The 288,358-nt window shown below is 45.9% G+C and overlaps 1 protein-coding gene across 1 annotated transcript; it reads right to left on the reverse strand.

Moving 5' to 3' along the window:
- Positions 1 to 22,293: 22,293 nt before the first annotated feature.
- On the reverse strand, positions 22,294 to 157,067 carry SCAMP5 (secretory carrier membrane protein 5). The gene is made up of 8 exons (XM_078685118.1): positions 156,948 to 157,067; positions 146,309 to 146,518; positions 121,345 to 121,431; positions 117,326 to 117,454; positions 111,445 to 111,601; positions 92,114 to 92,215; positions 49,505 to 49,622; positions 22,294 to 26,757 (listed from the first exon to the last, which is right to left on the reverse strand). The coding sequence occupies exons 3-8, from the start codon at positions 121,349 to 121,351 to the stop codon at positions 26,563 to 26,565; spliced, it is 708 nt and encodes a 235-aa protein (XP_078541244.1). The 5' UTR covers positions 121,352 to 121,431; positions 146,309 to 146,518; positions 156,948 to 157,067; the 3' UTR covers positions 22,294 to 26,562.
- Positions 157,068 to 288,358: the final 131,291 nt, after the last annotated feature.

Raw genomic sequence — 288,358 nt, forward strand, 5'->3', positions numbered from 1 at the left:
TTGATATCATAACCTGGGGGAATAGCCAGGTAAAGATCCGGGGAAGAGGAGTCAGTGATCCAGGACTCAGTGAGGAATAGGATATCCCATTCGTCTGAGGAAATAGACATCCATATGTCATTGGCATGACGGGGGAGAGAACGGCAATTGATCAAGCCAGCTTTCAGGGTCCGCTGAATAGAGGAGGGTGGCTGTGATGGGGGACGAGAGGAGAGATAAGGTTGGTAAGGCAGGAGAGTGTAGTTGCATTGCGGACAGAGAAAATGGGCAGACTCAAGGTGGTTTGGGATGCAGCGAGTGCTAGTCGAGCAAGGGCGAGGGTTTAGTTGGTGTAGTTGGGTGTTGGTCCAACACGTACGGACACGTACACAGACATGCAACCGTGGCTTTCATTGTAATGATTTTAAATAATCACACAATAAAGAGCTTATCTATCTATCTGAAAGGAGTAAGAGCTAAAAGGGGAATCCAGGACTTGCTCAGCTTTGTAGAAAAATGAGGGAGCTTAACACAAGGTGTCATGTGTCTCAGTTAGGATTTGGAGGGTGGAGTTGGATTTGGAGGGTGGAGTTGGATTTGGAGGGTGGAGTTGGATTTGGAGGGTGGAGTTGGATTTGGAGGGTGGAGTTGGAGGGTGGAGTTGGTGGGTGGATTTGTAGGGTGGAGTTGGATTTGTAGGGTAGAGTTGGAGGGTAGAGTTGGATTTGGAGGGTGGAGTTGGATTTGGAGGGTGGAGTTGGAGTTGGAGGGTGGAGTTGGAGGGTGGAGTTCGAGTTGGATTTGTAGGGTGGATTTGGAGGGTGGAGGATGGAGTTGGAGGATGGAGTTGGATGGTGGAGTTGGAGGTTGGAGTTGGAGGGTGGAGTTGGATTTGGAGGGTGGAGTTGGAGTTGGGGGGTGGAGTTGGAGGGTGGAGTTGGAGTTGGAGGGTGGAGTTGGAGGGTGGATTTGTAGGGTGGAGTTGGATTTGTAGGGTGGATTTGGAGGGTAGAGTTGGAGGGTAGAGTTGGATTTGGAGGGTGGAGTTGGATTTGGAGGGTGGAGTTGGATTTGGAGGGTGGAGTTGGAGGGTGGAGTTGGAGGGTGGAGTTGGAGGGTGGAGTTGGATTTGTAGGGTGGATTTGGAGGGTGGATTTGGATTTGTAGGGTGGAGTTTGATTTGTAGGGTGGAGTTTGATTTGTAGGGTGGATTTGGAGTTGGAGGGTGGAGTTGGAGGGTGGATTTAGAGGGTGGATTTAGAGGGTGGAGTTGAAGGGTGGAGTTGAAGGGTGGAGTTGGAGGGTGGAATTGGAGGGTGGAGTTGGAGGGTGGAGATGGATTTGGAGGGTGGAGTTGGATTTGGAGGGTGGAGTTGGATTTGGAGGGTGGAGTTGGATTTGGAGGGTGGAGTTGGATTTGGAGGGTGGAGTTGGATTTGGAGGGTGGAGTTGGATTTGGAGGGTCGAGTTGAATTTCGAGGGTTGAGTTGGATTTGGAGGGTTGAGTTGGATTTGGAGGGTCGAGTTGGATTTGGAGGGTCGAGTTGGATTTCAAGGGTCGAGTTGGAGTCGGAGGGTGAGTCGGAGGGTGGAGTCGGAGGGTGGAGTCGGAGGGTGGAGGGTGGATTTGGAGGGTGGAGTTGGATTTGGAGGGTGGAGTTGGATTTGGAGGGTGGAGTTGGATTTGGAGGGTGGAGTTAGATTTGGAGGGTGGAGTTAGATTTGGAGGGTGGAGTTGGAGTGTGGAGTTGGAGGGTGGATTTGTAGGGAAGAGTTGGATTTGTAGGGTGGATTTGGAGGGTAGAGTTGGAGGGTAGAGTTGGATTTGGAGGGTGGAGTTGGATTTGGAGGGTGGAGTTGGAGTTGGAGGGTGGAGTTGGAGGGTGGAGTTGGATTTGTAGGGTGGATTTGGAGGGTGGAGGATGGAGTTGGAGGATGGAGTTGGATGGTGGAGTTGGAGGTTGGAGTTGGAGGGTGGAGTTGGATTTGGAGGGTGGAGTTGGAGTTGGAGGGTGGAGTTGGAGGGTGGATTTGTAGGGTGGAGTTGGATTTGTAGGGTGGATTTGTAGGGTGGAGTTGGAGGGTGGAGTTGGATTTGGAGGGTGGAGTTGGATTTGGAGGGTGGAGTTGGAGTTGGAGGGTGGAGTTGGAGGGTGGAGTTGGAGTTGGAGGGTGGAGTTGGAGGGTGGAGTTGGATTTGTAGGGTGGATTTGTAGGGTGGAGGATGGAGTTGGAGGATGGAGTTGGATGGTGGAGTTGGAGGTTGGAGTTGGAGGGTGGAGTTGGAGGGTGGAGTTGGAGGGTGGAGTTGGAGGGTGGAGTTGGAGGGTGGAGTTGGAGGGTGGAGTTGGATGGTGGAGTTGGAGGGTGGATTTGGAGGGTGGATTTGGATTTGTAGGGTGGAGTTTGATTTGTAGGGTGGAGTTGGAGGGTGGAGTTGGAGGGTGGATTTAGAGGGTGGATTTAGAGGGTGGAGTTGGAGGGTGGAATTGGAGGGTGGAGTTGGAGGGTGGAGATGGAGGGTGGAGATGGAGGGTGGAGATGGAGGGTGTATTTGGAGGGTGGAGTTGGATTTGTAGGGTGTAGTTGGAGGGTGGATTTGGAGTTGGAGGGTGGAGCTGGATTTGGAGGGTGGATTTAGAGGGTGGAGTTGGAGGGTGGAGTTGGAGGGTGGAGTTGGATTTGGAGGGTGGAGTTGGAGGGTGGAGTTGTAGTTGGAGGGTGGAGTTGCAGTTGGAGGGTGGAGTTGCAGTTGGAGGGTGGAGTTGCAGTTGGAGGGTGGAGTTGCAGTTGGAAGGTGGAGTTGTAGTTGTAGTTGGAGGGTGGAGTTGGTGAGTGGAGGTGGATTTTGAGGGTAGAGTGGGAGTCTAGTTGTAGTTTGCAGGTGGATTTGGAGGGTGGATTTGGAGGCTGGAGTTGTAGTTGGAGGGTGTATTTGTAGGGTGGAGTTGGAGGGGGGTGGAGTTGGAGGGTGGAGTTGGATGGCGGAGTTGGAGGGTGGAGTTGGATGGTGGAGTAGGAGGGTGGTGTTGGAGGGTGGATTTGTAGTTGGAGGGTGGAGTTGGAGGGTGTAGTTGGATGGGGAATTATAGGGTGTAGTCGGAGGGTGGATTTGGATGGTGTAGTAGTACTTGGATTGTGGTTTTGGATGGTTGATTTGGAGGGTGGAGTTGGAGTGTGGAGTTGGAGGGTCGTTTTGGAGGGTGGATTTTACGGGTGGAGTTGGAGGGTGGGTTTGGAGAGTGCAGTTGTAGGGTGGTGTTGGAGGGTGCAGTTGGATCGAGTGGTGGGTGGATCGAGTGGTGGCGGATCGAGTGGTGGCAGATCGAGTGGTGGCAGATCGAGTGGTGGCGATAGAGTGGTGGCGATAGAGTGGTGGCAGATCGAGTGGTGGCGATAGAGTGGTGGCGATAGAGTGGGGGCGATAGAGTGGGGGCGATAGAGTGGGGGCGCTAGAGTGTGTGCGCTAGAGTGTGCGTTAGTGTGTGCGCTAGAGTTTGTGTGCTAGAGTGGTGGTGCATAGAAAGATGGATAGGGTGGTGGATAGGGTAGTGGTGGGTAGAGTGTTGGTGGTAGAAGGCTGTACTGTGTGTGTGAGAGAGAGAGAAAGAGTGTGTGTGTGTGAGAGAGAGAAAGATTGTGTGTGTGTGTGAGAGAGTGTGTGTGTGTGTGTGTGTGTGAGAGAGAGTGTGTGTGTGTGAGAGAGTGTGTGTGTGTGAGTGAGAGTGTGTGTGTGTGAGTGAGAGTGTGTGAGTGAGAGTGTGTGTGAGTGAGAGTGTGTGAGAGACTGAGTGTGTGTCAGAGTGTGTGTGTGCGTGAGAGAGTGTGAGAGAGTGTGTGAGAGAGTGTGTGAGTGAGAGTGTGAGAGTGAGTGTGTGAGAGAGTGTGTGTGTGTGAGTGAGAGTGTGTGAGTGAGAGTGTGTGTGAGAGAGTGTGTGAGAGAGAGTGTGTGTGAGAGAGAGAGTGTGTGTGAGTGAGAGTGTGAGAGAGAGTGTGTGTGAGAGAGAGAGTGTGTGAGAGAGAGAGTGTGTGAGAGAGAGAGAGTGTGTGAGAGAGAGAGTGTGAGAGTGTGTGAGAGAGAGTGTGTGAGAGTGTGAGAGAGAGTATGAGAGTGAGAGAGTGTGAGAGAGAGTGTGTGTGTGTGTGTGAGAGTGTGTGTGTGTGTGTGAGTGAGAGTGTGTGAGTGAGAGTGTGTGAGTGAGAGTGTGTGAGTGAGAGTCTGTGTGAGAGAGTGTGTGTGAGAGAGTGTGTGTGAGAGTGTGTGTGAGTGAGAGTGTGTGTGAGAGAGTGTGTGAGAGTGTGTGTGAGTGAGAGAGTGTGTGAGACTGAGTGTGTGTGTGTGTGGGAGAGTGTGTGTGAGAGAGAGAGAGAGAGAGAGAGAGAGAGAGAGAGAGAGAGTGTGAGAGTGTGTGCTCCCAATATGGCATGCGCTATACATTAGAACTTACCACACAGCCGTTGAAGAGTTCTTGAGAAGTGAGTCCTCATAACTCGCAGCACAATTCTTGAAGTTTCTTAAAGCAACCCTGGCACTACCTACAAATGCACCAGATGCTGTACCTCCAATAGGCTGCTAAATGTTCATAAACTCTAAATGCCTAATTTCTTTTAGTGTGCCTTACATTTTTATTTTACATAATGACTAATTGCGACAAAATTAGTACTTTATGCTTTTGAGAAATCCATTAAGCAGTTGCATTTTAATTTGGGCTTCGTTTTACAAAAATTGAGCACTGGTAAGTGTCTTTTGACTAGATCACGTGCTGTGTTATTGTTCTAGTTTTGCAGCCCATTTAGGGGCAAAAACTGTAGTTAGATCTTTCTAAGTATCTTAATATTTAGCACCTTAACTTTGTGTATTATCAGAAAATGCACAGGGATTTTAATCACTTCCTTTCCTAATTTTAGTAATTTTTTAACTTGTGTAGGTTTTAAGCCTCCCACGAGGTTAACATACATACTCTGTTATGTATCTTACACAGACATGCAACCGTGGCTTTCATTGTAATGATTTTAAATAATCACACAATAAAGAGCTTATCTATCTATCTGAAAGGAGTAAGAGCTAAAAGGGGAATCCAGGACTTGCTCAGCTTTGCAGAAAAATGAGGGAGCTTAACACAAGGTGTCATGTGTCTCAGTTAGGCCTAGAAGAAAACATTGTGAGCCCGATGTAGGTAATCCCAGATTACCGATTCTTAAATACCGAATCGGTATTTAAGAACTGGCAATCGGGATGTAGGTAATTTTACCGATTTAATTACCGAACCGGTATGATTCGGTAATTAACGAATCGGTATTTACCGATTCGGTAATTGCCATTCATTCCTCTGGGCCTGGAGGCCCAGAGGAATGAATGTCAATTACCGAATCGGTAAATACTGATTCGGTAATTGGGGGAAACATTAAAGGGTGGCAGGGTGTCACTTTGACACCCTGTTGCACCCCTCAATTGTGCTTGGGTGCACATGTTGCACCCTAAGGGCATGTATGTCTGCAACATGGCACTGTTTAAAAAGCAAAAGAAATGCTTTTAAAGGGTTTTCATTATTTACCACCAACTTCTGGTTGGTGGTAAATAACGAATTCTTAAACCCCTGTAGCACTGATTACAGTGCTACCTACATGTCAAAATACAGAGTCGGTAATTTTACCGATTCTGTATTTTAACATGCCCCTACATACCAAACTCCAAATACCGGTTGGTAACGGCCGAAATCGGACGTTACCGACCGGTATTTGCCTTCCTACATCTGGCCCTTTGTCATTTTACATGAACACGGGGCTTTTCTAAAGTTGCATTAACTTTTCTGTTAGATTTTTAACACACATTTGCATTCATGACATTTTTAGATAGTTTACTAGAAACACGAACCTTGCTTTTGTATTGCCTTGACACTTTGTACAAGGCCTGCACGTACATTGTGTAAACATGTTTGCTTTTTTTGTCTATATGGCGACACAGCTATCTGTAATCTGTAGCACACAAACAATGGCAGTTCGATAACCATCTCAGCCAAAGGCAAGATTGCCTTTTTCTATGAATAAACATCTGTTTCAGGTGTAGTCAGAGGGGCACTTCAACTGACATTGAGAGGTCTCTACACATGCATGCTTTTGAATAGCACCTAACAACTCCATGAGGGGTGTTCGGCTCATGACCCAGACAGGGGAACAACATTCTTACCCAGCTGGTAATGGGTTGGATTATCCAGTATGGGGGTTCTTGGCAGAACACATACCCTAGACTTGTAGGCTATGGTCCGCATAGTAGGAGTACATCAAATTATTATATTATATGTAAGCATATATACCTTGTTTTCAGCACGATGGTGGAACTTTTTGTTTTGTTTACTGACCTGATACTTCTTCTAACATTCATTTGATTTGGTCTATTGTTAATTGCAGCATATATATTCTGTACAAGAATCACGCCAGTTCGATAAACAATGAATACGTCTCTGTATATATTCTTTGTTTACTTCTCTGAGCAAAAGAGACTACGAGTGTATGTGTGAAAGGTTCTATATTGGTTACCATGGTTCCTGAGGTAACAGGTTTGTCATGTTCAGTGGTTGCCGGAACTGTTCACTCCCTGTCTAGGTTTAGGTGGGGCGGCTTATGGTGGCACTGCAAGCTAGCTGGTCTATGGGACAACATATCCTGCCGGGGTGCACAGAATTAGTCTGGCACCATTCAGTTAGTCTTCCACAAACGTGCAGTTCCTACTGATTGGTGGAAAATACACAACATGGCACCACCAATGTTGGTTAGGTTCTTACTTTGTATGGATGAACTGAATAGTTCAATTGTGCCTTCTCAAAGAGCCCTAAACACCTTTTAATCAGAGACGTCTCTGGTGGTAGGGAATATCCTCCTCAGCTGAGTAGGTATATTGTATGTATTGGCTGCTGGAAGTTCGAGCATGAAAGGATCTATTTCCCACTGTGATAGCCTATTCTGTACTTCATATTACCAAACATGGCACAAAACATCGCTGAGATATGCAGTTAGTCAGAAACCACTACAACATGGTCTCACACTAGATGGTGGGGACAGTACCTTTGTGGTTGAGGCACAAGAAGTATATAGAACAGAGATGTTTTATTCTTGGGTTACATTCCCAGCTGCAGATGCTGTAACACGAGTATTACATGGAGGATGAATTACCCGACGAATACATTCTAAATGAGAAAATAGAAGTTCCTCTCACTTACCAATAACATATCAATCGGTTTAAAGGCACCCTCCCACACACTATAGAAAATGTGAGACTGGGCACACTCAACAATGAGGGGGCATTTTGGCCAGTCCTATCTAGATACACACAGCATTCCGATATCAATAATATGTCCACCAGTCAGATGCGGAGATTATGCAATAATCTAGTGACACTATTCAGATGCCTTACACAGTTCGTGATGCGAGCATTAACACTTACTCCTGTGTGGGCTGTGCAAGCCGTTCCACCACAATCGGTTACATCGGGCATTCGCCTACAAACACTGAATTCAGTTATGGGTAAGGCTCCCAACAAGAGGGAAGATATTCAATTTTGGATTACACAAAAAACAAAGTTTTAAGCAGTGTTTCCCCTCACAGGAAAAACAGAATATTGACAATTTGCTTGCTGATGGGGATGGCTCCCCCTGTGGAGGACTGTACAACTTGGGGTACGGTTTTGCTGCAGTATATATCAGAACACATGGTACCTACCCCTTCTCTAGCTGTTCTGCCTGAAGTGCTGAAACAGATCCAGAAGGAGTACATGCAGCACCCACCCTGAACCTGGGAATGAAACTGATGGGCAACTTTGCCGCAGTATCCTCGTAATGTTGAGCTACATTAAAAGGGAAGCAGCTATGTTAGCTAAATGCCAACGCCTGAGGGATTTGACAAAATGTATCTAAGAAACCTATGCTATGCTTGATAGAGATAATTTGGGATCCAGACATGGGAATCCACAGTTGAAGAGTAATTCTGGAAAAGATAAATATAAGCAAGCACCAGACTCTTCGACACAGAAGACATGTGATAACAAGAAAAACAAAGATAAAACTAAATCACTACATTATTAAGCAAGAAGAAAAACCTAAAACCTCAATTCAAAATGAAGATAGCTGGACTGAAGATCAAGCATGCTCCAGATATTGAGGACTCTGTTTCTGAGCGGGAATGGGCAGTGACATTGCTAGACAGCGCAGCAGGTCACGATAATTCACCAGAACCTGATCGATTGTGAGGCAGGAGTAGCACTGAGTAAGTACATCACTGTGGAAACACCAGATACCAGAGTAAACATTCCACATCTTCTATATGAAGTTCAACTGTGGTTGGAGGGGACATGCCCAGGTTCATTAATGTCCCCTTTTGGGAGAACCTCACTCAAGGGTACAATATTCTATTTGCTGAAAATGATTGTCCACCTGATTTCTTAATGGATTGCCTAAACGGGGAAACAGTATAATTACCAACTTTATCCGTTGATCGGCCCAGAATCAATTAAACACTCAAACGCCAAGGAGTGGGCTCTGGAGCTAGCTCCTGCATTATACCGCAACTATGTGGGGTGGGAGGACGGTTCACCTTATCATGACATTCCTTTGAGGACAACTCAACAACCTCAAAGACAATACCCAATAAAAAACTATGCTAAACAACAAGTTAGAAAAAATCCTAGAACAACTTGAACACCAAGGTGTAATAGAACGTTGAACCTCTTCAATTAATAATTCTTTGTTTCCAGTTATGAAAGAAGATCATTCATATAGTCTAGTATTAGAGTTTGAACTCAGCTACTTGCATATTTCCAGTACACAACGCATACAGTGCCACACTAATAAATAACACTGTGCGGAAGTATAAAACAATGCTAAATATATAACATTGATTTTTCTTCCAATACATGGCACCTGGAAGCAGACACTGGACAACATTCACTGCTCTCTGTCCTAAAAAATATTTCTGCCATTTGCCCAAGTGTTTAAGAATAGCCCTGGGCTGTTCTCAGGCAGAGTTACAGAACTACTTGAAAATGTTGTTGACCAGGCATTATCCTACATCGATGGCATATTTGACGGAGGATGACCTTATGAACACTTGACCAGAGAAGTCCGCATAATCCTGGAGTTTGCACACATGAGCTATAAATTTAATTTCAAGAAATCAAAAACGGCCCACCTCAAAGTCCTATTTCTGGGAAACAGTTGTCAAATGTAGGCAAAAGCCTGGCAACCCATTTTTTAGAAAAATATTCGTTGCTCTAACCTCCGACTACTTTAAAAAAATTACAATCCATATTAAGATTTTGGCAGGACATGCATTCCAGATTACGCAGAACAGGTTACACCATTCTACTACTTGATACGTCCAGACTTTTCAAGCACACACTGGGCACAGGAAAACAGAGAAATTCTACGTGTGTACAAGCTGACATGATAGCTTCCAAATATCCACACAGTTGTAAACACAACAAACCTTGTTATTCGTGTGATCACGGGTACATCAGGGTACATTTATGTCTCGTTCAATGAAGGTGACACGGTACCAATTGCATATAAATCTCCGCACCTTCTGATAAAATACTGACAGCAGTACAGACTGCTGTAGTGAGCGAGCGAGCCCTGGCTCAAGGGAAACACATAATTGTCATGACCCCAGTACGGACCCTGGAAACCGCCAACGTTCCAAACACTAAAGCTCTACATCCACAATGTATACAATGGACTCATTTACTCACTGTAACAGATGTAGATTACAGATTTGATTCCTTTTCCTAATGAAATAATGCCTTTACATCGCTACAACACATCTTTTACACTGATGGTTCTACTCATCCTGCCATAGGGAGAAAACACCAATACTCAGCTGCGTGTGCAATAGTTAAAGCGCGTATGGAAGATGGAGAATTCTATCCTGAGAAAACCTAAAAGCAGTCACTAGGTGATTGCACACCGCAGATGGCATAATTAAAAGCTGTAGTAGTGGTACTACAAAATATGGATACTGGATTTCCCACACTTATAGTGTGTGATTTGTATTATTGTGTGTAGTCATTTATTGAATATCTACATTATTGGAGCCAAAATGGTTTCAGAGACTCAAAAGACTGCACAGTAAAGCACAAGCTGCTTTGGGAACAAGTTGCAAAGTTGAAAGGATGCCTGCCACAGGCTACTGTCTTTCATGCACTGACCCATTAGCGTGTTGGCATTCACGTTGCAGCAAATCCCATGGCTTATGAAGCCACAAAAGCAACAGTTCGCACTGTCGCAGTTGCTGTAATTACTAGCTCTGGTACAAGCATAGACAGAGACATCATGATAGCCGTCAATGCTGCTCACAATGACATACCAGCCGACAGGCTTTCCACTCAAGTACTCCTACAAGTTAGATGCGCAGAATACACCTTATGCCCAGGTATTGCAGTGGGGGATAGAGTAATACCAAAGTGTTCGCAGACTGGGGTTTATTCTAACTGCACATGAGGGTCTGGCTTCTGCACATGCAGGGCCAGCTGCTACAATTTCATTTTTGCAGCAACGCTATTGGTGGCCAGGTGTTTACAAACAGACCAAGGACTTTGTCCTTTGATGTGACATCTGCCAGTAGATGAAGGGCTCCACTATGGTGTGTCTACCACAGACATCTCTACTAAAGTCAAACAAGCCATTGGCTTGTGTTTACTTGGACCACTGCGGCGTCCTATCATCAGAAGGGGCTTACAAGTATTTCTTGGTGGCAGTGGATTCCTGCAGTTGCAGCCACAGCGATCAGCTAATGCCCACCGTGTTATAAACGATCTGCAAGTCTTTTTTGGGACATACACAGTTGGCGCATTACATTCCGACCAGGGTCCAGCTCTAAGGCTTACAAGGAAGCCATGGGAAGTTTGGGTGTGACCCTGCGTTTCTTGTCTCCATTCCATCCAGAGAGAATCGAAGTAGTGGAGAGGAAAACCGTGACTTAAAGCAGTTTTTAATAGAAAGAGTCGTAGGCTTTGGTCGAAGTTGGGTCCATTACCTATATGGGGTCATGAGGGCCAAGAAAATCCCTGGGTGGTCAGCCTCCCTATGAAATCCTGTTGAGGTTAATATGTGGGTCCCAGACCTCGACAATGCAGCTCAGTGGCTGCAGAAACACCATTTTACATCAATGAGCGTTTGGCTGTTTTACAGGAACTGAATGATGTCTGAACAAAGCAACGTCCAAGTAAAACGCATTGCCACTGGAGAAGTGAAGGTAGTTTCGGCAAGGCCTGGCGGGAATCGAAAGGTTAGGGATCTGGCTGGAGAAAAAATTGTGGACAAGAAAGAGCTTGGGTCATCCTACAGAGCACCTGTGCCTATCTTGGCTCTTGAAGTTAAGAGAACTGTACTTCTTCCACGCCTTACCAGCTGTCGAGAGAAAAGGTATGCCTCCTTTGATTGGATATAACCACATTATGTGGCAGATTCTTAACAGTAAGACAGGGGGCTACTGGGTAGCTATCAGTCATCTCTCGCTACTGTACAGGAGGTTCAGATGGATGCTTTGATTACAAATGAGAGGCAACCCTGACCATCAACAAAGTATGTCTTCCACATGTTGCAAAAACCACGAATACAAATTTCAATTCGACATCCTGAAAAGAACAAGGTCTACGTCAACGTACCACAGATCGAGCCTTCATCAAGTTCAACACAAACTACTGAGCTGCCAGCGATAGACCGGATGGCTTCTGGCTATTTTGATGACTTCTCCTCCGATACATCAGAGCACCCTCTGCCTCCACCGCCCCTAACTTTTGGACTGAAGGTGCAGGTTTTCTATCTTTGGCTGAAAAGAACACACTTTGTCTATTTACACATTTGGATTACACTCCCATTACTTTTCCTGGTCCTTTGGATTGGTTTTGTGACAGTGTTCTATCTGCTTCTGAATGGACATTTTATCCAAGAATGCTCTGCAGTACAAGTTGTAAAAGTGATTCTGAAACCACACACATATCATCACGCCTTGAACAAAGAGATCTTTCCCAGGTGAACATGTGATTGGTTACAGTTTGAAATGCTAGAATATCTACAACATTCAACTGTGTTTTCTTCTAACGAGTTATATGATGGTATGAGATGATTTGTTTTCAACACTACGGACATCATTTTCTACACAAAGCTAGTATTCCTCATGAATATTTTAACTTTACACAATGGGAACATTGCCCTACCCCACCACAGGGTAGTTTAAAGGCTTTTGCACAGAGGTTTGATTATTTTTCTGGGTATAACATCTATGACCCAATCTCTTTCTATTCTAGGCTTGCACTCCCAGCTGCAAAGAAAATTCTGTTAAAAGACACAATACCGATTTACTCTGCTTCTTTCCTTTTCCAGCTCTCTGTACAAGCTTTTGACTTTTGGAGGGACACAATAGATGCGAACTCTATCTTGTGGACTAAAGATTGGCAGGTTCAGGGAACTGAGGTCTTAGTTAGAGGCCTGCTTAATACCACAACAAATGATTTTCCTGAACAAAACTGAGCAACAGATGTGTCTTGGTCTCGCCAGGATAAAAGATTTGAATACACCATAGGTTCCCACTCTTGCACGATTTGGGAATTGGCAGCAATAAACATCATACAATGAGTATACTATAGATACCGTGCTGCGTAAGAGTAAGCAAAACTCACCAGAACCCAACTGGAAGGGATGGTTAGCCTGGCCATTAGACGCGTACAATTGCCTGGCTCGATTCTTAGTTAACAGCAAGGGATTTACAGCAAACAGGCCCGACATACAATATGTGCAGACTCAACATTCGGGGGTGGTACTTACAGTTTTGGGAAGTTGTGCCTTGATTGACTAAAGTCTTCAACATGTTCTAATGGTACAACAGCACGTGTTCCTTTAATCTGATTACCTGGAACTATGGGACTTTTTATTCGGTTCTAGAAAACCATGTCAAAAATGTTTTCTTAATGCAATCTATAATAGGATATGTAAAATATCTCTACAGGAGGCTGCAGAAAATGTGCACGATATTGACAGGGCCAACTTAGAACAAGCTCTTGCAGTAGTGGACAACAATATGACCACCTGATCATCTAGAATAGACTCCTTCTGTAATATTGGCTTCTCAACAATAGACGTCATACAGCAAGACATGTCTGTATTACAACACAAGATAGGGTAATATCCATATCCCTATTTCACTACGCTTCTAATTCCTATCCATTTAGGCATTTGAATAAAGTTTTTTCGCCATCCATGAGACAGTTTTCTTCACTTTTTCTTTTGCACTCTGCCCCCATAGGTAGTAGTACTACATGCGCTATAGAACAACCCTGCTCCTTTCCTATGGGAAAGTTGTAGCCCATACTGGGTACCTTTTGGTCACAGTATGCGGAGGGGACTCTATGATGAAGCATGTCACCCTTGAGTGAGTGAGGGTTCTCGACTGAACACAAGCAGTGCTCCACATTCCCCACATCTCTTTATCTCTTTACCCCCGTACATAGTGTGAGTTGATATGCATTACAACACAGACCGTCCCAACTTAGGTCTATTCTATTGTTGAGCTGGACATTACAGACAACGTTCTGGCCATGTGCTGTGGACACACATGAACATCACAAATATGTTTTCAACATATCACATTCTAGAACAACAGATAATTATGGCACAAAAGGATGCAAAATATACTAGGTTACATATTGAAATACTGGAGAAATTACCTTTTACCGTTGCTGAAATAGCATCCTCGGATTGTATAATCCATGGGTACATTACACAACCAATTTCGACTTTACATTTTCGGTACTGTCTACAACACCATCAAGGGGGCAGATACGAAGAGTTAGGTGAAGGGTTCATACATGAACATTGGGGAATTCCTTTCACATTCTGGTGACTGAATAAGGATACTGAAGTTTTTCTCTCTCCGCTGTTCTGACTGCAAGAATACTTTGAGTGGGTCCCTGGTATGCAAACATGTTTTGTTGCACAGATCATGTAATGCATCTGTGGCAAACTTGTTTTGCTACTTGAAAGGCTCCCCGATGGCCGTAATATGTCCCACATTCAAATTACTCTCGAATGGGAGTTATATGATGTTGAACAGTCACGGTTGCTGTGGAATGAAACCAGTTGGTTGATATGTGGTGCCAGTGTCTTCCATTGTTACTTGATGTACTCAAGTCCTGTTTTTGCCTGCCAAACAGTTAGGAAGGATACGCTGTGGCCTTCGATTAATTTTACCAAAGTGTGTTTTGATGCCCTGAGCAAACTGAAAGTCTCAACTTCTGCTAAGGAGATGTTGGATCTTCAGGTGGCAAGGTCCTCTTCAGAGATATAGGCACTACTCCGCACTTACTTCCCACAACACTTTGGAAAATTGGCGCGTTGTATTTTTTTTTTTAACTCTTTTTTTATTATTAAACAATATCGACATCTTCACAAATTCACATCATATTTGGGAGCCAGTACACAAATCAAATAGTTATACATGATTACAAAGGTCGAATACACAGTGACGAATACGAAATGTTTAGGGGGGCGTGAGTTGGTCGTCCTCATTTTATGACGCTGGTGGGGTGCAAATGTCTCCCCTGTATGCATTCCAAGGACCCCGGACCCTATTACACTTCCCGGACCATCCTCTGGCTGTGTAGACTGACTTTTCTCTGAACATACACCAATCTAGAGCTTCCCTCCATTTCCCAATCTGAGGCGGCTGCTGTGCTCCCCAGTTCTGCGCGATATTCCTTTTAGCGATCATGACTGCTAACATTGCCCACTGCTTGGTGTATGAGGTGAGGTCTGTCAGTTCCCATATATTTAGTAAACATCTCCGTGCCTCAGGCCGCAGATCGATCGCAAGGACCTCACTCAGTGCACAGTGTATGGTGGTCCAGTAAACCTGTATGTAATCGAATCCCCCAGAATGTGGATAAAGGTACCTTTCTTCCCACATTGGCGTCTACAGTCCCAGTTTACAGCTCTACCCATATGTACCAATCTGGGACCTGTTATGTAAATCCTATGTAGAATTTTAAGTTGCACCAATCGCAATCGTGCTTGGATCGCCACCACCCTTGGGGAGTAAATTGCCTCCTGCCAGTCCTCTTCATCCATTTCAAGGCCATCCCTCTCCCATTTGTTTTTAAGAGCTGGGAGCAGGTCTTCCATGTTAATTAATTTTTTATACATCAGTGAACTGGCTTTTTCGGGTAAATGACCGTCAAGAATTCTATCTTCTAGGGTAGAGGAAGTTGGTGGGGCAGAGCCCGAGGTAAGGTCGGTCCGGAGAGCATGTCTAACCTAGAGATACCTAAAGTGTTCCGAGTTCGCAAGGCTATATTGTTTCTGAAGGGAGGCAAATGGGATGCCCCCATCCCAGTCCCGCTGCATTGTATTTTTAACATATCCCATACTACAGAAATAGCAAGTTTTTTCAATGAAATAAGCGCCAGGTTGGTTAGCACCTTCCAGACGTTGTTCGGAGTGATTCCATCTGTCCTTGGAAGCATCTTTGGAAGTCTACTGCTAATCCTATTCCTAATTGCAGGGATAGAGGTTTTAATATTTTTGTTCCGCAATGGACGTCTCATATAAATATCGTTTGGAGTTGGCACTGCCAGATGTCCTGTTGTGCCATGAGTACATGGTGCATTACTTTGGTGCACCCTTGCTGCGGGACCTGGATGAGCATTAGGATGTTTTGCTTTAGATAGCTTCTTAGTTTACTTATTTCCTTGGAGTGGGTGTCATGCGTCTCAGTGAGGCAGAGAAGGAAATGTTACCATTTTACGTGAACACAGGGCTTTCTTAAAGTTGCCTTCACTTATCACAGACTTCCAACACATATTTGCATTTGTGACACTTTGGGTTAGTTTCCTAGAAACACCAACCTTGCTTACACAAGTCTTCTTTGCAAGAACACTATCGTATTGCCTTGACATAACGTACAAGGCATACACATACGTTGTGCACATGTGTTTATTTTCATCCATATGGCGACACAGCTAGCTTTAGCACACAAACAATGGAAGCTAGATCACAATCTCAGCCCAAGGCAAGGATGCCTTTTTCTATAAATAAACATCTGCTTCCAGGTGTAGTCAGAAGAGGCACTTTTGCTGACATCGAGAGGTGCCTACATGCTGATGCTTTTGCCCAGCAGCTGACTAACATCTCTAAGAGGGGTGTCCGGCTCGTGACTAAGATGGGATCCTACATTCTTACCCACCTCATAAAGGGGTTGGATCATTTTAGGTTATGTTTTGTTAGTGTCCATTTATAAAGCACACATCCACCAGACAGTCTCTTGGCGCTAGGTAGCGAGTCAGCTTCAACCTCCCTTAGTGGTAAGCCAGTCTAAAAAGCAGTGGTTTCAGGAGTTTCCTAAATGTAGCAAGATCCAAGGAGGACCATAGATCAAGAGACAGGCTTTTATATACACGAGGAGCGATAACGGCAAACCTATGCCCTCCAATCCTTTGTTGTTTCCAAGGCAGAGCTGTCAAGAGGTGCAAGTTGCTAGATCTTAAAGCTCTGGTTGGGTGGTATTTTGTGATCCCAGACTTCACGAAAACAGGGTAATTCAGGCAGAGGGATTTAAAGACCAAGCAGCATGCTTTCAACATGGATCTCTGTACAACTGGCAGCCAATGAAGGTCCACAGTTGCCTGAAGATGTTGCAATGTTTGGGCAAGTAGTATATCAGACGAGCAGCCTGGTTTTGAATTAGCTGGAGCCTGCGCAGGAGGATCTTAGGAAGGCCCAAGTAAATTGAGTTAGCGTAAACTAATCTAGACAAAACCAGAGCTATGATTACTTGGATCAAAGCCTCTTCAGTAAAGAATTTTTTTTTATCTCTTTTATGCAACGTAGCTGGCAGAAGCAAGCTGAAGTCATGCCTCATACCTGCTGCTTAAAAGAAAGTTCCTAATCTATTATGACACCCAATATTTTTACTGCTTTTTTTGAGTGTGGGGGGAGAGCCCATCTCGCTAGGCCAGAACAATGGTGACCAATAGTTCAACGTACTTTTTGTGAGAATTATCTCCGTTTTATCGGGGTTCAACTTCAGATGATTGCTGTTAATCAAATCTTGGATTAACAGCATAGTATCCTGAAACAAGTGGCAAGATGAAGGACTGCCATTAATTGTATATAAGAGTTGCATGTCATTGCATAATTGAAAATGTTGATTTCTTTATTTTTGAGGGCATTAATCAGGGGGCAAATACAGATGTTAAAAAGATGGGCTGACAGCAATGATCCTTGAGGAACCCCACAATTCAGTTGCACCACTGTAGACCAGTAAGGAGGAAACCGGACTGCTTGCGATCTATCCCTCAAGAGGGAGAGAAGGCAGTTCAATGCGGAGTCTCGGAAGCCTGCGACCCTAATCCGGTTGGCTAGAAAGATATGGTCGACCGTATCAAAGACTGCAGACAGGTCCAATAACACCAAGACTTGGGTGCTGCCGTTATATACCGCTTTACATATGTCATCAACAACAGACATGATCACTGCTTCTGTAGAGTGTGCTGGTCGAAGAAGAAGCCAGACTCTTCAATGAATAGACATAGATGACAGGCTATGTGGGCCTCGAGTAGTTGAGCAAAATAGGGAAGAAGGGAGATAGGCCGGAAAGGTTTGATATCCGTGGGATCAGCACCAACTTTCTATATGATTGGAGCAATAATCGCTTTTTCAAAGGACCTAGGGACCACCCCCAATTTTACAGAATGATTAAGAAATTACAGTATACGGTCAGGCAACCAAGTACATACTACTTTCAAGACCTTCGGGGACAGATGTCAGTTGTTGAACCAAACTTTACATTTGTCAATAGGAGTCCTAGGTCCTCTTGCCTTAAGTTGGGGAAGCAAGTATGCATTTGACTATTCACCATGTCCGCAGATATATTATTGAGTGGTGAACAGGGAGGAATACTGTTCATAATGGCCGTAATCTTATTTACAAAAAAGGTATTCAGAGAATCTCACAAACCTTGAGTAGGTAAAACCGGAAGAGTAACTCGGTCAGGGTTAGCAAGATCAGAGACAATCTTGAAAATCTCTTTAGATTTTTTAGAGGCATTCATGATTCTGCCCATGAAAAAGCTTACTTTAGTTGGCCGCAAAATATTTTTGTAATTTCTAAGTTGTTAATTGTCCTCTATTTTCAGGTCTGCCACATATCTCGACTGCCATTTTCTTTCTGCTTGCTGGAGGTTCAATTTGGCAATTTTCAGGTCGTCCAAGAACTATTTAGCACAGGGATCCTTGGTAGAACACACACATACCCTAGACACGTCTGTTAGGACCCACATAGTAGGAGTACACCAGATTGTTATATTATTTTATATGCTTGCATATATACTTTGTTTCCGCACAATGGTGGAACTTTTTGCTTTATTCACTGTGCTGATACTGCTTATAACTTTCATCTGCTTCCGTCTACTGATCATTGCAGCACATATATTCTATACAAGAATCACGTTGGTTCAATAAACACTGAAAAAGTACCTCTCTGTAATCTTTGTATATTTGTCTGAGCAAAAAAGAAAACGAGTGTATGAGTGAAAGGTTCGAGATCAGTCACCACAGTACCCGAGGGAACAGGCATGTCATGTTCAATGGTTGCCAGAACTGTTCGCTCCCGGTCTAGGTTTCTTTGGGGTGCTTATGGTGGCACTGTGAGCTAGCTGGTCTAAGGGACAACACATCCTGGTGGGGAAGTACAGAATTAGTTAGGCACCATCTCAATGTTTATGTTGTCCATACCGTGCAGTTCCTACTGATTAGTGGAAATTACACGACCCTGGTACTATCTACAAATGCACCAGATGCTGTGCCTCCTATAAGCTGCCCATAAACTCCATATGGCCTATTTCTTTTAGTGTGCCTTACAGGTTTTCATTCTACATAATGACTAATCGCGATAAGATTAGTACTTTATGCTTTTCAGAAATCATTTAAGCAGTTGCATTTTATTTTGGGCTCTGTTTACATGTATTGAGCACTGATAAGTGTCTTTTGACTAGATCACATGCTCTGTTATGGGGCCAGTTTTGCAGTCCATTTAGGGGCAAAAACTATATTTTAGATCTCTGCATTATTCCAAAATGCACAGTGATTTTAATTACTTCTTTTCCAAATTTTTGCGATTTTTGTATTGGTTGTGCTTTTAATCCTCCCACTAGGTTAACATAAGTATTCTCTTATGTATCTTATACAAACATGCAACCGTGGTTTTCATTGTAATGATTTTAAATATTTTGCACAATGAAGAACTTATCTATCTTTCTGAAAGGAGTAATTGCTATAAGGGGAATTACAGACATACTCAGTTGTGTTCAAGCTGGGTTACAGGCCAGCTTTGTAATAAAAATGAGGGAGCTTAACACAAAGGTATGTACTGCCCACAGTTTATAAGAATGTTCAATGAGTTAATGATTCTGCTGTAAACTTTTAGAACCTATGGATTGGAGGACTACGAATACACTTAATATAGAAAGAGAATAGTAAAACTGCAGAGATTCATCAATGGCTCTTATTAACAATAGGTCAACACCAGCATCCTTCATCAAAAAAAAAAAAGGGACTGTTCACTCCTTCTCCAAACAAGAAATACATCTGAAATCTTGGTTAATCTTTACTTTAATTATTCACCCCTGCATTGAAGTCCAGGCAGTTATCAACAGGCTACATCAAAAACAGTGAGGCAGATTAAACTCTATATATCATCAAAAACGTTATCAGAAGGGGGTTTCAGACAATCACCCTGGCACAAGATCTTATGAGCAACATTATTACACACAACAATCAAATATCTCAGTGCATGAGGAGCGCGTGCGCAGACACCCAGAAAATCATACATTACAATGCAGTGTGGAGACACCAAGAACAATTGGTCAAAAAAGGAGTGAAGTTGCGGTTTAAAACCAGCAGGAGTTAGCACTTTACATGAGTACACACTTGTCTCCAGCCTTAAAACTCCTCTTATTCTCACACACTCCAGTTGTGTTGAAGTTTCTCTACCCTAAATGTTCCAAGGATCTGGACTGCAAAGATGCCTCACAATGGGACTTCAGTTTGGAGTTGATGCGGATAAATTGTGGAATGTTTAAGTTAGATAAAAGTGTTTATATTGCACAAACTATTGAAATTTAATTACGACAAACTAAGTAATCACAATCACTACACATAGGAGTTACTACCAGAGATGAAAGGATTGGAGAGGGTATAGAGCATGACGTGCTCTGAATCACAGCAATTTAAGAGCTGTTGTTAGCTAACATCTGACAGCATAGCAGATGGGAATGTGCTCCGATTATGTGACTAATTATGAGTCAGTACCAAACAACCCAAGAAATCAGTAAACCTTAGCCAGTGCTACGAAGGGCCCACCGATCCAATGGTGTATGTCTGATAGACAAAGGACACAGAAAATAAGCAAGGAATCACATTTCAGCCACCCAATGTCCTAGAACACACAAGATTACAGCTCATACTCTAGTCAGATTGAATATAATGTAAAGACCTTCCATTTTATTCTGCTCTCCTAACTTTCAGCACACCTGGTAGTCCAATCTCCAGGTGGAACACAACATTATAAACAAAGCAGAATGCTACCAAACCAGAAGTCTTGTACTTGCTGTTGAGCTGAGCCCAGTCTGTTACATGTTTAAAGGGAGGTGTGATTGTTCCCAGTTTTGTTGGCATGCCATCAGTCTCCTTTTAGCTAGGAAACCTGAACTCCATGAACAAACTGTCAAATAGACTTTCATGCCAACAGTGCAAAGTTGCAAAAAACACTTGAAAACCCAGGCACGACGTTAAATACATTGTCATGTAGTTACAATTTTTTGCACCCTGGTCTCACACTTCTACTGCACTGGCATGTGCTTGTCCTCATTGTACTGGTCATTATTATTTGAACATTGCACTGGAAAAATGTGGAAGGGACAACTGTACTCGCCTGCTCCAAAGTTAAACGTGACAAGTTCCACTTCAGAGGCAGATCCAACCAAGAAATAACAGCGATCATCTACAGTAGTAATAGCTAATAGAAAACCTCAAACTACTGGATACCATATGGTCTGTTGTTGGTAGAAAAAAAGACCCACAGAAAATCGTTCAGGGGGGTTGTAGAGACTTTTTTCTGTTTTAGGAAGCAATACGAGGGAGTGCAGATTCCTACAGATGCCCCATGCACATATACATCTCTGATGTATCCAAATACAAAAGTTACAGACCCAAACACCTGGAGAGGTCACCAGTAGTGAGAAGATGAACAGACCTTTTACAGATGGATACATATATATGCTTCTTAGAGCAGAACAACAGTAGGTGTATTAGATATATCTATACATATAATATACCCATTGTTGTTCTGCTCTAAGAAGCATCAAAGCTGTAGTGAATTATAGGACTGTCTATTCGTCCTCTGTGAATTATTGTGCAGTAAAGCTTAAACTGAGGAGGCATAATTAACAAAAATGCACCTATATCTTACTCTCTCGCCAGGCATAGGTAGTACATTGTGTCTGCACACACTTGGATAAACTGCCCACGTGCCTATCCAACTCTAAACTCAAAGATCAAACCTAGAAAACAAAACAGAACACTGTGATACTCCTGCATAATATGCCAAGACCTACTTCTGAAGAAAGCTTTAAAATGTATTCAGACATCTAAAACATTATCATCCTCTCAATTTTACTTGTTAGAAGGTGTACGGTTTTATACATGCCATAATGTTTTTGCGTTTTGTTTCTCATTTTTGAAACTTGATTCTACATTTCATTGGTGTCGTTTTGATTACTTTTGTGGCAACAATATTTACATTTTTTCTAAATTCTAGATGTTATTATACAAGAAACATTTCACTTTCTTTTTCACATTAAAGATATTTCATAAAGTCAGTATCTCCCATAACAGGCTCATGGAGACCCAACATGTAATGTTAATGTCTATTTCCTCGACATAATAACATTCACAAAAAGGAGATGGCTCAAACACTTAAGGGCCCTAAATGTGTGATTAAGTTTTCTTAAGGAGCTTTCATCATTTTAAGTAATTTCAATGCAGAAGCACAGTAAACATGAGAAATCTATTAATTTAAAGTAAGTCAGTAACAACTCCTGAAATGCTGCACTTATATTTTGGTCAGACCATAAATTATATTTCAGAAACGAAAATGATGGCAGGATTGCTGTGTTAAGACATTAGGTAAGACCACAGTACAACTTCTTACTCCAGATTACATAGGATTTTCTTGTGTTATGACATTTGTGTTTGTGAATTTGCAATTCATGATACAGTTTTACACAGTTTTTTTTAATGGCCATTTCAGATTTTCCAACAGTTTGAGATTTTCAAAAATTCACAAATTGTAAATTGTCATTTCTGATAAAAGATGGTTTGTAGTACGTTTTCATACAAGCAAGATCTCTAAGAAATACAATATTGATACTTAGATGCTTGCACTAGGAAAGGAGACGAGGTGGAGGAACATTCCAATAAAATGTAACAGTAATGTTCTCGCTTTTGGATCCAAAATGCCCCCTTTTTATTTTGACTGATATCATGTTCTATGACTACACAAAATTGATCAGTATATTTTTGCCACTTGCTCTTAAATGCGTATAAAGATGTAGATTGTTTTAAAAAAAAATGTGTTTTCCTTTAATGTCACTCCTTAGCTCCGATCACACTACATTGACATTCTAAGAGTAAACGGACCACAACGCTGTAAGCACTAATCAGTGCAAACAGCTTAGACAGAACAGCACACTTGGAAACCACCTTGCTAATTTCAAACAAGTCAGGCATACACGGTTGGTTCCTTAACAACCTTGCTGATTAAGCATAAAGCTAAAAGCAACGGATGGGATGGTTAGTTAAAATCGGAGGTCATGATATTAATAATTATAATCAGAAGAATTCAATTCAGAATACCAGAAACTCATCAGGTGCAAGTAATTCTAATATTTTGCCAATTTCACCGCATCACACATTAGCTCATAGGGAAATTGCACAAGAAACATAAGCTAGGCTGGTTCAAATAACAGGAATGTAAAGCTGTGAAAATTATTGCAGGTACTAACTGAAATGTTAGTACCTTCAATAATTGTCCCTCTCCCTAAACAATTTTTTACTTTAGCAACAGTGTGAGTGCACTGACATTGTACGGTTTTCTACAAATCCTACATGCTCTCAACTGCAAAGAGAAACAATCCTCTTCATTACCAAAATTATTCTTATGACTACCACAGTTCAAGATATAAAACTGTATGCTGTAGAGCAAAATAGCCAAGTAAAAAAACGTCAAAAAAACAAGGAGGTCTCCTTACAAGTCCACTTAGGGACAAGGAGATTGTAAATGAATAACAAAACAAGTCCCTATAGTTCCAGGAAGGCAAAATAATTTTTGTGCATCCACTAATCACTCAAGAACCCATTGATACCACACAAGTTGATAAAGAATAACTAAGATTAAGTCATTGTTAAAAAAATCTTTTACAATTTATTTCGTATAATACAGTGTTTTATACAGGAAAAAAGTGCCATACAATAAAATTAAAAAATGTATCAATACACTTGAGAAACAATAAAATACAGATTGTAAAAATGTGTCAATGCACATAGGACACAGTAAAATACAGGTTGTCGACGTAGCGTTTCGGTATTTCTATTAGCACCTTCATCAGGACAAAATTCTTATTAGAGACTGGAAACGTCTTAACCTCTGAATTCACTTAGAGGCTCTTATGTTCTGACCATTCCTTCTTCTTAAGATTTAGGTACTTCTGATACTTTGAGTTAATCTGGTTACACCTTGTGGATACGGTGACCTTGAAGTTTCAAGTTGTATTAAAGAAACGAGTGACAAGCGGAGCAGGGAGGCCGCTCTCCTGATTGCGATGGTTAATTAAATATACCACCTACAGAAGACGATATAGGAACACAGCGCGACTAGCAGGATATCCAGTCACGTGTGCAACCAAAGCCCAAATTTTCTTTTTATTATTGGCCACGAATTGAAAAGTAACAGACTTCGGTGGCTCCCTTGTCCTCAAAGTGAATATATACAACTTGAAACTTCAAGGTCACCGTATCCACAAGGTGTAACCAGATTAACTCAAAGTATCAGAAGTACCAACATCTTAAGAAGAAGGAATGGTCAGAACATGATAAGAGCCTCTAAGTGAATTCAGAGGTTAAGACATTTCCAGTCTCTAATAAGAATTTTGTCCTGATGAAGGTGCTAACAAATACCGAAACGCTGCGTCGACAACCTGTATTTTACTGTTTCCTATGTGCATTGACACATTTTTACAATCTGTATTTTATTGTTTCTCAAGTGTATTGATACATTTTTTAATTTTATTGTATGGCACTTTTTTCCTGTATAAAACACTATTATACGAAATAAATTGTAAAAATGTTTTTAACAATGACTTAATCTTAGTTATTCTTTATCAATTTGTGTGGTATCAATGGGTTCTTGAGTGATTAGTGGATGCACAAAAATTATTTTTCCTTCCTGGAACTATAGGGACTTGTTTTGTTATTCAAGTAAAAAAAACAACACAACTGAGTGTTACTGAAGTGTTATACTTTTGCTGCAGGACTTCTTTCACATATAAGATTTACATTAAAAGATGTCAAGAGCTTCTAGGATAGTAGCTGGTTAACTTAGTTATTTCCTGCCTACACTTAGTGCAGAGGTAGGTTATAGTCAAGACCACTGCAATTATGGGAAATGTGCTGCTGCGTTTTTCGCATAATTATGGATTTGCCACTTAATCCATCATCTATAGCGTAATGTACAGATAAAAAAAAATGTTTCTAGCTCAAACTGATCAAGTTACTAAAAAGGTGGCGTCATGTTGCTGCACAGAGGAAAGCCCTTTATGAAAGTAGACCGCCACTTTTCAATTGCTTATTGCTGTGTTTGAGTTTTAAACTGTTACTAATGAGGTGTACATTTTGCCATGCCAGCATTACCTAGTTTAAAACAATAAAATAATGAAATAATACTGTGAGAAAACGTGCCACAATACCCAGCATGATTTGCCTTTTCTTGCTGCATAATTCTAGTGCCGCTGCTTAGAGTGCAGAACGCAAGCCACCAACCCTTTATTCAGCATGGTCTGCTGAATTCTTGAAGGTAAAGACAGTACATTTTCCTCCAGTTATTCTTTGTTCTAGAGACATATCACAACAGTTAATTGGTCCATCTGGTAAGAGTCATTACAACAAATCCCAAAACATCAACAAACAAAGGCATATTCTAAAATGTTCGATGTTGAGCGTCACTGATGCAGACTTGGGTAAAGACAGCTTTTTTCACTACACTAGATGGCCTTTCCTATAATAGAGCCTAACTAAAAGGTTACTAGATGTCACTCACCTAAGGAGAATCTACAGCATGGGCAGGCTCCACAATTGGAAGATAATACTGAAAGCCAAGTCCAGGTTGGTTTGGAATGTGCAAGCTGAGAAATAAACGGAGTTCAGAAATAAATCTGAAATGTATGAGACAGTACTACATTTATTTCAGGATAGCTGATACCGTCAGTAGAGCTAATATGTGATACAAAACAATCACCTCTGAACAGATTCTGGAACTTGGGAGTCTGGAAGACACTGGAAAGGCGGGACAAGTCTGGAATGGTTGATGGCTTGAACAAGATGGAAGCAAATGCGCACAAGGAGTGGTACAAATAACAGAAAAAGACTTGCGGCCTGATTTAGAACTTGGCGGATGGATTACTCTGTCACAATGAGGTCCACCGAAATATAAATTCCATTATATCCTGTGGGATTTACATTTCGGCGGACGGGATAGCCGTCATGATTGTGACAGAATAACCCGTCCGTCGAGATCTAAATCAGACCCCTATTCCCGACAGAAAGGTAAGGTTGAAGAGTTTGAATCTTATCTATGCAGATAGGAAATCTTCGAGCCATATAAATTCATCTGGCTCCACCCAAAAATCATATCCACAAACTCCTGTCTCTCTAAAGATACATCAATAAGCACATTTTCCACATACTGGACCGTGTGGTCACAAAAAGCTAGGCTACTGCCAACAGAAACAGTGCCAGGCAGCACCTGGGCCCTGAAAGCATCAGTTTGATCCACTCTGGCTTGATTCTCATAGTAATATACAACAGCTACAGAATATGCCGAACCCAGTACAACAGGCAGTGATGCAGCAGCTACTGAAAACGCAGGAAGCTCCAAGTATCTGCCTCAGGATGACGTGTGTTCATGTTCAGTTTTTGTTTCCTGATTTCATCAAATAGACACCGACAACCACAGTCATTTTATCACCAGCACAAACCATTTCACAAGGAAATACAGCACAAAACTGGTGCACAATATAAGTGGCTCAACGATGCCTGGAGTCCCCAGCACAGAAAGGGTAGCACGTAATTAGTTTATCAAGACAAGTAAATAAACCTGCACACAGACACTCCCTTTCACTAAAACGTTCACACTGCCACATATTTCATCCCCCCTAGCCCCTACTGCTCCCTCATCACTCCTTCCCCATAGTGCTGAGTCCTCTCCGACCCTCTCACATCTGGTTCGAGTAACCATAGTTGGGGGTGGATGAGTATTGGGGGTCCTGCTGCGTCATAGCCCCCTGGGCAGCTCCCATGGCGGCTTGCTGAGCTGCCTGCTGCACTTGAGGATTCTTCCAGGCACCTGTGGTCCATTCCTCCTGGGCCTTGCTCATGCTGCCTCCAGATCCTCGGTAGAACCTATGAACCTAGAGAAATTAGAGGAAACAATTGTCAACATGAAAGACTGAATAACAATGTAATGCTAAAAACAAAGTAAATGACAAGCCCCACTCTTTCCGTTAAGGAGACACACATGGCAGTAATGCATCTTAAGATCATGCTTCTAGGAACCGATTTGTAGCCCTTACTTCACATCATTTTCCACCAGCCATGACCTAAAACTATACAAACAACGTCTTTATGAAACAATTTGTTCTGGTGTTGCGAATGGGAACAAAATCGGTGAGTGCTTCACTAAGACAATGTTGTTCAGCATTCACAGGTGATGTGTACCTGTTGCACCTCATCTCAATGTTGCATTTCTTCTCAATACAGACTGGGCGGTTTCTCTTACATAAGCTGAGAACTGAGTAGCGTTGTCCCAGAGAAAGTATTTATTTTTAACATTATGGCAAAACAGACATTTACAAGAGTTAGAAAAGGCACACACATCCATCATACAGCCCACTCGAAGAGGGCCAATCAGGCACTCAATTGTAGTTAGCATTAAGAGGCCACACTGAAGATGAGGTAGATCCAGTCCAGAGCTGCTGTTCATAGCAACACTGAGGCTGGGCGTGGGGAGAAAAGTTGTCTGGTGGTAGAGGCCACATGTAAAATGAAAGGATGAGCAGACATACAACTAGAGGCAAACCAGCTAGACGTGAGTCATGGGCAAGATATTCAAGGCCTGGAATAATTTGACTGCTCACAAGCCACAATTCTGAATCACAAATGTATGCAGGCTGGCCAGTGCTTAGTTGAAGGATTTCAAAATGCTTCCCACCAATAGATTCCGGAGGTAAATATGCATTCTACCCACAAAATACATTATTGTAGGAGAGTGCCTCTTTGAGACACGGTCGCCCCAACTTTTTGCTCACTGGTACTGATGCTTTTGATTGGAAGTGCACTAGGTTCCTGTTAACCAGGACTCTGTGCCAGTGCTCATTCCGTAAAAACGACACACATTAATTGTGACTCAACTGGCAAGGACTTTCGCACCCTTCTAAGATCCTTGTAAATGGTACCCCTGGTACTCAGTGCATGGTACCCCTGGGACCCAGGGCATGGGTAACTATGAGGGTCCCTAAGGGCTGCAGCATGTATTATGCCAACCAAAGGGACTCCCCATGCAAACTACATACAGACTGCCATTGCAGAATGTGTAAAACGGTGCAAGCGATTTTTAAAACATGACACTGCCCACCCCCTGTGTGCAATACCCATGTCTACTGTATGGACTATATGTAACTCACCCCTACAGTATGCCTTTGGAGCCCTCAGACAGGGTACATTATATTACATGTGAGGGCACATGTGCATGGGCCAGTATGCCCTTGTGATGACTAGTGCCATTGCAAGTGTTTAGGAAGCCATTTTGAGGACAAGTACTGGGAACTGGTTATTACGAATTACTCAGCTACATAATGGCTACACTGAGTAAGGGTGTTATCAAACATCTTGTCCTATTAAATCTGTACTGATGCCAGTTTCAGATTTATTGGGACATGCACTAAATGGCACCTAAGATGTGCCCCCTGTAGCCTTACTTGTCTATTAGTGTGTTGACTGACTGGTATCTACCAGCCTGCTACCACAGACGGATTTCTGCCCCCTGCGAGGGAGAGCCCGTGCTCTCAGAGGCCAGGAACAATGCCTGCTCAGCACGTGGTTGGTTCTTTTATGCTATTGTAATCTGTGTCTTTATAAGTTCACTGTTGGTCTTTTTGTGCTTTCTGTCAGTTCTTTTTTGCTTTTGCAGGTTCTTTGTCCCTCCTCCCATCTGTGCCATTACCTTGCCCTCTCCATTTTTGCCCATTACTTCTCTACCTGCCCGTTCCCGCTGCTGCGTCCCCTGCGGCCCTGCCCCCCCGCTCTCCCATCTGCCCGCTCCCACCTCCCAGCTGCTCCTCCCTCCCACCTCCCCTTCTTATGGCGACTACTGCGCGGCAGTGAGAGTGACCCTTGCTAGGTCGCTCCCCACACCGCACAGCTCCGCCTGTGTGCCCGTGCCCTAGCCTGCTGCTGCTACTGTCAGGGGTTCGAGGCCCTCCCTGCTCCTGCTTGGTTATTTTATGCTATTGTAATCTGTGCCTATATAAGTTCACCGTTAGTCTTTTTGTGCTGTCAGTTCTTTTCTGCTTTTGTAAGTTCACTGTTGGTTCTTTGTTCCCCCCCTCCCATCTGTGCCATTACCGCGCCCTCTCCATTTTTCCCCCATTCCTTTACTACCCAAACACCCTTAGAGTCTCGACCAGCACCGACGACAAACTCAGCACCACCAAACACCTGCACTTCCAGATCCACACCGACCCAAACACCATCCTCAGAGGAACCCTCATCTACAGACCCCTGGACCCCGAGCCCCAATTCAGCGACCCCATCACAGACTTCATCAGCACACACGCCCTCGCCTTCACAGACTACATTCTCCTCGGGGACCTGAACTTCCACCTCGAGAACAACAACAACGCCAACTCCACCACCCTGATCGACAACCTAGCCAAGCTCGGACTCAGACAACTCATCACAACACCCACCCACTCCGCCAGCCACACACTCGACCCCATCTTCTCCGCAAGCCCACACGTCTCCGTTAACCACACCAACGAACTCCACTGGACCGACCATCGCTGCATCCACTTCACCTTCCGGAAACCCAGCTCACACCACCGCTCCCAACAGATGCCTTGCTGCTGCTGGAGCAAAGTCATCGAAGACCAGCTAACCACCACCCTTGCCCTGAGCCCACCCCCCGAGCCAACCAACGCTGACACCGCCCCCCCGTAACCTCAGACAGTAGATCGACAACGGCGCCAACACCCTCACCCCGCTCAAGAAACCCTCCAACAGTCAAACCAACAAGAAAGTCAGCTGGTTCACTGAAGACCTCCAGGCCTCCAAGCAGACATGCCGAAAGCTGGAGAAGAACTGGCTCCTTGAACGAACACCGGACAGCTACGCAGCCCACAAGAACTCCACCCCTAGACACTATCACCTCAACAGATCAGCCAAAAGGGCCTCCTTCAAAACCGCATATACAACAACACACACAACAGCAAAGAGCTCTTCAACATAGTGAATGAACTCTCCAACCCCAGCTCCAACACCAACAACATCCCACCTTCGCAAGACCTGTGCGACTCACTGGCCACCTTCTTCCATCGCAAGATCGCAGACATCCACGACAGCTTCAACAACACGACCGCCACAACAACCACTGAAACCTCCGCCCTCACGACCACCATCCGCACACTCTCCTGGACCAACATCAACGACGACGACACTATCAAGGTCATGAACACCATTCACTCCGGATCTCCATCAGACCCCTGCCCACACCACATCTTCAACAAAGCCAGCACCCCATCTCCGGAAAGTCATCAACATCTCCTTCGAGACAGCAACCTTCCCGGAGAGCTGGAAGCACACAAGGATTAACGCCCTACTCAAAAAACTCAAGGCGGACCCCAAGAACTTCCGGCCCATCTCCCCGCTCCCATTCCCAGAGAAGGTCATTTAGAAGACTGTCAACAAACAACTGACCCGCTACCTCGAGGAAAACAGCATCCTGGACCCATCACAGTCCGGGTTCCGCAGCAACCACAGCACCGAAACTGCCCTCATCGCCGCCACCGATGACATCAGGACCCTGCTAGACAACTGAGAAACTGCGACCCTTATCTTCCTGGACCGGTTAGCCACCTTCGACACGGTCTGCCACCACACACTATGAACACCCCTCCATGACACCGGGATCCAAGAGAAGGTCCTGGACTGGACCACCTCCTTCCTCACCAGCAGAACACAGAGCGTCTGCCTCCCCCCTTCCGCTACGAAGCCACCGAGATCATCTGCGGCGTACCCCAGGGCTCATCCCTCAGCCCAATGCTGTTCAACATCTACATGGCACCGCTCGCCCACGTCGCCCAACCTCATCATCCCCTATGCGGATGAGACCCAGTTGATCCTCTCCCTCGACCCCCACACCGCCATAACCAAGATCCACGAAGGAATGAAGGCCGTCGCCGAATGGATGAGGAACAGCAGACTGAAGCTGAACGCGGACAAGATGGAGGTCCTCATCCTCGGATCCACCCCTTTGGTTTGGCCTGGGACGACTCCTGGTGGCCGACCGCACTGGGAACAGCTCCAACACCCACCGACCACGCACGCAACCTGGAGTTCATCCTCGACTCAACACTCTCCATGATCAAGCAAGTCAACGCCATCTCTTCCTCTTGCTTCAACACCCTACACATGCTCTGCAAGATCTAAAAGTGGATCCCCACCGAAACAAGAACAACGGTCACCCAGGCCCCCGTCAGCAGCAGGTTGGAGTACGGAAACGCCCTCTACGCAGGAGCCTCGGCCAAACTCCTGAAACGGCTTCAACGCATCCAGAACGCCTCTGCACGCCTGATCCTCGACATCCCTCGCCGCAGCCATATCACACCTCACCTGAGAGACCTGCACTGGCTCCCCGTCAACAAGAGGATAACCTTCAAGCTCCTCACCCACGCACGCACACAAGGCACTCCACAACACCGGACCAGCGTACCTCAGCCGACTCAGCTTCTACACCCCCACCCGCCAGCTCCGTTGACCTCGCACTGGCCACAGTACCCCGCACCTGAAGAGTGACCTCCGGCAGCAGATCGTTCTCCCACCTGGATGCCAATACCTGGAACACCCTCCCCACCCACCTTCGGCAGACCCAAGACCTGCTGTCCTTCAGAAGACTCCTCAAGAACTGGCTCTTCGAGCAGTAGCAGCATCCTCCCCCTAGCGCCTTGATACCCTCACGGGTAAGTAGTGCGCTTTACAAATGCTATGATTGATTGATTGAAAGTGTATCACCTCCTCCAGCAGTATGGCTAGCTATTTATCAAATCAAGGCAAGAGCCTTCAAACCCATGGCCACCTTTGACATGCCACACTGGCTTCCCCCTAGACCTGGGAAAGACACCCCCTGCCCTGGGGCTTATTCACCCCAAGAGCAGGGGGGAAATTCGTTATTCAGGAGTCGTGTTACACCCACAGGCTAGCCACACGCCTTAAGGTGAGCTACCTGAAGTTAACAGCCAGAGAAGGATTTCACAATCTTGTTTTTGGTAAAATAGGGACTTCTTGGTCAGGGTTATGCACACGCCTCACAGGAAGTGGTCATATAGGGGATGTAATCATCTTAGTGGTAGGTATCCCATTTTGCTACTACCTGGTAGGGGTCCATCCTGACAAGGGGTCCGGAGATTCGACTTCCTGGGAACGGAAGAGGACAAAGAAGAGACAACACTGCGAGAAGCAAGGATCTGCACAGAATCTAGCCCCAAACCCTGACTTGCTGCTTGCTCCTTAACAATTGCAAAGACCTGATTAGTCCTGCAGCTGTGCATCCTCCCCAACACTTGAAGGGCTATCCAGCACTTCAACGACCTCACGTCTCCCTTGAGGTTGAGGAGCCAATTCCTTGCATCTGCAGGCAGTGGCCTGATCTGTTTGTTTCACTATGTTGCTGGTCATCGGGCCCCCCCCAGGGAGCATACCGTAGCAGGAGGTCTTCGTGGCTCTTGGAGGTCAGCACCGTCTCTAAGCAGAGTGTCGAAACACTTGACCCTCTAGGAGCTTCCCTGAACCATTACACTGGGTACCAGGGCATTTGCACCAGCCTAGGTTTGTTTTGTGTCCAGCCCGTACACTACCGCTTTTGAAGCCTTCCTGCATGTCGAGGGATATCTGGATAGATGAGACCCACAACCAGAGAAGTCCTGCGGTTTTGTTTTCCTTCCCTCTGCTGCTCTACCGACAACCGTGAGAGCCTGACACACCAGTGGCCAGCCAAGCAAGACCCTGTACCTGAGCTCCACAGTCTGGCCCCATGACTTCTGACTGCATTGACTTGACATAGGGGTCAACACGACCTGAGCAATCCTTAGGGTTCATCAAGACTTGCCCTCCAGTCCTGGTTTTAAGTCCTACTGACTTCAACAGTGTAGCTCTCGGGGCTACTATCACAGCCAGCACCTCTGCACATGGACATCCCAGGGCAGGGAAAGAGATACTGCTGGTTGTTCTTTGGACCTTTGCCCCCTAGCACCTTAAGTTCCAAAGGGCACCTCTGCATTCCGTTTGCAAGTACCTATTTGCGATCTGTGTTTCTCTCCCATAGGATAACAATGTAGCGTTCGAGGCCTCAAAACGGTGGAGACCCCGAGCACTTAGTATTATTAAAGTAAGCCCCGCAAACCAGTAGGGGCTGTCTGAGCTTTTTGCTGATGAATACTTCTCATTGCAAATTCCTCATTATCTGAATAGATATCAAAGCAGTACCTCCAAAGGTAGTGGGTCTGTGAAATGGCTTGAATCAAAAGGCATTACAACACCTTACTGTCGGACCAGGCTGTCAGGGCAGTAGTGCTTTGTGAACATCTGAAAGGACACCCACGTTGCGGCTTGACACATTTCCAGGACAGGCGGGGTGCCTGCCAGCACAGTGGTAGTAGCATTTGCCATGATGGAATAAGCCCTTATTCTTTCTGTGGGCTGTTTCTTGGTTAGTGCATATCAGGCCTTAATAAAGAAAAGTATTCATTGTGAGATGGGCAGCTTCTGCACTGCCCTACACTTCTTTGCCCCAGACAACGCCACAAAGAGCTAATTGTTCACACAGTGTTCGTTGGTGGAATCAATGTAAAAGCGGAGCACTCTCTTGTGGTCCAAACAATGGAGGCTCTCCTCTTTCGAGGGATACGGCCATGCAAAGAAGGTAGGAAGAGCGATTGCTTGTCCAATGTGAAAAGGTGCCTCCACATTCACATGGAATATTGCTCGAGTCCTAACACCGGTTTGTCTGTATAAAAGGTTGTAGAAGGGAGCTGGACAGAAAGAGCCTGAAACTCACTCACACAGCATGCTTTTATTGCAACCAGAAAGCATGGTTTTAAGGTGAGGAGGTGTAACAGACAGCAGTATACTGTTTTAGTAGGTGCACCCATGAGAACCAAATTAAATTCCCACTGTGGCTTCGCAAAGGGCTTTGGTGGAAGCATATGTTGCAAACGTTTAAGAAAATTCATCACAACTGGTGATCTGAACAAGGACAACTGGTCCAGTGAAAGAAAAACATGAAATGGCCAACATGTCCCTTTTAACAATGCCCACTGCAAGTCTCTGCTGGTCCAAAGACAAAACAAACAACAATACATCAGAGAGTTTGACATGTATAGGGTCTGTCCGGTGGGTACCGAACCAAGCTACAAACGTAACACAGCACCCGGCGTAACCAGAGCTCAGGAAAGTCCTTGACTGCCAGAATTTCATTAACAACTTCAGGAGGGAGGTCAAAGATATCAGTGGCCGCCACTCAATCTCCACGCCTAGAAATGCAGGTTGCAAGACCCTGCCCGGCTGCCGCCATAAAAGATACTCCACAAGCTGCAGCCTAATTGAAGGACAGATGCTCAGCTCTGGAAGTTCCATTCAACAGACTCTTCTGGTCCAATCCAGAATCACTAGGATAACTTGGCCTAGTTGTTCTTGATCTTCAAAACTCTAGGCTAGAGAGGTAGTGGTGGGAAGGCATACAGAAGTCCCATGCTTCGCAGACTGTTGAATGTCTCTCAGAAGAACAGTCTTCTTGCCAATGCGCACAAGTGTGGACACTGCATGCTCGGTGATGGTGAAGAGATCAAATCAGAGTTCTCTGTACTCCAGGAAGACGCCCTTCACCACCTCTGGGTGCAACTGCCATTTGTGATCATCAAGAATCAGCAGCTAAGCTTGTCCATCCTGGCGTTTAAAGATCCGGCCAGGTGATGTACTACAAGGGGAAAGTCACGAGGAGTCAGACAGTTCCGGAGGTGCATAGTATCCTGGCACAGTACCCAAGACCCCAACCCAGTCTTTCTTATTGCAGTACCACATAGCAGTGGTATTGTTTCTGAGAAATTGTACCAACCTCTCCTTGATGGTGGGCAGGAAGGCCAAGCAAATCGCCCGCAACTCCAGCATACTGTTGTGGAGGCAGGTCGCTGCCAGAGATGACAGTTCTCTGATCTCTACCTCTCCCAAATCACCTCCCCAACCCAATAGTGATACATCCGTCACCACGTCAACTCTGGGTGGGATAGGGAGAGGTACAATTGAGGTTGTGCAGACATAACTGCAGACCTGTTGCAGTCTTCTCGGACACCTGTCTGGAATCTAACAGGTCCACTGGTACCAGGCCCAATTAGACGTTAGAACCAACTGCAGATCCTGCATATGCCATCTAATATGGTCAGCAAGTAGGAGGAAGGAGGTTAGCAGGCCCAAAAGCCTCAAATACTTCCTCACCGAGAACCAGGACAGAGACTGAAACTTCGGAATCACAGCCCGAATATTGTGTACTTGTTAGTTCGGAGGAAAGGCACGGGAGCACACTGTGTCCAGGATGGCTCAAATGAAAGGGAGCCTCTGTGAAGGAGACATGTGCATTTTTGGCAGGTTGTTTGAGAAATCCAATGAGGCGGTCCGTGACCGACTTTGGAAAGCCTGCCTTCAACAGCCAGTCATCAAGGTTGGGGAGGATTGGTATTCCCCAACCTCCGAAGGTGGCCAGCCATCATCATCCTCACCTAGTGAACCCCGAAAGGAAACTGTTGTGGTCAAAAGGGATAACAACAAACTCAAAATGCTCATGGCCAATCTCAAACTGCAGGTAGAGTCTTTCAGCCTGCAAAATGTGGATTTGAAAATAGGTATACAGCAGGCCAAACGCCGCCATCCAGTTTTTCAGGATCTAGGGAAGAAAGACACGATGCAAGAATGTGGATCGTGAATTCGTCCTTGCTCAGTTAGTCAGTGAGCACAAGATGATCAAAAATAGGCCTACGTTCTACTTCAGTACAAGAAGGTAATAGTAATAACATACAGTACCTAATTCCGAAAGCGGTGTTATGGCTCTATTGGGCAACAAAGTCTGCATCTTCTGATGCAAAACAGACAGGTGGTCCTCCAAAAGCTGCTCAGCTGTAGGCAGCAGGTGCGGCGGTTCTAGAAGAAATGGCAGGGAGCAACACTACCACTGGACAATTTGAAGGACCCACCTGTCGAATGTAATGCTTTGCTACTCCCCGAAGGAAGGAATATCCTACCGCCTTCCAAATAGTGGGCTGTACTTGTCTCTTCTTGAAATGCTCCAAGGCCGAATCCACTTCTCCGTCAAACCAGCAAGTACCATAGAAGGGCATGTCCGTGAAGGACACAAGGAGGTCCTGGGAGAAGCAGATCTCATCCACGCATGGGGCCAGAGAGCTGCATTAGTGGTGTCTAGACCCAAGCGCGTGATGAACTTGGCCGCATCCCGTGATCCTGAATGGTTTGGGCCAAGGAAACCCATAAGTCTTCTGGGAATGCCAGTAAGACCTCACCAACCATGTCCCAAACGGGGGTCGAGGCCAGGGCAGTAACCAAGATGGCCGCATGGCACTGAAGCTCCAGTGCCCACCGGCCGAATCCTCATGACACCATTGTGTTCAAGTCGCTTTTCTGCCCGAAAATGCTGCGTTCCTGCTGCCTGCACAGACGAAGAAAGCTGTGTAGGCTGTCCAATCATTCGAGCCGTTGCAGGACCTTGCTGGAGTGGGAGGCGGCCCAGCCGGGCTCAGAGGCCCGCGAAAACAGGGGTCGCGGGCGAGTCGGAGGCTGGGGCTGTGGTGCCCCGCTTGGACTCCACTCCACTCCACTCCACTCCACTCCACTCCACTCCACCCTGGGGACTGCCTTCGAACGACCAAGGGTCCTGCGAGGCTGCCCGGGTGAGTGGCTAGGGCTGTCGCTGCTGACCTCCGGCAGACGCGAGCCGGCGTGGACGGGGGTGAAGGTTTGGCCTACTCTGCAGCCGCTTCCCCGATCCGCACTAGCGATTCATCAAGACTTTGGGACCCCCTCTGCCCCTGCCAGAGACTCCTCATCCTCATCCGGTGGGCCTTGTTCAAGGCCATAGGGCCCGACATCGCGGGATGCTGGCCCCATTCATGGGCCCGAGCACCACTGGGCCTGCCTCGCCATTACTTGTGGCGTGCAGTACGTGTGAGACGCTGCATCTTCCCATTTTGAGGGACCAACACAACCCTACAGTGCTGTGGTGGGGAGCCACCTGACCTGCTCCTGGGCCCGAGCTGTGTGGGATCCCCTTGAGGTCTTACTTCCACAATACAGCATTAAGCGGTCCAGCCCAGTCAAGCTCTGCTGCTGGGCAGCATTCCCGTTTGTGGCCTTCTATTCGGGGAACTACCATCTGCCTCACACACCCCAGAGGCCCTGCCCTGGTAGGGTCCCAAAATTACTTCTTCACTGGACATGAGGCATCTCTGCCAGGCTCTCACTTTCTGCACCTCAAGGCCACCACTGGATACTGCCAACCTTCCTCCTTTAAGGGCGGGGACACACAACCCACGCTATATCACCCCACGATTAAAAGGTCAGCATTAACGGCTCACCCGCCTCACCTGCATTCACTGACAGCCCCCTGCAGACAAAATGGACCACGGCGATCCTAAACAGGCCCAGCGCACCGGACCGCCCAGGACAGAACCAGGGCCGGACTGGGAACCAAAACCGGCCCCGGCAAAGTGCTCGGCTGGCCCCGGGGGGGACGTCTGAGCTCTTTGCCGAGGCCGGTTTTCGGCCGATTTTGTTGCAGGGCCGATTTTGCAGCTATGCTGCATAAACAGCCCTGTAACAAAACTGGCCCCCTTGGGCCCAAAACCGGCCCCCACCCTTGCGGCGCACCAGGGGATTGCCCGGTGCCCGCAACGGCCAGTCCGGGCCTGGACAGAACCAAGACACTGATGGCGAGGCAGAATCTGAAGCACAACCTCCCCCACTTAAATGCACGGCAGCCATTATGGCGGAACTAAGATTCGGATTCCGCTCCATTGATGCAAGATTTGACAGTTGCTATGTGGCTTAACAAATGGGGAGAATGCCTGGACAGACACAGCAGTTGGCTGGAGGTGGCCGAGGAGCGCATATTGACACGCCGACTGGAAAAAACTGAACAACTGTTTAAGGCAGTGGCACTCAAAAACGAGGACTTTGAGGCCAGATCCAGGAGGGATAAAATACGGATTTTGAGACTCAACCAACCTTGGACGCCCAGAACTCTTTGTAGAGACATTATTCACTGATTTGTTTGGGCCCCAACACTTCTCCAAAGTATTCCTTTTGGAAAGGGTGCACAGGTCTTTAGGCCCAAGCCTTCCCCATGGAGCCTCTCAGAGGCCCATTAGCGCATGTCTTTTAAACTACAGGGACCGCGACACCGCTCTCCGACTGGCCCGTGAGAACTCCCCACTGCAGGATCAGGCCTCCTCGCTCTCCTTCTACCCTGACCACCGAGCAGCCATACAGGAAGCATGGCAAAAGTTCACGGACATTAAGGCACAACTCCGCAAACGTTCCCTGAAATACACCATGCTATACCCAGCGAGACTGCGGGTGACAAACCCTGCTGAAACCCCGGCAGATGCCCTGGCTTTTTGAAAACACAAAAGGATCACAATGGTTGGAGCCCTCCCTACTCATCTGGCCTCTCATCCCCTGATCGACAGCTGGCAGCTAGTGCATAACTCTTCTCTCCAGATTACCGACGGCTCCACTTTTTTCAACTACCACCAGATTACCCTATTAATGTCATGCAAATAATGGTTTTCATTGCTGTGTATATTTGCATGATTACAGTTTGCACCTTGGCTATGCAAAGTTAAGGGTCTTCCACCCTTCACAATAACCCTCTCCATTTCAGTGACGATCCCTACAGACCGGACATTGGGCCCTCAAAGCTTTGCCAGCCCCCTACGGATAACTCCACCTGGTTTGATGTTGGAACACTATTTTTCTGGGAGTTTTCACCTGGTGTAGGTGGGGGGTGGGTTAATTGGGATTTGTTCATTTTTGGTCTTTTTTCATGTTCCCCCCCCCTTTCTTCTCCCTCTCATGTGCACAACTGCACAACTGCACAACTCCCGCACTCGCATATAGCACACTTCATATGTATCCATCATGATGGTAGCTTCTGACACACAGGTTGAAGCGCGGTTATTGACCTGGAATCTACGAGGACCTCAACAGTTCCGGAAATGTAAGCTAGTGCTATCCTACCTCCAGAGACACCACATTAAGATCGCTTTTTTGCCGGAACTCACCTGCCCCCCATAATCCTCCCCTCCATTTGCATCCTCTGGGGACCCAACAGCTTCTTTGCCGGATACAGCACATACTCCCATGGAGTATGTATATTGATACACCACAGCCTCCCTTTTGCGCTCCACTCCACCATTGTAGATGAACACAGGCAATATGTATTTGTGATGGGGACACAGCTGGGCAAAAAAAAAAAAACTATTCCTTAACATTTCCGTTCCTGATACACTGATGACCCCACTTTTTTCTCTGAACTGCTCACATTGCTAGACCAACATGATCCGGACAACTTAATTCTTGGTGGCGGGGGGGGGGAGCTTGCTCGGAACACCGTTTCCTCACGAAATATCGCCCGAGGATGCTGGTAGAGATGTTCGCCGCCTGATGACAAAAGCTGCGGGCTGCCGATCCCTCTCGGAAGTGCTTCCTGAGCGCGGTGGGTCGGTGGCGGAATGGGCCGGTGGCGGAATGGGCCGCTGAGCACCGGCCTGGCGCTACAAGTTAGCCCATCGGGGTGCTCCTGCGTGCGGCTGGGCCTGGGAGGTGAAGCCAGTACAGTCAGAGTGGACCCACAGACATTAACACTGGGGCCAAGATTTGGAAGGCGACACACGGCGGAGACGAATCCCCTCCAGCCAAGGTAAAGGGGACAGCGTGAGGACCCGGGAGGCAGCGTGGTGAGGCCGGGAGTGGCGAGAGGAACGACGCGGCTGAGAGCCAAGATGGCGGCCGCGCTCTGAACGGCTGCAGACCGCAGGAGACCCTACTCGGGCCCCGGGGCTCAGATATCTAGGGGCAGCGCCGTGGGGGTTTGGATGGTGGAGCCCCCAGGCGTCAGTGCCCCCCCTTTACCCTGCCCTGCTCCTTGGTGAACGGCTGTCATTGGTGAGGACGGATGGGACACGGCGTACTCCTGGCATTTGACGGTGTGATGGAGGAGACTCGAGGGTCCACATTCGTACCGAGGATCGGCAGCGAGGCGCAATCCTTGGCGGGACACTGGTGAGGCGCTGCGTGGAGAAGCCTTATCGCGCAGAGTGTGGCACTAGGCGAAACATCGGACACCCACGAGGCTGGTATATGGCCACGGCCTTGTCCAGTGTTTGATTGGATAGGCCGGCTCAGCCCACGGTGCATGGTCGCACACACGCTTGAGGTCGGTGAGCTTGGGTCAGATGGTCTCAGAGTGAGTGCTTGCTGAAGATCCTAGAGGCACTCCCTGCCCTCCCCCCTCTCCAAAGGGCAGCGTTCGGAGCTTACGATAGTTTGGCCGGGCCTGGTGCGGTACGATTACTTTGATACATCAGTGTGCTGCTGGGAGCTTATTCTTGTCACCATGGGGAAAACGGAACGTGGTCAATCCAAACTGCCCTTTACACAGACCAGATCCAAACAGCAGGATGAAGGTGCAGAGGAGGGCGGTGATGTGGGCCACACGCCGGAGGTAGACCAGGACCTCAAGAGCATGCTGAAATCGATGGACAAAGACCTGCAGGAGGGTATCAACTCCCTTGGTGTGAAAATCGACGCCTTAACATATTCGGATGGACAGGATGGCTGGACAAACACGCTGAGCGGCTTGATATGTCCAAAAGGAGAATAACTGAGGTCGATGAAGCACAGACGACCATTGATAAAGACCATAAGCAGCTTGGCAGAGTCCTACAGGTGCTCCAAAACAAGACGGAGGATTTAAAGGCCCGCTCCCGTCGCTGTAACATACGGATCCTGGGCCTTCCGGAGACGGCGCAGACGGGTAGGATGGAGACGTTCATTGAGCGGATGCTGGTCACTCTGCTAGGCTCCGAGGTCTTCTCCAACATGTTCGTCATTGAGCGAGCGCACCGGGCGCTGGCACTACGCCCGAAGCCGGGGGCGCCACCACGGCCGATTATTGCTAAATTCCTGAACTACCGGGACAGGGATGCGGCCCTAAGGACGGACAGGGACAAGCAGTCGCTGACGATTGAGGGTTCGGACATTGTATTATACCCTGATTTTACTGCGAAGGTACAGGAGGCGAGGAAACACTTTGTACCCATGAAACGCCAGCTAAAAGATCAGGGGTTGGACTATGCTATGCTGTATCCAGCTAAATTGAAGGTCACCAGGAATGGACAGACACACTTCTTTACAGAGCCAAAGGCACTACAGAATGCGATCAAGGATTGGGGGAGAGGGCGGAAGCTGACACCGGAACGACAATCACTTGAAGAGGAATCGGGTGGCGGACTGGAGGACCAGGACTGAGAGGCGATGCACACAGTGCTTATCTAGGAAGTTTGTAAGGTTTGGGGGTATTCTGCATGCTGGCGGGCGGGCTAGGAGGGGCAGTGGTCATTGCGATATCGTTGTTCTTGTTGTTTCACTATTTGAATGGCTTGTGGCTACCTCCGCCCACACGTGGCAACACTGAGCTGGTTATGTTCTTTCTTTTTTCTCTTAGGGTTTCAGAGGGGGGAGGATGGGTGGTGGAGGGGGAATCTAGGCAGAATGGTTTGCGACCTAGTTGGGGGAGGTCCGCTGTGGGTGGGAATGTTGGAGACAAGGGGGGGGGATTTTTTCAGTTTATGATCACAAGGTACGGGACCCGTCATTTGACACAATTGAAATTGTGCAGTTGCTTGTCGTGGGTGGAAAGGTGAATGCTTTAGCTAGCTATGGGTGACGAGCCTAGAGGTCAACCTGGGAGCAGTGGAGCCGGGAGCCTTAATGCATTGACATGGAATGTCAAAGGGCTTAATGTCCACAGGAAGCTCTGTAAGGTTCTGAACTATTTGACCAGACATCATGTTGATTTGGCTTTCCTACAGGAAACCCACCTGGCTGAGAACAGCCCTATGCTACAGGCTAGGGGGTTGAGGGGGCAGAGCAACGCTGCTGGATTTACGTCACACGCCCGTGGGGTGCTGACATGGGTTAACCCTAGGTCAGACTACTCACTCAGTTTGGTGGCAGCCGACCCGGAAGGCAGGTTCGTATTATCTAAGCTCGCTGGGAGGGGACTGGAGTTGCTGGCACTGAATGTATATGGGCCCAATTATGACTGCCCTGAGTTTTATGTAAAATTGGCGGGACTGATACGGGAGACTCAGTAGTGCCGTGCTCTGGGGAGGGGATTTGAACATGATAAGGAGCCCTGACTTGGACCGCCCTAGTGGTCCAGAGAGACGCCCTGCGAAAGCTGCTAGAGAATTAGAAAGGATACATATCAGCGAGGACCTGGCGGACGTTTGCCGCAGTCTGCACCCGGAGAAGGGTGGGTATACCCATTACTCTGCCTTTCATAACATTCACACGCTCATTGATTACTGGCTGGCGTCGACAGGGATGCTGTCTTGGGTGCGCAGGTGCCAGGTCTTACCCCGCATGCTCTCGGATCACTCCCCTATTCTTGTATGCCTTTCATTGCCGCGCAGGGGCCCCCCCTTTCACGTGGCGATTTCCACCATACTCCTTTCTGGACCCGGTCTTTCGAGAAGAGCTACATGTAGCCATTGAGACATATTTTGACTGTAATATAGGCTCGGTGGATAGTTTTTGCACGGTATGGGAGGCGTTTAAAGTTTATATTAGGGGAGTTGCAATGAGCAAGCACTCTGGAATACTCCGCTCGATTCGTGGCAGGCTGGCTACTTTGGAGAGGCAATTGGCGGATTGTGAGGGCAGACTACGGACGGGAGACACTGCTGGTGCGCAGGAGGAGTTGAAGGTGCTGTTAGCTGACTATCAGGAGGAGGCGCAGGCTGAGGTGAGGCACCTTGGGAAGTACGAGATAGCACGTGCATACGTGGAGCAAGATAGGCCTGGTAGAGTTCTAGCAAACATGATAAAGCAACAGAAGGTGAAGGAATGATTGCGGCGGTTAAATCCAAAGACGGGTTCACACTCACGGAAGAGGATGACATAGCGAATCGGTTTCAGGAATACTATTCTGAGCTTTATGCGTCACAAGTACAGGGCAGCGCGGAGGAGGTAATGGACTATTTAGAGCACATTCAACTGCCGCTCCTCATGAACGCGCAGAGGGAGTTTCTGATGCAACCCATAGAATTTGACAAGATACGCGAAGCTCTCGGAGGGATGAAATCGTGTAGTGCACCAGGCATTGATGGCCTAACGGTGAACTTCTATAAGATGTATCAGGAGCTTCTGCTCCCACAACTTGCGGCACTGTTTACGGACATGATAGACTCTGGGCACTTGCCACGTTCAATGAGGGAAGCACTTATAGTAGCTATTCCTAAGCCTGATAAACCGGCGGATGAATTCAGTGCTTATAGGCCTCTGTCTCTCCTCAATGTTGATACGAAAATTTATGCCAAGGTCCTTGCCACTCGTCTTGCTTTGCTGGCGCCGGATCTAGTCGCCCCGGAACAGGCGGGGTTCGTAGCGGGCAGGAATCTAACTTATAATTTGCAGACAGTGTTTGGGGCTATTCAGCATACGAGACTGGAATCGAGGGCGTTGGCTGTCTTCTTGGATATGGAGAAGGCCTTCGACTCTGTGGAATGGTGTTTCATGAGGGCTGTACTTAAGAGGATGGGGCTCGGTCCTATTTTCCTACAAATGATCTCGGTATTATATGACAACCCGACCGCTCGCGTTAGGATTGGCAGCACTGCCACTGACCCTATACAGATAAGGAAGGGCACGAGGCAAGGGTGTCCTTTGTCGCCCACCCTTTATGCCCTGATAGCGGAGCCCCTTGCGTGCGCTATGCAGGAATATCATGCACATCGCGGTCTCAACTTCCCCACTTACAAACTGGTCATCACGACTTATGCGGACGATACGCTTCTTTACGTCCTGGTGCGGTTCGAGGCTTTCTCGGGATTAACGGTGAATTGGGACAAATCACTCGCGTTCCCACTGACTGCATCCACCGAACAGTTCGAGATGGAATTTCCATTGCGTTGGACTGCGGAACCCGGACTATATCTAGGCATACGTTTGCACATGGACGCTGAAACGGTCTTCCGCGAGAATTATGGTAGGGCAATAGACAGACTAGAAGATAATGTGGAGAAATGGATCGGGTTGCCTCTGTCTCTTATGGGGAGGATCTCGATAATGAAAATGATCATATTGCCCAGGTTGCGGTTTCTGTTCACCAATATTTCGATGGTGCTCCCTAGATGTTTCTTTGTTCGTCTTACGTCCTTGATGGTTAGACTCGCCTGGGCCGGCAAGCAGGCGAGAGTCCAGTGGAAGGTGCTGGTTCTGCCGTACCAACTGGGTGGACTTGGCGCCACAGATTTCGAATTATATTATCGGGTAACACAGGCGGCGCATCTAAATCAATGGGTGCGTGATAGGGAGAGGGCGCCGTACATCAAGCTGGCGAGACTCTTTGCAGCTCCGCTGCCAATACCTGCGGTCGCATTCGACGCGGTGGATAGACGAACGAGTCTGCTTGACACTTTAAATTCGCCCAGGCATGCTTGGCATGCGCTCTTACAGTATCATGCCGGAGTTCTGTTATACTCTCCGTTGATGCCAGTGGACTGGATGGTGTGGTTGCACCTGTGTAGGGATTGAGGAGTTGTAGTTGCCTTGAGAGCGTTGGGCATTTTCACTGCAGGTGATATGTTCGTTGACAGCACCTTAAAGGCTATGCATGATATAGACGCTCTGGAGGTTCGCCCCACTGCGCTACAGAGATTTTAGTTTGATAGACTTAGAGAGGCGTGACGCGAACAGCTCGGGGACGACCTACAGGAACCCCCGGAACTGAAAGAGCTAACACATGTCATTAAAACGGAAGAGCCCAAAAAATGGTATCTGCTATATAGAAGATTGCCATGTCGGAGCGGGCAGCAGGTTATAATAAGGCGTGACTATATTGGCAACGTGATTTGGACACGCAACTTTCGGATGATATGTGGTGGTACTGTTTCTCCAGTACTAGGTCCGTTTCCCTGACTGGCAGACACAGATTGGTGCACTTTAAGTATCTCAACAGAGTTTACCATACGCCGGATAGGCTGTTGCGGTTTGGCCTCCGGGACAGTGCAGTGTGTGAGAGGTGTGAAGCTCCCGATGTAGGGTTTTTCCACCTGGCATGGGAGTGTCCGGGGATACAGAACTACTGGGCGGCAGTGTTTTTGGAGTGGAGTGGTATAACTCAGGATGTGATTGCCCCTTCCCCGCTTTTAGCTCTGTTGGGTTATTCCAAACCATTACCCAAGGCGCAACGTAAGATTATAGATCTGGGGCTGCTGTTGGCGAAAAGGCGTGTTGCAATGTGCTGGATGAGGGGGCCTCTCCCGAAGACAGAGCAATGGTTGGGGGATTTAACACACTGTTGAACGCAGTCAGAAAATTACAGTGAGCTACTGCCTCCTAGGAGTAGACCCAAGAATTTCTGGGGATTATTCTTTGAATACAGGGACAGACAGGTAGTGGTCAATAGACAGGAGGCAGAGGAGGGGACGTGAGCGGGGTGGAAGGGGTCACAGCTTCAGGCTAGATGGGTTTCCCTGCAAGACAGGGGGTGCCTACTTAGGACGCATATACATGTAAGGTGCCTCTTTCTGGCTAGACAGGTACTAGGTCGGGCCTACAGACGGCGTGATGCACAGGGACACTAAATGTAGGGTCGGATAACACCTTTGGTCTATTTTAGTTCTGGGTGGGGGGGTTTGTTTCTTTTTCTTTGTTCCGAAAAAAAGGGTGCAGAAATGTTTTCTCTGTTAGCTGCAGACTAATATTTGTATTATTTGTTGAAATGATCCATCTGTTTGCCGCCCGACCTCAGGGGTGTGGGCTAAACGGCTGTGTATGATAACCTGCAATGTACGCTGTCCTTTTTGCGGGCCTACCTGCACACAGATGCAAATAATGCTTTGGTTTCTGGTGATTACCACAATAAAAATAAATATTTTTAAAAAAGAAGAAATTCTTGGTGGCGACCTGAACGTTTGGCTGGATCCCAGCCGTGACACATCCAGAGACGGGGAAGGCTCTAAACCCCAGACAGTGCAGTCCTTCCATGATCTACTGGCCTCATTGTCCCTCCACGATGGTGGCGTGTGCGGCACCCCGGACCGGAAACCTGGGTTACACATTCCTCTCTGCACAACGCTCAGTGTGGACACGTATCGACTTGTGGTTTGTAGACGCCCCTACTTGTCAATGAATACGCAGTGTGGAAACACTGCCCCGCACCATATCAGGCCCCTGCCGACTTCACACATTATCTTGCCTATCTGGAGGAGGTGGCAATGGTTTGGCAACCACTGGTCAGACGAATACATGCCTCTGATGTTCTTAATAGCTGATCGGGACAGTTCACATTTGAGTACCAAACTGTACTGTGCTTTTGTGTCACTCACGCGAATACGGAACAGAGGGGCAAACGCTGCTGGGAGGAGGACCTGGGACAGCTTCTCACCAACAAGGAATGGGCCTGCAGCCACAAGCAAATTAAGAGGGTCTCTCAAAACCATTGAATAAACTACAGCACTTTAAATTTGATCATATTTACTACATTACATCTGTTCAGCTGGCTAAATATGACCCCTCAAAAACTTACCATCTATTTGATGCCGACTTCACTCATATGACCTGGACCTGCCCGGTCATATCCGCCTACTGGGCTTCGGTGTTTCAGGTCATCCACTTCTCTTACGCCTTCCCCCAATCAGGCCCTACTGGGCATTGTCTCGGACATCTCTGTACCTGCTACCTCAGATTTTCAGCGATAACATTATTGTTGACCGAAACGGAAATTGCAATACATTGGATGGCTCGACAGTGCCCCACGAAAGAGGCTTGGCTTCGCAGTATGGCATACTGCGATATGCAAACCGAGATTTATTCCAACCTACAGCCCCCTACCTCCTGACCCAAGGACATTTGGCACATATACCGTACATACCCACTTACCTTGCAACACAACTCCACCGCTTCTTCTCCATCGTCTGTTCCGGAGCACGGCGAGGCTCAGTCTTTCCCCAAACTAATACGTGCAAAACTCTACGAGCACGTTCTCTATTGCATATACTGTTTTGACTGCCGGACAACCTTCCACTAATCTTCAGATTCATTTCCCCTTTTCTAATAGTATTTACCTTGAGTGTGTATGTGACGACCATTCCCTTTCCCTTCCTGCTCCCCCCAGCTCCTTTCTAGGTATGTCATACATTATATATTTTGTTTGTATTTCTTGTCTTCCTTCAACAAAAAGGAACATATGCTTGTGCTATTTGCTACTGTTGTTATACAGTTATGTCTAATTGTTACGAATTCATAAACGTTGTAAATGTCCAAAGGCATGAAGCTCCTTCTTTTCTCCTGAACAGATGAAACTTAGATATATTTTTGTATGTCTGTTTTTGATTTTCTAGTGTTAAATAAAAATTAAAAAAATATATATTTTTTTAAACCATTTCTCATACTGTGTGGGTGTAGAGTCCAAGGAGGAAGCTAGCATTGACCTACAACCTCAAGGAAAGACTGGCAGAGAATGTTATCTTGCCAAACGTCTCCATACGTACAAACTCTGTACGGAGGAGTTGTCGCAAAGGCGTTAAGGCTGATTATGCTGCTCTCAGGAATTGAATGGAGAGTTAAAAAAATAAATAAATAAAAGTTTGTCTGGAGGTGGTCTATGGTGAGGGGGGCCTGTCAATTGACTGCAGGCACAGAACACGGTTTTGCACAATAGTGTGTCCCCTTTAGCGCTTCACTGAAGGGAAGGAGAGGTTCAGTCGGTACTAAGCCAGGCTGCAGGAAATCAGTAAGGACATTTGTTTTTACCTTAATAGGGGGGAGGTGTAGGTCAAGGACCCAAGCAACACTCTTAATCACACTGGGGAAGTTAAACTTTCTCTCATAGCTGATCTAGGTGGAGGGCGGAGACCAACCCAGTATCGGGTCCATGTACCAATTGTCTTCATCATTAGGTGGGTCAAACTCATCCTCATCGCCTCCACTGTCATTGCTATATGGCTGGCTCTGATCTGAATCAGAGCCCAAAAGTTAGTTTAGTGTCTTTGTAATGGAAATGACTATAGGCTGCGCCACATTGAGATGTTGGCACTCCCTTGGTCGCGGTAAAGACAAATCCATCTCGGAGTTTGATACCACATTAAGTTGCGGCAGCTCCTGTGGTGGGGGAGTCGATATCCAAGGGCTAAGCACCAATTTTGGCAGCAGGTCCCAAGTCGGCAACTATGCTAGCGCGGATTCTGAAGCATACTCAAGAGATACAGGCTGCTTTGAGGACAGTGCCACCAGATTCATTCTACTGGTAGCCCCTGCGGATCCTTGGAGTTTGGAGGCATGCCAGAGGGATCCAGAAGTGTGCCAAAGCTGCACAGCATGCCTTTAAAAAGGCTTCAGCCTATTGCAGCATCACCAATGGCCACAGGAACTTAGGGTGCACCAGGACAAAAGTGTAAATCGGCTCCCAGTGGAATGAAAGTAAGACCTGGAGGCACAGTGACATCTTTCCACCTGCTCTAGAGAACGAGAATGACGGGAAGGGGCAGACTCCCACTAGGACTTATCTGGTGTTTTTTCTTGAATGTACTCAAAGACTTCAATAATGACGAAGACCTGCCACAGAAACTACTTCAGTGCGGGAGCAGTTCTGCACTTTCAATTCGAACTGCAGCTGCACACGTGTGGATTCTTGCAGTGTATTACCACGTATAGTTTTGCAATCACCGAAGGCTTTCAGATTCATTTGGGCGCAGTCCTCACAGGCCTTGGAGTGGTGCATGAACCTATACCTCAAAGATGCACTTTGAGGGGTTATGTCACAAACTTTAAATCCTATAGTCTTAGAAGGTGACGTGTTTCCTTGCACCATGGAAAAGGAACGAGGAAAAATATACTATAGAGTGAACAAAAAAAAGAGCGGAGCTCCGTATCTGCGTCTGAAGGTGTGGAAAGAAAGGAACTGATGCACATGCATTGGTGGCACTTTTATGCAACTCTGATTGCCACTTCTGGAGTGAAACAAGGCTCATGAGCCGCACAGCAGCACCTACTGGTGCGCAAGAGCAGTGTTTTTGAGTTTTCCAGATTAAGTCTGATGTCTTGGGATATGTACAATGTGAGGAATCTGTAGTTAGATGTATCCATTAAAAAAGTGAACTACAGTAACCTGTGAAGAAGTTTGATATTAACAATGTGACCTCTGGGTCTGTGGCACAAATCTCTAAAAACGGAGCCAATGTTCTAAGCCAGGTCACATTTGAATACTATGGCAGGACATCGGAGGGACTTAGTCATTAATGCATTTATGAGAGGACAACCATCTGAGGCATACTAAGTCTGGTTTGTGGGTTTTCTGCTCACTATGCCAAAGTGTTACGTTGCAGCTAGGGGAAAACTGCAAAAACTGAAAAACAAGGAGGAAAGAAACACTGCAGGAGTCAGCTAAACCATATAACTTTGGAACCAAACTACTCCAGTACAAGAAAGTTCTCTATAGTATCAACCACTAATAAAAGCAGGCATGCCTTAACATACTACGAACTAGGACACTGTGGATCTTCTCAGAACATTACAGCATATTACTATGAGCTGTACCTTAGTGAGAGCAATGAAGGATAATACAGCTACCACTGTGAACATAATGGTCGGAATCAACATCACCACTGCAGAGCCCACATTTGTCCCAAAAAAGGAGATGGCTGCAATCCAGCCGCTGCAGAAAGAAAGAAAAACATACTGACATGAGACACCGCCATCTTTGCACTGCGGATCCTCAAAATGCAGCAAATCTATGAAGAAGTGACCAGATAACACAGCTAACACTTTATGCACTTTCCCAAGTACTACGATAACCATTTTATGAAGTTCTACAGTCTCTTAGTTGTAGTTGCTCTTAAAAGAATGTCATATGTATTTCAAGATTGTCAGCATCAAAAATAAAGTACATTCATTTACATATGCAGGACCGGGCACATAAAGATTTGCTACCATAGGGTCTGCCCCCCCCCCCTTTTTTGTTTACTGCTGTCAGATTCATTGCGTGAACATCAAATTAAATTTTGTATAAAGAATGTCTCTAGCAGTCTACATTCACTCAAACCTTTCTTAGTGTAGTGTAAGGAACGAGAACCCTAGGGAGGAGCACTAGTTTACAACAGCAAATGGAAGCAGAAATATTTGAAAAGCATGCATTAGCTTTATTTAGCTTCTCAATATCTGCCTTAATAGCTACAATATTAGAACACTCATCTAGCAGGTCTATGCTTCTCCAGTCTCTAGCAGACCTGTGGAGTGTAAAGCGGGAGTCTGTGTGCAGGTCAAATCTAAAAAGCGCAGTCAGTTCTTTATCTGCCTCCTATAATATATCCTATAATATTTTCTTATATAAGGAATAAAATAAGTACACACCACCAGGAGGTAGAGCATTCAAATTTGAAAGAGAAAGGGTAGCCTCTTTGGTGCCCTTTGTTCTCAGTTACATAAAGCGAAGGATAAAATACTAATAGGGATGCATTAAAAATGTGCTTGCTCGTTGTGCACCATTCAACACTGCTATTTATGCGGAAGACTTAGTGCTTGGAACCAAGAAGTTCAGCTCTGTTACATAACAGAAAAAAATCAGTCGATTTTCAAAATAGTGGTGACCAGAATCAGATATAACTTGCTGACCTTCATAGATGTCACCTGGATCCAAGGACTTCGTTTTAAAAGCATGGAATGCAAACATTAATGCACTTAGGCACACAAAGTTAACATTATACAAACAGTCACATTTTCTGGTTTATTTCACCCTGATTTTAGACACTTAACATTTTGGAAATATTGTGGATAGACAAAGTTTATGAACATTCAGTATCTGCTAGTTGTTTTTTTCACCTAACCGGACAATGAAAGTTGTGCTGTATGTGACACTGCTTTCTCTGGGGGCAAAAGTAAGTTCTCTTAAATACTTTCTACCAATCATCCATTTTTCTGCCAGCCAGCCAGCCGAACAAAAGTCTGCCTATTACTCCGACATCCCTCGAGCCATCAGGCGGCTGACAACTTCTTCACAAAATTAACATTTCTAGCATGCAAGTTGGCCAAGACCCTGTCTTTCTCTCCAACTCACACTCGAACAGGGAGTTGTCAAGTGGAACGTAGCCACGTTTTTCAATAACCATGTAAATTCTTAGTGAAGGACTATTTTAACCCCAGCACTGTTTTGCACTGCAAAAGGACTTTGCACTCGAACATCCTATTTCAATGTACTATACCACTAACGCTTTTTGTAAAATATTTCTTTTAACGAATTGGACAATATATTTTGCAAATACTTTGAAAATAAATATTCAGCCTGGTGGTAGTTATTAATGCAAAGCCATAAGTGGGAATGAGGATCATTGTGTGACCTCTTTTAATTTGTATAGGTATTGAATGAGTTCCAACAGAACAATGTGTTATTATACCGGTCAGATTACATAAGGCAGTCCTACTGACTTTGTCAAAGTGTCAGAACACCAGGATATAAAAAAGCAGGCCTATTAGCTTTATCAAGGGGGTCAGCACATCAACATATAGGGCCAGATGTAGGAAGTATTTTTGCATACGCAAATGGGTTTCGGGACCCCTTCCCCTTTGGGAATGCATGGGAATTCTTTTTTGAGGGCAGTCAGTTTTACTTTAAGGAAAATGGGATGCATTAAAAAAAAAAAACAGCTTTATTTAAAAGCAGTCCCAGACATGGAGGTCTGATGAGCCCAGCAGCCCACCATCCCTGGGAGGGACAGCTATTCCCAATGGGGTCGCAAATTGCGACTGGCTCATTAATATTCATGAGCCTCACACTTTACGACTCCATTGAGAATCGCTAACAGTGTCTCTAACACTGTTGTACATTTGCTTTTGGGAGTCGCAAATTGCTACTCGCAATTTGCGATTAGCAAAAGGTCATACATCAGGCGCATAAAGCAGACTTTTTGTCTTAGTCAAAAAGTCACCAATCACAATAATCAAATGTACATTTTATAAATTCATGTACTACAATGTTTAGTAAAAGTGATCGTCACATAATATTTTCAATAAACCATTTAAAAAATATTAACCGATGTTGAGCTTTAAAAAAAAAGAAAAAGAAAATTCAGAACACAAAATGTAGCTATGGAATTAACCACTAGGGGCCACTGCATTCCAGCTGAAGAGCAAGCAGCTTCAGCTCGAGTGCTTTACAAATAATATAAAGCCCGACCCAGGAGACTTACAGCACTTTGTTTTTAAATGCTGTTATGGGGCTGCTGTGCTCCCTGCAGCCCCCCACAACATTTAAATAAACATTTTTTTTTTTTAAGTGCAGTGGTGTCCCTGGGACACTAGTAGCATTAAAAAAAAAAAAAAACAAGCATTTACAATGCAATGGTTTTGCCTTTGGAAAAGTTAGAGCTATTGGCATTGTAAATGACAAAATTTGTATTTATGTGTTAGTTTTGAAAACAGATAAATAAATGTCAGTCATTTACATTGCCATTAGCTAAATCTCTCACAAATGTGAGACCGATTGCATTTGCACCCACACACACACACACAAAGCCACACACACACACACACACACACACACACACACACACACCCACACACACACACACACACACACAGAGCCAGCCGCACACACAGAGCCAGCCGCACACACACCCACACACAGAGCCAGCCACACACACACACACACAGAGCCAGCCACACACACACACACAGATCCATCCATCCGCGCACACACACACACACACACACACACACACACACACACACACACACAGACAGAGAGCCAGCCGCGCACACACACACACACACACACACACTTTAAAATGCTTATTTTAGGGATGTAGAACGCAAACGTCACGATATCACTGTCTAGCAGCCGTTCTGCAGTTTGGCGTCATTGTGGTCAAACTAAAGCAGCTTTCATTGGACTCTCTCTCTCGGGGTGTGTTAGAGGTCACCTTTCACCTCTGATCCCAGGCGCCGCCGGGGCACTGGTCACACATCCATTATTGAAGGGGGTCAGGGTTGTGCCCTGTGTGAAGTGCTGGACAGGTATGTGCCTGGGGCACCCGTCCCTCACCCTGCCCGCTTTCACGATCTCACGCCCAGTTCCTCGGCAGTACCAGTACAGACGCAGGCGTGGGAGCTCGGCTAGCTGATCCTGTTAGAGTGCTGTATGTATCTCGTCTCCGAAGCGGAGTGCTCGGCGGGAGGGAGGGGGTTCCGCGAGGCAGGAACAAGAGATTACTGTAAGGCTGTTTGTATTAACAAACACCCACACTGCTGCTGCCAGGGCCAGAGCTGAGGGAGGAGGTGGGGAATCGGTTCTGCTGCTACTCTGCGCTTTGTTATGATTGGGGAAACAGAGCTGCTGCACGCTGGACGTTTGCAGCTTCCTGTTCCTATCGTCGAAGATGGACCCGATTATAATGCAGCGAACGGGTGGATTCTGAAATAAAGCTCGGGGACAGAGCGGATATTAATTCGGCATATTTGGGAATAGTCGCTGCCCTCCAGTCTCTGCCGTGCTGCTTTGGGAGAGGCAGCCTGCATGCCGGGAGTGCCTCCCGAAGTGCCCGGGTGGAGAGAGGCTGTGCCGAAGGCGGTATACACGGCAGAGGCTCGGACCCATATGCCTGCGCCCAGGCATGGTGGCTGTCACCCGCGGGTGAGTCCCTGCCTCCTTCATGCACTGTGCAACCGAAGGGGTGTTACCGGGTACCACGCCGAGCTCTCGCCAGCTGCCCAGCAATCTCAGCCACACTCTGGAGCTGGTGGTCGTCGGGTGAGTAGCTACAAGCAGCAAGTGTCAAACCTGCAGCAAGCGGCGTGCGGATGTGCAAAGCGCCTTTAACAAAAACACCTGGAAGTGAACCGATGCGGTAACCAGCTCAAAGCGTTCGAATATTTCTTCAGAAATGTCATGCTGCTTGCATCATGCTCTTCGCGTAATATGCATAGAGCCTGCGTTCCTGGAAAGCCACTCGTGGGTGTATTATTTTCTTCAATTAGCCGCACACCGACTCCAAACTCGTTTAAATGGCTTCACCTTACGTCATAAATCCTTTACATTCATAAGAAAAGTATTTTTAATGTTTGTGAACAGGTTTTGCTGTACACACTATACCCATACATACATATTATACGTCCAGCTTTTCTTTTTACCGTGCTGGATGGCCCACTGGTCGGCCTGGAATGAACAAAACACCTAAAAGAAACAAGTCAGGTCCCGGGCCGGCCAGCCAATCACAGCACGGCCCGGGGAATGACGTCACAGGGGTGTCCCGGGCCAGCAGCCAATCACAGCGCGGCCCAGGACAAAGGGGCGGGACTTAAAAAAAGACCGAGAAACGCCCCCGAATCGCGTTTTCAGGGGAAAGCGTGATTGACAGTCTCTGTCTCCCAATGGCTAGCCTCCATTTATGGAGCTAGCCAATGGGAGACAGAGGCGGGACCAAAGCCCCATATGTAGGATCATGAGATTTCGCCCTGGGCGGAGCAACTGCTACGCAGTTGCAACAGCCAGGGCGAAACCTAACAACCCTTCCTGGTCATCGTGGGGGTCTCCCAACTCGAGCAATTAATGTAAAATTAATGTTTACCCCGCCCACTTCACATTCACATTTTTTTTTAGGGGCGGGCACGGCTGCCCCAGTCCTGAAGCTATTTCATGGGCCCGGGGAACCTCCCTCCACCTGAGGCCAATCACTGTTTTGTTTATTTGGTGAGAGAGGCCTAGGGCAAATCATTATTTTCTCCAGCATTGCGGGGGCATGCAGTTCCCTTCAACGAACCTTCTGAGGTCCCTATCCCCAGGGCAATTACTTTTTTGTAAAGAAAGAGACAGGCGCCCCAGTCCAAGTTCCGAAGGCCCCAGAGACCCCATCCTCGGAGGCAAAGTTTTTTTTTGTGTAAGTCTCAGGGACTCTATCCCCAGGGACCAAAACATTTTTGTGGGGAGGAAGCGTGGGGCCATTTCCCTATGCCATGCAGTGGCCTGGATTCCTTCTGGCTCGATGGGAGAACTTCCTACCCGTGCTCTTCTGGGCAGATAACACAGGTTTGCTCCTCCCCGGCAGAAGCAAAGAAAAGATGTTACCGTCAGGAGGAAGCATTTGCATTTGCTTTGGGTGTCCCGGGTGGAACCGGATAACCCATGGCATTTTTTATTCCAGCCCCAGGGGATGGGATTCTTGGGGCAGCACGACTAATTAAAAAAATAAATCATGGAGGGCATCTCTCTAAGATCACTCCACGCAAAGTACGGGGTCAGGTATCCCTACAGCGGCCCTTAAGTCCTTTATCAAACAAGTCTCCAAACTCCTGTAAAGGCCACAGCAACATTTCTTTTCATGTCGCAGACAACCAATCAGAGAGTGCGAACTGAACACCCCCTTCCTTCAGCCAATCAGAAGGCTTACATTTTTTTATTAAAGCCAAACGGCCCAGATATAAATTCTAAACCTGAATTCATAAAGACATTTGGATAGGAATTACATTAAATAATAGAACACACACTTTCGAGTTCAAGATCTAGCTTGCTGCCAAATTTGGTGTAGTTCCATTCAGTTGTTTGGGCTGCATTGTTGCTCAAGAATCCCTAAGGAAATTGGCTTGGGAAGTTGTATTCTGGAACCCCTTTTTTTCCCTCAGCTTGCGCACGATGGATCTTCCCGAAATCTACAAGAAAGGAGCTGAGGTGGGTGAATTTTTTTTTTTTTTTTTAAACGTTTGTGAAGATTTGTCAAAACGCATCAATGTTATTAGCAAACCAAGGTCATAACTATATATCTACACCGTGGCAATTGCCACAGTGTAATATTAATATATCTATGCAGATCTATGTATTTCATTTTTTGCACTAGGGTATTTGATTGATTTGATTATTTGTAAAGCGCAACTATCACTCCGAAGGAAGCATCCTGGCGCTATGCGGAGGAGGTAAAGGGGAGACCGATAGATATGCTGCATACTGGGTATATTAGTAAAGAACACAGTGCATCCAAGGATCCAAAGATCCAGGTTTTAAGGGCTTTCATACATTGAGTTTTTGATTCTATCATCCTTAGTTGTGTTGGCATGAGGTTCCATGCTCTGGTTCATTGGATTGCTAGAGATGTGCCTCCTTTTCTTTTGGACCTGTAGATAGGTGGTTTGAGGAGGTTAGCTGAGGAGGATCGGAGGGTCCTAGCAGCGGTGTGGGATATGAATCTGGTCCAAGATATTTGGGTCCTGAGATTCTAAAGGCTCTGAAAGTGATTAATAATACCTCGAACAAGGATCTTTTTTTTTTCTTTACTGTTTTTATTGTTTTAGTCAAATAGGCAATATATTACCAATGAAAGCATGCATTGACAGACATATGGGCAGGAATAAGAGTATTGTCAATTACTTTCAGGAGCAAAGCGTAGTATGCAGGAGCAGTAACACAGTCCAGAGAACTGCTACCACATCCCTTCAATCCGCAGCACATTGGGCCAATCCCCACAACAGGGGTAACATGAATTTTGACAATCACTACACACTAGACGAGGAAATAAGTAATACAGCATCGCCTAACAGCTACAGCCCATTGGTGATGTGTAAGATGAGGCATCTTGTCTCTAGAGGTGTTATGAGGGGGGAGGAGATAAAGAATGCCACCCAGCATATAACATGTATAAATCCCATGTACCCCTTAGATTAAGATCTCTATGATGTTGTTGTTGCCGGAGTGTCAGGCGGGGCATCTCGTGGGTGCCAGAGCAGGTAAGTTGTAAGGGGTCCCCAAATGTCTTTAGGCCACGACGTACGGGGGAGTAAATCTGCGTAGCTAGTCATTTGTTCTTGACAGTATAGCAAGTCACTGAGCCATTCTTTAAACTTTGCGATACAAAAGGGGATGATGGACGGAGCGTTTGAACAAATCAAACACTCACCCCCAGTCAACTGATCTGGGTTTAATCCATCACCATTCTTTAGTTCACTCAGCCACCCCAGTTCAGACATGGCTATATGCAAATCAGTCTGACCCTGTGCCTCATGGGAACAGTCCAGTCCGAACTGCCAAGCCATGTCTTCCCTGGACCGGAAACAAGCATCCTGGGACCGGTTTCGGATTCATAATCCTCATCAGCGAGGCTATCTTGAATCCAGTGGCCTAGTGATCAAGGGACTCACGTCTGAGCATACCCTGCCACACTTAGGGCGAACAAAGCGATACAAAAGGGGATGATGGACGGGGCGTTTGAACAAATCAAACACTCACCCCCAGTCAACTGATCTGGGTTTAATCCATCACCATTCTTTAGTTCACTCAGCCACCCCAGTTCAGACATGGCTATATGCAAATCAGTCTGACCCTGTGCCTCATGGGAACAGTCCAGCCCGAACTGCCAAGCCATGTCTTCCCTGGACCGGAAACAAGCATCCTGGGACCGGTTTCGGATTCATAATCCTCATCAGCCAGGCTATCTTGAATCCGAAACCGGTCCCAGGATGCTTGTTTCCGGTCCATGGAAGACATGGCTTGGCAGTTCGGGCTGTACTGTTCCCATGTGGCACAGGGTCAGACTGATTTGCATATAGCCATGTTTGAAATGGGGTGGCTGAGTGGGCTAAAGAATGGTGATGGATTAAACCCAGATCATTTGACTGGGGGTGAGTGTTTGATTTGCTCAAACGCTCCGTCCATCATCCCCTTTTGTATCGCATTCTTTAAACTTTGGCGCTCTTCCTCTACTCTATCAGCATGCTATGCGGCGCTTAGCTATCAAAAGAACAAGATCGAGATATCGGCGATGTGGCTTGGGATAAGCTTAGTGTAGCCTAACAAAGCTAACAGCGGAGAGAGTTCCAGAGTAAGCGCCGTCATCTGTTCCATGGCATCAAAGACCTGTCCCCAATATTCATGCACCGCTGGACAGTACCAGGCCAAATGGAGGAAGTCAGCCCCCAAAACACCACATCTATCATAGCGGTCTGAATCTTTTAGTTTATATTTGTGCATTTTGACTGGAGTGTAGTACAGGCAGTGGAGGAATTTAAAATGCGTGATGCGCAACCTACTGTAGCAGAGATGTGCTCTGTTTGCGAACAACACTATGTTCAATGATCATCCGTCAATTCGCAACCAAGTTCTGTTTCCCAGTGTTGCTCGTGAGGGGCAGGGAGACTCCTCCCGCTGAGTATGTATGGTGTCAGAGCGTACAGACCAAATGCCCTGGAGAGGTAGCCTGCAACATCAGCTGCAGGGGGGCAAGGGTTGGGGGCTTTTAAAGGAATTCTGGGGTAATAGATTGCATGCCTTGGCGAAGCCGCACATAAAGGAAAACATCCAGGGGATAGGGCTGACGCTCATAGAATACCTGATCGGATGACCCAAACGTCTCATTATGATAAAGGTCACCCCACGTTGCTATTTTAGTCCGCTCTAAGAGTTTAGAGGGGGGTGAGGGAGAATAATGGAACTAATAAAAGGCGTAGTGCACCTGTGCGCATGTGTAATAAAGCTCGAAGTTCCGGATAACAAACCCTCCCCGTGAATAGGGTCTAGTAAGTATGTTCCAATGCAGACCTGACTGTTTACCACCCCACACTAACTGGATCATTTCCGACCTGAGTGCTTTACAAAAATATCTTCCAGGATGGTACGGGATATTGAGTAAGAGGTACAATAGCTGTGGGACTACCATTTTAATTAGGGAGGCCCGTCCTGCCAGGGAGAGCGGCAATGAGATCCCGCAGGTGACGGACCCAGTGATGCGATCTAGAGCGGTTTCATAATTAAGGCGCATCAGCACCTCCCGGTCTCCAAAGATGCGAATCCCCAGATAGCGCAGGTCTGTATCTCACCATTCCAATGGAAAATCTAAAGGAAAGCGAGAGGCCGCAGGAGTAAGAGGAAAAATGTGTGCCTTCCCCAATTGACGTGGACTCCAGACAATTTCCCCAAAACTATGAATTCCAATTAGACTGGGTTGAGATTATGTTGTGGGTCTCTAATATGGAGAGTAATGTCATCTGCATAAAGAGATATAAGGATCTGACACAGATTGCAGCGTAGCACCCTGTCCTAATGGTGCTGTCTTAATTTAGATGCCAATGGATGCTATAAGGATAAGGATAAGCACACCTGGAAATCTAAGATTGTGTGTTATAAGAAGGAGATCAACAGGGCCAAGGCAGAATACTTCTCCAATACGATTCTTAATGCCCCTAACAGCTCAAGAAGTATCTTTAACATCCTGAATAGCCTAACCAGTCCAGACTGCACAAAGAATCTGATACCCCCCTCTCAAGAACTTTGTGATAACTTGGCTACTTGCCTAGGTTCTTCCATGATAAAATAATACTATTATTGATGACCTGGGGGGATTTGGGGGGGGGGGGAATCACTAGCAACCCGCGTCTGGAATCATAGACACTATGGGTCTTAGTTGTATTGTTGAGAGTGGCACTGTTGCTTCTATGAGCATCTCAGAAAGCTTGGCCATCAATTATTTAACGGATGTTGTGCCTTTGGCAGTGGAGGACTTCAGTAGGCTGGCACATGGTATCCCTTCTGGATCCCCTCTGGATCCTGTGCCACAAAAAATATGGAAAGAGTTTGGGGCAGAGTTGTTTCCCACACTTCGTTCAATCTGCAATCAATCCCTCTCTAACAGAGTGGTTCCGTCCCACTGGAAACAGGCACTGATGACACCTTTGTTAAAGAAGCCCTCTCTAGACCCGGAGTGCCCCAAGAACTATAGGCCTATCTCCCTTCTGCCTTTTACGGCCAAAATTGTAGAACGAGTGGCCAGCAGTACTCTTTCTAATCATCTGGAACAGCATAAACTGTTGGGAGGAGGTTCAGTTTGGCTTTCGGCCTGCCCATGGCACTGAGTCGGCCTTGGTGACCGTTATGGACGAGTTACGGATGCGGGCAGACAGGGGTCAGGCAGCTGTTCTTATTCTGCTTGACCTGTATGCCGCCTTCGATACGGTTAACCATGGGACTTTGCTGAGAAGGTTGAGGGAGGTGGGGGTGACGGGTTGTGCTCTTAGGTGGTTCCATCCTTTCTTTCGGATAGGAAGCAAGCAGTGTCCCTCCCCCTTACCAATCTGCCTTTACCAACATCACGCATGGCGTGCCACAGGGCTCGGCAATTAGCCCTATTCTATTTAATATAGATATGAAACCCCTGATTGCGGTCATCAAAGAGCATAATATTAACATCGTAAATTATGCAGATGACATGCAGCTGATTCTCTCCTTGGAGGGAGATCAGTCGACATTGGAAGTGTTCCTTGGCTGCCTGCGTGACACGGCTCATTGGTTGAAGGAAAACTCGTTGCAGTTTAATGCAGGTAAGACCGAGGTGCTTTTCTGCTCAGTGGACAGGGTTCCCTCTGTACTGCCCAGCAACTTCTGGTCCATCGATACTTCGACCGCAGTTAGGCCGGTTGAAACGGTCAGTAACCTGCGCGTTATGTTCAACAACAAACTCACAATGGAGGCTCAGGTTACTAAAACGGTGGGCTGTTGTTTTGCTATTATTAGATCTCTGCGGAAAATCTTTCCCCTGTTGCCTTCTCACGCGCGTGCGTTAGTGGCACAAAGTACCATTTTAAGTAGATTAGATTACTGCAATGCCCTTTTAGAGTCTCTGAAATTTCTTCTGGATAGACTTTCAGAGGATTCAGTCTACGTCAGCCAAGCTAGCCCTAGGTTGGCCTAGAAGGTCCGCTTCCTCATCGGCCTTAACAGAGTTGCATTGGCTCCCTTTGAGACAAAGAATTCAGTTTAAGTCCCTCGGGTTGGTGTTTAAAGCCCTGCATGGGTTGGGTCCTGCTTCTATGCAGAGAAAGTTTGAGTGGTACGTTCCAGCTAGAAGTCTCCGCTCCTCATCGGCGAGATTGGTTAAAATACCGAGGTTCAGGAAAGTTAAATCGGGTGGCAGAACCTTTGGTGTAGCAGCTGCTAGACCTTGGAATGAGCTCGCATTGGAACTGAGACAAGTCAGTGATCTCCTTTTTAGAAATACTAAAAACCTGGTTGTTCCCCAAAGCCTAGTATGGCTGTCTGCTTTTTCGGGCATACTTATACACTGCACTCTGAGTATGCTAGCGCCAGGATGCCTGTTAGGTGACAGAGCGCTCTATAAATGAATTAAATAAATAAATGGTTCGACCGCTAGGGCAAAAAGCAAGGGGGACAAGGGGCACCCCTGCCGGTACCTCTATTTATGGCCATAGATAAATGGCCATTAATAAGGACTTTAGCTGTCGGGAGTTGATATAGCAACCATATCCACGAGAGAAATAAAGGAGGGAAGCCCATTCGTTGCATTACCCCGAAGAGGTAGTCTCATTCAACGGAGTCAAACGAAATGCTTAGTGGCGTCTGAAAAAAAAAAACCAAACCGCAGCAGTTCAGGAGCAACATTATGGAGGATTGTAAAAAGGGTGCGCAGATTATGTGTGGTTGCTCGCCCAGGAACGAAGCACGCCTGTTCAGGGAGCACCAGCGTTTCCATTACCAGGCTAACCCTATTGGCTATGACCTTGGCCAAGATTTTAGTATCGCAATTATTGAGGGATTGTGGCGGTAAGAGTCGCAATGAAGAGCGACTTTCCCGGCTTTAGAAGAGTGATGAGCGCCTCCCTCATGAAAGGGGAAAGTGTGCCAGTCTCTAAGGAGTCTTCATATACCTCTTTGAGTATAGGGGCGCGCTGGTCTATGTATGCTTTATAAAATTGGATGGGTAGCCCATCCAGACCGGAGGCTTTGCTGGATTGCATGTGCGTTATGGCTTCCCGTATTTCGCCCAGCACAAAGGGGGAGCACAGGATCGCTCGTTGCGAATCTCCTAACCACCCCAGCACCACGTCTCCCAGATGCTCAAGGCAGTCACGTCCTGTTGGATGTGTATAGAGTGGAGTAGTGTGTAGTAAAGGCATTGAGTATGTCAGCAGTGTCCCGATAATACACATCCACAGGCCCAGATAGTTCCAACACGTTAGTTAGAGAAGCAGGGCTTACGTATAGTCTCTGCCAAAGCCTTCCTTGGTCATTCGCCCTCCCCATATCGTCGTGCCACCCAATATTTGCCCCTGAACCTTGCCTCCCGATCAGCGGTGTCTGTGTATTCCGAAAGTTTGTCACGGAATTTGCGCTGAGCCGGACTATCAGTTCCCGCAGAGAGTCACGTCTTTAATGCTTTAAGCTCAATCTCCAGTTTCTGCAATGTGCCCTGTATGTCCCAGAGTACCCCTGAACTTTTTGAAATGCAAAAACCCCTGATCGTGGCCTTGAAGGTCTCCCAAACTGTTTCAACACTATCCACTGAGCCAGTTTCTCTGAAAAAATCCTGAATTTCTTAGCCCAGTTCACTATGAAAGACTGCGTCAAGCAGCGCAAGAGGCTGCAATCTCCAGCTACAGTGAGAGGTACTATCAGCCTGATTCATCAAGCTGATTTGCGCTCGCAAAGGGCCAGATTCTGAGAATCTGGCCCTTTGCGAGTGCGATTTTTGCATTTGGGATTCATCATCCCAAATGCAAAAATCTCTATTACCGAAATCGCATATTTGCGAGGAATTGGATTTAAGGAATCTCTAATAGAGATTCCTTAAATGCAATTCATCAACCAATTAGAAATTGCGAAATAGCAATATTTGGTCCCAATTTACCACCAAGTCTGACTTGGTGGTAAATTGCGAAAATAGTGTAAAAAGCACTTTAATGCATTTTTTTCTTTTGCATGTTACACACACACACACACATGTCCTTTGGACATGTGTGTGCGCAACACCTGTTCAAATGTGCATTTAAGGGGTGCTACAGGGTGTCCTTTGGACACCCCTGGCACCCTTTAAATCGCTATCTTATTTGCGAGTAGCAAATTGCTACTCGCAAATAAGGAATACTCCCCATTCATTCCTATGGGCCTTTTGGGCCATAGGAATGAATGGGGAGTTATTCCTTATTTGCGAGTAGCAATTTGCTACTCGCAAATATAGAATGTGTAGGAATCGCTATTTATTTAGCAATTCCTACATGAATACCGTTTTGCGTGTCCTTAATAGCGATTCGCTATGAATCGCTATTAGGGCCACGCAAAACGTCCCGTTGATGAATCAGGCTGTATATCCGAGGACAAGAGTAAGCTTAACCGGGGAATGGTCTGAATATTTTCTCGCTAAATGTGTGATAGTAGTTATGGAGGGACCTAGGCCACGAGAGAGCAGACAATAATCTAAGCATGCCCATGATGTAGCCTGCACAGTAAAATGTGAATGTGTGCCTTCGGTTTTATGAGGATGAAAGTGTCGCCAAGCGCCAAGTAATCCGTTGGCTGACAATATGTCCTGTATGACTTTGCACGATTTGCTATAATAATGCAGTGCCGGGTTGGATTTGTCAACAACAGGATTGAGGGCTACACTGAAATCCCCCCCCCCCCCCATATTATGTGAGTAGAGCCTACCTCTATGATCTTACCCCAAAGCGTGGTAAAAAAATCTGGGGTGTCTACGTTGGGGCCATAGCAGCATGCCAATGTGACCGACTCCATACCCAGCCGCCCCCATGCAAAACAATATCGGCCATGTTGATCTACTGAGGTCCCAGCCAATGGAAAGGGAGTTCGCTTATTGATAAGTATGGCAGTCCCTCTAGCATATGAGGAGTAGGATGAAAATATCCTGTGGTCAGCCCACTTATGCGCAAACGTATTATTATGCCTGGGATTAATATGGGTTTCTTGGAGCATAGCTACCTGGATTTGATGCCGATCTAAGTATGCCAATATCTGGCGGCGCTTCCGTGGGTCACCTAACACCCTGACATTCCACGTAATGACCTGTAATTCCTGGTGAGATGTCAAGTTAACCATATGCACATATGATGCGAGGTAGGCGGCCCTGGGGCCTCATAACATTTACGGGTAGAAGAGAATTAGAACCACCTTGCAGTCTGCCATGCTGTGTCATGTATACATCAAATACCGTACCACTGAAGCATCCACAAAAATCCAGAAATACATTCCCCTCCCCCACCCAAACACCCAAACACTGCAAGTACAGTCTGCATGTGTCTATGCAGCGAAGTTCGATGGGGGATCGCCTGGGGGGTGGGGGGTGGAGGGAGTGAGGGGAGAATCTCCTAGGTTCATGCAAGGTAACTCCTCTCCCTCGGAAAGCCAAAGTGGTGACATAGGCATCCTTCGAGAGGGCAGAGGGTGCTCAGTACAAGTATTGTATAAATCCAATGTGTCACTTAGTGGTCGATGAAGATAGGTGCTGAATGCTGGATAAAATTTGTGATGCAGAATTCGTGAGGCGGTGTGTCTTAATGATGTCTCAGGCACCATAAGGGATAATCACTGCATGCTTCAGTTGCCAGGTTTCTCTGTGGTTGGGGACTCCGATCTAGATGAAGTGCCTGACGAGGCAGAGGTTATATTGTGACGCTTGAGGCGCTTCAGAAATTGATCCACTTGTTGCGGCATGATGAAGAAGGTTTGTTTGCCTTGATGAGTGAATCGTAGGCGGGCTAGATACAATAGCGCATAGTCTATTTGGCCCTGGCGCAGCTTTTGTTTGGCAGGTAAGAATTTGCGCTTCTCCTGTACCGCTGCCATGAAATCCGGGTCTCCCTGGTCTGTGCCCCGTTCTACCGCGGCTTGTGCCGTTTGCGTGGAGGGCACTGACAGACCGGGCTCAGCCCCCCCCAGCTGTGACGTACTTCCGCTAGGGGCGGGTCCTCCACCCATATAATGACCATGCCCGCACTCCCGCGTAGCGGACGCGCCTGATTAGTAAGGCGCTAGCTAGCGGTGAGGTGACTCTGGAAATACTGTTGTGGCGCTCGGCGCTCGAAATTTGATTGCTAAATTCGAGACGATTATTTTAACTTCTGAACATATTTTAACTGTGCTTTGTTAAAAAACTTACCTTGCCCGTCTCCCTGGTCTGTGCCCCGTTCCACCGCGGCTTGTGCCGTTTGCGTGGAGGGCATTGACAGACCAGGCTCAGCCCCCCAGCTGTGATGTACTTCCGCTAGGGGCGGGTCCTCCACCCATATAATGGCCATGCCTGCACTCCCGCGTAGCGGACGTGCCGGATTAGTAAGGCGCTAGCTAGCGGTGAGGTGACTCTGGAAATACTGTTGTGGCGCTCGGCGCTCGAAATTTGATTGCTAAATTCGAGACGATTATTTTAACTTCTGTACATATTTTAACTGTGCTTTCTTAAAAAACTTACCTTGCCTGTCTCCCTGGTCTGTGCCCCGTTCCATCGCGGCTTGTGCCGTTTGCGTGGAGGGCACTGACAGACCAGGCTCAGCCCCCCAGCTGTGACGTACTTCCGCTAGGGGCGGGTCCTCCACCCATATAATCGCCATGTCTGCACTCCCGCGCAGCGGGCGCGCCGTGGGCGCGCGAAGGCCTGTTCGACGCCAGACGCCACACACCCTGGCTGTCGGACTGCTCAGGCGCTCTATTACTTCAGTAAGGACTTGCTGGCTCTCCGCACTCGGACCCCCTGCGCCGATCATCTCTGGCACCTTGACTCTGCACTTACTCGGTGTGATAATTGTGGGTTCCAGATCATTGACACTGCTCATTCCCCCTCCAACACACACAAGCGCACAAACTTAATATACTTAGCCTGAACTGCAGGTCTTTAGTCAAACACCATGAGGATATACTTGAGCTACTCACGGACAGGTCCTCTGACCTGCTTTTCCTCACGGAGATGTGGCTCACTAGTGACTCTAATGCCATTTCAGCCCTGGCTCTCCCACCGGGCTACTTTATGCGCACCCACAACAGATCTAGTGGTGGGGGGGTGGGCTTGCTATCATAGCTAAATCCTCTTTTCACTGTACGCTCTCCCCTGCTACACTACCCGAGTGTGAGAGCACATTATTTAAGGTGAAGGTATCCGACAACTTTACCCTCACTGGCCTCCTCATCTACCGCCCCCCTGGGCCTGCAAGGATTTTTCAGGAAGCCCTGCCTCAGATCGTTTCCATCCTTGCCCTACAGACACCCAATTTTAGTATAATGGGTGATCTAAATCTGCATTTAGAGCAACATGACTCATGGCATCGCCGACTTTCTTGGGGACTTGGAAGCCTGCTGAATTATTTCAGCTGGTCAGGGGCCCATCGCACCTGGCGGGCCACCTACTCGACCCTGTGTTCTCCAATATTGAGGGAATCAGAGTCTACGATCCTCTCCCCCTCGCATGGTCTGATCACTTCCTCATACATATATGCATCAATACAATAGCAATTAATCGTCAGAACCCTTCCCCTCCCCTCTGGAGGCGCCCATGGCATGCACTTGACGTGCCCAGCCTCGAGTCCAGCCTAATCTCTTCCCGCCCCGACTGGCCTAACAATTTGGAGGAAGCAGACACTACATTCAGGGGATGAATTAACAACTCTCTCGACCTCCAGATCCCCCCAAAAAAATCTCGACCCAAACGTGATCAAACTCATCCTTGGTACACGGTAGCACTAGCAACTAAAAAAAAAGAACTGTAAGATCCTTGAACGCGCCTGGAGACGTTCTTACGACCCCTCAGCTAAAATCAACTACAGGGCTGCCACGAAAGCCTATCATAAACTTATACAAAAAACAAAGGCCGCATTTTATACTAACCTGATCAATACCAGTCCTAATCCCTCCAAAACCATCTTTTCACTGGTAAAAGATATGACCAAAACCCCTGAGGGTACCCTCAACACTATCACTTCGAACACACAATGCGAAGTACTGGCCCAGTTTTTTGTTAACAAAGTTCAAGGAATTTACACGTCCCTGGATGCTAGTAGGTCCACCTCGATATCTGATCAATTGACCTATTTATCTCATTACCTCCCACTCTTGCAAACCCTGCCCTTAATTTCTCCTAAAGATCTTGAGTTCCTGACTACTAAGGTGAAGTCTGGGTCCCCTGACGACCCCATGAAACCTGAGACCTTTCTACTGCTACGGGACTCCATCCTTACGGAGGGCCGGGAATTGATCAACAGATCTCTTCTGTCATCCTCTATCCCTAAGTCATGGAAACATGCCAAAGTTATTCCCCTGCTTAAAAACCGACCCTGGACCCCTCCCGTCCGGAGAATTTTAGACCCAGCTCCCTTTTGCCCTACCTGGCCAAGGTGATGGAAGCCCACGTGAATTCTATCCTGACCAGCCACCTAGAATCTAACGGGATCCTGGACGAGTCGCAAAATGGATTCCGAGCAAATCACAGCACGGAGTCGGCTCTACTGGCAGTCACAGAACAACTGAGGGCCTCACAAGATCTGGGGAACACCTCTGCCCTCATATTACTTGACTTAAGCGCAGCGTTTGACATGGTCTCCCACGAGATTTTGCTTTGTGGAGATCGGAGTCAGAGACGGTGCGCTTGCCTGGTTTGCTTCATTTCTTTTGGACCGCTCTTTCCAGGTCCACGCCCCTCCCTACACATCCAGCAGGCGTCCCCTTAACTGCGGGGTCCCGCAGGGCTCTGCCCTCAGCCCCACGCTGTTTAATGTGTACGTCCGCCCCCTGGCCCTCCCGGCCAGGGAACGTAAGATCAAAATGATCTCGTATGCGGACGACACCCAGCTTATCTTCACTCTTCCCAATGACACCTCGCCCGACCAGGCCAAATTTCAGGAAGACATAACGACCATCTCAAACTGGTTGTCTGATAATTATCTCCAGCTTAACTCCTCCAAAACTGAGGTGCTTTTGTTGGGACGCAACATACAGAAGTGGGACCATCAGTGGTGGCCCACGGGCATGGGCTCCCCCCTAAACCTAAGGAGGTTGTAAAGAATCTGGGTGTCCTAATGGACAGCGCACTTTCTTTTGAATCGCACGCTAAGAAGGTTGCTGGTACCTGCTTTGGCAGCCTACGCTGCATCAAACCCATACTGGGCTTTTTTGAGCCACCGACCAGGCAAGTTTTAGTCCAATCCCTGGTCTTATCCCACCTTGACTACTGTAACGGACTCTTATTGGGTACTAATAAGTCAGTCATCAAAAGATTACAGAGGGCCCAGAACGCAGCTGCTCGGACCCTCTTTGCACTACCCAAACATAGCCACACTTCGCATCTTCTTAATCGACTCCATTGGCTTCCAGTGAAACAGAGAATTGAAATCAAGACCCTCTGCTTAACACATAAAATCCTCAACGGCCAAGGCCCTCAAATACTGCAAGGGCTCTGCACCCCCTATACTCCTACTCGGGCATGGCGCTCTGCCGATCGCCATCTAGCCTGCACTATCAGGGTTCGCAGGAGCAGAGCGGGTGGCCGCTCGTTCAGATCTCTGGCCCCTGCTCTCTGGAATTCCATCCCCATTGAAGCACGTGCCATACGAGACCATTGGCTCTTCGGTAAATTCATCAAGACCTGGCTGTTTGCTTCCATCTAGTCACCCAACTTCTAGGCTTCTCAGTTCTTCCTTGCCGCTTTCCGCTGCCACCTCTGGTTGGCTCTTCCGCAAGCGCTGGGACGCCCTGCTGTTGGGGCAGCCATGCGCTATATAAGAAAAATTAACATAACATTGCCTTCAAAATTAAGTTGGCTTTTGTCCCAGGCCGCTCGGAGGGAAACATCTCGGTCACGATAATTGAGGAGCCGAGCAACAATGGGTCATGGTTCACTCCCTGGAGCTGGCCAAGGCCCCAACGCTTGTTCAACAATGAATTGGGAAGAGGAGGATTCAGCGCCGATCGTTGCTAGCAATAGCCTCTCAACATACTCTTACATTTTCCCAGTATTGGTACTCTCGGGACGCGGACGTTGTTGCGTCTGCTCCTCGCTTCAAGGTCCTCCTTTTTTGCTGCAATAATCTTCAGAAGCTTGTCCATTTGCGCGACATTTGATTGAATGTTGGATGTAGCATCTTAAGCATTGGAGATACGGCGCTCTGTCTCCTTAATGTGCTCCTCATGACCAATCAATTTGTGCACTATTGCATCCATCCGTGTGGACATGGCATCCATTTTCTCTGCAATGGCAGTGAGACCCTGCCTGACCCCCAGGAGGATAGCCTTCATATCGTCGTGCAGTGTGGTGGAGATCTCTGGTGTGTGTCCGTCACCAGCCTCACCTGGCTCTTCCTGATGCAGGCGGGTGCTTTTCTTCGTTTCGAATGTCAGCCTTGGCTGTTTTGCGTCAGGCTTCCCCATGTTTAGCGTGGCGCAGTCACGAATCCAACTGTAAACAATAGGTGTGCATCACTCGGTCTGCCCACATGGGACTTGTGGGACTTGTGGGGCTTCTACTAGTCACAGGGCACTGCTAGTGGCAATAGGGAACTCCGGCGATAGAGATCACTTTTGGCCCTGTAGCTGACAACCGAGCGCCGATACGTTGCATATAGGGTGCCACTGGCACAACAATCCACCACCATACACACTACAGGAGGTTGCAACTATAAGAGTTCAGCAATGCTTAGGAAAGAGGAAACGTCACCCAGGGAGCCGAGAAACAGCGTCAACAGTGCAGCTTCCCGGGGCGTGGCCAACAGCATGGCCGGTTGAGACGTGCCGTGCTGGAGCTCCAGCCGGGCTGCACCTACATCCGTCGTAAGACTTTACCCCAGGACACACAAACGATCCTCAGCGGTGGGCACGGCGCCCTGGAAGCTGGGGAGAGTGTCACCGCAGCAACCACACGTCGGGGCTTCCTGGAAACCGAGATTACACTCCGACTCAGCGACACCCTGAGAAGCCAAGATGGCGGCGGCGACGCCCGACCGACACCGGAGCTCCTAGGAGCTCATCCGCAGCCCTACGAGGACGAAGCTCGCAAGCGGAGGTGCCGCGACGTGCAAGCCTGCCCAGCGGTGCAGTACCATGCCTGTCGGGTGCCCGGAGGAGCGACGGGGGACCTGCCGAGTACCGGCCGCCTTTACCAAGATGGCGGCCGGCGAGATCGGTAAATGGTGACGAGGACCTGAGACCCCTCGCTGCCGTCCCCGCTATGAGGTGAGGCTGGGGGACTGCGACATCAGGGGCCGGAGGAGCTGCGGAGTGACTTATGGGCGGAGGCAGTCCCTGACCGAGACCAGGGCACACTCGGAAGCCACGAACAACTGCTCCAAGATGGCGGCGGCGGTTGGAAGGCGCCCGGGGGGGCGTAAAACAGCGGAGGCGGCCGGACGGTGAGGGCCTTGAATACACCCGCCTGCATCACCCGCCCCCCCTACCCCCCTTTTCTTTGTTGAGGGGATACTGGCACTAATAGCGGACAGAACAGGTTTGGAGGCCCGGGGCATCCGGTGGCACCGTCCCTGCGGTGCGCTGGAGCTCCCCTAGCACGCCATATCCGGTGAGGAGACCCAGGACCGGGAACGGTGTCTGGAGAGGAGTCACGGAGCACAGACTCCACCGGGGGGAGGCACCGAGGGGCACCATACTGCGCTACACCGACACTTAAGTGCCTAAATACCGGACAGCCACCACCTCCTGATCGGCCCTTACTATTTCCTAGACACGCGAGTCTTCGGCGGCCTACGTCCTGCGGCGGGAGCCCTTACACGCGGAACTGACAGCCATGGGGAAACGGGACCCGATCCCTAAATCCACGAAGCAGGGCCCCATGGATAACTTTGCGGCACCACGACATGCTGCGGAGCAACAGTCTGTGACGTCTGGAGCGCGGACAGATACGGCGATGTTGATGGAGGCCATCCAGGCGTCTAGAACCGACATCCGGGAATCCCGGGCGGCCCTGGAGGTGAAGATTGGGGAAGTGGGCGCCGAAGTTACGTTGCTGCGACAAGACTTTCGGAATCTGTCCGACAGGGTGGAGGTGACGGAAATGAGGATTAGCGATCATGATGTATCGATATCTGCCCTGAAGAAGGATATGGCGGAGCTACAGGCCTCACACCGTCAGTTGCAGTGGAAGGTGGACGATGCGGAAAATAGATCGAGACGCAACAACCTTCGCTTTGTGGGTTTTAGAGAAGGAATTGAGGGGAAAAACATGTCCTCCTTCCTCCACGATTGGTTGAAAACCACCTTCCCAACAGCACAGTTCTCCACATGCTTCATCATTGAGAGGGCGCACAGGGCCCTTCTGGCCAAACCTCCGGAGGGGGCGAGACCGAGACCAGTCATAGCGCGCTTCTTGAACTATGCAGACAGAGATTTGATCTTAAGAGAAGCCAGGAAGATGGGGGAGATCCGTCTGGAGAATACTACTATAATGATTTTCCCGGATTACAGCCAGGAAGTCTCGAAACAGCGCCGCTCATTTGACTCTGTGAAGGCACAATTGAGGACCTTGAACATAACGTATATGCTCCTCTTCCCCGCGAAGCTCAAGGTGCTCTACAAAGACAAGACCATCTTCTTCTCGCATCCGGAGGACGCGTGGCAGTGGCTTGAGGAACGCCCTATCCTGAATGGTAGAGAGGCTGCTGGACGGGATGCACTGGACAGATCGCTGCGGGATAGAGCGCGCTGGGAGCTTCCGAAACCGCAGCGACGGAAGACACGAAGGGTACAGAGGAAGACCCCGGCGACACCATATCAAACCCGTGGCACTGGTGACAGGAGAGGAGGCAGATCTACGTCGCCGGGAAATGACTATGTGGCAGGCTCTAGGTTCAGTTGCCTGCGGAATGGAATCCGCTCGGAAGGAGAGGAGGTGGACGAGTCGGAGGGCCGCGCATCCGGAGGAGAGGAGGAAGATGTGGGGGGAGATTCAGTGCACCCGCTAGTCGCAGAAATCCAGCATTTGGAACAGGACTCGTCGGGGCAGGTGCCCACTATGGACACACAGGACTCGCACTCTTGAACGATGGTGCTCGGGGATCAGGGAGATTGCAGCTCGACAAAAGAGGAGCACGCAAGTTGACACGCCCTTCACTGTTTATTGAGTTTCTCATACTGTTTTTTGGTTTGTGATGGGAGGGATGTGTGGGAGGGCGACAGGCCTTCTCCCGTGGATAGTTTGGTCCCATGTTGGGACGCGACTGAAAGGGGAGGGAGGTGGGGAAGGGGGCTTGAGGGGGGGACGGTTTCCGACACCTCTCAAGTTGGGGTCAGAGAGGGACGAGGGAGGGAGAGGGGGGACAGTTAGCGGGCAGCAGCAGCACACCTTGATACATCACACCACTCTTCCACCACAGGGACGCACCAGAGAAGAGAGTCGCCTTACACCATGGCAGGTACATTAGACGCCCCGCTGTTGGGTGACAAGGGGGTCACCATCTTAACGTGGAATGTGAATGGCTTAGGGTCAAAGATCAAGAGGGGGCTGGTGAATGCCTACATTAAGCGAGTAGCGCCAGACATCGTCCTACTACAGGAGACCCACCTCAGAGGTAACAAGTGTGCGTATATAGCGAGAGGACGCCACGTGGTACTGGCACATGCAGGGTACACATCGGACTCCAGGGGGTTGCGATTCTAATAAAAAAAACGGCCCCATTCAATGTCACCCGCACCTGGCTGGATCCTCAGGGGACTTATGTGGGTGTGCAAGGGACATGGAAGAGACGTAGATACACTATCATTTCGGTGTATGCACCCCCGAAACTCCAGGCACGCACCCTCAAAGCAATCACCTCCATTCTCATGGATACAGCGGACACCATACAAATAGTGGGTGGCGATTTTAATGATGTTATGTGTGAAGCGCAGGATCGTACAGGGAATGTACGTAGAGGGGGGACACGTTCGGCTCTAGCACGACAGATGCAGGTCATAGGACTCACTGATGTCTGGAGGTGGCTCCACCCTACACAAGCCGCATACTCTTTCTACTCAGGGGCGCACAGGGTCTTTTCGAGATTAGACTACATATTCACATCCAGACAGAACCTAACCTCGAGCGACACGGCGGAATATAAAGCGAGGGGAATATCAGATCACTCGCCACTGTACGCTCAGCTGGGACGGGAGAGGGGAAAGGGGGGGACTGAATGGCGCCTAGCGGCATGGGACCTCCAAACACCGGAAATACTGCGTGGCATCAGGGCTGACATTAGGGTGTACGTGGCGGAAAACGAGGGAACGGTCGACTCAGGGGTCACCTTCTGGGAGGCACTGAAGCCGGTACTGAGGGACCGAATACAGGGCAGGCTGGGGGAGGTGCGGCGGGCACAACAAGCCGAGGTAACCAGCCTGGAAACAACCATCTTGGCCCTAGAGGCGGAATACCAACTGCGGAAGGAGGCAGGGACACTTAGACACCTGCTAGATACACAAAGAAACTATAGGGAGATGGTCTCCAATGAGGCCCGAACCCAATCGTTGGCAACCCTCCACTGATTGTATGATGTGGGGGACAAGTCCAGCAAACTCCTGGCGTGGCTTAGCAGAAAGGAGAGGGCGGCGAGGTGGGTGGAACAAATCACAGCGGCAGACGGTAGTCAGGTGCGCACTTATGAGGCCATAGCAGACGTCTTTGCATCTTATTTTGAACATTTCTATGAGGCCAGGGACCTGGGTACGGATGAGGATGTACAGCGTTATATAGGTGACACGGAGATACCGGTGCTGTCCTCCGAGGCTCACGCGGCCTTGGAGGCCGAGGTGACCCTGGACGATATATCTGACGCCATAGCCTCACTGAAGCCAGGAAAAACGCCCGGGCCGAATGGTTTCCCGGCGGAATTTTTCAAGCGGGCGACTGATCTATTGACTCGCCATTTAAAAACCCTCTTCCTGGAGGCGTACGAGGCGGGGAGCCTTCCACCGGACCTCGCCTTGGCCACGATCGTCCCGATCTACAAGGAGGGCAAGCCAAAGGACGAGTGTGCCTCATATCGTCCCATCTCCCTCCTTAATATGGAGGTGAAGATCCTGGCCACTATTCTAGCTAAACGCCTGCGGTCCGTCATAACTGACCTCATACACATGGATCAGTCGGGGTTCTTGCCAGACAGGGCGACCAAGTTGAACCTCCGCCGAACACATAACTGGTTGCAGGAAGTCAAGGGGAGGAGTGAACCCCATTGGTTCCTCTCCCTCGACGCGGAGAAGGCATTCGACTCGGTACACTGGCCATTTCTAATGGCGGCATTACAAAGGTTTGGGTTCGGCCCCAAGTTCCAGAATTGGGTCCGGCTCCTGTACACAGCTCCGAAGGCACGGGTCCGAGTTAACGGGAGGCTGTCCCGCGAATTCCAGATTGGCAGGGGCACGCGCCAAGGATGCCCGTTGTCACCCCTTCTGTTCACACTAACCATAGAAATTTTAGCGGTAAAGGTCAGACGGAACCCGGGAATTCGGGGCTTCTCCTGGGGAGACTCCGACTCTGCACAGGAAAAAATATCCCTATACGCTGACGACGTGTTATTGTATATCACTGAGCCGGAAACTACGATCCCGGCACTGTTCAGGGAGCTGGACGGCTTCGGTGCTAGGGCGGGTCATGCCATAAACTGGCACAAATCGATCCTCTATGACCCGCAGGGCCTGGAGTGAGGGGAGTGCCTCCCGGAGCGGCTCGTACATACCCCAGAAGGCTTCCAGTACCTGGGAGTGTACATTACCCTGGATAGGGAACTTTCATTTAGTAAAAATATGCAACGCATCATGGACAGCGCAACGGCAGAGATGACCAGGTGGCGGCAGCTGCCGCTCACCCTATTGGGTCGAGCGGCGATGTACAAAATGATTATCCTCCCGAAGTTTTTGTATGCGCTCCAGAACGAGTACTACCAGTTGCCAGCTAAAACGATAACCAAAATCCATGCAGACCTTCGGGCCTTTCTGTGGTTGGGGAAACAGCCGAGAGTGGCCCTGTCGACTCTACAGCGCCATCAGTACAGCGGAGGGATCTCCCTTCCCAATCTAGAGGCATACTACTGGGCGGAACACCTCACTCCGATCAATGATTGGTTGCACGCGCCGGCGGACCACCCGACCTATGCGTTGGAAAGGTTTAAAATGTCCAACAAAAACCTATTGTACTATCTATACGGAGGTACGGTACGGGCATCGCTCCTACCGGCCACGGTGATCACACTCCACGCCTGGACCAAGGCCACTAGACGTATGGGATGGGATAAGAAGCCTACCCGACAGACGCCGCTGTGGCACTGCCAATGGCTGAGAGAACTCGGTAAGCTGCGCGGCTTCCGGAGGTGGGATGATATAGGAATCTCGACAATAGGGGATGTGATTGCAAAGGGTGAGCTAAAGTCCTTTCAGGTCCTTAGCGACGAATTTGGGCTGCACAACACTCAGTTCTTCAAATATACACAGTTGAAACATGCATGGAGGGCACAAAACATCACGCTCGCAGATATTCCGGAGTACGCACCGTTGGAGGGTAGGTTGCTTCAGGAGCAGGTCCTGGGCCGGGCGGTATACCTCACATACAAAACCCTGACAAACCACATGCTAGGCGACCTGGCAGGGTTAAGGAGAGTGTGGGAGGCAGACGTGGGAGCAATGGAGGATCTGGATTGGGAGATGGTCCTCATGCACCCCCGAGAGGTGGCGATTAAATCAAGACTACGCCTCATCCAACTGAATGTGCTCCACAGAACCTATTTTGACAGGGTACGCCTCCTTAAAATGGGGAGAATAACGGACCCGGCATGCCTTAGGTGCCGCCACCAACGGGGTGATTTTTTCCACACGATCTGGGCATGCGACACCATACAAACGTATTGGGGACACATATTCACAGAGCTAGATGAGGTCCTGGGAGTGGCTCTGGCTCGCGACCCTAAAGTAGCGCTACTGGGCTTGACAACTGAGATAGACTTGCCACGCCCCCTGCTTATCTTTTTGGTACTTGCATTGGTGGTGGCAAAAAGGGACATTGCAAAATATTGGGGGGCGGCGGATGTGCCAGACAGTGGAGGAGGGTCTGGACTTATATATGGCCACCGAAAGAGTGACTTATAAAGCCAGAGGCTGCCCCAAAAAGTTCCGGAGAGTGTGGGCAAAATGGAGGCATTATCATGGACTGGAAGGGGGCCAATAAGGGAGAGTTGGGGTTTGGGAGGGCCCGGATGCACTGTGGAGCAGTCGGAAATGCCAGCATGGGCCATGTGCAGATTGACCAATCAAGCTATGTGTGGGAGGGGGCTGGACTACATGATTGAAATGATGTACGGCGGATTCGGGGGCGTGGGGGGGGAAGGGGGTGTATGCTGCTTTTGCTGGGTTTGTTTCTTTGTCTATGTTGTGGATATGCTTGACACACTGAGGATTGGAACCAAAAAGTTGCGCAAACAGCGAACAGAGGTGGAATGTTGACGCCCTGCCGGCTGTTGAATGCCTCGTTGATTATACTTATTGATGCAACAATAAAAAATACAATTTTAAAAAAAAACAGTGCAGCTTCCCAAGATGCAGACTTACACCAATGCCTCCAACAGGGCGCAGCTGTGATGGGGCTTGCAGATAGGATCACAAGACTGTCGTGGAGCACACTTCTGAAGGCCAATACGAGGCAGGACCCCACTCCAAATGAGTGACATATTGCAGGGCCTAGGGCAGGCAGTCAGCAATCACAGTTATCTTTGCATGCGGTCCCGAGGGCAGGGGAGAAACGTAGCAGTGCAGGGTTGCTCTTAATTAGGGCTCTGTATAGCAGTGGTGCCTGTAATCAGTAATCGTGGGATGGCGGCAGCTGCAGTGGGTCACACAGCAGGCGGAGGCGCTCGCAGGACACTGCAGCCGCCAGCATGCGTGGAGCGCTACCCTCACCACGAGTGACGGGCCAGTGCCGCAGGTGCCAATGAAGGCATAAGATGCCCAGCAGGAGAGTGGGTCTGCGTACCGCAGCTCAGGAGAGGCCGGGGACTGAAATCCAGCAGGATGTACCTCTCTCCACGGTAACTAGGAGCGGAGCAAACTGCGGCGAGGGAAGGAGTAGACACAGCAGGGCAAAAACTTTGTGTGGTTAACAGCCTTCACTCAGGGGAGCGCAGCACATTCTCACCCCTCTTACGCCAGGCGTCGGATTCTCGGTCCACTTCAATCGGGCCCAGACACCACGTGGGCGACGCGGCGCTCCTGTAGCGTGCCTCACCCAGCAGCTGCTCCGGGCTAGACAGACCCTCACAGCGGCAGAAGGAGGATGCGATAGCAGCAGCAGTATGGAGCCTGCCACACGCCTCAATCGCCCAGCAGCAGTGCAGAGAGTGTTGTAGGCACCTCGTTGCAGCAGTTATTATGAAGGTAGGACCGATTGGGCAGGATAATTGGACAGATAATTGCGCTGAGCATCAGGAGCCTCACACCAGTGCAGCCATTTTGCTTGTGCGCCCCCTAGCGCCCTCTTGAACAAGGTTCTTTTATGAATAGGCAGCCAATGTAAGGTTTTTAAGGCTGCTGAAGCAGATGATTTACGGGGTAGTTTTAGCACTAGACGTGCCGCTGCATGTTGTACGAACTGTAGTTTTTTAAAAACTTGTTTATTAGCGCCTGCGAGCAGGCTGCTGCAGTAGTGTAGTCTAGTCTGGACAAGGGGAGTGCTACCAGCCCTCTCTTTCTTGCAGAAAAGGGAATGTAAATCGATTTTTTAAAGGGTTTTAATGAGGTTGAAGCAAGTTCCAGCTACAGCAAGTGCTTGAGGTTTGAAATGAGAGAGAGGTACCACATATTACCCCCGGATTCTTAGCTTCTTCCAGGCCCAGACTGGCTATTGCAGGCACCGGGCAATCCCCGGGTGCGCCGCAACGGTGGGGGCCGGTTTTGGGCCCCTGGGGGCCGTTTTTGTTACAGGGACGTTTTTGCAGCAACGCTGCAAAAACTGCCCTGTAACAAAAACGGCCGAAAACCGGCCCTGGCAACGAGCGCGGTCGCACCCCCAACCCCCCGGGGGGACTGGCCGAGCACTTTGCCAGGGCCGGTTTTGGTTCTCAATCCGGCACTGGCTTCTTCCACTGTGTTGGGTGGGGCGGGCACATCTTCTTGCCACCACTGGATTTGAACAAAAGGATTGTCCTTACCTATTGGCAGCATTTCTGTTTTATCCATATTATATTTAAGATGATTTTTCTCCATCCAATGGATTACCTCTGTTAGGCATAGTTTAAAGTCAAGTTCCGCTTTATTGTCATCTTTATCTAAGGACAGGATCAGCTGTGGATCATCTGCATTGGATGCGGTTTTGATGTTAAAAGGAGATACTAACGAACTAAGCGGACCATGTAGCTGTTAAATAAGAGGGGGCTGAGAGATGAGCCCTGTGGGACTCCGGAGGCGATAGCACTATCAGTTGAAAGGAATAGACCTAGTGCTAGTGCTTGTCTACAGTTAGTCAGAAAGGATTTTATCCTGGCCAACACAGAGCCAGATATGCTGCAAGTTTTTATCCGGGAGAGGAGAATATCGGGTGAAATAGTGTCGGAAACGGCCGAGAAATCTAGTAAAATCAGCACCGCATTTTTCCCTTTATTCAAGGTAAATTTCAATGTGTCCACTATTTCTAGTAGTGCAATTCCATTGAGTGGTTGGGGTGAAAGCCTGACTGGCGGGGGTGTAGTATCTTGGCGTGCTCAAGAAAGTTGATAGCTGACTGTAGACTAGTCTTTCTGTAATTTTGCCCAGGATAGGTAATAAAGATATTGGGTGAAGGTTGGAGAGTGTCGTCGGGTCCAAGGACTGTTTTTTCTGAAGGGGATTGATGATTGCTAGTTTCCATTCTGCAGGAACTGTGGCAAGAGAGGAGTTAACTACATTGTTAATAACTGGATTAATGCTATTTATTTATGCGTTTTTATATAGCGCGGACTTTACCCGAAGGTGTCCGAGCGCTTCACAATAGGAACAGAACTGATACATGAGAACATTACAAGTGAACAAATTACAAAAGCAAACGTTACGTTACATGAGGCAAAAGTGACATGTGTGCAGGTTACAAAAGCGTACAAAGTACAAGTAGAGGTATAATACTGTAATAAATGGAGGACACAAACACAAAAACAAACGTTACGTAGGCAATGGTGGCACTTGTGCAAGTATCGAAAGCACACAAAATGTAAGAGGTAGCAAACAGTGTGTTACAAGAGAAAAGTGATGTGTGCATGTTACAAAAGAGTACCAAACACAGGTAAAGAACAAGTTACTTACCTTCGGTAACGCTTTTTCTGGTAGATACAATATCTGCCTGTGGATTCCTCACCTTGTGAATATCCCCTTGCGTCAGCAACATTCGGAAATTCTTTTTGTAGCCTCGCGCCGACGTGGACTCGGACGTCACAGAGACACGACATCGCTCGCGACTCCGCTGTCGTCACCGACGCCTACAATAGGCCCACGCCGGCGTGATGACATCAGTTCCGCCCTTTTTTCCGTGCCATCGAGGCACACGGACGGACCAATGACAGTAGACATATACACAGTATACGCAGTACAAATATCATAAAAATATCAAGGTAACACACAGTGTGAAGCAAATGCAATAAAACATTTGAAATAAACAAATCCTAATAAACAAATAAATACATTACAGAAACTCTGGTACAGAAGAGTGGACAACGGGGAGGCGGGTGGGTCAGTGAGGAATCCACAGGCAGATATTGTATCTACCAGAAAAAGCGTTACCGAAGGTAAGTAACTTGTTCTTCTGATAGATACATCTGCCGTGTTGATTCCTCACCTTGTGAATAGAGTCCCACAGCAGTCCCCACTCCCGGAGGAGGGTGTCCACTCTTCTAAACCAGGAAATCTTGGAGGACAGAGCGCGCAAAGTGACCGTCCCTCCTCACTTCGGAATCCAAGCAGTAATGTTTCGCGAAAGTGTGGAGGGAAGACCAAGTTGCCGCTCTACAAATATCCTCTACAGGAAACACCTCTAGCCAATGCGGAGGTTGAAGACTTAGCTCTTGAAGAATGAGCCCTTATACCCTCTGGTGGTTCCTTACCGGCCAAAGAGTAGCAGATCTTTATACAGAGGACGATCCATCTCGACAAGGTTCTTTTATGGACCGCTCTTCCTTTCTTGCAGCCAGCAAACCCAATGAAGAGCTGGTCATCCAAACGAAAGTCCTTAGATCTGTCCAAGTAAAAGGACACCGCCCTTTTGGGGTCCAGACGGTGCAGTCTCTCTTCCTCCTTAGAAGGGTGAGGGGGAGGATAGAAGGTAGGAAGGTTAATGGACTGTCCTAGATGAAAGGGAGTTACCACCTTAGGCAGAAAAGCAGCCCTGGTCCTAAGAACCATTCGATCAGCATGAATGGTCAAGAAAGGGGGCTTGTAACTAAGAGCTTGAAGCTCACTTACCCTCCTTGCCGAGGTTATTGCAACGAGGAAGACTGTTTTAAGAGTCAGAAGCCTCATAGGACATTTGTGAAGAGGCTCAAAGGGAGCACCCATCAAAAAGGTCAATACAAGATTTAAGTCCCACTGAGGCACAATAAACGGAGTAGGAGGGAACTTATTTGTGAGACCCTTCAAAAACCTTAAAACTACAGGAGATTTAAAAAGAGATGGCTGGTCAGGCAAGCAGAGAAATGCCGACAGCGCTGAAAGATAGCACTTCACCGTGGCAACAGCAAGCCCCTGTTGCGCCAGAGAAAGGGCAAACTGGAGAACACCAGACAAATGGGCTCTCAAACGGTCAATAGACTTTTCCCCACACCACGTGACAAATTTTGACCATCTATAAGAATAGATAGACTTAGTGGAGTCACGCCTGGCTGACAAGATGACATCCACCACGTCAGGCGGGAGGGAAAAGGAATTCAGCTTGCCCCGTTCAATCTCCAGGCATGAAGGTGTAATGTCTGGAGGTGGGGGTGTAGAACCTGCCCCCCCATCTGAGAGAGGAGGTCTGCCCTGAGAGGGAGATGGAGCGGCGGGTGAGAGGAGAGGTGGAGAAGATCTGAATACCACACCCTTCTTGGCCAGTCCGGGGCGACCAATATGACTTGGGCCCGGTCTTGGCGAATCTTCCTCAGAACCCGAGGAATCAAAGGTATGGGAGGAAACGCGTAAAGGTGTTGATTTCCCCAACTCAACTGAAACGCGTCCCCCAAGGCTCCTTGCATCGGATACTGAAGACTGCAGAACGACAGGCAGTGAGCATTCTCGCGAGTGGCGAACAGGTCCACTCGAGGAGTCCCCCACATCTGAAAGATGTCGTGAACCACCTCTGGGTGAAGCCTCCACTCGTGGTCGGCAGAGAACTGCCGACTGAGACTGTCCGCACGAACGTTCAGAACCCCGGCCAGATGATTTGCCATCAGACAAATCTGATGGTCCTGAATCCAGGACCAGAGACGCAGGGCCTCTCTGCAGAGACACCGCGACCCCACTCCTCCCTGTTTGTTGATGTACCACATCGCGGCCGTGTTGTCCGTCAGGACCTGAACCGAAGGGAGGGGAGGAAGGCCTTGAGCGCCAAACGTATCGCCCGCAATTCTAGAAGGTTGATGTGAAGCAACCTTTCCTCTGGAGACCAAAGACCTTTGACCTCCAGATCCCCCAGATGAGCACCCCACCCTAGAGTGGATGCATCCGTTATCACTGTGGCCACCGCAGGAGGCAACTGAAAAGGCTTCCCCTGAGACAGGTTGCCTTCCACGCCCCACCAAGATAGATCCGCCGCAGCTTCTCTGGAGATCCTCACTGACTCCCTGAGATCTCCGTTGTGCTGATACCACTGCCTGCGGAGGCACCACTGGAGTGCCCTCATGTGCCAGCGTGCATGGTTGACCAACAGAATGCATGAAGCTATCAGACTGAGCAGGCGAAGGACCTTCAGGACTGGAACGACCGCTCCATTGTAAAATAAAGGAATCATTTCCTGTATGTCGTGAATCCCTTGAGGAGGAGGGAATGCACGACATACAGTTGTGTCCAGTAAAAGCACCTATGAACAGGTTGCGCTGGGAGGGCACCAGGTGAGACTTGGGTACATTTATCGAAAAACCCAACCTGTACAACAACTGGGTTGTCTCACGCAGATGATGGAGCACTTTCTCTGACGACTCTGCTTTGATCAGCCAGTCATCCAAATAAGGGAATACAGGAATCCCTGATCTTCTGAGATGCGCCGCCACCACTGCCATCACCTTGGTGAAGACTCGAGGCGCAGTAGTAAGCCCAAACGGAAGGACCGCAAACTGATAGTGCTGCGAACCCACTGTAAAACGGAGATACTTTCTGTGCGACTTCAGGATTGGGATGTGAAAGTACGCATCCTGCAAGTCGAGCGACACCATCCAGTCTTCTTCCAGCAGTGCCTGAAGAACCTGAGCAAGGGTGAGCATCTTGAATTTCTCTTGTTTCAGATAAAAATTCAAGATCCTGAGATCCAGGATTGGACGAAGTCTGCCATCCTTTTTGGGAATCAGGAAATACCAGGAGTAGCATCCCTGACCCCTTTCCTGCTCTGGGACCACTTCTATCGCACCCTTTAATAGAGTTTGAACTTCCTCCTGTAGGAGTAACAGATGTTCCTCTGAGCAATATCCCTGACAAGGAGGGTAATTGGGAGGGAATTCCCGAAAGGGAAGGGCATACCCATTTTCTAAGAGATTGAGAACCCAAAGATCTGATGTAACTGATTCCCAATCCCGTAGAAAGTGGGTAAGCCGGCCCCCCACCGGACCCACATGATTCTGAATGGCGGATCTAGGGCTGCTTTTCTGTGGCGGGGGGATTGGAAGAGGTGGAGGAGAAAGAGGCTTGACGCCCTCGAGGGCGTGACCTTTGCTTCCCCCTGTACGACTTATAAAAGGTATTTTGCTGCTGCTGCTGTTGCTGCTGCTGACCTTGTCTATATGTACGAAAAGAAGAGCGTCCAAAACCTCTGAACTTCCTGGTCGTTGAACCTCTAACTTGAAGACCAAGAGATCTAGCAGTCGCCCTGCTATCCTTAAATCTCTCCAAGGCTGTATCTGCCTTCTTGCCAAAGAGTCCTTCACCATCAAAAGGCAGATCTAACAAAGCAGATTGAAATCCTCAGATTTTTCTGCTGATGTACAACCAAGCTGAACGCCTTGTGGCAACAGCAGTGCCCATGATCCTTGCCACAGAATCTGCAGTATCAAGGCCGCTCTGGATCACTTGACGAGCTGCCGCTTGAGTGTCAGATAAAACTTCCTCAAAGTCACTTCTGCAGTCTTCTGGAACCTTAGGGATCAATGTACGCATAGAGTCCATAAGTGCGTGCACATATCTTCCCATAAGGCAAGTGGCATTTGTTGATTTTAATGCCATACTCGCGGAAGAGAAAGTTTTCTTGGCCACTTGATCCTGCTTTTTAGCTTCCTTGTCACTAGGTACTTGTGGAAAAGCACCAACTGACTTCTTTGAACATGCAGCTTGAATCACCAAACTTTCAGGAGAAGGGTGAGATGACAAAAAGGCAGGGTCCTCAGGAGCCACTCTATATCTCCTAGCCACACCTTTCGAGACAGCAGGAGCAGAAAGAGGCTTCTTCCACACCTCCATAATGGGTTCAGTCAAAGCATCATTAAATGGGAGCAATGGCTCCACAGCAGAGCTCGGAGAATGAAGAACCTCAGTTCTTAAATTCAACAGTAGGCAATGTTAAACCTAAAAGTCCCGCTGCTTTTTTCATTACCATATGATATGGCTGAACATCCTTAGACGGTGTATCAGGACCTGATGGTAATACCCACTCTGGGGAAAAATCAAGACCACTAGCCTCTGCTAGATCTTCGAAATAATTTTCATCCAGCTCACCTTCTTCCAAGTCAGGATGAGACTCACAATACCTCCGCTCTTCCAGGAGACGTTGAGCCTCTCTCCTAGATCTCTGCTTAACACGGAGTGCAGCCGGATCCACTGTCCACTCAGACGGCGCCGGAGCCGACGTCGGTATCGAATCCGAAGGTTTAGAAGGGTGCTCCAGAGATTTGCTTGGAGTGGGCGACGCCGGTGCTGGAGTCGTCGACTTCGGTCGAGCCGGCGTCGACCTCGGTGGAGCCTGGTACTGCCACAACGGGGTCGGGGCTGGCATATACGGCATGAAAGGTGCCGGGGCATAAGAGTGAGGCACACCCAAATTAAATGCCATTGGACCCATGGGACCCGAAGGCGCTCCAGAGGGGTACCATGACCTCGAGAAAACACCATACATAGCGTTGAGAAACGCCGAAGGATCCTGACCTGTAGCTCGAAAAGGTGGATGCTCAGGTCGACCTCGAGGTAGATTCGAATCTGTTTCAACAACAGGAGTCGATACCTCTTCCTCAACAGGAACTTCATCGACCTCTTCTTGAGTTGGAGACGGTGCCGGAGTCGGATCGGGAATCGGAGTCGGAGAATGAACTTGCGACTCCGAAGGCGAGGCCTCGCCTTCTTGATCTGAAATCTCTTGTGGAGGAATCACTTTCGATTTAATTTTCTTGGGTGATCGACCTCGAGTCAGACTTATCACCAGAACGACGTCGAGATTCATATCTCCTTTTCTTATGCTTCTTACGTGACCTCGAAGCATGATCCGATGAAGACTTCGAAGCCGATGCCTCTCTAGACCTTGATCTCGACCTCGACTTCTTCGAGTGGGATTTCGAAGATTTCCTATTCTTATCGGCTTTCAATTTTGCCACAAGAAGCTTAGACTCCCTTTCTCGCAGGGCCTTTGGATTCATCTTTTGGCACGACGAACACCCATCCACATCGTGGTCGGAGCTCAAACACCAAATACAGTCTTGGTGTGGGTCCGTAACGGACATCATCTTTCCACATTCTCTGCAGGGTTTAAAACCGGTCTTCTTTGTCGACATAATAAAAAGACAAAAAGTCAAGAGAACAGAGAAACGAAGAAAAACAGTAACAGAGTTACTAGAAGCTACAGAGTATACCGAAACCATTAGCGTCGACGACGCGGAAAAAAGGGAACTGATGTCATCACGCCGGCGTGGGCCTATTGTAGGCGTCAGTGACGTCAGCGGAGTCGCGAGCGATGTCGTGTCTCTGTGACGTCCGAGTCCACGTCGGCGCGAGGCTACAAAAAGAATTTCCGAATGTTGCTGATGCAAGGGGATATTCACAAGGTGAGGAATCCACACGGCAGATGTAGCTATCAGAAAGGGTAATACTGCAATAAATGGCAGACTCTCAAACCACAAGATCACTTCCATAGTCATGGAGAATAGAAATTTTCTATAATAAAAGGTCTTCCTTCAGATAATAGAGAGGGCATGAATTAAATTTGGAAGTGTCTTTGAAGGAGGAGAACTTTGAGGTCAGTTTTGAAGGCTTGGGAGGAGGAGGTGGTCCGGAGCTGAGGCGGAAGTGAGTTCCAGATTCTCACTGCGTTGCCTGAAAAGGATTGGGCCATCGATCTTTTCTTCTTGAAAGTGGGAGGTTCAGGCAGTAGATTTTCCGCATTTCGTGATGGTCTAGAGCCTCCAAAGAGTTTCAGTTTATTCGCCAGGTAGCGAGGAGAGGAGGAGTACAAGGCTTTGTGGGTGATGCAGGCAGTCTTGTAGATAGATCTTGCCTCGATGGGAAGCCAGCAGAGGGCGGATAACATGGGTGTGATGTGGTCGCTTCTTTTGGCCCCATAAATGAAACACGCTTCTGAATGGAGAACACACTTAAGGGGGGACAGGTGGGATTTGGTGAGGGCAGAAAGAAGAGAATTGCAGTAGTCCAGTCTGGAGAGGACCAGCGATTGGACCAGGGTTTTAAGGTCATGCTCCGGGAAGAAGCGACGAATCTCCCAAAGAAGGCACAGTTGGTATCGAGCAGACTTTGCAATTGAATTAATGTGGGAGAGTAGATTGAGTTTTGTGTAGAGTATGACACCAAGGGATTTTGCGCTGTCGACAATGATGGGTTTATTGTTCAGTAGATTCATCTGGTCCATCCATGATTGAACCGGGGGAGGAGAAAGTGAGGAGGAGGAATTCAGTTTTGGAGGGATTCAGAATCAGTTGATGTGTTGACATCCAGTTTTGAATGGCGTCCAGAGTAGAGCTTAGGACGGAGAGATCGTGAGTGGAGGCAACCTTGAGGTAGATTTGAGTGTCGTCTGCGTAGAGATTATAGTGGACCCCGGATTTACTTAGGAGATTTCCCAGTTTTCCAAATAGAGATTGAACAATGTGGGTGCAAGTATAGAGCCTTGAGGAACACGTTGACCCACCGCCAAAGGAGATGAAAGACTGTCTGCTATTTTGATCATTTGGGATCTATCAGAGAGAAAGGAAGCAAACCATTTAAGCAAAGTGCCCTCCATGCCCATTCTCTGTTGAAGAGTGTTGAGGAGGGTGTTGTGATTGACAGTGTCAAAGGCTGTAGAAAGGTCAAGGAGAATTAGAAGACAAGACCCCCCCCGAATCGAGTATACGCAGCGCGTCATCAATCACTTGCAGCAGGGCTGTTTCAGTGCTGCAGTTTTGGATGAAGCCGGACTGAAAATTGTGTAGAAGATCATTGTCCTGGATATGACGAGAGAGTTGTTTCGCAACACATCTTTCTGTGATCTTCGCAAGAAAGGGTAGGTTAGTGATGGGGCAGAAGTTGTTGAGGTAATTCGCATCAGCAGTGGGCTTTTTAAGCAGAGGGGTGCCCTGCCCAGTTTTGAAGGGAACAGGAAGGGAGCATTGACAGAGGGAGAGGTTGACCAGAGTGATCCAATAGGGAAGAGAATGGGTATAGAAGTCAATGGCAATGGCACTAGGGATACAGTCAAGAGAATGGTTGGAGGGTTTTGTTTCGAGGATGCACTTGAGGAGGACATCTTCAGAGATGGGGGTCGAAGTTCTGCCAAATGGCTAGTGATTTGCGCTCCTCTGGAGGGGTAGGATGAGCGACCTGATCCACAAGTGATTTCACTTTTTCGTCAAAGAATACAGTGAAATCCGCTGCTTTCTTTGTAGAATCCTCCAACTTGGAGGTTGGGGGAGAGCAGTTAGTATTCAATGATCTTGTAAATTATTAACGGGTGGGTATGAGTGACCTTATTTGAACCTTTACCCTTTGCTGCAGTAGGTTGTCTTGATTATATATAATGCTATATCATACCTTTTGTTATAATAGAATGCTAACCATATTAAAAAGGTACTCTAAAGTAACTATAACTTGTGTCCCCATAATGCACAGTATTTCCAACAAATATGGCATTTCAGATAGGATTAGGGATGTTATAAATGTAGTTAATAAATATGGCATGAATGATTCAATATGCGAGGGCAAAAGCTGTGCGTGGCGAGGGTGCAGGTTATAGTTACTTGAAATAACTGTAAATGGGGAATTTCAGCGGTTTTGTTAGTTTCAAATAGTATGTTTGACGCGACATTTTGACCTGACTATAACATACCTCTAACCTTTGTGTTTTTTAGTGAATTTCTAAGGTTTTTCTTACTGTGATGTTAGATGTTCTTAGAATTCATGACTATAACTTCATTTAAACCTTTGTTTTCTTCAGTAAACTTATAGGATTTATTTTAATGTAAAGTAAGATGCCCATCATAATGCACAGCGGGGTCAGGATGGCGGGACTGGCTTGGCATGATCTGTTGTGCTGCCCCCATCCATGTTTGCTGCCTCTATCCCCCCCATTCTTTGACCTCCACTGCCTAAGTCCATACTCCTTTCCCCTCATCCAGCCCGGTGTGACCGTTGTTCTGCCACTGCCCTCCTCCCTGCTCCCTGCTCTCTATTGTCCGAGTCCGTTCACCTGCCCCATACCTTCAGCCCTTTATGGCCCGATGTGCTGCCCACCAGTTAGCGTGGTGCCCACTCCTCTTGTCCTCTATTACCTGAGGCTATGCCCATATTGTTGCCCTCCTGCTTAGCCTCCATGCTTAGCTTTCTGCCCCTAACCTCCTTCTTCTAGCCCTCCGATGTCTGTGTGCATGCCCCTGCCCACCATGTTCCATGGACCTGCCACTACCCCTCCTGTCTACTCTGAGTGTTCCGCTAGGCTGCCACTGCCTCTCCCACCTGCCCTGCATGGTCCGATGGTCGCCTGTCCCTGCCTCTTCCACCCTGCCTTCCATTGTTCGAGTTCCATTCCCTTATCCCCTCCTCCAGGGTCCAATTCGCTGACACTTCCTTATGCCCTCCAATCTCTGCTGTGCTGAAACTGCTCCTCCAGCCTGCCCTGCATGATCTGTTGTGAAGTCCTTTACCCCCTTCACTTGTCCTGTCTTGTCTGTGTCCAACCCAAACCTCTCCCTTGTGCCCTCCAAGGTCCTTTGTACATTGCCCACCCCCTCCCTCTTGCCCACCATGGCCGTTGTGCTGCCAATAACTCTTACCTGCCATGCATAGTCTTTTGCACTGTCACTGCCTCTTCCACCTGCCCTGCGAGGTCAGCTTGCCGTCCCTGACCCCCTCACACCTTCCCTCCATCTTCTGTGTGTATACCATTATAGTCTTAGAAACAAAATTGAGGAGGGTCTCCCTGTTGCCTTCCATGGTGCGTTGGGCTTAAAGTGCCCATCCCACCTGCCCTACATGGTCAGCTTGCTGCTCCTTCCTCCTTGCCCTCTGCTCTCCGTGTGCGGGCCCCTAGCCCCTCCCTCCTTCCTTCCACAGTCCGTTGGCATGCTCCTGCCCCCTTCCTGCCCTTCATGGTCCAATGTGCTGCAAAAGCCCCTCCTGTCTGTTCGGTATAGTCAGCTTGCTGCCCTTGCCTCTTTCCTCTCTATTTCCATGTGAATGGCCCTGTCCCCTCCCTACTGCTTCCCATGGTCCCTTGTGCTGCACTGACCTCCCGCTTGCCTTGTGTGGTTTATGGTGCTTCTGCAACCCCTGGCTCCTGCCCTGTATGGTTTGTTTGGTGCCCCTGCCCACCTCCCTCTACTGTCAGAGTTCATGGTCCTACCCCATTCTTCCTGTCCTCTGTGGTCTACTGTACCATACATGCCAACATTTTAAACTTGTAAGGAGGGATATTTTGGAGGAAAAAAAAAATCTACTAAATTGACTTTCTCCTTTGACTTGCACTGAATAAAAAGTAGATTTTAGGCAGGAGACGGCAAAATAAAAAAAATCCCTTTTAAACTTAAAAGCATCCGGCGACTCCTGCCTGAATCGTGTCAGTTAGCATGTACAGTTGTATTGCCACTCCCTCTCCTTTTTGACCTTACTGGTCTGTTGTATTGCCACAGCCTCTTGCCTGTCCTGCCTGGTTGGTTTGTTGACCCTGTCCGATCTGTACCCTGCCCTCTATGGTGCATAGTGCGGACTCTGCCCCATGCCAAAATCAAAATGAATGTGTTTTTGTGTAATCTGATTGAGCAGCATGTAAAGCACTGCAATACTATTGGGTCAAGTCCACGATATATAAAACTCCCTAATTTCCTCATTTACTGAAATATACTTCGTAGAAAATGCTTTCAGTTTTCCACTTCAATTCTATCAATATGGCATTCAGATGTGCCACACTTCTGGCATACATTCAGAATGTCAGCACTCTAGTTGCTCATTAGAACACTGGTGAAGCTGCTAATCACCAGGGAGTTAACTGGCAGTTTGCTGCATGTGTTGAAAGTGCATATTAAAGTCTGTATGTCATAATGTTTTAATGAAATGGAAGAGGAAGATCTTTCATTTAAAATGTGTACTAATTGTGCTTTCTACAGCACAAACCATAATTTCTATGACAAAAAAACACCCTCATTTTGTTCCTTTCTAAATGAAATGTTTTACGTTTTACCAGTTTGATTCAATCAATATGGCATCAAGTGTGCCCACTTTTGTCAGAAATAAGACTGCTAGCACTCTAGTTGTTCTTTAGAACACCCTGGAAGGCTCCAGTAGAACCAAGGGGAATCAACTGATAGGCTGCTCCTGATGAAATTACACGTTTTACTGAGAATGTCAGACTTCATTCTCATAAGGGTGAGAAACATAGGGTGAATGTACAGAAAATATGCTCTCATTTTAGCCTCTGGGGCACCTTCCCTAACCTCTATGAGAAAATCATGAGAAAACAGTTCTCAGACTTCATTCTCATAAGGGTGAGAAACATAGGGTGAATGTACAGAAAATATGCTCTCATTTTAGCCTCTGGGGCACCTTCCCTAACCTCTATGAGAAAATCATGAGAAAACAGTTCTCTCAAATATGATTCAAGAAATCCCAGCAGGTGGTCAGCATTTTTCACAGGATAAAATATTCACATAACACAGCATAATTCTTTACACGAATATGGTACCACCAATAAATAATTGATATTGTAACTAAAATCTATTATCATTCTTTATATGTGCTTCTTTCTGTGACCCTCAAAACCTGACATTCACTACAATGCATTTCAATTGGGAGCAGTGCTTAATTTGCAAAACAAATAAGCGCCAGTGCTCTCGTCAAGAGGCCACTGTACCACACATTGCCCCTGCCAGTGTGGCCAATGAGAGTAACACCACAAGTACTTACATTCACACTCCTACAAGAGTGACATTTAGGACTATTTCTGGCCACCAAAGCTATAAGAATGTTGTGGGTAGCAGTATACATTAAAATTAATATTACCCGAGTTAATAATTAACTGTTGTTGTGTCATCAATAAATTAGCCAGAGAGCGCCACCTTCTGGCAGACTATCACAGGCCCCGGTGCTGACAATTAAGTGACGGTGCCGAGCACCTGAAACCACTGGCTCAAATTAAGCACTTATTGGGACAATGGGGAAATAGCTTTTACAACACAGCCATTAACACACATTACCTTTACCACACATCCATTACATGGCATATGCCTTTAGCACACAAGCCTTTACAATGAAAATGTAAGTATTTCACAGGTAAGTGTATTATATATAATTTGGACCCTACCTATTATGACCCTTCTGTACCCCTACCAATATATGCTATTCTGTAATACACAAAGTGAATGAAATACCTTTCTTTTTGTAAGCTTGTTTTTCATTTGGTTTGTTACTTATAATTTGTTTTTTAGTCAATTTAATAGACTTGTGCATTTGCTTTAATGCAGTTAAACACTAGATCATGTTTAATTCTTAAAATTTGATCTTTGCGTCATGTATCATATATGCCTAAATATCTAGACTAAACATACTGTTTTATGAATGATCCCTTGTTGGCCATAGACTTTAGTTGGTTCTGTTACCCAGTGGTGGCCGGCACCGATCGGGGGCAGGGGACGCATCTCTACTGGCCAAAACAGGATGCACCAGGCTCCCCATAGCCAATCACAATACTTCAAAGCAGCATTGTGACTGGCCTGAGCGCAATGGTTAGGCACTCAGACAGGCAGTGGGAGCCTGGGCATGTTATCCACCAAGGCTGTAATGCAGCCTGTGTGGAGAACACGCAAAGTGTGCAGGAATGTTTGGCCGTCCTGACACTTGGAGTGGGCAAACCACTCCTCCCCTTGCTCCTGTGTGAGCAGCCCAGCCCCCCCCCCCCCCGGCCAAGAAACTGCTGCAGCAGGAAAACATAAAATGAGAATAACATTCCGATATTAGTGCTGTATTGGCTTTGGTTTACTGTGTTGGTAAAATAAGCATGTGGCTAGTTAGAAGAGTTTCCACATAGTGTTTACATTTATTGCAAGCCATTAAAAAAGCAGTGTTATCTTAGCACCGACCTTAACCCCACGATCCACCTCTGTGACACATCCCAGCAGGTTTAATATTTCCTGTAGTGTCTTGCTTTTTAATACTGACCCAAAGACGCATAAATAAAGGTGTTCTCATACTTTAGAGCTAGTTTTTAACTTATAACACTCTTTTGCACTCTCAGCCTACCTCCATACCCCAATCTTATTAAAGGGTATTAATTATACCTCTAAAACATCCATTGTGGTCCTCCCTCTCAGTGAAGGGGTTGTAACCTGCCCCGTGATTAGGTATGATGGTTTGAGGAGGATCCAGATGGTGAAGCATGCCACCTATGCTGGGTGAGGGAAATCGTCCTTTAAAAGGAATACTTCATTACAGCTAGGTTATTCTGGTATGAAAAAAATCTTTTTTGTCTTGACCCAGCTGTTTCATTGTGTTGCATTGGGGAGTTAATTCCTTCTGGTCTTTAAATCTCCTCTGGCCCTCTTCTATGATTTGGTTAATTTACTGGCAGCCATTAAAAAGGCATTTTTATCTTAGATCCTACTTTACCTACAGCATCTCTTCTATTGAGGAAATTACAATATAAGTCTATATTTTCCACATCCCACTGTATTTAAGTAACACTCTACATCTGATGACGCGTGTATCCACCACAAATAAATATGCAATGCATGTAAAAGTCACACAAACTCAAGCATTGTATTCTCCTTTCACATTCCATCATCCAAACCCCCCATTTTAGAATTCAAAATTAGACTCCTTACCAAACTCCCCAACCAGGAATGCCCACAGCCTGTATGATGCTGATCACTGTCTGTGCCATAAATGTGAAGAAAAACGCCATGAAATTGAAGGAGCTGTCCGTCCTGCAGCAAGAGCAAAAGCAAACTCTTTAGCACAGACACTCAAACTGCTTATCTACTGATAAATGAACAATTATGTTCTTTGGATTTCAAGGAACTCTTAGCCCTGTTCGTCCACCTAAACAACTGGTTGAGAATACAATCAGATTAAATATAGGACCAAATAAGCATCTCTAAGAAAAAACACGTTACTTTAAAATCTTCAGTGGGGCCCATATTCAACTATCCTTCAGTAGCGAAAGGCCCCTTTCCCCATCGATACGTCCCAATTTGACTTACCATTTTTCTGGATTCTGTCTCCAAGCCCCTCAGAGATTCAAGACTAAACAAAGCATTGACATCTTCAGGCACAATTGATGAATTTTCATAGGGAGGCAGAGTAGAATTGGTTAGAGTATGTTGGACTCATAATATTTAATTTTCTTAGTCTGGAGTCATGCTCTACCGACATGTAAACTGATCAAGAAACAGATTAAAAAGTCCAGAAATTCAGGAACAACCGCATATGCCCAACCTGAATTAAAGCAAATACATTGTACAGCACTTTCTGGGGAAAATCTGCATCTGCAATAGTGAGTAATGCCAGCATATGTAGCCTTCTCATTAGTGCACTGCAGTTGTTGGATGTGAAAGTGTATTTAAAACCACCTTTGCTGCTTTTGCTCTTATGGTTAAATGATTATGCCTCAGAGGAGCTTGAATGCTTCCTTATTCACAAGGATTTTGAAATTCATGAGGCTATCCTCCCTCTAACAGTGGTAGTGCTTTTAAAATAAAGGTTCAATTTTCTGGAATATACAGTTTTCCTAAACCTTCCTTTGTAGAGAAAGCTTGGAAAGTGGGCATGAAGTCAGGAAGGATTAGTTACTTACCTGTAATCCTAGTTCTCTTCCAGGGGTATCCTCATCAAAGTCATAAGCATTAGAATATTCCCGCCCATGTGCGGGACCCCGGAAACACTATATTATATGTGCCCCACATATATATACTCATATATATATAAATACATATATATATATATATAACATGCAATAGCAGCCAATAAAAACAGAGCTGAAATATGCTGTGTAGAATTTCCACCATACATGTAATAATAATAATAAGCATTAGAAACATGAGAAACAACACAAAGTTTGTTTTAGAAACTGTTTTAATGCTCAGAAAGCAGTAGAAATTCTTATAACTCACTGGAAGCATAGAAAGCTCCCAGGCTGCATTGCAAACACACAGTCTAAAAAGACTGAAAAGCTAACCTGTAGCTACATAGCAATAAACTGACACCGTGCCTTTAAGGCACTCATGACCCCCAGTATCCCATCATGCCTCAGGGGTGACAGTTACGTCAGTTGTTCTTTTCGGAGACTGAAAATAAACCCAATAACAAATAGGTTAACCATATCTCCTTATTAAAGAATGTCCTTTGCCCGGGGAGGCGGGAGGGTTGCTTATGACTTTGATGAGGATACCCCTGGAAGAGAACTAGGATTACAGGTAAGTAACTAATCCTTCTCTTCCAGGGGATCCTCATCAATAGTCATAAGCATTAGAATAGAATAGCGAGCCTCACCTCATCTCCCTGCGGGCAAAGGAGTAACAATACAGTAATAAACCATATTAAGCCTAGTATTCACTAAGCTTGTACAGGCCGTAGGCTACCCAAATAGATTCCTCAAAGAGGCTTGTCCCACTTGAGTATCGGCCCTGGAATCAGACTCGAGACAGTAATGTCTCGTAAAGGTATGAACTGATTTCCAAGTTGCAGCCTTGCATATCTCTGACATTGGAATGTCGTGCAAGAAGGCTACTGTAGCGGCCTTCCCTCTAGTGGAATGCGCTTTGGGTGACTGCAACAAAGGCTTGCCTGCAATCTGATAAGCCAATTTAATGCAAGAGACAATCCATCTCGCGATGGACCTCTTGGCCGCTGGAAAACCTGTTCGCATTGAACCATAGTTCACAAACAGTTGATCCGTTTTCCTAATCCCTTTGGTCATTTCCAAATAGAACTTGAGCACTCTTTTAAGATCTAAGGAGTGAAGTGACCGCTCGGCTGGGGTCGTAGGATTTGGAAAAAATGAAGGGAGGGAAATGGACTGATTTATATGAAAATCAGAGATGACTTTAGGTAGGAAAGCTGGATGAGCCCTTAGGACTACCCTATTGTGATGAAAGATAGTGTATGGTTCTTTCGCACAGAGAGCTTGAATCTCGCTGACTCTGCGAGCAGAGGTAATCGCCACCAAAAAGGCCGCCTTCCAAGAGAGATGTTGCAAAGAGGCCTTGTGGATGGGCTCAAAAGGTGGTGACATTAACCTGGATAGCACCAGGTTTAATTCCCATGGAGGAGAAGGATTTCGCACAGGGGGATACACTTTCTTCAACCCCTGGAGGAAGTCCTTAACCACTGGAACCTGAAAGAAAGAAACCTGATCTGGTGATTTTCTGTATGCTACTATGGCTGACAAATGCACCCTAATAGAAGCGTATTTCAAACCAGCAGTAGCTAGGGAAAGGAGGTATGGCAAGATGACGTCCTCCTGTGCTTTAGTCGGATCAAGGTGATGATCCCTACACCATAGGAAAAACCGCTTCCACTTAAACGCATAGGACGTTCTCGTGGAAGGTCTCTTAGCCTCCTTTAAAATGTTCATGCACTCAGGAGGCAAGTTCAAATGTCCATATTGCAGGACCTCAGGAGCCATGCTGTTAGGTTCAATGATGGGAGGTTGGGATGCATTATCCTCCCGTTCATTTTGCTCAACAGGTCCGGCCTGCAAGGGAGTCGTCTGTGTGGACACACAGACAGATGTAGAAGGTCCGGGTACCACCACTGCCGCGGCCAATCCGGAGCTATCAGGATCATTCCCATGTTCGACCTGCAGAGCTTGGAAACTACTCTCGGAATCAGAGCCAGGGGAGGAAACGCGTAAGCGAACGCCCCTGACCAATCCATCAGCAGAGCATTCCCCTGAGTCCCTGGCCGGTGGAACCTGGACGCGAAGGCGTGGCATTTGGAGTTTGTCGTCTGCAAACAAATCTATGGTTGGACGACCCCAGCAACGAAAAAGCTCTTCCACCACATCGTCGTTTAGCACCCAGTCTGGCTGATCTTCGAAGTGCCTGCTGAGTGCGTCTGCTTTTACGTTCAACTCGCCTGGCAGGTGCACCGCCACTATCGTGAGGCCTCGAGAGAGGAGCCAATGCCAGATTGCCTGAGCCTCTCGAGACAGAGGGCGAGATCTTGTGCCTCCTTGTTTGTTCAGATAGAACATGGTGGTCGTGTTGTCCGTCTGAACTAGGACTGAGTTGGACTCTATCGCTGGTAAAAACGCTTTGAGAGCCAGGAATACCGCTCTGAGTTCCAGCATATTGATGTGGTATGTCTGCTCCTGCGCAGACCACAGGCCTTGAATCTGAAGCGGACCCATATGCGCTCCCCAACCTTGTAGAGAGGCATCCGTCACTATCGACTGGTTTGGAAGAGGCTGGTGAAACCGAACCCCCACCAGCAGATTCTTTCTCCGTGTCCACCATTTGATGGCGTCTTTCGTCGCTTGGGAGAGCTTGATGCGATCCTCCCAAAGACCTGTCGCCTGGTCCCATTGATCCTCCAGGGCCTGCTGTAGAGGCCGCATTCTCAGCCTTGCGTTTGGGATGAGAAAGATGCAGGATGCCATGGAACCCAGCAGGGATGCGACTTGTCGGGCTGTTGGAAGCCAAGAGTCTATCAGAATTCCACATTTCTGGTTCAGGGAAAAAAGTCTCTCCTCCGAAGGAAACGCTTTTCCCACTTTTGTGTCCAGAACGGAGCCTAGGTAGTGAATTGACTGTGTAGGCCGCTGGACTGACTTCTCCAGATTCACATGGAGACCGAGCCTGTGCAATTGGAGAAGACACAGATGTAGATCGTGCTTTACCCGCACTGGAGACGGACCTTTTAGGAGCCAGTCGTCCAAGTATGGGTATAGGAAGAGTCCCTTCTTGTGCAGAAAAGCCGCCACCACCGCCATGCATTTGGTGAAGACTCGTGGTGCGGACTTGAGACCGAAGGGTAGCACCGTGTACTGATAGTGTTTGTTCCCTACGACAAACCTCAAGTACTTGCGATGTTGTTGAGCAATTGGGATGTGAAAGTACGCATGTTGCAAGTCCACCGAACACATCCAATCTCCGACTTGAAGATGTGGGCATATTTGGTGAAGAGCCAGCATGCGGAACTTTTCTCTGATGATGATCTTGTTTAGAAGTCGTAGATCGAGTATTGGTCTGAACTTTTCCTCCTGATCTTTTTTGGGGACAAGAAAGTACCTGGAGTAAACTCCCTTTCCTCTTTGAGCGAGAGGAACCTCCTCTATCGCTCGCTTTTGTAGTAGGACTGTTACCTCTCTTCGGAGCAAGCTTAGTTGGTGAGGGGAAGCGCTCTTTGGAGGTATGTTCTTTGGAGGAGCAAGGAAACGTAGTTTGTATCCATTGCGCAGTATATTCAGCTCCCACTGATCCTTGGTGATGCTGACCCACTCTGCCAGGTGTTGTGAAGCACTTCCTCCCACTGGAGTGGGCAACGGCGCCAGAGGAAGCCACTGATCAGGCTTTTCCTCCTCTTGTAGTGGTAGAGGATTGTTGATGACCTCCTCTACCTCTGCCAGGTTTACCTCGAAACTGGGGTTTTCCTTGGGCTTTACTTTGGGACCATTGAGGGGTTTGAACCCTCTGTTGAGCCCCTCTCCCCCTGTTGGGCTTGAAACGACGCTGGAACTCTTTCTTCTTTTCCAAGCCCACCGCTTTCACTGTGTCCAGTTCCGTCTTCATTCGGGTCATTTCTTCGTCCGCATGCTCACCGAAAAGAGCGGAACCCGAAAAGGGGAGATTAAGGATGAGATGTTGAGCATCCGGCTTCAGGCCTGTCAAGCGCAACCATGCCGATCTCCTGGCACACACCCCATGAGAATAGGAATGCGCCGACAGGACAGCACCATCCGCAGCCGTGCTTATCATCTGATTCGCCACCAGACATCCTTCAGTCACGGTCTCTTCAAAGTCCTGCTGGCCTTCTTTTGGCAGCTTGGCTTTGAACCTTTCCATAGAGTCCCATAAGGCTCTGTCGTACCGACCCAGAAGTGCAGCCGCACTAGAAACCTTAAGAGTCGACGCAGCTGAGTTGCAAACTTTGCGACCCCAGGAGTCTTGCGTCTTGCTGTCCTTGTCTGGGGGGACGGAAGAAGAACCTGCCACTGCGTGTGTCATCCTCGCCGCCGCCACAATAACAGAGTCTGCTGGCGGGTCCGATCTTACAAAAACCGGGTCAGAAGAGGCCGGTTTGTATTTCTTTTGGATGCGGGCTGGCACCGCTCTGATAGCCGCCGGAGTTAGGAATACCTCCTTGACAGGATCTATAATCCCCGGAACTAATGGCAGTAGAGGACGGGTGATCGCCTTTTTGTGTAAAGTCTCAAAAATGACTGTCGTGGTAACCTGAGGGACAGACATTTCAATGTTCAGCTTCTGAGCTCCTCTTTGCAAGACGTCCAGATACGTGCCAATGTCATCCACTGGGGAGGATCGGGACATAGGACTGTCCGTCAAAGTAGGGGAGTAGTCCCTCTTGGAAGACCTGGTAGAAGAGGCAGAGGAAGTAGACTGAGTTCGTCGACGTCTACGGTGGACACTGTGCCTCCTCTCTTTGGATTGTTTCGAACGCACTTCTCGTCTAGGAGAGCGAGACCTGACCCGCTCCTCTGGGTCTTTTCTGGGAGATCGGGTCCTTCTGGGAGATCTAGTTGGTGTTCTCACCGGAGATTTGCGCCTGGGAGGGCTACGCTTGTCCATCTCCTCCACTAGATCCTGAAGAGGAGACCTGTGCTGCGGGCTGGCGTAGTCCTGCATACGTTTTGCAGCCCCAGAATCTCTCCAATGATCCAAAGACCTATACCATCTAGGTGAAAGTCTGACTTTATCCGCCCAAGGGTCCGTCCGACGCTCAGGTGACTTGCGTACTGGACTTCTGGACTTCGAAGATGTAGTTGAGGAGCCAGAGGACCTTGAGGTGGAATGACGGGAAGCTGACTCCGTTACCATCACCACATCTGAACATCTCGACGCCGAGCGATCTTCCCTCGTGGTCGAGTGCTTTCGGGGAGTCGGCGGATCAAACAATCTTGTTTTTGAATGTCTATGCGAGGATGTATGGTCTCTCGACGTCGAGCGGCGATGAGCAGCCGCCGACGGAGTTCCACGTCTCGACGTCGAACGGTGAGTACCGGCCGTCGACGGAGCCCTCTCCCTCGACGTCGAACGACGATGCCCAGTCGTCGACGGAAGTCTCGACGTCGACGAAGCACCCTGCCTCGACGTCGAGTGACGATGTCTAATCGTCGACGGAGGTCTTTCTCTCGACGTCGAACGGTGATGATCAGCCGTCAACGGAGATTTCTGCCTCGACGTCGAATGTCTGTGCGACGACGGTGGAGGGGTATTGGACACCCTCGACGCCGAGAGCTGACGAGACACCGACGGAGACTGCATCCTCGACGCCGATCGACTCTTCCCTGTCGACGGCGGAGGGGTCTTGGTCCTCGACGCCGAACGTCGCTTCTTCGACGACGGCGGAGGAGTCACACTTCTCGACGCCGGTCGACGTCTGGATGAAGAAGGCGGAGGGGTGACCTCCCTCGACGCCGGTCGTCGCCTGGTCGACGACGGCGGTGGGGTCCTGGATCTCGACGCCGACCGTCGCCCGGTTGATGGCGGCGGAGTTCCCTTCCTCGACGTCGGACGTCGCCCGGTTGACGCCGACGGAGGGGATTTCGACGATGGAACTGGATCCTTCGACGTACCTGGTCTTCTCTTCGACGGCAAGCCCGCCGTCGACGGTAGTTTAGACGATGAATGATCCACCGGTGGTTCTTTTCTCAGCGCCGAGCCCGACGCTGAGGGTGAGGGGTGTGAAGACTTCTTTCTGGAAGATGAATGAGTCTTCTTGGAGCCCTTCCTCACCGGAGATCTTCCTCTTGATGACCTATGAGCTAGGCCATAAATGCGAATCCTCTCCCTCTCTTCTAAAGTTCTTCCTGACAGGTGTTCACAATGAGGACAGGTGCCTGGATCATGTTCCTCAGGCAGACACAGGATACAGACGTCGTGGTTGTCTGACTTGGCCTTCTTGTTGCCACAAGAAGGGCATTTGTCAAAGAGTGAAGGCATTTTCAGGAGAAAATGCTCACCAAATTGACTGAAAAAGACAGTATCTTACTTGACTAGATGTTAAATGTCGAGTAAGAACAAAAAATTGTCAAAAGTGAAGAGTTTTTCTGTCAAAAAACAGGAAAATTAGTGGAGCTGTGTAACCAGGGTCCTTCTCTGAAGGAGCCGGAAAGAACAACTGACCTAACTGTCACCCCTGAGGCATGATGGGATACTGGGGGTCATGAGTGCCTTAAAGGCACGGTGTCAGTTTATTGCTATGTAGCTACAGGTTAGCTTTTCAGTCTTTTTAGACTGTGTGTTTGCAATGCAGCCTGGGAGCTTTCTATGCTTCCAGTGAGTTATAAGAATTTCTACTGCTTTCTGAGCATTAAAACAGTTTCTAAAACAAACTTTGTGTTGTTTCTCATGTTTCTAATGCTTATTATTATTACATGTATGGTGGAAATTCTACACAGCATATTTCAGCTCTGTTTTTATTGGCTGCTATTGCATGTTATATATATATATATATATATATATATATATATATATATGTATTTATATATATATATATGAGTATATATATGTGGGGCACATATAATATAGTGTTTCCGGGGTCCCGCACATGGGCGGGAATATTCTAATGCCTATGACTATTGATGAGGATCCCCTGGAAGAGAAGAGATAGTTATAGAGTTGTACATGTGTTGCTGCCTTATGAGTCATGAACAACTTTACAATTAGAAGATGAAGGCACCAAGCTATCTCGTCTCTACCCGGGTTGACCCACACATTCAGCAGTTGTACATTGGAAATCCATAATCTCGGTCTAACTCTCTTGGCACAAAAGCAGTAGGATTTAATTTTACTTCCAGATAATGCTTCATAATGTGCTTTGTCGAATTTCCTGTGCATCTTTTCTCATTAATAATGAGCCACATAGTATTCCATACTTGCCCCTTCCAAGCACATACAAAGTTGAGGCCCTACTCTGAAAATATAATTCCATGATCTTTTATGATCTTCATTAAAACAAGTCTCTTTTAGGCTGTGAAACAGTGGGTAGAGGAAAAAAAGCTGCTTTTATTTTCAAATGAGCAATCTCTGCCAAATCCAAGGGAAGAATACATTAGTTCCCCTACAAATTGAAGCATTTATCCAGGATTAGCCAGACTCTCTCTTGATCAATGGATAATCCCATGCTGTGAGCCGCACTCTTCTCAAAAAGATGTGGCTGGCGATCAGACACCTGGAAAGACAGTTGTCTAGAAGGAATAAAGATGTAGTCTAAGGAGATTGGGAAGAACTACAGATTATATTTGTGAAGTCTCTCAAGGAAGGAATTCAAGTGCAATAGCAGGCTAGTCACTAAAGCCTTGTACTATTATTATTTGGCAGTTACAGTTACCAATTCTAGAGGACACCCAACTTCACATGTAAACTGCCTCCAAAATATGCACCGTTGTCAAAATGTGGAAATAGTACAAATGAAGAAAACGTCAAATAAAATTTTAGAAGAAGACGGATGTCTGCAAATTTCTTGGGGACTAAGAAGCATCTGAATCAAAACTTCAGATATTTCCTATTTTTTAGAGCTCAATCCAATTGTGTCTAAAGAGGTTTTGTATCTGAACTGGGGGTAGATTCAGAGTGCAAACTTTTCATAATCTTCCACACATCTGGATCTGCGAGATGAGCACCCACAGAGGAGAAAGTATGAAACTTCCACTTCTTATCCGCCACTGGGATGCATGCTACTAGATGACAAATGCTGTATTGTACTCCAAGAGGGAGTCAGGCAGATACCCTGGCCACATCCTAAAAAGTTACATTTATTTTTGCTGACCAACTGGTTTTGAAGCAAAACCTCCTCATTTGATAAAAATCCTGTTTTCAGGCAACAGAAAAGATATTAAAAGACTTTCGACCAACCACGCCCATCTGAAATTTTTATTACACCCCATCAGTGGATGGGGAGAACAGTCATATAATCAAATGGTAATTGACGAGCTTTGTAAAGAATCATGTACATTAAAGAATACTGTACATTAACATAGCGCAACTGTTCTAGCTCCAGCAGCAATGTGAATGTGGATTTGTAATTTTTGCAAAGTAGCTTTCTTCATTCCTGTATTTAGGTTTCTGAGATTTTAACAAGACAATTTTGAGGCTTTGTTAATCTGCCAGCGAGAATCCTGAAATAAATGTTTGCTTTTATTTCCTGATATTTGAAGAAGGTGAGGTTACTGTGCATGTCACCTTCCATACACAGCCATAGTCATACTTAAAATTATTGTTCTCTACAAATCTTTAGATTTACTATCTATATTTCAAGCTTTCAGTGAGGTTTAATTTAGTTCAATAACTAGACTTCATGTCAAAAGGGAAACAACATGCTGCCCTGCTTAGAGAATTTACACTTACAACTTTTGTAGAATCTGGGATGAGTATAAGGTCAAGCCAAATTGGTCAAGTCTGGGTGAAAGATCTGCTGTTCGTGCTCTGTGTCAAGAAAACCAGTGTCCATGTCCATTCTAGGGATTTTTAAAGTATTAGGATGACAAGCCATTTCAATCTGTAAGGGGTTTTCTTTTCTTATGTGACAGATGAATTTAAAGACACTACAGGAGTAGAAGTGGATAGTGTTTCAACAGAGTTGTTTTAATCTGTATGTGCAAAAACTGGTCTGACAATGCATTCCTGTAGGAATGTGATCAGGTCACCCCCACTTTTTGCCTGATATTGGATTCAATTTTGACATAAGTGCACTGGGTTCCTGTTATCTGAATCCCCAGTGCCAGATCTCTTACCCTAAAACTGTACAATTGCTCCCCCAATTGACAATACCTTTAGCATTCCCTGTAAGTCCTTAGTAAATGGTACCCCTGGTACCTAGGGCAGGGAGGCTACAGCGAGTACCTTAAGCCTACAGCATGTATTGTGCCATCCTAAGGGATTCCTCACCACACTCGTGCAAACTGCCACTGCCGGCTCCTTGACATGGGGCAGAGAAAAGTGAAGAAACCACATGGCACACCTCCTGTGTGCCATGCCTGAAAACACTGCATGTAATATAAGTAAGTCAACCCTACAGCAGGCCTTACAGCCAGGGTGCATCATATTACATGTGAGGACATATCTTCATGAGCAGACATGTCCCTGTAATGCCCATGTTCATTCTTGGACATTGCAAGTGAACAGGGAAGCCACCTTGAATATATGTACTGGGCACTGGTGAATACGAGTTCCCCACCTACATGGTGGCTTCATTTAAACTGAAGATGTTTGGTATCAAACATCTCATATTAATAAGGCCACACTGATTTCAGTAATGGATTTATTAATACATGCATCCGGAGTGCACCTTAGAGGTGCCCCCTGAAAACCTACCAACCTCTAGTGTATTGGCTGAATGGAGTAGACCAGCCTGCCACCACAGACCGGTTTCAGACTCCCTGTAGGTGAGAGCCCATGCTCTCTAAGGGCAGGAACAATGCCTGCTCCGGCTGGAGGTGTTGTTGCACCCTCCAAAGTAGATGACTAAGTAATCAGCATAAGCCTGGGTCGCATGTCAAAGGTCGGCAGAGGCCTTTGAAGTATTCTGCCGCATTTGATATGCGACCCAAAAGTTGAAATTTCACCAGCTGCCCGGACCCATGTGGCTCCAAGACAGGTGGGAAAATAAGCTAGCCTAGAGACGTTTAACCTATCAGGCTACATTCACTCCTAAAGTGACTACCTGATGTGAACACTTAAACTAGAATTCAACCTACCTGCTTTTTGGTGGGATTAGGCTCACTGGGTCAGGTTAAGCCCCCTTCCCACAGGAAGTGGTCATATTGGGGGTGTAGTCACCCTAGAGAGAAGTACTGGAGACAACACCCTTCCTCTCCTGAGCTAGAAGCCCTTAGGACCACCAGAAGACACTATAACAAAAAGATAATCAATTCCAAGAAAGAATATATAAGAGCAGAACTCGACAATGCCAAAAACAGACCACGAAAACTCTTCGAGATCTTAAAACAACAATCAGACAAACTGGCCAAATCGGCACATGAACATTCTAAGACTCCCTTAAGCGGCGAGGAATTCTCCTCATTTTTCACAGAAAAGACCAAATCGCTAGAGGTAGAGCTCTCAAATGCCGCGGCTATCCTCCCGACCCAACATATGCCGACAAATGTGGCCCTTATGACAACAGAGAGGATGAAGGCAAAAAATAAAGCGAATTGGGACACATTTGAACTATATGACCAGGTCGAGATCGCTAAAACGCTCTCGGAAATTAGACCGAACAACCATTATCATGACCCTTTACCGGCAAAGTGTGTACGAGAAATCAGCCACATCCTGGTCCCAATCTGGACCAAAATAATAAACGCGTCTCTTGCACAAGGGATCCTCCAAGACTGCCTAAAAACAGGACAAGTAGTGCCAATAATAAAAAAAAACGACTGCAGACACAACAGATCCGAATAACTATCGTCCAGTAACGAACATCCCTTTATTGGCCAAACTTATCGAGAAATGCGTGCAGAGACAATTGAATCAACACATTACCAAGTTCTCCTTACTAGACGAATGCCAATCAGGCTTCAGAGCAGGGCATAGCACGGAAACAGCGATCCTGCACATTGTCGATGACGCGCTACAAGCCCTAGACCAAAAGCAAGCTTGCCTATTGATTCTTTTAGACCTATCAGCTGCATTTGACACGGTAAATCATGAAGCATTATTGTCCAGACTACAGATCAGGATGGGATTGTCCGGAAATGTGCTGAAATGGTTTAATTCTTTTCTACGCAACAGAACACAGCGATTCCTGGTTAACCAAGCAATCTCACCCTCATGTCCTAATACAATTGGGGTCCCACAAGGCTCAACGCTATCCCCAGATCTATTCAACCTATATGTCGAACCTCTTACAGACATTCTAAGGAAATCACAGATTTCCTACCACATGTATGCAGACGACACGCAAATATACTTGAAGATTGCCAAGCTTGAGGACATTGACCTAATGAATGAGACACTAAAGATGGCTTTGGAATGGTTAACCTCTAACCATCTGAAACTAAATGCCCATAAAACAGAATTCTTGCTAATTTCACCACCAAGGAGCAACTCTGAAATAAAGGAATGGACCAAACGGCTGACGGCACTAAACTGCACCACAACGCTAGTCAACTCAGCTAAATCACTAGGAATTACGTTAGATGAAAATCTCGACATGAAAGCCCATATTAATTCAATGGCGAAAAGTGCCCGCTTCCACCTGAGTTACTTAAGAAAATTAAAACCATTCATCTCGGAAGCAGATTTAAAACTGGCTATTCAATCACTAGTTATATCAAGGATCGAATATGGTTGCTCCTCATTAGCCGGCCTACCAAAAACATCTACAGCACCACTAAAAGCCTGTCTCAACGCAGCGGCAAGACTCATCACGGGGTCTAAGAAATTTGATCATATTTCTCCTCACCTGAAAGCACTAAACTGGCTACCTTACGAGGCTAGAATTCAAATGAGGATAGCATGCATTACCCACAAAGCGGTGCACTATAACACACCAAGATATCTAGCCAAGAAAATCAAGCTATCGGGAGGAAACAGACCGAGTAGAAGTGCCAAGGAGTTATTGTTGCGGCCAGCCATCTTCCCAAAGAAAAAGTCTTATGACCGATCATTCTCTGGGGCTGCCCCTAGAGTCTGGAACTCTCTCCCTCCAAGCATCAGGAAGATTCAAAATATTGTTCAATTCAAACGGGAATTGAAAAGCCATATGTTGAAGATGTACCTTGATTAGGAAAGCCAACGGAACTCTGGGACGAATATCCTTAGTCAGATGAAGGGCGGCCATCTGCATGAACGATATCATCGATAAGGGAATGTCTCCACCCACATACCTGAACTGAACTCTGTCCTCACTGCCATCTCCTACTAGATGAACCGATAACTATGTGATAGCAGAAAACTATATAACCTCTACCTCTTCTATTTATCTATATAGATAGGGATAAGCTAAACCTTAGCCCCCTTTTACTGTTAATTGCACACGCGATTGGTATATATATATATTTTGCACCCCTTTAGCCATAAGTTCTTCTACTTCTTATAGGTTTTGTTCTATAATTCTATAATTCTATAATTGTTATTTTACTGTCAACGTGTAACCATTCTTGATGTTAAGCGCTCTGATACCCACGGGTCTTGTTTGCGCTATATAAAACACTATAATAAATAAAATAAATAAATAAAATACCTCATTGGCTCTACCGGTCACTCTCCTTAACACCCTTGAATGTAGCATTTAAGAGGCACCCCTGATGCCAGAAACGGAGCTTTGATGGGTCCAGAAGAAAAGGTCAAAGAAGAGTCACAAGAAAAGGAGAACTGAAGATTTGCTGTTTACTTCTGGTGCCTGCCTGCACCAGTCTCAACAATCGGGACCGAGTGACTCATCCTGCAGCTGAGCATCTGACGAGAACCCTGGTAGACTTCCAGCCTTTCACAAATTGATAGCAATCTACCTTGGAGTAGAGGAGCTACTCCCCTGCAGTCCGCAGGCACAGAAGACAGAGATTCCGATTTAGCATGTTGCAGCGCTCTGGCTAATCTGATGCTGCAGCCGCCCAGGTTGAGGTACCTACGCTCCCGAAGGTTAGATCGGTCATCCCCACCAGGACTGCCTGGAGCCGCACAGCACCATTACCTGGGGTACAGGACCGCTCGCAGCAAACAAAGCCTGTAAGAATCCAATCCGGATGCCCACTGCACCGAGGTGGAGCAGCCGTCAAAGGATGACAGCATCGCAGAGACCAAGTTCCAGAGTGGACCAGCTGTCCAAATTTTGGCACGCTCAAGTGGCGAGGCCGACAACTGCGAGGGCTTTTAACACACTGAGCCCAACTGACCTATCCACTCTGCACCAGAGAACTTCAGCCTGGGTACCAGGGAATAGACTTTGGTTTCTTGCACTCAGGACCCTTGTGACCTGAGCCCACTCTAGTGAACTCCCAGACTTGTCCCCAAATCTCCCTCTGCAGCCTATTTTAGGATGCACCCCCTCTCTTCTTTGCACTGGCATAGCGCAGAAAGCTACAAACACGAGCAGTACCTCTGCACTTGTATGCCACAGGGCAGGTGTAACGTAATGACTGCTGGTGGTACCTAGGACCATGCCCCCCCCCATGTCACAAAATCCTGAAGGAGCCTCTGCCCCCCTAGAAACAGACTGTAAATAACTATGCACCATTTATCTTTTTCCCCCCTATAGGAAAGCATTTCTGCATAAAGATGAATTTATGTGAACATTTTACTTACCTGGAAAAACAGATATTTAAAAAAGTACTTACTCGATAAGGAAGTTCTTGGTATCAAAATTTAAATGAAAATAGAACCTATTTTCCTAAATTGGTCTTGGATTTATTCTTAAGTGTGTGACTTATTTTTTTTTTAGACAGTTGAAGAGTATTGTATGCATTCCAGTGTCTAGAGAGAGGAGATCCAGATTGAAGTGAGGGAGGATGGAGATAGGAATGACTCTAAAACTTAAACTAAGAACATGTTAGAAAAAGGCTTCTGGTTAGTTCTTCGGGGAACAGTCATTTAGTAGATGGTAAGGGTGAGGGATGGGACTATAATTTCTGTTCAAGGTGAAGACGTTTCTAGGCAAGGCCTGCTCTTTTGTATTCCCTTGATAACTGCTTCAGGAAGGCTATTTATAAAAATGGGATTCAAACCACCCCACTTGTGGAGCAATGCCTTCCTTGCCCATTAAGAACTTGGAATTGAAGCAAAGTACTCAGACTGCTGTGTGACCAGGCTGGTGTCTGCAAAACAGCATGTTTTCCCAGAGGAAATTTAACATCACCTGAATTGTGATCAACAAGCTGGAGGCCTGCCTACCGCCTAGAAGCTGGTCTGCCTGCTCAGAGAAGGAAGAAGCCTGCAGGTGAAGAGTATGTCCAGTATAAGGCAACTTTGTCAATGGCATGCCGAACACCCAAAGGTTGATGACTGCCACTGAAAGGGAAGCACGAGCTGACCCATATCGAGAGGGGTCTCTTGGTCTCCCATCAGGGCCCCCTCAGTGGACTGATCAGAAATCAAGCCCAGAGGTACCATGGAATGTCCACCAACCCTGTAACACCCAAAGGCCTAGTGCCTCTTCTGCTCGAATCCAAATGAATCTAGGGGAGGAGGTGTCATGCCCATCAAACAGGCTCCTCAGTAGCAACCCTTGTGATCCCTACCTAGAAGGCACAGCTGCTAACAACTAATACCCATCAAATCCCAGGCCGTATGCTGCATATACCAGAACAGCCCTCCACCGTGCAGGCCTGTAGTCCTGTTCACCCACCACAGACCAAATTCCAGGTGAAGTCGTCATCAGTGTTGTGTCAGTGGAGCTACCGCTGAAAATGCTAGTCAGAACACCCACAAGGTGCCCACAGCAACGTCAAATGTGAACAGATCATACAGGAAAAAGAGAGCGAGAGGCACAGACTTAGGGCCTGATTACTAGGACGGTGGGACAGCTACAGACAGCACGTCGGTGGCGGTCCCACCGGCATCGTAATTGGGTTTTGAGCCTGCCACATTGGGATGGCGGGCGGATGCGTGAGACCGACCACCATGGATCTGCCGGCTCAAGGAGCCCATCGGTTCATCGGAGGAGCAGCAATTCCTGCAAGGGTGGCAGTGCCTGCCAGGCAAATCCGTAGGTATTACAATGTTCCTTTCCGCCAGCTCATTAATGGCAGTAAACCCGCCATGAAGAAGCAGGCGGAAAACGAGATTGGGGCCCATAGAGGGCCCTCCTTCCCCCCCTGGGCCTCACCTTTGGGTTTTGGGGAGGGGGAGGGCTATGGTGCCCCCCTACATATCCCTGCACTACGTGGCAGGCACCGCATGGTGCCTGCCACATAGTGAGGGATATGTGTTATGTTTTATATTTTGTACTGCGGCTTGAACTGCAGCCACCAGCACTCGCAGCATACAAAATATGGACACTGCGGCCCCCCTGGTGGTGGTTGCAACAATGTGCCCAGCGGGATCCCCGACTTGTAGTCCAGAGTTCCCATTTACGAAAGGACGGCGTTCGGACTAAAGTCTGACCGCCATCCTAATCGGGCCCCTATATTCTGCAGTAGGTGCACTGACTGTTAATCCCATTTTGGAAATGAACCATTGAACTGAACTATGAACTTCACCTGAGTAGAGGCCTAACAAACTTTACTCTTGTCTAAGCTTGGGTAGATGCTACATGAATACTAGAAGCTCTTACAATGGGGAGAGGATGCCACAGAATGTGTAAACACTTACCTTGGAATTGTAGTTGAAATAAAAACCCCAGTAGCTGGGCACCACTGAAATGTGTAGTATTACATTTTTGTATACTACTAAGATAAGTACTTGGATGAACAATGCATTGTGCACTCATTACCTCCCTGAGAAGACTTAGACTGCTCACCTCACTACTCTGAAAGTCAAGTACAGCAAGTGTACTTGGCCCAGTTTGTACAACCACAGAAGGATGGACCCCGGTGTCAAACAACTTCAAAGTCCACAGTTGGTGCTCCTGCCCGCTCTGTGCCCCTTGCTCCCAAACAAGGTCCAACAATGTCTGTATCATGCTTTGGGGGGCTTCTAAAATCATAGCCCAAACTATCCACTCGCTATGGCGAGCCAGATCTAATCAGGACTAGCTATTTTAGGGCCAACTCGCTGTTCAGGCGTGCTGACAACAGGTGTTCTGCCTGCTCATAAAGTGAATCTGGTCACATTTGCTCAGCTTTCAGAGACGGAGATCAAAATATCAAAAGTCAGTTTGTCTTCCTACATTTACTTTTCTTTCTGTGACTGAAGTTAGGGGATTTTATGAAGTGAACTGTGTGACAATTGTGCTGTGCAAAGCATGTGAAATAAAAGATTGGAAGATTTCAGGCTTTTTTCTAACACTGAAATAGCTAATAAGTGAATTGTTCAAATATATTTCACTAGTTATGAAGACACATATTTGTATTTCTGTGGTGAAAAAAAGATTTTTATAGGATCAAAAAAAATCAGAACACTATACTTGGTGATGTGCACATTTTAAATAGTTTTGCTGAAACCCAATTTCCAAACATTGTTAATGCGTTATATGGTTTCATCAATAAAACTACGTTCGTGGGAATGTTTTGTGTCCATTTTATTGGAAACATGCTATCTATAAATGACAGTGCACTACCACATCATGCTTTAGTGATATAGCTATGAAAAGTGAGCTTTTAAACATCAACTGGGAAATATTCCTGCTCCTACCCAGATGACAATGCTATTAGTGACTAAAAGTCAAGCCAGGTATTCTTTGTAGCCTATATGTGGGCTTGATTCGCATTATACATGGAGCAAATGTTTGGTCTAGTAAATAGAGTTTTTTTTGTACGGCAGAAATAGTGAATTTGCATATTTGAAGGTGATGTCTTATGTGATAATAAACAAAAAGATGGCTCCATAAGACAGATATTTGCCTAAGATTACACAATTTGAGACTACAGGTCAAATATATTACAGTTAGGTCAATTATTCAAGTTACTAGACTTGCAAGTCTGAATCTAGATCCAATTGAACAGGAAGCCCTTCTGTGAATACAAGAATGTTGGATTCACTGAGATATGAAAACAAAATCAAAAAGCCTGCGGAGACTTTCTCGTCAGATGAACAAAAGATAGAAGCGCAAGTTCTATTTGGCAATGATGGAGGTATTTCTGTGCCAACACGAGGCGTTCCTATTACCCAATTTAATGCTGCTTAACTTACCATCCTTCAAACCTAGATCTACTAATGTCTACAATAAGCATTAACTCATTGGGCCGTCTTGCCAGCTTTTAGTACGTTTTCAGTGTTTCCTTGAAACGTGCATTATAATATATTAATTAGTTTCCAATCATTTGTTAAAACAGAATTTGTTTTGCCTGAAGGTTAGTGCTCTTTAGGAAGTTATTTTCAAAAGGATATATTTTAACAAAACTGCAGATATTTTACCATTTATGAATATCATAAGAGATCTGTGATGTAGAATTGAAGCTACTGTACAATCACCACATTTAGCTTACTGCATCCTAAATTAAGTGCGGCATCAAACAACAACACAGTAAAGGAGTTGAAGCTGTAATAAAATATTTCATGATACTTAGACAAAGTGCATGCACTGAACCCAGTAAGCGGGCCAACCTGAAGGACAAGCCCTCAGCTGGCCTCCATGCTTCGGTTGCACATGCACTCACTTAGGGTTACTGCACGCTGCATTCCATTTCTTCTATTTACATTCCAGAAGAAAACAAACTGCAATCTGGCCTTTTCCAGCTCCCCCTTCCCGCCTCAGAAAGTGACTGACAATTACATAACATAAATACAAGTCAGGTAAAGATGTAAGATTTCTGTTAATTGGTTAGTAGATCAATTTTCAGAAAAACATTGTTAACCCAGTTACTGCTGCAGTTTGACAAATGTCAGGGTCTCTCCCTTTACAGAAGATAAAGTAGCAAACAGGCTCTCTGAAATTCTTGGCTGTTCATGCATCTAGATCCCAGAGCGAAACGATTCTCCTTAGCCCACATCTGGCTCCCCACACCTGATTGGTGATTGGCTAGGTGCCACATTATGATTATCAAGTTGAAGACTTCCACCTGCACGGATAAAACTGTGGTGACACTTGTGTAAAGCAGCAGCAAATGGGCTAATTCAAATTGGGCTGCGCAGCTCCAGTATGCAGAGGACCATGTAGGGGGACATATTTAGCAGTTATTTAATAAATACTAGATGTACTTATTCATAGTGGTTTTAAGTCAAGAAAGGGAAAAAATAGCTGAGCAAGAGCACAACATTTGCAGGAATCTCAACTTTTTGGGCCGAAATACTGAGTGTATGGCCAGAACATCATTGAATTTCTCGCAGATATTTCAGCGAAGTGGCCTACTCTTCTGTACTGGAGCTACGCACTCCTCACTTAAACACTGACAGACAGAGCAAAGACAGAAAGTAGAGAGATGGTGATCACTTACTTGAAAGCTTTGTATATAGGTCTAAACCAGCAGACATAGGAGCATGGCGTAAAGAGAAGAAGCCAGAGAAAGGCCAGTCCAAAGTTAACCGCACCGCCTCCGCCAATGAGCCACGCCAGGCAGCCAATCAGATTCACTGCCAGGGTGATGCTGTTCACTGCAAACACATACACACAGACACACAAGAGTGGCACACCCACTGCAAGAAAACCATGCTGTGACCAGTGACAAGCCATGGCAATGTGCAAAGAAGGAAACTATAGGGACCTTTCCAACCCACTCCCACTCTCAAGTGACTGGTTAACAATAATGTCAGATAGGGTTTGGTTGAAAATTATGCGTATTGTAACACACTATTCAGATTAAAACACTGATTTGAGCTTTGGTTAATGAGGCTCCAAAGCATACAGCTTATTGGGGGGAAATGGCCCTGCCAACAGCTTCTGGCAGTATTCTGGTTTAAATAACTTGGCAATGAGCTGCACGAAGCCTTGCAGTCCATAAAAGGGCACTTATGTGTTTACTATCACTTCTATTCCTCCCCTCCCCAAATACCCCACCATCTACAAACGCCAGAGCTGAAAGTTACACATTGTTTAAGTATCATGTTCCTAAGAGTGATGCAGGAGGTAAGGGAGAGGACCTAGGATTGTTCTATACTTCTGTGGAGAGAACAGACATGGGAAAGGGCAGAGTACATATAGTCAGAAATAAAAGAAAAGGCAAAGCAGTTAACAAGAGATACGAAATAAACAGGAAAAACAAGTAACTGCCACTTTTCCAAAATTCCAAGAGAAGGGAGAGAAATAGACCTGACTGTCGCCAGCAGAAAAAGTGGCTATCGTTTTATGAAAGGTATTAAATGAATCAATCGGGTGCAAATTTAGAGCGAGTTAAACCTTTACCCTGGCTGCACTTCAGCAGTGTGTTCGGCTTTGTGTAGTGGCTTATTTGTATACATTGTCGTCAAACTGAAGGTAGAAAGCAAGAAGAGCATTAGCTTTCTGTTGGAAATGTTTAATTTGGTTCATAAAATCGTTGTAAAAGAGACAATTACTTTCTTATGCAAACCTAACTGCTTGATGGGAAAAACTAAACAAGACATAGTCCCACATGAGACCAGCTCACTAATCAACGATTATTGTTTTGATGTCCTGTCACACATTCTTTCACGTAATGGGAGTTTCAGTTCACTTAAAAGTGCTACTCGAGTTGTGTCCCAGGATAATATTTGGTCTCATCACTTGGCACTCCACGGTGGAGGGGGCAAGAAGGGAACATTCAAGAACACGCCAGAGCCTACCCTTCATCAGCAATCCTAGTTGAGTGCAAACACACAACAGAAGACTGTCTCCTAATAAAAATAGGGATGGTCTGACCCACATGTGTGGAAACCATCTTAAGTTATCGTATTCAACAAACTGTAGCAGAGGATATAAATCACACTTCTGTGTCAATTGTGCATCTGAATTAAATTCCTCCATAGCCAACTGCACCTTCCAAGCACTGGGTTTAAAGACACTAGCTGTAGGAGAATTAACAGCTCCACTTTAAAGGTGTGTCAATCATGAGTGATTGCACCAATGTCACTGCTTGCATGGCAGTCACCAAGACAGAAAAGTAAATCTGGTTTTAGTGCCAATCCAATTCTTGGTCATACAGTAAATCATATCAAAAGAAAGTTCAGTGCACATGTTATTTACAGATCGTAGCCCAGGCTTCTCCAGCAAGTAGCTTGTGAGCCATAACAGAAGACTGGGCATTACTCTCTCCTGTAACATCATGGAACTCATCATTGATATGGCTCTGGGTTTTAAAGGTTCCATGATGGTGATGCTTACACTTGTCAATATTTTTGTATGTTTTAGCACTTCAGAATCAGATGCTGTAAACTAGCAGATTCCCCAATAAGAGCAAATAATATAAACTACAATGGAAGCAAGCATCAAAGACCAGGAACATTTGAAAACTACTCTTTACAAACTTAACTTCCAAAAGGAAGAGTGCAGCCTACTCTTAGTGGCCTCCTTAGATGCTTTAATTGATAAAGAGAGAGGGAATTAGGGGCACCTTTTTCGAATCGAGGATTGCAGACCAGCATGCTCTGACCAGAGACTGACGCAGAATAGAGTGGGACACTATATCAAAGACTGCACTGAGATCCAGGAGCTTGAGAGCAGCAGTACCGCCACTATCTAGTTGTCTCCTGAGATTCTCCACCACTCAGAGAAGAGCAGTTTCCAAGTTACAAGTGGGCGCCTTCCTGGGAAGGGTTCAACAAATGATGGCAAGTAGAGAGCGGACCATTGACGTGCTTTCCCAAATCTAAGCATAAATTGGGCCGACAGTTTGCCAATGCATTGGCATCAAGTGTGGGCTTTTTAAGTAAATGGGCCACCATAGTGTTGGGTGATTAGAATTTGAGAAGAAAAAAAACGGGCTAGGCCAGACAAAGGTAGGATTAAAGCATTTATTCTTATATATTTTTTCATAACATAAAGTGAAGCAGGATCTCCACCCTGCACACCCTTGTTCTCCCACTAAGTCTTTCTCTCTCCTATGCTGGGAGCTTTCAATGGACCTCCTCGCGTACTGCCTCACAAAAACAGCATTTCTTTAATTATTTGTGACTGCTGAGGCCCCTGTGAAAGGAGATCCTATCTTTCTATTCTGCTTTGCAGAATGTCCTGATGTTTGTCCCAAAAAACAGGACATGTTTCAACTAAGAAAAATGTCTGGACACCGGGACAGTCCTCGGAAAACTAGGTCATGGGATATGTCTGGGAGTTACTTCGAGACACACTCTGCCCACAAGTCACCAGGAATGGGCATGGGAAAATCAATAGCGGCAATCTTGTAGTAATACAGCTTAGCAATATCTTTGCAGTTTTGCTGTGAAAGATATAGGGCTGGGGATACTAGAACCAGGTCTAAGAATGATCTAACAATCCCAAAAAGTTCAAACACTTAACCAGAGCTGCACCACTATGAAACAAGCATGTCCATGTGAATAATCATAGCTCAGTAAGGTGTAGCACTAGAAATGTTTCTTTTCTTTCAAAACAAGCAACAGCCAACGCGTCTGGAAACTCGAGCTGCATCGGGACCAGCGAGAGAATCGCCTCCTCGGTAGAACAGAAGCAAGACTGAGAGGCATGGTGACCCCCTTGAGCTTTCTTCAAAGAGTGGAATAGAAAGGCAGTCAAGCAGGGACAGGGACTGTTTCTTTTGTGAAATACCCAAAGACTTCGACAGGGAGGAATAGCTACCTCGTAAACGACTTTGGGAGCAGCAGAGGGTCCATGCTTTTGACTTCAAGTCGGAGTGGAACCTGCGGGGACCCTTCCAGTGCTCTGCCGCGCAGAGCTACACTTCACAAACTCTGATCGTTCAGGTTCATATGGGTGCAGTCGTTGCTGGCCTTAAGAGTCATGTGATGAGCCCAAGCACCAAAGGTGCATCTTGTGGGGATTGGTTGTAAACATCTGTTTTTAACAGTCACAGAAGACTTAAACCCTGTCCTAGAGTGACATCCCTTGCAAATGGAAAAGACATCTCTCCACAAGTGTAGAAAACCCCCCAAAAAGGAGCAAAGCTTTGTATCTGCGTCTGAAGTTGCAGACAGAAAGAACCTGATGCAATCGTGCATGAGTGGCGCTTAAATGAGATATTATTAGTCCAAGCAGAGCTGTATGACTCCACCTGCAAGTGCGCAGGAGCACTGCTTTGAAATTTTCCAGAACCAGTTTGGTGGTTGGGTAGTCACAAGGTGAGAAATCTGGGGTTAGAAGAATCCATAAAAAATTAATGTACTCTGACTTCACAACACGAATAAGTGGGCACCCCAGCAAGTCTCTGCAAATAAGTATTAATCATTCTGGATGTGCCCTCAAGGAGATTTGTATCTGCTCTGCTATTAAGTCAACTCTTTGGCCCTCTGTAGAATCAGCAGGAATTCTTCTACTTCTGCAAATTGACAGCAAGACATTAATTTTGACTGCTTTTTCACCCTGAATGTCCCTGGTTTAGTCTTTTAATCAAGTGCAGGTGCCAGAAGAATGGCAAAAGATACATTTTCAGAATGAAGGCTCATTTCTTCTATTTACAATGTAGCAACTCTGAAATGGAGGGTTGCTAATGTGCCCTTGAGCTAATCGAATTGGTGCAAAATTGAAGTTTCCCTACTAAATAGAAACCAAACCCTCAAACCTTAGAGCAGGAAAGAATTCTTGTGGGATGGATACGTTCTTACTCAACCTCAGAATCTCATATTTGAGTGAAGTAAAGGGTAAGTCCAAAGCTTTATTATTCAGTTAGGTGGATTTGGTCTGAGGAGCCAGATATTTGGTCTGAGGAACCTTGATATTTAACAACTAGTCCCAAGATTTATGAAGAAGAAACAAGTCTCTGCAAAACTGAGCAGACCTGGGCAGTTCAGAAAAGGTAGTCAGATTCTCTAAGGCTTGTAGATGTCACGGTCTCTTTGAGGAACAGCAGCTAAGTGTATGTAGCTGGAGGTTGCCCCTATTCAACGGCAGGTAAAAAGCTCTCAAATAGTGGTGGCAACTTTCTAACTGGCACTAACCTAAAGTCTGCACCCTATTCATCTAAGAGCTACAGCTTCTATACCACAAAGAAACCCATGGTCTACTTTGGATCCAGCGCTTCTTGAACTGCAACAAGAGACCAAAGACAACACAAGAATGTACTGGCTACAGGCTACCCAGAGACGAGAAGCAATACTTGTCATGGTCAGCCATCAATAACTTCTTGCACCTCTGTGTATATGAAGCTTGTTATTAATGTTATGTGTGGCAGATGATTTACTCAATCCAGTCAAATAAAAGAAAATCCAATATAAAAATGTAAAATCTCATCCGCTTCTAAAAGGGGAGATAGCAAATGAAAAATCATGATTCGCCTAAAAGAGAGAGATGCACAAGATAAATTATAAACTTCTTGATGGATGAAGCGAATTTGCATAAGGATACCCACACGTGGGATTCCTAAGTGTTTGTGTGATCGCATTTACTTTGAGAAGATTGTCTGATGCTTCTGACCTGTGGAGGTAATTTCCAACCAGCTGGGAATACGGTTATAGGAGTATGAAACAACATACTACCTATTTTGCAAAGTTTAATAAATTCACTTTATGATTAGCCACAACCTTAAGTTATCATATTAAGATAGCAAAGTTGAACAATGCATCAAGAGCACACATATAGTGTATACATTTTAGAAAAGTCTACTAAGTCCTTCATTTGTCCACGCTGGTAAATGAGGACCATTAATTTGGTTAAGCACAGAATGTTATTAGCATCTAACAAAGAAGAATCATCAGGTAAAGTGCGCTATAAGCGCAAAAAAGATTATTATGTTGATTCTTACAAATACAATGGTATTGTTGTGGGGTTTCAACATGTGCACTGGGTAGCACAATGTAATTTGTTTTAAGCTAATACATTTGAAATATCTACTGTGATATATATTAAGCAATAATACTTTTACTAATCAGTTAACTGGCAATGCCATTTGTCTTTTAGAGATGCAAGTGATTAGTATACTTAGAAAAGTCAGCAGCCAGCAGGATAAAAAGGAGAAAAGTACAAAGAAAAAAACAGATAAAGGGCCGCTTTAGATTTACAGTTTTAAATATGTCTAGTGGAGCATGGAGAGGGAGGTCTAGGCACTGCATCTTTCAGAGGTGGGCATGCAAGGTTGTTCTAGGTAGGACCACTTCGAAAAGGTAGACATTCAGGGTGGAGCATGACTGGAGGGCCTAGAACCTGCCCTTTCCTAAGGGTAGATGAATGAAAAGTAGATGGGGCACTTGGTTCTACATATTGAACCTCCCATGGGACCAAAATAATAAGACACTTACATGCCCAGAGGTAGTAAAGTCGTTTCACCAAGGTGCGATGTTGCTCAGGGATCTCGCCCTCAAAGTCCTGGTAGAAACATGGCTTCAGGGGTATGAAGCGTGGCAGCGGCGGAAAGTTATTCATCTTTTCTGTACAAAGAATCAAAACATTTATTTAAAATTGAGAGTGCTAAAAACACATCACCATTTGTAGCAATAAAAAGCCACGTATGGCATCCAAGGCATGCCTGAAATCCAGGCAATTCAAGTGGGAACAAAATTCCAACCAACTATGTATAGCGCTTGACTGTTTCTTCCACACATACATCTGCAATTGGTGATACATTTGGTTTTATTGTCAATGCACTGCGGATGACGTCACATATTACATCATTCATGACCTGCTCAGTGACATCACTGATGACATCTCAAATTACATCACTGATGAAATCATCCAGTGAATGTAAGTTTCTGTAAAGTTTAAAATTATATATATATATATATATATTCTGCCAAGGTGTATTGAAGTATGAGTGGGTGTATGAGTGTCTGTATGAATGATTTAGTAGGTGTGTGACTGACTGTATAAGTGAGTGATTAAATGTGTCTTACTGAATGCATGGGTTAGAGACTAAACTGTGTGAATATCTTTATCAGTCTGTTAGTTGGTGTGTAAGCGGCTACATGGCTTGTGAGTAGTTACATGAGTGTCTATATGGGTTATTTATTGGTTGTCTGAGTATCTGTATGAGTGCCTGAGTATATTTGTGGGTGGGTGGGGGGGGGTGAATAGATATGCGAGTGGTTGTTTCACTGGGTGTATAGGTTCAAGAGTGCATATGGAAACAGCTGTATGGGTGGGTGAGTGTGTGTATGGATGGGTTGGTGAGTGAATGGATGTCTCAGTGGTGCACGTGTGAGTAACTACATATGTTTTAAAGCAGTGTATGGGAGTGTTTGAGTATATAAATGACTATATGTGAGTGAGTGATTGCAAGAGTATCTGTATGGATGAGTGTGTTTCTATGAGTGATTGTTTAAGAGAGTAAGTATGTGTTAGTATATGTATAAATAAGTGCGGTGGTGTGTGTATGACTGTATAAGCAAGGAAATGGGTGTGTGATAGTTTCTTTGCATGACTGACCAGATGTATGAGTAACTCTTTGGGTGAGTGGCAGTGTGTGAGTGTCTATATGGGTGTATGAGTGGATATATTCGTGGCTGTATAGATGAATTACTGTGTGTATGAGTCACTGTATGGGTTAGTGGGTGGATGTGTGTGTGTAGACGTATGAATCCCTGAGTAGGTATGTACTAACTGCTATTGGTGTGTATGGTTTCGATATTGGTGGTCTGTATTTTACAGTGGGTGTATGAAAGGTTTTATTAGGGTATGAGAAGGTTCATCAGATGATCACGTGGATGATGTCATGAGTGATGTCACTGAGCATGTCATGAGTGATGTAATATGTGACGTCATCAGCAGTGCATTGCGGGGGCGCGAGTTATAGTTAGGTCTACTAACTATAACGGCCAAATTTCTATGGTTGTGTATGAGTAAAATCTCCAACTAACTATAACGTCCCTGAAACCTATGGTTTTTGTTCAGTGAATTTCTAAGGTTTTTTAAATGCTAATTTCTAACTATGCCTACAAAGGTAGGACATGTGAAGAAAGAGGAAGAAATGCGCAGAAAGAAGCAAGACAAATGCAGAAAGGGGCAACAGAAGTCCAGAAAGACGAAGAAAAGTACAGGAAGAAGAAGAGATGTGCAGAAAGAACCAACAGAGGAGCAGAAATTTCACCTGTGCCCCCAACTTTTTGCTGATAGGTACTGGTGGTAACTGACTGACTAACCAAGCCTAGAACCAGTGCTACGCTAAAAGACACTTAGAATACAGTGAAAACACCTACATACACTAAGTAACACTATGTGTTGGGGTACCCCTGTGATTGGCATGACCTCCTCTGTATTTGCCATGAGTTAATGCATGGGTCATTGCATGAGTACACAAGTAGTGCCTTGATGATTAGAGTGCTACAATGAGTGTGCATGCTGATTTTATAAGTGCTTGGGTTTTGGCGCAGTGATTGGATACGCACATAGGCTGGGTGATTGGAGGACTGCATAGATAGAACCAGGGAGATTACTGGTATTGCAGCAGTGCATGTGTTAGTGACTGGGTCATTGCATGAGTACATGGGTAGAGTGGATAATTAGAGTATTGCACGGAGAGTGCGCGGTGAACTTATAAGTGCTTGGATTAGAACATGGCCGTGGCTGGGTGACTGGAGGAGTGCACAGGGAGTGACAGTGTAATTGCAGGACTGCATGGGTATTTCCTGGGGAATTGAAGGAGCAAATGAGAATTGTGTAAGTGGGTACAGGACTGTATGGGTAGGGCATTTGGGATTGTAACAGTCATCTGTTAGTGCCTGGATCATTGCATGAGTACATAGCTACTAACTGAAAGATTAGAATACTGCAAGGAGAATGCCGGAGTGAATTTATAAGTGCTTGGGTATTGGCAGAGTGTTTGGATTAGTACATGGTAGTGGTTGGGTGACTGGAGGACTGCACTGGGAGTGACAGGGTGATTGTTGGACTGCATGGGTACTACCAGGGGAATTGTTAGTGCTCAGGGTATTGTAGCAGTGCATGTCTTAGTGCCTGGGTCATTTCATGAGTACATGGGTACCGACTGGAAGATTAGAGTACTGCAAGGAGAGTGCATGGTGAATTTATAAGTGCTTGGGTTTTGGCAGTGATTGGATAAGTACAAACGTCACATCACGTCACATCAGTCCCACCCCTTCCCTTCACCACTCTGCAAACGCACCCCCTAGCAGGTTTTAAGTTGGGGGGGAGATTAATTACCCTTGAATCCGGAGGGTCCCTGGAGGCCAAATAGCCCACCAGGTACCTCCAGTAAGCGCCACAGAGCTGCGTTGCATAGAGGTGTAAAAAGGGGGCGAGGCCTCGGCCATGCCCCTGGGGATCCCATCCCCCGGGGCATGGCCACATTTTCTTTTCTAATTATTTTTAAAGGAGGGGGCTGCGTGGCCCCCTCCTTAGGCCTCATATTATATATATATATATATATACGCACACATATGCATATATCAGTACAGGTGCGATTTATGATAGCCAACTAATTCCAAACTCCAAAGACTCTGATTTTATCGGATATAATAAATAGTATCTGCCCCTCCATAACACCTGTAATTAGAGCCTTTGAGTTATATGAGTGGAATACTAATTTGACGCTGGTTAAGATATGGGGTTTTGATTAACATTAATTAGAGTTTTCAATTTTACATTAGGCTAAAGAGATTACCCTGGCATTATAAAGATCTTCAATGTTCAAGACCTCTCTGAATCCAAACACTACAAATGATTCTTCATGTACTGGCTAGTGTTCTAGTACAGAGAAATGGGGCAGAGAAGACTGGAACATTGGATAGGATACAGAGAATGTACTTCTGTAAATTGGCAGCCTTCAACTGCATTTCCTTAACATGCATGTACAGATTTAAAGTGTCTTTATTTGCAATGTATGTGGTCTCTGCTCAATGTCGGTCTTTGGGTAAAGTACTCAAAAAGTGGGTGGAATCTTATTTTGTATACAAGAAGTGGCATGAGCAGAACACCATCAAGCACTGTGAAGCATCCATGGGCTTGCAGTACTAAGAGCACTTTTACAGAATCATGTGCTCCACACATTTGAAGGGCGTAACACGTGGTTGAGACAGTTCTCGTTTGTAAGCCAACACTGGAAGGAATTGAACAAACAGAAAAAAACTTGTCAAAAGCTTACAAATAGATGAGAACATTTGTCTATGAAACTTACAACACATCTAGAAAACCGGACCACCTGTTGAGCCCAAATAGAGGCAGTGGAAGACAAGAAATGCTCCACTCCCTTATCTGTTTTTATCACCCTGCCTAACAAACTAACTAGCTCTCAATCTCACATAGGCTCTCGCTACGAAGACAGGCCAAATTGTGCTTAGATTGCATAGTGCCCATATGTGCATACCTCCCATGGTTGCTTAGAGACTGGAAATAGATGCAGACAATATTCTGAAACGCCTCACAGTTCTGCAAGTTCAGGAAGATGTCAGAGCTGTGGAAAAGACACAAGAAAGAATAAGACTGAATTCAACTTAGACTTTTGATATCATGTTCCTTCCAAAGCTCGTAGCTCTATAGTGGCAGAAGTATACCTACTAACACTTGAACTAATATGCCACTTGCTAATGCCATCTAAAGGCTTTGAGACTTCTATGCAGCGAGGGTTCCCTTTTTAGCTGGTGCTTTATGTGGGATTGATTCATCACCAAAAGTGTTCTGGGATGTTAGTCATCTGCTAAGTGCATGTTGTTGGCAACTGACAAAAAAATCCTGCAGGTGTCCCACCACACCACTATCTACTAATCTTCAACTTCACCTTCATGCACCGCCTGTATGACAGAAAAATAGCTAAGAGCAGTTGGTGAGACAGCCCATAGCATGGGGGATGACCTAAAATGTGATTGATAATTTCTTACGCCAGTAGTTCAAGCAGGACAGCCTTTAAAGTATATTGTTAACAATAGGTCTTTACAAGATAGCTAAGCTGTCTGTGTGCGAGGCATAGATTTTTTTTTTTAAGCTTAAGTCAGGACCTACTGCCCCTGGAGCAGATCAGCCACTAAAATTCTTAATATTTTGTATATTCCTATGAAGAATAAATATTTCCCTCACTCTTAATCCTGCATGCATGCTTCCATTCCTAGGCTTCCTCAATTAAATCCAGCTGGATTTGCTCATTAAGTGATTTAGCCCAGTGGATTTTTGTAGCACCGATTTGTATTGGAACAAGGAAAGACCGTCCTTATCCCACATCCAACTGCAAGGAAAATCAAATGTGCTGAGGGTATTCACTTGTGCCTAGTTGCGGACTAGAATAATTAGTCAAAAACAAGCAACGTATGGAATTTTCATATCAACTGCTAAGGATACTGGTGAAAAGGGGTAACTGCAAAAACACCTCATAAACCACTTTTACTAGATAAGCTAATCAAGACATGTTTCTGTTGCCATTCGCTGCAACATAACACACCAGGCGGACAGTCCCATGCGTCATTACACTGCTGGAGTTAAGTCGATCATCCAACGCCGCTCTCTTACTGTCAATGCTGGTGTGTGCTCAAGGATGCAAGGATGATCTACTGTGAATGTTCTCACTGGTTTTCAGCAGTTACCACCCCCACCCCCCCGCCCTCCCCCACACACACATCGCACTCGGAAGGTGCTGCAGAAAGATTCTATTCTTAGTAGAATACCTAATCAGCAGTAGATGTTTTGCGTGATCCAGGCTACAGAGCTTAACGTCTGGCTGAAATAAAGTACAAATCACAACTATTATAACTCCCATTCTTCATAAACTAAGGACTCTAAGCTATAAAAGAAAAAGCTTCAGACCCAGTCTATCATTTTGGAAAAAGACCCCCCCCCCCCAATAAAATATTTTCCGAGCAGTAAACACACTGTTGCATATTTATTGTTACAGGACACAGGCCAAAGGCCAAATTATCACTATAGTTCACCCTAAATTTCTGCATGAATAAATGCTTAATGCTGCAAAGAATTCATAATTCAATCGAGCCCCACACTTATGACAACTACTTCACAATATTTGATCTCACTGCACTCGTTTGCCACCTTGTGATCTGGGTTGGTCACATACTTTTTGTTTATAGCTCAAGCACATGAGACTGCAAGGCATGAACACATTCAGAGACACTGAGATTAATGGACAATGCATACTCAAGGCATCAAGGAATGTTCAAACATGTGCAGGATTAAGCAAGCAGGTTTTCTGCGTTACCTTACGTATGGGGATGGCAGTTGTTTCTTCTCGACTGCAACTTTCCATTCTCATGTTTTGCTCCAGGGAAGAGGGAGGTGTAATAGTGTAACTAGTTCAAACTTGCCTAAGTGCAGGAATAGTGCAGGAATAGTGCACACTCTCGTCCACCACTGCCACGCAATCATGCCCAATGGCAGGTAGTATGTTTACAAAGGAGATCAGTCCTGCTCAGGACTGGCTCAAAAATGCCGGAAAGCTTACAGCTAATCCATTGTTTAGTTACAAATTAAGACTAGAACAGTGGAGCAACTGTAACTATCCCTCCTCTATCGCCCTTAGCATACTGCATTGCAAAAATTCACTAAATCCCCACAAAGTGAGTCTACAGAAAGGGGATACATTTTTTACCTGCCACTGAAATAAAAAACACTTAATTAAGCACCCATCACCTCCATATCACCTACACATCTTCAAAATATACATAGAACTTTCCTCAGTGACATGAACATTGACTTGAGAGAAAATAAGACACTGGTGCATCACGTCTGGTATCAATCTCAATCTATCGTAATCTCATTCAATTCTGTGCAGCGCTCAGGCTCAACAAGGTTTCACTCAGGACCTGCTGACAAAAAAAAGAGAAGATCGTAAACAATACCTCAATCCTGCTAGACTGATCTAACCACTTCCTTTTCTTTCCACTCCTCTAACATTGTAACCACTGGCCAGCCTAAGACAATCAACCAATGGATGAGACACCTGAAGAACAGCAATAATCACACCCCGGCTCCATTTGGATGTAGATCACTTTTTGCAAATCACCCAACCCACACCAGGAAGTAGACAAAAAACAACTATCTGGAACTGTAAAAAAATCCTACTTTACTGAAACGAGGGTTACACCGGTCTTCAAAGAAAAATAAGGCGTTCTTACTAAATATGGACTACAAAATGTAGCCCTTCAACACAACGGAGTGCAAACAAACACACTAAAACACTCAAACTAAAACAAAACTCAAAAGTGGACCTTGCTCTGTGGCAACAGTAAAGTAAATCCCAAGCAGAGTAGGTGTGCACCCATCCTACAAATCATAAATGCCTCCCTTGAACTTGATGAGTACCCACCAAACTTAAGCAATCCGAAATAACCTTCCTACTCAAGAAGCAGCAATCAACTGACCCAACGGAGTATTCAAGCTGCAGACCCATCTCATGCCTGCCCTTCCTTAGCAACATCATAGCAAACAAGGTGACGAGGCAGCTTCAAGATTACATCGAATCCAATGACCTATTACACAGCAGGTAATCGGGTTTCAGACCCAGAAGGGGCAGATACTTTGTCATCTCAGTCAGATCTCCTGTCCTTCCTGAAAGCAGGACAGCCCTAGATTCTCATTCTACTCAATCTATCAGTGGTCAACAACACAGTAAACTAATTCCTTTCAGGCCAATCCCAATAAATCAAAATCGGTTTCTCCTCCTTGATCATAAAACACATTAACTACAATAACTGCCTCCCATGGTTTCCCTTGCCCAACTTACTATTGAACAGCTAAAAGAGACCTCTAGCACAGGTCTCTCCCTATACCAATTTTAATTCCAGATTTAAGTAAAAGACATTCAAACCGACCTCCCAATATGTGATCTCTCAAGACAAAGTATGAACATGACAACATGCCTAAGACATATAAACCACTGGGTGGAATACAGCTACCTCCATCTCAAAGGTGCAAAACTGAAACCCTGATAAAGAACAAGAGCATACCGAGCAGCCTTCCATTTCACTAGCTAAAGGAAACAGCAGCAGTTGTAACAAGCATTTGCAATGCAATAGGTCTCGCCTTTATGCGAGTTTAAGCTATTGGCATTGGATATGACAATGCATTTTATTTATGTTTTAAAAGACAAAACTTCAATAAAAGGCATTGTCATTTACAATGCCATTAGCTCAAACTGGCTTAAATGGGAGACCTATCGCATTGCAAATGCAAGGCACTGACGCCAGTGGGCTGGGGTTGGCTAATGGCATGGACAACGGGAGGAGGGGCACCAGGCACCAAAGCACGTCCTGCATGCAGTAAAAGAAAGTGAAGAAAATAGTGCTCAGTCTAAATAACACGCACCCTTTACAAACAAACTATAGGGGCCAGTCGCAATGGGAGGTGACAAATGAAGAGGCGGCGTTACTAAGGAGACTAACAGTCCTATTTTCGAATCAGAAGTCAGCATTTCAGACGGACTGACACAAGCCAATGGCAACAAGATGAATGATGCTTTCACCTTCGAGTCTGAGACACAAAAGAGATGCAAGCAAGTGTGTATGAGAGTGGTATTTTTTTTAAAGATCACAACGAAACAGAGAGCGAACAGGGAAAAAAGATGAAATGAGGAGGTAGTAAACCTGTGGATTGTAGGAAGAACGACGAAAGAGGCGAGCAAAGAGAAAAGGAGTGAGAAAGAGGAAAAGGGGAAGGGTGGGAGTGGAGACAGCAAGAAAGAAATGGAACAAGGAAGGGGTGAAGAGGAACAATGTAGGGAAATATGGCATAAAAGAGAGAAAAGTAACAACAAAGAAAGATAAATACATAAAGAATATTGGACAGAAAGAACCACAGAAATATATAAAGATAAAGTACATGTAAAAGAAAGGACGAGACATAAAGATTGAAAAGCAAACTAAGGAAAAGGAAAGATAGAAGAAAGAACGGGAGGGCGACAGACAGGAAGAAAGAGACACAGGAAGAGCTGCCTTTAGCATTTTATGGCGGGCGCTTTGTCTCGGCCCATCAGTTCCTGCTTTCGCCAGGACAATGCCCCAGACTGAGGTGTGAAGTCCCTGGCAGGATGAAAGGAAAGGCCGGGATGCCGAGCAGGAGGAAATTGTCCCCGGAGCCCGACTCGGATACCGGGCAGCCTCCTTGTCTCTGGAGGTGGAGGGGGCAGTGGCCCGTCTGAGGACAAGAAGTAGAACCTGCCCGGCCGGGAGTGCCGTGGGGGTGCACAGACAATGCAAGCAGTTAAGGAAATGGCGTGCAGAAGCTCGCTCCACCACAGTCCCGACAGTGGCCTGTGTCGTAGATGTAACGCATTCATCTATCTATTAGGATGAACCCTTCAAAAGACGAGCTTTAGCATTTGATCCCTTCGGCTAAAACAACCACATTCGAGCACTCATCAAACAGTGATTTCAGAAGTATTGCAGCTTCTAAAACACGGCCAAAATCAGTTTTAAATCGCTTCATCTGCGCCAACATCAATGCAGTTGACAACAGCACACTGAAGACATGCCATGTACAACGATGCCATCCATGACTGTCAAGTTTTCACCTGTGTACCTTTCGTGCCAATCACTACGCGATGCTGATGTTCCTAACCACTACACAAACGTTCCTAACTAAACAAGTAGAAGCACACCCTCCAACGTCACGGGAACAAAGATGTCGTCGGTGTGTCGAAATGTTGGAAAGCAGTTGACCTTAAATCTGGGGGAACCGGGTTCCAGTCTCGGCACCCACGCTCAACGTCCTGTGATTCTGGGCAAATCACTTAATCTTCCCATGCCTAACAAAAACAAGAAGAACCATCATATAAAAGCACTGCACGACTAACAAGGGTGAAACACAACGTAACTGACGTCGCTCTGGAGCCTGCAGTGGAGCCCCGCCCTTCCTCTCCATGACCACGATGAGGGACGTGCGGCGTCTGACGGCCCGCTTCGCGCCCGCGCTTAACCCAAACAAGTCGGCCTGGAGCGCGCCTTGGAAGAGACGCGGGAGGGCAGGAGCGTGACGCCGTGAGCGTGCACGTTGGGGTTCCCTGCGGCTCTCGCGTTCACAGACCGGTGTCTGCTCGTGCACCGGTCTGTGCCACTTGGGGAGGGGAAGACAACGACAATAAGGCTCGCTGGCGGCAGCGCTTCGCGCTGGAACGCCAGGCGAGCCCTAAAAAGTACTAACCAACACCTCACAATGTCTAGAAAAAATGTCCCCTCTTCTCCAATGCAGACACTGGATTGAACTAGCCATGCTAGTGATCTTATTTCACCTCAACTATTGCAAACATAGCCTACAAGGAAGCTGATTAAAAGAACCTACAACGCTTTAGAGGATACAAAATCCAGCAGCCAGAAGCTACCTTAGAAAGAAGAAATCTGAGCACATCAAACCAGCCCTAAAATATTTCCACTGAGTCGTAGTGGCACAGAAGATGACATTAAAACTCCTAAACATGATCTTTAAATCGCAAGAGGGAGAATGGGCCCCAAATACCTTCTAAGCCTAACTTCACTGTACCCACTGTGTTGAGCCCTAAGATCAGACAACGCAAAACTGATCACTCAACACTGCTTTATCCAGAAATGGCAGAGGACAAACTCAGCATGGACCTGTTGAATTCACTAAGCCCAAGCCTAAATTGTCAACTAGCGCGGATGTCCTTTAAGGGAAACCTGAAAATTACCTAGCTTCGTTAAGGCCTACTCCAACTGCTAGACTTGTAGGAGACAAGTCCCTAGTTAAGGTATTTCGCCTTGTCAGCTTATACAGCACGTTTTCCTAATAACACATGGAGCTTTCAGTTGCAATCCACTCACTGACATCTCATGCGAAGCCCGCCTGATGAGCAAAGCTCCAGCGCTACGAGCCAGCATTTCAAAAACCATTAAAATAAATATTGAATACCACTATATTATGGAGTTAAGTACACAAAGGTATGAATAGATTTACTATACTCAACTCTCGCAATCTGTAATTATTCTTGACAGCAAAATGCTTAACCATTTTTCCAATTGTTTTTATTGATGAACATGCGCACAAGTCATACATAGAAGTTTAGGCATTATATATTCAACAATTACACCCAAGCAGACAAGTATACTTCTTGAGGATGATGTGTGGTAATGTTCTCATAACTGTTTTATGTACTATGTTATTTTTTAAACAGAATAACCCCATCAACAAACAAACCACCCACCATCCCCTGGTAGCACACACTTAATACAAATTTGCTCAGTAGGTTGTCCTAAATGTTATTACAAGACCACAAGCTACCATTATGCAATAACCCTTTATTGGTGCCCAAACAAGCATTACTTTAAAGTACATAACAAATACATCATAAAGCACTAAATACATTTTAGAATGTACAAACAATATATGTCCATTGCACATAGTCATCCTCCTCTTTTATTCACGGCTCCTTATAGATAAGTATCATGAGGGCTTACTCAAACTACAATATTGCATTACTGGATATGTATGGAATGGTTACTAGAGCCGAGTATTATTGTATTGGTTTTTAATGCTTTATGAACTTTAGCGTAGTTTTTCTTTTAGCCCTTCCAATTTGAGGAATGGTCTTTATTTCTGTATTTTAGCTAAGTATATATATATATATATATATATATATATATATATATATATATATATATATATATATATATATATATACATACATACATACATACATACACACACACACACATACACTCCACTTTCCCTAGTGCCTCCTCGCACCATCAAGATCACGGACACAAAATTAGCTGTTGCCAGATTTCAATTTTTATTTCTTTTGCTGTGGTGGAACGGTGCTTGCCTCAGACGCATTTCGGACACTGGGCTGTGTCCTTGTTTACTCAAACGGGAAGCATAAATGTACAATTTAAAAACACACATTTGGCGCCAACCAGGTACGTCAATTAACGTCATGGACATGTAAGAAATACTGTAAGTAAGTAGAATTCTTCTTTCTAGTATTTCTTAACAACGTGAATCCATGCTAAAATATGTTTTGACTCCAAACGGATTCATACAACTATACAAAATACATGTTGACCAATAAATCTCATTTTTAAAAGAGAAATCAGTACACAAATGTTGGTATTCACGCTCAAATGCAAATGCGTCTATATGTTTTATATCATGTGATGTCCAGATGCATGCGTATATAAAGTGCCTTGTTATAAAACATTATATATACACATCAAATGCAAGTAAAAAATACTATTTTAAAATGCATGAAGGACATTCGTAAGTAAATGTAATTTAATGTGCAAAAGACACTATATGTATGGCAACGTTAAAAAACATGCTCTTTGTGCATCCAATTCATCAGAAAAAATCTTGATTTTTAGTGCAAATGCACACACACACAGACACAAGTTTAATTAGCGAGTTGTGTATAACCTCCACTTTCTTTTCATAACAGAGGGCTGAGACCTTTTTGTGAAGCAGGCGACTCGTTAACTCATGCTGCGGGGTCCAGTTCAACTGATAAGGCCACTGAGCGGAATTACTGTAACAGCGTGCTAATGCCTGGCTGTTCGGAGGCCATTTTTTTCAGGCCGCGGAGCTCGGTATCAGCATGCCAGGAGAAGCAGTTTGCTTCGGGAGTGTCTCCTTTGTCAAACAAGCATTTACAATGCAATGGTCTCGTCTTTGTTAAGACCTATTGGCATTGTAAACGTTATTGTTTTCATTTATTGTTTTTTTTTAAACCAATAAATATATGGTATTGTCATTTACAATGGCAATAGGTAAGCATTAGAGAGTAGTAGAGAGTATTAGCAGTTATTAATAGTAAATTGAGAGTGACTAGTTAATTAATAGAGAGTGTACTTGTATAGAGTACAGAGCTAGGAGGTATGTACACCTTATGAGGGGAATTATGAGTGAGGCTGGAATGAGACAATGCAATTTACAGAGTAATAGCCGATGCGAATAGGTGATAATCGTTAAAGGCAAGCGGCAGTTCTGCAGAGGGCCATAGATGCCTTCTGCTGGAGTATAGGGGGTTGAAGAGGGGTAGGGAAGACAGAAATGGCTGAGAAGTGGGCACCAACTTTGCTTGCGCCTCGTCCAGGCTCTGGTCTGTGATGGTCATGATCTGGTGAAGGAGGTCTCCGATGTCCTGTTTCCGGCCATCGCCCTGGTCGGTCCAGTCGTGCCTGCCGTGAGGAGGAGGCAGGGACATCCCCCCTTGCACCGAGTGGCCAGCCAGATTCACCCCAGCCAGAGTCTGCAACATCCTGGACTGCTCGTCTTCAGGCTGCTGATGCTGTGCACTGCAGCCCGATCAATCGCAAGGGGCCTGGGGAGAGGGGTAGTGGCGTGCGTGAATGAATGAATGAACGAATGAGTACGCTCTTGTATAGCGCATGGCTACCCTGAGGCATCCCAGCGCTGCGAGACCATGGACAGAAAAAGACAGGGATGCGTGCACAGGGATCTGGGGAGCGTATCTTGCAGCGTCTCCGGGAGAAAAAGAAGCGATCAGGAGCAGCGATGGCAGACCAGATTCGAAGCCAGTAAGTGTGGCGGTGGTTGTCGGGGAGTCTCGTTTTAGAAATAGCTTTTGAGAACCTGGCAAGAAATTGCTTTGAACCCTACAGCGAAAAGCAGTGAACCCTACCGAGAAAATCCTTTGAGGAAAAAAAACATGTCTCGCACACACACATAGAGCCCCACACACACATACACAGAGCCCCACACACACACACACACACAGAGCCCCACGCACAGAGCCCCGCACACTCACACACAGAGCCACACATACACACAGAGCCACACAAACACACACAGAGCCACACGCACAGAGCCACACGCACACACACAGAGCTACACGCACACACAGAGCTACACGCACACACAGAGAGCCACACACACAGACAGCGAGCCACACACACAGAGCCACACACACAGAGCCACACACACAGAGCCACACACACAGACAGCCACACACACAGACAGCCACACACACAGACAGCCACACACACACACAGCCACACACACACACACACACACACACAAAGAGCCACACACACACAAACTCTGACACTCCAAGCCCACTCAAATAAGGAGCATTGACAATCACCTCCAGTACTGGGGGCATTAAAATGTCTCTTCCCACCATTCTAAACAGAAGATGGGGTCTATAATTGCATACAAATGTAGTAGATAAATGTTGCTAGGCCTATTCGCTCACAAACTCTGCAACAGTGTATTCGTAGACGTCCAGACGAGTGACATGACGGTCAGGCCCAACAGTAAATACATCGCACCACAATAGTCAATAAAGCGCAATGTATAGCTCATACAACAGATCGAAACCCAGCATAAGACTACACAAAGCACACCACAAAGTATTGTGTCATGCAAACTAAGGTAATGCAGTAGAATATAACATATAACGGAGCCGCATAAGAAAACACCACATCACATGTAACATACGATAAAACATGACATCATATCGCGAGAGCGGCGAGCAGTTTCCCAGATACTGACTCGTAGGAGATGTCCAATGAAATGTGATCGAATTGAATTCGTATACTCTCCACGAACAACCCGACGCACTGAAGAAAAGCCTCGTCCTCTCCCTTCAGTCCCCACTTTTATCATATTCTTCCTGGTTCTCACCTCCTCTATTTCCCCTGCCCCACCCCCCCCCCCCCTTTGTCGCCGACCCCTGTCGCTCCTCCTCACTTTTCATCACTGGCCCCTCTTTTTCTACCCCCTTCTGCCACTCCTTTCATTGCAGGCTCCTTGGTTGATGTCCAGCTTTCCTGCTTGTCTTTTCTCAACAGTCTTGCGGTCTCCTCTGTTCTCCATCTGCTCCTCCTTTCATCACAAGATCCAGTTCTCTCCTTTTTTTTGTTTCCATCACAACGGTGCTTCTCTTCTCCTCCCACATATTTTCTTTCATTAAAGGCTCCCTGTATGTCCTCTCCTTGTATAACGTGGACGGTTTCTTGCAACCCAACGACCATCTATGAAACAATAACAGGTTTGCATTAAATCCAGTTCTCAATATAATTGGGGGTTCAATTATATTGAGAACTAGATTTAATGCAAACCGGTTATTGCTTCATAGATGGTCGTTGGGTTGCAAGAAACCGTCCACGTAGTGACCTATATTTGGTACTACTCAAGTTTCACGGTATGTGAGCGTTTGTTTAAACAGAGGGTGGAGAATTTGGTTAGGGTTAATATGTATGTCTTGGAAGAATGGTTGGACAATGGTTATGAAGACAACCACTAGAGTGTACATAAAAATGTAATAGTAGGGGGCTACACTGTTTTAAAATTTAGGGGATTTATGAATAAAGTGCACAATGAGTTATGAATCTGGCTTTATGTAAATCTGGCTTTATGCATTTAAGTTCCCAAAATGTCTTTTGTGATGCTGGGGGGTTTAGTTATACTTCTTTATAGATGTAATATATTGCAATGAAATGTAATGAAAGTTACAGTTTTAAGATATTTTAATGTAATGCAATGCAACATAATGGAGGACATTGTGAAGATTGCTTAGTAATCAATGTGTAATATTGGTTTTATATATATATATATATATATATATATATATATATATATATATATATCTCCCTTTTTTTTGTTTAGATCAATTTTAATCAAAATATTGGTTTGAGAAAGAGACATTATACAACACTAGTGTTGATAAAGGTGACGCACATAGAGCAATTTCACTGAAACGCGCCAACGCAATACTTCCAAGTTAAATTCACGGAACGATTTGTCAGTACTGATCTTTGTGATTCTGACTTCAATGTGAAGATTCCTATGAATTAACATTCTGATGTGTTAAATGTTACACTACGGGTCTTCAGTCTCTTCCCCTTTGTTTTTATATATTGTGTATATTTTTATGTGTTACTGCAGCATTTGGATCATTTTTAATGTTTTTAATTGATACATGATATAAATAAATTTACACTTTGTGATTACAGCAATTTCAGGTCCTTTCATGATTGAAGGGTGTTTTGTATTGATAACCATTGCACTGTTGCATGGGATCATTAGGGAACTCTGAATGAAGTGTGAATGAATGATTGTCATGGAGATATTTAGTAATCCAAGGGATATTCCTTTTTTTTCCGACATAGAAATACACAGGCCTACAAATTCAGAGGCCAAAGTAAACAGACCCTGATATACTCTTTCATCAATCAGGCTCAGCCCATGCCCACTGTTAGCAGTACCTCAAAATGACCCATCGGATTACGATGCGGCCCGGAAAGGTTCAGTCTGTTGGTTGGAGCCTTTCCGGGCCGCATCTCGGTTTAATTTTCAGCCGCAATATTACAATGCTGGCGGTCCGAAATTAAACTGTCCGGTCATTGCCGCTGGATTCTGACAGGCTCAAGGAGGACGTCAGCCAGTTGGAGGCCGGCCCGTAATCCCTTGGGGCAGCCTTACTGCCCTTCGAATTACGATACTCTGTTTCGGGCAGGCTTTCCATGTCGGGGTTTCCGACATGGAAGGCCTGTCTGAGAAAGAGTATGGGTGCCCCGAGCAGGGGCTTCCAGTTGGGGGCCTGTTCACCCCTGCAGCATGTGGTAGGCATGCAGAGGTGCCTGCCACACGGGGCAGGGATGAACACAGACTCAGATTCCTATATGGGAGCTTGTGTCATGGCCGGTTTACGTCTGTAACAAGAGCTCCCATAGAGGAATGGCAGTATGTGACCGAATAGTGTACGGCTGCATTATGATTAGGCGGTTGGGACCGCAAACCTGAGGTTTCTTACGTCCGCCTGACATCGTAATCACCGCCTATGTGTCAGAGTGTGGATTACAGCATGGAGGAGAAAATATTTGAAGATGATTGTGAGACTATATTTTTGCCAAGAGATGGAGACTAAAACAGAACATGCATTCACAAAGTCCATGCATAGACATAGGGGAACAATAGTAATGCAAAAATTGAAGACCATGGACAGTAATATGGTACACCAAGGAAGCTTAATATGCCATTAAAAAAGGGGATCTAGAGTAATGTTCTCTTTGAATTTTTGATCAGGGCCCAAACAAGGGCTTAAAAATGTACTGTCAGAGACGTAATAGGCAAATTCTAACAAAACAATACATTTTCAAATAACTCTGTCAGCCTAGTACTGAACTGTACAACATGAATGCACAGAGAAACAGCGGGGGTATCACATGGCTCTAAATTGTTTACAAAGAGAAATATTAAAGTGCTGCGGAGCCCGATGCTAATCACATGCTGCAGGCTTACACAAGGCTCTTTCACAGCAGTACAGCAACACCAAATTCTTTCAATTCACATTAGTTCTTATGCTGTAGGACTTTGCACAGGGCTGGATTACAGAAATATGCACATTCTATTGACCTCGGAAATTGAAAGGCTGAATCAGCCTCAGCAGATCGACCCTTACCCCTTCCAGTTTACCCAAATCTCTATTTCGCATGAGCTCACTCAAGCCAGTTGTCTTCCTAGTCATGTATGTATGTTTTTAAAATATGTTGTTGAGAGAGAAAGGTTCTCCATAAAGAACAAGTATAGAAGTAAAAAGAAAAAATAAACAAAGAATTAGTTTGCATACTGGTTTGTAAAGAAAAAAGTGCTGCACTGTACCTTGTTTCAAGTCAAGGATGGGTGTGGCCTTCTTCACTCTCCTCTAGGTGGTACAGGAATCTGTTGGAGCCAGAGCTTACCTGCTCTTACCTATTCTTGCTAGTGTGAACCCTGTGATTTCCCCCAGTGTTCCAGTATTGAGCCTCAATGAATGTGTGCCTGTCAGCTGTCGAGAAACCACAATCACGGCTTGGTTACAAGAAACAGCTTTGTACATTACCAGTCCTCCACCCTGTCTGCAGCTTATCATCTATGCTTACAGTGAGAGCGTCTAAATGGCCCACTAATTCAGATGCCTGAGTAAACAGATACTGATATACCCTGTCACCAATCGGGCTCAGCCCATCCCCACTGTCTGTAGTACCTCAAAACAAACCTACCGGAAACCTATTCTTTCGCAGTTAACATGCAGAATTATAGGAGAAAGTAGGAGGCTTCTGTGTGCTATTCCGGCGAGGGGACAGGTACATAAACAAAGTAGAGAGTGATGGGCGGAGTATCCACAACACAAAGTGCAGTGCTATATAAAACTGAAAATAAATTAATAAATGCCTCCTTAAGAAGTAGGCCAGATGATTTCTATATGTTTGAATGTGTAGCGTGCTGCTTTGTTCCGTAGTGTATATGTGGCAAACGAGCTGACCAGCAGCGCCATCTCATATAACAAAATGCTCGGAAGACTAACACGAAAGGGGAAAGTGCAATGCTGTGGTCTTCTGTGCAACTTCAACGAGGGGATGGGTACATAACATTTATTGCAGTCTGCTCACAGGTTATTGACTTCATGCCTTTGGCTTAATCAAGAGTTTCTTGTTCCCTACTTAAAAAAAAGAAGTACAGGCTTTCAGTGTAAAGTCCGCAACGGACAGACAGCAATAATTAAAAAACAGAAAAAAAGGGAAATTGCAACGCTTTTCTGTGCAGCTGTGGCGAGGAAAAGGGTACATAAACAAGGCAGAGAGTGATGGCTGGAGCATCCACAACATGAAGTGCAGTGCTGTATAAAACTGAAAAAAAATTAATAAATACCTAAAACGTAGACTGGACGACTTCTATATATTTGGTTGTGTAGCGTGCTGCTCTCTTCATTAGTGTACGGACAGAAAAGATTTTTTTTTTAACGATCAGCAAAGGGAAAAATGTGAGGCTCTTCTATGCAGCTCCGGCGAGGGAATGGTACATAAACACAGCAGAGACTGAGGGGCGGAAAATAACAATTAAAAAGCAGATGGGGTGGCGGTGCCAATTGAACTCTGCGACTGGCAGAAAGCAATATTTAAAAAAAGAAACAGTTCTCCCAAAGGAAAGATAATGAATGCAAGCATAAGGAACTTGTACTTGACCTGTTGCTCCTCAACCTTGAAGGAAAGTGACGTGTCTGCAAAACAAACAAGTTAGGAGGCAGCAGACAAAAGCAAACCTATGGTAAGTAGCAGGCGGGAAAAGCATGGTATTATTGATTACAGCAGGTCTTACGGACAGCGCATGCGCACTGTAGTCTCGACCTAAAATGTGACTTGTATGGTACAATGGAGTTGAGAGATGGTCAAAGTTCCTCTATTGAGAATACTTTGAGTCTGAGGATTTACATTTTGATTAATATGTTTTTGATCCTAAAGAGAGAGCAGACCTCTTCGATTGCCTGGAAGAAGACTTGGATCAGGCATCAACATCAAAGAGTGTAAAGGACCTGATCAAGCATCCACTGAGTGCAGAACGAAAGACCAAGGATCATGTTGCAAAAAAATGTAATTATAGGTCAGAAAACCATTGGACAAGGACACCTGCAATTTATTGATGGTAGAGTGCCAGAGGCCACCACTGGAGATTAGACCTGCTCAACACCGAATCTCAACAAGAGACATGCTGGGACTCTTCTCGCGCATCATAGATTTGGCCTAAGTAGCCAGATGCAATAATTCAAGGGTCGAGGTGGAGCTCCTGAGAGGATGAGCCCAGCGCGCTATTTGCATATCAGGGAATGTAAATGCAGGCTTAATAATGGAAAGAAGATTGGTGGTCCTCATGAGAATGAACTCCAAATCTGTGGGTTTGTCCAATAGACAAACCCACTGTCCCCAAATGGGGAAGCCCATTTGGGGACCCAAATGAGCTTCCCTTCGGGGACAGCTTTGTTAAATCTCTGGGGAAGTAGTTCTCCACATTCAACACCTTTACCAAGGCACAGAATAACATGAGGCGTGTCTTCGGCACAAGTGTTTTTTGAAGGGATGACAGGAGGGGACTGGCTGTCAACTGAGGTTACTATAGGTCCCTATACTACTCTCTGGAGCCCTGAAACTATGGGAACTATGGTAGAAAGCACTGTTCCAACGCAGATTTCTATCCTCATAGAGAAAGAAGTTCAATGATTTGTGGTGGAAGATCAAGACCTCAAGGTTTGGGATCCCAAGGTGAGCTCCGACACCACAGTTGGTTCTACCCACTTAAGAGCTGGGGGGAGACAGAATTTTCACTCACAATTGGGAAAAGATAACAAGAGACAGGTGGTCGCTGGTAACTGTAGGTGGTTTCAGGATAGAGTTTTGGAGTACATCTGCTCAAAACAAACAAGGGAGCTACTCTTGGATTTGGAAAAGAAAGAACTGATAGACGTAGAAGTTACCCAAATGTTAGAGAAAGGGGCATTGATTCAAGTAGGAGATTTAAAAACATTAAGCAGTATGGGGAGCACAGTTTTTCTTGTAAAAAAGATGGACAATGTTTGGCATCCTGTAATAAATTTGAGGGAGTTGAACAAATTCCTAGTATGCAGGCATTTCAAGATGAAGGGGATCCATCTTCCGAGAGAAAGAGACTGGTTGGTGAAACTGGATTTAAAGGAAGCATATTTTACAATACCTATGGCAAAAGACTTTCAGAAATATTTACGGTTCAGGTGGAGAGATGTCCTATACCAGTTTCTTTGTCTAACCTTAAGTTTATCCTTGGTGGTGAAACGCTATCAGGTCAGTGATTTGTTTTACTTCAGTATCTGTGTTCCAGCAGCTGTGCAAGGCCAGGTTGTGTGAGGCTTAAATGTTATACGGCACTGAAAACTAGTCAGCGCAGTCTCATTAACTGCCCCGTTCTGAAGACGAAAGCACAAGTCTGTTTGTGCGCTCGTAAATCAACTTAGTGGTAGCGGATTGCTGTCTAGATGGCATCCAGCAGCCCTGGTGTTTGCTGTGGCAGATCCCATCAATTTAAAAATAAAAGAAACGGTGGTCACAGAGAGTTAAGTATAACTTCTTCCTTTCTCCCTATTTTGGGGCATTTTATATAATAATGCTTGTTCTAACAAAATTTTTCTTTTCAGATTTACCTTATTTAGGTAAGTAACATTATATTTAGTCATTACAAGCAATTGTAATGACTAAATATAATGTTACTTACCTAAATAAGGTAAATCTGAAAAAATCATACAAGCAATTGTATGGTGTGCGAATTTTACCTTTTCAGGTAAGTTTATTTTATTTATTTCCGCCCTTCCAATTTATGGTTGGGTTCTTATTTTCCTTACTTCCTTCCCTTTTCTTAATAATCTGTCCGCATTTACCATCGCGGAGGTTGCTCCTTGTTTTTACTGATCGAGTTTTTCAGTGTCTCCCTTTTTCTTTTACAAAAAACGCGATCATTTTACTGGCCAAGCCCCCCTTTTTTCTCTCGGAGATTTGTCGCTTATATGCCAAACGGTGATTGGTCTCTTATATGCCCTCTGTAGAAAACGTTACTTTTTTGGGCATTCTTTGCATGCGGACTCGACGCTTACCTCGAGACCTCTGTCTGAAATTAGTCTTGGGAGCTCGAGAGCGCGAGTAATTCCGACGCTTCTTCCAGGTCGCGCTGTGCGTTTCCTTGCCAAAGCACAGTGCAGAGCTAACACACTGTGGCTCCTTCTACACTCGTCTTTTTGGTGACTTGTTTTTCTCTTTGGGACACTAGAAATTAGATATTTGGCATAAACCTTCAATTGAAAGCCTGACTATCTTTTAAATAAATTTGTTACTATAACTCATATATATTTTTACCTTTCTATTTTTAAAAAATGTAACTAAAAGCCTGCCTATCTTTTGATTAAACTCATTATTATAATATATATATTTTTTACCTTTCTATTTGGAATTATTTTAAAGATGACTGAGAAAACTAATGAAACCTGTGAAGCCCCTCTCACAGAGAACTCCCTAATTAATCTTTTTGAAAAACAACTATAGTCCTCCCTAAAGGAGGCAGTTGAGGCGGCATTATTGAAAAGAAAAAGAGATACTCCTCAGGAGGACTCAGTTTCTTCAGACGAGGAAGACCCTCTTCCCAAAAAAGGTGGCAAGGTCTTAAAAAGACCAAACATCTTGAGAATATCGGTAGCCCATGCACTACAAATGAACAAGGTGTCCCAAGCGGCACAAAAGATAGAGTGTCCTCAATGGCGCAAAGACTACAGGTGTCCTTCACAGCACAACTAGACATTGTGTCCCTCGCGGCACAAGAGACGTCATTCATTATGATGAGGACGATTATTTGTCCCCTATTGATGACGTTGATGCTGATGAGTACATTTTTGATCCATCAGAAAAACTTGATGATTTACTGGGTAAAGATTTGAACCAACCCTCCACCTCCTGCTCAATTAAAGACCCCTATGGGGTGGAGATGTTTAACCCCTCAAAACTTACCCACCCTAGAGGTTCCGACTGGTGGCCCCTTGACCACGTAGCTAAATGTATTAAACTTTGGATCAGAAAGCCGCTTGAGAGGGACTCACGGAACCTAATGAAGTCGGAATGCCCGAGACCCTTCCTTGACAACAAAGCAGGCTTGACCCCTATGCTAGACCCAGAGTTATTAACCTTCCTCTTTAAAACTGGAAGAGACCCTCGTAAAGGTCTTGAACGCTGTCTTAAGCAGTGTCAAGATAAACTGCTGGACACGTTAGGCCCTCTGGCCAGAATTCTATACCTTGCAGGGGAATCCTCTATTAATGGTACTCCGGTTGATACCGAACTCTTGAGAGGTTGGAGTCAACGTGCCCTATGCCTCCTCGGAAATGCCAATGCTAGCCTCACATCCGAAAGACGTAGAGGCATTCTGATGAACCCCAAATTGGGGGACCTAGCCAATAAAGATATTGAGGGAGACCCTAATGGACTCCTCTTTGGAGAATTTTTTATCAAAGTTTTTGGGAAATACGTGTCCACCTTCTCTGCTTTTAGCAAAGCTCAGAGTAACATGAAAAGGATGTTTGGAGGTAGACAAATTTTTGGAAGGGCTGACAGAGCAGGACCGTCTGTCAGCCGAGGGTACAACATGTCCTTCTATCAACAGAACCAACGTGGAAGATACTTCAGAGGGAACAACTCCTTCCCTCGTAGAGGACGCAACTACCGCAATCGTGGAGGTGGAAACAACCGTGGAAATGTCCAAGGTCAAGGAAATCAAGGTAACAACCCCTCCTTTTGGTTCTTTCCTCCCAAAGGTAGGTGGAAGGCTTGCTACTTTCAGCCAAAACTGGTTATCGATAACAAACGATGCATGGGTTCTAGAAACTGTGAAAGGTTTCAAGATAGATTTTGTTTCTACCCCTCACCAGACCTCACCTCCCAGAGAACTGATTCTAGACCAAGATCAATCAGCTCTAGTCGACGAAGAGGTTCGTCAAATGCTAGACAAAGGGGCAATTTTCATTGTATCCATTGCTGGCCCCGGCTTTGTGAGCACAATTTTTCTTGTGAAGAAAAAAGACAACGGTTGGCGTCCCGTAATAAATCTAAAGCTTCTGAACTCTTTCCTTGTGTACAGACACTTCAAGATGGAAGGTATCCATCTGCTGAGAGATATTCTCCAAGAGAAGGATGGGCTCATAAAGCTAGATCTCAAAGACGCATACTTTTCTATCCCTATGGATATGGAATCTCAGAAATATCCAAGGTTTGTATGGAAAGGTGTGACCTACCAATTTCGATGTCTTCTCTTTGGCCTTTCCTCGGCTCCTTGGTGTTTCACCAAGATACTGAGACCGGTTGTGGCATCTCTAAGGAGAAGAGGAGTCAGTTTGATTATCTATCTGGACGATATCTTATTGATGTCCCAGAGTCAGGAGAAACTCCTTCTCCACATGAGGTGGACTGTGGAACTCCTAGAGAGTTTAGGTGTCATCATCAATGTAGAAAAATCAGTCATGACTCCTTCACAGAATCTAGAGTTCCTAGGGTTTCAAATAAATACGTCTTTAGCCCTACTACAACTTCCTTTAAAGAAATTGGCCAAATAAAGAAGGAGGACTCCTATGTTTTGTCGAAAGATTTAGTGAGTTTAAGGGAACTAGCAAGAGTAGTGGGTCTCTTGTCATCATCCATCCAAGCGATTTCTCCAGGACCGCTTCACTACAGAGCCCTTCAGAGATTGAAATCCACAGGCCTGGTATTCAGACCACATTCCCCGGTCTCTGGAAGCTCGAGCCGACCTACTTTGGTGGCAGAACAACCTAGACAGTTGGAACGGGAAAGCCATATTCGGGACTACCCCGGACCACATTTTGGAATCCGATGCGAGCAATTTAGGCTGGGGTGCCAGATTAGGGAAGTTGGAAACAGGTGGAAAATGGTCCCAGGAGGAACTAACTTTACATATGGAGTACATGTGGAGTAGTGTGGCTCACTGGTTAGAGGCGGCAGGCCTGAGAGCAGAAGTCAGCCTGGGACCAGGGTTCAATTCCCGACGCGGCAGGGTCGTGGACCTTGGTCAGCGGACTCGATAATTCTCGCTTCGGTGCTTACTCTAATCAGGGGTTCCACTCGGCAACTCTGGGCATTAGCTTGCCTAATCTCCACAACGGCCCCACCAATTCCGGGGATGCCTGGCTCCACTTTGGGGACTCCCAGCAAGGGACCATCCCACAGGGAAAGCCAGGACGGGTTCCCCAGAGTTATACAGCGCCGGGACGCCCCGTTGCTGGGGCAGCTGTGCGCTTTACAAGTATACTACATTTACATTTACATATAAATTGTTTAGAGATGATGGCGAGCCTGAACACTCTTATGAGCTTCAAGTCAATTTTGAAAAACAGTGTAGTTTACCTGATCAAATTAGACAATTTTACAGCCGTCTCCTACATCAACCGTTTGGGAGGAGCGAGGTCTATTTTACTGGCAGATCTAGCCAAGAAAATGTGGTACTTCTGCTGGAGCCAGAAAATAACGCTGAGAGTGGAATTCCTTCTGGGCCATCTAAATACAAGGGCAGATTGGAATTCAAGGTTCCTGAGAGACGCGAGCGACTGGAAATTGAACCCCCTGATTTTCAAGAGAATTCAGGACTTACGGGGTCCATTCAAAGTAGATCTCTTTGCCAGCAGACTGACCTTCCAGATAGATCAATATTTCAGTTGGAGACCAGATCCATTCGCAATTGCTGTGGATGCTCTTCTCCAACCTTGGAACTCTCTCAATTGTTATGCCTTCCCTCCCTTCTCTCTAATCCAGAGAGTTCTTCTGAAAGTCCGTTCAGAACGCTGCCGCATTGTCCTAATTACTCCTTTTTGGATTTCCCAAATTTGGTTCCCAGGTGTGATGTAATTGGCGATGGAAGTTCCTCGTCTTATTCCAGGGAGCTTGGATCTCCTTCAGGGTCCAAAAGGAGACATACACCCTCTTGTTTTAGAAGGAAACATGAACCTTCTTGCCTTGAAGATTTCAGGGGTTCTTCAAGATACTCAGGACTTTCAGGAGAGGCTAAAAGCCTTTTGGATGAGTCACGGGCTCCCGGAACAAGGAGAAGATATACCGTGCTTGGAAAAGATGGTGTAGTTGGTGCTTGGAACGGGATTTGGATCCCGTGTAGGCACCTGTAGTAGATACAGCTAATTTCTTAGCAGACCTTTTTAATTCAGGCCTATGTTATAGAACAGTTAATTGCTATAGATCAGCAATTTCTGCAGGACATTCCTTGTTAAACGATTTTTCTATTGGTACCGATCCCTTGATTCGTAGAGTAATGAAGGGTATAAGACTTAAACGTCCTCCTAAACCCAAATATAGCTCATTGTGGAACGTAAACCTTATTTTTTATCTGTTTTCATCTTGGTCAGACAATAGTTTCCTTACTAGGAAACAGTTATCCATTAAACTAGCTACCTTACTTTGTCTGATTTCTTTTAGGAGAGTATCCGATGTTAAAGCTTTAGAAATATGGAACAGATTTTACTCCCCTGATGGAGTATTGTTCGAAATTTGGAAAAGAACCAAGACCATGTCTGAGAACATTTTTTACCCTTATTTTTTGGATTCTCCAAAACTATGTGTTAGTTGTATGAAAGTATACGAACAGAAAATGAGTATTTTTAGACCTTGCAATGAGAAGCAATTGTTAATTTTTTTTGTTAAACCTTATAAGGCGGTCTCTTCTGCAACAATTTCTAGGTGGGTAAGAACTGCTATGTTTGAAGCTGGGATAGATTTGTCCAAGTTTGGCGCACACTCCTCTCGTGGCGCTATGGCTAGTAAAGTATTTTGGGGTGGGGGATCCCTTTCTGATATCCTAAAAGCAGCAGATTGGTCAAATGCATCAACTTTTGTTAAATGTTATCTTAAACCTGTCAAACACGTAAGCAATGTTGCATTGAAAAGCTTTGAACTTTCATAATGTAGCCTCCGGTCTTGTAATGAAATGACGATTCTCCAATTATCATAGAGAGAGAATCTTGATTTCATTAAAGACAACGGAGGCTGAAATTATCCCTCCCACCACTCCCTGGTGGATATTTATTTAATATGTCTTTATTAATGTCTTTGCATTTAATACTTTGTACCTTCCGGGATAAAGTACTACCATTTAGTCTTTCTTTTCAGATTCTGCTTCTTTATAATCCTTTAACAAGATGGAAGAAGTTGAAGCTACAGTCTTTTTTTCGCAGCTCAAAGAGGATGTTATTTGGTTGCTATGGCACTTGTCTATGCTGTGTGGAATGTTTTATTTATGATGTAACTGTTACACTTTAAAGGGCTGCATATCTTGAGCAGCAATAAAAGTTATTGCATAATTTCAGCCTCCGTTGTCTTTAATGAAATCAAGATTCTCTCTGAATGATAATTTGAGAATCGTCATTCTAGGGTGCACCTTTCCAGGAAGTTTACAACTGGTGGACATTACGGTTTGCGATGCGAAGTCATATAAAACTTTTACCTACATTGGAATATTATGCAGTTTCTTTGCAGCACAGTTATATGCAAATCCCAATTTAAAGAGACAACGGTGTCTACTTTATTTTTGTGAATTGATTATTTTAGTTGGTTGTTTTTACAAATAACACTGTAGACGACGGTGACTACTTTCATTATGTTAGTTATTTGTTTTATTGTTACGTATTACCATTGAATTGGAACTTAGTGCTTTGTTGTGAAACCTTGGGGTGAAGTATATAGTGGATGAGTCATGCATGACTGGAAAGTCAGGTCTATTAGCGGGTAATCGTTAAATCAGCAAACATTTGAGTGGTCTTGCGCAGTATACCATGTTGCAACCGGTTTTTCCACCACCTACATTTTTAGCAAAGCCAAATGACCCTGTCATGCCATTGAAGATTGGCGTGAAGCGTTTAAACGCATTTAGAGGCAATAGGTGGTAAGGTATTCACGGCAAACAGGAAAGTGACTATGCTAAAACATACTCTCGGAGTTGAGGGCAGAAAAGTGTTGCAAGGTAAGTGTAGTTGAGTAAAGGCACATATGTATTTCTCGTGCATAGGTTGTGAATGAGTCTGTGGGTCAGTATGTGGCAGAGTTACGTAATTTTGCCACTGCATGCATATTTAAAGAAAAGCAGTATTAAATAATAAGGGATCAATTAATCAATCTTACAAACACAAAAATGCAACATTAATTGCATGGGGTGAAAAAGCCATTGCTTAATAAAGCTATAATGGAGGCTAAACGGGTAGAAAATACCTCCAAGTATGCTGAACAGTCGAAATCTCAAGAGAGTGTATGCAAAATAAAATAATCAGGATGTAAGGTCTAAAGAGGAAGGAAAGAAACAGGATTATAATGAGAGTAATAGGTAATCGTGTTATAGATGTAGAAGTTTGAAACACATTGCCTCATCTAATAACTGCCCGGCTGTAAGAGTGAAATGTTATAAATGTCAGAGGGTAGGGCATAGTACATGGATATGTAGAAATGGAGGAGTAGGTGGATATAGAACAACTTCTGTCAATGTAATACACCATGACAGCAACAGTAGGAAAAGTAATGAAAATGTATCCGTTTTCTGAAGACGATGTAGAAGTTTTGATGATATAAGATGTGGTAAACACAGTGGATGGGAAGTCTATGGGAGCTAATGATTAATATCACCCACCAAAATGTCAAGTGAATATAGGTGGTATGAATATGTGGATGTGGGCCCATTCATGCTCCTCTTGTGCACTGATTAACAAAGAAATGTGGGAGAAATTAGGATGTGTAAATTTGAGTAAAACCCACATTGAACCAGAAGAGTATTGTAGTGGCAAATTACCTATTATTGGTTACTTCCAAACTAAAGTAGACAGTGTACGTGGTTGAAAAGGGAGGCTTTTGCATGGATGAAAGAATCAACGTTCACTTGGGACAATGTTAGATCCCAATGGAGTAGAACATGTTATGCTTACAGGGAACATTGCGGTGAACACATGGGCACGTATGTTGCCGAAATTATTTGGTAAGAAACTTGGGTGTTTAAAAAAAGTGTACTCATAAAATAATCTGACTTAGTGAGCTCCTTTGAGAAAAGAGCTTGAAAAAGACTATGTAAAGGTCATATAATTGTACCACATTGGTTGAGTCCAATAGTTATACTCCGCAAGCCGAATGGAAAGATCAGGATGTGTGGACTTGAGGGATTTAAACAAAAACATTTGGTTGGCTCGCCACCCATTACCGAATATGAGAGAGTTACTGTCTGGGATAACCAAAGGTCAATATTTTGCGACAACTGATTTGTTCAGTGGGTTACACAATGGTTATCATCATCTTACCTAATTTAAACAGGTAGAAGGAGCAGCTAGGTCATAGATGACTGCACCACCAGAACTAGTCACTTAGTTGTAAGAAGTATTGCCCACCTCAAATGGTCTGCTGCTTAAAGACCATAAAGAAAACTATGTTAATTAGTTGTGTGAGAGGCAATATATGGATACAGGCAGTATGGTACACAAAAACACATCAATAAAAAGCATATACAAATAGATGTTTTCTGTTCTTTTTTTTTTTAATTTTCAGGTGTGCTTCATATGTTAGAACCAGCGAATACGTTTCGCCCAAACATGGGCTTCTTCAGGACAAGAGCGTGGAGGAATGTCATATTTCCTCAAACGCTGGGTCAAGAAAGATTAAGACGAGTCCTAGAGCTCATATGAGAAGCTCTTGGTAGAACATTGTCTAAAGAAGATGAGGGTTACGGTGTACTTCAAATGGTATTCGCCGTGCATGTACGAGGAGCCATGTCCGGGACGCCACGCTCTACCAAGAGCTTCCCCTATGCGCTCTAGGACTCATTTTAATCTTTCGATTTAATATTGCTGTTTCATTAACTCTGGTTAAATATACACACACATATACATATATATTATATATAGCACATTTTGTGCATGTGTATTTCGGACAAAAGAGGTACGTAAATACAAAAATATTTAAATCCAAGGAATGCATCAAGTCTACCCAGGTCCCAGTGCACCCACTGCTGCCCTCAGTGCCCAAACCCAGCCAGAATGCTTGTGTACCTACCGAAAACAACCCGTAAAGTTGTGATGAGTCCGCCAATTTCAGGATACACTTTACAACAGTTTGTCGACTGGAAGTTGGGGTAAAGTGCTGCACTTTATTGCCGCCAGCTATTGGAGATGGTGCAGTTGGTTTCCTGGGAGGGGTAAGCTGGCTTTAAGACAGAACTGGTGGTGTTCAAGTGCTCTAGGGCCTGAGTTTTCCAGCCTTTACCTGCAAGGAACAAGAGAGCAGTGTGATTGGTCAATCCATATCATTAGGGGATCATTTTCCACATCAGAGGCCTTGTCTCAAGGACTATCTAAAATTTTGTGCAAAATCTGATCACAGTTGTTGTAGTTCAGAGACAAGTGTAGAGGATGGTGAGGAACTGAAAGCTCGAGCATGAAGCCTGGCTCTGACTCAGCTGGATGTGCTGCTGGAACCTCGAGCTCATAGCAAGCTGAGCTTTACGTGACTTCTGCCTGCCTGCCTTCCTCTACCATGGATGTGGCAATACGGTCAGAGCTGCTCAACTGACTGTGGAACAGGGTTTCAGTTCCGGCATCACTCAATATCCTGTGATTCTGGGAAAATCCCTTAATCTCCCCATGCCGAAGGAAAGACTAATAGAAACCCATTTATTGGCGGATTTGTACGCAGTTAAACCAGAAAACCGGGATGCATTTCGGATTTCCCGCTTAAACTGTGTTATCAGGCAAATGATTTATTACATTAAAACTCTTTTTTCATAATTATCACGTATGAAAGCACTTACAAATATATGAGTTCATACTTCCAGCTATACAAAAATAACATTGTTAATAAGTATTTCTCAGTGTAGTGATATAATGTGCCCTATTAGTATCAAAACAATAGTTTTTTTTTAATTCAAGAGATTATAATATTTTTATGTGAAGTTTGTTTTATTAGGGACATAAATAATTTCAGGGCTCACCTCGTGCATGGACTCTAAGATCAGAGTCACAGCCTTGACTTGGCACTTCTTGTTAATTTGTTGGCTCTGGCGCCTCTAGCCAAGTTACCAAGATATGGCTGTACCATAATTGCTTTGCATCTGTTAATGCTGTAAAAGGGTCGCCTTTACATAGAAATGACGTGGCTTGGATGGCAGCGGCAGCGGCAATGGCTGCCTGAACGCGTCGCTCGGCTCATAGAGGAGCGATTAAGGGCGAGTTCGGGAGAAAAACATAGAGACATTTCAAGACAGAAATACCAGGCTCCAGCTCACCTTATCATGCGGCTCATAATGGTGCTACATTTCCTGCTCTAGACCCTCAAGAGACGTGGTTTTCAGCATCGACCACAGAGACTCACGGCCCTAGGACATGTAGCCTCAAGATGACAGGCCGCCAGTAACGTCACTGCCTCAATCGCTGCACCGACAGCCTTCTGGATGCCCGGTTTGCTGTCGTTTTCCAACAAAGTCTCGGCGCTACAAGAGGTGGGTGCCTTGCGACGTGAGATACAATTGTTGTGGGTGGAACATCTTCCAATCTTGCGGACCTACGAACTTAGACGCCGAGATGCCTGATCTGTTAATGGCGGCGGTCACGCACTAATGGTAGATATCACTCTGCATTGATACCTGCGCTTTGGAAGGAGCGATCAACACGGTAGAGCGCAAAAATCTCCGCTTTTATACCCTCACCCTCGCCTGTCTCACAAGTGTTGCGGAGTACTGTGCAAACAATAATCAAGCAAGTGGTTGACCGAACAAATATGCCTTAGGTTACCAGCCACAAAATGGTGGCGCCAGCAAACCTGCGCTACTTCCCTCTAACCCCCTCACGGAGTGTACCTCTGGAGGAAGCGATCTCGCCACAAGTTACACCTAGCTGGCTCTTTGTACTGCCCCTGATCCACCACTGGTGTATATGCGATGTGAAAGGATAGATAATAGCGCACGACTGAGTGAATCCTAATGCCTCATGCTTCAACCACAAGATGGAGGCGCCGACAGACCCGCGATGCAACTAGCCGGCTCCTGAGCTGCACCTGACCGCCCACTGGCATATAGGCGATGTGAAAGCACAGTAAATACGCCGCTAGTTGCCTCACAGCCTCACAAATGATCACACAGCTTTTCATGTCACACGCTACACGCCTGAAGTGGCGACGTCACCATACTTACTCTGTCCTTCGCCTCACTAGATAATTCACTGAAGGAAGCCACGGACGTAATCGGCATTGCAGCCCGACACAGGTGCCCCTCTCTGCCTCTCTCAACTTGCCGCAACTTCCTTAAAACTCCATCCTACCTACTTAGAGACTCCATCCTACCAGTGCTGCGGCAGCCATAAGGTCTCCATTCCCTGCAAAAAGTCAACCTGTATACTTTGCTGCCAACCTGCCAATCGGTCTCTCGCTGCACCTTCATCTAAGTTTGGGGGGTTGCGACCTTTTTCGAGATCTCCAATAGAGTCTCCGTTGATGTCACCACCTGGATCTGGAAATTCCCGCAGGCAATCCATCCGCAACTTGCCACTCCTCTCATTAGTGTTGAAACCCTCTCCTGCACTGTGGTCCTATACTCCTGCTTACATCTATTGCGTGGAAGCTTGGAGCGTAGTGTGATCTTAAGGATCTTATACTGACGACAAGAGAGAACAGGAAACACGAAGGAGCAAAGGAAGTTATAATGAGAACACCAACAACCTCCTACATATTAGAGCCTGAAACATTAACACCTCCTCGCATGCACCTCAACTCTGCCTGACAATGGCGGACAGGGAAAGCAGAACAAACAACAAGAAGTGCGACCAGAACCGACACTATCAGAGTCTCCAATCAAAGCCAGGTCAGACCTAACCAGTACAATAGACATGATCTTAAAAAAGTTCGCGGAAGTACATGGCTTAGTTAAATTGACAAAAGCCAATACGGATACCATGTAACTGGAGCTCACAGCAATCAGGCCGGATATGAGCACTATGAACAAGAGCATCTGCGAGGCGGAGCAACGCCTAAGCGACGTGGAAGACAGGACCTCCCAATCCTCTAAAATCATAAAACATCTTCAGAGCACTACTAATTATCTCAAGAAACAAAACGCTGAATTGGAAGATCGTAACAGGAGAGAGAATGTACGTATCTTCGGCGTTCTGGAGAATTCGGAGCAAGATGCAGGATCCTGCGTCTCTTTTCTTGAGGCCTGGATACAGATGATCACAGGGATTACCTTCCAACATGGCCTGGAGCTTGACAGAGCACATAGAATACCAACGTTCAATGCTCAGGGGAGGGAAGGCCCCCGTCCCTTGATCTGGTAGCCACTCCGCTACCAACACGTTGAGGCCATCTTACAGTTCGCCAGGAAAAACCATCACGTAACCTGGGATGGTCAACGCATAACATTCACTCAAAACTACTCCAAAGAGACCATTGAAACGAGGAAAGGTTTCCTTCAATTGAGAGATAAGCTGAGGGCGAAAGACATCCAATTTTCCTTTGCAGGCCCATCGAAATTCAAAATCATCGAAAATGGCAGACCACACCTTTTCTGAAGCCCTCGAGACCTTGCACGCAATTTAGAAGATTCTCCCTCTCAGAGCATGGACCTGACCAGCGGATCATCCAACAAGAGGAAAACTGAAATCCTCGACTCTTATCTCTTGAACTGCCTGACCAAAATGCTCCACTGGTATTGCTGTTCTACCTTTCTTTTTCAGCCTCATGGCTCCCTTCTAGCCAGATGACTCTCTATTCTATTTCTTGCTGACAAAAAGTTATCTACTGTCAAGCCGGCCTTACGCCACTATATGTCCCCACCTAGGGAAGTTTGCCAGAGCGCTTTTGACTCTGTGTTTTGGTAGTTATGTTTCTCCACTACACTCTCACCATTCACCGAGTTAGAACCTGTCCAAGCACGTATTAAGAAGTAAAATATCTCATGTGCTTATAGTCACATATGTTTTTCTATGGTTACTGCACTTAAGTTGAGATGTAGTTCTTAACTCAGGACTCTCCCGTAGAGTCAATGTTCCATCTAATCTCTCTGTGTTGCCTTTAGACAGTACTGCCGTCGCAGCTCCTGTCTTCGAATCTTTCAGGGGGGAAGGGGGTGGGGGAGTAAAGGTTGTGGGGGAGAACGGGGGTAAATGTAACTGTGGCTGTTTCCCTTATGTTTATTTGCAGTTGTATATGTTTTGCTGACAGTACCTCCATTGTAGTACCACTCGTGTCATGCACTGCGTGCGGGCTCTAATACAGACATCGCTTGTGTCCATGTATGAAAGAAGTTCCACAATTCATTAGTTCCACTCCTTGCTGCGGCTACCTTATGGTACTGCACATTCGAAATCACCGTCTACCCGACTATACTTGTCACTATGTTATCCACTCTCTTAGCGATCACCACCCTTTAGATGGCCCAGCCTAAACCCTTGTCAGGAAATCTTAACAGTTTCTCTAAACATCAAGGGCCTCAACCATCCAGTGAAGCACAGAAAGGTCTTTGAATATTTCGCAAAATCAAAAGGGGATGTCATCCTACTTCAAGAGACTAAGCTCTCAGAGGAAGATACTGTTTCATAAATCCAAACTGGGTCTTGCACACTCTATGCTCCTCGGCCATCCACAAGAAAAGAGGGGTGATTACCATGATCTCAAAAAAAAAAAAATCAAACATCTCCATTGTCTCACATTCTCATGACGCAGATGGTAGGCTATTAATTACCCACATGATGAGACGAGGACCCCATTCACGTGGTGAACATATATGGTCCTAACTCGGACGATCCTGACTTTTGGGAATCTGTCTCAGCCTCCATTGAAAACATCCTGCAAGATGAGCTCTTGATAATAGCTGGCGACTTCAACCTCCCGTTAGACTCCCTAATAGACCGTCAGTCCAAATGCACATACCAACCTTCCCGCTCTCACGAGTCGCTCAAACGCATGTGCTCTAAATTTAACCTAAGCGATTCTTGGCGCCTCCAACACCCTGATGGGAGGGATTACACATTTTATTCGGGCCCACATAATTCTTACTCCAGGGTTGATTATATTCTAATTTCCAGTCCCTTCACTTACCTCATAGAAGAAACGGACATAGTATCCAAACTAGTTTCTGACCATTCATGCATCAGAACCAAACTTGCAGGCTCTCATTCTATACTACCCCCAAAACGCTGGCGTTTCAATGAGGAAATACTATCAAACTCCGAGAACAAAAAGGCAATGGAGGATGCTATTAGGGACTATATCACAATTAATGACTCCCCAGACACGAAAACCTCCGTAGTTTGGGACGATCTTAAAGCTACAATCAGTGGCGTCATTATTGGCATCAGAGCGCAGACCAACAAACAATTAAACACGGAACTTATTGCCCTTGAAAAAGATATCAAGGCTCTGGAAATCGCCCACTCAGCTCACTTAGACAACCAATCGTATCTGGATCAACTTATCAAAAAAAAGTACGAATATAACGCAATTGTGAGTAGACGCGCCGGTGTATGGATTAATACATTTAAAGAGCTTAAATTATGCGAGGGGAACAGAGCTGGAAAACTACTTGCGTCTCATCTCAAACATAGACAGAAACAGCTCACCATAACTGCGATTAAAGACTCCACTAATAATACTCACACCAAAACAAGACATTTTAGCTTCCTTTCAAGGCCTTCTATGAGGACCTCTACAAAAACAAACTGACGTGTGAGCCGGAGGCATGTGCTAAATATCTTGATGATCTCAACCTCCCCAAACTCTCAGAAGTTGACAGTTTTACATTAGGGTCCCCATTCACTGACATAGAAATTTCTTCCTCTATCAAGTCCCTCAAATGCAATAAAGCCCCCGTCCCAGATGGCTTTTCAGCGAGCTTTTATAAAGCATTTGATAAAGCTCTTAGTCCCATCTTACTAAAACTATTTAACTCGATTGCCGTAAAAGGATGTGTCTCTGAGTCAATGGGTGAAGCCACTATATTTGTTATCCCGAAGGAGGGTAAAGACCCCCTCTTAACCAAAAACTATCTACCTATCTCACTCATAAACCTGGATTGCAAACTGTATGCAAAAATCTTAGCCAACAGACTCAATGCTATCCTCCCACAACTGATCAGCAATTCTCAAGTAGGCTTTCTGAAATACTGAATGTCCAACGATAACACAAGACTATTATGCCATATCCTAGAGAAAGCTAAAATAACACCCTCTCCCTCTGTTGCCATCACCCTGGACGCGGAAAAAGTGTGCGATAGGGTGTCTTGGTCCTTTTTAAAACAATGTATGCAAGCTTTCAACCTGGGGAAGCCCTACATTGACATGGTATTGGCCCTATACTCTTCTCCATCTGCCCGGATTGCCATTAATGGCACCCTCTCTGACCCATTTCGATTAGAACTAGGCACCAGGCTGGGCTGCCCCCCCTCGCCAGCACTGTTTCTCCTAGCCCTTGAACCCCTCCTTACGGATATAAAGCAAAACGAAAACATTACGGGAGTGGACTTCGGGGACGAGCGGGTGAAACTGGCAGCATATGCGGACGACATTTTGGTGATTACAGAGAACCCAGACACATCTATTGAGGCTCTCATGACCACCATAGAGAGATACTCTACGCATTCGGGATACAAATTGAACTGGGACAAATCAGAGGTTAGGCCCTTAAACATCTTTGGCACGAGAGACATGCTGGGCAACTCCGGTCTCTCATGGCAGACAGGCTTTATTAAATACTTAGGTATTGAATGTGGAAGCACCCTTATGGAGACTCTACAACGCAACAAATCCATCACATTAAAAAAAATTAAATCACAACTGGACAGCTGGTCACCCCGCTTCATAACTTGGTGGGGAAGGTTTGAAACCATCAAAATGATGATTTCCCCTCTAGTAATTTACCTTATTACTATGCTACCCCTTGTCTTGTCCCAGGACTTTCACCACAAATTAGACACACTACTCTTTAAATTCCTATGGAAGGGGAAGAAGGCTAGGATCAGTATGAAAAAACTCTGCATAGACAAATCTTTAGGAGGGGAGGGGTCAACTTAGCAGACTTCAAATTGTACCAGACGGCTTTCCTTGCCAAACAAGGTTCCTATTGGCTATCACCTCCGGCTAACTACACCCCTGTGTGGCTGGCCGTAGAGAGAGCCCTCTTTAGAAACCTTGCTCCAGCGACCGCTCCAACAGCTAATCCTACCACGGCCTCTTGCTCAAAATCCATCTTTCAAAATACGAAAACCGTCATGTTGAAAATTGATAAACTCTTAGAAATAAGCCTACGACGTTCTAACTGGGAATCCTTGTGGCATAATCACACATTACTCTACAAAGGAAAACCGCTACACAATTAAGTATGGATTAAAAAGGGTATCTTCTTTCCACACCAACTGTTTGGTGACTCTAACCCCCTCCTCTTACCCCCTCTCCTATAAAGAACTCCAATCCAAAGATGGCCTCGACACATTGGAGTTTTACAACTTTTTGAGTATTAAGGCAGCGATCTCCAGAGCAAAATTAGCCTCAAAGCCTCCCTCTCTCTCGAAATCTCTTTCTGCACTCAATAGACTTGGCCACCAAGTGTCCAGGCTATATAAACTACTACGACCGCAACACTCTAATCTCAATAAACATCTCACCCAGTTCTGGGAATCTCACGCCTCTTTACCAATTTCAGATTTTGACTGGTCCAAAACCTGGGAATCCACCAAGAGACATAAAATAAGCCCTACACTCTCCCAGACGAAGTATTGGCTTCTCCATAAAGCCTTCTGGACTCCGGCGCGTCTTTTCTCACACAACATTAGTGAAAATGCAACGTGCTGGAATTGTGAGGACAAAGAGGGAGACTTAGAACAGCTCTCATTTCAGTGTGTATGTGTAGTGCTCTTTTGGGACAGGGTATTCGCCTTTATCTTTAACATTTTCCATTCCTCCCCTCCCAGGGAACTATCCACCTTAGTCTAAGGCTTCCTCAGAGCGGATTCCCTCACCAATAGTGATGAGGCCCTACTAGACTTACTCCTCACTGCCGCAGTGAAGATTGTTCTCAATAACTGGAAAGACACACGCAAAGCTTCTTTCAGCTGCTGGTTAAATTGGGTTACCAACTTAAGAGGGGCTGATAATATTTCACTTCAAAACACGCCGTGGCGTCCTCCTCATAGACAAACGTGGGCCACTCTTGATAACTACTTTAGCGTACACAAACCAACTTGAACCCTCCACCCTACACTTCTACTCCGGCTCAGCATAACCCTACTCAATCTACCCAAGCTAGACCAACAACTCCACGACTTCAGAGAAAACATTCATCTGCAGATAACTGACCTTGGGTTGATACTACATAGGTACCGTTTACAATTGAAGTTATGCACTTTTGCCTTTCTGTTTGACTCATGATGTCTTGTGATCTCCTAATGCTCCTCATCGCTCATGCATTCTTTATGTTTGTTTTGTAATCACTGCCAATTTTTACTGTACCCACCATTGGACCTTATGTTTTCGTATCATCTATGTATGTCTTTTATAATTTTGGAAACAACCAATAAAAACTTTTGAATATAAAAAAGAAATGACGGCCCAACTTGACGTTTCACTCCAAACTAAGGGGCAGATTTACAAGAAACAGCTGCATCTCTGCGTTAAAGCAGAGATGCGTCAAGTTTCCATGCGCCAGGCAAAAAAACCTTGCGCCACCATGGATGCTTCTTATTTACAATACGGCGCTCCATGGCACAAGAAGTGACAGATGCGTCAGAATTTCAGACATCTGTTGGAGCAAAAGGAACGCATTGCTGGAGTCATGTCGCTAGCACATTGCAACTCCAGCAATGCATAGGGAGGCCCATACCCAATACACTGTGGCACTCCTTACCCCTGCTCCAAGCAGATGTAAGGTTTTGACGCAGTGGAGTCCTAGAAGTGGCGCAGTGAAATTTCACTTTGTCACTTCTACATGTCTTTCCTACTTTTCCACTGAATGCCCACCTTGTATACATAATACCCGACTCCGGTAGAATGTGACGCAGGGCTTTACAACGGGACGCATCTCCCTAGATGTGTCACATTGTAAGTGGGCCGCAACATGGCATATTGTTTGCGCCGCAGCTGCGTCACAAAAAGTGACACAACGGCGGTGCAAAAGTCTCGCAAGGGGTTAGTAACTCCTCGCTTATGTGTGGGGTGTAAAAAATGTAGTGATGGGGCGGGCCATGATTACATACAGCATGGGGATATTGGAGCATCATATGATGAATTATGTTGGAAGTAGAAAGGAAAATGAGTTGCTTTGCCAAATACCTGTCAGTGCTTACCATAGATGGTCCACCTACCTTCAATGAGTGACTAGGAGCAAGATAGCGAGAAGCACTGCGACATACCACACACAACTACATGTGGAGCATCCTCCTCACAAATGCCCATAAGTACAAATTTGTCTTCACAATCCGTTCCCACACACTCAGCAGGGTGATGCATGCCACGCAGAATGACGGTCGTATCAAATATCATGTACTGGTAGGAAATTCTTTGGTGATGGGTTAGCAGAAGTTAAACTATTGTTAACACTTCACAATGTTTTAATTAAGTGAGGAACAAAGAAGATCCGGAATAACCCACACTGAAATGTTAAGGGGGACGAGGCATGGGCAACTGAGTTTCAATTGAGACAAATACCGACGAAAAATGAATCTTAGTGTACACAGTGTCCAAACCTTAAAATATCCTAGTGAAACAAACATTATAGCTGATTGCACCAGTGATCATTTACACATTACATATGCCTACCCTGCTCTTTCCTGACAAGTTCTTCCGATCCATAACTAAACCAACCTCAACTTTCTATGAACGGAAACCAGCCTAATCTTAATTACACCAAACTCTGCGCCGGCAGACGATACAAATCCACTGACGTCCAGCCTCGGATTCTCAATGCAAGAAGTGAATAAACTTAAGTCATAATATACAATATTCTTTCTTGTTTTCCTTCCACGCGTTTTGCTCTAATGTTTTCAACTTGCAAGAGTTTATATTTTCGTGTACTTGATTATTATTCTTTATGCCATCTGTATTATCGACTGAAAACGTTTGAAGTAGAAAACTACACAATGAAGCATGATTCCTAGATTGATGTGTGTGCCATGAAGCGGTAGATTATTTTTTTCTCCCAATGAAAACGCTTGGTTTCCAAAACTCATGCCATAAATGTCTTGTTGGTTTTCAATACACGTGAAGGTACTGTTGTGAACCCTGTGCCTCAGCGCTGCCCACATCTAAGTCACAAGCAGTTAAGGTCCACGCCGAGCTACGTGGGTGCAATTTCTGAATGAAGCACTGCGCGGATTAGTGGTAGTTTCGGGGTCAACTGAGCTCCAGCCAAAGGAATATAGGGCATGATGGTGCCCGAGAGGACGCCCACATTTTCTAGGGTTTACGAGCAAAAAAGGGGCCGTGCAGCAGTGATGATCGATCCGTTTACCGCGCAAGGGCACACGCTGGGATCTAGTCTAGGCCCGAGAGGGGACCTACAGAGCTGCCATCTGGAGAAAGCAGCAGGGTGGTGGGATGGAGGGGCGCCGGTTGTGCAATCGCGCTCATGACTCACGGCAGCGTCTTGAGTGGCCGTCGCACAGCTGAAAATGACGCTGGGTAGTGAATGAGCCCTGCCAGTAGAACCGTCCACTTACCAGCACCGATCCGTAAACAAGGGTCACTCAGGTCTTGCGGGCGCCGGCTCACGGACCAGCAGAGTCAGTAAGCATCTTGGTCTGACGTCACTGGAGCACGCCCACGGACGGGAGGCTGCGTATGCCGCAGCTACATAAGATTGCTAGCGGGCATGTCATTGTCTGAGCTCCACAGCCAATCAGGGAGTGTAAAAACGTTACGCCAGCCTATCCTAAGCCGCGATACAGTGTCCGCGCCCCCACATTCGGACAGCTGATATGACTTCCCACGGCAAACCTCAAAATAACAATTTCCCCAACCAATCCAAGGTCACCGCAATTTCCCAATATTAATAGGTCATGCGGGCCACTCTACCTAGTGGCTTGGCGAGCCCCCGAGTGCCACGATTCCTGTCCTTGCCTGAGGAAATGACGGCAGAAAATGTACCGGGTCCGTAAAAGGTGTAGCGAAGGCAAAGTATTCTAGTCTCCGTTATTATACATGGTTATTTCGTACATGTGGTCACATTGGCTATCAGTGTGCCCCTTTGAAATACTGAACATAGATAAGCGCATTTGCTGAGCTGACAGCCTCTCCGAGACCAGGTCACAGAAGGAGGGGTCTACGCCCTTACAGGGATCAGTAATGGGGGCGGGGGGCATTAAGGGAACTCGGAGGTTCTTAAGGGGCCTTTCGGGGCATCGCCTGCAGCACGTTTCTGTACCACAAAGGGGGCATTATAGTGGAGTTGCTCGCGCTCCACCCAGATCACACTAACGTTTAAGCAGTGCTTAATTTGTGCCAGTGGTTGTTGGGAAGACCCACTGGCACTTATTTTTGGGGACCCACAGTTGTTTTTCCTCATGAGACATTTACTGAGAACAAGAAAGGGAAACGCACAAAAGGAAAAAAGAAGAATGAACAGAACTATGATAAAACTATCACAAAGGAACATAGCAGGCACTAGTAAGAGTGAAATAAAGAGGCAGGGAGTGTCCTGTGTTGGAAAAGAGTTATGAGGTGGGATCAAGACTGTAGCCTTGATATTCGATTTGCCGATATTTAATAGCACCAGTTGCAGGCTTCTGACCACTGCTTTGGCACCTGCATTCATGCTTTCACAAATTAAGCATTGCTTCTCGGCTAGGGTGGGCTATTGTAAAAAATTGGGTTACTGGTTGAAGGGGTGAAACCCTTCTCAAGTATCAACCACAATTCTTCTCAGGGTGAAGTCACAAGCAACCCTAAATGACCATGTGCTCAACCATCAGGTAGTTTGGCAAAGAGCAGATCGGCTTAACTCAGAGGCAATATGTAAATTATTTGTGCAATACTTCAAACAGCAACACAGTGACAACACACCACAAAAGCACCCCACAAGAAGTGTAAAACAATAGAGTAATTTTAAATAAATAAAACAAGACATAAAAACAATCAGTAGAACGAGAGCTATGCAGGTTTAACATTTTTAGTAGAAACGAAACACCCCCAAAAAGCAGAAAGGGTCAACTGGATATCTGGTCGCTCTGGACCAAGACAAAGTCACACGTTCAGACCGATCATGATAGAGCGCAGGCCAGATACAGGACCCAGTTAGTCCCACTGAACAAAGTATCTTAAATCCTGGTTTGCGGAGCATTGCACAGGCCCACTTCGAAGATGCCTCAAGCAGCTGAAGTGGTGCATTGGTTCCTAGATGCGGCAAGGCTACAGTGTGAGGGCCTGCATCATTGGTGAGGGTCCTGTGTTGAGGACTTGCAATGCAAAGTCCGGCCTTGAGGATGCGCGTGCAGTAGGGGCAATGCATTGGTTGAGAGGAACTGCGAGGCTATGATGCATAGTCCAGCATCTTTGTCGAGGCTGCTATCAACGAGGGATGGAAGGACCTGCACTGAGGAAGTTTTGCACAGTGGTGGTTTCGATGAGGTGACGGGCTGCGATGTGGGTCTTTGTGATGTTCTGATCCACTCAGCAGCGGCGATGGATCGGCACTGCTCAGGATTGTGCCGCTCAACAGAGGAGATGCGTCAGTTCTGCTGGATCCACAGAGTACCTTAGGCCCACTTCCAAGGGTCCAGGATTGGGGTGGCAACACCTGGCAGGGTAGACTGTCAGATGGCAGAGTCCAGGTGCTGGGTTCAACGTTGATGGATCCTTATATTCCTGAGGCTCGAACCAGGAGGCCAGCCAACTAGCTTGGAGTCACTCTGGTGTCCTGGGTTCAACAGATGCAGGTTCAGTCCTTTTAACCTAGGCAAGAGGCAGAAGGTCAGCACAGTAAGGCCTGCAGTCCAGCAAGGTAATAGTCCAGCAGTGCAGAAGTCCAGCAGAGTGGCAGTTCTTTAGCAGCACCTTCCTGGAAGAGTTTCCACAGGTCCAGAAGTGTACTGAAGAGGTGGTGTCTGAGTTCCAATATTTATACCTAGTACGTTTCCTCTGGAAGGTGGGAGAATCTATCATAAATTCCATTTGAAGTCTTTTGGCATCCTGCCTTACCTGTCCTGGCTCCAGATTAACTACAACGGGTATGCAGCTCTTTGAGTGGTGTCAGTACACATCCTATTCAAGCATAAGTAGGGCTCGGTCCAGCTCCACCCTCCCATCCTGCCAGTGATGGCCCATCCAGGAACACCCAAACTCCATGTTGTGTGTGGCTGTCTGAATACACAAAGCCCAAATGTCACCTACACCCAGTCATGTGACAAGCTGCAGTCCCTAAATGGCTAACTCAGGAAAATGTCAACTTTCTAAAATTGAGCAAACACAAGAAGATGATGGTCAGAGTGCTGAAACTTTCCAGACGCTCACCCCCAGTCACAGATCTGGGTTGAATCTATCATCATTCTTAAGCTCACTTCGCCACCTCAGTTCAGACCCAGCTATATGCAAATCAGTCTTGACCCTGTGCCTCATGGGAACAGTCCAGCCCAAACTGCTAAGCCAGGTCTTTCCTGAACTGGAAACAAGCATCCTGAGACCGGTTTCTGGGTAACACCCTTCCTTGGCCACCGTGTCCTTGGTACCCATCATACCTTTTACAAGGGACTGACATGTGGCCATAGAGGTGCCAATTGGGGGTACAAGTGGAGAAGCGTGGCTCAGTGGTTAGAGGCGGCAGACCTGGAAGCTGAGATCGACCGTGGACCAGGGTTCGATTCCCCGCCTCGGCAGGTCTCGGGCTCAAAATTCCACGGACTCGACAATTCTCACTCTGGTGCCTACTCAACTCACGTGGTCACACTCTGCGACTCTGGGCAATAGCTTGCTTAATCTCCACTACGGCCCCTCGCGGCGGGATGCCTGGCTTTCACCTTGTGGACACCCTGCCGGGGTTTCTCACAGGGGAATACCAGGACGGGTTCCCTAAGCAAGCGCCGGGACGCTTACGGGCAGCTGTGTGCTTTACAAGTCTAGCACATTTACATTTACATTTACAAGGTACAGTTTTGGGGAAAGAACATAGGCCCTGGGAACCTGATTGGCCGGGACCCAGGGCACTTCAAGTCAAAGTGCATCAGTAGTCTGGCAAAATGTAGGTGGTTACTGCAACAGAAACCCAACTTCCTACACAGGTCTAACATGTGTCCCCTCAGCTGAAAGTGGAGAGAACTACTTAAGCCTTGGAAGTTCTCATCACTAATGCACAAGAACTTAGATAGGCATCATGGTCTGACCCAGGACGGTGTTCCACATAAAGTCCTTTCCCTGTAGGGAGATGGATCACCTTAACAGTTTGGGATGTTCACCCCTCATTTGCATGAGCAATCAGAGGGTCCTGTAGTCAGTCTGAACCCATAAGTGAGTCACAAACAAGTGAGGCCCAGAAAGGCCCTCACTGTGGACTGTGTTTTAGGGAATTGCCAGGATAGTTTCAACCTTGGCCTCGAGGGGCTGCAGCTTGCTCCCGCTTACCATGTGGCCCAGATGCACAAGGGAACACTGTCTGGTCTTGATAGTCAGGTCCACCAGGTGACGGGCCTGAAGCACCTACAGGTGTTCCTCCACAGCTGTAGCTAAAGACAGCTATATCATCCAGGTTAGATGGCATATAATGCCTCCTGCTCAGCCAGGACCCTGTTTACCAACCTCTGAAAGGGGGCAGCAGCAAGCTTTAAGCCAAAGAGCATCACCCTAAACTGGAAGTGGCCCTCGGGTTGAGAATGCTGACCTCTCTTTCACCCCCCTCACTTAGAGCAATCTGCCAGTACCCTGAGGTTATAACAACGGTTCTGAGGAACTTGGCAGTGCCCAGCGTGTCAATGAGCTCATCAGCTTGGGTATGGGGTGGGCACAAGATTTGTTGTCAGAATTGAGCCTCATGTAGTCCACACAGAACCTAAGTTCTAGACTGGTGCCCGGTGGGGCATGTGGTACTGAAAATTCTGGACTCGTGTAATAAACTTTGTCGTAGCATGACGATTTTTATATCAAAAGACCGAGAATGGCTAGTACACTATGTACAAGCATTTTCGTCATATTCCAGTAGCGATTTCACCGCGAAATCGTCATTTTCGTCCTGAACCCTTGGCTTCCATTTTGTGTACAGCAGCCATTTTGTGAGTTGCCCTCACATAGGCTTATAACTACAGCCCAATTCGATTCCAAAGGACACGTACACCTTAATTGACTTCTCTGTGACCTGAGCAAGCTGAAACCATTGCCCCAGGCCGAACCTGCCCGGCCAGTTCCTTTCCCCGTTGCCGAGCGAGATAGCATCAAGGCACAACATGCCATAAACCTTTTCATCGCACACACACCCTGTCTTATCTTACTCACACCTGTCTCTGCTCCCTTCTTTATGGCCTGTTTACGATGGGGATGTGCCGGGTTTTTAATATGGGTTTCTGCAGCTTGTGTAAGAAGGAATGTTGGGTTTTTGCATGTTTGCAAAAGCTAGAACTGCCCCTTTCTTTTTTGTACTGAGTCATGTAACGCTAAAAACATTTAAAAGGCCTCTGTCCTCTGTGTTCCTCATACTACTTCATTCACTTGCTACGGCTTCTGGGTGACGTGGCCTCACTATGTTAAATTTAATAAAGATGTCTTTTCATATTTTCAGAGTCTGTGCCAAGTTCTTGTTATATTAGTAAGTATTCCTGAGACCGAAATTTAAAGTTCATCAGTTGGCGCCCTAACGCGGGTATCATCAGAGAAGTGACTTTCTGTGGGAGTGATCGTGCCAGGAGACTGAAATAAACTGAGGAGGACAGAGCAAGATTCTACTAAGAAGGTACTCTGTGCACGGGGATTCTGGAGATTCTTTGATTCTGCAGCCCAGTATATTTCTGATCTTCCTGATTTTTGATCCTCCACATGATGTCACTCCTGACTGATAACCTTTTTGCGTGAGTATTCTTAAAAAGACCATTAGGTCATGTAGAACTTGACAGTTAGAATCTGGATAACATTTTGATTAGTAAAAGTGAGAGTTAAGTATAAGTGGGTCGCTCCCAGTCCTTTGTTCTTTGGTTCTTTGATTTTGATTGGTTCTTAGTTTGTTTGGTCCTTAGTTTTATTTGAATATTGCAATGTTCAAAAACCGAGGGTCTTGTATATTTACGAGTGTATCGATAGAGATAGCCCCTTGAAGTTTGAAGCTAGATTAGTGAGCTATAAGATGCCTGATCTTAGCGAATTTGGAGATTTGTGCTGGCCAACTTTGTATACGTTTGGATTAGCCGGCTTCCCCTAAAGGGGATATCTAAATAGGTTTAGATTTAAAAAACATATTTCTTCCTTGGTGATTTTGTATCCCCAGGGAATTAAAATATGACATAATACAAAACAAGGATCCTTTGTTCTGTGCAATTTTATGAATGGAGATATGCAGAACGATTTTTGGTGTTCTGCCAGCCAAAGCTAGTGAATTAAGTGTATTGTGGCTTCGTGCACATACAGCAGTCTGTTGGGCTGTGTTTTTTGCAGTCTTTTGGAACTCTATTGCGACGCGCTTCTTGTAAATATGACTTACAGCTAGTATTTACAAATGGCTTTGTTTTCGTCCTGAGTGTCGATTTGTGGGTTCAATGTGTGTTTCAATGTCTATGTGGTTTTTCTCATTAGTGTAACTTCAGTAATAGCTACAGCACTGTATTGTGTGTCCTTGAGTGTTTGAATACCTTCTCTTTATGTCTGCAATGAGCTCTCAATATGTGTTTGTAGGTTTCTTTGTGTTTTCAGTCTGTTAAGTAAAATGTCAGATTAATTAATATTACGTAGAAATTAAATAACTCTCCAGCAATTTACTATGTCACATGCTAAAATCGCTATGTGTTGCTATTTAATTTACAGACTAAGCAAAAACGCCTATGTGCAAACTGTTAAATGCTTAAAATAGATAAGTTAAAATTCACATTCACTATGAATATGAAGGGCCTCAAAAATAATTGTGCCTTTGGTAGCAAAACAAATTTGTAGCGTTTTTTTAAAGGCAAACACTTCAGCTAAAGTGAATTTTTGCTAGATTTAAATGCATCTTGTATTGCACGCGCATTTTAAAAAAAACTTGAAATGTCTGTTTTCAGTAAGACTGAAAGCGTGCTCAGGTTTCAGTTTTAGCCCTGTGCAGGGCCGTTCCTGCTGTTAAGGCAGCAGCTGTTGTTTTTCAAAGGCCATGAATAATATTGGAATGTTTATTTAGCCCAGGACTTAGCCGTTAGTTAATCACAGTTGGACTTTTTCATTTCAGAATAGTGTTTTAGAGGGTTACAAAGAAAAGGTTAATCACTTTGTATCACTGAAAGACAATCCAATTGCGATTTTCCTCTCTTTAAGCAATTTTTTTAAAGTATATTTTTGTTCTTTTGCTAAATACTGAATACCCTTTAAAAATGGCGCGAAAAATGTCATGTTTTAAGTTAGGTTTTTTGTGCGTAGGTGCATAAATGAATGCATCTAAAAATGATAGGCAAGGGATGCAGCTTACCTTTATATGTGGAATTATCATAAAAACAGATAATTGGTTTCATTGAACGAAAAATTATTAATTATGGAAAAATTATTTGAGAAACAAAATAAGTGTTTTTTAAAATCGTTTTTTGATATTTATAAAGCCTAATACTCATACTATGACCTCCTAGTATTAAAATTTGATTTAAGTTATGTGTTACGGTGTAATTAGGTAATTTGCATGTTGGTTTTCACTTGGCGCAGGCGTAAAAAAACTCATTTTTCCAAGGATTTACATGAGATATGACTAATGTCTAATATCTGTAATGTGTAAAGAACATCCTGAGGATGATTAATATGTAAAACAATTATAGGATATTTATTTTTAAGTGCCCCAAAGATAAAAGTCAAAATTGAGTTAAATTGGATTTTAACACAGATTCTTGTCATTTACCATAGCTTGAAAGTGTCTCTGGCTTCAGTAAATGCATACATTTGTGTATAATACAAATTTGCAGGTTGTCCCCATTTGGGTTTACTTTTAAATGGCCCAGTGAGATCCAATTAAATTTGCTGAAATGAGTACCATTGCAACAAACATTTGTTCTAAAAACTGGTCTGTCTTTGTCAGCCTAAAAAAAATGAGCAGAAACTGTGGGCTAGGAGAACAGGTTGCTCCGGTTGCGCTAAGATGCTATCTTTAGTTTTCTGTAAACAATGGATGAGGTTGACATTTGTGACCTTTTGAATTCGAGCCTTGTCTCTGTGAAATGCAGAATGACTTTGCTAAACAGGCCTCTGAAAGGTGGAATTTCTGGTTTCTCCATAAGAACATCAATAAAATTACAGAACTTAATTCCAAAGGGAAATATAACAAAGGTTTCTTTAAAAGTCCCAACATCATGACATTTGTATTTTTGCTCTAAAAAATATTGTCTGTTAGTCGTTTTTATTTGACAGAAAACGGAGTGTTGCATTACATCTTAGACAAAAAATAGGATGCAGCCTTTTACTAAAATTTTAAAGCCTACATGAATAAGTAAGAACGATTTGCCAATTAAGAAATTTTTTTATCATGGAGATTGTGGCACAAGGCTAATTTTAGGTGTCAGGGAAAGGATTTTACCTCGAAAAGTTAAAAAGGCTTCATGCTGCAGGGTGACTGACAAGATGGTAACAGTTAAGTAATGGAAATTTATTTTTGTGTTTGTTAATGTCTATCATGTTTTGTCTTCCGCTTAAAAGTTACAACTGATGTCTGTTTATTATCAAAAATGTCTATCTTTTGTGTGCTGTGTATTTTTTTTTCCTTTTCGCTTCTGCTCACAGATCATTGATGGATTGCTCTGGGGGATTTTAAGACTAACAAGACACGTGAGTTTGGTTGGTTGAAATGAGATGTTTTTTTTTTTGCGCAACTGCTTTGAAAAGAAATGTCCATGCGTTTTTCATGTTTGTGTATTTTGTTCTATCATGAATTTTTCTTGCTGGTTCTGTGTGTCCGAAAGTTGTATTTGACAGCAGATACCCACTATTGGTGTTCTACTGTCAAACAGGAGGGTATCCTTACACGGTATTATGCGTCACCGTTCATTTATATATGCTATTGTTTTACAGCGAGTATATCTGATGGCTTGACGTCCGTTTTGTGCGTTTTTGCATGTTTTATGTTTTATGTTGCTGCTTAAGAAATTATTACAAATTCACCCGTGTCGTTGTGAGGGGGACATGTATGACGATACGTGTTGCTGTCAACAGTTGGGTAAAATTTTCGCTGATACTAAAATTCACAGATATGATTTTTTTACATATTGTGAACCAGACAGACAACACTTCACCAGTGTATGTCAAATTTGGCTATAGGTATTGAAGAAAAATAAACAGCAAATTGTGTCATCTGTAGTCACGATACTGCCCTTTCCTGTAAGGAACAGGCAGCCCTAAAATTATATATCCTGATTGGACGTAAGGATAAATTATAGATTTGTGACTCTTGTACACGGTGACCTAATTTCTATATCACATTAGTCAGTTTTATTCTGCTTCCTAAGTGGCCTTCCTATGGCTCTGGACCGTAAAAGAAACCAGGTTTCATTTTTTCCTGAAGAAGGAACTGGAACATTAGCTGAGATTACCATATCTGGTGCAGAGGGCCAGCGGTAGAGTTAAAATTGTAAACTATTGTGATTTTTTTTTGTGTATCACCCATACTCTTGGTATTGTGTTACATGCCTGACTATCACCCAAGCACATCAGGCCTAGTTATTGGGGATTTTAGCTGTGTCCTATTCTCTTTTCCGTATTCCTTTCACCAGTCAGCTTTTATTATTATCAGTGTATTGTTCAGGTTCGCACTTTCAGATTGCAGTAATGTACCATGGACCCCCATTTTATGTATAATTCCCTGTTGCATAACTAGACTGGTTTCTAAGAATTTTCTTTAGGCCTATTCTGATGTTTTTCCAGTCTGACTGTTAGGACTGTTAGGACTGATTAACTGACTCAATACTACAGTAAGATAAGCTTTCCACCTCAATAGGACACATTACGTTTTTTTAATATGACAAATTCAATGCCTATTCTAAAATTGGTTTTTAGTTCCTTTTTACTGCTTTAATTTTTGATGGACCAGATGTATTATAAATAATGGAAATACCAGTACTCTCTAGTTCTTGTCTTTTGTTTCCACATCTTGATAATTAGCTTTTGTATTGCATAGTCCACCTGATGCACAATTAGTAGAAGAAAGTATCTACATGTCCCTGATAATATGTATGTGATCTCTCTTTTGAGATGTGCTAGATGAGGAATTTAGGAACACCTATATGAAATAATTGAGATAAAATGTGTTTACCCCATTAGACGATGCCACTATGTGTGAGGACATCCATTCAGATAGAATTCCCATGTCGCTATGATGATGAAAGATATGCTCTCACACGGAAACCCAATTGAAGAGCCTAGAGGCACTGTTTTACCTATTGCCTTTGTTTTTGTATTGCCTTTGAGAATGACAGTGTATTTCAACGCAGAATTGTCCCATGGCGTGTGGCCACTCCTTTGAAGATCGCAGGCCACCTGTTTGCAGTCCCCTTGTTGTACAATGAACTGTTTAAAGCATCGAACTTGCTTCATCAGAAGGCGTTCAACATCAGAAAAGAAGAAGGAGCTGGTTTTGCCACAGTCCCTTGAGATTTCAGTGCAAAAGAGCGCCTGTCATGTGCTGGTTAACCTCTGACAGTGTGCAGTCCTTTGAGATTTCAGTGCAAAAGAGCGCCTGTCATGTGCTGGTTAACCTCTGACAGTGTGCAGTCCCTTGAGCCCCTTGGCCTGAGTTTTGGCCACACCCCCCCCTTTTTCCTTTGCTTCAACGGAAAGTGCAGTGCACCGGAGGATTCAAGAGTGGCAAAAGGCACTCCATTCTGGTGCCCATGAAAGAGCGGCCTGAGCGTCCTTGACACTGAATGATGAGTGTTGGAGTCTGAGAATGGTCCCGGGTCTGCACCAGAAGAGCACAATATCTGTAGTGTCTGCCGCAGAGGAGAGATACGGTGCACTGCCTTGAGACATTGAGACTTTTTGAATGAGCTATGAGTGTTTGCCAGGAGGGCACTCCAACAGATACTGAGCATCAGAGCATAGGAGGCCTGAATCCAAAGGCCCATGCAACAACGGGAGCAGACTTGATTGGACAATAGAAGCCTGCCAGAGAGGCTTTTTGAACAGACTCTGGGCATAGTTGGTTTCACAAGAGGTTTCCGTGTGATTGTATAGACTAAGTGTTAGGAGAATGATTTTATTGTTCAACTGGCATTATTTTTAACTAGTATTCTGTTTAGTAAAAGCAGAATAAAGTCCATTTCCTGTGGAAGAGTATCCCCTTTTCACCTCAGAGCATTAATGAGGGTCACCACTGTTTCACTTGAACATATAATAAATTACAGAAAATGCATAGGAAGACCTACAATGTTACTAGATAATTTTAGGATTTACCTTTTGCTTAGGGTTGTGAAAAATTATGATTTCATTTGTAATAGCGGTCACTACTTTGTCTATATGTTCTTAATGACGTGTTTTCTAGTGTTTTATAAACATGGCATTGTCTTTTATGGGTGGGATTGTTTTTGCTGCCCAATTCACATCTGTACCCACCTCCCAACCTATGTCTCTTCCTACTTCTACTTCTTTGCATTCTTTCCAGATTTTACCTGACATGGACTAGTTAGGAGGTCAGAGTTTACTGATAATTCCTTTTGTACAGTTTCTGCATCGACACCAGTTGGGTGTGTGGTCTTATACCACATACTACAGATAGAGGCATTCCCTATTTGGTCCTGCCATATATGGCCTTTGTGCTACTGCGTGTGTAAGGAGACCTGTCCCGAGAGAGTCGCTAAGTAATAGGATTATGCTTCAGCAACATCTTGATGATTTGATAAATATAGACCTGGACTCAGACTAGCGTGAGTATAGGTTATTGCCTATGTAAGGGCAAAAGGAGCGTCTGTGGTACTGAAAATTCTGGACTCGTGTAATAAACTTTGTCGTAGCATGATGATTTTTATATCAAAAGACCGAGAATGGCTAGTACACTATGTACAAGCATTTTTGTCATATTCCAGTAACGATTTCACCTCGAAATCATCATTTTCGTCCTGAACCCTTGGCTTCCATTTTGTGTACAGCAGCCATTTTGTGAGTTGCCCTCACATAGGCTTATAACTACAGCCACATTCGATTCCAAAGGACACGTACACCTTAATTGACTTCTCTGTGACCTGAGCAAGCTGAAACCATTGCCCCAGGCCGAACCTGCCCGGCCAGTTCCTTTCCCAGTGGCCGAGCGAGATAGCATCAAGGCACAACATGCCATAAACCTTTTCATCGCACACACACCCTGTCTTATCTTACTCACACCTGTCTCTGCTCCCTTCTTTATGGCCTGTTTACGATGGGGATGTACCAGGTTTTTATTATGGGTTTCTGCAGCTTGTGTAAGAAGGAATGTTGGGTTTTTGCATGTTTGCAAAAGCTAGAACTGCCCCTTTATTTTTTGCACTGAGTCATGTAACACTAAAAACATATAAAAGGCCTCTGTCCTCTGTGTTCCTCAGACTACCTCATTCACTTGCTACGGCTTCTGGGTGACGTGGCCTCACTATGTTAAATTTAATAAAGATGTCTTTTCATATTTTCAGAGTCTGTGCCAAGTTCTTGTTATATTAGTAAGTATTCCTGAGACCGAAATTTAAAGTTCATCAGGCAGCCTTGGGAACCAGCACCACAGAGCTGAACCAGGGACTGTTGGAGGACTTAATAGCCCCAAACCCCAGCATATTGGAGACCTCCTCCTTGATACTGACCCACATCTTGTCCGACAGACTGTACATTTTGTTATCAACAGGAGGACTGTCTCCAGTTTCCATGTCATGAACACACAGGTGTGTGAGCCCAAGGGTGAGGGAGAACAGAGAGGAAAACTGCCCCCAGCAACTGGTGACAGTCAATCTGCTATTCTGGGGTCAGAGTAGGGGAGACGTTGAACCCCTCTACTGACCCATCATCTTCTTGGACAGACAGGAGGCCAGGGAAAGGCTCACTCTCCTCTTCCATCCCTTTATCTGTCACCAGGAGCATCTAGACTTCGGACCGCTCGAAGTGTGGTTTGAGGCAGTGCACATGGAGCACTCTCAATGGGTTTCAAGGAGTCTTGAGATCCTCCCGGTTAATGGATTCCCCCTTCCACCCTTTCACTTCATATGGTCCTGTCCAGGAATCCTGGAGAGCTCTCGGCTCACAGGCTCCATACCCCACACCTTCCAGCCAGGTTTAAACTCTATCAGAGTTGCCTTCTGGTAATGTAAGTCTTACATAACTTCTTGCCTGGCCTCGAAATTGCTTTCGCCTTTTTCAAGAAGCAATGCATCTGGTTGAAGAGGGCCAGCACATAGCTGGCCACATCCTGAGGGAGTTTTCTGGGACCTTGCGCACACTCCTCTCTGACAAGACTAAGTAGCCCACTAACAGCATTGCCATAGGGGAGTTCAAAGGGGATAAACCCCACCCCCTTCTGCTGCACCTCCCTGTTGGCAAATAAAAGGCATGCCAGGAGGATGTCCCACTTACGCCTCATGGGCTCAGGTAGGCCCATGATCAGGCCTTTGAGGGTCTTGTTGAATCTCTCCACAAGCCCATTTGTTTGGGGGTGATAGGATGTGGTGAACTTATAAGGCACTCAACACTCATCTCACATGAATATCATGTATGCTGACATCAAGTTAGTGCCTCTGTCAGACACTACCTTTTTGGGGAACCCCACATGTGAAAAAATTCCCATCAGGGTCCTGGCCACCACAGGTGCAGTCACCTAACCTCAGAGGGATGGCCTCTGGGTAGTGAGTGGCGTGATCCACCAAGACTAGGATGAACCTGTTGCCTAAAGCTGTCTTGTGGTCCAAGGATCAAACAATGCCGATGCCTGCCCTCTCAAAGGGTGTGCCAATGACAAGTAATGGTGTCACAAGAGCCTTGAGGTTTTTCCCTGATTTATCAGTGACCTGACAGGTGGGACAGGACCTACAAAATGCATCTAAGGCAGTCTTCATCTGGGGTCAAAAGAAGTGGACAGCAAGCCTGGTGAAGGTCTTGTCTTGCCACAGATATAATGCCAGGGAAATATCATGAGCCAACCCCAGCAGATAGGCCCTGTAAGACTGAGGGACCCCCAGGTCCAGGAACCTTAGGCTTGCTACATAGGAGGTTGTTCTCCCAATAGATAAGGGATCTCCAGAGGTATCACCTACTGTGTGGAGAAGTGTGGCTCACTGGTTAGAAGCGACAGACCCTGAAGCAGAGATCGGCCCGGGACCAGGGTTCAATTCCCGACGCGGCAGGGTCTTGGGTCAATGTCCGCGGACTCGATAATTCTCGCCGAGGTGCCTACGCTAACCATGGGTCCCACTCTGCAACTCTGGGCAATAGCTTGCTTAATCTCCACAATGGCCCCATCAACGCCGGGGATGCCTGGCTTCACCTTGGAGGTGCCCAGGAGGGACCATCTCACAGGGAAAGCCAGGACGGGTTCCCCAGCGGTATACAGCGCCAGGACACTCCGAGATGGAGTAACAGTGCGCTTTACAAGTATACTTACCTACCTATCTGGGCCTCAGCTTTCTGCCTCAAGCCTTTTAGAGTGGGGCACTCTTTCTGGGCTTTGTAGAATTCCTCTGTGGTGGGTCATCCTCAATTTTCCAGCCAGCAAGGTCAGGTAGGTCACCCAGGGTAGCACAGTCCTCCCTGTTTGGCTGAGGAGCATCCTGCTCCAGTGCCCCGTCATCCTTGATCAAACTTCAGGTGCTGGTTTCACACATCCCTTATCATTACTCTTTTTGGCAGCTGCTTGGACCATTGTTCCAGGCACCTTGACTCCCAACCCGGGCAGCCGTAAACTTTGCTGCCATACATGCTGAAGAAATGCGTCCTTCTCAGGCGTCCAATTGTTCTTCATGACTCCATGTTTGAGTTGCCATCTCGTGACAAAAGAGCCTGGCTCGATATTCTGCTGATGTCTTCATCTGTCACATATACATCGCCTTCCCCGCACCTTTCGGCTAAACCGATTCCTAAAAGGGGAACAAATACTTGGTCACGTCGCCAGAACTTGCTCCTTCATTTATATATCCTGTTTTGCAAGATCCATCTGTTTTTCACGTACATCTCCTGTTTGGCAAGATCTGTCCTAATCTATTGCTCCATCAGTTGCATACCAGTCCTGCCTGAACGAATAATGGTGTAACTGCAGCCCCATCCGAACTGGTTCCTTAGGGTGGGGAAATATGTATATAAGGCCTGTAAGCTGCGGAATAAAGCAGCAGACTCCTCTGTCTTGTCTCCGACGAGCTTGAGACTCTGTTCCATAGCCCAGGCTATACTAATACATATTGTTCTTTCTGCAGACGAAGGCTCTGGTGTCTCTCTTTATGATATAAGGAGGGTATAGTAGATTCAGGTGGTCCCCCCGCCGCCGAGACCCAGTAGCTGGGTATTTTTGGTTCTACAATGTCCACTCAGGCAATCCAACATCTCCAAGTGTGACCTGAGCTCTGCCTCCTTCCAGATATTGTACTCTAGGTCATTGCCTAACAGACAATCTGCAGGCATGGCATGGCTTACAGCTACTTTTAGAGAACCTGAGACCTCATACCCCACTCGAAGGGAACCAGAACCACCGGTAGATGACTCTCTCGGATGTCTGCGACTATGACTTGGTTTAATGTTTTAGGCAGGATTTGCTTGGAGAGCACCAGTTGACACCCTAAAGTAGTCATGTTGGCTCCTGTGTCTCTTAGAGTCTCCACCCGTTGTCCATTGATGGTAACCCATACGCAGAAATAATGGCAGGCATATTGGCTTTTGGCACTATCTTCATATCCCACAGGGCCTCTAGGGTTACCTCTGTCGGTTCCCCAAAGCTAACTGGGACCACCTCCTTCTGAACATTTGGTGTCTCACTTGTAGTGCCTATAATTGTAACACTGTAAATTGGGGGACAAACTTCCCTGTCTGTTTTTTAAAGAACACCTTCTTCTTGGGTTCAGACTGGGACTAGTTACCACTTTTCCCTTGGGAACTATTTTGGGGGCCTTTTGAAAGCTCCTTACTTTTAAGTCACCACCCCACCCCCCACCTCCCCTTTCTTTTGGTGGGACTCCTGACCACCCTTTTGGGAGTCCTCCTCAGGTGCCTTTTTTGAAAGCACTTGTGCTGACCCAGAGGTCCGCCTTCTCAGCAGGCTTCCTGGGGTCAGTCAGCTTGCTCTCCACTAGGTGCTGTTGCAGCTCTGTAAAATAAGTATTGAACATGTGCTCCCTGAGAATCAAGTTGTACAGCCCATTCTAATCATTAACTTTACTGTCCCTCACTCAGCCATTCAGTGCCTTGTTAAAATATTCCAAGAAATCCACCCAAGACTGATTGGGGAGTTTGTGGCTGTTCCAGAACCTCGGGTGATACTTTTCACAGGTCAGCCCATATTTAGCTAGAAGGATGGCTTTCATGGGGGTGTACCTGGTTTGGTCCTCTACTTCTAGGTTCCAAAGAGTGTCCCTCCCCAATGGAGGCATATGCTTCCACAGGCCTCTGGCATTTTGTGTACTCTATCATTGTCATCTCATGAGCTGAAAACCATTTATCAATGTCATCTTCCACCACATAACTGGGTACCTGGTCTTTTGGTATACAGAGCTTCTTGTATCCTTCAGACATTGAGAAAATGCTGCCACCATTACTGGAATCTGACTGCTTTGCCTTAAGTTACAGCTATTTGAGGCTCCTTGCATGGGCCAACTTTTTCTCTTCTAGAGCAACTTCATTTTCAATCCTGATGTGGGCCATCTATAGCCTGAACTCCCTACCTGATTCCTTTCTGCCAGCTTCTCTGGGTACAGGCTATGCAAGAACACACTGCTTCCCGCTCTGGCAGGGTGTTCTAACTCAGGAGTTGGGTCATCCTCCTCCACTAAAGGCTGATGCCCAAATCCAGTTGCTGCTCATATATCACATCCTCATCATTCTGATCCTCTGTGGCTGTCATCAACTGGTAGACATCTGTCCAGACCCTCGTAATTATCTGCAGCTCCTACTTTTTGGTGCCCTTCTTCATTTGTAGTCCCCTTTACTTGCAAAACTGTTTAAGCTCAGCCACTGTGCAACTTTCCAAGTTGACCAGCTCAAATTCCATTACTGCAGGTATGGTTTTAGACAGTATCATAGTAGCAATGAGGGTAGTAATGGAAAAATAAAAATAATCCAAACAGGGAGAATTAAAAAAGCTCAAAATGGTCTTATATTCTTTATTTGTGGTGGTAGTGTAACACAAAATCACTGCATGGAACTGCACAAACACAAGTCCAAATTCTCACTGCTGAACACCAGTGTCAGAAATTGGGTTACTAGTTGACATGACTGAAACCCTTCTCAATAAATAGCTAACACGCTGAAAAGGGAGTGAGGCAAGTTAAAGGGCTGTTGTATACTATCTGAAAACAGCCAGAAACAGCCAAACCTCTTATGGAATTTCCATACATTCAAGTACTCCTAGAGGAAGATGAACCCTACCCTGACCTATCTTGTGTGGTATGCTTCATGGGTTGGTTCTACATGTAGAACTGTGAAGAATTCAAGAGTGCTGATGTGCACTGGTTGTACAGCCTCATAGTTATAGGTTGCTTAGTTTGGGTGAAGGTATGTTTCTCATAATGACATTTATTTTCTGCCTTTGGTAAACTGTCAGACCTACATTTAAATTTGGTGTGGGTGAGCTAAAAAGTTATTTTACTGGTGTCCTTGTACCCAATTATTAAAAACAAGAAGGTTGAGCAACTGACACTGCTTCTCTTTTTGATGAACATGTTTATGTGATCGAGTATTGTCCCAACACGGTCAGGTGCATTCCTTGGAACTTTAGGTCACTCAAATATTTTGAAACATCCCTGGTTCATGGGGTATTTTATGTAAGTGCGATGGACCAACAGCAGTAGAAATAGCATTTCTTGATAGAACAGGCACACTCTGGGCAGAAACTGTGCAAAGTTTCCTCTTTCAGAGGAATGGTACAGTTAGGGCGGCTGCAAAGCAAACTTTCTTAATCACAGCACAGGTACACACCAGACAGCAGAAGTGCAAACACTGATTCCTCACAGAACAGATACAGCATGGCAGTGTCAAAGCAAGCTTTCCTCTTTCAGGGAATACATCACATGAGTTCCTTTTATTTCCTGCACAACAGATCCAGCAGAGCAGACTACTACAAGCTTTCTAGTTCACATAACTTGTACACTTAAAGCATGAGTTTCAATGTAGGCCACAGAGAGATCTCTGGAGCAGATGCTTAACTCACTGAGAGATATGTATAGATGGATGAGTTTGTGAACATGCAGGGTCTTACACCATTCTCACTTAGGTGATGTTCCATGTCAGCACACTGATGGCCCTGCATTCTGTGTTGATTCTTTGGTCTTCTACATATTGAAAAGTAACCATTACCTAGTATGTCATTGTTATTTGGAGCATCCGAGGCAAGTCTAAATGACTGTGCTGTAGACAGGCACACAGGCAGCAATCTCTTTGAAAGGTTTTGGAATGCACACGCTGTGCAATCCTAGCCTCTTTGATGGGACCGCAGTGCTTCAGGGGATACGGAGAAGCAATTGGGGCTTGGACACCGAAAGTGGACTGTTGGATCAAGGTGCACTAAGAGTTGTACACACAGATGCACATTGGCAGACAGGGTAGCACGCTACATCCTGGGGGAGTGCTTATTTGGAAGGGTGTTGAATTGCAATATGGCCTCTGTGAGAAGCGTTTCGTGCATGTGAGAGACAACATAGGTAGCTACACTTATTACGTTTTTTTTTAAAACAAATTTTATTGTTTTGCACAAGACCAGTAGGGGGAGCTAAGTGTCCCCTTTCCATTAAGAGCCAAAGATACAATACAGTCACATATTGACCGTGTGCCAACGTAGTATGAACATGTTATCTTGTCAGGTACAGCATACCATCTGCTCAGAGAAGATAAACATTAACAATAGAGTCCTAACCTCAACGAGACCCCACTCCCTCATCACCCACACCACCCTCCCACCCCTCCAGGCGTGTCACTAGATCTAGGCCTCAAGGCCAGCAGGCTAGCCTCTGCAGCAAGTCAACGGGTTAGAATAGGGTATGGCTACGGTTAAAGTGAGTCAACATATTTGTCTAGAATCGACCCGGTTCCCGAGGGTACTTCTAGTGAGGAGCAGAAAGCTGAGTGCATGTTATATTACAGGCTCCTCAGGAGCATCTATGGGGGGGGAGTATCATCAACTCTTTCGGGTACTTTGAGGGCAACAACCAGCGCTTCCCATGCCCTCGCCCGATCTAGGGCCTTATCACTCCCAGTTCTCTGCGCTATTTGGAGCCTGATCACCCCTTCACATTCCGCCCAAGTTATGAATTCTGCCTTCCACCTCGCTAAGTTGGGACTGTGTTTTGTCTTCCAGTGCGTGGTGATGTTACGTTTGACCAGTAGAAGTCCTAGGTCTATGAATTTACTAGTAATTTTATTCTTGAACGTGTGTGGAAACCAGTGTAGGATACTACAGTGCTCCATGGATGGTTCGATCTCCCTGTCAGTGAGATCCGAGAGAATCTCCACTATCTCTTCCCAATAACTGTCAAGGAATGAGCAGTCCCATAGCATATGCTAGAATCCTGGACTGTCTATGTTACATTTCGGGCAGGTCGCTGGGTGGGTCAGGAAGTACTTGTGTAATTTGTCGGGGTTAAGATACGCTCGGTGCAGGATATGAAAGTGCACTAGTTGGAACCGTGCATTTCTAGTGATCTTCCAGGCTCTCTCCACTAACAACCCCCAAGCCTTGTCAGGGATATCCTTGCCAATATCTGTTTACCATTTAGTCTTCAGGTCAGTCAGGGGGAGTAGGGATTCTCGTGAAACGCGTCTGTACAGACATGTGACTGCTTTAAATGTGCCAGCTGCCATCACCACGTATTGACAGCTTAGGGAGGTCTGTGGTTCTGTCAGTCCTTCGCCTCAGTGTTTTCTAATAGCTGCAGTATATTGTAGAAAGTCTCCCCCAAGCAGGTCATATCGGGCCTGCAAGTCATAAAACAGGATCATGGCGCCCTCCTCATAAAGATCTCCCATACAAGTTAGTCCTTGTTCCGCCCAATCCCCTAACTTCCGCCAATTACCTCCATGCGGTAGGACCCTGCACATAAGTAGCATCTAATGGAGGCACCCCACAGATATCTATTCCAACATTTTCTCGATGTGTTAAGTTCCAGATTGAGGGCCACAGCGCTCACCGGGAGCCGCAAGACTATCCGGAACAGCAACGTCAAGGTCCTGTTCCCCTCCCTGTGCTCGTCATCTCCCCTGATGGCGTCCGCTACCCACTGTGTTAGCCACTGGAATTGTGCCGCCAGATAGTAAGCTTCATGGTCGGAAACCTCAAGGCCTCCCTCTGCCCTCGGACGCATGAGGGTACCAAGCACCACCATTCGTCTACCTGTGCCCCATATGAAGGCCGAGAGCATAGAACCAAGATGCCTCAAGAACGTTTGTCGGGTTCCACACCGCCAAGGTCCCAAAATAGTATAACGATTGCGGGAGTGTTATCTTCTTGAGCAGGGCCACCCGGCCTGCAACGGACAGTGGCAGGGAGCCCCAGAACTCAAAGTTCGTTTTTGCCCCCCTGATGGCCTTTCCAATGTTACCCTCTTGGATATCCTCCTGACTGTGGAATATTTGTGTACCCAGATAGGGTAGGCATTGGTCTTCTCGCCAGGGCAAACAGCAGCGGGGAGAGGGGACACCCTTGCCGCGTGCCCCGTCCCACTGCGCAACGATCCGAAATGAGTCCCCGGTTCTGATCCTGGCAGTGGAATCTGTGTACAGGAGAGCCGCCCAACTCACGAATTCAGAGCCCAACCCCATTGTTCGTATCACATGGAACAAGAAAGCCCACTCCAAACTGTCTAAGGCTTTTTCTATGTCCATTGCAAATATCGTGGCGACATCTGCTTGGTAAGTGTTTGCCTCCAGGACTCTCATCAGTCTCCTGACATTGAGCGCTGTACTTCTAGTAGGGATGAACCTGCACTGGTCTTTTTGAACTAGGGTGGTCATGTGGGGGAGTATCCGGGTCGCTAAGATTTTGCTTATGAGTTTATAATCCAAATTGAGCATGGATAGTGGGCGGTAGGCAGCCCTGTCCCAGGCCTGTTTTCCCGGTTTGAGCAGAGGAATGATAACTGCTTGACTAGTAGAGACCGGTAGTCTGCCAATGCGCTTGGTGTTGTTATAGAGCTGTACTGATTTGGGAGCTAGAAGATCTATGTAGGTGAGGTAAAATTCAATCGGAAGGCCATCAGTGCCAGGGGTTTTGCTGCGGGCTGTACAATTGATAGCCCTTCGTACTTCCCCAATTTCAATCTCACGCCCCAATGAGGCTGCGTCGTCGTCATATAAGGCTCGTAGCTCCCCCTCTTGCGTGAATGCATGTAATTCCTCATCTGTGGGGAACAGCTGACCCAGTAGATTTCAGTATAATATGTTAAAAACAGGTCATTGTAGCCCTGTTGATTATATCTGGCCACCTCATTCTGATCGCGGAGCTCCAAGATTACAGACCCACGTCTGATCGGGTTGGCCAACCAAGCCATGAGGGCTCCCGACTTGCCCCTCTCTGAATGTGCTTGGGTTATGTAGGTTTTGTAATCAAAACAGCCCAGTTGTTCTACCTACGTTGCCACCGACTCACGAGCCTCAAGGAGCTCCCGTTGCTTGTCCGGGTTTCCAGGCTTGTCTTATTTCAGGGCGCGCAGTCGTTCATCATCTCTTTGTATATCTTGAAGGAGTACCTTCTGGACACCAACCATCTCAGAGATGCACTTCCCTTGGAGGACTGGCTTACAGGCGTCCCACTCCACAAATAAAGAGGTAGCTGTCCCCTCTTTGTCATGGAAGTATGCTGTAATGGCTGTGCCTATCATTGCACGGAAAACGTGGTCATCTAAGGCCTCAGGCCGCAGGCGCCAGGTGGGGATCTTAGGACAAGCACGGGACCATTGTAGTTGCACAATGACCGGGTTATGATCAGAGAGCATCCTAGTAAGGTATTCACTGCAACCAATCCTCTCACGAACATCAGGCGAACTTAAAATGGCATGTAGCCTAACATGCAGTTCATGGAGAGCTGAAAGAAGGAGTAATCACGGGTGTCTGGGTGATGATCTACTAAGCCCCGTTTCTGTTGTTAACTATGGCGTGCTTCTGCCAGTTTGTGGCGGGTGCATTAGGGAGAGGAAGGTGGGACCGGTCAAGGATGACATCGGAGGTGTAGTTAAAATCGCCCCCCATTAAAACCGGTACAAAAGGGGGTGGTGATGGACGGAGCATTTGAACCAATCAAACACTCACACCCAGTCAACAGATCTGGGTTTAATCCATCACCGTTCTTTAGCCCACTCTGCCACCCCAGTTCAGACATGGCCATATGCAAATCAGTCTGACCCTGTGCCTCATGGGAACAGTCCAGCCCGAACTGCCAAGCCATGCCTTCCCTGGACCTGAAACAAGCTTCCTCGGACCGGTTTCTGGCATTTCAGCCGTCTTCAGCCAGGCTTTCTTCAATCCAGTGACAAAGTGAGCAAGGGACTCACGTCTGAGCATACACTGCCAACTTATGGCGAACAAAGCAGTACAAAAGGGGGTGGTGATGGACGGAGCATCTGAACCATTCAAACACTCACACCCAGTCAACAGATCTGGGTTTAATCCATCACCGTTCTTTAGCCCACTCTGCCACCCCAGTTCAGACATGGCCATATGCAAATCAGTCTGACCCTGTGCCTCATGGGAACAGTTCAGCCCGAACTGCCAAGCCATGCCTTCCCTGGACCGGAAACAAGCTTCCTAGGACCGGTTTCTGGCATTTCAGCCGTCTTCAGCCAGGCTTGCTTGAATCCAGTGGCAAAGTGAGCAAGGGACTCACGTCTGAGCATACCCTGCCAACTTTTTGCGAACAAAGCGGTACAAAAGGGGGTGGTGATGGACGGAGCATCTGAACCAATCAAACACTCACACCCAGTCAACAGATCTGAGTTTAATTCATCACTGCTCTTTAGCCTACTCTGCCACCCCAATTCAGACATGGCCATATGCAAATCAGTCTGACCCTGTGCCTCATGGGAACAGTCCAGCCTGAACTGCCAAGCCATGCCTTCCCTGGACTGGAAACAAGCTTCCTAGGACCGGTTTCTGGCATTTCAGCTGTCTTCAGCCAGGCTTGATTGAATCCAGTGGCAACGTGAGCAAGGGACTCACGTCTGAGCATACCCTGCCAACTTATGTCGAACAAAGCGATACAAAAGGGGGTGGTGATGGACGGAGCATCTGAACCAATCAAACACTCACACCCAGTTAACAGATCTAGGTATAATCCATCACCGTTCTTTATCCCACTCTGCCACCCCAGTTCAGACATGGCCATATGCAAATCAGTCTGACCCTGTGGCTCATGGGAACAGTCCAGCCCGAACTGCCAGGCCATGCCTTCCCTGGACCGGTAACAAGATTCCTAGGACCGGTTTCTGGCATTTCAGCCGTCTTGAGCCAGGCTTGCTTGAATCCAGTGGCAAAGTGAGCAAGAGACTCACTTCTGAGCATATCCTGCCAACTTATGGCGAACAAAGCGGTACAAAAGGGGGTGGTGATGGACAGAGCATCTGAACCAATCAAACACTCACACCCAGTCAACAGATCTGGGTATAATCCATCACCGTTCTTTAGCCCACTCTGCCACCCCAGTTCAGACATGGCCATATGCAAATCAGTTTGACCCTTTGCCTCATGTGCTGTAGCGTTTTCGGGACAAGCGTAGTGTCCGCTGCTGCAAGAGGGCTGGAGAGACACCAGGTCCACCAGATTCTCGTGACGCTGCCCCCGCTTCGATTTCACGTGGTAGGCACCACTCTCACCCCTAGGATTCTCTTCCGCTGTAGCCGCTGTGAGCTGAGGGGTCTCACCAAAGCAAATACAGTCCAAGGGTCCCCAGGCCGTGCCCGCAGCCCCAGACACTTAGACGTCTCACTCCGTCACGGTCACCTTCTGTGGTCGCCACCCAATGAGAGACGTAAATTCAGGCTTACCTCCACACTCAGTGCATCAGCATCTCCAGCACACACAGTGTCCCATCTGTATCCGATGTGTTTCAGGCCTCTTGGTGGGAACCACGTTACTGCGTCAGAACTGTTGAGGAGTCAGTGTGCCACCACTAGGCCTAGGTTATTGTGTGCAGTCAGTGGGGGAGGCTTTCTGCCCGCGGTGCATGCCTCTCTCTCCTGCGGGCGGCCGCCGACCTCCATGGTACTCCGTGTCGCTGAAAGCACCGTGCCCCAAAGTCTCCTGTGTGTTACACCAGTCAAAGTCACCAAGAGGTGCCGGGCCAGGAATATTCAGGCCCCGCAGGAGTCACGTCGCCCATCGTTAGGTTGGCACCACTTTACAACCGGCCTCGCCAGCCCTTCTTTGTAGCAATTAAGTCAACCCCAGATCTCCGCAGCGCAGCCCAATTCCACACTAGCACGCACAGGATCTCAGGGGATTTGCGGGCCCGGTTTGCAACCACTGTAGGGAGGGACCTGTTGAGCTCTTCAGGGCCTTTGGGACTTATGCCGTAGGGGCACCACTGTGGTTCACTGCTCAGGGCCTGCTGTGGTCGGGGGAGGCTCCGGGAGAGCAGCAGTCGCAGTGGTGGGCACCCTGGGCCACCCACAGTTTCAGCGCTCCCGGAGGGAAATCCCGCAGATCTCAGGTAGGAAAAGTCCGCCACTCGAAGCACTGCATTGCTCCCCGCCGTCGCAGCCGAACAGAGGTCATCTCCACGCCAGCCAGCGCTGCTGTAAGGGATCACACAAGGGAGGGACCGGGACACAGGAGTCTTTGCGCCATTTACTGTGTAGGTGCCATTTTCACAGCAGGCCCGGCATCCCCAGATCCCCGCAGCGCCTCAACACCATATCAGTCGTCACGGGGCTGCAGGGGTGTCGCGGGGGTCACTCTACAATCGCCCTAGATAGGCTCTGGATTATCACAGTGGAGGCTTCAGGTCTCACTTGGCAAGGCCGCCATTTTGTTGCCGATTCTGCCACCACCGGATCAGGTCCTCCCAGCTGGGCCCTCCGCTGCACCCGCAGAGGTCCACCTTCCTGCAATTGCTGCTGTGATCCGCAAGGTCTCCACACAGCGCGGGTGGCGTCGCTTGGCGCCACTCGCCCTAATCACCGCCTGCCCTAATTGCCCTAATCTCAGGCTGCCCTAATCGCCCTGTGGAGTGGTAGCGTCCACGGCAAGCCCGGCAATCATCTCCCATCTGCCATCATGGCCCGGTCTCGCGGATCGGGAGGTCGCCGATTTGTCCCCAAAGTTGGTGTCCGCGAGATTGCTGGGTTTCACCTCGGTATGTCGGCAGCTTCCGATGTCTCACAGTACCAAGTCTGGCTCCCCTCGCCGAGTCTGGGTGTCAGGATAGTTGTTTACAGGTGAGCGGCGGTCGGAGCTCGTTTATCTCACGTCCGTCCTCATTAGCTGCAGGCCACGCCCCCCCCCCCACATAGGTAGCTTCACTTATGGTTGCAATGGCTGGAAGATAAATAAGAATGCCAGAAGTTTATTTACATTAATGTTGGCAAGTCTTTGAGCAAGTAGCTGTTAAATCCACCCAAAAGCAACTGTCCACTTCATGTATTGGCTACAGACAGTCATGGCTGTTGCTCTATGTAATTCCCCCAAGAGAGTGAAACCACAGGCATGCACTGCATACTGCCAGCTATATAAACAAGCATTTTCAATGCAATAGGTCTCGCATTAATTAAGTTTGAGCTATTGGCATTGCTGCATATTGCAACTCCAATTGCAACAAAAGTCTATCAATTGTAGGCCAAAAAAATGTGTGTTTATTTTTGTAGCAATGGTGGCATGCTGCGCTTTGGATGAATATGTTTAAAAGTAAAGTGCGCCATACTGCGATTGCTACAATAGTCAATTGTGGATGCGTTAACAATTAATGTGTGCACTGATGGCTCGTGGTGTGTGTGCCTGTAGAAATTTTGCACTGATGGCTGGTGGAGTGTGTGCCTGGTGGTAGTGTGCACTGCCGGCTGCTGGTGTGTGTGCCTGGTGGAAGCGTGAACTGATGGCTGTTGGTGTGTGCCTGGTGAAAGCGTGCACTGATGGCTGTTGGTGTGTGCCTGGTGAAAGCGTGCACTGACGTCTGGTGAAGGGAAGGGAAGCGTGCCCATTCCAGGTCGATAACAGCAAAGTGACGCTATTCCCGGACTATACGTTCGAGACACAGAAACAGCGCGCCTCCTTCCTGTCTATCAAGAAAGAGCTCAGAGCGGAAGGAATACAACACTCGCTACTATTCCCGGCCAGACTTCGCGTGGTGGTGGACGAGAGTTCTCTGTTTTTCCCAACGACGGCGGATGCTTGGGCCTGGTGGGACACCTACAAAGCTGGCACAGACGGGGCTCGATTTCGGGCGGAGGAAGAGCGCCAGGGACAATCACTCAGGCGCTCGAGACGACACAGGGGGCGCGGACAGAGCTCCAAAAGACCGACGGACTTTCAAACGGCAGACGAACGGAGAGCGGCGCTAAAGGCAGTGAAGGAAGTATCGGGAACGGCGCTTATTCATTCGGAGAAGGGATCGGGCTCGGAGGACCACGGAACGGGCTCGGACACTGAACTGCCAGAACTGGGCGGAGCCAGAGGCCCGAAGGTCACACCGCAGACATCGGGGGAGATCATCGAAGGCTGAACCCTTGACAAGGTACTGAGTGGAACTGAAGGGGCTTTCTGCCAATCCTAGGAACTTTGGAGCAGTCGATTATGAAACTAGACTGGTATGGGAATTGCCATGTGTGACAGGGCGGGGGAGTAGGAGGAGGCACCTAGAGGGTCCGGTAGCTAGTGTGCGCACCCCGAGGCCCATAAGGCCAGCGTAGCATTGACTACGTACTAGGAACTTAGAGAGCACGTTGCTCAACTGTTTGGATGGGAGCGACTCTTTTGAAGTTAGGTCCTGTTCTGGGGGAGGGAGGGCCTAGAGAGGTTGGGGCGACTCTAGGTGCGGAGTGGGGTGGAGGGAATAGGGGACGGTTGGGGAGGGTAGGGGGAGGGGTCAAGTCAGTGTCCAAGATGTTGAATGCCAGTGATTCGTTTGCTCTCCAATGGGACAATGGCTAATGTTGGACCGTTGAAATGTGTGTCCTGGAATGTGCGGGGATTAAATACAATGGCGAAGAGACACAAGATCCACTCATACTTGAAACGTAGAGGGGTACATATAGCATTCTTACAGGAGACCCACTTGACCAAAAAAGAGGGTATTGCGCTTCAGCGTAGGTGGAGGGGCCACTTGTACTACACTGTATATTCTGCATATGCTAGGGGGGTACTCATTTGGGTTAGAGCGGGACTACCCCTTCAGGTGACTAGGCACACGATCGACCCAAACGGGAGGTATGTGGCAGTTGAAGGGCTACTTAGAGGCCGACACATAGTGCTCTGTAGTATATATGCACCGAACACGGAACAGGCGACATACTTTGCGGGCCTCTCCCGGGGGCTTGCCAGCTATCTTGCAGGCCCGGTGCTGATGGGAGGAGACTACAACTCAGTGGAGAATGTTACATTAGACAGATCGCACCCACCACTTCACGCCTCCCCTGTGCACCGACTGGCGAAATGTCGAACGGAATGGCAGAACACATGGAACCTGACTGACTGTTGGCGCGCACAACACCCCACTGAGCGGGATTACTCATTCTACTCTAGTATACACGACCTACATGTACGCCTAGACTCCTTCCTATGCTCCCCCTCGGTGGTTACTGCGGTGGCCCGGACGGAATACCTAGCACGTACATTGTCTGACCATAATCCGCTTCTCCTGACGCTAGACTGGATGACTGAACCTCCCAAGATCCCGACATGGCAACTGCGGCCTGATACGCTGGATGATCCGCCCTTCCGAGCTGAGCTGGGAGAGCGAATCGCCCAGTATTTTGTGGATAATGAGGGTACTGCCTCGTCCAGGGCCATAGAGTGGGACGCATTTAAAGTAGTGGTGAGGGGTCACTGTATAGGGAAATACGCAGGGGTACGCAAGAAGCTAATTGACGACCTAGACAAGGCTGAGCGCACTCTTCGTGAGGTAGAACTGGATCGACCGAATCGTCCTGACCTACAGGAGAAAGTGAGAGGAGCACGGGAGGCGGTGGCAGTGGAGATGGAGCGCCTTTGTAGTTTTGATTACAAAGCATACCTTACGAAGACTCTGGCTGAAGGAGACAAAACGGTAACACTCCTGGCCTGGCTGGCGAACCCCAATCGGAATAGCCAGCCGATTTTAGCTTTAAGGGGCAATGGGGACCACGTCCATACCACGCAATCTGCAATACTAAACTGCTTCAGATCGTACTATGAGAGACTGTATAGAGCGGAGCTGAATGGCCACACTGAAGCGCTGGACGCTTTTCTGTCTGACCTGCAGCTGCCGCGACTGGAGCAGGAACAAGCAGACGCTCTAGGAAGCCCAATTGCCTTGGCTGAAATTAGGGGAGCAGTAAAGCGAATGGCGCGTACTAAGACGCCGGGGATCGACGGGTTGCCCATTGAGTTCTACGGGAAATACTTAGACCTACTAGCCCCGAGACTCCAAACGATATATAATGAGGCCAAAAACGTAGGCAAACTCCCCCGATCGATGAGCGAAGCCGTAATGATCCCATTGTTAAAGCCACGTAGGGAAAGTACGGACCCTGCGTCCTACAGACCGCTGTCTATGCTGACAACCGACTACAAGATACTGAGCACAGTGCTGGCCACTAGGCTGATAGCCCATATGCAAGACTTGGTCCATAAAGACCAATCAGGTTTTATTCCCACGAGAAACACCACGCACAACATTCGTAGATTGCTTAGGTTGGTGGACACTCCGCCCTCCGGGGCACGATCCCCCCTAGTGCTGGCGGTCGACATTGAAAAGGCCTTTGACAGCCTAGAATGGCCCTATCTTTACAAAGTGATGCATACATTCGGCCTCGGAGAGGGATACATACAATGGACGAGGGTGCTCTACTCCTCAGCAAGAGCAAGGGTAAGAGTCGGACCGTTGGTATCGGACCAATACGAAGTGGCTAGGGGGACCAGACAGGGATGCGCACTGTCCCCCCTACTGTTTGCGCTTGCAGTGGAACCTCTGGCGGCTCAGGCGAGAAAGGGTGAATATTACACCGGGCTGCATCTCAGGGGAGAGCAGCATTACATCTCCCTATACGCAGACGACCTCCTCCTCTTTTTGGACAACGCTGGGGCAGCGGTGGAGGGTGCCGAGAGCCTATTGGAGCATTTCGGCAATATATCGGGCCTGCGGGTGAATTGGTCTAAAACCTGTCTCTTCCCACTGCGGAGGGAGGAGGAATGCCCTCCTCTTCACCGGAATCTACGCTGGGAACCCCATTGCCTGAGCTACCTCGGAATACACGTCTACCACGACCAGACGGATCTCCTCGACGGTAACGTCGGCCGCTGCATCCGCTCATTGAGGGGCTGTATGTCCTTTTGGGCCACCCTGCCGCTATCGACGGCGGGCCGAGTTGCACTCCTGAAAATGGTAGCACTGCCGCGTCTATTGTATTTCTTCCGGACCCTCCCAGTGTGGATACCCGGAGCAATCTTCAAACGACTGAGCTCAATGTTGGTGTCCTTCTTGTGGGGACCGGGTAGACGCAGAGTAGCACTGACAACGCTGATCCGCCCTAAGAACGAGGGGGGCCTCGCTGTCCCGGACTTTGAGCTCTATTACTTAGCAGCTCAGTTGCAATTCTTTACACAGGAAGTAGCGAGAGTGTACCGCGGCCCGGAGCAGGGGAGGGACTTCGGCACGCCCCGCCATGTCCTAGCATATATTACTCTACAACAGAAACTGCTTCTGCGGGAGCTCTCCCAGGAGGAGCGGACCCTTCGCCTGTGCTGGAACCGCTTGCAGAGGCGAACCGGCACTGGGCACCCGTACGCTCCGGAGATCCCGTTGGGTATGGTGACGGCGCTCCCACATGGCGGCGACTGGTCGGGACTGCATCTTTGGGAAGAGGCGGGGTTGCAGATGATAGGTGATCTCTACGAAGATGGGATATTGTCCCCGTACCAGACCTTGCAGGAGCGATATGATCTCCCGAGGGGAGACTACTTACTGCATGCGGCGGTGGTGAGAGCCATACAGAAACACTGGGAAGGGGGCCTGGCGGAGCCTGCAACGTCGTTAGCATGCCAGTATACCATGATGGCGGCGGGGACGTTTAAGGCCGTAACGTGCCTTTATCGTAGAATGCACTCGGAAACCCTACTGCCACTTACGTCACTTAAGAATAAATGGGAGGCGGACCTGCACTTAGACATCCCAGACACTGTGTGGTCGCAGTTAGTGCGGAGGGCCAGGAAGAGCACTAGAAATGCGCGCTTTCAATTGATACACTTTTTTATCCTCCACCACGCTTACCTCACCCCGAGTAAAATCGCAGTGTACTTCCGCGTAGCGGACGCAGCATGCCCACGATGTAGTCTAGAGGGAGCTGACCTGGTCCACATGTTAAGGAGTTGTCCAAGACTGCAAGACTATTGGGCGGAAATCGAAGAGACCCTGAATGCAGTTACTGACAGGAACATACACTATGATGGTGCAGTATCCATCTTACATTGGTTTCCCCACACGAAAAGGAACAAGCTGACAAGTAAATTTATAGACATGGGTTTAATCATAGCGAAGAGAGAGCTGACTAAGGGGTGGAAATCGAAGGCAGCACCGACACCATCAAATAACTTTATTTCGATTCCTCAAAGGAAATCATAAAAGTGTACATCATTTTTAAAAAATACATACACCATAATAAAATCACAATACATTTCCATGTATTCTTAAGAAACATCATCATAATACATAGTTACATAATTCTGATTTACACAAAACAAACTACAATAAAAACCACGGTACTTATTTACATGATACTGATTTCCATAAACATTTTACTACCGGTTTCTCATAACTAGAGCTGTTCTAATAGAGGTAGGAGAGTTGATAATTGATAGAATCCCTTCCTAACAGATAATTGCGTGGGGCTATTGATCTTTTGATCTTGGTGAGGGGATGGGTGGGGTACTTGGGTAAAAATCATGCAAATCCCAAACGGAAATGGAGCCATCTTTTTCATGGGGCTTGCAGGATCGTAAATAGGGGACTGTCTGCCTGTCCTTAAATTTAACTAGAATTAGGTCCCCGGGAATTTCTTTGGCTGATGACCCCAACCAGCCCACCCTTCTGACGCTCAGGATGCCACCGTTTTTATTGGGTGGGAGGGGTCTATTTTTTGATAGCCAAAACCGGACTTTGTGATATAGGTCCTGATGGCTTTCAGGTTTCCCGTGGGTAAGTGGAGGTACTCCTGCGAGAACAAGCACCAAGGGTGCTGCTTCTGGAGGCAAATTTATGCAAGCTGCTCTATTAGGTTCTGCTCTAGTAGCAGAAGAATTAGATAACCCAGGTTTACAAGGAATTTTGGGAGCAATTGAAGATTTTCTCTTAGGAGGTCGCACTAATGTATGGGCGATTTTGGTACTTACAGTTGGGACAGTTTTTGTGATGAGAGGCACTTTGGGGACAGTAGGAGAAGTGGAACAAATAGGTATAGGAGGTGGAAAAGAATTGGCTTTAATAATAGCCTCTAGGCTTGTCAACCTATCCCCTAGGATGTTGATTTGGTCAAGCAGGGGTGATAGCACAGATCTTAACATCAATTCAAAGTGGGGCAATAGTGGTAGGTGGGAGGATGCTACTTCGTTCTCCAACGGTCCAGTGAGCGCCTTGGATGGGATAATGACGGGCGATGGGGATTCAGTACAGTCTGTTTCGTTGTGCTTCCCTTTTGCACAGTGGCCCTGTGTAAGTCCGATAATTTGGCTGCTATCCTCCTTAGGTGATCGGGATGTCTCACAATGTTTATCCGCACAGGGGTCAATAGTAGAGTCTTTTACGGGGGAAGGGGCTATAACTGGAAGAAAATTTGTCCCGCATAAAGCATTTAATTCCTCCCAATAAGACACTTTTTCTGTCCTAACAGAGGATTGTGGGAGGGTTTGAATTGGGTCTAGGAGTTGACGGCAGTCATCAGAATCTGTGTCGCTAATGGTGAGGGGAGACAGATGGCTCTGAGTGGACATGTCCAATTCCTGGCCCGGGCGACTTTTTTGGAAGAAGATAGGATAGGCCCCCTTGGAAGTCATACTGTATATAGTGTGGTTAAATTGATAAAACAAGATGGCCTTAATTCTTCTACAAACGAGAATGGGCACTGTACCTTCTTTCGCTGAAATACCAAGGGGTCTGGCCCGTCCCCGTCCTTCTCGTGCCGCTGAGGGCCGTAGAGGGCCCGCCCTTTGCCCGGGCTTAGCCCCGGGTGCCGCCCGCGCGCGTCCCGCGAGGCGGGAGGGACCTCTGCCTTTTGTGCGCCTCCGTGCGCGATTCCCGGTGGGCGTGTCACCGCCAAGGATGCTGGGGGATGTAGTCTCTCGCACGGCTGCCGCGTGGTGGAGGAAGCGGCAGCCGGAGACCAACAAAAGCGTGAGAGCAGCCTGACCCCCGGTGAGTTTTCGGCGCCCCTGTCACCTCCTGAGACCCCCGCTCGACCGCAGGGACCTCTGCCTTTTGTGCGCCTCCGTGCGCGATTCCCGGTGGGCGTGTCACCGCCAAGGATGCTGGGGGATGTAGTCTCTCGCACGGCTGCCGCGTGGTGGAGGAAGCGGCAGCCGGAGACCAACAACAGCGTGAGAGCAGCCTGACCCCCGGTGAGTTTTCGGCGCCCCTGTCACCTCCTGAGACCCCCGCTCGACCGCAGGGACCTCTGCCTTTTGTGCGCCTCCGTGCGCGATTCCCGGTGGGCGTGTCACCGCCAAGGATGCTGGGGGATGTAGTCTCTCGCACGGCTGCCGCGTGGTGGAGGAAGCGGCAGCCGGAGACCAACAACAGCGTGAGAGAAGCCTGACCCCCGGTGAGTTTTCGGCGCCCCTGTCACCTCCTGAGACCCCCGCTCGACCTCAGGGACCTCTGCCTTTTGTGCGCCTCCGTGCGCGATTCCCGGTGGGCGTGTCACCGCCAAGGATGCTGGGGGATGTAGTCTCTCGCACAGCTGCCGCGTGGTGGAGGAAGCGGCAGCCGGAGACCAACAACAGCGTGAGAGCAGCCTGACCCCCGGTGAGTTTTCGGCGCCCCTGTCACCTCCTGAGCACCGACACATAGAAGATGGTTGAATGAATTCCTGAAATGGGTGACTGCGGAGAGCACGGTCCGCTACCAGATGGCTCGCCGTAGGTCGGATGACAGGGCACAAGAAGCAGCAATGCTATGGGAAACACTAGTGCAGGCACTGAGGGACAGCACGATGGAGGAGGATGAAGAGGATGGGACACAAGATGAGACACCACAAACGGGGACAAGCATGCCAGCAGCGATTCCCTTGGACACACACATGCATTAAGATGTATTAACTCCGTGTTCCCACGCTTTAGATATATATGATCAAACTGGGCACTGACTTGGACACAGGGAGGCAAGGGTGGGGGGGGAACACGATTGCAGGTCCCACAGTTGACCACGCACAGCATTACAGGCTAGCAGTGCGGGACGCCACATTGTAAGGTTGAAAAGCGGGGAGAAGAGCTCCTGCAGTACTGACAGTGTTGTCGGGCTCGGCCCGAGGAATATACAATGTAGAAAACTAGCGCCGCCCAGCCTCCGGGATATGGGCTGAATGGCTGTGTTCGACATAAATGGAAGACATTCGCTATATAATGCAACGCTGGACTGTATATTGTGCATTGTGTCACTGATTGTTCTCCATATCCCTGCAATAAAAAATTGTTTAAAAAAAAAAAAAAAATAGGATGTTGTGGTTTACAGTGTCAAAGGCGGCATTTAGGTCGAGGAGAATGATGGCTGCCGAACCTCCATTATCCAGGATCATCCTGGCCTCCTCTGTCACTGCGACCAGAGCGGTTTCAGTCCTGTGGAGGGGGCGTAATCCCGTCTGGGAAGTGTCCAAAAGTACATTGGACTCTAGAAAGTTTGTTAGCACCGTGGTGACATGTTTTTCGAGGAGTTTGCTTAGCCAGGGCAGTAGGGAGATGAGCCGGTAGTTAGAAGGGTTGTTTTGATCTAAGTGTGATTTCTTTAGGAGAGCTTTGACCATGGCTTGCTTCCAAGGGAGTGGGACAGTACCAGTGGAGAGGGAGGTGTTGAGTAGTTCAAGAATAGTGGGTAAAATGTGATTGATGAATGAAAGAAGGGTGTGCGGGGGAGCGGGGTCATTTGGTGAGCCGGACTTTACCTGATGCATGATCGACTCTAGGTTGGCGAGATCTAGAGGAAGGAAATGGTCAAGTGTGGCTGGGGCTGAAGGGCCGGAGTCTGAGGAATTACTGGGCGGGGTGAAATGATGGGAAAAGGAGGTGTTAATCGTTTTGATTTTGCGAGGAAGAACTCTGCTAGGTTGCCGCAGTGGGTTTGAAGATTGACAAAATCTTTGGGCTCCTCAGGTAATTGAAGGAGGGATTTTGCTATGCGGTATATTTCCTTGGGTTTTGAGGCTGCTTTGGCGATTTTTTCCTCAAAGAAGGATGACGGCGCGAGTTTACTGCTGGCCTTGTAGGATTTGATTGTGGCTCTATAGGCCGCTTTCTTAGAGGGTGAGTAATCTAGGCGCCATTTCCTCTCCATCTTTTTGCAGATGCGTTTTGATTCCGGGAGGTCAGTGGTATACCAAGGGGTAGTCGTATTGCAACATTTAGGTTCCGAGGTTTTAATGGGGAGCACCAGGTCGAGTGAGTTGGTGATCCACTTATTATAATTCTCATTCCCCAGGGTGGTGTTGGAGGTGATGGGTGGTTTGGTAGTTTCAAGCCTTTACAGCCATTCTGATAGAGATAGTTTCGACCAGTTCCGGGATTTGCGAACTGCTACGGTTAGGGACAGTCCACTTGAAAGGAATAAGAAAGTGGTCTGTCCGGGGGAGAGGGAAAGGGTTCCAATTTGTAAGTCCGGGCAATTACTAAAAATAGGGTCAAGGAGATGACCTTTGAGATGGGTAGGTGATGGCACTAGCTGTGTGAGCTCGAGGGCAGAGAGGCTGGAAGTTATTTTTCTGGCGTTGGAATCATTGGGGTAATCAAAATGAGTGTTAAGGTCTCCTAAAAGGGTGAAATTAGAAGGGCTGTAGGCAAGATTGGCTATGATTGATGGAAGGGCGAGAGGGAATTGCCCTTGAGCGCCAGGTGGGCGATATAGAAGTGCTCCCGAGAAGGTGCTAGTGGGTGAATATTCAATAGTGAAGGGGAGACTTTCGCAGTCTGGGACAGAGATGGGTGAGCTGCGAACTACATAGCGGTTTTTATGAATGACTGCTAGTCCACCCCCCCTTTCCGTTTTGAGGTCGCTGCGCGACATTTGATAGCCTAGGGGGAGGGCCTGGACGAGGTCAGGTTCTGGGCCTGGATATTACTAGCACACCAGTGGGCAGATTTATTGCTAAGGCTCTGGCAACTTTCATGATGTCCTGGTGGGGGATATGGGACCCCTGTCAGAACCATGGTATAAGGTGTACATTCCGGGGGTAGGGTTAAAATGGTGTTATCACCCTGCCTGCTTGGCAGACCAGGCACAGAACCAGTTATGGGCCTTTTTCCTTTCAATAGGATCACCCCTCTATGCCTATTAGATATTAGAGAACTGGTAGCACCTCAGTCACCATTAAGGCTCCCATCGCGACCGGGTGCCATCGCTACCTGCTCTATTGGGTGGACATGCAATTAGCCCTATCCTGGGGAACATCTGGTGGTTTGGTCGCATTACAAGTGACTGTGGACCCATTTATTAAGACCATCCCAACCTCGAGAGCACTAAGGGAAACATTATCTCCTCTCTCACCAATGCCATTAGCTAGGACCACTTTCCGCTTTGCTTGCTTTGCACGGCTGAGATCCCTGGAATCAACAATAATTGGCCAAGCTGCTCCTCAATGCGACCCAGGCGATACAAAGTAGGCTCTAAGGAGTCCGACACTATTTAACCAATTCAGACTACCACCATGTCCATTTCAGTCTGAGACCTGGTAAACCCGCCTCCCACACAAGGTCTCCCCACAGTTCCTGGGGTGTTTTGCTTTGTTTTCTTAACCCTTGGCAATTGGTCCGTAACACGTTGGTCAGTCCCCATCAGGTCAATGCAATTCCTTTTTTCCCCGGCAGTGCTCTGGTCCCGCGTGGATGTATATGTTGCAACTTCTGCGGCCTTAGGCGGACCCCCTGAGGTGCCCTGGCTCTAAATGATAATAGTGGGTAAAAGAGGGAATGGGGGTGTGCCAAAGAGTCAGGGGGCGTGACAGATGTTGTTATAAAGGGAACCTCCAGGGAAGTGGAAGTGGCAGGCAGGACAGTCTGTGTATTCAAAGCGTCAGATGGGGGTGGTGGGGCTAGCGAAAGTTTACGCTTTGCAAGTTCAATTTCCTTATTAATAGCTCCACCACCTTCTGCAAGAATCCATCTAGAGTAGCATCTGTCCTTTTGGCAGCAGGCGTGGCTTTCTTCCTCCCCATGACAGGAAAGCCCTTGGATCCAAACAAGAGCAAAATTTAAAAGCAAAAGGTTTTAGATATTATTACTTTTTAGGAACCCTCACACCTCCTTACTTGAAGTTGTACTGGCACGTCAACTGGAAGAGCGAAGAGGGGTGGCCCAGCCTGGCCTCTTCCTGCCGCTGACTGGCACAGACGGTCCTGCCCTTGGCCCGAGCACGCCTGCGAGCGTTCTGTGCCGCAGGAGCCCTGAGGGGATTTAAAGGCGTCTCCTGGCACGAAATACTGAGTCAGCGGCTCCTGCCGCGAAGTGCACTGGGGGATGGAGTCCCCCGGGTGCCTCTGGCTGTCCCCGGTGTCTGCTGCTGCAAAGGGCTCCCGCACCAGCAGGAGCCCTGAGGGGCTTTAAAGGTGCCTCCTGGCGAGAAACTCGGCATCAGTGGCTCCTGCCGCAAAGTGCACTGAGGGATGGAGTCCCTGTGTGCCTCTGGCTGTCCCCGGTGTCTGCTGCTGCAAAGGGCTAATTTGTTATCATTATTTATGGCTTTCAATAATTTTTTATTACATTTATTTTTAACCAACATTCTTAAACTACTCCCCAACCTTATCCCCTATAAACCCAACATCCCGCTCCTAAATTTTTACGTACAATTAAAAATACATAAATAAATATTTTTAAATAACTCCTCACCCTTATCCCCAACATCCCGCTCCTTAACTTTTCAATTTTTTTTTAAATGATTTGAAATTTTATACAAATATTCTTAAATTACGCCACAATCTTATCCCCTATAAACACAACATCCTGCTCCTAAAAATGAATTAAAATACAGTAAAAACAAACATGTTAACATAAAAAATAAATTGAAAAATATAAAATAACTACTATCAAATTAATTTAAAAAAACAACATTTAACAAAAACAAAATAAAATACAGTCAATATTATTTGTAACTACATATTTGCCATTGATATTTACAAAATCGATATTTCTACATTACTCAAAAATCGATACTTTAAACAGCGAAAAATACTCACCTCGATATTTTCCACCATCGATATTCTTGACTCGATATTCATGCAATTCGAGATTTTGACATCGATATTCTGTCCCCGCACCCTGTATAGAGAAACTCCTTAAGTTACATCCCCGCCAAACATCTAAGGTGATCTCAAGCGCCCTGATTAAATAGAAAAAACACAGGGGCATATTACCAACAACTAGCGATAATTATCGCTATGTTGGTTTAGCGGCGATATTTTTATCCCCGAGCTGCGGTGATTTTTATCGCTTAGGAACCTTGCTATTATCAAGGTATATCTCCTAAGCGATAAAAATTGGCTGAAATGCATGAATATCGCTGAAAAGTCAGCGATATTCATGCATTACCGAGCTAATGCTCTTAGCCATGTTATCCAACTACCATTGGATAACATGGCTAAGAACTGCTTACCGCGAATATCTCCAAAAGTTGGTAATAGGAGATAGCGATGTTAGCGACTGTTTCCAGTCGCTAACATCTTGGCACGCCCACTTTGCATGTCATTAGTGATAAATATCACTGACATGCAAAGCGGGGCCCAAGATGGTCGCTATCTCCTACTAGCTGTCGCTAACTGGTGTTAGCGACAGCTAGGTAATAGGGAGATAATTTTTATCTCCGCTTTCTTGGCTTTTAAAGCCAAAAAAGCGGAGATAAACCCCCTTGATAATATGCCCCACAGAGACTGATCATTCGGGTTACAATGCACTACACTATGGAATTTCTTTTAACCATAAGCACATGCTGTTCAGAACTAGAAGGCTCTTTTTGTTAGACAAGTCATTACCTTTACTATGCCAGTGAATGAGCACAACTGCTCTGCTCCAAAATGGACCAGGCACCACTACACAATTACTTTTGACACTCGAAAATATTTATTATACTGCTTTTCTCACTATAACATTATTCCTTCTCCCTGCTCCATTTATGATGTCTGATTTGGTAAACACAATACACTCCTTGAGGGCCTTATTGTCAGTGGTCTAAAATCGATCTTGGGGTACCTAAACTAATCATGCTCTGTAATTGAAAAAGCATTTGTAAATGCCCATTATACCACATACTTTTGGTGCTGTGTAAAAAACATGACATGTTATTAAAATAATTATAACTTGCACCATGCTAAAGTGCATTTTGATTTGAAGGAACATTGTACGATAACATATTGAGATAATGAACTAAATTTAGTAGTGGCAGAAATTAGTGCTCACTAAAGAATTACCATTTGTAGGTCCAGTTATTGAACAAAGTAATGACCATAGCTGAACTTTATAATGACAACTTTAGAATCAATCTGTACACTGTTAATTTAAGAGCTTTGCTAGATAAGTGGTCGAAACTAGTAGGAATATAATAATAATAATAGCATTTGTAGAGCACAACAGCTACCTCAAGCAGAGGTGTCCTGTCGCTTCACGGTCAACAGCAGGTGAGAGCTATCCAACCGAGGTACTAGCATTGGCTGAAGAGCCATTCAAAAACAGGGAGAGAAGGAGGATTGGGCTAGGTTCACCCTCCTATGTGTTCAAAGTGTAGCAAAAAAGATCCGTGGATGACAGATCAAAAGAAACTAGCCAAGGACATACGGGTGGTTCACCAATTGGGTGGAAACCAACCTCTGTTAGCCGAAAAGAAACATTTCTTCCTTGAGTCCCCTCACTCACCCAGGGATGCCCCTAGGTGACATGCTTCATAATTGGGGCCATCCCAAGCATCTACTGCTTGGGGCGTGCTGCGACTTGCAGAGTTATGTAGGAGCACTTATTTTGTGAGGATATGTGTAGTGCAGTGTAGGGGGAGTGGTGTAAGTGATATTTAAAAATGTACCTAACTAGTGAGCCAAAGTTTTATTCCTGCTCCCAGTTGGCAAGGATAAAAAGGGGGTTAATAAAATGGAAAAATAACTGTTATGTAATTATAATCCCTAGTATTGTGTCGACATGTTTCTAGGTATCCCCTAAACCTCTTCTTCAGGACAACAAAGGGACCAGCCCCTTGTGTACCACTACATGCAGGACCTATAGTTAAGTAAAAATAAAGATAATGAATGCACACCTATTGTGTGAGCATTTCGAAAAAATACATACAGTTGATTCTGAACACGTAGTATTTATTTTATGTCCAAATTGCGCCTCATGGTCTGTCTGGGTGAAGGTGCCTGTAGATCCTGTGTTCAGAAACCCTCCGTCAATACGACCTACTCATTCCCAGGGTGGACCTCATCTTCAAGGTCTTTCTGAGCGCATGTTCGGACTTGATCAGGCGCAACTAGCATGTCCTTACTCTTATAATATCACTTTTTGTCATTACCTCTCTAGTATCAGATGGTGCTTCATCCAGGTGAACCTAAACAATATGCCCCACTGTATGTGATTATGTCAAGTCAAGTCAAATAGGCTTTATTCCATTTAAAAATAATAATTCATAAAAGCACAATAAATCACATGTTATTAGAAACAGATCAGCATACTAAAAAAATTATAAAAAGTTAATAGTAACATAGATTAAGATGCCAGTTTCAGATTCCACATAGTTTTCCTACATCTGATTACATTTTTCAGGTACATTGCTAGGAACTCATGAACACATCATGCTCTAAAAATTGTAATGTTAAAAACGCAGAGCGGCATTGTCTCAAGCCTCACATCCTTAAAATAGGTACAATGCATCTCCTTCTTGGAATAGAATAACATTCACAAAATAGAAGAACATGCATTGTTGATTGCAAAGATATGTTGTCACATGGGCACAAAGACATGGTTCTAGACTAGTCATTCATAACTGTGAAGCTAATTAACCTATGGAAGTTCTCCAGTTGCAAACGGGTCAACATCATCTTCTCATACACCCCAGGCACAATTTCGAGGTACGGTTGTATACTATAGGTGGTTAGTATCATCTGATCCTGCAGCACTGTTGGCTTTAGAATTTAGGTTGAAAATCTATTTGTCTCCAGGAGCCTAAAACAATTAACTTTTAAGGTTTTTCTGGAGAATGATTATGTTATTGCTCGTTCCATAGCTTCAATTGTGCAAACTGTCTGGCCCTGTCCTGGATTGTAAATTTCTTTCATTCCATCGTAAAACACCCAGTAGTTATCATTATCCAGACAATGAAAGCAAACAAGGTGTGCAGCAGCATGGTATGTAATGGGCAGTGGTTTATACCTAATTTAAGTAAAGACAAACTTGATATAAGTTTTTAGGAACATTTTTTTACAGTATGCATACATTTTAAGAGAATGTACACTACAAAAACTCTACTAAATATACATATTTCTAAACAATGGACAACCAGAGGAATTGAATAAGGCAATCAAACAGTATATATAGCTGAAACTTAATTTGATCCATGTTGTGCCAGGAATTCAAAACTGGTACGTGTACATTTTTAACCTGATTGGAAAACAACAAAACATACCACTATCTCTGAAGCTACTGTGTCAATGACCAAAAATAAAATAATTTTCCATTAAAAAAAAATGGGCGATTAAGTTAGGGTTGCGGATTTAAAAATCTGCCACCCTAATTTAGGTGCTGATTAAGATTTTGGCGGATGGGTTACTCCGTCGGCTATCTTGTCACCGAAATTTAAATCCCATTATGACCTATGGGATTTATATTTTGATGGACAAGATATCTGTCACCGCTGTGATGGGGTATCCCGTACGCCGAGATCAAATTTAGGCCCTTTATTCTTAACTTAAGGTAGAGAGCTGTATTCTTGGGTTTTCAAAAAGGAAGGAAAAGGAAATAATCACAATCATTTCTATTTCAGTGGCAGTTTTTAGACAAGATATCCTATAAAAATAAATATTGTGGTTCAAAAATATCATGTCAAGAATATAGGAATGTCCAATAGATTCAAAGTGGTTTCTCTTACTGATCTCAACTGAGCAGTCCTTGCCTAAATGCACGACACAGTGGCGCAAGATAGCAGCAGGGGTTGCCAAACGCAACATCGCTAAACACTGGGGAGCCAGTGCTCCTCCAGGGGAAACAGACTGGGCCAATGAATTGGACTGGTGCCAACAGGCGGAACATACATTTTATTTGAGTAGAGGGTGCCCGAAGAAAATATGGATGAACTGGAGAGCATATAGAGGCGTGTAGACGGTAGATAAAGGAGGGTGGTGGGGGGAGTCACTGGGTAACACCTATTGTAGACTGCTAAATCAAATGGTACATGCTGGAACATGTAGTCTGTAAATTCGACTAAATTAAGTGATTACAATGCTGAATACTGAGCATGGTTATTAAAAAGAGTTTTAAAAAAAAAGAATGTCAGAATGTCAAAAATATCATCAACAGGAATATCATAGGTACAAATATCGTTTTAAGTGGGATTTTTTAAATCGATGAAGAAAATATTTTTGTATGTAATATCATTTGTAAGTTTAACTTTGCATGTAATTTATTGTAGGATGTTTCATAATATATGTTTAGTATTTATGTTATAGCTTTCATCTATTATTTCTAAGTAATCTACACCTGAGGAGTTTTACTTTAAATTGTAGCATGCCTTACATTATTTCGGTTTGTTTGCTAAGTTTAGGTGCAATTCGGGTTACAGATTGCTCCATTCATAGTTGTTGGTAGCTTTGCTCTTTTTGTAATGCTTCTATAAATTTATAGAGTGTAGGTTGGGTTCTGCCTAGTGGGAATTGGAAGGCATTGTGCCATCCTTACACTTTGTTGCTTGTTTGGCTTTCTGTGCTAAGGTGCTGTCATGGACATTCCGTTATGGTATCTGGAATTTGGGCGCGCATCTGTGTCCAGAGCGATGCAGTCTGCCAACCCAAGTGTTTTTGAAATAATCCATTACGGGGCTTTGTCTTTGTTTTTCTGGCAAAAAGGGCTATTTATTTATAAATTTTTGTGGTAAACAAGCTCATTGACAGGGACATAGGCTAGTGCTAAACATTTTTTATTTTAATGGCAAATTGGCTGTTTGTACCATATTCTACACTAAGGGGCCGATTACGATTGCGGAAGGCCCATCACCGTCAGCCATGTGATGGCAGGGGTCCTTCCGCAATAGTACCGCGATTCTCCCTCCGCCATATTACGATGGCAGAGGGAATCGCGCTCAGACGTGGCGGATGCAAAAACCATCCGTCACGGGTCCGCCAAAAGCAATCTTACAGATTGCCTGGTGGACGGATCCAATGGCCAGAAATGGTAGTGGTGCCTAGCAGGCACCGTCCACCAAATCATGATGCTTGGTATTTCAGGCCTTTCTATGGCGGCATCGCCGCCATGGAAAAGCTGGTGGGGATTAGTGACGGGGGCCTGTTGCGGGCCCCTCTTGTGGGGGAGGGGGAGAGGGTTCACGGGGGGGTACCCATGGTATCTCCCTACATTTCACAACAACACAACAAGGCAGGCACCCTGTGGTGCCTGCCACGTAGTGCTGTGAAATGCACAACATCACATTTAAACAATGCGGCGGGTGCTGTTGTCAGCAGCACCCAACGCAATGTTAAAATGCAGGATCCGTCCGCCATGGTGGAGGAGGCATCCTGATCGGGTGTGCGGGACCGCCGCATGCATGCTGGACGATCCAGGTTTACACCAGGATCCTAATGACCCCCTAAGTGCCGATTGTTGGAGGTGTCTTCACATGCTTTGATTGATTGAAATGGTAGTAACAGCCTTATATGGCTGTGTGGGGTTATTTTTTTGTGGGTAGTAGTTATTTGGTTTATGTTTAATGTGGTCTAAGAGTTCATAGTAAATGCTGCTTATTTTATTTGGTACTAAAAGGGGTATTTGAGTTTTGATATTCGCCATGTGTGGTGTACATCTAAGTGAAAGGATAGGACCACATTTTGAAGGTCACATCCCTCATCCATGTTTGACAGTGGCTTAGTTTTAGGATGTTTTTTGCTGTACAAGATATTCAAATTCATTTATTATTATGTGTCCTAATGAAATGTTCAGGTATTTCTATGTCTTGATATCTTTTAGGAACAGGAGCTGGTGGCTTTTTTTAGCTTTTGCAATTTTACATTTTAAAGTGGGTAAATGTGGTAGTTGGCCTAGGATGTGTTTGGTGACTTTAGGGAGTATGGGCCAGATGTAGGTGGCTAAATACCGGTCGGTAATGCCGAATTTTGGTAAACTTCAGCATTACCGACCGGTATTTAGTCATTCCTAATGTAGGTAAGGAATCAGTAAATAAGGAATCGGTAAATACCGTTTCCTTAATACCGATTGCTTATTGCTCTTGCATTTAAGGAATCGGTAATACCGATTCCTTAAATGCAATGTAGGAAGCACATTAAAGAGTGCTTTTGGGCCTTACGAAATCAGTCATTACCACCAACTTTAAGTTGGTGGTAATGACCGATTTCCTTTAAAAAAGCACTTTTTTGCTTTTTTAAAAGTGCCATGTGGCACACATCCATGCCCTTAGGGCATGTATGTGCGCCACATGTGCACACATGCACATTTCAGGGGTGCAACAGGGTGTCCTTTGGACACCCTGGCACCCTTGAAATACCTCCCGGTATTACCAATTCCGAATCGCTAATACTGAATGTCTTCACTTACATTCCTATGGGCCTCCAAGCCCATAGGAATGAATGGGAAGGTATTCCTCATTACCGAATCTCAATTACCGATTCGGTAATAAGGAATATTAAGGATTCAGTATTTTTTACCGAATCTTTACCTACATAAGAAATACCGATTTCTTAATAACTAATCGGTAAAATTCGCTATTAAGAACTCGGTATTTCACATTTACCTACATCTGGCCCTATATCTTTTAGAATTTTGAGGTGTGGGTTCCTGGACTCTAGTGCATGTCTCTCTTAAAAATAAGATCAACTTACCTATAGCCTTGTATACTAATAACTTCAACAGGAATAGGCGTGCGATATGAGCCATTATTTGTTATTGTTGTTGAAGCTGCAATAATCAATATGTATGGCAGACCATGCTTAAACTTTCTGTTGGAATACGTCCTCATACCAGGACACTATGGGGTCTATTAGGATGGCGGGCGGTGGCACCATCGCAACGCTGTTGGTGCAGAAAAATGAATTTTTCCGCCCGCGAGCAGCAGACATCACGCCCGCCATATTAGAATGGCCAAACATAGCCCAATTCCCGTCCGCCTCGGTGCGACGCGAACCGCCATCAAAGTGCGCCCAGAACGGCGGCGGCGGGAGCCAATTGAGACTAACGTGCTGAATGACGTCCGCTCCACTACACAAATTAGGATGCCCCAAACAGCCAGTCGCACCGCAGCGGAGAAACCGCCCAATCAGAGACAGTGGAAGCTCGACAGCGGAGCGTGAAACCAGAGTCCCGGTCCACACCACCCGGTCACGACCGCAATGGACCCAGCCCTAAACATTTTTCCGGTGCTGTACCTGATACATCACCAGCTACTCATGGACCGCCGCGGACGCTGCCACAGGTACGCAATAACACAACCACAACACACAACTCATTGGCTGATACAGGGTCCCTATCCACATCAGACACCCTGGTGAGGATAGGAACACAGCCACAAGTGTACCCACACATGACCTACCTGCCACCAAGTCACCGCTCCGCATCCAGGACTCACATTTTAAGCAATCTTGCAGCAATGTCCCGGTCACATCACTGCAGCGGTGAAGACAAGGGAATACATGCGCACAATGCAGAAGGCAGGGCCAGCGTCAGGCAAGAGCAGAGCACAAAGACCACCACCCTCCACACACTAGCCCCCCCATGAAGGGACATGCCTTGAGCCCCTCCTGTGTACCCCAAGCACAACAACAAGCCAGGTGAATCTACACCCTGCACCTCACACCAAACAACTAGGGAGACAGCCACAGCAGGATTGGCTGTAGAGGAACACACAGCACAGAAGCACAAGGCCAGGTCAACACGCACACCACAACAACACCACACTCATGGTGGCAAGAAAACTGAGTAAAAGCACCAAATGAACACACATATACAAGGAACAAACATTCTACTGGACACACAGCCTGCTAAGACACACAGACATACCCCACACTGACACACAGACACATACACAGACTACATGCCACCAGCAATGGAGCACAACAAATAGGAAAGCCAAAGTGAGGTGCACCTAGAGGGAAGGCCAAGGAGACAACCACCAAGCATGTGTACATCACATGCAAGACAAGGAACATAGAACAACACCCTCAGCCCATCAAAGCACACATGGCTGGCACAGTGAGTGAAGTCAAACCGCAAACAGCTCAGTGCAACAACCGAGGAAGACAGCAAAGCAACCCATGTATAGTCACAAGGATGAAAGGAAGGCCCTGAATTAAAACTGTGAACAGCTACACATATGTATACAACAACTTCACAGGAGTACGCCAGCAGCACAACACACAGGGCCCATTGACACACTCCATGACTGTCAAACACTATTAGGAATCTACACACATACCACCCTTCACACCTGCAGCACACAACACCAGTGTCAAACACACTGAAGGGTGTCAATTATTTCCAGCCAATACACAGATAATAACACACCCTGGGGGTAGCCACACACATCACACACCACCGCGGCATGTGTATATCAAATAATCAACGTTAGATTTAATATCTGCGGAGGGCGGGGCATTATTGATGGGTATTTAGTGAGACGATGAAGATTCAAGCTGGTAGTTTAGTTACTAGAAGGATAAATGGTGCCTTACACCGGATTGATAGGTTTACACACTGAGTGCATTGTGGGTTTTGGAGGTGGTGGTTAAGTGGGGAGGGATAGAATGAAGTGAGGTGAAGCATGAGAAGGTGATTGATTGTGCACAGGTGGATTAAAGGGGCGGACACAAACTGTGGTAGAAGAAGCTTGTTTCAGAGTGTGAAAAACATTAGCCTGATACCGGTTTGGTGATAGAGCAGTTAAAAGAACGAGAACGTGAACATTTTGAAAGGTATGGACAAGTCACAACGATGAAGGAGTTGGGAAGTGTTTATAACTGAAAGCATACATCTGCACGTAAGGTGGGGCAGTGTAGTAAACATAGAGGTAGTATTGATACAGAGGGGTCACGGGAGAGGTGAAAAACGTTAGAAAGTTGGGGGTTAGGTAACATGGATGGAGGTTGCAACGTGAGGGGCACGATGGGTGAAAGGCACATAGGAGAGCAGAGGTACTCATTGTAAGGTGTAGCATTAAGCTGCGTTTTTTAGCGGGGAAAACGTTGATTTGGGAGAGCACCATGGGTTGTTATATGCATCCAGTATTGAGTAGGATTGGGCAAAACATAGTCTAAATAATGTATTTAGCATTTTTAGATAACCCCTGACGAAGGGCCGGACAGAAGGCCCGAAATGCATTGGGTAAACAAGTTTTATGGATGTGGATAAACTTACGTACACTTTCGTGGTGCAGAATAAAGCTTGGATTAGTATTTCTGCCTCATTTAGAATTGAGTGAAGATGTACGCGTTCTCCCTTGTGATTTGTGCAAAAGCAAGAAGAAATAATTAAGCTTTGATTTCTATGATGAATAAAAAGAATTTGGAGAAAAAGGATTGAGTTGCTGGCATTTTATGGAATGCAATGGACACTTAAGCTGTGCACCCGGCATGGGGTGGAATCCGCCCCCGTTACAGTGCATTATCATTAACAGCGTGGATTTGGGCTGTCCGCGCTTTCCGGGTAGCACGCGATAGAAGAGAACACAGTGGAATAAATAAGACAAAATGGAAGAAGAGAAAGGTGTGCACTCTGTCATCTTTACAGTGCAATTTGTGATGGGGAGGCACACACACATGTAAACCGAGGGGACAGGTAACATCATAGTGAAATGTTTTGCATGTCTGTAGTGGACATGCCAGGAGTGTTACGTACACAAATAGAGGGAGTGCAGACTCACAATGGGTAGGCATCTGAAGCACAGATAGGGGATGGTATGACACCACACACAACATGCCATACTAGAGGCAAAAATGCACCATGTGACAGCAATGCTGTAGTACTGAAAATTCTGGACTTGTGTAATGTGTCTGCACTCGAGAATAAAACTTCATCGTAAATTGACGAATTTAGTACCAAAAGACCGAGAATGACGAGTACGTCCTGTACAGGTATTTTCAGCATATTCGAGTGACGATTTCACTTCGAAATCGTCACTCTCGTTCAGAACCCTCGGCTTCCATTTTGTGTATGGCAGCCATTTTGTGAGTTGCCCTTTACATAGGCTTATAAACCAGCTGGGTTCGACCCCAGAAGGACACGTACACCTTGATCGACTTTTCCTTGACCTATGCCAGTTGGAACCATTGCCCCAGGCCAGACCTGTTAGGTCAGTTCCTCTCCAGTGGCCAAGCAAGATAGCATCAGGGCTCAGCTGGCCATAAACCTCCTCATTGCGCACACACCTGCCGTATCTTGCTCACATCTGTCTTTACTCTTTTGCTTCACTTACTTTATGATGGGGAGGTGCCCGTTTTTATTGGGGGTCCACTGATATCTGATGAAATGTTGGGCCTTGCCGGGTGATTTGTTATGGGCAGCACGACGTGAAATATGTACATGTCATCATGACTCTACTTTTCTTTTGTAAACCAATAACTGTAAATGACATACTACAAATTCAAAGAATGTTTGCCTGAAGCTGAATATTCTGTATAAAGAGAGAAGCCTGACTTTGTAAATTCGAGCAGTCTCCTGAGAATATACTTCCCTGTGTTGTACTTCTAGGACACTTGTTACCTTGGTTGCAGCCAATAAACTAATCTTTGACTTCACCTAGAAGACTCTGAGTTTCTGTGGTCTGAATCAGGAAAAGGACTCGAGGTCTTTGGGTGTGTATTCCCTGACACCGCTGGGTTACCGGTTAAGTACCGGTTCTGAAAAACCCAGTACCTCAATGCATGAGAAAACACAACCACAATGGCAGTGTGGATCAGCAGGTCTGCACAGTCTCCACAGACAGTATCAAGACACATGGTTGAGCAACACAACACAACACTGACTTGCCAGTCACACACTCTGCATACTCACAAGTGACAAAAACAACAAGTAGGAGTCAGCCAGAACCTCATGGACACACCAACACACTGCACAGTGCACAACATACAAATCACACATGTGCATGCAACCAAATTCACAGGGCTGAACAATCCAAACAACAGGCACTCAACTCCTGGGTGAAACGTGTGTAGTTGACAATGCAGGGGCACACACACATCAACACTCCCGACAAAGTCACCCCCTTCACACTGCACACTTCTTGAGCCCCCAAGAGCACACATTTAAACTAACCCATGGGAACAGGATGACTGGCCATCACAAGATGACCACACACACATACACACACACACACACACACACACACACACACACACACACACACACACACACACACACACACACACTACTGGGCACACATAAAGTAAGAGCACACTTACATGATGACTCTGGCCAGCCTGCCTGCAACCCTAAGGATAGATTCCCACTCTGTGCTGGCAGTGCCCCCCAACCTGACATGTGTACAAATAGCCAGAATGAACACATTTTGAAAATTACAACTGCATTCTATTTCAAATTGACACCATTTCCCCCACAAGTATCAGGGTCAGGAAGAACTGAAGTCCCTGTAACCCCTGTAAAAAATAGAGTAAGTGAACCAAGACATTGGCAATATTGAAGTGGTACACAGAGCATGTGGCACAGTAAACCATTTACACACAGAAAAATAACTTTATTCAGTAAGGACACTGACAAAACAGATAACAGGAGAAACTGTCTTTACTCACATATTGCACAAATAGGCACCAAGAATAGAGAAGAACCAGGCACAAAATGCAGAGCAGGTCAATGAGAAGCTGCAAGGGCAAAACAGCAGTGAATGACAAGGCCAGTGGGCAGGGCAAAATGCAGAGTCAGTACACGAGGAGCTGCACAGGCAAGGGGCACTTAGCAGTGAATGACAAGGCCCGTGGGCAGGACAAAGTGCAGAGCATGTCCATGAGAAGCTGCACAGGGAATAGGTAAACACAGCAAATAGCAACAAGGCCAGTGGCCAAAACGAAGTGCAGAGCATGTCCACGAGAAGCAGCACAGGCAAGGGCAAAACAGCAAGGCCAGTGGCCAGTCCAAGGTGCAGAGCATGTCCATGAGAAGCTGCACAGGCAAGGGAAAAACAGAAAGTCCAGTGGCCAGTCCAAGGTGCAGAGTATGTCCATGAGAAGCTGCACAGGCAAGGGAAAAACAGAAAGTCCAGTGGCCAGTCCAAGGTGCAGAGTATGTCCATGAGAAGCTGCACAGGCACGGGCAAAACAGCAAGCCCAGTGGGCAGGGCAAAGGGCAGAGCATGTCCATGAGAAGCTGCACAGGCAAGGGAAAACCAGCAGTGAATAACAAGGCCAGTGGGCAGGACAAAGAGCAGAGTGTGTCCATGAGAAGCTGCACAGGGAATAGGTGCGACTGTACCCTTCCATGGTCAGCAACACAGTAAGGGGGTTAACAATGTGCAGTACAGGTCCCCCTGTGTGAGAGACGTGTGTGTGAGGGTGACTACCTCTCAGGCTTGGCTGTCAGGCGGACTGGGAGCTGGCTGTGTGTCGGGGACAGTTGGAGCACTTGACCAGGGAGAGAGAGGCCCAGCTGAGGTAGAGCTATCAGCAACTTGGCAAGCCGGAGGGCTGCTTGGACCAGGTGGTGTAGTGGCACATGGAGGTGGAGTCATGTAGACATGAGACACAGTGTGGCAGGAAGATTGTGGAGGGGTGCCTTTCCACTTCTTGGGGATTCTAAATGGCTTCCCTGACCTGGGATCAATTAGAGGTGGTATGGACACAACTGGCACACTCACTACCAAAGCTGCATCAGGTGCAGATGCTGGCACTCCCTCTGGGGACGTGCTGGATCCAGCAGAACGCCTGGCCTCGCCTTTACCCCTCCATCCCCTGTTTACCAGATGTTAACCCTACAGTGCCCTCCTTCCCCTGCTTCACTGGGCTTGGAATGGGAGTCGAAGTGGTGGGTGAATCTGCCTTGGAGCCCTTAGGTGTACCCTTGGCATGCCCCACCTTCTCAGTGGGCACAGAAACTGTAGACTTCTCTTTGCGAGATGCTTTAGGGACGGGGAGTCCTTGGCTGGGGATGCCTCAGAGGCATGTGAGCCTGAGGTCTGCTTCTTTGCTTTTTGGCCCCTGGTGTTGCCTGACGGGCTTTTGTCTTTGCACAGGGAGGTGGATAAAGGGACCGGAGCTGGACTCTGACTTTGTGCCAGTTGAAGGGCTGCCGTCCCTGTGGAGGTCAAAGACTGGACAGTCCTCTGCAGCCCACCCACGTCTGAATGTATGCCCTCCATGAAAGCAACCACCTTTGCCAATTTCTTGTCGTGGTCTATGAAGGCATTGAGGAGAGCTGTCTGGCCTGCACACAGCTCGCGCAAAAGCTTCACAGACTCAGCACTGATGGCAGCAAGGGGGACAGGGGCAGGGGCAGCGTTGCCCGGGGTGAAGGACACTCTTCCCGTCTTACTGGTGCAAACACGGGCATGATCTATTGACTTGGTAAGAGTATTCTGCATCATTCAGAAACTCTGTCCATCACCACCCCCCTTTTCCAAAATCGGTTTTATCCACACTATGTGTGGGAGGGTATACTCAGGCGTGAGTCCCTTGCTCATTGCACCATCAGGATTCAAGCAAGCCGGGCCGAAGAAGGCTGTGATGCCAGTAACCGGTCCCCGGAAGCTTGTTTCCTTCCCAGTATAAGAATTGGCTTGGTAGTTTGGTTTGCCCTGTTCCCATCATGCACTGGGACAGGAACAGACTAATTTGCATATAGCCAGGTTCTGAGCTGGGATGGTGCAGTGAGCTAAAAAACGGTGATGGATTAAAACCATGATCTATTGACTTGGTAAGAGTATTCTGCATCATTCAGAAACTCTGTCCATCACCACCCCCCTTTTCCAAAATCGGTTTTATCCACACTATGTGTGGGAGGGTATACTCAGACGTGAGTCCCTTGCTCATTGCACCATCAGGATTCAAGCAAGCCGGGCCGAAGAAGGCTGTGATGCCAGAAACCGGTCCCCGGAAGCTTGTTTCCTTCCCAGTATAAGAATTGGCTTGCTAGTTTGGTTTGCCCTGTTCCCATCATGCACTGGCACAGGAACAGACTAATTTGCATATAGCCAGGTTCTGAGCTGGGATGGTGCAGTGAGCTAAAAAACGGTGAAGGATTAAAACCATGATCTATTGACTTGGTAAGAGTATTCTGCATCATTCAGAAACTCTGTCCGTCACCACCCCCCTTTTCCAAAATAGGTTTTATCCACACTATGTGTGGGAGGGTATACTCAGACGTGAGTCCCTTGCTCATTGCACCATCAGGATTCAAGCAAGCCGGGCCGAAGAAGGCTGTGATGCCAGAAACCGGTCCCCGGAAGCTTGTTTCCTTCCCAGTATAAGAATTGGCTTGGTAGTTTGGTTTGCCCTGTTCCCATCATGCACTGGGACAGGAACAGACTAATTTGCATATGGCCAGGTTCTGAGCTGGGATGGTGCAGTGAGCTAAAAAACAGTGATGGATTAAAACCATGATCTATTGACTTGGTAAGAGTATTCTGCATCAGTCAGAAACTCTGTCCATCACCACCCCCCTTTTCCAAAATCGGTTTTATCCACACTATGTGTGGGAGGGTATACTCAGACGTGAGTCCCTTGCTCATTGCACCATCAGGATTCAAGCAAGCCGGGCCGAAGAAGGCTGTGATGCCAGAAACCGGTCCCCGGAAGCTTGTTCCCTTCCCAGTATAGGAATTGCATTGGTAGTTTGGTTTGCCCTGTTCCCATCATGCACTGGGACAGGAACAGACTAATTTGCATATAGCCAGGTTCTGAGCTGGGATGGTGCAGTGAGCTAAAAAACGGTGATGGATTAAAACCATGATCTATTGACTTGGTAAGAGTATTCTGCATCATTCAGGAACTCTGTCCATCACCACCCCCCTTTTCCAAAATCGGTTTTATCCACACTATGTGTGGGAGGGTATACTCAGACGTGAGTCCCTTGCTCATTGCACCATCAGGATTCAAGCAAGCCGGGCCGAAGAAGTCTGTGATGCCAGAAACCGGTCCCCGGATGCTTGTTTCCTTCCCAGTATAAGAATTGGCTTGGTAGTTTGGTTTGCCCTGTTCCCATCATGCACTGGGACAGGAACAGACTAATTTGCATATAGCCAGGTTCTGAGCTGGGATGGTGCAGTGAGCTAAAAACGGTGATGGATTAAAACCATGATCTATTGACTTGGTAAGAGTATTCTGCATCATTCAGAAACTCTGTCCATCACCACCCCCCTTTTCCAAAATCGGTTTTATCCACACTATGTGTGGGAGGGTATACTCAGACGTGAGTCCCTTGCTCATTGCACCATCAGGATTCAAGCAAGCCGGGCCGAAGAAGGCTGTGATGCCAGAAACCGGTCCCCGGAAGCTTGTTTCCTTCCCAGTATAAGAATTGGCTTGGTAGTTTGGTTTGCCCTGTTCCCATCATGCACTGGGACAGGAACAGACTAATTTGCATATAGCCGGGTTCTGAGCTGGGATGGTGCAGTGAGCTAAAAAACGGTGATGGATTAAAACCATGATCTATTGACTTGGTAAGAGTATTCTGCATCATTCAGAAACTCTGTCCATCACCACCCCCCTTTTCCAAAATTGGTTTTATCCACACTATGTGTGGGAGGGTATACTCAGACGTGAGTCCCTTGCTCATTGCATCATCAGGATTCAAGCAAGCCGGGCCGAAGAAGTCTGTGATGCCAGAAACCGGTCCCCGGATGCTTGTTTCCTTCCCAGTATAAGAATTGCCTTGGTAGTTTGGTTTGCCCTGTTCCCATCATGCACTGGGACAGGAACAGACTAATTTGCATATAGCCAGGTTCTGAGCTGGGATGGTGCAGTGAGCTAAAAAACGGTGATGGATTAAAACCATGATCTATTGACTTGGTAAGAGTATTCTGCATCATTCAGAAACTCTGTGCATCACCACCCCCCTTTTCCAAAATCGGTTTTATCCACACTATGTGTGGGAGGGTATACTCAGACGTGAGTCCCTTGCTCATTGCACCATCAGGATTCAAGCAAGCCGGGCCGAAGAAGGCTGTGATGCCAGAAACCGGTCCCCGGAAGCTTGTTTCCTTCCCAGTATAAGAATTGGCTTGGTAGTTTGGTTTGCCCTGTTCCCATCATGCACTGGGACAGGAACAGACTAATTTGCATATAGCCAGGTTCTGAGCTGGGATGGTGCAGTGAGCTAAAAAACGGTGATGGATTAAAACCATGATCTATTGACTTGGTAAGAGTATTCTGTATCATTCAGAAACTCTGTCCATCACCACCCCCCTTTTCCAAAATCGGTTTTATCCACACTATGTGTGGGAGGGTATACTCAGACGTGAGTCCCTTGCTCATTGCACCATCAGGATTCAAGCAAGCCGGGCCGAAGAAGGCTGTGATGCCAGAAACCGGTCCCCGGAAGCTTGTTTCCTTCCCAGTATAAGAATTGGCTTGGTAGTTTGGTTTGCCCTGTTCCCATCATGCACTGGGACAGGAACAGACTAATTTGCATATAGCCAGGTTCTGAGCTGGGATGGTGCAGTGAGCTTAAAAAACTGTGATGGATTAAAACCATGATCTATTGACTTGGTAAGAGTATTCTGCATCATTCAGAAACTCTGTCCATCACCACCCCCCTTTCCCAAAATCGGTTTTATCCACACTATGTGTGGGAGGGTATACTCAGACGTGAGTCCCTTGCTCATTGCATCATCAGGATTCAAGCAAGCCGGGCCGAAGAAGGCTGTGATGCCAGAAACCGGTCCCCGGAAGCTTATTTCCTTCCCAGTATAAGAATTGGCTTGGTAGTTTGGTTTGCCCTGTTCCCATCATGCACTGGGACAGGAACAGACTAATTTGCATATAGCCAGGTTCTGAGCTGGGATGGTGCAGTGAGCTAAAAAACGGTGATGGATTAAAACCATGATCTATTGACTTGGTAAGAGTATTCTGCATCATTCAGAAACTCTGTCCATCACCACCCCCCTTTTCCAAAATCGGTTTTATCCACACTATGTGTGGGAGGGTATACTCAGACGTGAGTCCCTTGCTCATTGCACCATCAGGATTCAAGCAAGCCGGGCCGAAGAAGGCTGTGATGCCAGAAACCGGTCCCCGGAAGCTTGTTTCCTTCCCAGTATAAGAATTGGCTTGGTAGTTTGGTTTGCCCTGTTCCCATCATGCACTGGGACAGGAACAGACTAATTTGCATATAGCCAGGTTCTGAGCTGGGATGGTGCAGTGAGCTAATAAATGGTGATGGATTAAAACCATGATCTATTGACTTGGTAAGAGTATTCTGCATCATTCAGAAACTGTCCATCACCACCCCCCTTTTCCAAAATCGGTTTTATCCACACTATGTGTGGGAGGGTATACTCAGACATGAGTCCCTTGCTCATTGCACCATCAGGATTCAAGCAAGCCGGGCCGAAGAAGGCTGTGATGCCAGAAACCGGTCCCCGGAAGCTTGTTTCCTTCCCAGTATAATAATTGGCTTGGTAGTTTGGTTTGCCCTGTTCCCGTCATGCACTGGGACAGGAACAGACTAATTTGCATATAGCCAGGTTCTGAGCTGGGATGGTGCAGTGAGCTAAAAAACGGTGATGGATTAAAACCATGATCTATTGACTTGGTAAGAGTATTCTGCATCATTCAGAAACTCTGTCCATCACCACCCCCCTTTTCCAAAATCGGTTTTATCCACACTATGTGTGGGAGGGTATACTCAGACGTGAGTCCCTTGCTCATTGCACCATCAGGATCCAAGCAAGCCGGGCCGAAGAAGGCTGTGATGCCAGAAACCGGTTCCCGGAAGCTTGTTTCCTTCCCAGTATAAGAATTGGCTTGGTAGTTTGGTTTGCCCTGTTCCCATCATGCACTGGGACAGGAACAGACTAATTTGCATATAGCCAGGTTCTGAGCTGGGATGGTTCAGTGAGCTAAAAAACGGTGATGGATTAAAACCATGATCTATTGACTTGGTAAGAGTATTCTGCATCATTCAGAAACTCTGTCCATCACCACCCCCCTTTTCCAAAATCGTTTTTATCCACACTATGTGTGGGAGGGTATACTCAGACGTGAGTCCCTTGCTCATTGCACCATCAGGATTCAAGCAAGCCGGGCCGAAGAAGGCTGTGATGCCAGAAACTGGTCCCCGGAAGCTTGTTTCCTTCCCAGTATTAGAATTGGCTTGGTAGTTTGGTTTGCCCTGTTCCCATCATGCACTGGGACAGGAACAGAATAATTTGCATATAGCCAGGTTCTGAGCTGGGATGGTGCAGTGAGCTAAAAAACGGTGATGGATTAAAACCATGATCTATTGACTTGGTAAGAGTATTCTGCATCATTCAGAAACTCTGTCCATCACCACCCCCCTTTTCCAAAATCGGTTTTATCCACACTATGTGTGGGAGGGTATACTCAGACGTGAGTCCCTTGCTCATTGCACCATCAGGATTCAAGCAAGCCAGGCCGAAGAAGGCTGTGATGCCAGAAACCGGTCCCCGGAAGCTTGTTTCCTTCCCAGTATAAGAATTGGCTTGGTAGTTTGGTTTGCCCTGTTCCCATCATGCACTGGGACAGGAACAGACTAATTTGCATATAGCCAGGTTCTGAGCTGGGATGGTGCAGTGAGCTAAAAAATGGTGATGGATTAAAACCATGATCTATTGACTTGGTAAGAGTATTCTGCATCATTCAGAAACTCTGTCCATCACCACCCCCTTTTTCCAAAATCGGTTTTATCCACACTATGTGTGGGAGGGTATACTCAGACGTGAGTCCCTTGCTCATTGCACCATCAGGATTCAAGCAAGCCGGGCTGAATTAGGCTGTGATGCCAGAAACCGGTCCCCGGAAGCTTGTTTCCTTCCCAGTATAAGAATTGGCTTGGTAGGTTGGTTTGCCCTGTTCCCATCATGCACTGTGACAGGAACAGACTAATTTGCATATAGCCAGGTTCTGAGCTGGGATGGTTCAGTGAGCTAAAAAACGGTGATGGATTAAAACCATGATCTATTGACTTGGTAAGAGTACTCTGCATCATTCAGAAACTCTGTCCATCACCACCCCCCTTTTCCAAAATCGGTTTTATCCACACTATGTGTGGGAGGGTATACTCAGACGTGAGTCCCTTGCTCATTGCACCATCAGGATTCAAGCAAGCCGGGCCGAAGAAGGCTGTGATACCAGAAACCGGTCCCCGGAAGCTTGTTTCCTTCCCAGTACAAGAATTGGCTTGCTAGTTTGGTTTGCCCTGTTCCCATCATGCACTGGGACAGGAACAGACTAATTTGCATATAGCCAGGTTCTGAGCTGGGATGGTGCAGTGAGCTAAAAACGGTGATGGATTAAAACCATGATCTATTGACTTGGTAAGAGTATTCTGCATCATTCAGAAACTCTGTCCATCACCACCCCCCTTTTCCAAAAGCAAACACAGGCAGCAGCAGAGGAAGTGGCTGGGAGGGTGGGCACTGGTCGCTGTGTGGTGGAAGATGATGCAGAGTCCCTGTTCCCTGTGCCCGCCAACATGGATGCATCACCGCTGGCATCAGATGATGTTGAACTTTGTGTCTCAGGCTGTGATTCATCCAGCAGATTCCTGTCCCCCTCCGAGGCGCTGGTCACATCTGTGTCACTGGGCTCCTGTGCATCTGTTTTGCTTGTTTCCCCACCACTGGTGTCCGTCCCCTGTTCCTCCGTGACCACAGGAGATGCTGCATGAGAGAGAGATGTAGGGTCAGTTCAGTGGCAGCAACATTACGGACATATGCAAGCAAAGCATCACAGAAGATGACTGAATCTACACGTTGCACACCACCCTGTGCAGTGACATTGTGCTAACTCACTTTATTGACTCAAACAGTGCATGTAAACTGGAAATTCAGGCATAAGTGAGCCATGTGATGACCACACAGCACAACACCCTCCTGGTGGCTACGTTCAACCAGACACACAAATAGCTCTGAGCAAACCTAGGGCCATGGTGGGGGCACACAACTTGTTACCATTGACAGATCTGGATGGAGCAGGAGGGGACACACACAGACACAGACTACAACATGACATTCCACAATGGCCATGAGCCCATGCCACCCACCATGTTGTTCTCTGGGCCCCAACGACTGGTGCACAATGATGTAAAATGTCTAGGCCTCCCAAATCTGAGTTCAGGCAATGGACGCATTGATGAAAGCACACTCAGATTGGGCACACTGCTGTGACCTACCATGGGATTCCCCAGACTACCTCAATGCAGAGGATACCTGAAGACCACGACTCAGAATGCAAGGGGAATGCACAGTACTCAAGCTACCTTAGTAAGTACAGGTAGGGCAAATGCATAACAGCTGCACCCAGCCCGGCTGACACTTACAAGCTACTGCATCACACTACCAACATCACATAGGCCAGCGCTGGCACAGACCCTGTACACATGCAGCCACTCACAGCCAAAGTCACCCTTCCCAGAATACTCACCCCTAGCTTGTTGCTGATGCTCCTTCAAACGTGCATTCAGCTCAGGCTGTGTCACGGCCAAGATGCGGCCCATGAGTGGTGTCATGCTGCGCACTGCCAACCACCTAGTGCGAAGCAGCCCCAAGGTCATCTCCGCCACTTTATTAGCTAGCTGGCTGATATCATCCCACCTCTTGTGGCAGTGGGTGAACCGTCAGTTTGAGAAACCCAGAGCCTGCACCTTGGCCGCAATGGCCCTCCACACAGCCTTACACTGGTGTACCTTGAGCTGCAGGCATGGGAGAAAACAAGGGGGAAACATCAATGACACAGTGGTATGTACCTAAATCTCTCAGTACAGTAGCATGATACAAACTCATCCTAAATCCACAGATATGTCTAACATAGACAAGAATGCATATGGGGCGCCATATAGCCTTGGGTACTGTGTGAGCACCTCGTCCACCAGGACCTCCAGCTCCTCACTTGTGAAGGGAATGGCACCAATATTCTCAGTCCTTGCCATCACTGAGGACATGAGACAGCAGTGGCAGAACTGAGTGGTGAGGGGTCTCTGGTAGCAGTCCCTGTAGGCAGCAACAGATGATGGGTCTCTGGCAGCAGGCTCTGGGAGCAGTGGAAATGCGAGGCTCCCTCTCACACATATATAGCCCCTGTGGTCTTTTCAAGGGTGCTAAGCTGCTACAATTGGAGTTCCAGGTCTGCCTTTTTCAAATGCATCCAATGACCGGCTCTGCGGTGGCGGAGCACACCTACCGCGATTTTCAAAATTGCATCATGCCACCGCAATTAAGGTTCCCATTGGCTGTAAGGGAATGCTTCATGGCGGTGACACACCGCAGGGGCCAGGCGGGTGCTACCGCGGTGGTGCATCTTTCAATTGCATCCAATGACCGGCTTTGCGGAGGCGGAGCACACCTACCGCGATTTTCCAAATTGCATCATGCCACTGCGGTTAAGGTTCCCAATGGTTCTAAGGGCATGCTTCATGGCGGTGACACACCTGTGGAAAATGACTAAAATTAGGTATATATAAGCGGCGTTCATTTATGTTCACCCCAGCCACTGTTGAAAGAAAAGTGAAAATCGTGAAACAGTGGCCACGCCATCTTGTCCCTTTTAGGCCCCATCATGCACGTAAGTGGCAGCCATTTTGTGTGTCGAGGCCTCTCTGCCCACTGCCAATAGCCTGCGCGTCTCTCTCCCCCTCACTCCCCGGCCTCGCAAGCATTCCCCCGCGCCCCGACAGCCCCCGGTCTCTCCTGCTTGGGCCATAAACGCACCTCTAACGCGACCCTGTCTCCGAGCCACATCCCGTGCTGAACCCCCTCGCTCTTTCATCTCATTCAAAGAACAGGCCCTTTTGATAACCTTTTCCTCCCTGCCCGATTGTCCGGCCTGATCCCAGGCCATCACCTAGCCCAACAGATGCAGTTTATTGCCCCCTACAGTAGGACCTCGCCTCACATCAAAGGAGCGGGGATTAATCAATGCTTTTGCACCCCAAAGGTCCGACTGATCACACACATCCCCGTTCCCAGTGGAATGTCCAGCTGCGCGATAACCACCACATGCTGAGACTGGGGTGGGAACTCTACTGTAGATGTGTGTGGGAACGGGCCTGGACCGGGGATTCCGAGGATGTCTTTTCTGTCCTTCAAAGAAACATTACGGATGCAGTGTATGTAATAAAGCCATAAACCTGTGTATAAGAGGCCAGGCCTCAGAGATGCGGTTAGAGCACCTCGAGAAGATACCCTGTTGTCTGATTTGACGTGTTCTGCTCCGTCGGAATAAACTCCTGTTTCCTGCCTTCTGTCTCCAGCGCCTGCCTCTTTGTTTGGTAATCTCGAATGGTATGAGAGGCGGCTAACGCCGGGCAAATACTGAAGGGTTCTTGGTCGAATTCGGCCCTACCTTTTCACAATTGGCGTCCCAAACGTGGGGCCCATCAGCGACACGTGGATCCAGTGGGAGAGGTCCCAACGACAGAGTGAACGACTGCAACGATCGGGAAGTGCACCTGCCCGATAGACCCTCGTCTGGCAGCCGATCATCCGAACTTCACTGGTTCCGAGCAGACCTCTCTCGAGTGATCTACGGTCCTGACTGGGAACCATCAGGAGTGCCACAGCAATTACGGAGAATAGAGGAAGATCAGGTGCTGGAAGCGGAAGACGAGAAACTGTCCATGCGGTCCGGGTAAGGTCGTGTAACACGACAAATTGCGAATTGATTGTTTGATTGTTTGAAAATACTAGTATTACTCATTTGATTGTTTCTGAGAGATTCTCTATTTGCAAACAAGCACAGAGTCGCAATACTCTGTTTAGTCTTTGCAGATAGTGAAGGGTAGGTAACGCAGGCCTTTGCCCCTGTTGTATTCCGTCGTGCCTGCTTCCCTCTCCATTTGATTGATTGTTATCCAAGCATTTACTGTTTTGGAATTGGTTCTCTTTGGATCATTCTCTATTTGCAAACAAGCACAGAGTCGCAATACTCTGTTTAGTCTTTGCAGATAGTGAAGGATAGGTAACGCAGGCTTTTGCCCCCGTTGTAATCCGTCGTGCCTATTTTTATCCCTCATTTGATTGATTGTTTGTCCGAACATTGACTGTTTGGAATTAGTTCTCTCTTTGGGTATTCCCTATTTGCGAATACTGTAGAATAGAAATATTCTGCCTAGTCTCCGCAAAGTAGTGAAGGATAGGTAGTGCAGACTTTTGTCCCCATTGTAACCCGTCAAGCCTATCTTCTCCCCATTGTTCAGTAGTTGGTTCAGCCCGGACCGTTATTAGAGGTAGATCATCTGGCTCCACCGGAGGACACCCCTAATAAAAAGGACATATATATAAAAATACGGATTAGCCGCTGTATCGTGCTAGCAAACTATAACATAAAAATCGTTAGGAAAAACAAAAGGAATCGAGCAAAATCAGTAGGCCACTGATGGGATCTTTTTGACCCCGCTAAAATAGAAACATTAGGAACAACCCCTCATGAGAAATATGAAACTAGTGAGAAGAGCCGAGCTCGACGCCATGATGGCCGCAAGACAGCTCGGCTCCGCCGCCCAACCCGCCCAAATAACGACAAACCCTATGCAAATATTATAAAATATATACAACATTCCAGCAAAGTAATATGTTAAAACGTTTTATTATACAACTATTTACATGGCAGCCGGCTGCAACATCAATCCCAATGCATTCGCCATCTGCTTGACGCTGTTCCTGTCCCTCCTTCCTTAAAGTAGCAATGTTGTGCTACTTTGGGCTACTTTTTAGTTGGCTTTGGGCTATAGAAAGTCTACAAAAGCCATCAGCCGGCGAGGTAGCGTCGGTGGCGGCCTGGGGTGGAGGACCGTTGTGCGAATAGGCCGGAGGCAACCCAACGCGCCGAGGCCCGTCCCCAGATCGTCCAGAGGTGGTGTCCAGCAAGTTGTGTGCGGGGGATGCCCTGCTGATGGCTCCCCCCTTTGTTGCCTGGTTCAGCCATTTTGTATATCTACGCCAGGAGATGGCGTGGGGCGCCCGCGGAGAGGCGGCGCGGACGGCCCCCTCTCCCCCGCCCCCCCCCAGGTGGAGGTTCCTCTCCCGCACTAAGACTGCCATTAGCGTTCCACTCAACGAGCCCCCGCGGTTGACTGGCCGGGGGACCCGCTCCGGTGGCTGTGGTGAAGGACAGCTGCGGGAAGGGGGGGGCTCTCAAGATGGCGGCCGGATCCCCGGATTTGGGCCTGGTCCACTGGGATGGCTCTGGGCTACCATGGAACTCGGATGCTTGCCTGCTCAGGCATGAGCCCCACTCTTGAAGACGTCCTCTCAGTTTTAAAGATTCTACGAGAGTCGTTGGCCCTCGACTCCCGCGGGCTTCCGGTGGGGGCAACCGCCACTGTTGCTCGACTATCCCCCATGGATATGCCGCTGCCCCGGGTGACCGCCGCCTTATCCACATCTGGTGCCGTAGGAAAGACTGATTCAGCGCATCTGTGGAGGGATACGCCTGCTGTCCCGCTCTCCGGAGTGGCCACAACGTTGTCACAAGATGGTGGCGCTCTCATGCTGACACCAGCCTTTGTCCGAATTACTAAGAGACACTGTAGACTGCCAACTCGATCAGCTCCGGTGGGACCTCAGCGTGACCCGGTAGGGAAGATTTTGCCTTCCTCGCCTTTAAGTCGCGGTTCATGCCGCCTGTCCTTTCTGCTGGCGTTAACTGAATTTTTTTGAACTGCGGAAAGGGATTCTGGTCCGGCCGCTAGTTATTGGAGGCATTTGGACTATACTCTGGACCCGCCTGGCCTCGACCAAAATGGCGTCAGTATGGGCGGGACTGGCAACTCCTTATGACGATTCTAGTTACTTAGCCTTGATGTTATGGGGGATGTATGCGGTCTTTGTGCACATGGCGGGCGGGGAAGTGTACTGACTGGGCATGCGGCCAACCCTATTGATGTCGGGTTTTTTACTATTGATTATTGTATTATTAAAAGCTCCGAAGTAATGATACTCATGATACTCGCCCATGGTATGCGTATGAACGATTTTACTGTTACTGATCCTGTTATACTTTCAATTATAAAATCAACCTCCACTGATCCTGCAACCGTTTGTCACGTTTAGTTTTTTCCAATTAAATGGCTCGCTCGTTACGTACTCCTATACTACAGTGTAATCTCTCCTTACCTCATGCGTTTCCCGTCTGCCCCGTGGCCGGCCTGTATGGTTGGAGGCCCGTATTTGAATGCTGACATTTTTACAATCAAGGTTTTAAAAGAAAAATATATGGAACTAGCATCGTAACAGTCATTTAGATTGATAGGGTTGTTTTTTTAAATACCATGCTCTGCGAACAGGAACGACCCTATACCACAGTAAACCTTTTCTTTTCCTCGAATGAAAACATGAATCCGTCACCCCCCCACCTTATACTGAATACCCCTGGCCTTTGACCCTCTCCTACACACGGTCTGTACTACTGCCCTCGGGCGATCTATGTAATGAACAGACTACCATTGGTTATCTTTGCGCACTACCAGTTCCTCTGGGCTTCAATGCCGAGACATAAGGGACTGCATCCCAGAGAGATAAGTCAAGTACGTGGTAGGTAAAAACATTTTCGTGTTTATGCGAGCTGATGTGCTTTGAACGCCGCCCCCCCTCTTTTTCTTTTTTGCAGGTTACATCGGAATTTCAGCTGAAGTATGGAGAAGACCTAAAACCGCACCGTGTTCCATGCGAGGAAAATAGGCTAGCTCTGTGAGATGGTACATTATATGTAGGGGCTATCTCTGGGAGCGTGAAAAATTGTATGGTATGAATGTGCGCATGGGCCCTGATTTGTACAGTATGAATGCGTATGTGTGGCGCACGTCTGGGTCAATAAAAGAATGCTTTTTGTATGATTGAGGCGTTGATCGAACGGTTAATGGGATAGGAAAATTAAGCCCGAACATGGTACCTGCATGTGAAAGATGAATAAAAAATATAGCACTTTCCTTACTTAGGAACGACTCTCTCTGGAGCTAGCGAATGGGAGAGTGGCCTACACCAGAAACTTGAAGGCTTATTTCAGTACGACGAACCCAACCCCAACCGATATCCCAAATGTACACCCAAAATAATGCGCACCAATGAGTCAATTTATGTGCTGACTAAATAAGAAAAGTTAAGAGTACCCCGGGTTGGGGTTCATCCAGAATCCCCCTCAGCCCAGATATTAGGGATATTGTTATTTTTTAGATTTACCCCTTCTTCTTCCACCCTCATAGAAAAGTCAGAATTGTACCACCGCACGTCCGACTGACACCCCTCCTTTACCTCAGCTTGGATCATCATTTGCTAGATGTTGGAAGACCCCACCGTGAGTATAAGCGCGACTGGACTAGTGTCCGACCAATTAAAAAGGAGTAAGTATTTTTGAAGCGAGGTTACCAACAAAAATTGTCTACTATTAGGAAGGAAGGAGAACAAAGAGCTCGACCCCCAAAATGAATTAAAGGGAATACTGAGAATACGCAACATGCATGACAAAGTCCTTTTGCCCAAAATAGCTCTGTGTTCTGTCTTAGGTTTCCGTACTTGATGTATGTGCTGTCGCACCCTATCTGGTATTTGTGTGTACGTAAGCTATGAATTTATGTTTTCCCTCAGATTGTGTTTTTTTACGTGAAACCGACCCGTACTGTTCTATATGTGTGTGCACTGAATAACCTATTATTATCGTTTCTCTCTCTCTCTCGCTTTATGTTGTACGTGTACTAATAGCCTATTTGGTGCACACGGCGCTCTCTCCCTCTGAGGGCTCCCTTGCTCCCTTTTGAATAAATGACGACACTGTACCTCGCCGGCACAGGTATAATAGGCTTTAGACACGACAGTGTTTGAACAAATTGACAGAAACAAAACGATCGTATTTTGCCATATTACTACCTCTCCTTTCAGTAAAATGATGGAACTTAATTGGCTGAGAAAGAAAGGACAGGTAAGACGACTAATGTCCCCTAATCTGACCCTTAAAAGGGAACTATATGTCAGTGGCTTTTGTTTTAGTGCTTTAGTAACACCACCCTCATCATTTGGATTACCACCGCCCATTGCACAAAAGTAGAATGTCCGAAACGTCCCCGTTTTTCCAGAATGGTCCCAGTTCTGTAACCAGCCGTCCCAGAAAATCTTAAAGACTGTAGCCGATGACCTTGTCTTTAAAGATAAATCGTCCAAAAACTGATAAAAGTTAGCCGTTGCTGTCAGAAAAGAAAAAAAAAAAATATGCTTAACGTATGTCCTTCCCTGGAAAAGGTAGCTGTAAGCCCATGATAATAAGCACTTCACACTTTTTATGAATTAGCAGACTTTGAAGAAAAATATAGCTCAACAGGATTTGTTTTAGAAAAACACAAGTCTCTACTGAGAGAAATCCCCTCCCCTCCCCTCCCCGAAGCGTGAAATCAAAACCCTTGGAGTATGGCTCGAACCGGAGCTCACCATGAAGACGCAAGCGGCCAAAACTGCTGGCACCTGTTTTGGGCTCATGCGCACCACCCGTAAGATCCTCCCATTACTACCACCTCCCTCTAGGAAACTTCTTATCCAGGGGCTAGTATTGTCCCGTCTTGACTACAGCAATATGGTCTACCTGGGCGCTCCAGAGGCCACCCTGACTAGACTACAGCGGACACAGAACGCTGCGGCCCGTCTGCTCACGAACCTTCCTTCGAGAGTGTCAGCAAAACCAGCCCTCAAGGCCTTGCACTGGCTCCCTGTTCGCCAAAGGGTGGAATTCAAAGCCATGTGTACAACACACAAACTTATCAACGGATCTGGCCCTACTATCCTCAGCAGCCTGGTCACCCCCTACAAAGCATCCATATCCCTCCGTTCAGACAGTGAGCACCTGGCCAACGTCCCCAAATTCAAAAGGACCCGCACCGGAGGCCGACGATTCTCGGTGCAAGCGGCCGTGAGATGGAATTCCCTCCCACGCACCCTCAGACTGGAAGCCAGCTACCTGACCTTTCGCAAAAAACTGAAAACGCACCTATTCCCGAAATAACTGTTCCTCCTCCCTCCCTCTCCTTACAGGATAAACAATCTCCTTACAGCGCGGGGATGCCCTTGGGTCACCAGGCGCTATACAAATCGCTAAAATAAAAATAAATAAATACTGGAGGAGCCGGTTTGAATTCGATGAACCATGTAATTGTTGGATATCAGACTTCTTGCCACGCTCGCGAATATAACCGGAATAAACACCAGACAGACATGATGTTTGAAAATAGAAAGATACTTGCAGACCTGCACCACAGCAATGATGCATGAGTTAACAGCATACACCGATGTAAGGATTACTAAGCATCCACCCTATCGTGACCAATAAACGTTTCCCCAACTACTTGGGGTTGGGAGAGAAATTAAAGTGTGTAAACATCTTCCCCTGCCAGTTCTTTAAGACTTGTTTTTTTGTACTCATTTAAAGATAACGTGCGGTCGTCGGAGGAGAGGGGCCGGACGTGACGCACAGCCTGGCTGCAGATCGGGGAATATCTATGACCTCGACCAAGGTGGAGCCACAGAGCAAAGAGTTGCGGGACAAGGCACCATTCTCAACGTGGAAAGTGAAGGAAAGAAGGGCTGTCCAGAAGCCCCTGCATGTTGATAAGCTCGTGCCGAAAGTCCCAGCCCATTGTGCCCGATTGATGGGCCCACTTGCTTGAAATTTCTGCCCTCCTTGGTCCGTTTCAGTTCTGATCCCACTCCACCCTCTTTTCTCTCGGCCTCCCAAAGCACGCCCCCATCACCCCTTTTTCCATATGGAGTTTTTGAACTTGACTTAAAAAAAAAACACAGCACAAAAGATAGAATAGGGTTTGTCCCGAAAGAAGAACGGAATACGGGTATCCCGACTAAAGTACCTATGGTAGATTAGTTAGGTAACAGGACAAACGGGACTGTGGTCCGAGAGCAAAGAGTGGCCACACCCTGCAACGCGAAATCTGAATCCGAGCTGGACGCATAGCTCCACCGCCGGTGCTCAACAGTGCCAACGAAAGAAGAAAAACAATGAGAGCCTACCAGTGATGGCTCGCTGTAATAAGACACTGGAAAGACGAACCCTTTTTTGAACATTGCCACCCCTTGACTGTCCCTTGTGTTAAGTTGAATTCCTCTCCCAACCGCTTTGTATTGACTACCACCCACTTGAGCTTTCGAAACCAAACCTTACATCGGTCACTTTCAACTGTACATGGATAACTAAGAAGGCGTTAACTCTGTATCTTGATGATTGTAGAACACCAGTTATGCACATGAACATGCTGTCTAGTTTTGACCCCCATGGAGTCCAGACCTCAAGTGATAATAGCCCTTATCCTGCCAGAACATTTTTGTATGACATCATGTTTGTATTCGGACGAATCTCCTACATCGTCTAAAGTAATGTCCCCGCCTCCAAGGTCTAACGTATAACGCAGCGAATGTAATTTTGTATGCACTGTCTCCCCGCCCATCACATTGACTACATATGGTTATGTACGATTCTGTCTGCATTGATAGCAGAATTATTTCCATCTGCCTTTAATTCATATGGGCTACCAAAGCGAATTGTATAACTAATGTCAGCTTGTACATCCTCCCCTGTGACATGAACAGGAATGAACTAACTTATGATAAAAACTGGGGACTGTGGAAAATGACTAAAATTAGGTATATATAAGCGGCGTTCATTTATGTTCACCCCAGCCACTGTTGAAAGTAAAGTGAAAATCGTGAAACAGTGGCCACGCCATCTTGTCCCTTTTAGGCCCCATCATGCACGTAAGTGGCAGCCATTTTGTGTGTCGAGGCCTCTCTGCCCACTGCCAATAGCCTGCGCGTCTCTCTCCCCCTCACTCCCCGGCCTCGCAAGCATTCCCCCGCGCCCCGACAGCCCCCGGTCTCTCCTGCTTGGGCCATAAACGCACCTCTAACGCGACCCTGTCTCCGAGCCACATCCCGTGCTGAACCCCCTCGCTCTTTCATCTCATTCAAAGAACAGGCCCTTTTGATAACCTCTTCCTCCCTGCCCGATTGTCCGGCCTGATCCCAGGCCATCACCTAGCCCAACAGATGCAGTTTATTGCCCCCTACAGTAGGACCTCGCCTCACATCAAAGGAGCGGGGATTAATCAATGCTTTCGCACCCCGAAGGTCCGACTGATCACACACATCCCCGTTCCCAGCGGAATGTCCAGCTGCGCGATAACCACCACATGCTGAGACCGGGGTGGGAACTCTACTGTAGATGTGTGTGGGAACGGGCCTGGACCGGGGATTCCGAGGATGTCTTTTCTGTCCTTCAAAGAAACATTACGGATGCAGTGTATGTAATAAAGCCATAAACCTGTGTATAAGAGGCCAGGCCTCAGAGATGCGGTTAGAGCACCTCGAGAAGATACCCTGTTGTCTGATTTGACGTGTTCTGCTCCGTCGGAATAAACTCCTGTTTCCTGCCTTCTGTCTCCAGCGCCTGCCTCTTTGTTTGGTAATCTCGAATGGTATGAGAGGCGGCTAACGCCGGGCAAATACTGAAGGGTTCTTGGTCGAATTCGGCCCTACCTTTTCACACACCTCTGGGGCCATGCGGTAGCTACCGCGATTTGGGTGCCATACATTCACATGAGGCCCGCGATTTGGGTGGCAGAGCATGCCAACCACCATTTGGGCATGTCTCTATGGCTATCACTAGCGCACTTGTGTATTGGGGATTGCTGGTGACACACCACTGAGGCCATGCAGTAGCTACCACGATTTGGGTGCTATACATTCACATGACGCATTGCGACTTGGATGGCAGAGCATGCCAACCACCATTTGGGCATGTCTCTACGGCTATCACTACTGCACTAGAATATTGGGGATCGCTGGTGACACACCGTTGGGGCCAGGCGGTAGCTACCGCGATTTGGGTGGCAGAGCATGCCAACCGCCATTTGGGCATGTCCCTATGGCTATCACTACCGCACTTGTGTATTGGAGATTGCTGGTGACACACCGCTGGGGCCAGGCGGTAGCTACCACAATTTGGGTGCCATACATTCACATGAGGCACCGCAATTTGGGTGGCAGAGCATGCCAATCGCCATTTGGGCATGTCTCTATGGCTATCACTACCACACTTGTGTATTGGGGATTGCTGGTGACACACCGCTGGGGCCAGGCGGTAGCTACCGTGATTTGGGTGCCATACAATCACAATGGCCATCTGGCAAACATCAATAGTGCACAGTGGCAACATGGTTAATGGCACATCATTGTGCACACAATGCCAATGTTCCATTTACTCCACTGGTGACTACACATGCCATGTTTGTGTATGTGATTTCGTAGATTGGCATGTACTCCCTCACATGTCACTTTTGATATTGATGGTCATGTACACAGGACAGTGTTGTTATGGACTCTACCATGTATACACATGTCAATGTGTTGAGGTGCAGTGACAATCACAGCAATGTTTGTCTCAATGAATGATGTTCTTTTTTGCATGTCCTCTTATGTTGATCATGCACACAATCGTCATTTATGCTCAGACCATGTTCATTGTATATTAATGTGTGCCAGGTTCAAATGACGCCTGAAGGTGTGTCAGGTACAGTGGCTAGCTATGAGACAGTGGGGTTGCTTTGTTACACATATGCTGGATGCTATACTCCCAGGCGTGCCCATGGTAAATGTGGCCATAGCCCTATGTGCATTCACATTGACCGAGGTGGTGTTTGAGTGAGGTACTTGCTTTGTGTAAGTTGACAAGTATGCCATTTGTGTGGCTGAAGGTGTCCCTACATGCAAGCTGGTCTGTAACTCAATTTTGATGATGGTCATTGTTGGGGTTGTGTCATCCAGAACGTGAGATGATATGCCCATCTCATGATGTATTGCATTGACACTTTCATCTCAACTGGGAGGAGACCAAATCTGCTTCGTCACTTGACAGTGCTGGCAGACATGGAAGATGAGGCAATCTTCCGGAAATGCCGTCTGGATAGAGCCACCCTACGAACCCTTTGTGAGATGTTGGAGCCCCACCTGCAGCCTCGCAGAACATATCCAACAGGTTTCATCCCAACGTATAAGGTGATGGTGGCCCTGCATTTCTTTGCCACAGGATCATTCCAGCACACAGTGTCCAGTGCAGGTGGGATGTCACAACCTATGTTCAGCATGGTGCTGCGTGATGTACTGTCTGCCAAGATGATCTACAAGGACAGATATATTCATTTCCCGAGGGGGGCCTGAATTATCAGCTGTGAAGTGAGATTTCTATCCCCTTGGACACATCCCGCATGTTGTTGGTGCCATTGATTGCACTCATGTTGGGCTTGTGCCACAACAGGCACGTGAACACATTTACAGGAATCGTAAACATTACCACTCCATTCATGTGCAAGTGGTGTGCCATGCAGATATGATCATCTCACAGATGTATGAGTCATGGGCCAAATGTAAATGTAAATGTAAATGTGTGTATACTTGTAAAGCGCACTATCACCTGAAAGGTATCTTGGCGCTGTATACCGCTGTGGAACCCTTCCTGGCTTTCCCTGTGACATACCCCCTTACTGGGCACCTCCAAGGTGAGGCCAGGCATCCTAGCGCTTTCGGGGCCGTTGTGGAGATTAAGCAAGCTATTGCCCAGAGTTGCAGAGTGGGACCCATGATTAGAGTAGGCACCTAGGCGAGAATTATCGAGTCCGTGGACATTGAGCCCAAGACCCTGCCGCGTCGGGAATTGAACCCTGGTCCCGGGCCAGACCTCTGTCGCAGGGTCTGCCGCTCTAATCGGTGAGCCACACTTCTCCACGATCCCCAGGCTCGGCCCCCAAATCCCCAGGCTCGGCCCATGACTCATACATCCTGTGTAACAGCATTGTACCCCAGCTGATGGCTAATCTGGTTTCCGAGCATGCATAGATTGTGGGTGAGTATGCCTAGTCATATGGCGTGCTGGGTTTGTGACCTGCTGTCCTGCTGTCCTCTGCCTCAGCGACATAGCAATGTTTATTTGTGTTTGTCACACCTAGGTGACTCTGCATATCCCAACCATACCTGTTTGCTGAGCCCACTGCGGAATCCCAGGACCCCAGCTGAAGTCCTCTACAATGATGCCCATGGGAGGACACGTCGTGTGGTGGAACATACTTTTGGTCTGCTGAAGTCATGTTTCCGCTGCCTGGACAATGCCGGAGGTGCACTGATGAACTCGCCCAGGAAGGTGTGTCAGATTGTAGTGGCATGCTGCAAGCTCCACAACCGAGCCGTTCGGTAGTAGATTCCCCTGATCTTAGATGATGATGAGGAGCCAAGGCCCCCGCCTGCAAACCAACCCATGTCCAGTGATGAGGACAGTGGAGAGGAGGAAGGTGTTGACCTGCGTCAACAGCTCATCACCCGCTTCTTCACTTAAAGGTGGGTGGCAATGTACAACGTACCCATTGTCTGATGATGCTGCTGTTGTTGTGAAGGTGTATGTGAGATTTGTGCCGGTTGTAGACTCAGTGGTGGCTGACAATATTTCTGGGACGGTTCATTTAGGAACATCTACAGGATGTATATGTTGACACTTGCTGCCCATTGTGATGTGTGCATGTGGGATTCTATTGTTTTGAAGTGTTGGGGATGTCTGTGATGCCACACCCAGTCTAGTGAATGTTGTTCTGTTGTGTTTTTCTAGGTGCCTTCAACTTCTCCTTGCCTACCTACACTCCAGTCTCCTGGCACATTGTAATCATGGTGAAGACAGTGCATCCTAGAATAAAGACGGAGTAGGTACAACGACATGTGTGTGAGGAGTTGTTTATTTCAAAGGATGACATGTGAGGGGGTGAACATTTACAGTGAGGTGATACGTGAAGCAGTGAGTTGGCAGTTATGGTAAATGAGATAATCGCTTAGTCACCACATAGTTGTGGTGACCGAGTCCAACAGATAGATGCCATTCACAAGGCAGTGTGTGGAAGGACAGTCCAAAAAGTCAATGCAGTGGTGAAGAGGGTTGCCATCATGGCTGGCTCCGTGACTGGCATTTGGCAGGCACCTTGCCAACAGATACTCCCAGGGTTTTCTTCGGACGGCTCCTTATCCACTTGGCAGAGGGGCCTCTGTTTAGGGCCAGTGGGGTCTGAGGACTCACCCCCCTCTGCCGCCGCAGGGGAGGATGGTGAACTGTCAACCTGCGGCCCACCAGAGGGAGGTGGAGGTGTTGGTTGTGGCGCAGGCCTGTCCCTAAGTACCTCCACTAGCTGGCCCAAGAGGTCCACAATTTGGCCTATGCGGGTGTCCATGGACCTCATCAGGAGGAGGAGCTCACAGGAATCTTGTTCTGACCGGCCCATTTGTCCCTGTGCTCGTTCATATGCCTCAAGGACTCTGTGTATGTGCTCCAGGGAATCGGTCCAAGCCTCTGTTCATCTGTGGGTGACCCTGCCCCTCCCACCTGCCCTGCTGCCATGGACCTCTTACCTCTCCACTGTAAGCACCCGCATCCTCTCCCTGCCCCACTCAGTCGGTGGGGTGGGGTGGTCATCCTGTAGGACAGGGAGAATGTTGCAGGCAACTCTGGTGGTGGTGTTGGAGTACGCACCGGCTGTAACAGCAGGGGTCTGCAGGGGGTTGTTGTAGCAGCAGATGTGGGGGCTGGGACGATGGGGTCCTGGGACCTGTTTCGCCCTGAACACCAGATGGGCCGGCTTTGAGCTCCTCGTCCAAAGAATCCTGGGAGTCATCATCCGAGAGTGGATATTCCAGAGGGGGGGGGGGGGCTGGCTCTGCAGGTTGCTGGTGCTGTCATTGTAGTGCACCCCCCAAGCTTTATGTGTTAGCTGTGTGTCATTCACTGTTTGTACACTACCCAGTTGACTGATCATCACATTGCTTTCTATGTGCACTACTGTGCCTCCTGACATGATGCTTTGGTACATGCATTACTTGTCCATGGTGTGAGGTGTCAATACATACCATGCGCCACGTGCATAATTTGTGATTACAGGGACATGTTGACATCTAGGGACTAGTGCATCATATAATTTCTGTGAGGACTCTTTGTTGATTTGTATGACCTGTGAGACGTCACATCTGGGCATGCTCTGCCCATTGTCATCTCCTGCATACCTTTGTCTTGTTTATATCTGGATTTGTACCACCAACCATGCTTTCTTATTTTTCATAAGGTCCTTGTTGCTCTGGCCCCAGGACACTACACATGTCATTCAGTGCTATGCATGGTTGTGCACAGACTTTCTTCTACATGTGTATTGGTGTGTCACACTTTGGTTGCTGTGACAATTTTCTTTGCTTAGCTCTGTGCACACTTAGCGTGGCAATTGGATTGGTGGGCATATCTGTGCAATGAGAGGGCTAGTGTTGTCATATGGCACCATTCTTTTTGTGACGAATGGCTAGGTGCATGTACTGGCTACTTACCTGTTATGTTTTTGTATTTGGCTGTGTTTTGTGACACATCTGTGTGTGCATGGTGGTGGCTTACATCCTGCTCAGTGGTGGCACAAGACAGAATAGTATGTCTACCTACCTGTTAGAGTGTTTGTAGTGATACATTCGATGCCAAATGCATCTGGGTGGTATTGAGAGCTCCATCTTGCTGAACTGGGGGACCAGGGTGCATGGTGTGAGTAGTAGTGCTGGCCTCCCACCCCAAACACCCTCACTGTGAAGCTGGGTACCTACCTGTAAGTTTGTTTAGTGTACTACAATGGCTTCCAACTGCTTCTGGGTGGAGGAGTGCTCCATCCTGCTCAGTTGTGGAACAGGGGGCATGGTGGGAGTAGTAGTGCAGGCCTCCCACCCCCAAACAGCCCTCCATGGCAAGATGGCTACCTACCTGTTAGTTTGATGAGGGTAATGTAATGGCTGACACATGCTTCTTGGTGGAGGGGAGGTCTCCATCTTGCTAAGCTGTGGGACAAGGGGACCTAGTGGGAGTTGTAGTACTGGCTGCCTTTTGCACATGCCCCATGGTGATGTTTCTAGCTACGTTTAGAGTGAGTGTTGGATATGTGAGACATGTTTTCGGGAGTGTGTGGTGCAGATGAATGGAATTTGTCCTAGGAGGTGTAGCTTTGTAGTTGTGCAAGACAGTACCAAGCAGTGTGGTGGTAGTCATTTGTTTGTATTTACCAGCCTCCACTCCCACGGGTACTCCTGTAAGACTCCATGGATGCAGTATGGCAAGCACCTTCTCCTCCCATGGAGTGAATGGTTTTTGTGGAATGGGAGGGCCACCACCATTCCTGTCAGCCAGCTCACGGTTCTTGCTCCTCCTCTCTTTGACAACCCTCTTCAAATCATGCCACCGCTTCATGATTTCCTTTTTTGATCGTGGGGTGGTCCCTACTGCATTGACCTTCTTGACTATCCTTGCCCACATTTGTGCTCTTGTGGCTAATGGTGTCTGTTGGACCAGGCTACCAAACAGTTGTGGTTCTATTCTGACTATCTCATCTACCATAACCTTCAACACACTCTCTGTGAATTTGGGCATTTTATGTGCTTCCATGGTGTGTGGTGTGCAAAGTGGTTGTGGGCGCAGGGGTGTGAGTGGTGGGTATGATAGTGATGTGTACGGTGTTTGATGTGCAGGGCGGTTAGTAGTGCAGGTGTGAAAGTGCTGGTGGTGCTGTGTGTGGTGTGAGTAGTGAGTTGTTTGCCTCTCCTTTGTGCTGTGGTGTTGGGCCCCTCAGTTGTGGAGTATTGCAAAGGATTGTGGTCAAGGAAGGGGCTGATTTACTCAGCTATGTGGGTGTGTCCTAATGGGGGAGTGCTGTCAGGTGTGTTGTGTGGGTTGTCCTGGGATTTGTATTTTTATTTTTGCCATGTGGTTGTCATTGGGGTGTGTTTTGTGTTTTTGGGTGGCATGGCTAGTTTGGTGTGTGCAATTTGTGGTGTTATTTGTGGGGTTTTTCATTCGGCTGCCATATTTGTCACAGAGCATCCGCAGCGGTGGCTATCCTGCAGCTCTTACGCCGGCTCTCCCATTCATCACTGTTAGGATAACCTCGATGGTCCCGGGGTACGTTCCGCTGTTCCCGACCTCCGCGGTTATCCTAATTTCCAGTGCAGTGTCTCCGTTTCCTTGCGGCGGGTTGGTGTTTTTCTGCCGCAAATGCGACCGCCTCGGACGGGTTTTGGGCATCTCCGCCCGCTATGGGTAGGTTTTCTTGGCCCCGTTCTGCCGCGGTTGGTGTTTTTGACGGTTGGTCCTAATTTGGCCACCGTTATTTCCCTGGTACCAGCGGGCGGTTGCTTTCCACTTCCATGGCGGTCGGGGTGGTTTTCCGACCGTCATCCTAATAGACCCCTTTATCTCTTTCCTGAGAAGAAAAGCATGCATTCAAATAGGTCATCAACCTGAGGCGCCTAATGCATAGTTTTGAAAAAAATATGACCTTTTAGAAATATTGATATTGACATGACAGTAAATTATACTTTAACTCTTTTTTTTGGTATTTTTTAGGACACAGTTACCAACTTATTAACGGAACAAATGGCTAATAACCCTCATTCGCCATTGAGTAATACATTGTTATTTAATTGTAAACAGAGCACTGTACTTGAAAAATCAACATGAGTGACTTATGACAGGGTAGAAGATGGCAATAGTTGAGGAAACATCTATGTAGCAACTAAAGTTTGAGGAGTTGATTAAAAATAGAAGATTTGAAGGTCTTACATCCTGAACGTTCCATTCAAAGTGCCCAAAGGCAAGCTTTAAGAAACTTGGGCTAGAATTGCCAATTCCAGATGGTGTCTCCAACCAAGATCTGAGCATTTCCCCAGAGAGAGGAATAACTTGCTTGACCATGAACTACAGGTATAAAAACATGTTTTCCTAGTTTGTGGCACCTTCCACTCATATTTACTAATTGCCATGAGCAGGTGGTAAATGTGAGTTAGGTACCACAGTATATAGTAATGAATTGGGTGGGGCTGGCTAGGGTGGCAGGTGAAGGGCGGACTCTGGGGTACCTTGGGGAACATTTTCAAACCTCTCCATGCCGTGGAAGGGGTTTGACTAGGGGGTGCACTAAGCCTCTGGTCTCTGACTCAGCCTCAGTGGTTACACCAAATGCATTTCTACACCAGGCAAAACAAAGTCTGGTGCTCATGAACATGGTAATTCCTGATTTAGGAACATTAGGTCATTCAGAATTCGCCTGCGTGGTATCCTCTCTGGCAATGATGATGTGGTCAACTCCTTAAAAGTGTCTTGAGTGTGAGGAGTTTGAGAATATGATGTCTTTTGGAAAACAAAACATAATCTTTGTGAAAACAAAGATGATACACTGTAACAACAGGGTATAGAGTTAGGTCACATGATCCTAAATATACTTTGATAGACAAAAATGGTTTGATTCACAAGGTCTGAGGGAAATGGAGAACATACTATGGATTTGATGAAGAATGAAGTAATTCCCCAACAGCCAGGCTTATACATAGGGCTCCCTGAGGGAATAAACGTGGAAAAACCCTGGGGAGTGAAGCGTGGGTTAACCAATTGGTTGGAGAGGTGGGGTCCATGTGTGAATGGCAGGGGGTCTCACTTCCACAATTAATTAAAACGTTACTATGCTATATCAAATTAGATTCATATATTACAATAACACTAATAAATCCATACCATGGGAGATTAATGGCAATTATCAAACATTTTCATAAATAACTAAGTGAAACAATTTTAATAAAGCTAAAAACTGGATCTGCATCTTAGTAAGACACTTAAAAGCATTTACCATGGTGGTGATATGTTGGAAAGTTCATACATTGTTTTTCTAAAGATCTAATTGAATAGTGAAACCTGCAAATCCTTTTCATCTCTATGGTTTGGGCAACATCTTGTTCTCATGCCACAAAAGTACAAAATAAGAGTGGATAACAACTCTTTATTTACTATTAAAATAATATTTACACAATCAGTAGACAATAAATCTGTCACTCTGACCTATTGAAACGCCTTGGTACCAAAATGATTGACATCCAACTTCTACTTGTTCCAATTTCTAAGCTTCTGTCTTTAGAATCCAAATGTGCTACCTGTCTCAGTTTTCACTGTGTACTGCCTTCCCAAGAAAATTCATAATTGCCTCCATAAATGTCTGGGTCTCATAGCCACACTGTTCTGCAAAACCAAAGGACTGCTCAGCATTTACAATCAGCCAACATCTTCAATCAACAATATAGTATGCCAGTCACACCTTAAACTTGATCTAAAGGTACAACAATGGAATCTCCACACAAACAGTCTCACCTGCGCTATGCATTATTCATTGTCACCTCTAATTGTGCTTACTCAATAACATCTGTATCTTGAGCAAAAATAAGCAAGTCACTTTCAAACTCAGTACCTTTGGGGAAAAGCTCATGTAGAGACTACATTGTTTACAAAGTCAGAAATGATTCTCTTGTGTGCCTGCTATACTTGTTGGTCAAGACATCAGTGTCCCTGAGATAGTTATTTTTTTGCCAATTTGAAATTCACATTAATTGATTAGATATGAGGCATAGGAAGATGAAGCATATCCCTAGAAACACTCTACCTCCCGACTGACAAGGGGGACATTGGAGTGCCTGATTTTGAATTGAATTATTCAGTGCTACAACTACAGTGCCTGTAGGCATGAATATGTCAAGAGGTCTTCCCTGAACTGAAATATCTGCAGACAGACATAAAAGGGGCTACTATAGATAAGTTTATTTATGGACAATGACACATGATGGAATAGCATAGTAGATTATTGAGGATGCCAAAGTGCTGGTGGGATAGACACAGGCAAAGATTTAGTAGCTGCTTTCCACACTTCCCTAGTTTGGTGTGTATATGGATCACTCAGATATCAACACAATTATAACAAAAGCTCCTACTATTTAGTTGAGCTTATACATAGAGGTCAGGTGTATGACTCCGGAGTCTACAGCACATTTGAGGGCATCAGGGACAAATATGGCCTATCTGTTGGGTAATTTTTGACTTTTGCTGTGTTGCATGAGGTGGTCAAGACAACATGGTGACGGTAAAGAGTTAAACTTGAAACAAATAAGGTCTTGCATTCCATATTAACACAGGGAGGGCAAAGGCATGCAGTAACGGTCTTGTATGAGGTGACGAGGATGACACGAAGCAGGAATCTTGAGGTTTGTGACGAAAATGAGAAAGTGACCCAGAACTTGAATTGACAGACAAGGATTGGCAACCGGCACTTCAACACACATTCAAGCTTTCTAGAAATGCAAAATTAAACATTATGCAACTTAGTTATAGTCATCACACTTATTTTACAACTGCTTGCCTTACTATGATGTACCCAGGGCACCACACTAATGCCCCAGCCATAAGGCATATACATCTTTTTGTCATATCGTCTGGGAGTGCCTAGTGCTGCAGATGCTCCGGTGCAGGTAACAAAGTAGGTAAGCAAAAGGGCACTCAAAGGAAATCTGTGTAATCCAAAAGTATGCTTGCTGGGACTGATGGTCAAGCATAAAAATTGGCAGGTCTAAATGTAAGTTTATTAATACTGCCCTGTTGCTTGGCAAATGAGCAATAATCACATAACTGGAAGGTCAGCACCGCCTCCCACTCTCGAGCATTGGAAAGCAGAACTTTAGAAGTTGGCGCAGACTGAGTTTGACACATTAAGATGCCTGAGGCTCAGAGCAAGAGAAGATAAAATCATGGTCAGCTGAGACTCCCTGACCTTGGAATTAGAGCTCAAATCAGACAATAGACTGCCTTGAGTATCGTGGCCTCTGGAGTTCTACAAGATATGGGGATCACTGCCCAAAATACAGAGCAGAATTTCATGCCTAAGCCTCGCCTCTCTCCCTGAGGGTCCTTATGTACTTTCCTACTTGTGATTGGAAAGACCCAGAGTGCCAGCTCAAAACTCAGAGCAAAATTTGTATATTTACGTGGTGCTTAACCAGTAAATCCCTTCGTAATTTATGGAGCCATTCACTTATTTGAATATGTAGATTTTCCTTGATTGCCTAGTAACTCTATTATACAGGAACAAGTTGTTATAATGTGGGGGTTTGTTTTATTCTTATTCTAATGAACGTCCATGATTATTTTATACTGCATCATTGTCTATTATTTTGTTCTGGATATTAAAACTCTAATAAGGATGCCATCTTTTTAGCTACTAGATTCAGATTTTCAACTCTGACAATGCACTGAGGCTTGCTAACCAGACCTCGGTGCCAATGTTCCTTTCCTAAAACAAGATAAAGTCTATTTGTGTTACCATCGTCTCAGTACTTTAGCACCCCTGTAAGTCCCTAGTAAATGGAACTCCGAGTACCTAGTGTTGCAGGGTTTCTGTACTCACACAGAACTGTGCACAGAGGAGTGGAACCTCGGCAAATTAGGGTGTCCCAAAACTTACCTTAGCAACCAACTCACCCCTTACCGAGCTAGCTACAGTGTCTCATTGGACATATCAAACTCCCAATGTTTAGACAAACCAGAACATGAACTTACAGTACCTCAGGGTACGTGGGACTCATGAACACTCTTTCGTTATATTATCATTGCAAACCAGAACATGGAGTAAAGAAGACACATGTGCATTTGAAATGTTTATTTACTAATGCCGTCTTCTCAGGCGCAGTATCTTAGATAATACAAGTATACTTATTATCAGTAGCAAAATTATCAGCATAGTTACTAAGACATAAAAAGCGAATGGTGACAGCATGTTAACATGCTGTAATGAATAAGAGTTAACAACACTTATATCTCACCCTCCCTAACACATATATTATATTATTAGCTAAGAAGGTCTCTTTGGGTTGTTTTAGGGCGGGCCCATACCTTAGTGTCCTAGCATGAAGGAATCACATCAGCATACACCAGCTCTCTCTGCATGTGCACCGCATCAAGTGTGTTAACAATTCTCGTGCAAAGCAATATCAATCCCGCCTCAAGCCCAAGTTGGCAAAGGCTGCACTTGTGTTATGACTATGAAGGCGTGGAGATCAGACCTCATAACAATTCCATATCGTGTTGCTCCTGAAACTTCAGCACTCTCCGTGCAGACATGGTTTATTAAACAAAACTGATATCAGAGCAATAACATATTATTCTCACATACACCACGGCAAACCACTAGGTTGAAAGCTAAGTCAACAATTAAGGGTCGTGTGCAGAAGTTGCAAGAAAGGAAAAATGGCGTTTAAATCTCAAATGTACCTATGCTAACTTAACACGATATAAGGATATATAGGAGCTATACAACACCCCCCCATGATCCGAGAACGGACTAAATAAGATAACAGAAGTGCCATCACATGAGAGCAGAATCCAATTATAAACGAGCATGAATAAAAATTCAATTATAAAAACTAATGCTAAAAAATAGCCCACAAGTATAATGTGGCTCAAGCCAATAGGCAAGCAAAAATAAAATGTCTTGACCAAAAGTCAATAAAATCAAGGAAATGCTATCAATCAGCATGTCAATTTGAGGCAGTGTCTATGATAAGACTGTATATGAAAAGTAAGCTGCAACAGCCTCCAGGAGGAAGTCACTGTCCTCATCCGAAAACAGTTCAGCCATCCAATTTAAAAGATGAAAGGAACATACGTGATCTTCCAGCACCGGATCCTCTATAACCATCAGAGGACAGCTCGGTGGGTTTTCAAGAAAACTTTGTTCCAAGAAATTTTGCGCTGCCGACAACACATCCCAGGGACCCATTAGTCCATGTGCCACCGCCAAGGCCATAATCCTTTCGTCAGAACAAACCAACTCGTGAGCAATGATAGGACTCATCAGTTGATCAAAATCGACGTCAGAAGATATTGGTCCGCAGAGACACAAATCAATGGCCCAAAGGAAATCACAGGTCAGGCAGCGAAATACAGGCTGGACACAGGTGAAATAGGAGAACCGAAAAGATAATCCAAACGCCGTGCTTAGAGTCGCCAACGGCAGTGTGCCATAATAATCAAGCATGCGGTTGCGAAACCGCGTCAGTAGCAGCTGAGCGTGGTCTTGCACAGGAAGGGCATCCATATTTAAAAAGGCAGAAAACCACCAATGCGCCAGCCGCTAATGCAAGTAAAAACGGGAACCCTCCAAATAAGGACGAAAAAATAGAATGGAAGAAGGCAGGGATGACTCCAAAAATCTTCTCAAAGGAAGTCACGAGACCACCGCTAACAACTTTAAAAAAATGTGCTAGGCCCGTTGTGGAGGATGCGTTAAAGATTGAACGGACCATGGCTCCGAAATGCAAAGGCAAATCAGTGTTTAAAAGAGCCTGAACCTCCGTACGGGTGTTAGCAATGTGAAGCACGAAAGTTTCACGGGCCGAGCTCAAGGCCACCTCTTTCTGGGACAATAGAGCTCTTATTCTAGCCATGCCGCTGAATTCTGCTCCCAAGGTCGGTATCTGTGGCCAAATGGAAGACTCCCTATGTTCACGTGTGGGAGGATAAAGAACATTTCTGCAGCAAATAACTCGCTCACTTACTGTTACTATGAAAGCTATACCTTTAATTAAACCACAACAGTTTTCATTATTGAGCATTAAATAACTACCATTCTCTAACAATTTAAACGTGGGGATGATAGCAGGAACTGGCGTGCCCTGTAAAACGCAAGCCATATTCGGTCGGTCCTTGTTACATGAACCGTGTAACTGTATGTGTCTGCACATTAAAGAATGATCTGGCGTCTCAGTACACTCATCCCCTGTTAGATAAACCTCCTGTTCATCCTTGAAACATCTGTATGTGTATGGGAGTGACCAGACCTCATGAAGAAAACCGCTACCCAAGGGTTCAAAACGACCTATTGGCACATATTTCATACAATTTGAAAACTTATATAAAGCAAAAGGCAGTGTTATTAAACCGTGGATAAGCCACGTAGCAGCAGTGGCCTCTGCCACAGAAAAAGGCAAAGATTCCAACCTTTCAATATGTAGCATAGAAAAGGAAGCATCACGCATTGAAAGCAAGCGTTGTTTGTCTGTCAAATTAAACGGTGCAAACAAAGAGGAAACGTTCATGTATCCCCAGGGAACTTTACCCATTTTCAGAGTCTGAAGTGTCCATGCAAACTGCATGATTGACCGTAATTGATTTTGACCATGGTATAATACAGACACTTCATCATGCACAATATCAACAACAGACGACACAATATTATCTAATGTGTAAATTCTAGAGGAAAGCACGTTAATGCTATTGTCAACAACTGCAAGCACTTTCTCAAGATTCGCCTGATCAATAGCCCTAAGGCGTGAAGCAGCCTCAATCTGTGACAGTTTCCAAATTTCATTGTAAACCCCATATAACCACCTTTTCGACCTGCCACTAGCTGGGCCTTTAATGAAATCATTTAAATCCACGTCTGCATTCAGTTTGGAAAGGTGATACTTAACCGCAGGTAAAGTTGAATGTTTCAGCCAAGCTTGACACAACTTGCCCACAGAGTAAGAGGTGACAGTATGACTCAAATCAAACCGGGGATCAGATCTAACAGTCTTAAAACCGTCAGTTATATTCAAAAATCTTTTTTGGCAAGAATCAGCACTACGGTGCCAAAGCAGCCAACCCTTAGGATTCATACTGGAAATGTTAAAGGAGGAATTAAGAAGCAGAGCCTGTATATCTTTAATGGACAATTGAGTAAAATTACTCCAATCCTCATATTCCTCCAACTCCGGGAAAGACGGGGTGTTCAACCTTTTAGATGTAGCCAATCCAAAGCATGTGGTCTGGGAAATGGTTTCATTTAAAAACAACATATGATTCGGGATGAGACATGCACGGTGCAAAGCCTCAGTGCCTCGTACCTGCCAGGCCCTTGAACCCCAAACCGATTTAAGGTCTATGGTTTCCTTCCATAACTCATAGCCCCCAGTAACTAATTGATTTAGGAAGGCCCTCGAATACAACAATTTGGTATCGGTAAGTCTAACCTTGGACAGTGGCTGTCTTTGAAACCTAAAATAAAAGGACTCGGGATTGGACTGATTAAAGTCAGTGAAATAAGTATACTTTTTAAGAAACGTTTCTGAACTCCCTTGTGTAGGTGCCGGGCAATGTTCCCACTGAGTAAAATTAACAGCATCCCTTCGGGAAGATGTTTTGTGTAAGAAGTGATTGCCATAATGTTGGTAACAGAACAATTCACCATAATTAGCAGATTCTAAATATAAATCCTCAGCATCAAAAGCAGCATAGTATTTCAAATCAGAAAACCAACTTTCCACAGCATTAACATCCCAATCATCAGAACGAATGTTTTGTTTCACCACATCCCCCATATTCACTCTAAGTACATTAGGAACATTAACGACTTCCGTTGGGCCATGAATTTGAAACCGAACTGCATCCCACGCGATTCCATCCAGAACAGGCCAGGCTGTGATGTTAACCAAAGTCAAGTCCCTTTTTAATCTGTGTGTAGAATGTGAAGAGGAAAGTGGGGCCAAAGTTCCATTTAAATGAGTAATGCATGTTCTCTCCTCGACATAGTGTCCATTCATAATTCGAAAAAAATAAAACACAAAACCAATTGACATAAAAAGGTAAACCGAAAAAAGGACCAGCCAAATGTATATCCAAGGAGGTATTAAAAAATGTTTTTTAAACAGGCTAGCATATACTGCAATTTGAGAGGGTTTTTTCGAGGCAAGGGAAGCAGAGTCAAATGAAAATCTGGATTCCGTGGCTAAACGAGCTTGCAGGTCAGGCATGGACAAATCAGTGGGGTATGTATAGTCCAATTCATCAACGTTAGTTCCGGGTAAATTATTTAATAATGGACTGGAAACAACAGGTAATTCGATGGCCACTTCAGGTTCAATATTAGAAGCAGTGGGCATGATTGAATTTCTCACAATGGAAGGACAGGAAACAGCTGGTGTCATGCTAAGAAGAATCGGCCACTCTGTGTATCTTGACATTGTCAATAGAAATAAACCTGTTTTCCTTACGACCTGGAAGTGGTGGTAAAATGACTGTTCTTGTGCCCTTCACTCCAAGCACTGGGACCGGAGCTCGATAGGAGGGACCAAACTCTTTCTTGTTGTCGATCTTCTCTCGAACCAGTTCTCCAACTTGGGGTAGCCAGCCAACTACCGGGATCTGCAACGCATCATCCGATGTGGAGGGCAAATGTTCCTTTGCAAGACTGTCTCTGGACTTTTGTAGATTCTGTAAAACATTGCAATGTTCATCTGCGTCAAAGGAAGTGGCGCGAACCACAGAGTCTAGACCGTCAAGGTCAGGGACGTACATCTTGATGCCAAAGAGCATTTCGTATGGGGTCCGCCCACCCAGAGACCTTCTAGGGAGATTATTAAGAGCACGCTGCACGCCATAGAGGTGAGCCAGCCAGTTTCTGCCAGTGCCTATAACTCGGGCTGTCAAAGATTGCTTTAAATCACGGTTCATTCGTTCAACTACACTAATACCCTCAGGTCTGTAGGGTGACGAAAACTTGACTTGGACCCCCATCGAAATCATGGCATCCTTATACGCCTTAGAGGCGAAAGCCGGACCCTGATCCGAATGGAAGGTACCACAGGCAAAAATCCCTATAAAGATACGCAAATCTCTAATGACAGTCCGTGAATCAGCGCTGCGATGTGGCCATACCCACACAAAGCGTGTGCATGAGTCAACTGCTACTAAGATGTATTTATACGCAGTATCAGATGAAAATGGACCGCAGTGATCTAAATAAACACAGCCTAGCGGTTTATTAGAAATGTACAACTGAGTCTGAGGCGGACGCGTAGCAGTTGAAGGTTTAATCTGCTGGCATATGTCACAAAGAAGGACATAATCACGCGTCTGTTTGTACAGTCCCCGCCACCAGAAACGTAATTGTAATTGAGTTACAGTGGCCGAGACGCCCGCATGCGCAGACGCCACACCTTCATGAGCCGCTGTAATCAAGTCTGCTCTGCGATCCGAGTTGGGAATCAGCCGTTCCCCAACATCAGGAATTGTCACAAAAGGAACCTTTTCGGGACTTAAGTGGTATTTATACTTCGAAGGGAACCCCGCAGGATGTTTACTTCCCTTCTCAGAGGCAGCAATCGCTGCCAAGATGTCGCTATCAATCTTGGTTTTAGACCTAGTAACTGCTGCAACTAAGTATGTAGATACTGCTGATTTCGCCGCTTCATCAGCAAGCGAGTTGCCAACAGCGTGAACTCCCACGCGCTGATGACCGAGAGTATGAATCACATAAACGAGTGGCAACATAGCCTTAAGCTCTGCCACTCGAACCCAGATCATTTTATGTTTTATTGTGCTACCCTTGGAATCATGAAAATCATTTTGAATCCAAAAGAACAAGTTTTCATTGTAAGACTGGACACAGTAGTAAGAATCACTTACAATTAGAGTAGTAACACTTGGATCTGCGTACTCCAAAGCTAGTAAGAGAGCACGAAGCTCTGCCAATTGTGCGGTGCAATCGCCCAGGGGCAACGTGTGCACTTCCCTGGAAACGAACTCATCATTCAACATAGCACCGACCACAATGGCGCATGCGGAAACGTAGGCATGTTTAGAGCCATGCGCAACCTGCGCCGACCCATCAGTGTAAATGATGCAATGGAAGTCCTCCAAAGGTCGCATAGCCAGAGGAGCAGGATGAACGAATTCATACTGTAAGTACTCCTGCGACCGTAAGGAAGCGTCAAAAATAAACATGACATCCGTGGATGACAATGACGCTGCCCACTGAATCCACCGAGGGTGCAAAGCTTTCGAATTCGGTACACTGGCTTTCGTGACTGCCTCCAAGTGAGGACAGGGTGTTACCACCAGCATGCGTTTCCCTTGAGACAGTGCTCGTTCTTTTAGAATTGCCATCTGTACAGCAGTTAAAACCTTTTCCACTGTGGGAAACCGCATCTCAGCCGAAGTGTACAAGTGTGACTTGTAAGCAATAGGTACTGTGTCACCTTCATTAAAAGTGAGGTATGTGAAACCCACCGTTCCGGGAATTATTCTTATTACCAGGTTGGTGTGGTTATCACGAGTCAGTAAATATTTAGAAGCGAGCAGATCAGCCTGCAAGGATTGCAAAATGGCTGAATGCTCAGGCAGCCAGCATGATTTTGAGAAAGTTGGTTGTATCAAAGCATACAAAGGCTTGATACGCTGGGCATATTCCGGAATGTAAGTCCTGCCGAAATTCAAAAAGCCCAGTAAAGATTGTAATTTTTTTCAGTGTTGTTGGAGCGCGCAATTGTGCGCACTTCTCTAAGAAGTGAGGAGCCAAACCTCTACCTTCATTGTTGAGCTCATAGCCCAAAAACAACACTGTGTGTTCAGCAATGTGCGATTTTGCAAAGTTAAATTTGTAACCCATGTCAGCGAAGTTGCAAATAACAGAATTTACACGACACAGATGCTCCCAAATATCGTCGTCTGTGAGATATATGTCATCCACATACGAAAAAGCATCAGGGTCGAGTGCCTCCAGAATAGAGACAATGCGAGCGGTAAATATACCAGGACTATTCTTGTAGCCCATTGGAAGACGCCGGAATTGCTTTTGGACTCCAGCGCTCGTAAAACTGGTCCATTGGGAGCTAAAGCTGTCCAATCTGTGGGCATAAAAACCATTGGATATGTCAAGCGTTGTCTTGAAACGCTTACGCACGAGACTATCCACTAGGGCAGAGCCGTGGGTATTCTGTACAGCACAGTTACGGCAATGCGAGTTTAAATGCCGGTAATCCAAAACCAAACGATATGATCCGTCAGGTTTGTTCACAGTAAAAAGGGGATTATTCATCGGTGACACACACGTTTCAATAACTCCCTGATATTCCAATTGTTCAAGGATTTCCGCGACGGAAGATTTTGCTTCACGCCGAATGGGATATTGAGGTTGAGGCTGCGGCTGAGACCGCAACGGAATTTCGTGGCAAGGCGACAATCTATCCCAACCACATTGGTTACGGTACAGAGCCGGTGCGAGAGCCCGAGCCCACTCTTCTGCAAAATGCTGCGCATGCTCTTTCGAGACAGTGTTCGCGAAACTGGGTAGGATCACCTCCTCCCCTCGCGGCGCCGCGAGCACAAAAGGTGGGGGCCAGTCAGCCTCGGAAAGCAAAATGTCGTACGTAGACGAAAGGTTCTCCCAAAATACCCCTCTGACAGTACGCTGTATGTCACCTTCAATTAACAGGACAATTTCAAAAAGTCTTTCAGGGGGAGCCAATCTCGTATCGGCTGTTTCTATAACAACAAAAACTTCAGTCGCTGTCACCCTCAGTAGTGGACGGAGCGCCTCTCTGACTATGGTAATCTCCGCCGCGCTGTCCAGCAAGGTCAGAGCCCACGTCAGATTCCGAAGCCGCGTTCTCACTATCTGTGGCATATCTATGCGCTGTTAAGGCCGCGACTTTCTTCTTCGCAAACTGCGGACGCTTAGGCGTAGAATCCTCCTGCTTCACTGCGCCGTCTGTCTGGCGGGTCTGACCACGTCCTTGCTGGCCACCACGTCCACGTCCACCCCCTCCTCCACCACCGGTCTTCTGGGCCGATGTTTCCTGAAAGGAACGAGGAGAGCGTTGATCAGAACCCTGAAAACGATCAGGTGATTTAATCATCGCGCGATCGCGCAAATCATAAACTCTGTCTGCCGGCGCAGGAGCTTGTATTGCAGGAACAGGATCCTGAGTTTGCCTAGTCTGCTTCCCCTGTGTCTGTTTTTTAGGCCAAATCTGTTTTTTGGACTTGGGCTGGACATCTGTCACTGCAGATTGTCCCTGAGGTTGTTTTTTATCCTTCACTGGAAAATATTTCAGACCTCTACTTGTGCGGCCAATTGTCTTATAAGCGGCCACCACAATCTTTGCTAACTGGCGGGGTTTGTCGGCATCGGGCAGAGCAGCCAAAGCATTCGACACCTGAAAGTTAACTGCATCTCCTTTAACATTGGAGAGAATGAGATCACTTACAATCTCAAAAGAACCACACAGGCGCATACCCAATTCAACCGCTGCCTCTGGACCGTGATCATTCTGAACACGTCTAATGATTTCAGGCAGAGCATTCATAGACGGGGTGCCAAAGCACCTCGTATAAACTGCCGCAAAAGTTTTTCCCCAGCTTTCACAGTCAGCAAGTTCAGGAGTAATATCCTTCGGTAGAGTAATCGTTAACATTCTATGTTTATCAGCAGGAGAAGAATTCGGAAAAACCGCCTCCAGTTGATCAAACTTCTCTGCTAGCCAGAATGGGAAGTCATCGTTGTCAACTGGACGCGCACCAAAAACCGAATTAACCATCACTGGATTGAGACGCATTCCGCCTCGTTCCATGGGAGCGGCCGCACCCCCCTGGGGACCACCAGGAAGATGTCGACCGATGTATTGCACTAAAGCACGAATCACGGAAATGGAAACAACATGTAGCCTGCGAATTTCTGCCAGGGTACAAGCCCCGTGATTCGGGTGCGGGGTAAAGCCACCCAACGCAGGCCAATTTGTACCTGGAATTGAGAGTGGACCTAACCTCGCAGCGGACAAAGAGTGGGGGAGGGCGCCATCAAACCAAACTCGATGCTGCCAATGATCAATAGGTATTTCCAATGCCCTGTACGGCGTATATTCAGCCGGGACATCCGAGGCGGTGTAGGAGTGGAACAAACCAGAATTAGCGTCCACAGCCGGAAACGTAACCCAAGAGTAAAACAACCCGTAAGGAAACGCCGGATCTGCACATACCACGAAAATCACAGCCATCCCATCTACCGGGACCTGGTACGTCTGAAGATGATTGCGTACCGCTACGCGACTATGCTGCGCAATAGCCACCGCCGCCATGACAGTACTGGAAACAAGAAAACACAAAGAATACTTTGTAGCACAACTGGGTAGTAATTCAAAGAAACCGTTTAAGAAAGAATCAAGCTTGAATAAAGACCTATTTCAAAAAATAGGTAGGTTTCACCGACACCCCGTTTTCCGGAAACGGATGTGAAGGGGTTAAGGCATGAACGATAAACTACTCGAGTGTCATGATATAAGACCACCGAAACCGTTGGGCGCCATGTTGCAGGGTTTCTGTACTCACACAGAACTGTGCACAGAGGAGTGGAACCTCGGCAAATTAGGGTGTCCCAAAACTTACCTTAGCAACCAACTCACCCCTTACCGAGCTAGCTACAGTGTCTCATTGGACATATCAAACTCCCAATGTTTAGACAAACCAGAACATGAACTTACAGTACCTCAGGGTACGTGGGACTCATGAACACTCTTTCGTTATATTATCATTGCAAACCAGAACATGGAGTAAAGAAGACACATGTGCATTTGAAATGTTTATTTACTAATGCCGTCTTCTCAGGCGCAGTATCTTAGATAATACAAGTATACTTATTATCAGTAGCAAAATTATCAGCATAGTTACTAAGACATAAAAAGCGAATGGTGACAGCATGTTAACATGCTGTAATGAATAAGAGTTAACAACACTTATATCTCACCCTCCCTAACACATATATTATATTATTAGCTAAGAAGGTCTCTTTGGGTTGTTTTAGGGCGGGCCCATACCTTAGTGTCCTAGCATGAAGGAATCACATCAGCATACACCAGCTCTCTCTGCATGTGCACCGCATCAAGTGTGTTAACAATTCTCGTGCAAAGCAATATCAATCCCGCCTCAAGCCCAAGTTGGCAAAGGCTGCACTTGTGTTATGACTATGAAGGCGTGGAGATCAGACCTCATAACAATTCCATATCGTGTTGCTCCTGAAACTTCAGCACTCTCCGTGCAGACATGGTTTATTAAACAAAACTGATATCAGAGCAATAACATATTATTCTCACATACACCACGGCAAACAACTAGGTTGAAAGCTAAGTCAACAATTAAGGGTCGTGTGCAGAAGTTGCAAGAAAGGAAAAATGGCGTTTAAATCTCAAATGTACCTATGCTAACTTAACACGATATAAGGATATATAGGAGCTATACAACACTAGGGCAGGGGTATTAAAGAGGTCCCCTAAGGGTTGCAGCATATCTTATGCCACCTTAAGGGACCCACCTACAAATTCCACACAGAATGCCTGTGCAGGCTGCGTGACATGGTGTAAACCTTGAGTGAAATAATGACATGACACACTTCTGTGTGCCATGCCAAAGTCAATACATCTAATATTTGTCTTTCACCCCTAAGCAGGCCTTTGAGCCCTAAGGCAGGATGCATTATATTTAATGTGAGGAGATATCTGCATGACCAGATATGTACCTGTGATGTCTATTTATATTACTTGATATTGCAAGTGTGTAGGAAAGCCATCTTAAGATTTGTGCTGGGAACTGCTCAGAACGAGTTCCCCAGCTACATAATGGTTTCACTGAAACATAGAGTGTTTGGTATCAAACACCTCGTATTATTACATCCACACTGATTCCAGTGATGAATTTATTATATACATGCACCCAAAGGGTAGCTCAGAGGTAACCCCTGAAACCTACCAACCCTGTAGGATTCTGGCTAATAGGTCCAGTCCAGCCTGCCACTACAGACTTGTTTCTGACCCCCTAGGATGTGAGAGCACTGCTCTCAGAGGACAGAAAAAATGTCTGCTCTGGGGAGAGGTGTTATCACCACATCACCCAGGAAAAACTGGCGAATTAGCATTCAGAGGAAGGGAGATTCAAAGAAACTGTCACTTTTGAAATGCGAGTCTGGCTTCCCTCAGAGGTGAGGAGCTGCCGAAACACCCGTTGCAGGCCTATTTAGCGCCAGGACAGGCTGGAAAATTAGCTATACAGGAGATGTGTTTCACTGCCAGGCCAGACACACCTCTAGGGTGACCGAGCCTGAAATGAACCCAAATTTAGAATTCCACCATTTTGTGTGTGGTGGAAGTAGGAATTCTTTGACAGGGTGATGCCCTCTCCCCAAAGGAAGTGGTCATCTAGGGGGTGTATTGACTCCAGGGGTAAGAAGCCCATTGGCTACTACCCTTCACCCCCTTAACACCCCTACATTGAGTTTTCAGTGGACACCATGATACCAAGACTTCAGACTTTTGATGGATACTCAAGGCGGCAAATGAGTGGCTTGAAGTAAACATGCACAAAATGAATGGAGGTATCGGTATACCAAAGACACCCACATGGAAAAAATTGAAGTGAAGCAAACACTTGCTAATTATGAAGACAATATAAACTCTGCTGACAATTATGTTGGTAGCAACAATCATTTACAGCTATTTGTTTGTACTTTTTTAAAATATTGTGGATATGGATTGTTTTTATCAGAGACTTGAGACAAACAGCAAGTGTAAACATGCCGCAAACGAGAAAATGTTTAAAATATCATCAAATTTTTATGTATGTATAAACAACACTTCTGCAGTAGCAAACTGATTGTTTGAAAAATAACTGTTTTTCATATCTTTATTCGCTACCTTAAAACCCCACAGAAAGCACTTGAATGCAAAAGTGATTTGTTTTATGGCATTCCTGTTTGTAAATTGTAAAATTATTAGGGTTGCATGTATATAAACTAGCCACATCAATTCAACAGACAGCAGACACGTCAAATGACAAATTACAATTATTATTTCATCCATTGGTCATTTGGACGGCATCTACAAATTTATCAAAATTCCTACCAATATCAATAAAAACATACGTATAATCAATTTTTAAAGCAAGGGATGGTGCACCAAAATTCAGTAGTCCAAACAGGCTGTTGAATTTTTCAAAAAAGTCCTTTATTATTTTCAATCTTTAAAAAGGCCATCAGCCAACGCGTTTCGTTCCGTACGAACTTCGTCAGGGCTGTAAGAGCACAAATAAAACCACTCAGTATATGGACATACAAAGACATAACACAGTCATATATATATATATATACACAAATATATACAAAATATTTACATAGACAAAAAAAAATATATAGACAACTCTGAAAAACATCTAGTATTACATTATTTACAAACAATATCCATATAATTAAACCGGGATAAGAATCCCTAAAGAGAGGAGGAAAGGAAGAAAAAGAGAATAAGTCACAATCGTTATTGTGATATCTCAAAGTAACTAGTCAAGGAGAGATATCTATAAGCTACAGAACAAGGAAGAAAGGAGAAATACATAGTAGTAGAAGTAGAAAAGTCAAAAGGTCAAGAAAATGAAGAAATAAATAAAGAATATAGACCACAGTTAGGGGAAGGCGTGGGAGAGACAATATCTATACAACCTGGGCAAGTGAATCCTCTCCTCTGAAATACATTCTAATGAAGTTGCTTTGGTCCATCTTTTAGTTTGATGCTGTGTAGAAGGTGAGTGTGATAATGGAGCTTTAACTATTTGTATACAGATTGCAGGATGTAGCTGTCTGACTACATTTGTGACCGTATTTTGTTGGTTGTTGTCTCTAGGACAGTAAAGGTGTTAGTCCAGAAGAAGTTGCTGCATCTTAATTGCACGAGAGTCTGCAACAGAAGTAAACTTTGCATATGTACTCTAGACAAACTTTCATGTATGGTATCCATTTCATGGATATAGCAGAGCACTGAGGAACATTTTTCAGTCAATATCTTCTCGCCTAAAACGTATCCAAGCCTTTTTGATAAGATCTTGAGCCTCCTGGTGTTCAATCGTCTTCAGCATTGAGCCTGCGTATTAGCACTGACTGTCAAGTTTCTTTTCAGGAGTTAAACACACAAGCTTCTACAATTGTTATGTTATGAGCCTATGTCCTGATATGTCTTGATAAAGATTTCCCATTATTTCAGCCTTTTAGGTACCTTATTGACAGACGACAGGACATCTTAAATGCCATGGCACAACTCATCCTTAGTATTTTGGACTTAACTGTATAAAAATGCATTAACACCTTCGCTGCAGCGGCTATTCCGCCGCAGCGCTAAGGGAGCGGGGGGCCGCGCGGCGCTCACACGCTGGTGACGGAACCGCTCCGTTACCAGCCTCGGGTGAGCTGTGCTGATGACGGAGCGGTTCCGTCATGGCCCCGCCCGCTCAATAGAACGCGCCGCTCAGGCGCGAAATCAGCGCCGCGCAGGCGCGTCGAGCGGGCCATGACGGAACCGCTCCGTCATCAGCACAGCGCCACCGCGGCTGATGACGGAGCGGTTCCGTCATCAGCGTCGAAAAGGTTAAAACATGCATGAATCATTTGCAATGCTCCGTTTATTAGGATCAATAAAAATATTTGTGAATGAAGTTGATCTTCTTGGGAGAAAGGATAGTTACTTATTTGTCTAAATACTCCATAGGAAGGCATTGGCATGAGGGTGGCACAGTAGGTCCAGGTGGAAACATTGCTTGGTTCAGGGTAAACCCTCATGGACCTTGTAGGGAGATGGAGCATTTCTGAAGAACAATATAAATATTTGTGAACCAATGTGACGTTCTAGAAGAGAACAGTGATTATTTATTCGGGTGTAACTGAATAAGAATGTTTTGAGGTGAGGGACACCAGTTAGGTGCCACCTGTTGTGAACATTTTTACTTGTGTTAGGCAATTTACATATAAGTAGTGCAAAGGGACACTTGTTAGGATCAAGATGAAAATTGGTGAGTAAAGTTAATCTTGATGGGATAAAACAATTAGTCTAACTCCACATGAATGCATAGGTTTCAGGGTTGCACAGTGGGCACAGGTGGAAACATTGCTTAGCTCAGGGTAAATCCTTATGTTGCTTGTATGGGGTGTTGTGTGCTTGAAAAACAAAATACATACTTGTGAGCCAATGTGTTTTTATTATAAGAGAACCACAATTACTTATTTGGTGTAGCTCTTTAGCAAGGTGAGTACAACCAGTTTGGTGCCACCTGTTGTGATAAATTTGGTAAGCTCAGGCAATTTACAAATAGGTTGTGTCGGAGGGTGCTCTCTTTATTAGGAAATTGTTGAGCTAAGTTGAGCTAAGTTGATCTTCATAGAAGAATTGATGGTTACTCATTTGTCTATAACTCCTTAGGAATGAATTGGCTTGAAAGTGGCACAGTGGGCATAGGTGAAAATGTTGCTTGTCTCAGGCAAAATCTTTATGGAGCTTGTAAGGGGATGTGGTCTGCTTGAAAAATAACACATATTTGTGAGCCATTTGTTTTTTCTACAAGAAAACCACAATTACTTATTTGTATGTAACTATATAGGAATACATTGAGGTGAGGGCAACCAGTTTGGTGTCACTTGTTGTGAGGAATTTTGCTCAGCTCGGGCAAATTACAAATCGGTAGTGTAGAGGGGAGCTCCTTTTATTAGGATCAATATGAAAATTGGTGAGCCAAGTTGATCTTCATGGGAGAAAGAATGGTTTCTTATTCGCCAAGCGCACTGTAGGAGTGCTTTGGCTGAAGGGTGGCACAGTGGGCCTATGTTTTGGTGGAAACGTTGCTTGGCTCAGGATAAATCCTGAAGGACCAAGTAGGGGATGTGATATGTTTGAAAAACAAAATACATATTTGTGAGCCAATATGTTTTTCCTATAAGAAAAACACAATTACTTATTCAGATGTAAATCATATAGAAATGTATTAAGGCAAGGGTAACCAGTTTTGTGCCACCTTTTGTGACAATTTTTTCTCAGCGCAGGCAATTTGCATATAGGTAGTGTAGAGGGCTGATCCCTTTGATAGGATCAATATGAAATTTGGTTAGCCAAGTTGATCTTGATGGAAGAGAGGATGGTTAATTGTTCGTCTCTAATTCCTTAAGAATGTATTGGCTTGAGGGTGGCACAGTGGGCACGGGAGTAACATTTCTTGACTCAGTGTTAGTCCTTATTGAGCTTGTATGGGGGTGTGGTGTGTTTAAAATATTTGTGATTCAATGTGAACATCCTATAGGGAAAATATGATTACTTATTAGGAGATAACTGCTAAGGGATGCTTTGAAGTCAAGGCGACCAATATGCTGCCACAAATTATGATCAGCTCAGACAACTTACATACAGGTATTTTTAAAGGGGTGCTCCATTGCTTAAAATGACTGCATTTTGAGGGTGGCAAAGTTGAACCTTGTTTTGGTGGAAAGATTGCTTGTGTCAGCTAAATCCTTATATACGTAATAGTATAGGCAGTATAGGCAGGGAGACCGAGCATTCTCTTCAGTTGGTCCTGCTCTATGGAATAAACTTCCTATAGAAATGAGGATGAACACCAACCATTTGGCCTTTAGAAAGGCGCTGAAAACACTCCTCTTCCAGGAAGCATTCCAGTCCCCCTAATACACCTGAAGATTACGACATGTTTCTTGTTGGCAAAGCGCGGAGATACTCTTATGGGATTGATTCCAGTGCGATATAAGAAATTAAAATAAATAAAATAAATAAAAAATAGTGGTTTGTGTTGTATTTGAAAAAGAACATATTAGTTAGCTGAATTACTTATGGTCATATTTTATATAAAATGTTGCCTGCAATTAAAATGCTGGCCGAATAAGTGCTAAATTTAACCAGCAAATAAGATACTGGCCGAATAAGATAGTGGCTGAATAGGATGCTAACTTCAACCAGCGAATAGATGCTGGCCGAATAAGAAGCTAACTTCAGCCTCATATTGGATTGTTCGACCTCTTCCTGGTTCCTGTATCACAGTTGGAACGTCTTATTGACGGCTTGCAAAGCTGTATTCTTGCCTTCCTATAAACTTGCCCAAATGTGCAATGGCACGCAGCTTCAGAGGATTCCACATTCCCTGCTCACGGTGAGTAGCAGCGCTTGGACCATTAACTGTAGACTCAGTGCATGAACTTGTAGCGCTTACTTTATACTCAGCAGCATGCGCCTGAAAGCGTTTGTTTTTCTTTGCCTACTGCGCATGGAGCGCTTATAATAACATTTCAGCACGTGCTTAGAAGCACTTGCTTTTCTTTGCTTACTGCGCATGGAGCGCTTATAATCACATTTGAGCATGCCCTAGGAAGCTCTTTTTTTTCCTTTACTTACTGTGCATGAAGCACTTATGGTAACATTTTAGCATGCACTTGGTACAAACATGAGCTCTTTTTTCTTTTGAATCTCAGTGCTGGATGCTCCAGTTTATAATTGCTTTATCAGGGTATAAGGCATGTGACCTTTCTTCATTTTGAGTCACAAAAGCTAAGAAGGGCACACCATGTGAGAAAAGCCCTCAGTGATATCAAATTGAGTATCCGCTTTTGATATTCCTGGACCATGAGGTGTTACATCATGCCATGGTTAATTTGCTTAGTTTATTTCCCTACTATGAGTGTGTGAATGCGTGAGTTAGCAACAGATAGAGTTTGTTCATTCTCCATTACTGCCATGTCATTTCAAGATCTTTCTTCTCAGGACTTTCCAACGAATAAATGATCTTCGATCCCGCTTATACCCCACTGTCATCCTACACTACCTTCCTCCCTCAGGTAGATAGCAGGGATTTAGGAGGAAGGTGGTTGGGAGCATGCAGGATTGTCACATATATTTCCCTAGACACTGACCTTGTCCTTTAGGTCTTAAGGTACAGCTACGAATAAGACATCCTACAAAAGATCCAGAACTTCCTCTCCCATGCCCAGCCTTCCACCTTTATCAGTCTATACACCAGGCACGGCCTGTGTAGGGCGTTACCCCAGGCGGTGATGTCAGGCGGGGGAGGGGCAGGGTGGGGGGGTTGTAAAATGCGGGATATGGATGATTTCAGGTAAGTACCGAAAAAGATAAATAAAACGAATTTTGCAGCGCACGCTGCATCACTTTTGGCGATGCAGCGCACGGAACGAAATTCGTTTTATTTATCTTTTTCGGTACTTACCTGAAATCATCCATATCCCGCATTTTACAACCCCCCACCCATCTCCTCCCCTGCCTGACATCACCGCCCGGTGTAACGCCCTACACGGGCCGTGCCTGCTATACACACATGCAAGCGGTAGGAAAGGGGCGCCGGAGTTGGTTCATATTGTTTCCGCTAGGTCAGTCCACAGGCTCTAAGTAAGGTTTGCAGTGGTCTGAGAGCTTCCACCCCATGGTACCACAGTACGATCTAAGCTTCCTTGGGGAAGCATGTATTGTATTGCTGCACCATGGGAGTAAAACTTGACAGTGGCTGCCGCAGGAGTTCCGCAGTATCTCACGGGAGTGCCACGCTGGATCTAGCATGAGTACCGTGGTACCCATGACATGAATTTTCTATAAATTTTACCTCTGCGGGTAGGGGGTCCCTCTGGAAACCCCCATAAGTCCCTGGGAGTAGGGTGTCCCTACTACGCCCTTTTGTAACCTTTTCTAAACACTTTTTCAGGGTTCAAAGACTGAGTCCACACGTCATGTAATGGTAACTGCAACATTTTCTTCATAGTTTCGGCCAGCCAATCAGATCATTCAGTAGCACAGAATCAGGGCCTGTGTTGAGGTGCCGAAATAACCGACGGAAGAAAGAGTTTCCTCGGCCAATCAGAAGTCCCCATTGTATTACATTTACATTACTGCAGGGCTCTTTTGGGACCAAAAATCCAGATATACCTAACTTTTTGACCCCCTTCAAGCTCACACCAAATCTCTCTTTAAATTGGCATTTCTTGTAAACAGCTGAACACATTTACACCACATCACAACAAGCATTGGGAAAGCCAATAAATCTGGCGTAGACTACCAGCCTTTTGGCAACTCTTAATTTGTTTTATTGTGAACTTTGTAAAACCTTATTGGTCAAGAAACTTCTGGGCCCTCATCAATCCCCCCCCCCAAAAAAAATTGGCCAAAGGTAAGAATGTTTTTTGATCTAAAAAAAAGCAGACAATACCATAGAATGTTATGGCGCACTCCAGGTGCCGCAGAAGAACACTGACGAGACCCGCAGCTCCGTGTAGACGTAAGCGGTAGCAGCGGAACTACACATCTCATGAGGGACGTTCCGTTTATGACGTCATATGCACGTTGGAAGCCGGGTTAAGTGCTTCCTGGAATAACAATCCGGTGCCGTTAATTCTTGGATTTACCCGGCGGTGGAGGCGGCATCAGGATCTGGTAGGGGTGCCTTAGCACCAACTTCTCTTGGCCGGTATTGTTGCCTTTGATGTTTCCTCTCAGTTCTCGAGCGGAATCAAACATTTGCAGCCCCGTTGGACGAGTCCTTTCACCGACTCTTGCGTGGTTGATTAAGCTTTCCTGATAGCGCTAGGAAAGCGGGCTTGATACTTTCCGTAACGGGGCTTTGTAACCTCGTTGGTTGAGCCTGGAACGACTTTTGCGAGGTTGCCTGAAGCACACTGACTCCTTTTGTTCATGCCCTTGATGCAGAGGGGACTTGTTGGCATCAACAACTGAGCGGCTGCGCAGTTGCTCTTTTGATAACATTTCCTACAGTATCTCTTGAAACTTAGTTCCTTGGCATGTATGGTGGAAATACAGCAAGGACATTGTAGAGACTCCTATGAGTGACTAGTTGGTGTTCCCATGGAATGTGGAGATAAGCTTTTGTTTCAGTTGTAAAAAAGAAGTACAGTTCATCACTGATTATGACATGAGTCACTACCATGAATTGCTTGTTGCAGTTATATACTTGATTCTGCCTACTTAGTATTCTTTCTTGGACCAAGCATAAATTGCGTTTCTATTTGCTTATTATCTTTCATAGCAGGGACAAGTTGAGCTCCTCGGATGAAAGCTCCTAATACCCTGTTCCAAGCCACTAAGCGTGTATAGGTATGCAATGATACAAAATGACATACTAATTTCAAACTTGGCAATGTTGTTAGATATATATGTATAATGTTGTTCTTCTATCTCTAGATCAAGTACAGGCAGTGGTTTAGCCGATTTTAAAACCCTGTAATAAAGTAGTTATTTTTCTTTACAGGTATTAAGGAAGGAAATTCAGTACAGATTATTCATATGTTGTCTATTACACTAGAGTTCACAGCAAGGAGTATTTACCATTGTGTGCTTCTCTTTACAGATCTCCTTCCCTGCTGATCCCTCCCTTTCCTTCTCTCACCTGATCACTCAAAAGAGTCTGTGGCTACAATCAGACCTTAGAGCTATCAGGAGGTGGACCCCATATAGCACCGTACGTCTCTGAGGATTCCTGGACCTGACAGAATTAACGGCCCATGAATTATTCATCCTCCTTCCAAGTCACCTGCGGCATCTCCTTTGTTTTTTATCCCGAAGGCCAATGGTGAGCTCCGCGCCTGTGTGAATTATAGATCCTTAAACGCTATCACCATGAAGAACCGGTACCCGTTGCCCCTCATTAATGTACTATTGGAGCAGGTTAAAGGGGCTGTAATATACACATGTTTGGATTTAAAAGGAGCATATCACCTGGTACGCATGCGAAGCGGAGACGAATGGAAGACAGCATTTAAAATGCGTTTTGGGTTGTACGAATACCTGGTGATGCCCTTCGGGTTGTGCAACGCTCCCGCAGCCTTCCAATTTTTTCTTAATGACGTTCTACGGGAGTACCTAGACAAATTCGTGGGGGTATACATAGATGATATTTTGATCTATTCATCTAGTATAGGGAAACACCCGCAACATGTGAAAGCCATCTTGAAGACCCTACAGGAGCACTGGTTGTATTGCAAGATCAGCAAGTGTGAGTTCGGAGTAACCTCTGTCGAATTTCTGGGAGTGATGTTGACACTTACTGGACAGGAAATGTCGGAACGGAAGATAACCGCAGTAAAAGAGTGGCCCCAACCTTTGGACGTTCATGACATTCAATGTTTTTTAGGATTTGCCAACTTTTACCATCGGTTTATCGATCACTTCTCAGATTTAGCATCTCCCCTCACAAGTTTACTACGCAGGAAATCGAGCTTCCAGTGGACAGCGAAGGCCCAAGAGAGGTTTGAGGCCTTGAAACACGCATTTGTAACAGCTCCGGTCCTGACACATGCAGACCCAGAGCAACCCTACATAGTGGTAGCAGACGCCTCTGACATGGCCGTAGGTGCAGTACTTTCCCAACGTCACAAAGATACCGGTCTACTCCACCCAGTGGCGTACATGTCCAGGAAGCTCAATACAGCAGAACGCAATTACACGATTGCAGAGAAAGAGCTGCTTGCCATCAAAGAAGCCTTCATGGATTGGAGACATCTGTTGAAAGGGGCTAGACACATCGTGACGGTGTACACGGACCATTGCAATGTCCAATTTTTGACTGCAGCAAGACATCTTACCCCACTGCAAATGCGGTGGATGTTGTTCTTTGCTGGGTTTAATTTTCGGGTAACATACAGACCAGGGAACGACAACAAAAAGGCAGATGCCTTAACCCGTCAAACATCTTCCACAACGCAGATGGTGGAAGTTAAACAAGCCATTATCAATCCGCAGAATCTGATTAAGGTTACCTTCACTGATGCGTTTCTCAGGAGTGTGGCGAATAACATTCGCACAGAGAAGTGGCAAGAATGGTTAAGAAATAACAAGGAATGGAAGACTATTAAAGGACTCCCTATGCGTGGAATACAGTTGTTGCTACCTATAGTGTCTCTACGCAAACGTGCCTTTGAATAGTGCCATTCTTTGCCCTGTGCCGGACACAATGGTCTAGAAAAAAACACTGAAAGAATCCTATGACAATTCTGGTGGTCTTCATTAAAGGCTGATCTATCCACATGGACCAAAGAGTGCACAACCTGCAGCCAAATGAAAACAGTGCATAAAAGACAAGCCAGGCTATTGCGCCCCCTCCCTACTCCTGAACAGACTTGGGCCAACATCTCTGTGGATTTTGTGGTAGGGATGCCCGCGAATAAGGGACATGCCGTCATAATGGTGGTGGTAGACTCCCTCACAAAATGACACATTTCATCTCCTGTAAACAGATCCCCTCAGCTAGCATTTTGGCCCATCTAATGCTGACACACATAGTCAGGTTACACGGAAGAAAGAAAGAAGGATAAGTAGGGTTGGCAAGATTTATTTAGCACACTGATTAGCTTATATTTAAGCTGATGTAATAAGCAGAAGTCAGATGAACAAGGCAAATCCAAAAGGAATTTAAAGAAGCATTAGCAAGAGATGGGATTTGATAATGCTATAATGTGCCCTGTGTTCACATTAAAAAAGTGTCCTGCTATCACATCAGGCTCCCAACACATAGACAACACTAAAGTAATTATAATTTAAAAACAAAAAAACTGACACTGAAAGGACTACCTTGTATGTGGGTGTGCTCCATGTGAAAGACAAAATGCAGTCACTCAAAGTGAAGTTAACCAATTGCCTAAGTAGGCTGACTCATTGCTTTATGTTGTACACTGTAGTGGGTGGAAGCAAAGCGTGAATAACACAACAACAGACAAATAGATGAAGAGAGGTGGCTGAAAGGCTCTTCAGTAAGTATATTATACATCTAATTTTTGGCAAATCAAAAGGTTTTGGCTAATTCACGAACTAAAAAGCACACTTTAAGAGTTAAATTCTAATATTCTGCCAAATCTAGTGTAATTCCGTTCAGCCATTTTTTTCTATATTGAAGAACAAAGTTTCCTACGCAAATTAACAGGGGAAATCAATGTTTTGGGACCACTCCCTTTTATCTTCGCTTTTGCGTGAGGGATTGGCTCAACATTTTCTAAAATGGACAATGGTGTATGAACTTTTTTTTGGTACGATTTCGTGAAGATTCGTCAAATGGAGGCAAAGTTATTAGCAAAACAAGAAACCCTATTTGAGGGGTCATAAATAGCACCGGTGAAATTTTAATGGCACTGGCGTAATTCACATTTTTTCAGGCATTTCATGTTATGCATTTTACCTGAAATCCACAAAATTATGCAATGTCGTATAATTAGACCACTGATTGGGGGAGCACAAGGACAGTGTCAACAAAGAGAACACCCGTGGCTGTTGGTTTTTTTCACTATTTATTTTACAGTAACATATGTTTTTACGTAACAAATGTAAACCAGGACACATATTGCAGTAAATTAAAGCGCTAAATCATCCATCTGCATTTTGCACAATTTCGCCTAATTTTCTATCACTTTCCCAAAAATGTGTGGAATATGCAATAAGTGAATTTCGCATTCTCCTAATTTCATAAACGATGAGGCAAAGCTGAGTGGGCTGTATATGCCACCTGAACCCCTAGATGGCAATATAAGACCATATAATACATGGTGCCTACTACCTCCTTTTTGACATTACATGTTTATTATGGATTAGCTTGAAAAAGCTGTTACCTTCAAAGTGCAGCTCATAACAGACGCTAACTTGAATTTGAATGTTCAGAATTTTCCAACTTTTTAGAATAAATTGTTGCTAAAACAATGAGCAATGGTGCGGAAGGAAGCAATTCTGTGCGTGCAGCAGTTACAACATATTTCTGGATTTACTGCATTTACCACATAATTTGCTACATATTTTGTAACATTTGCAGATTTCACCAAAAATGTTGGTCTACAACTCAGAAAAATAACACTGACAGAGGATGTCCTGCATAATTTGCATTTTTTTTGCCACAGCCCTTAGATAATGCACTTATTTAGTATCAATTCAATTTAATTCTAAAACTTTATTCGGTCTTAAAAAGCAATAGACCATAAAAGTACATAAAAAATAATCTGCTTAACTGTAAACACATATAAGAGTTAAAAATAATCATAACATGAGAATATTTAATAAAGCTAGAAGGACTTTTGAAGAACGAAACAAACACGTCAGATAATACATCAAATATCCAAGCTTATCTGTGAAACATAACCATAAAATTACATAGAAATATTGCATTTAGCTGTTTGGCGAAATATGCCAGGAAAAACATCAAACATCCAGAATTAGAAGGGGAACCTAAGATGTGGAACGGGATCAGATTGCAGCGCCCTGTTACAGAATGGGAGATAAAAGCTACAATTAAAAAGCAGGAAGGGGGGATAGTGAGAGAACAAAAACCTCCAATAGGGTCCGCCAAGTACTACTACTGTCCCCGGCTAATGGACCCGACGCATCTACCATGTTCAGTGTACTACGCCATGCTGCGCGTAATATTCTATCAGACTAGCCCGACATAGTGCTTCTAGCCCTAAGGGCTGCTTTGAGAAGGGCACAGACCGAAAAGACAATTTCAGGGGAGCACAAGGATTGTAAATGGAGGAGATTAGGTCTGCAGCTACGAAGGCCAAACCTCCTTAATAAAGGTATCAGAATGTGATGTCCTGATAAACTGTGCAAATTGCAGAACATAAAATGCAATAATGACTGAGCAGAGTGATTATCACATGGGCAACAGGAGACGGTGTTCCCTTCTGAGTCTAAAAAATATTTTAAAAAGAGAGATGAGTAAATTGTCCCAGCTCTGAAGCGAAAAAGTAGGGCCCGCTCCTAACTGGTCAACTCGAAGGCCAGATACAGAGGGGACTTATCAGTGTAAAGAAGACTATAATATTGCAACACCGAGGGTTTCGATAACTCAGATTTCAACCCAATGTTTGCTCGGTGGGCCTTAAATAATATTTTCATCTCAGATTTGCCGTTGTTGGGGATGCGGCTAGGTTAGAGTACCACTAGGGTATGGCGAGGGAGCCAAAAGAATCTCATAAATATCTAAGCCATGGTATGGAGGAAGCCTTGTCCAGCGTCATGCAGTAGGATAAAATGTCCTTACAGAGCTTGGAGGCTGGATTCAACCAGATGCTAACCCATAGTTAAAGCAGCGCCATCTGGATCGTATCCTCGATAAAACCCTTATTTAACTCAAAGTGAGTGATGAGGGAGGGACTGGATTGTGGTGCACTTAAAATCCTTCGCAAAAATTGGTTTTCCTCTACCTGAATGGAGCCGCACTGTCTAAAACCCCAAACTCCTGCTCCTAAGTAGCCACACTAATACACTGAGAATTAAACACTTTCAAAGGTGGAGACAATGTCTGATGAGGTTAATCGCTGTGTCGGCGATTTTGCTTAAGTAGTACAGGCCTAAAGGTAATGGGAATTCCAAGACTCTGAGGAACTAAAATTTAGTCCCAGGTAGCTAAAATTCTCGATGGTCATCAAGACATGCCCGTTAATACTGATTTTATTTAGCCTTAGTTTACCTGGGCCACAGGACATGATGTGTGACTTGGAACAATTGGTGTTAAGGGTCAGATTATGCATGAAGGAAGCAAAGCAGCCCACCTTATGTCTCATCTCAGGGCTTTTGAGGTAAAGCCCAACAATACTGCGTTGTAACAATACTGCGTTGTTCATATACAGCAGAGCCAGAATTGAGGAGCCTGCGATTCTGGGTATATCTGTGTGGAAAGAGGCTAGGTAAGCTGTTAAACCATTGACATAAATAATAAAGGCGCCAATATGCAACCCTGCCTCATCCCAGTCTTTAAAAAGAATTTAGGAGAAAGCTCCCCAAGCGGAGTTAAATGGATCAGTGCAGTGAGATCCGAGTGCAGACAATATAAACAAGCATTTGCATAGCCAATAGGTCTCGCCTTTGGGACCTTATAAGTGTTTAGTTATCCAGCACAATATCCTAGGTGCAACAACATCAAGTGTTGCATGGCTAAACACTTATAAGGTCCCAAAGGCGAGACCAATTGGCTATGCCAATGCTTGTTTGAAGTGTGAACGTCTGACCCATGCTGGTATTCAAACACATCTTTGCAGGAAGGCAGAGTTATCACTGGAGTTGAAACGTGTTACTCGTATAGCAGGCTCCCACACAAAGAAGTGCTTTTGGACTTGGCCCTGCTTGCATGGTGATTCCGAAACTTTTTGCCTTTCCCCTAGCCCTTTCGCTGTGATGGAATTGGTGTGTTCAGGATGTTGGACACTTTGGTGCTGGTTATCAGTGCAAAGTGTGTGTGCTTTCTGCCTTACATAGGTATATTAGGACCCCCCCTTTAGGGGACATCTCCCCCTTGGTAGGGAATGTATATGCCATGTGTGGATTGGGAGGAAAATAATAAAAGCTGTGTAATGGTGTATGCACCTTTATTTTCAGCATTGCAGAAATGTCACTTTTAAAAGGGACGCCATTTCTGTCTGCTTGTGCCGCCTGCCTGAGATGGGTTGGCGGTCTAGTGTTTGAAGCGACAAGGTGCATTACACTTCTGTAGTGTTAAAGACCACAACACGAGAAATATACGAAGAGAAGATTTATTGTGGTACAGGTGCTGCGCAGCAGCTAGCTCTTCCAAGACCATAACTGACATCCACATTTCAAAAGGTAAGTTCTATTTAGAACATAATGTCAGAACACAGAAGCACGCAAAGAATGGAAAACACGAATAGAATGCGTAACGTTCTAAACGATACTTGGTAGGAAGAACAACATCTTTAACGGAACTTGGCAGGAACAAAACGCTGACGACTACTCCTGCGTAATCCCAAATTGTGAGAAGAAGAAGACAAATCATTCCCACCAAGGACGTCAGAGGAAATATAAGAATCTTTCCCACAAACAGTATCAGAAGGAGTAACAGTAGAAGAAGGACTAATATGATTGGTAACATGTTTAGCAGTTTTAACGACTCTAGCAACATTCCACCAGTTCTTAAAATTAACCCTTACGGCATTTCCACAAACTTTATCTATAATGAAAGGTTCAGAGAATTTGAAACTGCCTTTAGTACTATGCACAGGTATTTTAATGCGAACTTTATCGCCAACCAAAAACTCCTGTGAAATGACTCTTTTCCTAGAGTCAAAATCCAATTTTTGTTTGATTTGAGCCTGAGTAACATTTTGTCTCACTATCTCATCCATATTCCCCAAAGAATTTAATTTCACCCATTGTGACATCCAACCAGGACACATCTTTGAGCATGGTTTCCTCCCACGTAACAATTCATAAGGAGACACTTTCGCGGAGGAATGGGGAGTGGTACGATAAAACCATAGCATGGATCTGACAGCATTCTGTACATTACATCTCTGTGCAATTGCCCATTGCACACAATTATTTAAAACTCTATTCATACGCTCCACCAAACCATTCGTTTGTGGGTGATAAAGAGCGCTTTTTGAATGATTAATTCCACTTTGACTTAAGAAAGGATTAAATTCTTGACTAACAAATTGCACCCCATTATCACTCACAATGGTAGATGGAAAACCCTCCCGTAAAAAAAGATCTTTAAAAAAATCAATAACATTTTTCGAATTTGGCTCACTGATGAAACGTACCTCCGGCCATTTTGAATAATAGTCAATAGCGACTATGGCAAATCTTGAAGTGGAAGGAAGCAAATAAAAAGGTCCAACTAAATCGATACCAATTTTTTCCCAGGGTCTGTCAGGAAGCGCAATAGGTTGTAAAGGAAGAGAACGTACTTTTAAACTCTTCTTAGCACTAGAACATATCACACATTCCTCAACCACAGTATCAATATCATTATCCATTTGAGGCCACCAAAAATGTTCCCGAACCCTTCTGTTAGTAAGAGTCTTACCCAGATGACCTCATGTGCTCCTTTGACAATTCTGACTCTGAGAACATCTGGCGGTATTAATCTATCACCACAAACTAAAAGTCCTCCCTCAACAGAAAGTTCATTGGCAATTTTCACAAAAGACTGTCTAGAAACATGAACATTCTTTTCTCTAGGCCCACCTTCCCTCACACATTTAATGACCTCTCCAAGAAGGACATCCTTGGAAAGTTGTTCTCTCCACTCTGCTTCACTGATGGAGAACATATCATCCAATCCAATAGAAGCAACAAAACAATCTTCCTCCTCACAGTCCTCCTCAACATCATTCTCACCATCTTTCTCTATGGGAAATCTTGAGAAATAATCAGCTCTTATATTTTTTTTACCTGGGATATACGTTTCTTCAAAATCATATTGCAATAATTTAGTGGAAAGCCTTGCAATTCTTGGTGAATGCTCTTTCAATCTATCTCCAGAAAGAATAGAAACTAATGGTCTGTGATTAGTTCTTAATTGAAAATGTTTTCCCCAAATATACGGATTGAATTTCCTTATAGCCCACCAACACGCCAATAATTCTCGCTCAATCACAGCAAAATTGAACTCAGATGCTCGAAGAACCCTAGAAGCATAACCTAAAGGCTGCTCTGTACCATCTACCTTCTGAGTGAGGACTGCTCCTAAGCCTAATCCACTTGCATCCACAGTAATTGTACACGAGGCATTAGGATTGAAAGTTTTAAAAACCCTTGAACTAACTAACTGCTGTTTAATCCATGAAAAAACTGAATCACAATGTACATCCCAGACAAAAGGAACATCTCTCTTAAGCATGTTTGAGAGTGGTTGAACCTTAGATATATAATATATATAATATAAAATTCACATAGTCCGATAAATGATTTCAAGCCGCTCTTATCTTTGGGAGGAGAACTATCAATTATAGCTTTGACTAATCCTGGTCTTGGTTCTACGCCTTTTTCCGACAAAACATGGCCAAGATATTCCACTTTCTGAGTCCTGAACACACACTTTTCTTTCTTTAAAACAACACCACCCTCTCGTAAAGCTTCCAATACTCTAAACAAAATATCAACATGTGAATCGCAAGTATCCCCATGGATCAAAACGTTGTCCTGAAAGACAACAACACTTTTGATGTTCTTTAATAGATTTGACATAATTCTTTGAAATAGTGCTGCCACAGAGGCCAATCCAAATGGCATGCGACAGTACTGGAAGGAACCCATAGGCGATACAAAAGCGGTGAGATGTCTGGAAGAGGGATCTAAAACAACCTGATGGTACGCAGAAGCTAAATCAAGCTTGCTAAACCATTTTGAACAATTTATCAGAGGCAACATATCTGGAATCTTCGGAAGAGGATGAGAATCCACCCAAATGCTCTTATTGAGACAACGTAAATCAACACAGACGCGGAGTTCGCCATTTTTGTTTTTAGCAACGACTAAGGGAGAAAGCCAAAGGGACGATTCAATTGGTTCAATTATCCCCTTCTTACAAAGACTATTAAGTTCTATTTCTAGTTGGTCCCTGACACTAAATGGCACGTTCCTCAATCGGTGTTTAACGGGAATGGCATTATCTTTTACTCTAATTGTGTGTTTAAACCCTTTTACTTCTCCAAGTTCATTACCAAAAACGGAAGGAAAACTCACAACTAGTTTATCCACAAAATTATCCATTTGTACAACAGAAACAGGATCTTTAGTACCTGGTCTAAGTACCATTTTAAACAAACCTTGGTGAAACCATCCAAGAATATGTAACCCTTTGATGGACACATAGATCTTCCCAAATATCTTCCTCCCTCTAAACTCAAGTGTGTCTTAAAAATATCCCGCAAGTTCTATCCTTCTACCTTCATAAGATACAGGAGATCTGTCGGGTGGTTGCAATTGACGATCTCCCCAAACCTCATGAAAAAGTTCTTGGGTTAACATAGTTATTCTCGCTCCAGAGTCAACTAACAGACACACAACTTTATTCCCAATACCAATATCAGTGTATGGATCAACACATTCAGAGGAAAGAACAGAATCACAGCACACATCTTCAACAACTGCCACCATATCTCTTAGGTCATCTTCAATGTTATTAAGGTCATCTTGGTTAAAATCAGTAACATTTACATTGGCAACGGAAGAGGAATTACCCCATTGTTTGTTGTATTGAACCTGCGACATATTCCGCTTCACATTCTGACAGACTTTAGCAAAATGTCCTAATTTACCACATACCCTGCAAGTAACATTCTTTGCAGGACAAGGACGCCCAGACTATAAAATGTGGAAAATTGCCACATTTGAAACAAAAATTACTTTGCTTAAAGAATTATTCTCTGTGCGTGTACCCGAATTGTTTTTACCTTCTTTTACTTTGACAACACTCACACAATCATCTTTATTTGTAGCTGTAGATAATTTTTCATCTAGTTCCTTAACTGACAATTTTTAAAACTCAATACTTTTTGCCACACGTACAGTTTCCTCAAGTGAAGGACTGCCCAAAGAGAGTAATTTTTGCTGAATACTTTTGTCTGTACACTTACAAATGTATTGATCTCTAATCATTTGATCTCTAAAATTCTCAAATTGACATTCTGCACTAAGCATTCTCAAAGCAGAAATAAAATCGTCCACCTTCTCACCTTGTTTCTGCTCTCGTTTATAAAACTTATGTCTAAATACAACCAAACATGGTTGTATATCGAAACGCAATTCTAACATTTTTACTGTTTCTGTGCATTCATCAATGTCTTCTTCTTCAGGAACATGTACTAAGGGAGGCAAGTGTTTGAAAATAGAGCGACCTTCAAACCCAAGAGCGTTTAATAAAAGATATTTTTTTCTTTCTGCTTTGTATCGTGAAGCTCCTATTGCACCTAAATATGTAATAAATGCATCTTCCAAACAATAGGTGGCTCACCTAGAACTTCCAGAAAAGGAGGAGGTGGTGAAACAGTTTACATTTTTGTGTACAACAAATGTTCAACAAAACTAAATAAAGATGCACTATTACTCACTTTCCAAACAAATAAGCATGAAACAACATATAAACTGAATGTATATTACTAAGATAATATCTAATTTATTATAGGGAAGAAAAGAGAAGGAAAAAAAAATATTAAGAAGTAAACGATAATTTAGATAAATTTCCCTCTGAGTCTAGAGTCTAAAGATAGGTGTGCGTGTCACCGAAAGCGAACGCTCCACAAAAAAAAATCTCTTTAACCAATGCTGGTAATGTTTCCTTGACAAGAATGAGAGCCGCTCCCTTCACGTTTTTCTGACCATATGTTATAAAGAGAGTACGTAGTTCCACTCGTCGTTTCACCCCAAATGACGGTGAAGAGATCCTTCAATAAAAATGTCTACCAGTACGCACTTACGCATGCAATTGGTGTGCGTATCACCGTGTACTTCATGATCCAACTTGGCTTGTAACAGGAATGCTTGCTTTAACAATATCAACATTGGCTAAACTACTTTTGCCCATGCGTCGCGTAGGGTACACAAAATCTCCGAAGAACGTGTCACTTTCCTTGCGTTCGAGGAAAAAAATATGATAGCCCCTAAAATGGCGCCTACGTTGCGTGCATACACTCTGCTTGCGTTCCAAGACTGGTGAAGGCCTCTAAAATGGCACTCACGTTGCGTGCTTTGAACGTAAAGTCAAGTGTGACGAGAACACTCTGTTACACACTCAAGATGGCCGCACAATCGATGACTAGAACGCTGACTTCCAACGAAGACATGACGTCAACACCATCAGACTTCACAACGCATTATCGCTGCTGGCGAAAATGTAAATAATTGCACAGTACCTTCAATTTTATTCCGTCGCAAATCCCAAAAAAAACCTGCCACCTCTTCACGACCAGGATGAAATGGACATCGAACATCACTCGAAGTAGGTTTCCTTCGCCGATATTCTGCTAACTTCAATTATTTACTTGCGTGGGTCAGCATGCACCTGTACCTCGTCGCCACGTTTTTTGTAGTGTTAAAGACCACAACAAGAGAAATATACGAAGAGAAGATTTATTGTGGTACAGGTGCTGCGCAGCAGCTAGCTCTTCCAAGACCATAACTGACAAATCCACATTTCAAAAGGTAAGTTCTATTTAGAATATAATGACAGAACACAGACGCAAGCATTCTAAAAAGATTAGAACATTACAACTTCCCCCAGTGACAGTAAGGTTGGAACTGCCAGGGGCCTTCTAGAAGCTTCCAGCCCTTTCTGGTAGGTGGGAGGAGGGGTGTATATGTAGAGCAGTAGAGATGCCATGTGCTCAGACTAAAGGTGGACTGGATTGAGAGAGGACACTCTGACAGGAGGTACCGCTGCAAGAGCCTGTGTGCTGGCCCCTGAGCCCATCTGTACCCCTCTGCTGTCCACAGGGCCGGTGAGAGCCTTTGCTGGAGTGAAGACTGCTATGTCAGGAGGAGTGTCACTTTTTGGGAGATGACTGCTTCTAGGAGCTGCTGTCCTGTACTGATGAGTGCCCACTGTCGGCTGATCTTGCCCAGCCTGGCCTGCCTGCTCTGCTGCCCTAGCGCCTCAGGAGCGCTATACTTTGACTGCCTGTGTTCTAAGGAGGTGAGGAGTGTGGGCACTACTTTCTTGTGTGGGGCACTGAATCCTCACCAGCTCCCTAGCGCTTGGGAGGCACTATTTTCCTGATTGCAAGTGGAGGAGCAGACACCTGCAGTGCAGTGCTGTCATAGCGCTATATCTCCATCCCCAAAGAGAGGAGGAATGTGGATCCTGCAGCTGACGCCTGGTAAAGGAGTCCCCCCTGCATGTTCCCCTAGCACCTCGTGGGCACTATATTTGGAGTGACTGGGCTCTTCCTGCTGCCTAGCGCCTTGTGAGGGCTGCAGCGCTATCCAAGCCCCTAACAACTTCCCTGCCACCTAGCGCCTCGTGAGCACTATCTTCTGGTTGCCTGCACTCCAAGGAGGTGAGGAGTGTGGGCGCTACTCCCTCGGGTGGGACCCTGGGACTGTGATCCATCTAGCGCCTCGTGAGCGCTGCCTCCAGCCCCTGCCCAGGAGAAGAAGGTGCGTGGGTCCTGCAGCGATGTGCTGTCAAAGCGTTATATTTCAATTCCCCTGTGAGTGTGCTGCATTGGGGTGCTGCCAGAGTGCCATATTTGCATTGGCTGTGCTCTGCTTGCTGCCAAGGCGCTACAACTGTGCCCAGGAGTAGAGGAGCGGATGTCTGCAGCACCGGGATTCTAAAGCGCTACGAGGGGATCTCAGCGTGTGGGATTCCCCCCTGCCGGCTTGGTTGACAGTGGGCAGCTGCAACGTATTGGGGGCATTGTACTCCTCAGGAGAAGAGAGAGAAGAGTGAGAGACACTCCTGCCCTGCCCCAGTGCTTTGCGCACTTTGCTGTTGCTGTTTTTGCAGCCAGCCCTGACTTTGTGGGACATAGGGCATTTGAGCCCCGGAGAGAGGTCAGTTGGCCTGGGGCCAGTTTCAGAGTGTTGTGCCCCCGATTGGACAAACTGTGTTTATGCTGGCGAGGCCTATTGCCCCATAGGATTTCTTGCATAATATTGTTGCATAATGCATCTTGTACCTAATGCTTTTCTCTCCGGTTTGCAGTGCTGATTTTGGGCCATTGGTAATTTGAGAGCCCCCGAGTAGGGACTCCCCAGGCGCAGTAGCACCAGAAGCGAATCTGCAACTTTGGGGCAGCTATTCCAGGTGTATTTGCATCAAATGTCCTGTTAATGTTGTTTTTGGCTCATGTTGCTGCCCCCTACTTCATGCCCAGTGTGGCCCATGCTAATTTGAGGCCTACTGGTTATGCCCCAGACTGTTGGACTTGCCAATAGGTTTATGCCTAATGATATTGCCCATATGACTCCGGTTTAGGTCTAATGTTTTCTTGCCTATGGAGTTGCCAAATGCTACTATGTGTATGCCTATGCTAATGTGATTGGGCCTAATGCAGGATGAGATTCATGCCCCATGTACTTATGTCGCTGCTGATATGATGCATGACATGTTATATGCTGAGGGTGGACTCACACCTTGATCTATGGTGATGATTTTATGCCTCACGTCCATGTGGCTGTGCACAGTGTATTTATACTGGTGATCTTGCCTAATGTTATGCCATGCTGGTTTTCCTTCTAGACCTACGGCAAAGGTGATTGATGCTGAATACTGACGCTGTGGTGCTTCATGTTTATGCCTAAAGTGATTTATGCCAAGTGCATGTCTACTCACCAGTAGGTATGGCCGGGGAGATGTTATTGCTTATGGACTTTCAGTTATCCTTGGACTTGTGATGGTTTTGGCAGCGGCCCGACTGGCCCTGCCTTGTATATAGTCCCATGTGAATTATTACCTATTGCCGGCTGGCACAGTTTATCTGCACCTGTGATTCCCTTCTGATGTGTTTATCTTAGAATACACATACTGTTTTTTTCACCCAAACTGGTGTGGTCTCTTTTTGTAGTGTGCCTTGTGTGTCACTGGTGTGTGCTGCGCGGATGCTTTACACATTACACAGGAGTTTGGCCCGCCCGCTCTGCACCACGCTACCCCATTTCTAACAAGTGCTGTTACTGAAAAGGGATAAACATGAGATGTGCACATACTGACAGGAGTCCAGCCGACCCACTTAATGCACAACCTACCATCTCTTTTCACACAATGCACATGCATGCACCGCAGTATTGTAGTAGTACATGTGGTAAGTTTCCCTGTGCTAAAAAACCCAAGAAAGAATACATTAAGGATCACAATCTTAATCATTTTATTATTATATTAATGGAAAATAAACATCATTCTCAGGTTTTAGAATTCTCTACGCTAAATTTCCCACTTTGTGCTTTTCTTGGATGCAACTCGGAGAACGGTCCCAGTGACATCCCGCACCCTGCAGGGTATCCCAGAATGAGGTCACAGCCCCCTTGCCTTTCGGTACCTTTGTGCGGCACCGGTCGGCCGTTTCTGTTGCATGGGTTTCTTGGCTCTGGCTCCGCTCTGCTTCCGCCAGGGCTGACTGCGGGAAGCTTCGGGGTCAGGGTCACGGCCCAGGTTCCGGATCGTGCCCTTCTCCCTGTCTGTGATGTCTCCATGCCTGTGGTAGCCACAACTCAGAAAGTGTCCGTGCTGCTGAACGTGCGGGGGAGACACCGGTGGTGGGCTGACCATGGTGTCATCACCGCATATGGGCCATTGAGAACGGGAGCCTCGCCCCTTGCATTAGTGATGGTGGTAGGCATGAGAAGACAGACCCACACACCCCACTTTTAAAACTACCATTGCCCTAATATGCAAAGGAATGAGATGACACTCGGGTGCGTAAATGATGCCTGAGAGTGCAGGGAGATGAGAGGCCCCCGTCCACTGCACTGATGGAGGTAGGCATGACAGGGCCGTTGACCTGCATTAAAGGTACCCGCCAGCCGCAAGCACAGACATGAATGACCCCTGTATTTCAGGTGCCTGATAATGGAAGGTTTAGCATGCCAGGCACTTCGTGCATTAGAGATACTTAGAGGCAGATGAAATAAGAAGGTAGACACTCATGCACTATACGTACTCAATCGGATGTATGTTTAGGGCAGAACCCAACCCTCTCTCTCGCATCAGCGGTGTTGGAAAGACAACAGACACGAGATCACACACCCGGCTGCATTAGTAGTGCTGGATGGTGCCAACCCCCCATCCCAAGACTGCCTGGGAGAGACAGCGATGGGTGAAATGCAATGGCTAAGTGGGATGGTGGTGGGCGTAAGATGGCATGCCCCCGGGCAAAGCTGCTTATGCTGCAGGTCCCAAGCACACACTACACTCCTCCCGAACCAGGCGGGAGGTTCCCGATCGTGGGGCTTACCTCCCACCTCCGGACGGAGAATCTGTAAAAATACTATTGCCTCTGCCTGGTCTTTGACTGTAAACAACTTCAAATACTAAAGGCAAGGAGTGGCAATAGGACATCCAGCTAGTATGGATTAGCAGACAAAGCAGCGACACTAGTGGGGGTAGGCGACTGTCCTGCCCCTTCCATCCTGCGAATGGTTGAAATGAAGGGCCCTGCCCGTAAAAGCCAGCTCAGTCAGCCAGAAGAAAACACCCCTGCCCCGGGAGAAACCGCAACGTTGCCCCAGAAGTGTTGAATGAACCGTTGCCTGCTGATGTACTGATGCTTTAGTTTAGGTGCGTTAGATAGTTCTACTTGTTTCGAAGAAGGGTGTTTTCTGACACTGAGGATTGAATCCCTGAATAGCAGTGTGCAGTGTCTCGCACTTCCTCGGATAGGGCAGACCGAATCACTTACCTACATTCGCTCCGCCTTGTAATAAGGCAGTGCTACTGTGTTACCCTGTACTCTGACGATTCTTTTTAGTTTGGACATGTCGTGTCAAATAGTTCTTAAACTCGAAAGAGAAAACCATCAGCTTTGCTGCATGGGCGATCACAGAATCTTTCCCAAGAAGGAACGGTTATCAGATGACTCTATGTGTGACTCTAAGTTTAAGTTTAAAACTGAGCACGGGGCCGCTTCACGGACACCGCGCTCAGTTTCTTTATTTATTTCTTAACTTCAACACTGAGCGCGGTGTCCTTGAAGTGGGCACTGCGCTCAGTGCTAATGTTAAGAAATATATCAATACACCTATCGCGGTGTCCATGAAGCAGCACCGCGCTCAGTTTCAAAGTTAAAACATGGAGCGCTGTTAAAGAAAAACAAGCGCACGCGCCTCACATAATTAGGGGGGTGGGGGAGAGTGCGGCCGAGAGCAGCAGTGTTTCCCTTCCGGGAGCGAGCGTGAGCGCGAGCGTGATAAATGCTAACACATGGCACTGCTTACTCCCGCAAGGGAATCGCCAAACGTGCACATGTTGCCATTCAAAGTAATGCAACGTGTGCATGTTTTTGCTCGCAAAGCTGTGCCGATTACTATAGGTCTTTTTCCTATGCAGCACATGCACGCTGCGTAGGCGAGACCTAAACATTTACTAGAGGGGGATCCATGCCTTGATCTAGCAACATTAGCCAAAGTTTGGTGCTGTTCACTGAATACTGAATCAAAGACAGTGGATAAATCCATAAAACCTAAGTATATGGGAGAGTTCTTGGCCTTAGTATATTTAGAGCTTGTCAAGGCCAAATTCAGGCATTGTTCACTTATTTAGTGTGTAGAGGTCACTCTTAGCATTTCAAAATTTTGGTTTATTCATCAAGGGGCACTGTTAAAAGGCTGGTTAAAAAAAAGTCTTAATTTTATAATAACTTTCATACCATTTCTCAAATGTACATGTAATTTTGCAAACCTCTATCATGTTTAACTTTCTGTTGGTTGGCTACGTTTTATGCATAGCAATCATGCGTTAGCAGATTTAAGGGGGGGGTGGTCCTTAAACCTTTGATTTGAAAATAACGTTGGTGTCTTTTCATGGCTCTGCATACACAGTTTGACAAACCTTATGTCTAGCTTACTCTTAATATATTGACTTTCATGCAAATGCATCAAGAAGGGGCTCAGTTAAAATGGAGGGAGAAGGCTTAAAATAGTGTTCATTTGCGCATTACTTTATCGCTGGTTATTGAGTCTGCATGATATTTGACAGGCTGTTAATAAATGAAGCCAGTGCAGATATCTCAGGTTTTAAGCATATGTGAAAAGGGCTGCAAATCTAAAGAGGGGAGGCCATAACATCTCTGCTTTCCTAATATCTTTGATGCCTTATCATGGATCTTCACACAATCTGGCAGACCCTCAGCACTTTTAGTGGACTCTTAATATATTGGGTTTGATGCAAGCCCGATCCTAGGGGAGCACAGTTACACACAGGAACAAAAATGTGTTTATTTACTAATAACATTAGTGCTGGTTAAGGAATCTGCATGGTATGTGACAGACAGTTAGCATTTTAAGCCCAGTGCATGATGTCGCAGTACAACAAGATATGACAAGGGATGCAAGGAGTTATATAAAGCAAAAGGTGCATGTGCAGTGGGGGTTGGCCACACACTTTGGGCCAAAGGTGGTGCCCGGTGAGTGCTGTCCCTGTGGGGTGCTTACTTCCAGGAGCGGCTCCATTCTGAGCGGGGTAGTGGGGCAGAGAGGGGGAGGGGGCTAATTAAAAATAAAAAAAATAAACCACTTACCTGGCTACGGCCGCCAGCCGCCTCCCCTCTACCCTCTTCTTATCTTCTTCCTGTCTGGGGACCGGCAGCAGGAAGCACCCGGGCTCCCAGGCTCACCTAAACCAATCTTGTGATTGGTCTGAGCGCCGTGGTTCAGCGCTCAAGCAGGGAATTGGAGCATGGGCAGGCTCTCTACCCAGTCTGTAATACAGCCTTGGTGGAGAACATGCAAAGTGAGCATGAATGTTTGGCTGGCCTGAGATGACTGGACAAACATTCATGCGCACTTTGAGTGGGCAAACCACTCCTCCCCCTGGCCCCTGCTCTGTCAGCAGAGCAGCCCCGCCTGCACCAGGAAAGAAAACAAAAAAGATAATAACGTTGGCTATTATTTTAGTTTTCCTTTAATTACTGTTCGCAGAGCAGTGGGGCGACACTCGTCCGACTTAGCGGAGGAACCGCCACTGCTTACGGGGTTGAAGACCGATCATAGTGTGGTTTGGCAGAATGGCCAGGCCAACCTGCTGTCGATGGCCAACACCTGATGCTCACAGTCTTTAGCTAAGCACAGCAGAGGATGGCCAAGCCAGGCCTTCATCCAACCCTCCATAGGTGGCCTACCCCCACTGCACACAGCCTGTTGTGTGTGCAGCAGGAGGTGGCCATAGGGCTGGCCTGTTGTCTGACCCATGTATTTTTCTTGTCATATATTTTTAAGGATTAGAGACCGTCTTTGGAAGATCGCTGACCCAGCCTGGTACAGCCATGGATGATGGGTGCAAAAAATCTCCCTTGGCTATTGGAAGGCATCTATTTTTTTTAATTTAGACTGTAGGCAGTCTGCAAACCATAGTTTGATACCTGTCCCATACTAATGGTACAGAAATCGCTCATTTTAATTTGCAGACATAGCTAGTGCCTCTGCTGAAAATGTTATGCATATCTGGTTGATAGTGACTTACTACAGATGAAAAAACACTCCTTAAGCGCAGTGGGGATAAAACCGAGCTACTATTTTTGGAAGAGCCTCTCTGGCCCCGTTTCATATCCTATTTTCTGAGCTGCGCTCGTGCAAAAAGGATCTGTGCTTTTACTCAAAATATTTCAGTTACTGCATGTTTTGCTGATAACAAAACTCGGAAACACGAGGCAGTAATTGCCTCTTTGTGACTCCGAGATCTTCTGAGCCTGAAAGCAAAAAAGATGGATTGTGACCTGGCGGCTGCTCGGGTTCCCTAGTTGCTGCCTTCAGCAGTAGGCTATGTTGCTGTGCCTAGTGATTCTGCTAGGAAACTGGGAGTCTTTTTTAACGTCTCCCTTTCACTTATGAACCAAATCAGTACTCTCATTTCCACTTCCTTCTAATTGCGTGTGCTCCACAAAGCGCTTCTTTTATTAACCATTGACTCCTGATTCGCAGTGGACGGGCTACTATTCTGTCCATATATTTTCATCATATGCCCTTTTATAAATCATACAATCAAGGATTCTTTGAAACACATCCACATGGAGGCTATGTTAATCAGATTCTCTATTGCGTTCGGTCCCTTGTATTGTTCAAGCTAAAGAGGCAGTTGTAGGAGACTGGCTTAGTATATAGTGCACACTTATCTAAGGGAAGCACCTTGCACTAATCCAGGCAACCTTTATAGTGATTTTAGGTGTCTCAGACAACCATAGAAAGCTCTCTAAGTGGTAGCTGTGGAGAGCAACCTTCAGGCTTAACCAGGAGGAGAACCACACATTGTATATATAAAAATAGGTCGATTTATTAAACAGCACATTGGTAAACCTCCTACCAGGAGATATCAACACAAATATACAACAATACTTTGCAAATAAGGTAAGTAGCACAAAATACAGTGTTCTCCAGGGGGAGACCAAACCATATACTAAAAAAGCAGAATGCAAACTGTGACCAAAGTCAGGACTTGGACCAGGAGACTCAGAGGAGATGGGGACACAAGGAACCACCCAAGTTAGTAAGTACCCAGGAACCCCACAGCGGCTATGTGCAGAGTGGAAACAGCTGTGTACTTAATAGAAGTCAACTGGAAAGTCGCAATTGCAGTTTTGAAGGAGAAGGACCCTTCCCAGTGAACCCCAAAGAAAACCCCTGGAATACAGAAGGTTGGAGAGTCACTCCACCTGTGGATACCCCAGAACCAGGTTACCTACACCAGGGAAGCCAGGTGCATAGGTGCACAGTGACCACGGCAGAGGACTTCAGAAAAGATTCTGCTGAGTAAGACTGTGAAAGAGTCCGTTGTAATTCAAGGGTGAATTTTTGAAGAGGAGAACGTACAAGCAGAGGGGTCAGAGTCTGTGCCACTTTGAAGTGACCAGGAGGCATGGAAGAGCAATGCCCACCAATGTAAGAAGGTTCAGCAGTGATGACAGTGACCTTGCCGCTGCAGCTGTGAGGACCAGAAAATGCTGATGAAGACCAGGAGCCATGCACAAGCTGACCCATGTTGGAAGTCGAGAACCAAGTGACCAGTGTCTTGCAGGAGCACCAACAAGCCTTGGCAACTGCAACAGGCGTGGAAATCGAAGAAGGAACAATGTTGGGACCAACAAGGTCCAGGGGACTCACCACAAGCAGGAGAGCCAGAGTAGGTCCAGAGCAAGCAGGGAAGCGCACTTGAGCAGAAGAAGACCCTCAAGATGACCCACAGGCCGAAAGGCACAGAAGTCATCCAAGGACCTAGAGCAGCTCCCCAAAGATGAAGGTCAATGGTACAGAGGATGCAGTGAGTCTGTTGTTCTTGGCAGGACGAGATACTGGAGGCTGGAGCATCTTGTAGCCTGAAGATCTCTGGAGTGCAGAGCCAACAAGCCTTGGCAACGGCAAGTCGATGAGGTTCTGATGAGGGATACTGGCCTCAAAATTGCAGAGAGGACAGGTCAAGCCTCGAGGGAGTTGCAGAACCACTACCTGTGTTGCTGAGCCTTTCATGGTCCGTGGGACCTCGCAGCAAACCTGTCAGCTTTTCTGTGGTGTCTGCAGATGTAGGGGAGTGACTCCTTCACTCCAAGGGAGATTACTTCGGGTATCCTTGATGCCCACACATCTGTTGAAGATCCTGGAAGAAGCACAGACACAGACGACGAAGAAGACTTGCAGAACAGTGAGACCTGGAGAAGCAGGAGTCTTCTTTGATGCAGTCTCAGTTCCAGGTGAAGTCCAGCGAGGTTAAGTGTGCAGAGAGTTGAAGAGTGACGTCGTTTCAGGCTTGAGTCCCACGATGAATCAGAGGACCTACTCACATGTAAGCCCTTAAGTACCCTAGGAAATGGGTTGGGACGACTCAGGGGTCCCTCCCATAGTAGGGGCTGGACAGAGGGGAGGAAACTCCCAGGTCCTTTGTCCAGTTTCACACCCAAGCGAAGGGCTCCTTGAACTGGCTCAAACCGGAATATGCAAAGAGGGCACTAAATGTGCCCTTCAAAGCAGTCTGGTGACGCTGGCAAGCGCCCCCAACCCAGCCCAATACACTAAGTCCTGTCTGGGAGGTGACACTAAACCTATTATTCTACCTTCCCCTGCTCGAGCTTAGCTCAGCAGCAGGAAGGCAGAATCATGTATGGGGTCTGCAGCACACCAGCTTGCTGGTAGACCCTTGAAGGCTGTTACTGTGAGGACTGGGGGCTTCTGGAAGGAGCTCGCCGGTGCATGGAATCATACTTGCAACACAGATAACGGTGTTGGGGTATGAGTTCAACATGTTTGTTACCAAACATGCCCAGGTTAGGCTCAGCCACTATATCATTAGCCATCGCGTAATGAGAGATGGCTACTATAAGTCTAAAAATGTATGGCCACACTTACAAAGCCTGGAGAATCGACTCTGTGGGTTTGTAGGGGTGTCCAGCTCTGATGTAATTATGACCTGGGTACCTCAGTCCCATAAACTAGGGACTTATAAGGGTACACCAGTAGGCAATTGTGGAGGTACAGAAGTATTACCTTGTCAAATTTAGGTAAGAAGCCCAGTGACTAGGGTCCTCCTTAGCAGGATCCCAGTCAGACTAGTCAAAAAAACTGACACCAGGCAAAAAGTGGGGGTAACCATGCTAAAAGTATTCTAACTTCCTACAGGGAGGTAGAGCTTTTTCTTACCTCACGCCAAGGACGTCAATTCACCAAAATGCCAGGGGTAGCGGTAGTGACTTCACAGGTCCCTTCACTTTCACTCATACATACATATGCTTATACATACACATGCATTCACACATACACACACAATCACAAATACACCCATAATCTGCCCACACATGCACACACATACACACACTCTCCCTTACATAAACACACTCAAAACTGCAAGTAAGCACACATCACACATACATTTAAAATAATTTATTTTACTTACCTCAGCTGCCAGGGAAAATTATATTTCAGATACTTGTACTCTATTTTATATTAAACTAATTGCGAATATTGTAAAATTATTCACTATTAGTACAATAAAGAATTGACCAAAAATGAGGTGAGTGACGAGCTGCTTATGTTCCTGCCACTGATTTTGCCACTGGTGATGCTAGGCACTGGCATAATGAAACTTGGGGGGCATCCCTGCAAGGTACATGGAGCCCCCCCCAGAGCTTTCAGGTCAGGGTACTATCTTGAGGGGGCCCCTAAAGCTATGCGGACCCCTCACACCATGGGGGCTGCAGGGGCCTATGTTACGCCACTGACGCTAAGGGTCGTAAATGCAAAGGTCACAAGGGGCATGCCAGGGTTTGCAGCAGTGACCCCTGATGACCCTAAGTGACATCCATGCCTCATACCCAAGTTATAGAATGACTCTTCCTCTTTCTCTGAGCTCTGATAACTACAACCTTTTCTCAAGGGCCTTGACACCTGGATGTTCTGATAGATCACTGACTATTACTTAACTGACTAATTGACTACTGATTAAATTACGTTTATTTGAATATTGATTTATTCTCTGGGTAGCTTTAGAAATTCGCATTTATTCATTATTTCAATTTTTAATACTTTTGAGCCCACCAACACATTTTTGTAATGGTAAAAATACATGCACATATATATAAGTATATACTGTGTAATATATATTCACTGAAAAAAGCCGTTTGAAATTGAGTTATGTTTTTTTCTCAAATGCACAAAAACAATGAAATTCGCCAGTAAGGGAATGAGGTGCGCACAACTCAATAACTCTGTGAATCATCCACGATTAACAAAGCCGATATAGTTGTCCCTGGACGCCCGTATAGCGTTTGACAGTATAGAGTGGTGATATCCCTTTGCGGTACTAGAACCTTTCGGGTTTGCCCTGGGTTCAGCACCTGGGTGCAACTGCTTTACGCCAGACCACTATCCAGTGTAAGGGTGAATGGAGTGGTCCCTGGGCAGGTTGAACTGAACAAGGGTACGAGGCAGGGATGCCCGCTCTCCCCCATGCTCTTCGCGTTAGCATTGGAGCCCCTAGCAGCTTGCGTCAGAAGGCATGCACTAGTAAGAGGTACTCCGATGGGGGATGAGTGGGAAGAAAAAGTCTTACTATATGCCGATGACATCATCCTATACGCCACCAATCCCAGGCCCACTATTCACAGTACTCTCCATATATTTCAATTATTTGGGAGTTATTCCGGCTACAAGATTAACTAGGACAAATCTCTCGCCTTTGAATTTGCAGGTGAAGTACCGATAATGCCTCCAGGCGGGAGTGCAATTAAGGTCAGGGATAGATTTAAACACCTGGGCATTGTAATATCACACACAGAAGCGGAATTTCTAGAGGACAACTTATTCCCCCAGGTACATAGACTAAGAAAGGATCTCACTCATTGGAGAACGCTGGTGCTCTCACTAATTGGTAGAGCAGCTCTTTTTAAGATGATTGCGTTTCCACGCCTTCTCTATGTCCTCCAAAATACCCCATATATAATCCCTGCAGAGTATTTTCGTAAGGTCGACTCACAACTGAGACAATTGCTATGGAATCGCGGCAATGGCGGGAATCCCAGAATCGCGCTACACAAGCTACACAGAGGGGCCTACGAAGGGGGGCTGGCAGTGCCAGATGTCCGTAAGTACTTTTTGGCCGCACAACTTGTCGCCGTTAATGACTGGGTATTTGCGGGCAGAGAGCAGTCAGCGTACCGAATGGATCATTACGCGATAGGTTAGAAAGGATATGTAGATTCGCTATGTAGTAACAGCCTGACAAACAAGCTACCAAAGCACACACAAACCACCATACGACTGTGGAGGGAGGCAACACGATTTTGCTCCAGGGCTTTTGCGCAGGGGCACTACTAGGCATTGAATACCTGGGGGATGTCTGGGAAGGTCAGAAACTGGTAGATTTTCAAACCCTACAAGCAGACTATCAAATGCCAGACTTGGAACAGTTTTGATACCTACAATTGAAACATGCCATTAAAACACACATATCGTGGGAGAACAAATACGTGAGTATACACCACTGGAAGATAGACTACTCCTAGGCCCAATGACTGCAAAAGCCACCTCTCTCCCCTACAAATAAATCATAAACAACACACCGGAACTACTGGAGGATTTGAGAATGGCACAAGAGAGGAACATAGGGACTCTAGAAGATGCATATTGGGAGGAAGCTAATCAAAGCCTTAGCGAAGTAGCCATAAAAGCGCGATTCCGACTCATACAATTTCGAATCCTGCTTAGGTCATATACAGCAGGAACAAGATTATACAAAATGGGCAAATGCAACTCAAACATATGCATGAGGGGATGTAATGAGGAGGCAACATTCTATCATATGCTCTGGGGCTGCACCGGATATCAGAGTTATTGGAGTGAGATTACACGGGTAATGTCAGAGGTAACCGGACAAGTGGTCCCACTAGATGCTCGATGGCATGTACTGTGCATTACGTGGAAGAACAAGTGGCCAAGATACACCAGGTTGTGGTTAATGTTAGCAGCAGAGATCGCCAAAATGAACGTGGCTAAGGCATGGGGCCAACACACCCTCCTAGAGTAATAGGCTGGAGGAAAGATCTGGACTGGTGCGGAGCAGCCGAAAAAGTAGTCTATCTCAGCTGGGGATTCCCAGAGAATTGGGGCAAAATATGGAACAGATGGGTGGAGTACAGAGGGAGTTGAAATGTCACATGGATGTAAATGCAGAGAGACATGTGGAAACGTGGTGGTGTGTGAACCTAGATAAATTGAATAGTTAATTAAATAATGTTGAGAGGGAGAAATAAGAAATGAGGGGGGTTGGGAGACGAGAATGCCTTTAAATCTGTACATGCTATGGCTGCTGTCATCGACCTGAGATGTGTGTTATGCATCTGCAAGTTTAATAAAAAAGACACTTCTGAGTAGAGTACGACTTTCATGCCAGGTTTGGTGAAAATCTGTTCAGCGGTTTTAGATGTAGACCTGAGTATAATGTCCTGTGGGAGCTAAAATAGGAAAACACATCTTTTTCTACCCCCCCTTAACTTTTTTTTCTGCTTTAAAATTGTCATGTTGGACCTTAGGTGACAAATCTAAGCAAATGCAAATTTGGTGCAGATCTGTCCATGGGGCACACATTTATTGCCACTTAAAAATATACACTTTTGTCCAACTAAACCATAACCACAACTGCCACGCTGCCCTTTCAGGTTTAAGCAAAAAGGAACTAAGGAACACTGTTTAGTTCCCATGTTTTAGGTGGAGAACAGCTCCTTTATATGAAACACTCTTCAACAGCACGGACACTCTAAAACTGCTCACTTCAAAAGTCTGTTGTTCTAGCAGAGTTTTTAAGCATAGCATTAGCACAGTGCCATCCATGCCAAGCTGGAAAAGTAACAAAGCCTTTTGCTATTTTTTTCCAGCAGAGTCTTTTACCATCCATGACATGCTGTAAAATTACAAAAGCCTTTTAGCAGCCCAGGCACAATATTGCAGCTTGTAATGGTAAAACACCATCAAAGTCAACCTGGACACCAAAACGGGGAACATCCTTTACAACACAACTTTTACAACGCACTACCATTACGACGCAACTTTCACAACGCAAGTTATTACAACGCATTGCGCTGGGGGGCGCTCTAGGATAGGGAATTTTTTTAATTTACTATCCAACACCTTCCCTACTATCCACGGGGACTGAAGTTGGAATATAAATTAAACTATTCACTATCCAGCACCCCCCAACGCAAGTCGTTGTAACGACGTGCGTTGTAAAACCTGCGTCGTAATGGCATGCGTTGTAAAAGCATGTGCTGAAACGTCATACATCCCACCAAAACTAGCCCCTGACACATGTGGGTCACTCTTCTTAGAGCTAGCCAGAGAGGCTTACCTTGGTCCAGACATCTAGAAATAGTCTAACCAATCCCCTTTCATGCTCAGACTGCTGCACATATTATGTAAACAAAAAAAGCTGGGAACCCTTGTTAGGCCACATGTTTTGGCTGGAGAGCAGCTTGTTTAAATGGAACAATATACAATACTACAACACGAGTGGCTTAACAGGACCCTGCAGCCCCCACCATGTGGGATTACCCAGAGCAGCAGGGGTCCCCCTCAGCCTAGTGTGCTGGCCTGAGAGCTCCTGATTAAATCCAGAGTGGGGGACCCTCCATCTACCTTGCAGTGGGGCCCCTTCGTGTTTTGTTATGCCACTGCACGACACTCTAAAACTGATCACCTAAAATTAATATTTTTTTCAGCAAAGTTGTAAAGCATAGAATTAATGCAGGGCCATCCATGCTGAACTAGAAAAGTGCCAAGGACTTTTGCCATTTTTACAGCAAAGTCTTTAAGCATAGGATTTGTGAATGCTATCCACGACGAGCTGAAAAATTGCAAAAGCCTTTCACAATTCCAGGATTAGTACTACAGCTTGAAGTGGTAAAATACCATCCAAGCCAAACTGGAATAAGCAAAAGCAGGAAGCCCCTGACAATTATTTTGCTACTACTCGAGCTCGCCAGAGAGTCAAAGCTTTTTGCAGACACAAGAGAGTACTCAGTATAAGTCAAAACAATACCCTGACTGCCACATTCATTATACCAAACAAGATAGCAGGGAATCCTTAGTAGTTCCCAAGTTTTAGGTGGAGAGCAGCTCCTTTATATGGAGCACTCTACAATACCATCAACACGCTGAAACTGATCCCTCAAATGTCTGCTTTTCTAGCAGCGGTTTTAAGCATATTATTAGCATACTACCATCCACTGCGAGCTAGAAAAGTGACATTCGTGGTGAGCAGTTTTAGAGGGTCAGTATTGTTGTAAAGTGTTCCATATAAGGAAGCTGATTTCCACCTAAAACTTGGGAAATATGCAGTGTTCCTTGCTTCCTTTTTGACAGATACATTTATACATCTATATATTTTCACTGAAAAAAAGTTAAAGTGCTATTATTAAGGTGTACAAATAAGACTATCTTACCTTATAAAAAAGCCCTGCAGAAATTCAGTAAAAAACACAACAGTTACAGTGGCATTATAATTAGGTGATGAAGTAACACAAGAACTAACTTTAAAAACTGAAAAAAACTCAGAAATCCACCAATTGCAGTTTACTCAACTAACTATAACATGTGCCCCCCTCATGTGCTGCTTAGGACCTTACATATTACATCACTTGTGACGTGTAAATAATTCTTTGATTCAATTAGTTAAAATTGTTATAAAATGTCGCACTATGTAAAACACTGACAAAAACCACATTCATCTCCCATTAAATACAATAAGATAAAATCCTGCCGGCGGCCAGCAGAAAGCACAGAGGGCCTGATTTAGATCTTAGCAGACAGGTTACTCCTTCACAGCAGTGATCGATATCCCGTCCCGGAATGGATGACAAAATCAAAAAGTGCAAATTACCAGTCATAAGTACATGGACTGTGCTTTTGGGTCTTACGAACTGGCAACCTATTGGCGGGGACTCTAAAGTGCGATGTGCTGATTGTAAAGAATAGTCCCTGGTTCACATCTGGTTGCATGACAGGGTCCTGGATTAATGTCACCGAGTTCTGGGCACTTCGAGTTTGCGCCATAGGTTAAAGTGCCGAATGATGTTTGTCCCTCAGAGTGTCAGTGTTTCCTAATCCACCTGGGTTCAGATATGTGTTAAAAGTGCCAATAAAGTTTATCAGTGAGCGATTCATTTTAGCAGATGTTATGATCGCTCAATGAATTTGATGAATTTTGCCAACTCTGTAGGGGTTTCCAGATTGAATAGGAGATCCAGCGCCTCACTGCATGTTTGTGCACTGTGGGGCATATTACCAAGCAATAGCGATAATTATCGCTATTGCTTGGTTAGAGACAATAATTTACCGCAAAGCTGCGGCGATTTTTATCGCAGATAAACCTTGGTATTACCAAGGTTTATCGCAAATGCGATAAAAAACACCCGCAATGCATGAATATCGCTGAAAAGTCAGCGATATTCATGCATTACCGAGCTAATGCTCTTAGCCATGTTATCCACCTCCCATTGGATAACATGGCTAAGAACTGCTCAGGGCAGGTGTTAGCTTTTGGAGATATTCGCGCTTAGCGCGAATATCTCCAAAAGTTGGTAATAGGAGATAGCGATGTTAGCGACTGTTTCCAGTCGCTAACATCTTGGCACGCCCACTTTGCATGTCATTAGTGATAAATATCACTGACATGCAAAGTGGGGCCCAAGATGGTCGCTATCTCCTACTAGCTGTCGCTAACTGGTGTTAGAGACAGCTAAGTAATAGGGAGATAATTTTATCTCCGCTTTCTTGGCTTTTAAAGCCAAAAAAGCGGAGATAAACCCCCTTGATAATTTGCCCCTGTATTTTAGAAAAAATCGGCTTTATTAAAGAACGGAGTGCATTTAAGAGGACTGGCAAATGCAGATCAGAAGAGCCACAGATTACTCTTGGGAGTGACATAGGGGCATATTATCAAGAACGGGCGTTACATTATCGCCGCTTTTATCGGCAGGAAACTGCCGATAAAGCGGCGATAATGTGCTTGATAATATGCTCTATGAATTCCAATCGAAGCGCATGTTAGATGTGAAGACATCTAACATGGGCTTCGATTGGAATTCATAGAGCATATTATCAAGCACTTATCGCCGCTTTATCGGCAGTTTTCTGCCGATAAAAGCGGCGATAATGTAACGCCCGCTCTTGATAATATGCCCCTCAGTTTGTATGATCTGGGATTTGCTAGTGACTTTCAGCAGCAGTTTACGTCTTTTATTGGGAGAGCCATGAGTCTTGCGACTAGGACCTGCTTGAGGATTGGTTTTCTTAACGCACAGTTTAAGTAGGGCTGGCAGTACTGTTCTCTGTATGACCTGATGTTGCTGTTAGGCACTTCGATAGAACTGAGATCTTCTTATCTGGATAAGAGCCTGACATGTTTTTTCAGTGCAGTTATAAGAAGCCATAGGGGGGTTTGCAAGGTTTTTCCAGTTGTCCAAGACCAGATTTAGTTTACCGAAGGCTGCCATCTGCTATTCTGATCAGGGGTTCCTTCCAGTGGTAAAAAAGCCATTCAAGATTATTTTCATTGTGTTTGAAAATGATGCACGAACTCGGGAGTAGTACCAGACTATGAGTGCCCACTTCTCAAAGGTACGCCTGCTCAAGCTGAACTCAAGATGTACTAAAATGTTACGAACTTATGTGGGGATTTGAAAGATCCATGGTATCCGCTAAGGTTCGCGGGAAGGCTATTTGTCCATAACAAATGGAAGGTAGTAGTTTTGCTCTAATTACCTTCTGTCTGACCTCGGTGGTAGGGCTGTGTAGGGTGGAGTCAAGATTTCACAAGGCGTAGGTCACAGCATTGCCCTTATATTCTGTGCGTGTTATGTGGACGTTGGGCTTGACGTTGCTAGCAAGCCACACCCCCAAGTATTTGTTGTTGGGAGCTGACCTTATTTTCAGGTTTCCCAATCTCCACTGCCACTTGTGCCTATTGGGGTAATGGCCAAAAATACTGACCGCTGTCTTCTTGCAGTTTGCCACAAGTTTGTTGGTGATGTTATAAACATTTAATGAATCTAGGGCTCTCTGCATTACCACTTTTGTGTGGTCCACTAGGATCATGTCGTCAGGGTATTGCATCAGAAACAGCCATTCCTGACCAATTTTAGATACAAGCACTTTAGCAGTTTTTAAGGATTTTCCTAGGTCGGCAGTGTACAAGTAAAAAAGCATAGGCACAAGGACACATCCTTGTTTAAGGCCTTGGTTCCTGTACACTTTAGCAGTTGCTGTGTTTTGTGTGAGCTTGAGTCTGACCCACGATTGGCAATAAAGTGCTGCTATGGCATCAAGGAGCTATTTTGGGATTCCCCAGTTTTTAAATTTTTTCCACAGAAAGTTCCTAACCATGCCGTCGAAAGCTGTGGATTAATTGACAAAGCATGCAAAGAGGGGGTGGTTATTTGGCTGGGTGGCCTGCTCGACTAAGTAAATTAAGGCTATGATTTTATCCATGGTAGAAGCCCCTTCCCTGAAGCCTGATTGAGTGATAGATTGGCAGAATGCCCATGTCTCCGGCCTAGGTGTCTAGATTATTTAATAGTAGGTTAGCAAATGCCTTGGCTTCAATATCCAGCAGCGCAATCATTCTGTAGGTTGTCGGATCTGTGTTATCTCCCTTTTTGTGTATAGGTTGTACAATCAAACCCTTCCAAGATTCGGGGACTGTGGCATTTACACTACAGTGCTGTTATAGAAGAGTTAGAAGGGAAGCCCCAAATACGTAATCCTCTTTAAATAAGGTGGGCAGGGAGCCAATTCAGGCCCAGGACACCAACCTGCCTTATGATCTTGAGGAATTTAGTCACACGGATGTGGTCCCTGTCCATTGGAGTTGGTTGCAGGTTTGGCTCTGACTCGTCATTCCCTGTTATTTTGTAAGCTTACTCACCTCTAAAGGATACTATCTACCCTCTTTGACACAACACACAGATATCCACAGAATTTTCTTAGGCTAGACCCACAACCTAAAGTGTCCCTTCATTGATGTGCCTAGTAACCATAAGATTGTGCGCTGGGCAAGGTTACCTTCCTGCATTATTACTGGACCATCCTGCTTCCCACTGTTAACACTTGGTTCTTTGGTGAGAAACATGACCCGGCCTTCTGGGTGGAATGCTCTAGTCTACACTTCTAAGTCTCCCAGATGGAGCAGCCATTCCACTGTAACTCGCCGCCATGACTAAGGTTGCCCTGATATGTTGAAAAATATGCCCTCAAGTGGGGAGGCAGGGCGAGCAAACTAACTTATGAAACTTCCCTTTGGTGTGGTAGTAGGCTGTCCCATGGGCATGTATCGGGGGGCATTAGAATGAAGGAGCCTTATCAGGATCTTCATGCTAGGTGACATATGGGAGAGTGAACACATCCAATCATTTGATACATTCAGAGAAACTTTCAGCTTCAAAACTCACAGTTCTACAAATATCAACAAATATGAGGTGCTAGGGCTTTATAAGGTAGAACTGACATCCCTCCGGTGAGATGTGCCACTCTACCATAGGTAGATTTTTCCAAGTTGTCTGAGAATTCCTGATAATTCAAGCCCATTTTAGCACTACCCTGAAAACCTTATCCAAGGTGGCAGGCCGGCAAATAAACAATAGCTGCAGATAGGGCTCCTGAAGATCATGGAAGGCTAGGGAGGATGAAGAGGTGCTCCCCTCTAATAGGGCTAGGCTGCCAACAGGCAAAACATTATATAGCTAGTCACTGGTGTTGTCCATGCCCCCCTCTCATGATAGCTGGTTTGGAGGAATGGACAGCTGTGCCCACTTGGAGCAAGCAAAATATAAAGCTAGGGAATTTCCCAAGAAACATAGAACCATCTGGGAACCCTGATCCAACGACTTGTGTGAACCTGGGCCCTGAGCACACAGTGACGTTGATGGGTTGCACTAGCGACTGGTGCGGGTATGGTGCACTATTTACTTGACTCTCCTAACTGCGTTATTAATGCTCCCCAATATATATATTTATTTTGATCAAATATATGATCATTTACATCAAAAATATCAAAAGATATAAAAGTAAGACAGTTAAAATTACAGTCCAATATGTCATTTTAGAATAAAATTACTTTATACGATCTCATAGCATAAATAGCAGCATTAAAAGTATTTAAAACAATCAGTATTTTGTCAAATTAAGAACAATTCATGGCACAGTTCCATAGAATTTGTTTGTTGCTCATTGTCATGAGTGGTTCACAGAGGCGTTTTTGGTTATATTTGATCTCTTCCACCAGGCAAACAATAAATGTCTTGAAATAGCAAAAACCAGCCATCTGGTAGTATCAGACATAAAAATTCTTAATGCATCATTCGGACGTGTGAAGCATGATAAACGACATGCAGGCAAAATCCAATTTTTCCTATGATCAGCATAGGTCGGACAGAAAAAAAGAAAATGTACAAGGGTCTCAGGGGAAGCATAACAGGTGGGGCATACTGGCAGTATAGAAGCATTTTGCCAGGCACTTCTTCTTGAATTTAGGTGCAAGGATCCATACCTAAAATGGATATATAGGGCTCTTGCCTGGGGTGGTTCAATGGCATCCATAAACGGTACAAAACCAACCCATCCTTTACAATCTAGAAAACTGGAGGTTAAAGTACCATGCGTGTAACTTTCTATACTTTGCCTGTCTGTGAACTTCCAAAACCTTTTTTGAGTAGGGGGACCATTGATTTCCTTATAGACCCTGGATCCTCCCATAGGGGCCCTAACCCAAGCTTTAATAACCAATCCTTAATCATATTAAGCCATTTAATGCGACCTGTTTGTCTTTGCAGAACAATTAGATCTTCCAGGGCCTTCCTCAACGGGACCTGAGTGTCACTAGTCCAAATCCTAACCCAGAGCATAAGCACCCTGAGAATAGCAAAGAGGCTGATAAGTCTAAGGCCAAGATCGAGTCTAAGTGGCAAGAGGGGAATATTTACAGGTACATTCAGGATTGCCCTAATGAATTTGTTTTCGGCAAGGACCAGGTCTTTCAAATTACTCCCCACTACACAAATGCCATTGTATGTACTGACAATTGTTAGTTACTGTTAGTTTGTTGTTGATTTAATATAAAACCAATAAGAAAGAATGTTATGAAACTAAAGTTTTCGTTGATAACAAAAATCTTGGTTTTATTCTCTTTGTATTCGCTAACCATCTGATACGGTGTTGGCTGGGAATATCGAATCTCATATATCAACGGGACAGATTATCATTACCACAATATTGAGGGACAAATAGTGAAAAGTACGTTTCTATACATTTTCTCTACCTGACCACATATACGTACCTTGGTGAGATATATATATTTTCAAGATATGTAGATGTGGAGTTAGGAAAAGCAAATCCTTTCCTCCCTCTGTGCACTTACCTTTCAATATTTTGTTCCTTCGTATTGTGAAAAGGATACTCTGTCCCATCGATATTTGGGATTCCTACTACGATCGTGTGACACCAGTACATGGCAGGTAATGTCTCATCTTAGCTGATTGTCATCTTTGTTACTGGCTGAAAAGGTCTCATCATTTTGTCCTCTTTGGAGTGATGTAGGACTGACTGTTGTTCCTTATGGTATTCTCTTTAGGAGAATCGATGGCTGAAAGTGTCCCCTCGTAGTATCATGTTTAGGAGAATGAAAGC

Source organism: Lissotriton helveticus, chromosome 3_2 (assembly GCF_964261635.1).
Source record: "Lissotriton helveticus chromosome 3_2, aLisHel1.1, whole genome shotgun sequence".
In the NCBI taxonomy this organism is placed as follows: Eukaryota; Metazoa; Chordata; class Amphibia; order Caudata; family Salamandridae; genus Lissotriton; species Lissotriton helveticus.

Bases quoted from the DNA above. Each gene is read 5' to 3' on its own strand.
- SCAMP5 (XM_078685118.1), bottom strand. The intron at 111,602-117,325 runs GTAAGTGTCTTA...ATGTGTTTGCAG, and splicing joins ACTTTACTACCTCTGGGCAT to TGAACAGCATCACCCTGGCA. The intron at 26,758-49,504 runs GTACAGCTCATA...TAATTTCTCTAG, and splicing joins CCTTCATTGCTCTCACTAAG to GTTCATAGGTTCTACCGAGG.